At 47.6% G+C, this 255,803-nt stretch overlaps 19 protein-coding genes across 48 annotated transcripts; 8 read left to right on the forward strand and 11 right to left on the reverse strand.

The window, feature by feature from the left end:
- Positions 1 to 5,038: 5,038 nt before the first annotated feature.
- Positions 5,039 to 9,291, forward strand: LOC113140580 (zinc finger protein Gfi-1b-like). 4 transcript variants are annotated; one of them, XM_026324477.2, is made up of 6 exons: positions 5,039 to 5,164; positions 6,039 to 6,119; positions 6,736 to 7,034; positions 7,473 to 7,648; positions 8,545 to 8,679; positions 8,772 to 9,291. In XM_026324477.2, exons 3-6 carry the CDS (start codon positions 6,767 to 6,769, stop codon positions 9,252 to 9,254), a joined length of 1,062 nt encoding a protein of 353 aa, XP_026180262.1. In that variant the 5' UTR covers positions 5,039 to 5,164; positions 6,039 to 6,119; positions 6,736 to 6,766; the 3' UTR covers positions 9,255 to 9,291. The 4 variants fall into 4 exon arrangements, with proteins under 4 accessions (XP_026180262.1, XP_026180261.1, XP_026180260.1 ...); XM_026324476.2 differs by having other exon boundaries at positions 5,043 to 5,164; positions 5,711 to 6,119; XM_026324478.2 differs by lacking the exon at positions 5,039 to 5,164 and having other exon boundaries at positions 5,586 to 6,119; positions 8,772 to 8,937; positions 9,015 to 9,291.
- A 524-nt stretch (positions 9,292 to 9,815) lies between these two features.
- On the reverse strand, positions 9,816 to 22,579 carry engl (endoglin, like). The gene is made up of 17 exons (XM_026324452.1): positions 22,268 to 22,579; positions 18,914 to 19,026; positions 18,273 to 18,439; positions 17,972 to 18,109; positions 17,695 to 17,869; positions 17,222 to 17,393; positions 16,995 to 17,139; positions 15,793 to 15,985; positions 15,358 to 15,512; positions 14,666 to 14,821; positions 13,413 to 13,496; positions 12,840 to 13,094; positions 12,233 to 12,682; positions 11,810 to 11,951; positions 11,641 to 11,742; positions 11,291 to 11,408; positions 9,816 to 10,362 (listed from the first exon to the last, which is right to left on the reverse strand). Exons 2-16 carry the CDS (start codon positions 18,978 to 18,980, stop codon positions 11,293 to 11,295), a joined length of 2,517 nt encoding a protein of 838 aa, XP_026180237.1. The 5' UTR covers positions 18,981 to 19,026; positions 22,268 to 22,579; the 3' UTR covers positions 9,816 to 10,362; positions 11,291 to 11,292.
- A 1,807-nt stretch (positions 22,580 to 24,386) lies between these two features.
- Positions 24,387 to 46,544, reverse strand: pkn1b (protein kinase N1b). 6 transcript variants are annotated; one of them, XM_026324445.2, is made up of 22 exons: positions 46,139 to 46,544; positions 34,484 to 34,784; positions 33,747 to 33,892; positions 33,505 to 33,625; positions 32,627 to 32,772; positions 32,161 to 32,374; positions 31,891 to 32,085; positions 31,657 to 31,766; positions 31,040 to 31,183; positions 30,784 to 30,859; positions 30,108 to 30,249; positions 29,724 to 29,823; positions 28,424 to 28,515; positions 28,066 to 28,138; positions 27,597 to 27,688; positions 27,321 to 27,497; positions 26,666 to 26,728; positions 26,506 to 26,582; positions 26,255 to 26,397; positions 25,604 to 25,711; positions 25,406 to 25,486; positions 24,387 to 25,325 (listed from the first exon to the last, which is right to left on the reverse strand). In XM_026324445.2, exons 1-22 carry the CDS (start codon positions 46,163 to 46,165, stop codon positions 25,122 to 25,124), a joined length of 2,832 nt encoding a protein of 943 aa, XP_026180230.1. In that variant the 5' UTR covers positions 46,166 to 46,544; the 3' UTR covers positions 24,387 to 25,121. The 6 variants fall into 6 exon arrangements, with proteins under 6 accessions (XP_026180230.1, XP_026180229.1, XP_026180228.1 ...); XM_026324444.1 differs by lacking the exon at positions 46,139 to 46,544 and adding an exon at positions 37,866 to 38,085; XM_026324443.1 differs by lacking the exon at positions 46,139 to 46,544 and adding an exon at positions 36,433 to 36,763 and having other exon boundaries at positions 28,424 to 28,509; positions 29,736 to 29,823.
- Positions 46,545 to 51,910: 5,366 nt separating this feature from the next.
- prr36b (proline rich 36b) lies at positions 51,911 to 74,146 on the reverse strand. 4 transcript variants are annotated; one of them, XM_026324435.2, is made up of 5 exons: positions 73,842 to 74,146; positions 62,401 to 63,096; positions 62,004 to 62,082; positions 56,231 to 56,454; positions 51,911 to 56,079 (listed from the first exon to the last, which is right to left on the reverse strand). In XM_026324435.2, the coding sequence occupies exons 2-5, from the start codon at positions 63,011 to 63,013 to the stop codon at positions 52,934 to 52,936; spliced, it is 4,062 nt and encodes a 1,353-aa protein (XP_026180220.1). In that variant the 5' UTR covers positions 63,014 to 63,096; positions 73,842 to 74,146; the 3' UTR covers positions 51,911 to 52,933. The 4 variants fall into 4 exon arrangements, with proteins under 4 accessions (XP_026180220.1, XP_026180217.1, XP_026180218.1 ...); XM_026324432.2 differs by having other exon boundaries at positions 62,401 to 63,101; XM_026324433.2 differs by lacking the exon at positions 73,842 to 74,146 and adding an exon at positions 69,468 to 69,813 and having other exon boundaries at positions 62,401 to 63,101.
- A 7,188-nt stretch (positions 74,147 to 81,334) lies between these two features.
- mcoln1b (mucolipin TRP cation channel 1b) lies at positions 81,335 to 88,525 on the reverse strand. Of its 2 annotated transcripts, XM_026324462.1 has the most exons (13): positions 88,418 to 88,525; positions 87,634 to 87,887; positions 87,131 to 87,292; positions 86,482 to 86,638; positions 86,096 to 86,177; positions 85,913 to 86,009; positions 84,779 to 84,878; positions 84,586 to 84,692; positions 84,103 to 84,252; positions 83,926 to 84,027; positions 83,717 to 83,839; positions 82,888 to 83,094; positions 81,335 to 82,591 (listed from the first exon to the last, which is right to left on the reverse strand). In XM_026324462.1, exons 1-13 carry the CDS (start codon positions 88,458 to 88,460, stop codon positions 82,457 to 82,459), a joined length of 1,719 nt encoding a protein of 572 aa, XP_026180247.1. In that variant the 5' UTR covers positions 88,461 to 88,525; the 3' UTR covers positions 81,335 to 82,456. The 2 variants fall into 2 exon arrangements, with proteins under 2 accessions (XP_026180247.1, XP_026180248.1); XM_026324463.1 differs by lacking the exon at positions 81,335 to 82,591 and having other exon boundaries at positions 82,894 to 83,075.
- Positions 88,526 to 89,203: 678 nt separating this feature from the next.
- LOC113140595 (trafficking protein particle complex subunit 5-like) lies at positions 89,204 to 91,793 on the reverse strand. 2 transcript variants are annotated; one of them, XM_026324498.1, is made up of 3 exons: positions 91,696 to 91,793; positions 90,580 to 90,852; positions 89,204 to 90,377 (listed from the first exon to the last, which is right to left on the reverse strand). In XM_026324498.1, the coding sequence occupies exons 2-3, from the start codon at positions 90,847 to 90,849 to the stop codon at positions 90,081 to 90,083; spliced, it is 567 nt and encodes a 188-aa protein (XP_026180283.1). In that variant the 5' UTR covers positions 90,850 to 90,852; positions 91,696 to 91,793; the 3' UTR covers positions 89,204 to 90,080. The 2 variants fall into 2 exon arrangements, with proteins under 2 accessions (XP_026180283.1, XP_026180282.1); XM_026324497.1 differs by having other exon boundaries at positions 90,580 to 90,855.
- A 1,117-nt stretch (positions 91,794 to 92,910) lies between these two features.
- pglyrp6 (peptidoglycan recognition protein 6) lies at positions 92,911 to 95,673 on the forward strand. 2 transcript variants are annotated; one of them, XM_026324467.1, is made up of 5 exons: positions 92,911 to 93,053; positions 93,472 to 94,302; positions 94,831 to 95,041; positions 95,119 to 95,413; positions 95,623 to 95,673. In XM_026324467.1, the coding sequence occupies exons 1-5, from the start codon at positions 92,987 to 92,989 to the stop codon at positions 95,635 to 95,637; spliced, it is 1,419 nt and encodes a 472-aa protein (XP_026180252.1). In that variant the 5' UTR covers positions 92,911 to 92,986; the 3' UTR covers positions 95,638 to 95,673. The 2 variants fall into 2 exon arrangements, with proteins under 2 accessions (XP_026180252.1, XP_026180251.1); XM_026324466.1 differs by lacking the exon at positions 95,623 to 95,673 and having other exon boundaries at positions 95,119 to 95,461.
- A 772-nt stretch (positions 95,674 to 96,445) lies between these two features.
- On the forward strand, positions 96,446 to 116,394 carry wizb (WIZ zinc finger b). Of its 6 annotated transcripts, none has more exons than XM_026324425.2 (17): positions 96,446 to 96,757; positions 97,548 to 97,686; positions 97,767 to 97,971; positions 98,201 to 98,276; positions 99,162 to 99,304; positions 99,404 to 100,987; positions 101,985 to 102,410; positions 103,064 to 103,486; positions 105,094 to 105,234; positions 105,844 to 106,404; positions 106,484 to 106,936; positions 107,241 to 107,741; positions 108,160 to 108,735; positions 109,995 to 110,206; positions 111,615 to 111,927; positions 112,223 to 112,388; positions 113,099 to 116,394. In XM_026324425.2, exons 2-17 carry the CDS (start codon positions 97,600 to 97,602, stop codon positions 113,469 to 113,471), a joined length of 6,240 nt encoding a protein of 2,079 aa, XP_026180210.1. In that variant the 5' UTR covers positions 96,446 to 96,757; positions 97,548 to 97,599; the 3' UTR covers positions 113,472 to 116,394. The 6 variants fall into 6 exon arrangements, with proteins under 6 accessions (XP_026180210.1, XP_026180209.1, XP_026180212.1 ...); XM_026324424.2 differs by lacking the exon at positions 96,446 to 96,757 and adding an exon at positions 96,823 to 97,095; XM_026324427.2 differs by lacking the exon at positions 96,446 to 96,757 and adding an exon at positions 96,823 to 97,095 and having other exon boundaries at positions 111,678 to 111,927.
- A 17,279-nt stretch (positions 116,395 to 133,673) lies between these two features.
- On the forward strand, positions 133,674 to 137,631 carry LOC113140579 (prostaglandin E2 receptor EP1 subtype-like). The gene is made up of 3 exons (XM_026324474.2): positions 133,674 to 133,968; positions 135,177 to 136,081; positions 136,602 to 137,631. The coding sequence occupies exons 2-3, from the start codon at positions 135,224 to 135,226 to the stop codon at positions 136,875 to 136,877; spliced, it is 1,134 nt and encodes a 377-aa protein (XP_026180259.1). The 5' UTR covers positions 133,674 to 133,968; positions 135,177 to 135,223; the 3' UTR covers positions 136,878 to 137,631.
- A 715-nt stretch (positions 137,632 to 138,346) lies between these two features.
- Positions 138,347 to 151,341, forward strand: LOC113140561 (interleukin enhancer-binding factor 3 homolog). Of its 2 annotated transcripts, XM_026324447.1 has the most exons (18): positions 138,347 to 138,434; positions 139,701 to 139,792; positions 140,488 to 140,711; positions 140,804 to 140,978; positions 142,127 to 142,274; positions 144,138 to 144,229; positions 145,332 to 145,427; positions 145,601 to 145,712; positions 145,896 to 145,993; positions 146,069 to 146,180; positions 146,278 to 146,391; positions 146,665 to 146,870; positions 146,987 to 147,163; positions 147,502 to 147,783; positions 148,115 to 148,244; positions 148,326 to 148,373; positions 150,007 to 150,423; positions 150,734 to 151,341. In XM_026324447.1, exons 2-18 carry the CDS (start codon positions 139,790 to 139,792, stop codon positions 150,865 to 150,867), a joined length of 2,568 nt encoding a protein of 855 aa, XP_026180232.1. In that variant the 5' UTR covers positions 138,347 to 138,434; positions 139,701 to 139,789; the 3' UTR covers positions 150,868 to 151,341. The 2 variants fall into 2 exon arrangements, with proteins under 2 accessions (XP_026180232.1, XP_026180233.1); XM_026324448.1 differs by lacking the exons at positions 150,007 to 150,423; positions 150,734 to 151,341 and adding an exon at positions 149,033 to 149,894.
- A 483-nt stretch (positions 151,342 to 151,824) lies between these two features.
- Positions 151,825 to 156,563, forward strand: farsa (phenylalanyl-tRNA synthetase subunit alpha). Its single transcript, XM_026324465.1, has 13 exons — positions 151,825 to 152,008; positions 152,148 to 152,285; positions 152,802 to 152,900; positions 152,994 to 153,112; positions 153,296 to 153,388; positions 154,143 to 154,271; positions 154,346 to 154,461; positions 154,543 to 154,627; positions 155,109 to 155,208; positions 155,387 to 155,555; positions 155,786 to 155,863; positions 156,025 to 156,139; positions 156,250 to 156,563. Exons 1-13 carry the CDS (start codon positions 151,862 to 151,864, stop codon positions 156,353 to 156,355), a joined length of 1,494 nt encoding a protein of 497 aa, XP_026180250.1. The 5' UTR covers positions 151,825 to 151,861; the 3' UTR covers positions 156,356 to 156,563.
- A 1,929-nt stretch (positions 156,564 to 158,492) lies between these two features.
- LOC113140593 (uncharacterized) lies at positions 158,493 to 160,003 on the reverse strand. 3 transcript variants are annotated; one of them, XM_026324492.1, is made up of 3 exons: positions 159,879 to 159,908; positions 159,455 to 159,737; positions 158,493 to 158,980 (listed from the first exon to the last, which is right to left on the reverse strand). In XM_026324492.1, exons 1-3 carry the CDS (start codon positions 159,894 to 159,896, stop codon positions 158,673 to 158,675), a joined length of 609 nt encoding a protein of 202 aa, XP_026180277.1. In that variant the 5' UTR covers positions 159,897 to 159,908; the 3' UTR covers positions 158,493 to 158,672. The 3 variants fall into 3 exon arrangements, with proteins under 3 accessions (XP_026180277.1, XP_026180279.1, XP_026180278.1); XM_026324494.1 differs by having other exon boundaries at positions 158,494 to 158,980; positions 159,455 to 159,789; positions 159,879 to 159,968; XM_026324493.1 differs by having other exon boundaries at positions 158,495 to 158,980; positions 159,865 to 160,003.
- Positions 160,004 to 162,123: 2,120 nt separating this feature from the next.
- On the reverse strand, positions 162,124 to 167,069 carry gcdhb (glutaryl-CoA dehydrogenase b). Its single transcript, XM_026324468.1, has 12 exons — positions 166,932 to 167,069; positions 165,622 to 165,737; positions 165,505 to 165,537; positions 165,251 to 165,391; positions 165,015 to 165,077; positions 164,708 to 164,878; positions 164,455 to 164,584; positions 163,761 to 163,977; positions 163,573 to 163,676; positions 163,322 to 163,447; positions 162,989 to 163,149; positions 162,124 to 162,857 (listed from the first exon to the last, which is right to left on the reverse strand). Exons 2-12 carry the CDS (start codon positions 165,722 to 165,724, stop codon positions 162,784 to 162,786), a joined length of 1,323 nt encoding a protein of 440 aa, XP_026180253.1. The 5' UTR covers positions 165,725 to 165,737; positions 166,932 to 167,069; the 3' UTR covers positions 162,124 to 162,783.
- A 2,369-nt stretch (positions 167,070 to 169,438) lies between these two features.
- LOC113140566 (choline transporter-like protein 2) lies at positions 169,439 to 182,730 on the forward strand. Of its 4 annotated transcripts, none has more exons than XR_003296661.2 (23): positions 169,439 to 169,606; positions 173,985 to 174,033; positions 174,118 to 174,191; positions 174,280 to 174,364; positions 174,682 to 174,766; positions 175,967 to 176,080; positions 176,162 to 176,222; positions 176,336 to 176,459; positions 176,536 to 176,619; positions 176,704 to 176,816; positions 177,346 to 177,477; positions 177,568 to 177,667; positions 177,766 to 177,858; positions 178,063 to 178,147; positions 178,281 to 178,543; positions 178,764 to 178,858; positions 178,961 to 179,064; positions 179,151 to 179,224; positions 179,308 to 179,378; positions 179,743 to 179,831; positions 179,953 to 180,037; positions 180,430 to 180,722; positions 182,135 to 182,730. XR_003296661.2 is itself a non-coding variant. In XM_026324456.2 (22 exons), the coding sequence occupies exons 1-22, from the start codon at positions 169,579 to 169,581 to the stop codon at positions 182,236 to 182,238; spliced, it is 2,112 nt and encodes a 703-aa protein (XP_026180241.1). In that variant the 5' UTR covers positions 169,440 to 169,578; the 3' UTR covers positions 182,239 to 182,730. The 4 variants fall into 4 exon arrangements, 2 of the variants coding, with proteins under 2 accessions (XP_026180241.1, XP_026180240.1); XR_003296660.2 differs by lacking the exon at positions 169,439 to 169,606 and adding an exon at positions 172,817 to 173,157; XM_026324456.2 differs by lacking the exon at positions 180,430 to 180,722 and having other exon boundaries at positions 169,440 to 169,606.
- A 2,527-nt stretch (positions 182,731 to 185,257) lies between these two features.
- Positions 185,258 to 195,172, forward strand: LOC113140565 (ral guanine nucleotide dissociation stimulator-like 1). Its single transcript, XM_026324453.1, has 17 exons — positions 185,258 to 185,547; positions 187,053 to 187,342; positions 187,745 to 187,789; positions 187,890 to 188,089; positions 188,307 to 188,464; positions 188,544 to 188,792; positions 188,905 to 189,008; positions 189,287 to 189,371; positions 190,053 to 190,124; positions 190,561 to 190,656; positions 190,900 to 190,932; positions 191,374 to 191,495; positions 191,960 to 192,049; positions 192,240 to 192,369; positions 192,824 to 193,138; positions 193,419 to 193,533; positions 193,617 to 195,172. Exons 1-17 carry the CDS (start codon positions 185,524 to 185,526, stop codon positions 193,781 to 193,783), a joined length of 2,295 nt encoding a protein of 764 aa, XP_026180238.1. The 5' UTR covers positions 185,258 to 185,523; the 3' UTR covers positions 193,784 to 195,172.
- Positions 195,173 to 216,021: 20,849 nt separating this feature from the next.
- Positions 216,022 to 225,733, reverse strand: nfil3-2 (nuclear factor, interleukin 3 regulated, member 2). 2 transcript variants are annotated; one of them, XM_026324460.2, is made up of 2 exons: positions 225,459 to 225,733; positions 216,022 to 220,136 (listed from the first exon to the last, which is right to left on the reverse strand). In XM_026324460.2, exon 2 carries the CDS (start codon positions 219,659 to 219,661, stop codon positions 217,898 to 217,900), a length of 1,764 nt encoding a protein of 587 aa, XP_026180245.1. In that variant the 5' UTR covers positions 219,662 to 220,136; positions 225,459 to 225,733; the 3' UTR covers positions 216,022 to 217,897. The 2 variants fall into 2 exon arrangements, with proteins under 2 accessions (XP_026180245.1, XP_026180246.1); XM_026324461.2 differs by lacking the exon at positions 225,459 to 225,733 and adding an exon at positions 224,627 to 224,891.
- Positions 225,734 to 228,516: 2,783 nt separating this feature from the next.
- On the reverse strand, positions 228,517 to 231,127 carry nfil3-6 (nuclear factor, interleukin 3 regulated, member 6). 2 transcript variants are annotated; one of them, XM_026324472.2, is made up of 2 exons: positions 230,811 to 231,127; positions 228,517 to 230,322 (listed from the first exon to the last, which is right to left on the reverse strand). In XM_026324472.2, the coding sequence occupies exon 2, from the start codon at positions 230,213 to 230,215 to the stop codon at positions 229,004 to 229,006; it is 1,212 nt and encodes a 403-aa protein (XP_026180257.1). In that variant the 5' UTR covers positions 230,216 to 230,322; positions 230,811 to 231,127; the 3' UTR covers positions 228,517 to 229,003. The 2 variants fall into 2 exon arrangements, with proteins under 2 accessions (XP_026180257.1, XP_026180256.1); XM_026324471.2 differs by having other exon boundaries at positions 230,824 to 231,126.
- Positions 231,128 to 239,235: 8,108 nt separating this feature from the next.
- Positions 239,236 to 244,964, reverse strand: LOC113140563 (uncharacterized). Of its 2 annotated transcripts, none has more exons than XM_026324451.2 (3): positions 242,571 to 244,964; positions 241,189 to 241,258; positions 239,236 to 240,534 (listed from the first exon to the last, which is right to left on the reverse strand). In XM_026324451.2, the coding sequence occupies exons 1-3, from the start codon at positions 244,927 to 244,929 to the stop codon at positions 240,465 to 240,467; spliced, it is 2,499 nt and encodes an 832-aa protein (XP_026180236.1). In that variant the 5' UTR covers positions 244,930 to 244,964; the 3' UTR covers positions 239,236 to 240,464. The 2 variants fall into 2 exon arrangements, with proteins under 2 accessions (XP_026180236.1, XP_026180235.1); XM_026324450.2 differs by having other exon boundaries at positions 241,173 to 241,258.
- Positions 244,965 to 246,773: 1,809 nt separating this feature from the next.
- Positions 246,774 to 253,120, reverse strand: LOC113140585 (uncharacterized). Of its 2 annotated transcripts, none has more exons than XM_026324484.1 (4): positions 252,991 to 253,120; positions 252,746 to 252,877; positions 248,601 to 248,681; positions 246,774 to 248,184 (listed from the first exon to the last, which is right to left on the reverse strand). In XM_026324484.1, the coding sequence occupies exons 3-4, from the start codon at positions 248,644 to 248,646 to the stop codon at positions 247,331 to 247,333; spliced, it is 900 nt and encodes a 299-aa protein (XP_026180269.1). In that variant the 5' UTR covers positions 248,647 to 248,681; positions 252,746 to 252,877; positions 252,991 to 253,120; the 3' UTR covers positions 246,774 to 247,330. The 2 variants fall into 2 exon arrangements, with proteins under 2 accessions (XP_026180269.1, XP_026180268.1); XM_026324483.1 differs by having other exon boundaries at positions 252,980 to 253,120.
- Positions 253,121 to 255,803: the final 2,683 nt, after the last annotated feature.

A 255,803-nucleotide genomic window follows, 5' to 3' on the forward strand; every position in this document is an offset into this window, starting at 1 on the left:
TGAACTCAGATTCTTGTAAAATGTGCAACATTAACACCAGCTGCCTAAAAATGTGCAGAGCTCTGAGCCTCCACAGACCTTTGAAGGTTCCTCTGGTCTCTGACACGTCAGCAACAGATCCTGAGTCCGGAAGCTGTGAGATGGGGGCTCCATGGATCCTGTCACAGCATCTCTTCCCCAGGAAAACAGCACACACACACACTCACACCTGGCCGTCCACGTGATGTAAAATAAAACATGGTTCATCAGGCCAGGCCTCCTCTTTCTACTGCTTCATGGCCCAGTTCTGATCCTAGTGGTGCAGTTTGTGCTACAGCGGCTCCTCTGCAGGATCAGACCTGATGCCTTCACTCCCCATGGGCACCAGTGAGCCTTGGACACCCATGACCTTTTCTCCGGTTCACCGATCGTCCTTCCTTGGACACTTTGGGTCAGTGCCGACCAAGTGCCGACCCCTGCCCTCTGGGAAGCTGCTCTGACCAGTCGTCCAGTGGGTTAAAACTGCTCAGATCCTTACGATGCACATTTTTCCTGCTTCCAACAACCAGTGTCCTGACCTCATACAGGTGTGACAGGAACGAGCTAATCAGTGTTAGTGACTTCACCTGCTGCTGCTTCAGTGCTGGTGCTGATGGGAGCATCATATAATGCAAAACTGTGTACATGTGTTTAGGCCTGTGGTTGCACACGGGGGCTCAGTGCATGCAGAAGCACTGATATAACAGCTGTAGGCAGCGCCTCTCTTGGGTACCATGTCATGTTGATGTTCTCACACCCTCTTACCTTTCTGTAACCTTGCATATACACTAATCTCCCGGAGTCGGCTGCCTGCGTGGGAGTGGGGATGTCCATCTTTTGGCTGAACTTCAGAAGTCGTCATCATCTTTACCAGCAGAAATATCTCCACCATTCAAGTCATTTTCACAGTCCTCCCTATGTGGGGCTGTGGCAGCTAAAACCACTGTGGGGACACATTATCTGACTTTTCTTTGATGGAAAACACTACAATTTGGTTTTAATCTGAATCTGTGATGTTTTCAATCTGACAGTAATTGATTGAAAAGAGTAGGAGGATGTGAGAAGCCGTAACATAGAAAGAAAAATACCTCAGCAAAATACTTGTTTCCTGTTCAGTGGGAGGCACAGGCCTAGTTGAGAGTGTTGTGGCTTAGCTTGTGTACACAACCCTGTGATATAGCATGATATTGAGAATAGGCAGAGTCCACAGTTCCCATGCATGAAGTAAATATAGATTTGCTGTTTAACCAACATGTACTGCAAAGCAGGTCTTTTTTTTTTTTCTCTTGTCACTGCTTTCGTTTATCATTTACTTTTAAAATCAAATTCTGAGGAAGAGATTACTCAAAAGACTGAGCACATTTAGAAACGTCAACCGCACTAAGCTTTTAGACACTTCTGATTCCTTTTCCTTCATCTCAGAAGGAAAAGAAAGTCCTGCACTATCCATAACCTTTGCTCTTTTGCCAATCAAAGTGAGAGAAAGTTGATAAGTGGTGAGGAAATGACTGTCAGGTGGGTGGGGGTAAACTGGTGACACAAAGGCAGAGAAGCAGTTGGCCGTGAGAAACTGGCAAGGATTCTAGTCGTCAGGTCCCCCGACTGACGAAGCTCCTGTAAGCCACCAGGCACCGCAGCTGCACAGTTAAACCCCGAAGAGCTGAGACTGCACACGCTCCAGTTCACTACATGTCATGATGCAATGTCAAGTGCTATTAAACAACTACAATGCAATGAACTGTTTATTTTAAATAGCTGGTGTCTGGACACCGCTGCACTGAGAGACGTTTCCAACTCACCAAAAAAAGATCTTGGAGTCTTGTCTACGTCAGAGGAATCAGAGGAGTTAGAAGATTTAAATTTAAATCCAATACAATCCTAAATTTGTTCAGGAAATGTTTTTACACAAAAAAAAAACAACACCCGTATAAACAACATATGCCAACCAAGTCTTATGTGATTATCTGTACAGCTCAAAACATAATTTGATTTGTAATTACCCTTTAATGGCCCCGGGTTACAGCTGTTTCCATTACTGATATAAAGCGAATGTTGACAAGATTAGTTAGATAAAAATCATTAATATCATTATAACAAAGAACGAGATTAAAGACATCACGGAACAGCTGAAGGAAAACAATAGGAAAATGAACTTTTGAATTCGCTCTCCCTTGTCTGCCTCCTCCTCCCTGAGTTTCAGGTTCCTAGAAAGGCAGTTTTCTACCACCATCAGGGGAACAAGAAGCCCCCGAACCCCCCAGAACAAATGAGGCACAAACCCACTGAAGCCACCAGCCCGTCTCAGCTCCCTGCGCCTTTCTCGTCTGCCTTCCCTAACAGCCCCTGGGAAAAGGCTGCAAGCCCCCCACCACATCAACCACAGAGCTGTGACATGCCTCTCTTCATGCACATCAAGGCAAACTCAGCTCCAGTTTATGTTGCTCACACCAGCAGCGAAATGTCTGCAGAAATGCAGCCACACTGAAAAATGTTTGGTTTCAATTCATTCGTGGTCCCTGATGATTTGATTTCAATCTGAGGTCAGATTCAGAACTCACTACTTGACAACAGATGTGTATTTGCAAAATACTTTTATCTCAGATCTTAAAGAAAGTCCTTGGTACTTTTTAGTGAGTGTGAAAGGAATAATCCACACTGTGCCATCCGAACAATCCTCATGTGCTTAGACGCTGGTGGCATTTCAGATTTTGAACGACTGAAACAGAAACCAGAGATGCATATTGCACCGGATCGCTCTGTGGATTTGCTAGTTCAAGGAGCATGTCATCTGCATATAGACGGATTCTGTTCTTTTTAAACCAGCTACGCTTCCCAGTATGACTGGTGCCTTTAGTCACCTGTACAACTGAATGCAATCCAACACAACAGCCCTGTAGTGTTAATAATTATTTTAATATTGTGCAGTTAAAGAGTAAATATGGGAGAAGAGCCAGATTCTTACTGTGTAATGTAAAAGAGAACTTGTATTTTTACCTTTAACACTCATTAACAGACATCACTGTAGTGTGTGAGGTGTGTGGGTGTCACACAACCACACACACTCCTGGGATTTATTCACTTCCTGATTATATCTTCACCTAAATGTATGATTTGAAATGCAGACGAGGTGAGAAACCAGACAGTGTTTTAGTAAATTCGCTCCTGATAGGCCTGTTCGCCCAGCAGGCACTGTATATACGCTGCGGTAGAAAACAGGAAGAAGTAGAATAGCTAGCAAATATTTCTTAAAATTTAACAAATTTACTTTTTTTTTTTTCTTCAATTACTCTGTTGTTTCATAATAATTAAATGCTTTTTTTCACTGTACCTACATTTGAGTACAAGTAGAAACCAGTAATGTGTCATCAGGATCTGATTCATACGGTACAAATTCAGTGTAAACTATGAGGTGTTTACAAAGTGTTACTGAGCTTTTCTCTCTTGCTCCAGCCTGTTACACGTGTTGTTAAGGTAAAAATGATTTGAAAGAGATTTGAGATTTGTGTTGCTTTCAGGTGAAGAGGAGCTGAACACTTCCCTGATTTCTGATCTGTTTTAAATCATATTTCCACTAGTGATCATTCCCTGTTCTTGTTTGGTTAATTATCCTGTTTTTCTCTCAGTTCAAGCTGATTCACGTCTGAATAAATTGTGTTTCCTGGTTATTTATTTCAACAGTGTGTGAAGATTCGTTATCATGGGAACTGTAGACTGTACAGGTACTGCGACCCTTTACTGCAGTAACAGCAGAAATACAACACAGTAAAACTTCTATGCTGGGTAGCTGATGTTAACTACTTTATATACTTCTAATTTGAAGTACTTTCCATACTGCTGGGTAGCTGACGTTGACTACCTTATATACTTCTAATTTGAAGTACTTTATATACCGCTGGGTAGCTGACGTTGACTACCTTATATACTTCTAATTTGAAGTACTTTATATACCGCTGGGTAGCTGACGTTAACTACTTTATATACTTCTAATTTGAAGTACTTTATATACCGCTGGGTAGCTGACGTTAACTACCTTATATACCTCTAATTTGAAGTACTTTATATACCGCTGGGTAGCTGACGTTGACTACCTTATATACTTCTAATTTGAAGTACTTTATATACCGCTGGGTAGCTGACGTTAACTACCTTATATACTTCTAATTTGAAGTACTTTATATACCGCTGGGTAGCTGACGTTGACTACCTTATATACTTCTAATTTGAAGTACTTTATATACCGCTGGGTAGCTGACGTTAACTACCTTATATACTTCTAATTTGAAGTACTTTATATACCGCTGGGTAGCTGACGTTAACTACCTTATATACTTCTAATTTGAAGTACTTTCCATACTGCTGGGTAGCTGACGTTAACTACCTTATATACCTCTAATTTGAAGTACTTTCCATACTGCTGGGTAGCTGACGTTAACTACCTTATATACTTCTAATTTGAAGTACTTTATATACTCCTGGGTAGCTGACATTAACTACCTTATATACTTCTAATTTGAAGTACTTTATATACTCCTGGGTAGCTGACGTTAACTACCTTATATACTTCTAATTTGAAGTACTTTCCATACTGCTGGGTATCTTGGGAATTTCCCCCCAGGGATCAATAAAGTCTGATGATCAGTCTGTATTTTGTTGGATCCATCTGATCCTGAAAAGGAACTAAAGTTATCAGATAAATGTAGAGCAGGAAAAAGTCCAAGGTTTGACTCTGACATGTAGTGAAGTCCAAGGATGAAGTAGTACAACATGGAAATACTAAAGTATTAATATTGTAGTATTACATAGTTACTTTCCATTATTTCCAGATCATGTGTAACTAGTTAGAAACACTGAAATGATCCAGGTCACTTCTGAAAAGGCTTCAAAATATTTATATATATAATAAAAGATGGACACTGGGACCCACAGGGCGGCTGCGTCTGCTCCCTGAGCCTGTGAAGTGTGAAGCTGCTCACTGTGCAGACGAGATGACGCAGAATGACTTTGTCTTCTGTCGGACGGGTGGAGTGAGTGGCAGTAAACACGTTCGGGCGGCTGCTTCAGCTCTTGTTAGGAAGAAGAAAGAGGAACTCTGCAGGTTGTATCAACAAGCCAGTGGCAGCACAATGACTCACCATGTCTTTACCAGGTTTTAACACTTATATCATTTTCCAATAAATGCTAAAGTTAGCACAGTGTTCACAGGGTCCTAGTTCTCATGGTTTGTATAAATATTTACTGATATTTTAGTTGTTATTAGGAGGATAATGAAGAGCAAGTATTCATAAATATTTATAATCATATAATCAAATGATTTAATGTTTTTCATGACTTGCAGATTATTTAACAGATTAAAAATTTCAGTAACTTATGTTAGTGTTTTGTTTTTAATATTACTTTATCAATAAAAGGTTAGAAAGGACTTATTATTACTGATTCTTATTGTAAACGGTTGAAATATGGAATCTAAGTTTGGACTTTTATTTTGAATAATCTAAGTTTGGACTTTCATTTTGAATAATCTAAGTTTGGACTTTTATTTTGAGTAATCTAAGTTTGGACTTTTGTTTTGAATAAATAAAAGCCTAGTGGGGCAGCTGCTAAAGCAGGTAATGTAGTGTAGTAAAGGTTCACATGTTCACATGGGAACACTGAGCTATTCAAAGTTTCCAAAGGATGCTTGGTGTATTTACAGGCTCACCCACATGAACACTCATCATCAGTCATTAGAGGTGAATCCAGCTCTGACACCGACACAACAAACAGGGTTTCATCTTGACTCTGGTATTGTGACTTTGATTCACGGTGGGTCCTGAACCTGACGTGCACCCAGGCTGCCGGGTTTTTATAGGCTTGTCGAAATAAATTTGAAAACCCAACAAACAAAAAGACGAGAATTTTAATATAGTTATCTTTGATTTTTGGGGATTTCAATGAAGCATTTTCTCCTCCCATACGTCCAGTCCCACAATCCTCAGCAGCCTTTCAAAATCAAATCAAATCTCACTGTGTCATGTCATCAGTCGAGGGGTGTGAGAAACAGAAAAGAGGACGCTGCAGCGAGGACACAAGAAACACTCAACATTCAGCTGCACGGTACAAAGGTAAGATCTGCGCTTCAGCTGGAAACTCACTGATGTGGTTTCCCCCAATTTATGTATTTATGTTTTGGATTTTTCATCTCTTTTGTGCCTGCAAGATGATCAAATAAATCAATCAGTCAATCTTCTGTTCAAGTTCAGGCTGTGAATGATGGTATTTTACAGAAGCAGCAGCAAAATCATTTTTACAGAAGATGAAAATCTCCACAAACGTCTGAAAAAGTGTAGGAAAATGTGTGGACTTGTCTGCAGTGTAGTTCATCCTGCTGACTTTTCTGATTTAATGTTCCAACCAACTCATATCAAATAATAATTTAATCGTTTCAGTCCTGTTAAATTTAGTTGATCTTGTTAATTGATACTAGACCATTCAAACGTGAAACCATTCTGCTGCTGATAAGCCAGTGTGCAGTCCAAATGTGGAAGGCAGACTACAGTGTCAGTTTATCTGCGTGCACCACAGTGGCAGCCCTGACACGGTGCAGGTGGCAGGTTGTATTTGTTAGGGAAACCTCAGGCTTTGGCATTGTAACTGAACATGCACCAACAGGTGTGTGACATCTGAGTGTGCGAGGCTCGGAAAGTGACATGAAAGAGTCGACTCTTCACACTCCTGCAGGTTTATTCTGCTGTATCTGCGGCACCCCACCATGCCACGCTCCTTCCTCGTCAAGAGTAAAAGGACTCATCTCCTCGGTCCCTGTAAGGACTCCTTCAGACGACAGTCCCAGCCCCAGGCACAAGCTGACCAGGCTGTGCAGCACGCCACGGGACAGGGCGGGAGGCGACCTGAAGATGCCATGCAGCCTTTGTCCCCTACGTTAGGGGCCAGAGACCTGCTGGCTGAAGCCTGCTCCCCATGGGACGAGATGGGAGCCCAGGTTAACTGTGTCCCCTCAGAGGATCCCTGGACTTCAGGTGCACAAAAGATTCTCTTGTATTGATTTTCTTTATTCTGTGACACTTAATTTGTGTAAATTTGAACCAGACATTATTTCTGCTCAAGCTCAGAAATAATGGAAGAGGCGGACTTTGGCTTTTTTACACAGCGTAGGCTCTTCTCAAAACACACAGAAGTGATTTTAAAAACTTTTTAAAATCAGGTAAAAATCCCGAGAGGTCAGCAGCCGCTGCAGACCCTTTCGACAACAGTGAGACAACTGTCAAAGTTAAGCTAATGAATAATAGTTTCTACCAACATGTGCAGTTTCTGCAGCAAAAAGGCCTTGGGGGTATTTTAGAGACTAAATATTCAGGATTTATTTTGCTGCCCTAACTGACACAGACGGCTCAAAGCTGCACAACAACCTGCTGCCTGTAAACTAAAGACGTGATCCTCACCCCCTCATCTTCCAGCTAAAGTCCCTGTGGGGAATGCAGCCGCCGGCCTGTCGGTGTCGCCCTGGTTGCTGGACAGACACCAGGCTTCTGACAGAGAGAAGGAACTGGAGAGACTGGTCTTCATGTTATTAAACCACACGTCACACACCGACCTCAAATCCCCAGTCAGCGAGTGTCCGCTCTGTGAAAAGGTAGGACGCCTGCAGATTTTCCTTACCGCCTCTGTCTTTAGCAGGAAACCAGAGCAAATCCCGCTAAAATAAAAGCAACCGGCACGACACAGGACCTGGCAACCTGTCAGAGAGTGGGCTGGGGCGTGAAATTAGACAAGGACAGAAATTTTTCTATTGGTCACAGAACAAAGAGTCTGCATCTTCATTTCTGCCTCAGTAAAACTGGGAAATAAAAGTGAAATCTTTGACCTCCAGCTGTTGGTGGAAATTTAAAAAATGTGATTATTGACAAGATATTGTAACATGATCATTTTTATTGATTATAATGTTAACAACAGTTATTATTTAATTACGTTTCTATTCATTGGTGCCTTGTTTTCACTCCAACATCTGCATTTCACTTTTAACTAAAATATGAAGCAAAAACAAAGAGTCCCTGATTTTAAATCAGTCTGACTGAAATTGGAGTTTTAATTCTGATATCCATCTGCAACTATCCAAAACTTATTTTTAATGAATTAGTTAATTAATCAATCAAGCTCTTCTGTTAAAGGACTAGCTTGACATTTTTTAATTTGCTTTCTAGCACACTCTGGCTAGCCTGTTAGCTTAGCATAGCACAAAGACTGTAGATAGAAATCAAGTCATCACATGCTAATTACTGAGCTTGACAGTGTCTGTGCTAAGCTAAGTGGCTGCTATAGGTTCATGCTTCTCATTTAGCTGCACAGCAAAGTTAATCATTTTATTTCAGCTCAGGTTTAAATATCTTTTATCTCGTGGCTCTTTGTTACAGCATCATTTTCAGTTTCTCTCTTTATTTTAGTACTTCAGCTCTTTTTTTATAAATGAAATTCTTATTATTTCTCAAAGTGTTGAACTATTTCATTCCCTGTGCCCTTTTTCTCTCCCAGTCTCTCTCAGAGATCCTAATTTCGGGAAGAGGCCACAGCGGCGTCTCTGTCCCACTGACAAGATTCTTGACGTCCACAGACGCGCCCCCCCTGCCCTTCGGCTTCAGAGCTGCAGGCAGCTACAGCAGAGCTAAGGTCTGTTTGTTTGGTCGTTTTCTCTCTCGTGACTCACGCGGAGCAGGGAGCGCTGTTCTCATGTCCATGTGCTGCTGTGTGTGCATGTCCAGGAGCGGAGCTTTGGCTGCAAGGTGTGCGGAAAGGTGTTCAAGCGCTCGTCCACCCTGTCCACGCACCTGCTCATCCACTCGGACACCCGGCCCTACCCCTGCCAGTACTGTGGCAAACGCTTCCACCAGAAATCAGACATGAAGAAACACACCTTCATCCACACAGGTGAGTCAGTAGGTCACCTGACAGAGGCTCAGGAAACGGCGTGTCGGGCCTTACGTCCTCACTCTGCTCCTCCTCAGGTGAGAAACCACACGTGTGCAAGGTGTGTGGTAAAGGATTCAGCCAGAGCTCCAACCTCATCACCCACAGCCGAAAGCACAGCAGCTACCGGCCCTTCAGCTGCCCCCGCTGTCAGCACAGCTTCCAGCGCAGGGTTGACCTACAGCGCCACCAAGAGACGCAGTGTGGATATGGAAACATGTTCACTCACACCTGAGTCTTCCATCTTTCACTGCTGCCCACAAATGTGCATTAAGTGAGAAGCTGAATAAAACAGGACTGGCTTTGCTTAAACAACATGTGTTGTGTTTTTTTATCCTAAATAAATAATTGGATTCTTCTGCCAGTGTCCAGGCAGCAACATCATCCAGCCGCTTCACAAACTTATTGTCCTCGGAAAGTTGTGCGAGTGTGTGTGTCTGTGTGTGTCTGTGTGATTCAGCCTTTACCGAACGGAGGAGGCTTCCTGCGACTCTGCAGCAGCTGAGCCCCCGACAGACCACATCCAATCACAGGATATGAAATTAGTTTCTAAAAATAAAAGTTTGAAAACACACAACACAAGAGACGTTTGCAGCACGTTTGGCAGATTAGAGTGACTGTGTGTGTAACATAAAAACATATTTAGCAGCTCAGTTCACGTCAAATCCACTGAGCAATTTCAAACAGATTATTTTGGTTTTACAATGTGACTCTAAAAGCCGAGGCCTGAATCTTTGGGCCTCCCATTGTTGGTGAGGAAGAAACACGTTGGGGGCCAAAAGAGCAAACACAAACACACTAATGTTCTTTTAAGGTGACACCAGAGTGAAAGACTCAGCTTGGACTGCGAGCTCTTTTTAATTCGACTTATTTGCCACATAAACACAGAAGAAGTCACATAAATGTGGGTTTAACATCCAGCTGACTCACAGTTACACAGTGAACATGACTCCACAACACGGAGTCTTAACGACACACACGGTTCCCTCTCCGATCATCTTTGACACCGTGTTCTGCCTCTAAAAGCGATGATGATGATGATGATGATGATGATGATGATGCGGTTTCTGTTTCTGAGTCACCCCAAAGTACAGATCCTGCTGAATCCAGAAAACATCACATTCACTGCTGCTTCTGAAATGACTCGAAGCAGAATGACCTGCAGCACCAAACACACAGCGTTTCACTTTGAATCAGACATCGGACTCGTCACATCGCGGCGGTGGGTTCACAAGGCTTCAGTCCTCTCACGATTCTGCTGCACAGCGATGAACGAACTGCACGAACGTGGCACTGCACACACTCACGAGCAGCTGTGCCCGCTCACACACAAGCTGTTAGAGGCTCTGTCCCAGTTCCCCTTTCTCAGATTTGCAGGAGGAAATCCTGAGAAAGAGATAAAAGAGTAAAACTGTTCAGAGCGTATCAGGGCTGAAATCTGCAGGTGCTAACCTGATATCGACATGTTTTCTGAAACTGGCGGCACTTCTAACCACCGCGAGTTTATTTTAAATACACAGCATTATCATTAGCTGCGCTCTGCGCCGCCCAGCTGGAATAACTGGTGCAGTTTCACGCCGCAGCTTTATGAAAATATGTCTTTATCACATCTTTGTGTACGAGCCCAGAACTAATGCACTCAGAGTAAGAAACGTATGTTTTTTAGATCAGACATAATCCTGGTCTCCTTTGAAAGGAAACTCTAGACTCTAGAACAAAATGTCTGAAAAGTTGCAGAAACACAAACAGGCCTGTAAAAACCTTTAGTGTGAAGAACAGCTTGAAGCCACATGTCTGAAAAGACTCTGTGTCTCGGTTGTTGTTCTGCATTGTTCAGAAGAATAAACAGAACCTGGAGACCAGAACAAAGTCATGATGTTCTCCTACACCACACCGGTCAAGTGAAGGCAGCGAAGACGCCTGTAAGCTCGTAAACATGGATGTACACGACGCAGCAGGTCAAACTCTTCAGAGGTCACTTTGCAAATGTTTTAGGAGGCCAAGGATCCACAGTGACACTGGACATAAAAATGAAAACCAGCTCCAGACTTTGCTGGAACCAGAGACCAGTGGACTCTTTGTTCCTTCAGACCCTGTAAACAGTGTTGGCCGTTCTCAGAGTCTGGAGCTGGTTTTTGGAAACAGACGGGTCTCCCATTGTTGGTGAGGAAGAACCATGTGAGCCAGGTCAGCGGTGTGGCTCCCTGCAGTGTTTTTAATAGTTTTTGGACAACAATGGAGGTCTACGGCACAGACCAACACATTAAATCAACAGCCTCAGCCTTTAAATGACCGAGTTCACCCAGGGCCTTACCTCTACACTGAGCTGGAGGATGGATCAGATTGTGGGGACGGACTCCAGATGTTGTGGCCTCCGTGGGTCTGGTCTGTTAAATGACTTTGGTCTCCTCCAAGTGATGCTGGACGTCCCCCTTCAGTAAACCCAGGGATAATCAGTGCCTTTGTAATGTCTCCTCAGAACCACAGATTGTGATGAATAATGTTTATGTGGAACCTGCAGCATCATCATTGAGGTTCTCATTGATTACAATTGATCCCAAAGGAAACATCAATACCTGCAGCACATCTCATGGCACAGTGTGGACCAAACTGCTGACCCAGACACACACATCATGTGTGTCACTCATCCTGTGGTCTGGTTACCTGTATGATTGTAGATGCACCACAGTCCACCCATCAGACCGATGCCCATCACAAAGGCAGCGAACACAATCCCCATCACTGGTCCCATCTCCAGCACAGAGCCTGGAGGCAGAGACAGTTGGTCAAACAGGATCACAGCAACACTGGAAAATCACCAGGTGCTACTCACTGCTGTCTGGGTTCGGACCGATCTGTGGTGACACACTCAGTCTCTTGGTTCTTGGGCCAGCAGGGGGTCTGGGCACTTTGGGTGCCAGAGAGGTGATGGACCTGGTGACCACCATGGGCCTGGACAGGTTCCTGATCTCACACTGAGATGAGAACACGGGACAGGTGTTAATAACCACCTTACAGTTCTACAGCAGATGCAGTTTGTGTAAAGTCCTAACAAGCTGCAGCCAGGGGGCGCTACAGCACTCACCCACAGGAGAAAGCTGAACCTGTTGATTTGGGCCTGAACTATCAGCCAAACTCTTGACAACAAACAAATATACAGTATGTTGTAAAATCTCCAACTACTGCTTTATCATTTTATGACTACATTTGTACTGTGCTATGAAACATGGCCCCATGGTGCTATCGGGTTCTGTACCTGATGTCTCGGGGACTTAAAAACAAGCGGTGGAATACGTCGTCCGTCCTGACAGTCCTTCGTCTCAGGTTCCTTCATGGATTTCCCCCTTGTTGAGTCAGACCCACACAGCTGCAGGCTGCAGTGCAGAAACTGCATGGAGTCATTATAAACCGGCCGCAGGATAAAACTGAATCTCAGACGCTGGACCTGGACCTCCTCAACAGCTGCCACTTCTGGTTTGTGTCGACGCTGCACATCATCTTCCTCTTTCTCTTCTCTTTGCTCTTCCAGGTCGCCTTCACCTTCAGCCTCTTCATTGTTTTTCGGTGCTGTGAGGGTCAGTGACGGGTCTGAGGAACAGCCCTCGCTCATCACAGACCAGAAAGGAGATTTTTTGGGGTCTGACAGAGGAGATACCACACATGACCTCACCTCCACGACATCAGTGAGGAGCCCTTTGGCTGAAATCTGCAGTAGAACAGGCATCAACACAATGAATGAAATGTTTCTCATGAACAGGACTAAGGAAATATAAGGATGAACTGGTGAGGCATCAGCTTCGAGGGCCTCAGCATAGTCCATTAAAATGATAAACAGGTGAAGACAAACAGTGAAACACACAGACCTCGGCATAGACCCGATGGTCTGCAGTGACGACACAGGGGCCGATCCGTCTCTGCTCATAGTCCTCAGCGACAAAAAGCTTCAAAAGCAAAACGGGCTTTGATCCTTGCCTGTGGCCTGGGGGCTGGTGAAATTCTGAATTGGGATTTGGAACCTCAGGCCCCCAAGGAACCAGTCCCACCTGAACAGGGTTTGCCTCATCAATATTATCAGCCGCTGGGCCAGGAGGGCTGGGGACTGCCATCCAACAGCTAAACTGAGAGGAAAAACAGAAGCTTGATTGTAAATCTACAGCAGAAAGTATTCAAAATGATTCACTTAATGCAAACTTTACTGAGTGATAGATTTTATTTAAATAGAAAAGTAAACAGGAAGTAACTGAGCTTGGAGTTTGGCGCCACCTGGAGGGATTTAAGGACTTTTCACTTCATTTAGTAAAGACTGATGGACAAATATAAAAATGATATCCAACTATATCCATAACAAAATAATGTGCAAAAAGTGATGTGGTCTCTGAAGCTGCTATAAGCCGCATTTAGAACCGCGCAAACACAGACATACACAGATATCTCACCTGTATGCTCAGTGGACTTCTGGACTTCTTCTCCGTCTCACTGAGCGCCAGAATACTCTGAGGTTGGTCTCTCCATAGTAACACCTGGTGGGAGACGAGAAACAGAAGGATGAACTGTGTGTGGGGTCGTTACTGTAAAACACTGAGCAGGTTCAGTTTTAAAGTCATCACTTACAAACTATAGAAATATTCGTCTTTACGCTGATGACACCCAGCTGTACGTATCAAACAGTCCTCTCATTAACTGCCCTGACTAGTTTCAGTTCCAACAGCTTCTTGCAACTATTTGACAATAAATCAGAGCTCAAAGTACCAGTTCAGCCAAGTCCACATAGGTCGTCCAACTTCCAGGCTGTGAAAAACCTCAGGCTGGATATCTTCTTGACATAAGATTTGATGTTGAGGAAGAACAGTCCTCACATTTCTTCACGTAGGAAAACAAGATGACATCTGATGACTTGCACTTAATGCAGCAACTATGATTTTAAAGAAAGTGTGAGCACATCAGCTCTGTCCTGCGTCTGCTAGCCACGAGCTAACACAGGCATTTTCAGGCAAACTTTCAGCTTGCTAATAGTGAAATAATTCAGTGTCAATGTGGTTTAACACTTTATTTTGTATATTAAGTATTATCTTTGTTTTTGTACACACATAATGATCATTTTGTGCTTTGTGTGGTTCTCCACAAACTGTTAATATAATTGAAATTAATATTTCACATAAAAGATTGTTACTGTTTCCATTCAGTGTTTGATCACACACACCTTTGTCCTGTTTTCTCTGCATCATCCTTCCTTCCAATTTTCTGCCAACAGTGAATGTGATTTTCTCTCACTTAATTTGCCTCTATGCTTACATGCCCATATTTAGGCCTTAACTGAGCACTGTTCTGGTCAGGATGTTCTGGGTCACAAGTCTTACCAGAGACCACTTCCACTTACCACAATTTCAAGTATCTATTATGTGCCACTGGTTTTTGGTTTTACCCCCACCTCATAGGGTTTGACCTCAGTTTGAGTTCCGGCCTGTGCTCTAAAAGCTTCACATATTTAGCTTGTGCTGTTTTTTCTTTCATCACTCGAATGTTCTCTGCCTCTGCCTAATATCCACAATAATGGCAAATGTCATGAAACTCCCAAAACGAACTCTTTGAGTCTTAATTAAGGCAGAAAATCCATAATGGAAGGAGATACAGAATTCACCCCACAGGATTTAAGAGACAGCTGCCTTTCTTTCTAAACCTCTTATCTCACCATGTTTTTGTACTGCACCCCTCTGGGTCGTCCCAGGAGCACAGCCTCAGTCCCACAGGAAATGACCGGGAACACCAACAGGAAATGACTCCCGTTGGTCTGAGCCTGGCACGTCGGGTCCTGCAGAGTCACGGCAGCCACTGGGACAGGCCAGCCCTGAAGCAGAGAACTGAGGTCAAATCACTAAAGCCCTGCAGCCGTAGTTGGTCAAACAATCAGAAGTATGGTTAGAAATTACCAGACAGAACTGTCGGACACAGCAGGATGTGTACTTCAGCACATGCACCATGGTGAAATACACCAAAAATGGATCTAATCTGCAACTACAAGGACGCTGGAAGATATTTTAAAAACCTTTTTTTTTTTTGCTATGTACACAAACAGCATTCATTTGGAGTGCCGTTTCTGACCACGTGAGGCCTTCGTCCTACTGAACTCCTGATTGGATGGCTAAGTACTTAATCAGTAGGTTTCTGTTTTTGCTGGGAACAGCTGTATCTTGATGAGCAGTTTGGACCTGAGCGAACATTTTCTGCAGGTTCGTTAATGTAACGACTCATTAATACGCTGCACAAACTGGTCCTAGACGCTGAGTTTGAAGCCTTTATGACAAATTGGCCTGTTTTACCTTTTGTTTGCTAACAGACGTGTTTCTGTGCATATCACAGTTTCTACTGCTCAGGTATGAAGACCTGCAGGATGTGCTGGTCCACGGTCACGTTGAGGAGTCCGTCTTCACACTGCACCGTGAAACTCTCTCGGCCTCCACCGTTCAGCCACTGCCTCAGCGTGCTCTCCTCCACCCAGGGAGGCCTCAGCACCAGCGGCTTCACCACTGCAGCCACATCTGCAGCACAGATACACATTTTAAACACTCACACTTCACCCAGCATCACCCAGCACCACCCGGCATCACCCAACACCACCCAACACCACCCAGCACCACCTGGCATCACCCAACACCACCCAGCACCACCCAGCACCACCCGGCATCACCCAACACCACCCAGCATCCCCCACACCAACCGGCACCACCCAGCATCTACTCCAAATAAACCACATAAAGAGGAAACCCTGTAAAGTGGATTCTGCACAGGCCACTGTAAACAGACACACGGGGTCCTGACCTGTCCCGCCCCCAGTCAGCTGGACCACAAACCGATTGGCCAGGTCAGCCTCAGTGTATGACGTCACTGTGGTGAAGCCATTCTCGTTGGCCCAGACACGCAGGTCCAAGATGGTGGACAGGTCCGAGTCAAGTGTACTGGACAGGGTCAGGTTGGGCTCAGGGGGGTAGGGTGGGGATACACTGTTGGAGGACTACAGAGAGAGAGAGACTACATCCACACCTTAGCAAGTACACAGTGAGAGTACTATCAAGTGTTAAAACCAGTTTTTAAAGGGTAAAGCTGAAATTACATGATAGTTTTGTCAGCAAATCCCCTTAAACAACAATCTGTTGTCTGTGTCTCAGGACTTTCTGAGAGTCGTGCACTGAAGATGTGAAGCTGCAAAAACAGAGGCAAATATCCATTTTGATTTTTAAAGGGCTCAGTAATTTCCTAAAGCAGCTGCTCACTGCAGCTTTTAGCAAACGCCACTCTACCATCAGTACTTTGGGTGTTTGTTGGGGACTAGTTTCAGCTGTGGATTGATACATATTTGGTGTGCTGAAAAGTATTTACGTCAGCAGAGCGACATCCGTGGCACCGACTCAAAATCAACAACAGTGTGGGCAGTCTGGAGCACAGCGGAGCTCCTGGACAGCTTCCACTGGGACCGGTTGCTGCATGTTTTCCTCGTGGAGCCAGGACCTTCCCCACCTGGAGTTCAGGGTGTTGCCTTTGAGCACCAGCTCAGTGAAAACCTGCTGCTGCTGAACTGCTAAATGTTCACACACGATGTTGTGTAAAGTAAAGTCAACTTCACCTGATGGAGGAAACACTGAAAATCCTCCAGAGCCCCAGTCTGACAGCTGATCAGCGTGTACCGATTTAATGCCAACACCAGGTCAGCTCAACGGGCAGGTGTCAGAATCACATGACGTTAAACATCATGAAACAGAGAAAGTCCTGAACCACAGACAGTCACGATTCACTGTGTTTCCACAGAAGGTTTCTGAATGGGAACCAGTTTATGGCGCTGGTGTCAGTCTGCAGCCTGGTTGATGAGTCAAAATACGTGTGACGGGGACCACTTCATCTGGTTTGGTCTTTTCATTAGATTTGTTGGCAGTCAGAAAACCATGGGAGCCTTAACCTGTCAGGGCGGGTTCTTTAAGAACAAACCTAAAGCAGGTGTTGCACAAAAACCAGAAGACAGCTCTTACATAAACAGAGATATGACCCCGGACGCCACGAGCAACGATGGCCCAGTTGACCGGCACCGAGCTGCTGAGAATCAGCACCACATTCTGTCCCTTTGGGCCGAACACCGGCGGCACAAGAGAGACAATCACCTCCACCTGCAGAGAGCTGGAGAAGCCAAAGAGAGAAAACAGGACTGACTTCACGCTGCTGAACCAGGGCGGCCACCTGTGCTCTGTCCAGGACTCACCCACAGAGGCCGGAGCCCGCCGAATGCAGCTTGATCAAGTGGACTTCAGGGCTGATCCCGCCGGCCGGAGCGAGCACACAGCCCTGCATTTCCTGTGGCTGCAGGTCAGAGGTCATGTAGTTGTGAGACAGGAACATGGACTGCAGCTGGCACACAGCAGGCAGCGTCGGATCTGTGATGTGGACACAAAGCAAGGGCTTTTATTTTGAAAGGGAAGTCAGCTTCACAAGGTGTTTGTTCAGAAACGGCTTCGACCTCAGACCAGTGCCAGTGTGGTGCACAGACCTTTAGCTTTTACACCCACAGGCAAAGATAATACGTCTCTTTCTATGTCATGGTTCTGTTAGTAACGGTACACCTGTGTCATCATCTCCACAGCATTAAGAATAAAACCCAGACGTCTGTATATCTGTCACTAATCCTGCGTGTAAACCTGCCCCTGGTGTCACGGGGACGGGTTCCTGCTGGCTCACCCTCGCCCAGCCGGACGTACACGTGATTGCCGTGCTCGGTGTGTGTCAGAGAGGAGAGGCTGCCCTGGTGTTTCAGAGCCCAGCGGAGCAGCGCACGAGGGCGGAAAGGTAGAAAGTGCAGGGTTTGGACGTGCGGACGCAGGGAGTGGGACTCCACGCTGGAGTTTGAGGACACCTGGTGGAGGAGGGCGAAGAGGAAAAGCACAGCAGGTAATTTAAATACGGAGTGAACCAGTGACAGCGAGGATGACGCAGACACCCTCCCGCCCTGACTGACCTGCACCAGCACAGGGAAGCTGGGGGGCAGCCTCTCGGCCTCCAGCAACCAGCTGACGGGCAGCTTGGAGCTGAGCAGCAGGTGCAGGACTCTGGGAGGAGAGGCGGACAGAGACAGAGGCTTCAGCAGCACCGTGACCTACAGGCCGGACAGGGGTGAAGGTTTAGTCTTTCATGAAGCCATGAAACTGGTCAAAAATACATGGAAATAAATCAAAACACTGGAGGCCTACGGCACAGACCAATAAGCTAAAATGGTTTCTGGATTCACACACATCCTTTAAGGTTCTGGGACTCTGTACCTTGTTTCCAGGGCTGTTTGTAGATCTCCCCACTGCGATCACATGAGTTTCTTTGTTCCCACGTTCCCTAGCAGCACAGCCCGGACCAGCCTCGAAACGCTCCAGCAGACCCCGAACAGGGTGTGGCGCCCCCACTGGGGTCGAACATGGTGCCCCTTCACTTTGAGCTGAGGAGGAACAGACACACTGTGACTGGGAGGACGTAAAAAGGATAGGTACTTTTAGTCCATCAGGGATGGGACAAACTGAAGGTAGCTGACCCACAAATATGGGTCAGCATGGTCCGATAGTCGATATCATGAGGGGCCAATACGGTGACAAAGTGGTGGCATGCCTACAAACATGGCTCATCACTATTTGCTGTTTCTCATTTTGATTTTAGCTTTTGTGTTTTTAACTTGACTTTTATTTCTGTAAAGCACTTTGAATTACTCTGTGTATGAATTGTGCTACATAAATAAACTTGCCTAGGCCCAGACTGAATTCCCCAGTGGAAAATTTGCCAGAACAAACTATGCAACAATTTTCACTTTCGTTCTGATGCTGGCGCCCGAGGAAACGTCTCATCTGATAACTGCATTGTTTTTACTGGGCTCAGGATAAACTGCTGCTGAAGAGCCACAGGGTCCAGATGTTCTTACCGACTGGTTTCCTCCAGAGCAAAAGCAGACAGACAACAGTCCATCCAAACCTGGACACCGAAGCCATCGTTTCACTGCTGGACTGGTTTAGTGTGACGACCCCTCACGGCATCCTGGGGGACAGAAACAGACTGTAAGACTGTAAGAAAGACTGCCCTGTATGTTCAGGGCCATTATGGCACCAGCTGGTCCACAGTGATTCCAAAATAATAGTAATCTGAGTTATCACAGTTCTGGTCCAAACCCAGAAACAGCTCCAACCATTAATCAATTAGCTGCTGAGAGTTTATCAGAAACTGCTTTAACTGGGATTAAACCCAAACAACGAAACACATTTTAAGGCTCCAGTTCTCTGAGGGCGACGGTTCCTCACTCAGCAGATTTTAAATCAACCTGTTTGCTGTTTTCTGACATTTCACAGGTGAAATTCTATGAATGAATGAATAAAGACACAAGGCAAATTAATTTATACCTGAAATTTGAAACCTTGGACTTTTTCCTGCTCTACATTTATCTGATAACTTTAGTTTCTTTTCAGAATCAGATGGATCCAACAAAATACAGACTGATCATCAAACTTTATTGATCCCTGGGGGGAAATTCCCAAGATACCCAGCAGTATGGAAAGTACTTCAAATTAGAAGTATATAAGGTAGTTAACGTCAGCTACCCAGCGGTATATAAAGTACTTCAAATTAGAAGTATATAAGGTAGTTAACGTCAGCTACCCAGCGGTATATAAAGTACTTCAAATTAGAAGTATATAAGGTAGTTAACGTCAGCTACCCAGCAGTATATAAAGTACTTCAAATTAGAAGTATATAAGGTAGTTAACGTCAGATACCCAGCAGTATATAAAGTACTTCAAATTAGAAGTATATAAGGTAGTTAACGTCAGATACCCAGCAGTATATAAAGTACTTCAAATTAGAAGTATATAAGGTAGTTAACGTCAGCTACCCAGCGGTATATAAAGTACTTCAAATTAGAAGTATATAAGGTAGTTAACGTCAGCTACCCAGCAGTATATAAAGTACTTCAAATTAGAAGTATATAAGGTAGTTAACGTCAGCTACCCAGCAGTATATAAAGTACTTCAAATTAGAAGTATATAAGGTAGTTAACGTCAGCTACCCAGCAGTATGGAAAGTACTTCAAATTAGAAGTATATAAGGTAGTTAACGTCAGCTACCCAGCAGTATGGAAAGTACTTCAAATTAGAAGTATATAAGGTAGTTAACGTCAGCTACCCAGCGGTATATAAAGTACTTCAAATTAGAAGTATATAAGGTAGTTAACGTCAGCTACCCAGCGGTATATAAAGTACTTCAAATTAGAAGTATATAAGGTAGGTAACAACAAATACCAAGCAGTATATAAAGTACTTCAAATTAGAAGTATATAAGGTAGTTAACGTCAGCTACCCAGCAGTATGGAAAGTACTTCAAATTAGAAGTATATAAGGTAGTTAACAACAAATACCAAGCAGTATATAAAGTACTTCAAATTAGAAGTATATAAGTTAGTTAACGTCAGCTACCAAGCAGTATATAAAGTACTTCAAATTAGAAGTATATAAGGTAGTTAACAACAAATACCAAGCAGTATATAAAGTACTTCAAATTAGAAGTATATAAGGTAGTTAACGTCAGCTACCAAGCAGTATATAAAGTACTTCAAATTAGAAGTATATAAGGTAGTTAACAACAAATACCAAGCAGTATATAAAGTACTTCAAATTAGAAGTATATAAGGTAGTTAACGTCAGCTACCAAGCAGTATATAAAGTACTTCAAATTAGAAGTATATAAGGTAGTTAACAACAAATACCAAGCAGTATATAAAGTACTTCAAATTAGAAGTATATAAGGTAGTTAACGTCAGCTACCCAGCGGTATATAAAGTACTTCAAATTAGAAGTATCTAAGGTAGTCAGCTACCCAGCGGTATATAAAGTACTTCAAATTAGAAGTATCTAAGGTAGTCAGCTACCCAGCGGTATATAAAGTACTTCAAATTAGAAGTATATAAGGTAGTTAACAACAAATACCCAGCAGTATATAAAGTACTTCAAATTAGAAGTATATAAGGTAGTTAACATCAGCTACCCAGCAGTATATAAAGTACTTCAAATTAGAAGTATATAAGGTAGTTAACATCAGCTACCCAGCGGTATATAAAGTACTTCAAATTAGAAGTATATAAGGTAGTTAACGTCAGATACCCAGCAGTATATAAAGTACTTCAAATTAGAAGTATATAAGGTAGTTAACATCAGCTACCCAGCAGTATATAAAGTACTTCAAATTAGAAGTATATAAGGTAGTTAACGTCAGCTACCCAGCGGTATATAAAGTACTTCAAATTAGAAGTATCTAAGGTAGTCAGCTACCCAGCGGTATATAAAGTACTTCAAATTAGAAGTATATAAGGTAGTTAACAACAAATACCCAGCAGTATATAAAGTACTTCAAATTAGAAGTATATAAGGTAGTTAACATCAGCTACCCAGCGGTATATAAAGTACTTCAAATTAGAAGTATATAAGGTAGTTAACGTCAGATACCCAGCAGTATATAAAGTACTTCAAATTAGAAGTATATAAGGTAGTTAACATCAGCTACCCAGCAGTATATAAAGTACTTCAAATTAGAAGTATATAAGGTAGTTAACGTCAGCTACCCAGCGGTATATAAAGTACTTCAAATTAGAAGTATCTAAGGTAGTCAGCTACCCAGCGGTATATAAAGTACTTCAAATTAGAAGTATATAAGGTAGTTAACAACAAATACCCAGCAGTATATAAAGTACTTCAAATTAGAAGTATATAAGGTAGTTAACATCAGCTACCCAGCAGTATATAAAGTACTTCAAATTAGAAGTATATAAGGTAGTTAACATCAGCTACCCAGCGGTATATAAAGTACTTCAAATTAGAAGTATATAAGGTAGTTAACATCAGCTACCCAGCGGTATATAAAGTACTTCAAATTAGAAGTATATAAGGTAGTTAACATCAGCTACCCAGCGGTATATAAAGTACTTCAAATTAGAAGTATATAAGGTAGTTAACATCAGCTACCCAGCAGTATATAAAGTACTTCAAATTAGAAGTATATAAGGTAGTTAACGTCAGCTACCCAGCGGTATATAAAGTACTTCAAATTAGAAGTATATAAGGTAGTTAACGTCAGCTACCCAGCAGTATATAAAGTACTTCAAATCAGAAGTATATAAGGTATAAGTTACTCTGTAGTATTAGTACAGTTACTGCAGTAACTGTCACGTGATAAGTGTCCTCCTGTAATGAATAAATATCAAACATTTTCTAAACAGAGAAAAAACTGAACTCACCGGCGGATCCAGCTGCGGATCCAGCTGCTGTGTCTGGCTTCTCTGGATTCACAACTCGACTCCCCCCCCAGGTCTGCCCATCGCCTAAACACCCCCCCTCCCGATCCAGCTGCGGGGCGGACTTGTCGGTGTGGTGGGGCGGGGTTCGAGTCCCACAGTCGAGCCGGACTGAGGTGGGGGGGGCACAGAGAGGATTAAAGGGGAGGGGCTGCAGGATGGTGTGACAGAGTGGAGAGAGAGACGGACAGAAGAGGAATAAAAGGCTGAGGAGACGTCTCCAACGTGGGAGGAGGGACGAGGAGGAGGAGGGTGGGGCTCAGGAGTTTGACTGACAGGTGGAGAAGCGCGCACACACACACACACACACACACACACACACACACACACACACACACACACACACACACACACAGTCTAATCCAGCAGTGAACAGCATTAACAACAGATGGTTCTGTTATTTTCCCTGATCTATGAAAATGGAGTGGACAAAATAACAGAAACACCTGGTTAACCGGACCTGGGTCAGGGAGGAGACCAAGAAGCCAACAGTTCCTCTGAGTTGCAGAATCACCTGCACAGATGCCGAAGCTGCCACCTCAGAGCAGGCCTGAATTTTTTTATTCTGCATTTTAATTAATATGCACATTTATAAAATCATATTGGACTTTGTCATCATGGGTCAGATTATTGATCTTAAATTCTAACAAGCTTGTCAAACACCTGTCAGGGTCACAGGGTTGAGGTTGCATTGTGGGAACCGTAGGATCGTTGTAGTTGGACCCATAGAAAGCCTATAGGACCTGAGTTTGGACCAGTCTGTTCAAGAACCATCTATACAGTTTGTGTTTGTAACCAGGTCCATGCATGAACCAGCTGCCCTCGACTCATCTCCACTGTGTGGTTCTGAGAAATCACTGCCTGGGGGGTGGGGGGTCAGTTTAAGTCAGCACAGTGGAGAAGTGGTTAGCACTGTTGCCTCACAGCAAGAAGGTTCCTGGTTTGAAACCAATCAGGGGCCTTTCTGTGTGAGGTTGTTTGTCTCTATGTGGCCCTGTGATGGACTGTCCAGGTGGACCCCTGCCTTTCACCCAAAGAGAGCTGGGATAGGCTCCAGCAGATCCCTGGGACCCTGGTCAGGACTAAGGGGGTCTAGATGATGGATGGATGGATGATTATGAGTCATTTGTGACATTTTGCTTAGGGAACAACAAACTTTTAGTAAAATTACCATCCACTTCTCTCAGTTTTCAGGAGACATTAGTTTTGAAAGTGAACACTCACATACCTGATGCAGTTTCGTTTTCTAAATGCTTCCTGGGCCATTTCTGCCCAGCGTGCGTGATCTGTCCATGTCTGGTTTCGTTCCCACTCAAAATTCCAAGAATGCTTTTTCGATAATGACTGCCTGAACAGCATTAATAGACCCAGCTGGGGCCTGTGGGTCTCTGGACGTCATCTTTCTATCTGCTGTTACTCAAAACTGCTGCAAACATCTTCAACTGTCCACTTACATTTTACCCGTCAGCAAAATCCAGCCGAGCATCTGAGAGTTTGGAGAACAGGTGGGCGTCTCTGTGTCCAGACTGTCTCACCTGGATGATCGGTCTCTGCTGTCGGACTGGACTCTCTGATCCTGAGAGCTGGTTGTGGTATTTGGCCTCGCTGATATAAATGGAGTGGACAAAATAAAAGAAACACCTTGTAGCTTGACGCCTGGGTCAGGGAGGAAGAACTGAATTAGGTAGTTTTGTTCTGGATTTTTAATCAGTTTGCACAAATGCATTAAGAATATTTAGCCTTTGTTATTACGGGTTAATGAGAGTAGATCAGCAAAATATCCGTTTTTCCATTTCAAGTTAAATCAACAACATAAAAGTGAAAGGCTCTGACTACTTCCTGGTACGTTTATGGAAACAAAATTACCTGGAGCTGTCAGTTTTTTCCAGTTGCAGCTCTGAGGACATTATTCACACAAGCACGACCCTGGATCTAACCTGGACCCTAAACCTGAGTCCTAACCCTGAAACACCAGACAACACACACACACACAGACACACACACACACACACCACAACAGCTCAATGTAAAATAAATGCAATAAATGATCAATACTTCAGCGTTGGGTTCACATCTTTAGTGAGTCACAGTTCCAACATTTCATCAGCAAATGAAACACACAAAGGAGCAAAAACAGACGAGAAAAACAAACTATAAATCACAAAGAAGACGATTCCTAAAAGCTTCCGGTCACTGAAGGACGATGCAGTTAAACCCGACGCCGAGCCGACACACGATGAGGAGGTGGCCTATGTAAGACAAGCAGACACAAACAGAGCCTGACCCCAATTCACAGCCAGATAAGGAGACGTCTCTCTTTCCTCTGGCTCCCCCTGGTGTTGGCGTGCACATGGTGCACGGCTGCAGCTGAGCTGGACACCGAGGCAGGGACGGCGGACACAGCGACACACACAAACATGAGACTGCAGTGCCAGCAGCAAGAACCACGGCTCAGTCCGTCACTCTGGGACTTTGAGGCTCCGGCTCAGGATCCGTCACCTTCGCTTCTATTTCTGGTTTATCTTGTGTCATCACCACGACCTCCTCCTCTAAAAGCCTCCGGACAGTCCGGAGGTCAGCAAGTCCATGACGCTGCAGGTGTACAGCCTGCGCTCGGACTCAGCTGATCCACACACACACACACACACACACACACACACACACACACACACACACACACACACACACATAAAAAGCGATCATCTCGTCACCATCAGCCTTCACCTTGCAGTCTCCTGTCAGAGTCCGTGGCTGGCAGTGGGCAGCTAAAAACCCTGTGACCCCTGACCCCCTGAGCCTAACAGAGGTCCGAGACATAGTCGAAGTCCTTGAAGTAGTCCTGTTCCTTGCGGGAGAGGGTGCGGCGCTCGCGGGGCGGTGTGAGGGTGGGATGCTCTGCTGTGAACTCTTGGTCGAAGTTGCTGACGTCTTCTTTCCCTCCGATGGTGGGGACAAACGGCGGCGAGACTTTCTTCTGAAGGAGTGCGTCCCAGTCCACCCCCTGGTGTCGGATAAACGTGGTTTTACTTTCATGTAGTTTGGGGCAGGGAGAATGAAAAGTGTTAAAACGGCGACACTGACCCTGAAGAAAGGTTGTTTCTTCACGTCTTCAGCATCTTTTTCTCCGGAGCCCAGACGCCGCTCAGGATTCCTCCTCAGCAACTGTCAGCAACAGAAGGTCATGGACGTTAGTTTAGTCTTTAGTCAACTTATCTCACTATGAAAACAGGACAGATAAAATCAAGACAACATTATGTCAGAGCAGGAAGTGAGTCTCACCCGCCTCATGACGGCGATGGCCTCGGTAGACAGGAAGCGCGGGTAACGAACCTCATCGTTCACAATGCTGTCGAAAACCTCCTCCTCATCATCACCTGGAAACGGAGACTGACGCAGACACACGGGATTATTAATTTAGACGACACGTACAAACACTCTGGATCATCATTGTGTCCGATTTGTGTTTGTGGTGTCCAGATGCCACCCAGTCCAGCACCCGAGGGCCCAGTGCAGTAACAATAAAAACCTGCTGCTGCTCGTCTCTTGTTGCAGAAAATAAATAAAGACTTTGGGGTCTCAGTTGTCTCTTATGTGATTAGTTGTTTTCCTGTTATTACATCATAAGATCAATAACAGTCTCGATCTGCTCGATAAACGGTAACTAGCAGCTGTTAGCTTAGCATCTAGACAGGAAACAAGTGGAAAGTCAGGAACTGCCCTTTAATCCACAATTTGTTGTTTGTATGGACTAAACAAACGGGTCCGTTAACGAGGTTTAGCTTTGTGCTAAGCTAAGCTAACTAGCCGCTAACTCTTCAGCAGCTTATTAATGTCCAAGCAGCCTACAGGGGCTGCACTGAGATCAGTGTTAGCATCTCCGACGCGTACGATAATAGTTATTTACAAAACAAACAGTAACTGTTGTCTCACCTCTCCGACCAACATCTCGTAGACCAGCACCCCGAGGCCCCACCAGTCCACGGCCCTGGTGTACGACGTATCTGTCAGCACCTCTGGGGCCAAAAACTCAGGCGTCCCACAGAAAGTACTGGTCCTGTCTCCGTAGCCCATGCCTTCATCGGAGGAACAAAAGGGTAGAAGTGATGAGAGTGAAGACAGAGGGACTGACTGAGGAAATAAAATGTGCAGAGTCAGAAAATCACTTTGTCGTGGACCCTCACCTTCTTTGCAGAGTCCAAAGTCGGCTATCTTCAGAAAACCGTCGGTGTCGAGCAGCAGGTTGTCCAACTTTAGGTCCCTGTCAAAGGAGAGTTGGGGGGTTTAGTGCCTGGATGCGTATGGAGTTTGGAGGGAAAGGATGAAGATGAGCCAAACACTCACCGATACACAATCTTATGGTCATGAAGGAACTGCAGACCTAAGACCACACAGGCCGAGTAGAACCTGTTGAATAAATGATGGACAGAGAGACGGAGAAATGACCATGAGCTCGACCACAAACTCACAGTTAGGACGTGAATGGACACACACAGAGCGCGGAGCTTTCTGAGAAGACGCACACACAGCGACGGCTCTAAACCCGTGAATTACCCAGACTCATTAAACCCTGCAGCCAAATGAATCCCTCATCATGTTTGATCCTGGAGTCTGAGCTGCTGTTTCTGCTGATTGGCTGAGAAGGACGAGAGCTCGGCCTCAGCCCCACACCACTGCTCCACCGCGCCACAATCTGGGCCCCGCAGCAGCAACAAGCAGCTCAGCTTCAGCAGAGACCGACTAGAACAGGGGTCATGAGAGAGCCCTTGAGCTCAGTGTCTGTGGTCTAGTCTGATGGTTCAGTGTGGGACTGTCTGCTCCTGCTGACAGGAACAACTCTGATATCAACATGATGAGAAAAACGTGAAGTCACATTTTAATCTGAAATAAAATCAGCTTTTTGAACTGACTGAGGAAACAGGCTCATTAAAGGGCTCAAAGGGATTCAGCTTCAAGACGCAGTCCAGCGACCAACACACACACACACAGCAGAACTCACACAGCACGCGGCTCAGAAAAGACGTCAGCATGTATGTGCATCATCAGGTCTCCTCCTGCCGTGTACTCCATGACGAAACACACATGTTCTGGCGTCTGGAAACAGGCAAACAGGTTGACCAGGAAGGGATGGTGGGAGCCGTTGACGGTCTCAAAGATCCGCTTCTCACACATCAGACTGGAGACAGACAGGAAGTGGGGGGGTGTATGAGAGGAGTAATTAGTGCTGAGGTGTAGTCACGAGGTGAGTGAGGTCTGTGTCATATAAAACAACAACCTTTCCACTTCGTCCCGCGCGACAATGTCTCCTTTCTTCAGGGCTTTGATGGCGTAAAGGCTGCCCGTCCTCTTGTACTCCGACAGCAGCACCTGAGGAGTCCAACAAGAGCAGACGGAGACGAACATCTGATGAACGACGCCGCCAATAAAACCCAGCAGAGACAGAAAAGCAGCACCACATGAGTCCATTCATTACTGTTCTTTAAAATCAAATGTGGAGCTCCGTTAGCTCAGGACGTATTATGAATCATCATCATCATCATCATCATCATCATCATCACCATCACCATCACCCTCTGGTCAGCTGCAGGGAGAAACAGGGTGAATGTGTGAACTCCTTATTTATTTAAGTGCTAACGGAGCCTGTGTGCACCAACATTATTAACGCCATGTTTCTGTGCAGCAGCTGAACCTCAGTGTCAGAGAACTAACGGTTCATCCTGTGAGGAGAAATGAAGCTCGAGTACCTTTCCAAAGTGGCCCCTGCCCAGAACTGCTAGCAGCTTGAAGTCCTGCAGGGACAGAGGGCCACTGCTGGGTCTGCAAGACAGATACCAGACAGCAAACAGCACATAAACACACCATGAGGGCAAACATAAACATATACAAACAATCAGCCCACATTTTGCTGTGCGTGAAGCGAGTGTGTGTCATTCAGGGACAACGTACAGAATCCTGTAATCCACAATATGGAGACTGTGCTTTACTACCAGGTGTTAAAATAAAGAGGCTGTAACACAGGAACATATTGTGTGTGGGGGAGTGTTTCTGATGTCACGCTGTGTTGAGTGTGTGTGTGTTGAGTGTGTGTGTGTGTGTGTGCACCTGCGTGAAGAGTTGTGTGACAGGGATCTGGGGGGCTTCTCAGGAACAGGGACTTGGGACGTGGGAGGAGGTTCAATGACCGACATCTGTTCCTGAGAAACACCAGAGAGATGAAGACATGGAAGAAGGAAGGAAGACATGAGAACACTGAACCCCCGTGTCAGACCCAGTCGGTTTATCAGGGACCCCCGTGTCAGACCCAGTCGGTTTATTATTCTGTTTTGGCTAATACATTAGTAGTTTAAAAATGAAGACACAGGCTACATGGAGGGAAAACAGCAACACGGCGTTAACAGAAAAGGAGGGAGACGTGAGGACACACTGAGTCACTGAAGCTCATCGTGCCCGGTTGCCAGATCTCCCGCTGGCCGACAGCCTCACTCCTCCCCTCTTCCCGTCCCCTCCACTCCTTCCTCACTGCTAATTAGTTCTCTACAAACATCGGAGTAATTAATCCCATAATACTTCAACCCTGATGAACACACCATCTGCCACAGGCCCTCTCCCCTCTGACTCGCTCTGTGCTCGTCTAATTCTGCGTCTCCCTGCCTCTGTGGACTCTCAAACTCAAATTTACTTTATTAGCATTAGCACAGTCAAGCGGTGTATTTCCACAACACGCTGTACGAGGTTCACAGTGTAATTTCATACTTTCATGACTCAGGCTGTAATAAAAATATCATTAAAACAAGAATTTATGGTAAATGTTAGTCTGAACTGATCTTTATTCCAGTCACTATAAAATTAGATGATGTTAATTAAAAATGTTTGAAGGTTTCTATTAGGGCTCCCCAAGTCACTTTGACTTTTAGATGCAGTGGAAAAGCAAACATCTTCAAATGTCTAAAGACTTAGCTGGATCTTTCTGAACTCAACAAGATGAACGTCATTATTTTTAGTAATTGTGTAATAAATGTGCAAATCAAATTTCTGGCAGCGATTACGAATCATTAATTATCCTGGAAACTACATATTATATTATATTATTAAGGTCTGACACACCGCTGTCCACGGTATCTGACGTCTGTGCTCTTCACACGCTAAACTAATGCGGATTTGGCCTTGATCAAATTAAAGTTCCCCTCCATCCAATTATGTCTCATTAAAACCGTCTCCCTGAGCTTTCAGTTCTGTGTTTCTCCCGTTATTCAGCCTGTCCTCTCTCTCTCCTCTCAGAGCTGCGCTGTCATAGCAGCAGATTATCAGTGGAGCGCAGTTTCCAGGCCAGATGCTGCAGGTAGGAAGTGAAAACATGAAAGTGTAAAGTCGCCCATCGTTCCCAGTCTGGTTCCCTTCGTACCGTCTCACTCACCGAGGACGTGGGTGAGTCGACCACATCTCTCCGGAGCTCGGACTTGGGAGAGTCGCTGTCCAGACTCAGCTTCTCCACTGAGATTTCTCTGCAGTGCAAACCCAGAAGAACAAGGTGAGATCTAGTGTCGCAGAGGCACAAATAAAAGCTCTGCAGAAAAAATGAAGCGCTCCAAGAACGAGAAGCACAGGTGCTGTTTGAAATGTGGCAGCTGGGGACTGAACGTAGACCCTCAGACAAAAAAACATCTAAATTATCTAAAAAAATAAATACAGGTGATAAAATATTTCAGGCCCAACTGAGTTACTGAAAAATCACTGGATATGAGTTAAAACACTTGGACGTGAAGTGTGAAGTGAATGAGCGACGTACGCTGAGCCGTGTGTCAGTGTGCCGCTAGTGAAACTGGGCGTGTAGGCAGGGGCGTTGCTCCCAGTGGGGATGGCGTTTCTGAGCAGGCGGACCCAGGTCGCGATGTCCACGTTCATCTGCCGGGCCCGCAGGAACGCTTTGCCTGGAGAACACACAGTCACAGTCGCAGGGGGGCGACCAGCTTTAGAGCCTGAATATGATTATTGGCCAAGTCTGGTTGACTAGTAAAGCTCATGTGCATGAAGACAACAAAGACTATCAATAAAATAAACAAACATACAGTGTTTACAGGCAAGTAGGTGAAAAAAACAGACGTCAGAGGTGCAACATGAGGGAGACAGAGCTGAACAGGTGATGACATGAGCTGTGAGTCACTTTATGCACATGCAACAGTCCTGCAGCCTGAATAACATGAGAGGACTGAAAACAACAGAACTTCAGCTGCTGCAGATCCACTGACTGGAAACTGATGGAAAAGTGATGCATACGTCTTTTAGTTGGTGAGGGCCTTTGGAGCTTCAGCACAGTAACAGTACTAGGAAGTGACTGATCTGAAAGCAGGGCCAGCTGCTTCAGTTAAAACCTATTAGCACCTTTCATGGACCCTGTTTGAGCCTGATTTGAGATTCTGGCGTGTTGGTTTTATTCAGGTCTGCGTTTGTGCTCCTGAACGTACCGTGCTGTTTAGAAAAGACTTTCTTCTGCCGCTGGAGTCGTCGGCCTCTCTCTATCACCGGGTTGAAGAAAGTCACCTGAAACGAGAAACAACAAACTGCCACTAACGAAGCAGCTGCTGTGTTCGTTACTGCGGCTGCAGGTAAATACGGGCTGCAGGGAGCCGTGCAGGCTAATGCTGGTTAGGCTGATGCATGCGGCTCACGGTGGGTCATATGTGCTGTGTGTGTGTGTTTACTGTTGTGTGTGCCCTGTACCTCAGCCAGCAACAGCCCCTGTGGCTCCAGGTCCAGCTGGACTCGGTGCCTTTGGTTGTCCAGGAACTCTTCCAGCTTCAGGTACTTCAGGGCGCACAGGGAGCGGTAATCTCTCCAGTACACCGCTATCTCCATCTCACGGGACTAATCACACAAAACACACAGCACGGTAACCTGAAGATGTGTGTGTGTGTGGTTTTTCAGGATGACAATCACAGAAACAGGGTTCAGGTTGAGGAGCAAGTGTCAGGGCTCTGTGTTGTTGGATTTGGCCCCTAAATTTGACCTATTTTAGGAATTTATCAGTCTGGTTTGAACATAACCCTCTGGTGAAAATCCAATTTAAGCCCTTCCTGTGTATTTGCTTCTTTACAGGGACTTAAATGTTTGGGTATAAAAGTCACACAGTTAAAAAAAGACTTTATGTCTGACAATAACGTTCATGACAAAGATGGATGATCTGATGTATAAAATCCAGTAGGTCTAAGTAGGCGGCCTGAAAACAAATCTAAATCCTGGCATTAACACCCTTCAGAGGTCGGGGTCGAGCGAGGATCAGGGGCCGATCCAATAAGGGAACTGAGATGTTCCCGCTGGGCAGGTCTGCTGCATCTTACCCTCTCCAGCTCCAAAGTGAAGGTCTGATCCCAGGCCTGCTCTCCCACTGTTCTCCAAGCCGTCTGACCCACCACTGTGTTCTCCAGCTTCAGCACCGCGCTCACTTCCGCTGTGAACACACACAGGCACAGCTTTCCAGTTGAAACACTCCCCAGTTCCACCGATTAGTCCACATCACACCACAGGAGAACTACATGTGTGAACAACAAATGTTTGAGAAGGGAAACACCTACTGGACAGCTCATCGGTCTTGCCGGGGATCTTCAGGCTCAAGCTGCTGGTGCTGCGGCTGTACAGGCCGCTCAGCTTGAAGGAGGAGCGTCCGTCTCCTGGAGAGTGGGAGGGAAGAACCACCGGGGTCCCTCGGCTCCGCCCAGGGATGACCTCCAGCAGCCCCATGCAGCCCAAAAGACGCACCTGAAGAGTACCTGACAGAGAACAGAAGTCTAAGGTAAGGCGCCACAGTTACCGGTGATGAACAGAGATGTGGTTTCTGTGCACACCTGTGAGGGGAGATGGTTTGCTCAGGGTGCTGTACTGGTTGTGGACGTAGGGGGTGCTGTGGCGGGAGCTGAAAGCCGAGGAAGACGCCAGCACCAGCTCCTCTTTGATGAGACAGGCCTTGGGGTGATCCTCAGGGAGCTCCAGCAGCCTCTGCTCCAGAGAACACCTGAGCAGGTCCAGACGCTGGGACGACTCGCTCAGACCACACTGAGCCTGCATGGAGACAAGACTCTTAAATGATTTGTGTCCTCAGGGGTTTTAGTCCATAAACTTGTATTGATCTTTGTGGGAAAAAATAAGCACAAAGCCTTGAAATCCCATTTAAAGTGACAACAGCTGGGAAACAGTGACGATGATACGTAACGTAGTTTAGCTACAGAGCCTGAAGACATAGGATATATGTTTATATGTTTATAACTTAAAGTGAAGGCTCAGCATTTTGGGAGATTGTCTGTGGTCGCTGACCTCAGCCATGGCCTTCTTGTCTTGGACTTTTCCCGCACCCAGCAGGCGCAGCATGTTCTTGGCTCCCTCGGCCATGGCGTGCTCCACGCGGTAGTGATGCCACAGCTCCTCCACACGCAGCTCCATCCCGCACAGGTCCGGTTTACCTGGCACACAGTGTCAGCTTTAGTGCGTGACAGATGGACAGCAGCACCATGCAGAGGCGGCCCGAGCGCCAAACAGGTATTGTACAAGTATGTGTCACTGCTCAGAGCCACCTGCTGGGGCCAAAAGGAGCAGTCAGAGCCACCAACAACAGGAAAGTTGTGGTTTGTAGAAATAAAATAAGGAACCGACAGAAACGAACATGCATCACGTCTTTACATACAAGCAGGTTTAAAGCAAAAGGCTGAGAGCGATTGGGGAGAAAACAGATTTCCATTAGAGGCGTGAGCCCACATCAGTCACTGTGCCGTCCTTTCCGGGACCACTGCTGCTCCGTTTCCCCTCCCCGCCCATTCTCTTTCATCTCCGACTCCTTCCTTCCCTCCACTTCACTCTGTCGTCACCTCTGACTCAGTCCTTTCAGTCTCACTCCCTTCCTGGCTCCCTGCATCCCCTCCTCTCTAACCTCTGTTAAATGAGCCATGGCTTTTAGTTGTTGGGCAACATCAAGGGGATGCAGGAACATCAATAAGTCTTTAACCTGGGAGAGTGAGAGGCCTGTAATGGACGACGTGTGTGTGTGTGTGTGTGTGCGTGTTTCATTGAAAGACTGTACGCTGTGAATTTCTAAAGCAAGAATTGATCGATTACCACCCGCATCATAAAATATGCAGTGTTTATAGGCTGAAAGAGTAGCAGGTGGGATGAAAGAGGATAAAAAGCACAATAGGTACTTTGGTTGTCCTCAGACTGCTCTGTGGCCTGCATGGCCTTTCGGATCTGCATGCGAATAATGTCGATTTTAGTCTTGCTGTCCTGCAGCATCTGCTGAGCCGTCTGGAGGAGCTTCTTGTCCTGCGGAGGGACACGGAAACCAGCAGGGGATCACGGAGACAGAACACGAGACTAAATGTAACAGAATCTGCAGGCCAGAGTGAAGTGAGTGCAGTAAACCACAGTTATGACTGATGAGTACCTTGGTACCTCCACTGGCATAGATTGGAATCATGTTCTCTGCTCCCTGTTTGACCTTCAGCTCAATGTTTAGCTGCCGCTCCAGAGCTGCTATGCGGTGCTGATTGGCTGACGTTCGACCGACAGACCCTGGAGACGTGGGAGTATCTGTCCGAGAGGAGTGAAGGGATGGAAAGATAAGATAAAACCACAGCAGACACCGTATTTAGGTTTTAGCGATGAACTCATCTCTAGTGCCCAGTGCAAAGGGGGCGTTGGGGTCTCACATCAAACAACTAACAGATGGTTTGTCCCTGGATGACTCGGACAAGACCTTTCATCCAACACCATCTAACAACAGCCTCAGCTGCACCTTGTGTTCAGTGTCAATTAGCTACTGTTAGCATGCTAACACAGTCAACTGATAAACATGGGGAACATCTTCTTAACATTGTCTCTGTGAGCATGTTAAGCTGCTGCTGCTGCTTGTAAAGGACAGCTCTAGAGCTCTAGTCCAGTCCAGGTCCAGGCCTGTAGTCTAGTCAAGAATAGGAGTTCATCCCTGCAGCCACACGATGTTAGTGTGGCTATAGATTCACAGGGATGGATGGATGAGTCATGTCAAGCATGTTAATTAACAGAAAGTACAGTTTGCACAAAATAAAAATGCAATCACATTATTTTAACTCTTGTAACCTGAGGATGGAAACATGCAAATGAACCAGTACAGAAACCACTTCTCCATGATGGATCCTGTACCTTTGTTGTCATCAGGGCCTTTGACCACAATATGTGCGTCCAGCTCCTGCAGCTGAGCATGAAGAGACTCCAGCTTGCGCTTGGAGCTGCGGAGCTGCGAGTCCACCTGCTGGGCATTCCTCTTGTCCGTGGTGGCCCTGCGCAGATTCTCCGCACCCTCCTTGATCTTCAGCTCCTTGCGGATCTCCCTGCGGATCCTCTCGCGGTGCTCGTCCAAGCGCTGCTGCACGCTGCAGTCCGAGAAGTCAGAGTTTTGGTCCAGACCGAGCTGCTGGAGCACCGAGAGCCCACCTGGGTCACTCTGAGAAGGAGAACAGAAGGATGGTGGGGAATGGGGTTTGAAGGAGATGCTGTTACATGTGCAGAAAACAACAGCTACACTATATTCAGCCCATTGGTCATGAAGGAGTGTTTTCTGCTGGTTAAAGGGTGGCTGACAGCTGCTGACAGCTGCTGACAGTGACCCTGCCCAGCTCTGAGGACGCAAAGCACCGTGGGGTGAAACAAGAAGTCTGTGACTGAATGTTCAACAGGGGAAACCTTGACGAGCTGAGCCTGTGAGGCAGCATCAACCCAGAAGCTGCTCTTAAGTGCATAAAGAGCTGAGTGCTCCCATGACTTCTACTGATCAACACTAACCAGATTACAGCAGGGCAGAACAGCACTAACACGGACTGAAATCCATCAGGGTCTCAGCTGCTTCTGGATGGTCACAGGAAACACAGAGTGGAAAAACAGCTGTGTGAGCTGAGTTTGCACTTTTTACCAAAAACATGTAGATTTGTCACAAGGAGCAGATGATGATGTGGCGATTTCTGCAACCAGACGACCACCTGCAGTTTCAGGCACGGAACAAAAACAACGCTGACTCAGCAGCTGTTGAGGTAACATGGAGCATCTTAGGCTGGATGGGGATGAACGTCAATACTGTTCCTGGATCAGTGTTCACACAGACGTGCTGCAGGCACCATGGACTCTGACCCTGGGTCGACATGTCTTCGCACAAAACACGAGGAAAATTTTCATGCTTGAATTTTTATTCTAAGCCCGAGGAACTAACAAGACTCAAAGACTCAGACCTGACACTGACGTTAAAACATGAAGTTTCCTGGCGGATGGTTGTGGTTTAACACAAGCAGCAGGACAAAATAATGTGAACACAAAGCCCAGCAGCATCACCACCACAGGCCTCTATGGTTAACACGTCCCTGACTCTTCGGAGAGAGACGTGTCCGGAAACAAACAGCCATACATGTTCTACTGAGCTTAAACCCACTGGATCAATGGTCAGGGCTCTTCACTGCCCATGCAGACAACCGGACTTATCAAGTCTGACTGAAACGTCTTAGGTCTCTGTGCCCGTCCAGATACGCACAGACTGGGGCTGCAGCTCTGCCCTCACACTAAAGCCGTAATCCATCTGCACCACATGGTCCAGTGCAGAATTTAACTGCTGCTGCTTCAACACAATGTTGTCATTGCACAACTCTGAGGCAACGTTTCTCAAACTGGGAACAAGGTCATAACGAACACCACTGCTCTAACTTGTGTTTTTGTGGAGGAGTTTGGAGCTTTTCAAATAAAGACTAACGTCAGTGTCACAGACGCGGACATGAAGGCAGGAGAGGCTCAGGGTGAGCAGCAGCAGAGGCCACGGCCTTTCACAGCAGAAGAAAAAACAGCAACACGCCGACGACGACAGGAAGGGAGAGTTTGTGGCGTGACGCACTGCAGCTCTACACAGTACAATTAATCCCTGGCGTTTTACAACAAAGAACCTCTGGAGCGAGGCTGAAGGCAGCTCAACCAGCAAATCACGACAGCACACAGGAATGAAAACTCAGATGTTTTTACAGGAAGTGAACGAGGAAGCAGACAGAAAAGAGAAGGGCAACGGTGCTGGATGGAAAGAAAAGCGGCCATGTTGAGGCCTCTGGGAAGCTGCCTACCGAAGACTCTGTGTCATTCTGCTCAGTGGGCACCGGGGAATCAACCCACTGATCCCCTGGCAGCTCTTCCAGCTGGTCCTCGCTGGCCATGTTTGGCCTTCCTGTGGCTTCGCCCTCGGGCCCCCTCCCTCCCCTCCGTCCACACACACTATCACACACACACACACACTCCGCGCTCACAGCCAATCACAGAGTGCTGTTCCTGCCTCCTCAAAATCCAGGATGTCCTTCCCGCCAGGAATCAAAAAGCAGGTCTAAATCTGGAGCGAGTGAACGAGGCAGAGGAGAGGAAGAGAGAACAGCACAGACCAAGCCCCACCTCGCTACTTCCTGTTCTGCTCTTTGCCAAATCGAGACTGAGGCGTCATGCACTTTGTACACACACACACACACACATTTGGGTGGTTTTGTAAGTGAGAGAGCTCACAGTCGCTCTGCTTCCTGCTACTGGGCCTCCAGAGCCGAGAGACAGTCTGTTGTGATAGTATGTGGTCAAGTTAAATGGACTGTTAGACCATGTCTATGGGGCCTGAACCCAGTTTACCCAGTGACACAGGGACTTGGCTTCCTTGTGGGGACCAATATTTACATTCAGGTCTGTGTGTACACGAGAGAAATGCTGAATTAGGAAAGAAACTGCTCTCAGAGCCAAAGGTCAAAGGGCAAAACATCCCCAGTATGACAGACCTCTGCTCTACATCCGACAGCTATGGCAGCTCTACGAAGGATGGGGATTCATTAGAAGCTGTGTTACGAGCTAACAGAACATTTCTCCCATGAAGTATCATGAAACAAAACATTATTATTATTAACTAAATATTATTAGATGAATATTATTAGAAGATCTGTGATGGACTGGGGACCTGTCCAGGGTGCACCCCTGCCTTTCACCCATAGAGAGCTGGGATAGGCTCCAGCTGATCCCTGGGACCCTAAATAAATTATTTGATGGATTATTAGAAGATTCTGCCGGACACAAAACATGCAGCACTGGGTTCTGTTATCTTATATGGAGAGAGACTTTTTGTGGAAGCTCAGAGATCTAAAAGCACAGAACAAGACAAAAAGTGGAACCATCAGCTCAGAGAGATAAACCAGCAGAGACCACACTGATCCCAGACCCTGAGCCAGTTTCTACAGTCTCACAACAGGATACCTGCTGATAGACTGAACAGACGACACACACACACACACACACACACACACACACACACACACACACACACACACACACACACACACACACACACACACACACACACACACACACACACACACACACACACACACAGAGGCTCACATAGGAAGTGAAATAACATGAAGTTGAGTCAGTATGAACAACATTTGCAGTTGTTCTTGCTTGGCACCGTTTTAAAAGGGACGTGCACGCTCTGTGTGCGCCGCTACAATCAGGTAGTCACATATTTCCTTACCGAGCAGCTGTGGCTCTCAGGGCTCCGTGTGTAGTGCGGACCGGTGGCTGCAGAGATACCTGTCCCCATGCATCCATGCTGTCTCTCACCTTCACAGAAACGACTGAGCTTCCATTGTTAACTGAAAACGTCCACACAAGCTGCTGCGACGGCTGCAGCACCACGCCGCCCTGCTCATTGTGTCCGTAAAGTGCGTGTACTTACAAAAACTGTGCTGACCACAGTTTCAGGAACTAAGATCACTCTGGTTTATGCATACAGCTCTTAAAGTCACAGCCTCCCCCTGTTCACCTGTTAGGACTGACCTGGAACATACACATATAAGTCATATCAGACAGTGACAGCATCAGAAATATCCTGCCAATAAATATCAATTATGTCAGTTTATCTGACAACTGGAAGCTCTTTGCCTCTTTACACCACTGGTGTCGTCCGTCACACACTGGGGTTTGCAGATTTCTGACAGAAAAGCCTCCGATTGATTAAGTTTTAATGACCCATCAGCCCATCTGGCCTCGCCTGCGTCTATAAATAGAGTCTATTTTGTTGGGGCACAGACGGTGAACACTCCAGTCGCAGCCCTAACACTGTCAATTTATTACCGATTCATTCACTTACTCACACACACAACAACATTAATAACGATGGGGCTTGGGAGTGCACTTTTAGACTAATTGTTATAGTGCAGCGCTGCCAAAAATAATAATAATTTAATAAATGTACCCTAAAGCTTTTGTTTCTGAGCGATTAGGATTTACTGTTAATGTGAACCTGTTTGTTAATGGGAAGATGTGGATTAAACACAAGGTCATGCTGGGAGCTTTGGTGTTTGTGGGCCAGTTCTGCAAAGTGCTGCCACTGTCAGGTGTTGTCAGAAGCTGCAGGGACAAACCAGCTACCACAGCACGAGCCTGAGGCCAACACATAGCCACGTTAAAGGTCAAAGGTCAACGCCAATGACGGACGCTAGCTGCTCCACGACTCGCGTTCTCTCTACAAAAACCAAGTCAACATGGATTTTATGGCCTCAACCTGTCATTTCTGGGCCTCTAATAAATCTGCTGCTGGTAACGTTGGACATTATTGCTGCATTATCGGCCCCACACTGGGTTGGACCCAGTTTAACCACAACTGTGGTCATTCTCCGACGCCTGGCACAGGTCTGCTAACTTAGCTAACGTGATCATGGAGTCAACCACACATTTGGCGAGGAAGCAACATGTGAGGCAGCGCGGCAGTGAGGCCGAGTACACCACACTCACGGTACTGTCAGTATGTGAATGGGATTGGGCTCAATAACACACACACACACACACACACACACACACACACACACACACACAGACACCAGCTGACTGCCATTTATCACTAACAGTGTGTGTACACCCGTCGAACACACAGAAACGTTGTGAGACAGAAAGTGGGAGAAGAAACATGAGTTGAAATTCTCCTCACATCCTGATGTGGGCACACGGCCTCATTCAGCACACACTGGTTGGGATTTGGGTTAAGACGGGGGTGGGGGGTGTAATCTCTGCAAACACACACACACACACACACACACACACACGGCGCTAATGTACTGTAACTGGCTGGTAATGAATAAAACAGCAGGGTAAGGCAAAGGCAGCTGGACAGTGAGAACTAACAGGAGGAAACGCTGCTCGTCGTTGTGTCGACGCAGCAGATGAGAGAGAGGCTGCAGACCGAGCTGAGACTTTCCACATGTGGGGGACTGGGCCAGTTCGACTGTAGAGCAGCAGAAACAAATACAGTTTTTAAGACATAATTAAAGATGGAGCAGCTCTGTGCTCCGGCTCCCCCGCTGCCCCCGTCCACACATCGAAGCGTCCTTGGGCTAGAGATGACAAGTTGTCTCTGTAAGCGGGTTATGTGCTGGACTATTTCTTAGCAGTAACAAATGAGATAAGCTGCTAAGATAACCAGCTGCTGGCTGCAGCCTTCGATCTAACACACAGACATGAGGGCGATTCCGATCTCCTCATCTAACCCTCAGAAACAAAGCAAACATTTTCAATTTGTTCCTTTAAAGGGACATTTCATGGACAAATCACAGGAAACACTTTCACACCCACATGTCGTAGGAGCCAGTTTGAGAAATCAGTGATGACGGAGGGTTAGATCAAACTGAGAAAATCTAGTGTTGGAGTGTTGAGACAATTTAACAGGCAGAGAGCAGGTGACAGTTAACAAACTGCATTATGGGAAGTGTAGGAACTCTTGTAGTACTACAATATTAAACTTTTACAGGGCCCCTCTAAGACCAAGAGAACATTATTTACCTCCCATCTGTTACATGGTCTTTCATTGTGAGTTAACAGCTTACAGAACGTACCTTGGACTATGTGTTTGCCTGTTAATCCCTAAAATCCCTTGCAGGGGAAATTCTGCTGCCAAATCTCCTTTTTGTACAGTGAACATGCGTGTACAGTACATCCTCTGTACGACAGGAGCTGGAGACAAACGTCACAGTCTGAGTGAACCAGAGAAAGACGGTGCAGCAGGTGAAGGTGTGGTTGTGTCTCAGTGGTGTCTAGGTCTGAGGCAGCAGGTCTACTCAGTCCTGACTGGACCTCTGCCTCAAACTGTTTATTGTTCATGAAAACCTTAAGCAAAACTCTCATCAGTTTCCCTCCACAGTTACAGAACTACAGTTCCCAAAATGCCTCTCAACACCCAAATTCTCCTCAGTCTAATGAAGCTGCACCTGGTTTTAATGCAGCCTTCCTGGGGTCCATGTATCATGTGATCACGTGTGATACTTTAGAGAAATTTCTCTTCTCGGCCTATAAACAAAGTTTCTAGGACTCTCTACTCGTTTTCAGAACATGATTATATTTCGGCCCTTTTGCGCTGCAGCTGCCTGATCATTGGCTGATGCATAAAGCTGCTGCCAGTGGTTCTGTTCTCTCTCTGTTCAACCACATTTTGGATCAGGTCTAAGTATAGTCTGGTCTGTTCAGGATGGGTCTGGCTGCTGTTGTCCCACTAGAGGGACAATTATGCATGTTGGGTTCAGAAAGAGGGCAGCACGGTGGTCCAGTGGTCAGCCCTGTTGCCTCACAGCAAGAAGGTTCCTGGTCTGAAACCCATCAGGGGCCTTTCTGTGTGGAGTCTGCATGTTCTCCCTGAACTTGTGTGGGTTTTCTCCAGGTCCTCTGGTTTCCTCCCACAGTCCAAAAACATGTATGTCAGGTTGATTGGTGACTCTAAATTGCCCATAGGAGTGAGTGTGAGTGTGTGAGGTTGTTTGTCTCTATGTGGCCCTGTGATGGACTGGGGACTGGGGACTGTCCAGGGTGGACCCCTGCCTTTCACCCAGAGAGAGCTGGGATAGGCTCCAGCAGGTCCCTGGGACCCTGGTTAGGACTAAGGGGGTACAGATGATGGATGGATGGGTTCAGAAGGATTTCCATGGGGTTGTGTGTGTGTGTGTGTGTGTCCAGCAGTGTGTGCTCCACAGCTGGGGAGGAGAAGCTCAGCATGAAAGGCGTCTTTGTTAAAGGTCGTTCTCCTCAACAGACTTCAGGAAATGCTCATGTGTTTGTGTTCCCAGCTTTGTCCATTGTGAACTCTGCTGCAACACACAGTGACTCTGTTCAGGCTCCTGAGGAATAAGGCAGCACAAACCCACACACATACACAATCTGCATCTCTCATGCTCGTGACTAAAGCGCGAAGTAAAGGAGGCAGGTGAACGACGCTCAGACAATCCCCAAAAACACGACTTTGCTGATGGAACCGAATCAAAAAGTCTGAACAGGTTTCTTCTTAAGAACGCAAAGACGCTGGTTTATTCAAAGAGCAGCTCCAACATAAACAGGTCTCTGGACTAGAATCTAGCAGAGTCGATTTTCCTCTGCACCACCTGCATATAAAAGGGCAGCAAACAAAGTTGTCGACCTACAACAGCCAATGTGGATAAGGGTGTTAGTCAGAGGAGACACCCTCATTATTCCAGACTGGGAGGTTTGGGGGTAGTATGGCTGAGACACACCTGACACGATGCTAAAACAGAAGTAAAGTAGGTCCAGAAGAAAGACAATAATGTGCTTCCCCACAGATGAATCCAACAGCACAAAACATGAATGAGCTGTGGCTGCTACAGGACTCGAGCCATTACCATATCCCCCCACTCCCTGGGACCAGTCCAAACTCGGATGTCTGGTAAATCATGCACAAATGTCCAGGACAGATTTAACCAGAAAATAAAACTGCATAAATCTGCAGTTATTAAGATTTCCTCCCACTGTGGATCTGCCAGACTCCAGGGCAGCTGACACACTTTGAGGCAGATATTTTATTCTGCATGCAGTATGTTCCCGGGTCACCTGCGGGGCCTGGACGGGACACAGATTGGACAGAGTCCGGCTCTGTGGTGGAGCGGTTGATGGTAATGGACATGGAAAGCAGATTAAAAACGATAATTCTGATGATTATTTCTGTTTACTGTTGATTACACACAAGTAGTTTAGATTCTTGTTTAATTTCCATGACTGTTTACTGGCTAATGAAACCAAGACCACCTCAGGACCTCAAGGCCACAGGGGTCCACAGAGAGCAGGGGGACCGTCTGCACAAACGCAGCAGTTTTTAGAGGAACATTTGTTGAACTACTCGTTCTCATTTCTGCTCCTTCTCTGGACTTTCCCTGTGTAGAAGCTGCATCCTATTCATTTAAGACTATTAATGCTCCTCACGTTACAGGGCTCACGATGTCCCTCGTACTGTCGACGGTGGATAAAAGCAGCCAACTCACAATAGCTCCTGGCTGCTCCCTGTGTCTCTCTGCTCCAGCAGAGACTCCAACAACATAATAGCTGCAGTTTGGGTTACAGTTTGAAGGGTGGGCCTGTTGCAGGGCGACTCTGCCGCTACCTCGGTCCCTCCCTGCAGAGCCGTAATGAGAGCTGCTTTTATCCGTCTCACATTTATGGCCTCTGGGCCGACAGAACAGGCCGTCCACTGTTGTACGTCGGCATCACGGCCGAGCGCTGCTCCCACGAAGCCTCAGGTCTGTGCTCCCCTTCAACCCAACGCCGCTCCCTCGGCACAACACGCAGGCTATCACATGACCTCTGCACCGTGGCGGGATAACTCATCTCAAATGCCTCAGGTGTAACCGCAATCAGGTCACACGGCCCAGGTTCCTCTTTCACGCTGCTTCAGTTTCTGAAACAGCCTCACAGTTTGGACTAAAACAGTCGGCACCAAGCCGCCCATCTCTTCAGGTTAAGGCCCAGACACACAGGAAGGTCTGACAGCAAAACATCTGGAACATCTGGTGAGCTAGTGGCTAACAAAGCCAGTCACAATACTAGTTAGCAGTTAACCAGCTGGTTAGTACAAAATAAAATTAACTAGGATTAACAAACTAGAATTAAAACTTAAACAATAAATCACCATCACAACTACAAACTACAAACTACTTTATATAATATATAAAACCTTTGTTAATCAATATCCAAATATTTGTCATCACTTTTTATACCAAGTTTGATTTGTCAGGATCCATCAGCTCCACTTCTGTTCTGTTGATTCAACATCGGGCCTTTGACAACCTGAGCCCAAACACCAGGTCTAGGCCAGTTCAGCCTCAGGGCCAATCACTCACTTCAGACTCCTGAGCGGCTCCTGGACTTTGTGACCTTCCTACCCAGACTCACACTGACTGAATTGTTATGAGTATTAAATAATAATAAATAAAACAATAACCAAAGTAAGTCCGTGTCTCTAACTGGTCCTTCTTAGCAACACATTCTTCAGTCCCCTAATACCAACAATCCCTTAAAGCCCTAAAACTCTCACACACAACCAGCTTAGAAAACACCAAAACACAGTAAACAGCAGAACCTGGAGTTAGTCAGTGCCTCAGCAGTTCCCACGGACTCCTCGTCTTAATTTTCCCTCATCTGTTTGGTATCAGTGATAAGTAATCCTCTGAAAGCCTGGTGGCACAGAGCAGGAGCAGCTGGTGCTCAGACTGGCCCATTAGGCTGCACCCAAACAGTCACTTTTTCCTGCCTCTGTATTTAAAGATATGATCTCGACTGCACCCTAACGAGGGAGCTCATTGGTTTTATTGATCAACGCCATTAAAACGTCCCATCAGGGCATCGAAGGTGTGATGCAGCGGTTATACGATTGTCCTGTGGTGTCTGGGGAAGAGTCAGGATTCTGCTGACACAGTGTAATCCTGGATTCAGGCAGGGGGACTGGATGTTGGGGGGGTTGTATGTGTGTGTGTATGTGAGACCGAGGGCACTAAGTCCACAGTCTCCTAAGCCTATTATCCAGTGCGGTGGCAGCTGGACACACGCTTGATGCCTCGCATCCCTGTGTATTACAACACATGTGAGGCTATCAACAGAGTGAGCCATTAAAGAAATGGACCAAGTTGCTCCCACTCTCCAGGATGATCAATAAAAAAGGCATTTGGAGCCGACGGAAGCAGCAGCAGCTCGTCTGACTCGCACAACTCCTCCAGATAATAACGACAGGAAACCGACGGAAATAAAGAATTCATGAGAGGGCCGCATCAAAGCGTGTGCCACGTTATCGGCCCGCTGCAGAGCTCACAACTTCAGCAGGAGCCACGATTTACATTCCTTGAAGCCATCTGAAGGAGAAGGAGAGCCAGCAAATAAACAGGCTGCAAATCGATGGCTGCAGGAGCGTCAGCGGGAGGAACAGGATGGGAAAGCACTGACAGTTAAGCTCCACACTGACGGCCTTGTTTCTGACAGAAGGAAGGGGGTGGACAGGAGACTGGGTCGTCTCAGATGGTTTTCAGGAGACATAAAGGAGAGGACACGAGCTCCATCACCAAACCCCTGAGACCTCGGCCCACTGGCGGGTGCTGCCTACCGTCATCAGCCGCCGCAGTAACGATGACTGAACCCGTCACTCGATCAGACCAAGAGCAGCTCAGACAAACACCCAGGAGTTTCAGATTCAGTCACACACTCTGGGTAGTTCACACAGATACTGATACACACTGACCCTGATCAACTGATCAAACGCTTTTCAAACTGGGCCCAAAGGAATCCAGGACATTCAGTTTGACCCACACGAGGATCAAAAGTCAGAATAGTCCACATCCCTGAGCGTTTGCATCAGAAGCTCCACATCACACACAGGCTCAGTACTTAAAACCAGATGGACGAGCAGAAGGTGATGAGAACATCACAAAGTCTGTCTCACACTGTGCCAGAACTAAACCGATCGAGTTAAAGAGAAAGTTTCTTTACCAAGCCGCAGGACATCCTGTGGAAGCGTAGTGGTTTCTTCTGTTTTTGAAACTGCACCAGTCAGAAAATATTATTCAGTGAAGGCACAGGGAGAGTCAGGACCGTCTAAATGAGGTATGCAAAGTGACGTGGAATATTTCCATAACGACGTCTGTGACGGACCAGTCGGTGTCACGCAGGACCTGCACCACGTCGGCTCTAAGGGCTGATCCTCGCGCCCACATCGACAGTTTTCCAGGAAACACTGGAGGCACCTGCTCTGTTCAGGGAAACTAAACGTCACGGAAGACACCGGTTTTCACAACAAACGATCCAACGGGGTCAACGTGACGGAGCGTGAGGAAGGAAAACACAGCAAGGACTAAACCTAGAACATCCACCGCACAGGCACCAACACACAGCCTTTCATTTTTAACACTTCCCTGCTGCGTCCTGACACCAGGGCACCCTAACCCACCACAGTCCCCTCAGGGCAGCTCAACCTTTGACCTGCTGACTGGTCAAAGACATTTGCAGACATCAGGTTCCTGTTTGCTCAAACAATATTCAGCTTTAGACCAAATTTGATTCCTGATGCAGCTGCTCTACAGGTTCATCACCCAGGCTGCTTCCTCTAGGACTCTGGGTCCAGCTGCTCCACTGTGAAGATCTGCAGCTTTTCTCTACTGTAAACTGAATATATCATATTCTCAGACCAGCACAGCGGCTGTGAGGCACCATGGGAACTTCTGGTGGACGTTCTGACTGATTTTCTAACATTTCGCTGATCACGTGGGAACAAACTGAAGGAAAAACAAACACGTCCATTGTTCAAAGACTCGAGTGGTTTAACAACAAGGTGCTGCAGAGTTGCACTATGGGAACTGTAGGAATGTCCCCCATCCAGGAGCAGAGGTGAAGATATGAGAGTCTGTAGTTTCAGCTCAGACCCTCTGATTTCGATCCTCATGGTGCAGCACAGAGAGAAAGACTCTTCATCAAACAGTTCGTCTGCGGACTCACCTGTAGCTCGTTGTTATTGGCCATCATCAGTGCGCAGGTGTCCAGGTGTCCTCTGTTAGTGGCGGTCTCACTTCACAGCCTCGGGGTCATGGTGGAAACTACAGCCGAAGCCTTCAGGGACCGAATACGAGCGCGGGCGTCCTGGACGATCAGAAGCCGCCCCGGTAACGGTGACTGCGCGTCGACACGGTGACGTTGGGGCACAAGACCGGGGAGCAGGTAGGGAGAGAGGAGACCTCCTGGCAGCCGCGGGTCAACTCTTGGACTCTGGTCTGCATCACGTAGCGCAGCGGGTCCGGTGTCGGCTGCCTCCGCATCCTCGGGAAACCCGAACCGCGCCGGGACTGACCAGAACACGCGGCTCTGCTGAGCCGTCCTGCCCGCGGCGGTGCTCTGCTGCTCGGCTCCGCCAAAGGCTGAGAGCCGGTGAGCGGTGACGCGGTGGGAGGGTCAAGCGTGAATCCGCGGAATGACACACGCGACTTCCGGTTCGACCCTTCAAAATAAACTCGCATCACTGAACGACCCGGATAATTGTTACATCACAGTTTAGCACCGATACTTCATTACAAAATAATGTGTAGTTGTTTTTATTTAAGGTACAAACCGTTTAAAACTGGATTGTTTATGGTTCTTAACCAGACTGGCCCGGACCAAACCCCAACAAGTCTCCTTGTCCTGTAGTTCAAACACCAACACACAGAAACTTCACCTGAGAAAGAAGAACATTTACACATAAACACATTTCAGTCTGAAAACGTATTTAACGGCCTAACAGTGAATTAAATACCAGTTACAGTTACAGCTTTTACTCCCAAAGGTCAGGAAGTTGTTCACAAGGTGGGAGGTTCGAGTCCCGCCTTCTCCAGTCCACCGGCGTCCATGAGCATCACAGTTTGTTTGAGTTTAAGTGATTACAAAGCAGCCTGGGGTTTATTCGAGAGGAAGCCTCTTATTTTATTTTGAAACCAACGCACTGTTGTGCTCGCGGACTGTGCGCACCTTGACGCACCTTGACGCAGCTGTGACTGGGGGCAGAGCTCTGCGGCAGCCGAGCGCCCTCCTGCTTCCACCTGTTGATCTCATTTAGCACTGACAGGCTCATGACAGGCTCTGTTCACCTGAGATGTATTTTGGCCTTTGAGTCCTAGTGAGGATTCTGGGAATTGTATGCTGACACCACAGACCACGACACGATGATCCAACACAGGGTCCTGAGCTGAGATGAGTCGTGGGGCCCATTCATGAACCAAAGGCCCTTTAAGTTGTCTTGAACTGACCAGCCTGCAGCACATTAAGGTGCCATGTTTAAGATTCTCAGGGACGATGTTTGTGACCTACAGAACTGCAGCGACACAAGCTCAGACACATTTCAAACAACTTTATTTCATATTTGGATTTTTCACATTTCATACACGACATTTGGCAACTGGCACAACAACAACACAGAAATGTCCTGCAATACAAAAGCAGATGATGACAAGCATTCACTAAATAATAACACACTCAGCGGTCAGTTTATTAGGAACACCCGCATCAAACTGACTCAGACCAATCTGACACAATCTGGTCGTCCACAGGGGTTCCTAATAAACTGACCACTGAGTACATATTACATGTTAATTGTATTATATGGTAATAAAATGCAAGCCTACACATAATGGTCCACTGTCACTAAGACATGCATTACTGTTGATGGCTGTGTGCTCATAAACATATATAAGATCATATGATTTGATAAAATAAACTATGTTCTGTACTTCCTCATGCCATGTGTTATTATTACTAACAGTAGCAGGACATACAGGTCAAGGGTCTCAGCTTATAGTCCTGAACAGGAAACACAGACCAGCATCACAGTGACAGGTTTAACACTGAACATTGGCCTTGTGTCTCCACAGTGCGGCCAACAGGTGGCGCTGTTGCTTTTGTTTTGCCCAGCGTCAGGCTGAGCCCACCCAGCTGGTGGAGACACAAAGAGACACACATTTAAAATCACAGTTACTGATATAAGAAATCCTGATCAGCTGTAATCACCGCACAAATCACCGACACAATAGAGGGAAATGTGTAGAAACTGCTGAACACGGCTTTAGTCTGAAGCATGGACCCCCTCCTGCCCCCCCACCGTCCCCACAGGGGCTCATTGTCTCCACTCGGGCTTCGTCCCCTCCCTCCCAGTAGGACCTCAGACTCCCTGAATGCGGGCCGACCCAGGAAATGAGGTTACCGCTTTGGAATGTGAGAGGGAAGACAACAGCTACACCCCGACCCCCCTAGACCCCCCCAAACCCCCTCAGACCCCCCACCGGCCTCCCCTCGCAGCAGAACAAGGACGGCCTTCTTCTCCCTCACACCCCCTGCTCCTCGTGAGTGACGGCTGTGGTAGGGCCGTGAAAACCTGGTTTTCCAGTGGAGCAACAGAAACATTTACTGAGACTGGTGGATGTGTGTGTGTGTGTGTGTGTGAGGGGGCATCACTGCATCTTTATCACACTACACACACGGTCAGTCATCTCAAATATGTCTTCACACATTTGTCCATGAGGAGTTTGGGTTTAAACGTCCACTAAGGACTAAACCTGTTGAGAGTTCTACAACTTACCTGTTTGAACACAACAAAAGTGCAATTTGTCATAGCTCAGTCCCTCATTGACAAAGGGACCAGTATTTGGTCTACACACAACACGACAACTGTTTCTACATGCTGCTCTGCAGACTCAGTCCTAGTACGTGAGGAAACACGCTGTAATGTGAAGCTGCAGGATGGACGAACAGCAGCCGGGCCACAGGACGCACCTGCAGAGCATTTCTCTAATCATCACATGATCTGGTCCCTGTGTGATGTTTCACTATCTATCTGCTGTAAAATATGGAAATAAATCTGTCACTTTATTTCAGTGCATATTCAGGACTAAAGGGGTATTTGTGGAGACACGTGAGCTGTCCAGTGGAGAGTCAGCTGAGAACATCAGTGTTTTCTCAAAGTCCGTTAAAACGGCCATCTGTCATTTTTACACTGGTTTGGTTGAGATGATGATGATGATGATGATGATGATGAGCTAGGCTAGCTGTTTCCCTCTGTTTCCAGTCTTTATGCTAAGCTAAATGTAACTCTCCTAAAGCAAATGAGCATCTTTCCCAAAACATCGAACTGTCCTTTGGTTTATTGACGAGTTTACGGGGAGCCTTCAGTGCTGGGTCTCCACCTCCACCACAGTCCAGTCTCCGGGCGCAGGTCTGCCCCGGCCGTCAGGGGAGTAGCTGCTGACGGAGGTGACTGTAGCATCTGGAGAGCTGAACTGGGGGAGCAGATGAGGCCACATGCTGCTCTCCAGGGGGCTCAGGGTTCCCCCTGTCCCAACAGGGAGCAGGAGGAGAGGAGGGCAGCCCCCATCTGCAGACAGGACTAAGGTCTGGTTGATGAGCTGCTGCACCATGTCCACCTTCTTGTTCCACGCCAGTTCCTGTGGGGGCACAGGATGCTGCTGCCTACGGAGATCCTGTGCGACGCCCCCCTGGGGCCCAGCCACCTGTGCGTTCCTGTTCTGCTGGCCTCTGGCCTCATCCTCCTCGTCGCTGGTTTCCATGGCTTCATAGATGGTGCAGAGCCCCGAGGATGGAGAAACCATCACTCCGGTCGGGCTGCGCCTCAGCTGCTGCTGCTGCTGGATGTGTTTCTGCTGCATGCGGTACTGCTGCTCCAGCTCCAGCTGCCACTGCAGAACCTGCCTGCGGTGCCGGTGCTCCTGCTGCTGCTGTTGCAGCTGCAGCTGGAGGAGCTCCCGGCGCTGCTTCTCCAGCTGCCTCTGCTGCTCCAGCCTGAGCCGCTCCTCCTCGAGCCACTGCCTCTTCTGGCGCTCCTGCTGCTGACGGTGCTGCATCTGCCTCAGCGTCTCCTGGTGCTGCTCCAGCCTCCTCAGCTGCTCCCGACCGTCGTGACCGTCGGCGCGGCTTTCCATCGGAGGCGGAGCCATCCTGGCAAAATGTGCTGCGAGAGTCGGGTCAATGGGCCTCCTGTTTCCCGGGACCAGTGCCAGGTAGTGGCCGATAGGAACGGTGACCGCGTGGTTCTGGTTCTGGTTGTCTTCCTGTGAGTGCGTTTGCAGCCTGTGCGCTTCATCCACTTTATTCTCGTCTCCTGTGAGAATGTCAACATCACTTGGTGCATCCGTTAGAGACGCATGCATCAAACAGAACAGGCGGTGCAGGGAGGAGGGGGGTCAGGACAGGTCTGACGTGACACCGCGACACAAACTGTACCTACAAACCAAACGATGCCACAGGAAAACACAGGAACACATCACAGCGTGGTTCCTGCAGGACAGACACCACTGTCATGCCACACACACTCACACACACACTGAGTACACTACAGACAACAGGTATGTGAAGACACAAACAACTGACACCACAGAGGGTGAAGGTGAGGGTGTCTGTCTTGTTTTGTGATGTTTGTCACACAGTCGTGTTGTAGTTTCCCCAAAGCCCAAACCTGGATCAGCACCTGTGTTCTCTCAGGATTGTATCAGTGTTTTAGAACTACCAGACCCAGAAAAGTGTTTGGACTTGTTGAGCTGCACCGCTCCTGTACGTGTGTGTTTGTGTGTGTGTGTGTGTGTAACATTCAGGACGATGCAGGCAGGTGAAGGTTTCACCTGTGGAAGGAAAAGGTCATGAATCTCCTGCTGCTGAAGGCACCTGGTGAACTTTCAAAGTGCTCGTGCACGTGAGGACGGTTCCTGTGCTACTAGTGTCTGTGCTCATCACTCACACACTGACGGGAAAACAGCTGGTTAGAAACAGTATGTTTGTTATGGGCATCCACCAACCCAGTCAACCCAGTTCAACCCAGTTCAACCCAGTTAAGGCCAGTACCATGTGGATTTACTTTGTCCTGTTCATGTGCAGAGAAACAAAAACACATGTAGGAAGTTAGTTTGATGCTGGAGTCCATTCACCCATGTAGCTGTACTGGTCTGACTGTCGTCGTACTGGTCTGACTGGTTATACTGGAAGCTTCCAGGTGTAAAAATGTGTAGCTGTGTGATTGTGAACCAAACAAAAGGTGGAAGGTGAAAGGTTAAAAGTTCAGTTGTGCATAAAGACATTTAAATTAAAATCATGAACTTTAGTCTCATAGGGTTAAAACCCAGAGCGTGTGTGTGTGTGTGTGAGAGAGAGTCTGGGTGTGTGTGTGTGTGTGTGTGTGTGTGTGTGTGCAGCACATCACACTCCTTCAGCTGCTCATTAAACTGGGATGTTTCCAAAGTATCTGTGATGTCATGGGCGATGTCAGGATGTGCACGTGTTCAGGTTTTTAAGGTGAGCTCAGAGAAACAGGACAATAAAGTCAGACTGAAACTACTTTGAGTTGGGGGGGGGTCTAATAAAACAGAGCTCAGACAGAATTTCACATTTTCAGCTTTGCAGATGTTTCATTATGTGAACGCTTGTGTGTTTTTGGAGTGAGCTCCACCTGCTGTGTGCTCTGCACGTGCTGCTGCTGGTGCTGAATCTGGACATGAAGAAAGAAGCATGCTGCAGAACTGGGACACTGGCCGGATCGCCTCTGTGCTTTGGACCAAAATTCCATTTTAGACACACCATTGAACGGAGTAGCATCACTTCCTGTTATTCCCGTGGTGAGGAACAGGAGATGCCATGGGAAATTAGTTGCGTAAACAGACAAATACACAGCGGCTCAAACACAAGGACAGTAAGTTCAGGCATGCTGGACCCATGGGGGGGAAATAAGAAACAGGAACAAAATGCATTGCAATGATGTTTTAATGGAATTTTGAAAGATAACCTAGTGTGAACCATTCATTCATGAACATGTCTAGTGTAGTATTCTTTCAAGGTAGTACACACAGTCTTTTTGTTAGTTAAACATGCAATATACTGCTGAAATATTCGACCAGAGGCCCACTCTGAGGGAGTGTGAAGCTGTGGGACAATGCACAGATCAGAGACTAGTCGGTCTCTGGAACACCAACGATCAGCTCAGGCCACTTCAAACCAAAGCGGAAACACATACTGTACGTGACTGCACCTTATATACTGTACCTTAACGACCTATGCAGAGAGCAGAACCTCACACATTAAGAACTTCACCAACTGCGATCTAACACTCCCACACCTACTGCAACGAATCTGGAAAGGCCCAACAGCCCCGTTAACATCTAGCCTTTATTGTGAAGCTACAGTCTGGAAACAGGAACAGAAACTTGAAAAAGGAGCATGTGACTATTGCTACGGTGCCGCTGAACATGGAGCGTGTACACAGGGTAAGGGAGGACCAGGTTTCAACAGAAGAACAAACAGGAAAAAAACAACAACAACAAATAAGCAAATACAAAAACAAAAAAAAAAAAGATCATTGACATTTGTTCGGTAAAAACAGTAGGATAAATACACATCGAGTCCATTTTGTTCCATCTGTGTTTTTTTTCCTTTGAAAAGGTTTAAAAGCTCAGTCACACTGGACCAGTCAGTCAGTTCCCCGTCAGGGACTACAGAATACGCAGTGTTACTTAAAAAGAACAATCTACTAGAAAATGGTAGTAGCTATTGTACACAAAGGAGTTTAAGCCATACACTCAGAACCATGACCAAAACAGTATGAAAAGAGGGAGGCTTCATTTAAAAATTGCTCATTTCTCCATCTCCTTCGTTCATTTTTTAAAATCTTTCTTCTTCTACGCCATCTAACTCACCCGGAGAGAAAACGAACAACAGGTGAAAGGGGAGGGTTGCGGGGAAAAGGTGCATTCCAGGGGTGACAGGAGGGGCTTATACGTTACCTGCCAGAAAACTATCAGTCTTATCACATATGGTGGAGTAGTAGGGTGGCTGGCTGTCGCTGGTGTCTCCAGGCTCCTGGGCTCCAGGGTGCTGACAGGGATCCAAAGCACTGACCACATCCGAGTGGTCTGCCGCAATCTTTCCCCCCAGCAGGTAGTGGGGCTCACCTAAACTGGGCTGCATGTCCCCGGGGTGGCCCAAAGGCATCAGGTCCACGGGCCCCAGCAGGTCCTCAGCCAGAGCGGTGGCAGCGGCCGACGGCCTGGTCAGCTCCTTGATGAGGGAGGGGTCCTTGGCCTCCTCTGGCAGCTGCTCTTCGTTCTCCAGGGAGAAGATCCCCGGGCTCTTCCCGCAGCTCTCGGCCATGGAGTGGGCGTTGGAGTTGGACGTGGTGCAGTCGAAGCCATAAGAAGCCACAGAGTTGGCCGACTGAGGGGTGACCCCGCCGCCATCCTCTTCGCCCTCTCCAGCAGCTGTGTCTGCCGCCTCCTCGTCCTCCTCAAGAGCAGGCAGGTTACAGGAGGGAGGGGGGCTTTCAAATCCAGCACTCTCATCCACCAGCATGGGAGCGTCGGGGTCGTTTATCTGCATCTCGCCCTCTGTGTCGCTGGCCTCGTCTCCGGAGGTGGAGGGGGAAGACGGGGCGGATGCTGGAGCGGTTGGGGGACCTGTTCCCAGGACCTCGTCAGCAGGGAGTGTCTCAGCCTCCTCTTCTTCTCCATCACCTTTCTCCAGGTGGATGCCCAGGTCCTGGTCCATGTCAGACTGGACTGAAGCAGGCACCGGGGTGTGCTGCTTGTCAGAACGGGACTCCACCCCAGAGCTGCTGTCGTAGTCACGGAGCTCCTCTGGCGTGCTGGTCTCGCTGCTGCTGTGGGCGGCCAGAGCTGTGCCACTCAGAGTGCTGGACTGGGACATGCCTACGGCCGGGGCAGCGAGCAGGACGCGAGGCTCCTCAGGTGCTGGACTCTTGGGGGCAAAAGATGGCGCACTGCTGTCCAAGCATGCCTGGGCAGGAGACTGGGTTGGGGTTTCAGACTCAGCTGCACCGTGGTCAGAAACTGGACTGGGGGAGGAGACGGACAGCAGGGAAGCTGGCTGAGCCCAGGTGTCAGAGAAGGGGTTGTTCTGGCCCCAGGAGGAGGCCGGGGGCATGCAAGGAGGGGAGCGGTTGAGGTTGTCTAAATGCTCCTCATCATGGAAGTCCTCTTCATCTACGTTGCCGCAGCTCTCTGTCACACCTTCACTGTGCATGTCTACATCTTCATCCTCCTCCTCCTGCTGGAACATCTTGTGATGTTCCTCTGCTCTCTCTGAACTCAGGTCCATATCATCCACCCGCTCATCCTCTTCATCCTCATCGTCTTCTTCCTCGTTGGCCAAGGTTTCCACGTTGGGGGAGCCCATGAGATTGCAATCTCCCTCAGAGCCACGGAGGCTCGAGTCAATCAGGGCGTCTGAACTCTGGGTTCCCTCCATTATGGCGGTGTGCTGGGTGCTGCTGAGGTCTGAGACCCCCTGCTGCCGACTGCTGGTGCAGCTGCTGACGTCCTCAGAGTCCATCCCGGACAGCAGGTCGTCACCGGGCCAGCCTGCCGAACCGCCGAAGCCTGAGGATCTTGCTTGGAATTCCTCAGAGGGCTGAGACATGCTCGTGTCAGTGATCATGGACGAAGGCTGGTGGCCCAGCTGCCTTTGCTCCTCCTCATCCTCATCCTCCTCCTCGTCATCATCCTCATTGATCTCCTCATCGGCCTTTTCAACTGCCTCCTCCTTTTCATGGGGAGAGATCAGGCTCCCAGAGGTGAAATAGTCCATGGGCGAGGCACCGGACAAGTGAGACTGTGCCATCATACTAAAGGGCTCAACAGGTGGAGCTGTGGAGGTAGACAGAAACAAGTTCTCCTCTTCCTCCTCCTCCTCCGCTTCCTCCTGCTGCTCCCTTGTCTCCTCTGCCTCAAAGTGTTCTTTGTTCTCACTCTCCTCTTCTGTCTGGAAGTTCAATACATTGACTGTGCTCTGGGAAACAGCGTCAGATGAGGCCAGAAGCTGGTTACTGTCCCAGGGATCAGACTGGATGTGTGTGTCCAGCAGAGAGAAGGCATCCTGTGGCTCCCTGACAGGAGAAACAGGCCCTGGTGGGGAACAGGGGGGAGACATGACTGTAGTTCCCAGGGAAGGAAGTGTGTCATCGGCAGACTCCCCGAATTTGTCCAGGTCCAGCTGAGCTGACGGCTGCACACTGGAGGCTGGTTCATGAACTGATTCAGCTCCTAGTCCTGGCTCTGCTGATGGCTGAGACAGTGGTTGTGGAGATGGTTCCCATATGGGCTCTGGTGTTGGCTCCCTTGCGGGCTCTGGGGTGGGCTCCCGCACGGGCTCTGGGGTGGGCTCCCGCACGGGCTCTGGGGTGGGCTCTCGTATGGGCTCTGGTGTTGGCTCCCTTGCGGGCTCTGGGGTGGGCTCTCGTATGGGCTCTGGTGTTGGCTCCCTTGCGGGCTCTGGCGTTGGCTCCCTTACGGGCTCTGGGGTGGGCTCCCTTACGGGCTCTGGCGTTGGCTCCCTTACGGGCTCCGGGGTCGGCTCCCGTACTGGCTCCGGGGTGGGTTCCCTCAGTGCTTCTGACACCGGTGCAGAAACTGGTTCTGGTGTGGACACTGATGTGTTTTCTGGTTCTGCCTTAAGAGCTGGAGCAGGCAACTCAACAGCTACTTCTGCAGGAGGTTCTTGTTCTTCTGGCCTGGCCATGGCAGCTGCCGCAGTAGCAATCGCAGCAGCTGTAGCTACGGCAGCAGCTACTTCCTTTCCAAGTTCAGCAGCTTTGGGGCCACGCTTCACGGGAGTCGGGGTGCTGCTGCCCACTGTTTTCTTGGGGCTGGAGGTCTTGGCTGCAGCTGTTTTGGAACCGGATGTCTTGGAAACGTCCTTTGAAGGTGTAGACTTGCTCTCTTGTGTTTTGGAGCGGCTGGGGGTCTTTGTGTCTGAAGCCTTACTAGCAGGAGGCTTTTTGGCCACGGTGTCTGATTTTGAGGGTTTGGGGGTCTCAGGTTTTGCTGACTTTGTTGTGGATGAAGGGCGGGCGAGTGGAGACTCTGCTGGCTTTTTGGCAGCTGGGGTGGATGGTTTGGTAACATCTGGGGGGAAAGGGGCAGAAGGAATGGTTAGATAATGTTGTACAATAGAAACCACAGAAAAATCCAAACATTAAGGTCTTTGTTAAGAACATGTGCTTCAGCTTCTAGCTGAATTTTAAATGGATCATATTTGCAAACATGTCTGCTTTACCTTTTTTCACAGGGGTCGAGTTTCTGGATGTTTGTGATGCTGGGGGTTTGCCACCAGAGGGCGTAGTGGGGGTTGGTTTGGAGGCTGTGGGCTTGGCAGTGGTGGAGGGAGTTTTAGGAGTGGCAGGTTTGGATGTAGCCGGGGAGCTCTTGTTGGTGCTGGAGGTCGGAGGTCGGGCCGAGCCCGCGGCCGGTCGAGATGACGGTGCCGCAGCGGCTGCAGGCCTGAGGAAACAGAAAGAGAGAAAGGGGTTAACTGACAGCACAGACGTGTCCTTCCTCCTCCTGTCCACACTAGTCTCACATGTATGACATGATTCTCTCAGAACACAAGCAGTGAAGATTAAACGAAGGTAAGTCCAGTGTTGGAGTCACCTACAGCTCGGGGCACAAGCTGTCAGCACAGCGGGTTTCACTTTGAAGTCTCGCTCATTAGTCACCAGAGATGCCAGGGAACACCCTGAAAACCAGAACAAGGCCTCCCAGCTCCTGCAGGGAGGATGTACCGTTCTTAATGAGACCAGACCTGACCTACATAGCCTGTGACCAACGTGGCTTCAGAGAGTGATCCCAAATGAAGCACTGACAACCACCTTCCCAAAGACCAGAGGAATAGACCAGAATATGAGCATGTGGTAACATTCAGGTCCTCCCACATTAAACGTCACATCTCAGCCCTTTATGAATCAGTCTATCAGGATTTGAAGCTCTGGTACCAACAGGCCCAGCTCTCTCTCCGCAGTGATGAAGTTTGGGAGGTGAGTCACAACAGGCCCCAGAGAGCTGAACCATCCCGGTCCCCGATCTCGTCCCCACACCCCGTCCCCACAGGCGAATGACACTTGGGGCTGTGTGCATCAGCACCGGCCCAGTCTGACTTCTATGTCACATCTTAGCGCAGTAACCTACATCTAGTCGTCCTGACAAGGCTGTGGCGTGCGATCTCTCCTGGGCCCTCGCTGCACTAACTGCCTGTTTCTAAATAAAGAGCCAGTTCTGGCAGAAAGAGAACAGGCAACAGGAGGGAGGCAGGGGGAGTGAAGATTGCTGGGACCATGTTAATCTTTTATACTGAAAGGAGAACAAAAATAACTAGTCCAAATCCCCCAGTTGGAGCCATGGGCAGAAGGCACAGTCACTGTGTAAGGGCAGAGAGGAAGAGCCTGCCCACAACCTGGCAAATGTAACGCAAAGAGATGAGATTAAAGCCAGGGAGCACCCCTACAGGGTGTGTGCATGTGAGGAGTTCAAACAGCGTGTTGGCCTTGGGGCACTGAAAGGCGTGTTTCTGCTACCAAGACTGTCAAATCATGTCTGAGCAGACTGATTAATAAAATCCCTCCTGGCTGTGCAAAACTGACAGACTCACAAAAAGCTGTGAGTGAATGTTCCTGTTCTAATGTTATTACAGAGGGAAGGAGCAATAAAACAGGTTCTGTGCAGCCTGAATTACAGAGTAAGAGATGAAATATGCTGACGGACATCCACAAATATCTGCGGGATCAAGATGAATAATCCAAAAAGGCCAAATGAAGCAGGCTGCTGAGGCAGAACCAGACCACGCAGCAGAGAGAGGGCAGAGAATATTCATCTGATTACACATCGTCTTATCTTTGGAAAGACATGGAGTCTTATCACATCTGAAAACCTTTTATGGTAAAATCAGCTGCGAGGACAGAGGAGACAGTTACTGGGGACCTGAGGCGAAGCGTCTTCATTTAACTCAATGGGAAGTTTGTCCCAAAGGAAAACTGACTGTTCATTGTTCGTACTGGAGCAGAGAAGCCAGACTATAAACTGGGATTAAGGCAAACGTCAAAGAGAAACCCAGAAATGCACTGGAGCTGAAAAATCAGATGACTGTGACGTTCGGTTGCTGCAGGCGCACCGAGCCGCATGATGAAGCCCTAAAGTGGCCCGAGCGTCACCGACCACGGCGTTCTGCTGTGTGCCACAATATGGCTGCCTGCTGGTGCTGCTGCGCTACCACACACAAAGACTTGGGCTGTGATTTGAATAATGAGACGCACCATGAAAAGGGGCAAATGAGTAAACACAGCACAGCACGCAAGCCGACATCTGCAGCAGCACAGCACCCTGTGGAGGAAGGACCCAGGCAGCAGCAAATAAAGACCACGGAGCGTAAAGGAGTCTAGTCTGTTCTGCTGATCCGATCTCTCTCCTCTGAATGTGGCTGTGGTTCCACCTCGCACAGGTGTCCTCAGTGCCGCCCCCTGCAGGTCCACGGGGCTTTATGGTTGATAATGGACATATGAACAGTGCAGACACTTTACTGCACAGCCAGTTATGTCTTAAACTGAAGAATCCTGATGCATGTTCAGAGACACACACACACACACACACACACACACACACACACACTTCCTGCTGCCCCTCCCTCCTACTCATTCCCACTTAATCCATTTAATCATTGCCTCTGTGGCTGCATCATGGAGTCATGACTCCACCCACATCATGGCAGAGATTTACAGCCTGTGCCGGACAGCTGAGCAGCGACTGGAGCACAGAGCCCGACTGCTGCCCACCACACACACACACACACACACACACACACACACACCACTGGAGCTGGACCACTACATCAGCAGCAATTAGTTAGATCATGAAGAGGGAGGGCTGCAATAAAAACGTACCATCCCTGAGGGGCCATCCAGGAGGAAAACAGCGTGACTAATGTGGGAACATGACGGGACAGTGAGCTCATCCCATTTCCTCCTCTGAATCTGAGTCCTGGCTCAGTTCTCTGATCCACAGAAGGATCCCACAGACACTTTGTGGTCCTTCTTCCCACCTGTGCTTCCTTCCTGCACACACACACTCTCAGTCTCTGCCTGCAGAGCCCTCACTCTGCCGTGTCTCTGGCAGCTCAGCAGGGACACATCACTTATTTAGCCATGTGCTGCCACCATTTTTGTTTTAGCCTCCCCTGTGCTGCAGACAGAGGGGCAGGAAGGAGAAAGCTCCCTTCCTATGTTACCTCCACATCATGCTGAGTAACACACCTGTAAAGGAACCCATGCTTTTCTAATCGCACACTGCTCCACACACACACTAATGCACTTCACAGCTACTGCTCACTCTGCTGTTTCATACCAGTCCCTAACTATTAATGACTGGTCGTCTTAGCAGCTGCCACAGAAAACACACAGAGACGTTTCAACACACGGATCTCCACGTTCCCCTCCTGAGCAGTAATCAGGCTCAAGTGTTGGCCATCACAAGCTGCAGGCAGTGTCCAATCAGCTTCAAACAGCAGGTGCCCACACAGACACACACACACACACACACACACACACGCTAAACACACCTTCATCACTTTAGCTGCTATACACACATTACACACTGTGCTGCATTAACACACACAGGCTCAAGTGTATAAGAGAAATGACACAGCATAAACAACAACACGACACTGGGAACAACAACTAACAACCTAATGTCATTTGGTTAAAAGCTCGACCAGAAGCAAACACTTGAGTGGCTCTAAATTAGGTTGGTGTCACTTAGTGAACCTGCATTTTTATTTGTGTGACAAGTGGAACCTGCTGCAGACGGAATTAAATCAACTGAGCAGCACTGAGTAAATTGACAGAGTGTGTGTGTGTGTGTGTGTGTGTCACTGTGCTGATGGCAGGGCTGAATTAAGGGCAAATCTAATTAAAGCAGAAATGTATGGCCCTGTCGAAGCACATCTCATATACACAGGCTGACGTACACACACACACTTGGGGTGCCCACGGGGGGTCACGGTGCCGTCGGATGGGTCCGTCATCAGTAACGGCCATGCTCCTCTCTTGGGGAGTGATGTAGGTCACAGCCTCCGCAGGTTTCAGCTCAGTCTTTTGATAAACTCAATCACGTTCTTTTAGTTGAGCTGGATGCTGAGCGACCTGCTAAATGTTTAGACAACCACTGTGAATAATGTGCAAATGTTTTCAGTCAACACATTAGAGACCGTGTGGATCAATGAGGACGCTTCCTCGCATCGACACATAAACGCCACATTTCCAGATTTGGCATGGACCCGTTTTAAATACATCATCTTGTTGCAGCTGTTTGTTCTGCAGCGGTTCTGTGCAGAATCAGCAGAACCAGATGTTTATCAGAACAGTTTCACTGCTCATTATTCCGGGTTTATTTATTATCAGCACAAAGTACGAACGGTGCAGGACATGCTGACAGAGTTTAGATATGAGGATTACTTACAGTTACGTCACAGCATTTTCCACAACACCACCCGTAACCGTGGCAACTGTGTGCAATAAATACAGACATCTGGAGGAAAGCTACTGTAGCATCCTTAGCTTCGTGACTAAGACGAACAAAATTAAAGTGAAAGTGACAAAAACTCAACAATATTTTCAATAAAAGCCTAAATCAGGCCACAGTGAGCACTGGAGAACACGCAGCTGTGAAGCGTGTCAGTAGTTATTAATCAAATCACCAGTGACCACCAGCATGTCCCTGTGTAATACCTCATAATGAGATGTTTGCACACAGACCTTTGAATAAAGCTCTAATCTGAGTATAATCTCCACAGTCCAACTGCCACCAGGGGCACGTGGGTCGCCGGAAGCATCTGGCAGCGTCGTCTGTTTGTCATGTTGGTGGATGGAAGTGATGTAAACACTGTGTGTTAGTGCCGTCTCTGCTCTGTGGCCCATAAACCAGAAGCAGATCTCCACGTAGAACCCCTTTGGTAAGGTTTTTAGAAAAGGTCACTAAGCACATTGTCTAAATTACTGCTGTTACTCTCTATTTGCTGTCGGGATTAGATGCAGCAGGTGAATAAAGAACCGTAAAGGTGATGGAGGTGGAGGTTGGTACCTGTGGACGGAGCAGGTTACCTGTGATTAAAGGCAGATTTCACTGGTTTTCACTGGAAAACCTTCCTCAATGATCAGCAGCGTCTAGAAAAGAGACAATCCACTGACGTCCATCACAGCCCGTCTCTCGGCAAGAGGAAGTCGGCGTTAAACCAAAGTCAGTGGACGGGACAAACTACACCAAGCAGCTGCTGATGGCAGCTTCATATTGTTTTCCTAAACGTCACACCATCCTGGGACTGCCTGCAGCGTGTGGCTGTTCGCCCCAAATGCTTGTGACGGAACGACGTGTCTCCATGGTGACAAAACAGAAAGCAACAAAGAGCCTTTTGCTCTAACAAACAAACAAACAAACAAACAGGAGCCGATGGATAAGCTTCAGCTCCCTCTGATCATGCCCAGTGTGACTCAGGTGAGGAACACATGCTGACACAAACAGATATTCTTGCTCTTGGTTCTTCCTCTCAGCAGCCTGCTCCCTCCCCAGACTTGTGTTATTAATAATGCTGTAAAATGCCTGCTCTGGTGAAACGAGGTTTTCCTCTGAGGCTTGTCCTGACATTCGCCGGTTTCTGGCCTCCTCCTCTCTGGATCCTCCGAGCCCGTATGTGGGGGATCATTGTCCCGTACTCCTTCAGGGTGTTTTTTCTTAAACCGGGTCTTCTTTGAACCCAGCCCAGTGAAACTCTTTGAACTGACTTCTTCTCACTTGGCACCGAGGAGGTTTATAACGCTGCGCTCGTTCCTCACATCTATGTGCTAAACTAATCACATTTGTTATTCTTCTAACAAATCGCTGGAAAATGTTTTAATAGGAAGGCACCAACTCAGAACATTCAGGGCAGCCTGAGAAGATTAGAGACAGCTGCTGGTACCTCAGACTCCAGCACAGGTGAGACCTCAGCTCCACACACATATCACACCTACCTGGTTGTCTTGGAAACAGGGGGCTTGGGTGAAGCAGCAGAGCTGGGTTTGGAGAGAGCTGCAGAGGCAGGTTTGGCAGCTGGAAGAGCAGAGAGAGAGAGAAGTTAAGGCCAGTCATGCCACACATGCAGCGTTCATACTGATCTAGATCAGCAGCCAGTCTGTTCTGGGCCTGTGCTCACGTCACAGCTGATGTTCTCCCCCATATGACACAGACCTGATGGATAAACCGAACCAGATGTTCTCAGATCAGATCTGGGCCACCTACCTATGTGGTCCTCGATCTGATTCCTATCAGAATCTGTGCATCTGTCCACATGTTCACTCCTCACTACAGCTGTGACAACATGTGCTGCTGGACCTACATCTGAAATATACTGATCCCATTTTTACCAACCTGGGGGCTTTTTAGCAGCAGCTGCAGTGGTGCTGGTCTTCACACCGTTAGCGGTTGTGGATGGCGTCTTCTTGGCTGCTGTAGTTCCGGTCTTTGCCCCATTGGTGGCAGGAGCAGCCCCCGTGGCTTTCTTCTCACCCACTTTGCTCTTGGAGGCTGGGACTGCGGCTGACCCCATGGGTTTTTTGGTGGAAGCTGTGGTCGCGGGGTTCTTTTTGTCCAGAGCAGGTGTGGTCTTCTTAGCCACGCCGTTGGTGTTGGGCTTCGGCACGCCGTTTGAAAGGCGGCTCTGGGATGTGGTGGAGCGTGAGCCAGGTGTGGCCTTGGTTGGGCTGGTGGTGCTTGGTTTAGTCTTGGCCGTGGTTTTGCTGGTGGTCTTGGCTTTGGTGTTTCCTGAGGCCTCACTGCTGGTCTTGCCAGCCAGTATTTTCTTGGCCTGCTGTGGTTGGGGGTCCACCTGGCCCATCTCTCCTACAGGCTGCTCTGGCATCGCCTCTGGACTGGCCGCCTGGTTGGGCTCCTGTCCGGCCGCAGGCACCGCCTCATTTCCAGGATTGGACTCCAATTCTTCCATTGGCTCCAGTGCCGCTGTGGCAACCCCATCCGGCTTCATATCCCTCGACTGGTGGTGGTCTCTCTCTGCAGAGCACAGCTGATTTAAGTCTCAGTGGATGCGCTTTCTGGAGACAGTGAGGTCTGTTCTGGAGAGAGACAGGAGCATACACAGTACAGCACAGTTAGGCAGCAGCAAGACCTGACATGAAAAACTGTTTGCTGTCTCTCCTATCAGAAGGCAGAGCCCAGGAATGTTGTTGGGCCTGGGAATCAGATAAAGCCAGGGTGTACAGCATCGCACATAAAATATTTTTCTACAAGAGTTAGCAGGTCCATTGACTGTACACAGAGACCGAGACACAGAGACCGAACGGCTGCGCAAATCCTGGAGGTTCCTGTGCAGGACTATAGAGCACACAGAGACCCATGAACAGAAAAGACATCACAGCTTCATAAATCAAGCTCAAAGGGAAACAACAACCAGACCAGCAGAGTTTACAATCAGCTGAATGTGTGATGTCTCAGAATGAAGAGGGGGGGGGGAAACAACACAGTCTACAAATAGCCTTCTTTCAGTTCAATGCCAACTGCAGAGTAACTGGCCCCGTCTGTGGCACACTTGGCCAGTCGGCTTCTTTTTTTCCCCTGGTACAAAACAGCATCAGAGTCACCAGAGTGGAAGATCAGTTTTCTGGGATATTAGACTAAAATATCACTACACACACACACACACACACCTGTAATAACGTTAACACACGCTTAACTTTTTAATCTGCACACGGCCTGAAAGCCTGTTAAAATACGCGCTTTAAGAGAAAAGTAGGCCGAGCTGGGAGTAAGTGGGTCAAGACAAGTACAATAAAAGCAAAGACAGGGAGACAGTTTGACTCATGGGTCATAAACAAAGCAGCCAAGGACGAGAAGCGAAGCATACGAGGCCTGATAAAGTGCAACCGTCTGTAGCACGATCTGTCGGAGACTGTCGGCATCAGTATCAGTATCGGGCCTCTGTCTCTGACTTTACTTTCACATGCAGAAATGGAGGACGGGGATCGTGGGCGAGAAGCAGAGGGGGGGGGGAGTAGCAGGAAGTTGGCTTGTCAGAGTTTACAAACAGCGAGGAGGCCAAGTGCTGAGAGCAAGTCTGCTCCCGGAGGAAGAGGCGTGGCCTGTGGAGCCTGGGAACATAAAGCCAAGGTGGGAGAGAACGAGAGGGAAAAACAAGCCGTAAAATGAGCTCACTGTTGGCTGATCTTTGCAGCTCCAGCTCTGAAAATCCAGACATCAGTAGTCATCGTAGTTTCCACTGACCTAAACTAGCTCACACACTCACTAGTGTCCTATTTCAGGAAGGGGACAGACATCATCTTTATGCCGCTGGCTTCCTGGAAACAATCCCGCTCACACTTCCTTGTCTTTCTCTCCCTCTTCAGTCATCCCTTGCTCATCCCCTAATCTAAACCCTGTACGTCAAAGGGCCCTTCTTTCACTCTCCTCTGATCCCTCCTTTCTCCCAACCAGTCCTCGGTTCCTTTCCTCCCCCATCCTTCTGTCCTCTGTTTGCCTTTGCACAGATGGCCGGAGCAGCTGAGCGAGGCCAGAGGGGGAGACAGAGAGACGCTAAAAAAACAAAAAAACATGCAAGTATCCCCGACGACGTAAGAACCGACAGACGCAGCTAGTTCAACAGGCCGCCCCCCGAAACAACCCGAGGAGGCAGAGAGCGAGGCCACCAGCAGCCGTCGGCCACCAGAGGATTTTGAAATTCCAGTGAAGACGTGTGGACAGTTGGTTTAATTATGTTACAACCAGCTCCGGCCTTCAGGACAGAGGGGGGACAGAGAGGGTCCAACACTGTGTTTGTTCAGACGGCCTTTCATTAATCTCCTGCTCTCACATTTCACAGAAGGGAAAGCAGCAGAGTAAACGTGCAGCGAGAAACTAGCGGCTGGTTAGCTTAGCTTAGCTTAGCATAAAGCCTGTGGAAAACAGCCAGATTAGCTCTAAAAATCTGTTTAACACCAACTCTTAAGCTCACTAATCAGCAGATCTGATCTCTTTGTTTAATCTGTACAATATTATTCCTCACACTATTTACACAACACCAGTTTTCACAAGCTTTAGCTAAGCGCTAGCAACCAGTTAGCCTTTATTTATATATTCCAATAAACCAAGTCGCACGTCTGCCTCACAGGGCTTAAAGTTTAGGGGCCTGAGTGTCTGCAGGTAGTTTTGGACTTGTCAGTGTGTTTAAACAGAGCCAGGCTACATGTTTCCAGGCTTTGTGCTAAGCTAAGTGTCCGCCAGCTCCAACTAACTCTGTTTAACTTTTTCATATCATGTTTCCATTTCTGTTCGCCACAGAACACAGACGCTGGGCAGATTGACCTGAGTCTTTACGCATCAGCTGACCCCCCCTGACCCTGGGATAGAAACACATAAGCATCATCACTGGCATCAATGCGACCACACAGTGAACCAGGAAAAAGTCCAATCCCCCTGTGTCCGACCCTGGCCAACAGCAGACAGAAGCATCTGGCTCACTTCACTGCTCCTCGGCGTCTGTGCTACACAAGGAGATAAATCCCAAGAGCTCGGCCGGTCAGAGGAACATTTCTCTCCCTCCCCGTCTGCAGACAGCTGTGAGATTGCACTTCTGTCTCCGGCTCTCTGGCCCTGCGTCGTTGGGCCCATCTGTCAGCGACGAGCATAAACAGGCCACAAATCCTTTCTCCACAGAAACTGGAGTTGAGGAGCAGACGTTCGCTATTTCAGAAGAAACTGATATCACAGTTAAGACCTTCTCAGCCTTCAACTCTGCAGTGTCCCTGCATGAATCTGCCCTGACTTACGCTGCTCTAAACGCAACGTGGACTCTCTGAGCGCTAAGGAGGCCGACTATGACCAGATCTGAACACACAGCTCCTCGTGAACAGGTGGAGCTCAGCAGTCTGAGCCAGAGATTTATCATTACTTTGCATAGTTTTACATGTGGATGAAAATCTTCTTGCATGAGGCCCATTGTGTTAAAACAGCTTTATATCATCTTGTATTTTAATTACTGTGACTCTCCCAACGCTCTAATGGGGTGAAACCAAACAGGGTTACAGTGGGATGATGGTGCACAGTGGACCAAAGGGAATCAATACGTTACATCAATATAAAATATACACAGCAGAATAAAGTGCATTAAGTTCAGGCTGAGTCCAGGTCTCTGAGTGTTTCCATCAGACCTGCTGTTTGATCCATGTCTGTCAGGGACATGGACCAGGTGTGAACCCCCTGAGCTCCTAAACTGCCACCATGCACAGACTGAACTGACATGTGAAGAACAACAACGTCATCTGTGCACAGTTTCCTCCAAAGCTGCTGGGTTCCCATATGTTCCTTCCAGTTTGGCTCCATCAGAAGCTTCTCCATAAATCCAAGTGGCCCAGATCTGATCTGAGAACATCTGGTTTGGCTTGTCCACACTGTGGAAACATCAGGTCTGAGTCACTGGGACGGAAAACTTCAGCTATGATGTGGACGCAGCACAACCGTCTTTACATTTCACTAGGAAGGAAAAAGCCACAGTGGCTGAGGGAACGGGAATCCTCTGAAACAGTCTTTGGTGCTGCCACAGCTACAGCCTGGTCTGTGATACACAAACTCACGTTTTCAGCACATGAGAGGCAGAATAAGTTCACTGACCTGAGACATAATAGTTTGTGCAGATTTCCAGCAGCTGATTCCAGACAGATGGTCATGTCAGCCACATTAGGTCCATTTCAAAACATCTTTAATTTTAGGCCCCGTGCACTGTGTGAAATGTTTCATCTGGATTTCTGTCAGCCCACCACAGACCGAGCAGCTGGCCACAGCTGGGTGAAGTATTGAAGAATGCAGATCCTTTAACCTGAGTAAAAGTACTTTGACCAGGCTGTTAAAATACATATAATAGCCCTGAAGGCGTCATTAGCTCGTTATTACTCACGTGTTAACGCAGAAGCAGCATTTTTCAGTTGTAGTTGGTTTGTAAGTTTTTATTTGAGATTCATCTTCTCACAATTTGGTCATTTAACTGTATGTGTTAAACTGTATGTAACTCATGTAACCTTAATTAGTCAAGAACCCACAGCTCTCAGATACTCAGAGTAAAAAGAGTGTTTCCCTCTGAACTGTAGCAGAAACATGAAGGACTTTATTAAGTTTGTAGTGTTTGTATTTGAGCGAATAAACGGCTGCAGCTGGATACTGAAGACATTTTCACTGTGAGCTCCTGAATATAAAAAATGTGTTTGTTGGCCTTCACAATGAGTCCAATCATGTGGCTGCAGCTTTCAAACAGCATCCCACTCCAAATTCCCCGCAAGCCTCAGCGATGAGCTACACAGCCACCGAGAACACAGGAAGCCCACAATAACCGACGGCAGCCGGAGCAGCAGGAAAATCCTTCTCCACCATCGACGCCGTGAATGTTTACCTGCAATAATTCACCTGGTCATGTTTAAACCTCCGCTGCATCTGGCATTAACGGTTTTACTATGAATAATGATAATAATCATCATTATTATTATATGAGACATTTTGCTTTTAGTTGAACGTTTTGTAGTTTGTTGCTGTTGTCATTATTATCACACTTAATGGGTCTCAGGCAGGAAACTAATGTTGGGCAACCAGCTCTGGAGGGTGAGATAATCCTCGTAGGAACCATCCCCTCCTAACACACACACACACTGGGACAGAAACTACATGTGTGTGTGCTCCCGGGCACGCTGCAACGTTCAGGCCGAAGCTGCCGATAACTGGACGGCCTCCAGCTCCGCTGAGGGACCTCAGCTTTCTCAGTGTCTAGACAGAAACACGCTGAAAACTCAGGTCATTAGCACATTCGAACAGAAAACTGGTACCTGGACCCCTCTTTGCTGGAGGTGTAGGTGAGGGCACAGTGCTTTTTAAAAAGCAGCTGGTGAGCTGGGCTTCATTATCCAGATAGAAATGAAGAAGCTGCCTGAATTACTAACCCCCCCCCCCAAGCCGACCAGGCATCCAGGAGTGTGGTAGAAAGTCAGCAACAGAGGCTCACAGGCTCCTTCTGTCTGCAGGGCCTGCTCTAAATAGCAGTCACAGAGAGGGATTGTGGGGGAAGGAAGCAGCGGCACTGGGGGGGGGGGCGGGGTAAGGGGGTTATAGCAGAAAAGATGCCAAGAAAATGAGCTTTTGTGGTCGGTGTAACCGCTAATTCCAACATGAGCTCCCGCAGGCTTGATAGAATTAGTGAAGACACAGATAAAAGCTGTGTAAGAGGATTGAAGGTGCAGAGATGACGGACGTGGGGGGGGCAGGACGTCGGTGGGTCAGATCTGGGTTTTTGAAGACTTTTTTTAATGAGCTCTGACCCTGTAATTACTATGCTTTTATCAAACAGGACACACTGAGCTGTGGTGTCTGAATAGATGTGCTTCATTTAAACCCTGTGAACTGGTCACACACTGAGTCAGAGCCGATCAATGGGCTGTGGTTCTGATTTTCTTATCACGCAACGAAACATGTTAAGATGAAGTTCCTACAAATTCATCTGTTGGATACGAGTCTGACCTTTTAGTTGTTGCAGTCTTATTATTATCATGTAAAATGGGACACTGCCTCCATTATTCAGGGCTCTCTTGGTGATGGCTCGGGGGGGGGAGTGATCTGATGCAAGACGCCTTGGGTCTGATTCAGTTCTGCTCGTAACAAAAACAGATAAACTGCATGGAAAGTGTGTTGTTGTTGTTGTTTCCCTGCACAGACTGACTGAAGGTGCTGCCCGCTGGCACAGGGCCCCGGACTGTCCATCCAGCCTGCCCTCAATCACAGCAGCACACCGCCAAGAACCACACTGGCTTCAAACAGCATCATGGCGTCCTGCTGGTCTCCTGACACCGCTAAAGCCATCGCTGAGTCCACAGGCTGCAGGAATAGAAACGAAGGTGCATGTGTGGGAGGCAGCTGGATGTTACCGGAGCTTCCGCTGCCTCCATCAGCTTGATCCTAATCACAGCTCACACAATCCCCACACAGCTTGTCCTGAAGCAGGAGGCTGCCCCCCCCCCCCGCACAAAAAACCCAAACAAAGGCTGCTGCTCGCCAAGGCGTTGTCCACAGACGCGGGGGGGCAGGACGCAGAGAAGGTAGGTTTCCATCAAAATGTTGAGCAAATGTCAAAAATCCAGCCAACAAAGCAACTAGTGCTTTTCTGTCCCAGCTTTTGTTTGGGTCTGTTGCTGCAGCCTCGTCTCCTCAGCACGAGTCCACACGACAACAACAACAACACAAACACGACACCAGTTCAATATGATCAATAGACTCTTTACTGATTAAATATATACAAATAAATAACGAAGTGTCTGCCACCAGTGAAGCAACACAACCAGAGCCTGACTGTGATAACCGATAACGGCCATATTAACATTTTAACCAGCTCAGGTCCTAACTCATAGCAGCTGCACGGAAACACATGCCTGCCCCCCCCCGGCTCACCGTCCTACCTTCCTACTGTACAGTCATTCCTCCCAGTGGGTTTCCAGCAGGTCGGCGTGCTCACTCAAAGTGAGGCGGAACAAAGGCCCTGCCGAGAGGAAGGAACGAGGCTTTTTCCGTCTGCGTGTTTACTCGGACGCTGGCGTGAAGAAAGCAGCAGATTGTGCAACAGACACCTGGATCAGAGAGGCTGATCCTAAAGGCTCTTCGCTGCGTCCTCAAGTGAAAACTCAAACTAAGGCATTACGATACAGGCCCTTCCCACAAAAAGAGGCCGAGCACAGCGGCGCCGGTCACAGTTTGTTTACTGTGAGCCTTCACACCCCCACCTCCTTCCTACAAACAACTGATGCACACAAACACCCGGACCCTGTCCTGCACACGGAGCGTCCAGGCTCGGAGACACTCAGCCCCCCGGGGACAGGCAGATTAACACATGACAGAGCTCATTAACCCTGGACAAAGAGATGCTAATCTCGTAGTCAGCGTCAACTGTCCTGAAACAGTACACAGATCGGGGGAGAGACAGAAGCCAGGAAAGGAGCAGGGGCGGGACAGGCAGCGCTGACAGAGGCTTCAGTATGTCCCAGAATCTACACAATACTGCGGGTCCATGAGCCCCCTAACAATAAGGGGAGATACAGATCCCGACTACAAACAGGGCCCCAGAGGTCCCCCTGTAACCTCTGAGCTCCAGAGCCTGCAGGCGGACCGGCAGGGCAGCGCTGAGACCTGCTGGGCAGATATCGATTGCACAGGAGAAAGTGGAGTGGCAGGCGAGCGGCTCCACAGATGGGCAGGACAGGGACAGAGGAAGTGCATTAGCGAGGTCCCTCTGATGCTGTTAGTCCTGTCCCCAGGGAGATAAGAGAGAGTAATGACAATAAAAAGGATGGGGGGGGGGCCAGAAACAGGGAAAGCAAGCTAGAAACAGCACGACAAGAAGACAGACAGGCCCCTACAGGGAAACTAAGGCTAATTTGTAACTTGAAGAGCTGCTGGATCATCTCCATAATGGGCCGTCTGCCCACAAACCAGCTCCTCTTTGGGCTAAATGAGATCAGGCCGGCCCAGGACCAGCTGGTGGCTTGGATCAATGACACCAGAGGGACACAGAAGACGGCAGAACCGAGGCATCTGGGCGAGATGGTAGAAACTCAGCCGACAGACTCCGACTCTGTCCACGCCTTGTACGGGGACACGCGCAGGAAGTACGACTGCGTCCGTAAGAGGATTATGTCGTGTTGTTTGGGACAGATAGGATCCGATCCCTCGCAGGACACATATGTGAGACAGAGCAGTAAAAGGTGGACGACACGTCACCTGTTCCTGCCTGGTGAACCACACAAACACAGCAGCAGCAGCCATTTTGTTTTTGTGACTCATTTCCAACCAGATTCTGAGCAGCAGTGACCACAGGTGGCGCCGTGGCCGCCAATCAAAGCTGTCGATCGTCTCATATTAGTTTATTAAAAACAAACGGATCAGAAAATGATCCACACACATTTTGCATTTGGCTCACGATCTGCTAACATGGAGGGGGCGGGGCTTATGACCTCTACAGCCACCAGGGGGCGGTGGCCTTACGACGGGAGCTGCCACCTGTCAAATAAAAACGATGAAAGAGATTAAGCCAAAGCTGCAGGCAGGAGAGACAGATATGAGCACAGCGCCTGTGGTGATGGGAGTCTATCGCCCGGTCAGCACCGCTCCGGCACAAATTCCTGTCATTCCACACGGTGCGGGCACAGCGGCCAGCCGCTGACATCATCCCAACCACATCGGCCTCCGGCCCGACCAGCAGACCTGATGACCGACTGAGCGAATGCCTGTTCACCAGCTCTATCACACCGCCAACACACATCGGGCCATGAAAAGCCCGGTGTCGAAGCCCAGCAGCAGGGCGGTGAACCACGGCCATTATCCACCTCCCACCAGAGGAATTCAGAGCGTCCAAACACAGCAAATTACTGCAGCAGCTGGTAAACGCTGCCTGAAAACCAGGCCGCCAGTTGCCGACCGCACGGCCCGACAACTGGGACGGGGCTGACCGAGACTCAGGCGGCAGCAAAGTTTCTGTCCACTCTGTCTTCACAAACTCACTTCTAGCGTCAACCAGAGAGGAAACGGGAGCAGACTGAGGCGGGCTCCCGTGGGTGCAGGGTCCCCTACAGACCCCACCTAATGGTCTGTGTTAGTCTGTTCACATAAACCTTCACTTTATTGTCACAGTCGTCTCCCCACGGCGGCACAGACGTGCACAGTTGGAGTCTCAGAGACTATTGTGCTGCTGTGGTCGTGGTCTTAAACAGGGCCGCAGGTCACGGCGGTCATTTCTAATGACACCAAGAAGTTCAAAGGTCGTGGGTTCAGCCTGAGAAAAGCCCGATGGTGACCGGAGGCACAGGCTTCTCCTTGTCTCAAATGAAAAGTTCGGAGCTGGGGAGGGGATCTCATTCTGAGTCAGCCACCCCAACACCGAGCCCCTCCTCGGGCTCAGGCCGGGCTGACACACGGGTCTGATAATGGGGGGTCGAGGGGGGCCGGGGCCACGGAAGGTCACTCGCACTGAAACACACACTCATGACAGGAAAACGTCGAGCTTTAAAAACGTCTTTACGGTGCCTCTTTATCTTTGTGTGTCTGCTGCAACGACGAATCTATGTTTTTAATTCACCTCAGGGCCCCAACACTCAATATTAGTATCGATTATTGATTATTATTGTTGTTGTTGAGTCATTTCTGTCCACACTGGCACATTCACATATTTTATTCTCTTCAACCCAAAAATCCATTTTTCATTTTCTGTCAGATGAGACAAAGAGAAGCAGCGAAAATCATAGAATGAAACAATTGATCCATCGTGAGGATATCTGTTGATCGATTCTCTGCCGATCAATGCTTTGATCAACGGGCTAATTCTTTCTTCGAATGACTGACTGACTGACAATGAAACACTGATGTCATCACAGACAAAGACCCGATTTTAAATGAGCCAGCTGTAGATTTTCAGATATGATCACTAAACACATTTAAAACTGATTATTGATTAACTTCACCACCTTTATCTTAATGCCCAGCACAGTCGGAACCACACACCAAAGAGGGTCTGAGCAGAGTCCGCTCACAGAGAAAGAGGTGGTTCTGATGTTTTTCTCCATTACAATAATCTGCTTCATTTACTTAAGTTCCTGACAAATCCCTGGCACCGCCCGAGGCCTGTGGCAGGGATCCCGCTAATAAAAACAGAGTGCGGTTTGTAACGGCAGCTAAATTTAATTTCACATGATTGCCAGTCCGTCCTCCATTTCCCTGCCTCATCCACTGTGAGTCAGCCCTTCCCTCGTCCCTGTGCCGGGGGGGGGGCGGACCGGCTGCTGGCTTGGCCCACCTCAGCCTCAGAGTCCTGGAGCGCCTCCAAGCCCGAGAAGCACCCGCATTAGTCGCTCTGGGATGACATCAATACCCCACAGCCCACGTTACTGACCCGGGGGATGGGGACGGGGCTCTGGTCCGGGGACAGAGACTTCCAGCGCCTGCAGTTCATTAACAGGTCCTGGCTCCGGGACCCGGCGGCCTCTCTCCTCCCCATTGTTCTGCCCAGAGGAGCGATCGCCGAGCAACAAGAGCCGGTGGAGGAGCAGCTACGGGCCCCGCAGCTTCGACTCCCCCACAATAGCTGATCAGGCCCGGGGGCATTAATCACCTCTGACTGTGCACCCACACATGAGGAACCCTGCCCCAACTGGCACCCCGGGGTGATCCCCTCACTGACCCAAAACTGAGGGGGCATCTGCAACACGATCAGCTCTACATTCAACACCCCCATACACGCACACGCACACGCACGGTGAGGGGACTGAAGCGTTTCTCAGCCCCAGTCAGAACAATGGGAATCCTCCATGGAGGATGGAGACGGGGGTGGGGGGGCTGAGAAAGAGAAGTTCGGGGAGGGAAACACGGACAAACCGAACCCACGGACCGACACAATCGTCCCGATATTGAAAAGCAGCGCGAATCAAAGGATCCGGTCCGGTTTTAGTGGGTGAACGGTCCGCTGAGCCCCCCCGGTACCGCCGCCGCCCCACCGAGCCTGCTGGGAACAGCCCAGCGGCTAAAAAAACCCAAGTGACACCGAATCAGAACCGAGTCACACATTCGACTGAAACCCTCATCCACACCGGTAATTCCCCCGCCGCGGGCAGCGCAGGGAGAGGAGCCCGGTAACACGTTAGCAAAGTGCGGACCCGCCGTCTGTAACGGTCGAGACACAACGTCCGGTTTTCATTAGTTGAACTGTCGCTAAATCTGACGCTAATTAGCGCAACGCGCTCACAGGCTGACGCTAGCTGAAGCTAACGCTAAAACAATGTCCGCCTTACCGGAAAAATCCTGCCCAGCTACGCCCAGTGTCAGCCGGCACGGCCCGGAGGAAGCCCCGGTCACGGAGAGCGACGGAGCCGGGGTGTGGGTGGAGGAGAAGCCGGGACGAAGCGAAGAAAACGTCGGGGAGCGGAGCCACTGGAGCCGGCACACGAGAAACTTCTGGGTCTTCGAGCGCAGGTTTTCACAAGTGATGCGCGTTCACCGAGGACAGAAGAAAGGCGGAGAATGACGCTCAGTCCCCGCACACACACACGGCGACGGCCCCGGTGAACGGACCGACGGACGGGCGGAGGACGGCGCCGCGTTCAGGGGCTGCTGCGGAGCTCGGAAAAATGAGAACTACACAGGCGCAGGCAGTGTTACACAGCGTGCATGTACTCTACTGTAACTAAGTACAGGGTTGAAGTATTTGTCCCCGTTTCTGCTAGTACTACACCTCCTCGACACCTACAGCTACTAGTTCCCTTTTAAATAAAAAGTTAAATTCAAAACATATGATGACAACAAGTGATGCACTTTACTGTTAAATATAAACATGTCTGCATGTGGAGAAAGTACAACATTTAGTAATAATATCACTTAACACAATAAATATATTATTGGAGGGTTATTTCAGCATCATCACTGCTTATACCTAGGATATACTTTTCTGCTATACTTATATATACCTTTATTTAGTGACATTTTACATGCAGGATAAGTAGTAGTACTTTTATGGTATTTCTTCCTTTACTCAAGATTTTACTCTGATCATCAAAATCAAAATGTGCTGAAATGTTAAAAGTTGAAGTATTTGACAGTATAAACAATAGTACAAACTAAGTACATTTATTTGAGTTACTGCACTTAAATACAATCAAACATCAGCTCCACCTTCACCAGCTCCAACATTAAAGTGATCACCACAATAATCATCAATAATTAGAATCCAATAATGTCAGATCAATTCATGTGAAATGGGCCATTCTGCACAATGAGTACTTTTACTTTGGATACTTCAAGTATCCAAGTTTGCATGATGGTACTTTTGGACTTTTACTGCAGTAAAGGATGTGAGTAGACAAGTGAAAACGTCCAGTGTGCACAGAGCAGGATCCATCCTGTCAAGCTCGTCAGTCGTGGGTGTGACAAGACAAGAAAAATAAATTAAAAGCAGCTTCAGCAGCAGAAACAACAGAGTGAACAAAACAAACGTGTTTGTTCCAGTCGAATGATCAAACACAGTTAATTTGCATAGTGTGCACTGAGGCTGTGTCCTACTGTGTTTCTCTGAACCACCACCTGTTTACTGGAATGTCAATAAATCCATGAAGGAAAAAAGGTTGTTTGGCTTTTTATGTGGGACGAGACAACAAGTGCTCACATCTTTTACTGCAGTAAAGGTCCAAAAGTACCATCATCCAAATGTACTTGAAGTATCCAAAGTAAAAGTACTCATTGTGCCGAATGGCCCATTTCACATGAATGGATCTGATATTATTGGATTCTAATTATTGATGATTATTGTGTTGATCACTTTAGTGTTGGAGCTGATGTTAACTACCTTATGTACTTCTAATTTGAAGTACTTTATATACTGCTGGGTAGCTGACGTTAACTACCTTAAATACTTCTAATTTGAAGTACTTTATATACTGCTGGGTAGCTGACGTTAACTACCTTATATACTTCTAATTTGAAGTACTTTATATACTGCTGGGTAGCTGACGTTAACTACCTTATATACTTCTAATTTGAAGTACTTTATATACTGCTGGGTAGCTGATGTTAACTACCTTATATACTTCTAATTTGAAGTACTTTATATACTGCTGGGTAGCTGACGTTAACTACCTTATATACTTCTAATTTGAAGTACTTATATACTGCTGGGTAGCTGACGTTAACTACCTTATATACTTCTAATTTGAAGTACTTATATACTGCTGGGTAGCTGACGTTAACTACCTTATATACTTCTAATCTGAAGTACTTTATATATCGCTGGGTAGCTGACGTTAACTACCTTATATACTTCTAATTTGAAGTACTTTATATACCTCTGGGTAGCTGATGTTAACTACCTTATATACTTCTAATTTGAAGTACTTTATATACTGCTGGGTAGCTGATGTTAACTACCTTATATACTTCTAATTTGAAGTACTTTATATACCGCTGGGTAGCTGACGTTAACTACCTTATATACTTCTAATTTGAAGTACTTTATATACCTCTGGGTAGCTGATGTTAACTGCCTTATATACTTCTAATTTGAAGTACTTTATATACTGCTGGGTAGCTGACGTTAACTACCTTATATACTTCTAATTTGAAGTACTTTATATATCGCTGGATCAATAAAGTTTGATGATCAGTCTGTATTTTATTGGATCCATCTGATCCTGAAAAGGAACTAAAGTTCTCAGATAAATGTAGAGCAGGAAAAAGTCCAAGGTTTGACTCTGACATGTAGTGAAGTCCAAGGATGAAGTAACACAACATGGAAATACTAAAGTAAAGTACTAATACCTCAAAACTGTACTGAAGTGCAGTACCTGAGTAAATGTATTCGGTTGCTGGTATTACTGTTACTTACTATAAATGACATTAGAGTTTCAGTATTAATTAAAATATGAAATACCAATAGTTTTGTTGTAGCTTCCTCCCTTGCATGAGAACAGGTTGTGAACAGGATCTTCCTATGAGTCCGTGAAGGCATCATTCCCCAGGACAGCGCGCCCTGCTGAAATTGAAAGGGGCCATCAGCCAATAGCGGCCGAGCTGCTTTCTGTCCGAGCAGCCAATCAGCGCGCAGCCTGCGGGATTATTCAAATGTAGGATGATGTCACCTCTTGCAAGTCACCCCCGTCTCTTTCCCGAGTTCCTCAGCGGCCTGTTGCCCTGCAGCCTTTTCTCTCCCCTTCAAACCCTTTTCTTCCTTTCTCCATGCTCCACTGCACACACGCGCGCGCACGCACACACACACACACGTGCACGCACTTAAACAGCGCGTTACTGCTGCATCAGGCCTCCTGCTTTGTCTGCCTTCAGTGTGACTGTTGCATGAAGAAATCACAATCTCTGGCTTTCAGACCTGTTGATTATGAAACTGGCCTCAGCAATAAAAAAAAAATAAAATCTTGCCCGTGTTATTTGCAGATTATGGTGGACTGGACTGACACGTAGCTGACATCTGAGGCTTTGATCATTTTTTTGTTTCGTTGTCTTAAAAGTCCAATTTGCTTGGACTGTTCAAAATGGATGCAGCTGCACATGTGCACCTGCTGCAAACTGAGAGAAACTAGTTGAAAAGGAGAAATAAGAGGAGAAGGAGAAACAGCAGAAGTTGTGTTTGCTCTCAGTCAGAGTCAGACAGTGAAGGGCGTTGTTTCGTGGCTCACGAGCTTTTGTTTCTGAGCCGAGCTCATCACCAGAACGGGGCTTTTCATGAGACAGTCTGGGTGGGCACGCCGCCTGTCTGCCTGTCTGCCTGCTGCTGCTCAGCCCCCGCCTGCATGAGCCACGCTTTTGTCTGCTGCTCTGTTCAGCATGGGCGTCTTTCCACGCCGTGCTCGTGCTGCACTCTTCCCTTTCCAAATGGCCGGGAGGGGAGAGGAGCCCGAGCTCCAAACTGAAAACACGCTCCACATGCACCGGTATCTCCTGGCTGTCTCTATCTCTGTCAGTCCGGTTTCAGAGGAAGTTTCGTTTGCGTGGCTCTGACCTCGCCCTGCTGCCCATCAGCTCCAGTTAATTAGCTTCCTCGTCTCAACCGTCCCACTGGTCCAGTCGTGGCCACAGAAATATTCACCTACTCTAGTGCATGTTGACAAAACAAACAGCCTGAGAACAAATGAGCTGCAGGAACCTTCCCCTTCAACACGTCTGGACTGAGTCTGCGTCTGTTTTTATGTAAAGACATTTCACATGTTTGTGTCTTGTTTCATTCTTATGTATGTTTTGTAGTCAGTCGATGTCCTTGAGGCTGTTTCCTGTCTCGGTTTGTGGTCATTTGATTGTCCCTCCGTGGTTGTTGTGGCTCCCTGAAGCCTTGGGCCCCTGGGAGTCACACTGAAGGTCAGAAAGGCTCCATGAGTCTTACAGCTGAGCCATGTAAACACCAGAACATCCCAGATGTAAAAGAAATGATATAAAAGGGACAATAAAGGGATGAGTCAGTGTTCTCATCATGTATTCCTCATCACCAGCTTTAGGGCTTCATGTTCAGCCAGTTTCCAAAATAAAAGCACCCACAGTCGCCCTGAGAGCCCTGAATGTGTGTGTTGCTGGTAAAGCCTCAGTGAAGCCTCTCCATGCAGGTGGGTGAGACAGAGGGAGACCAGGAAGTAGGTGGGGGCGTCACTGCCTGCTGGCTGGATGCTGATGGACGTATTGGCATGGTCGACCAGGCGCAACAAAGAGAGGAAGGTGTTTTTTCACGCGGGCAGTGGCGAGCGGCAGCGGAGACAGGAAGGGGCAGGGCCGTGTACCCTGCTGCACAGTTCCCCTGTTATTTATCTCATTGTTTCCCTCCCTCCCCGGCCGACAGTCCGGCGGGGGCCGCCACGGCACAAAGCAGCTGGCGCTCAGTCAAAACGGGGCCTCCAGTCAGGGTCTACCACCTCTGACCACCTCGTCAGCACACAGTAGTTAAAGCAACAGCAGGCGGCGTGCTCGGGCTTCATCGTGCACACAGACGCCATCTTTCTGCACAGATACTCACAGATCTGCTCATAACACAAAGGCCTGGGAGGCATCACCATGTATCACACTCACCTTGAGTATCAGCACTTTACGAACGGGGTGAGGCCTTTACACGTCAGCACATGCCGCTGCAGCCGCACAGCGTGGACTCAGACAGCGTCCCAACGCGGCAGGACGCCTCTGCGCTCACCGACAGCAGACGTGTCAAGACCAGGATCAGACCATGCACCAGGATCACGTCTGATAAACAGGAATGTGCAAAGGCAAATTTCCATCCACAGGCCAGAAACGGGTTGATGCTGAATCTTAAACGATCAGCAGGTCGGATTCTGTGTGTCGTCAGCTTAATGTGTGTGAACCCAGAACCTGGTTCAGCTTATGGGTCTGTGCCGTAGACCTCCATTGTTGTCCACAAACTATTAAAAACCCAGCAGGGAGCCACACCGCTGACTTGGCTCACATGGTTCTTCCTCACCAACAATGGGAGGCCTGTCTGTTTCCAAAAACCAGCTCCAGAACCTGAGAATGGCCGACACTGTTTACAGGCTCTGAAGGAACCAAGATTCTGATGTTGTTGTTTCTCTATATTCTTAGTTTTGTAGCAAAAATCCCACATGTTGCTCTGAGTCTCACATCAGCAGGTTTCAGCCTCGTGATGTTCAGAAAGGAAAGGCTGAGAAACCAAAGGAGTTTTTCTGATTTCTGGTTCAGATACCGTGATCTTGCACGGTGCAGATTCTGAATCCAGTTCACACGCTCAGAGCTGCTGATGGGATCTTAGGCAACCTGTGTCCTCAGGATTCAGGTTTTTATTTTATTGAATTATTTCACTGAGGATAAAATAAGGATCTCAGTTACAACATGAAAACACTTAACAAGGCAGAAACCAGCTGCACGGTCCTGCCTTACAGACTGTTTTCTCTGAGGGGACTGTTTAATCAGTTTTACCCTGAAACCTGATGGTGTCCAGAGCAGGGCAGCTCCTGTCAGCCTGAGTCTAAGTGCTTCATCTCAGCCCTGGTCCCTGAGTAAATAATAGATGCAGTTCCTGAGGATACTGGACAGCTGTGTCTCTAAAAGGAACAGAGGTTGGTCCTGTGATCAGATCCTCTTCAGACTCTCTTTCTATCAGAACGTTCCTCTTTCATCTTCATGGAGTTTGAAGGACACATCTGTGGGAACATATCAGACCTTTGTCCTTTTATGACTGCAGATTTAAATGCAATATAAATAAACTTAATTATTATAAACGTGCACATCTGCTGCCTCTTCCTCCCACATTTCCTCAGCCTGCACACGATGCGTGTGGTGTTTCTGTGGACTCCAGGGTTAAGTACTTTCTTTGTACTCTCAGCATTATTCATGTTTAATGAAGGTGACGCTGCACGTCTCTCCTGCAAAGTGCAAGTGCCTTAGTTTCCTCTCGTTTCCTCTCGTTTCTTTATTGCTTCAGGACTGCATCGATTTCCTGCAGGTCGTCCATGTGGTGGCCGCAGAAGAGCTGCATCAAATACCAGCTGAGTATTGTATTTTATGATATTATATAAAATATATACCAGTACAGTCCATCCCACCACATACTGGGCACATCCTTTTTATTACCGTTCATATAAATACAAGTAAATATACAGGTCTTTCAGTACTTCATGCACTACAAATACATGATGCCACAGAAAAAATATAAAATCAATTGTTTAATGTGTCAGCACAGGCCGACCTGAAAGTTAAACCCAATAAAACTAATTATTATGATTTTAAATTAGTGTCCTAGCTAACATGCTGGGCTCTGTACAGAACAGAACAGGTGCCACAGCAGCTCAGTAACGTTCAGACGTGTTGATGATATCGCAGCTCGCTGATCAACAATAGTCTCAGTGTTTCCAGTTTATTGTGACACTTTGACCCAGAAGGCAGAAATAAGCTTCAGCCCGAACTGACCCACAGCTCCAATGATCCAACACAAGTAAAATCACATGGTGAGTGATGGTACTCCAACATTTCCCACAGTGCACTGCTCCTTTGTGCGCTATGGCTCCCATGTGACACGTTTAAATCAAGTGAAGCTGTAGTTACATATAAATCAATCAGCTGTAATAAACAGTCCTAAAGGATGTAAACAATGTTAATTAAGTCAGTGAGCAATTAACAAAAACACATCAACGTCAAGTCGCCTTGTTCCCTTTTGTCATATGAGCCACGGCAGAAAAAAATAAATGACAGTGCAGGACGGTAGAGAGACTGGTTTGACTCTCGGCCTTTCACAGGTTTGAATGAGCTTTTACACCTCAGACGGAAAAAACACAGACTGCAAATACAGTTTGGATCAAAATGAAGACACAGTATCTTCCAGCCTTAAAAAGGACTGTTCAACCCTGAATGTGTCATTTTGGGCCTGAAGCAGCACAGAAACTCAAAATTTGTGTCCGACGTCCGATGTCCATGTCTGATGTCACATGTCCATGTCCATGTCCATGTCTGATGTCACATGTCCATGTCCGATGTCTATGTCCGATGTCCATGTCCATGTCCGATGTCACATGTCCATGTCCGATGTCTATGTCCGATGTCCATGTCCATGTCTGATGTCCATGTCCATGTCTGATGTCACATGTCCATGTCCGATGTCTATGTCCGATGTCCATGTCCATGTCTGATGTCACATGTCCATGTCCGATGTCTATGTCCGATGTCCATGTCCATGTCCATGTCTGATGTCCATGTCCATGTCTGATGTCACATGTCCATGTCTGATGTCAATGTCTGATGTCCATGTCCACATGTCCATGTCTGATGTCCATGTCCACATGTCCATGTCTGATGTCCATGTCCATGTCCACATGTCCATGTCCGATGTCCATGTCCGTGTCTGTCAATGTCTGATGTCCATGTCTGATGTCCATGTCCATGTCTGATGTCCATTGCAAACTAACACCCATTAAAAAGACACCTCAGAACTCAAGAACCTGCCTGAGAATTTGGATATTTTTAAAATGTCTTCAGTATCAGAGAAAATCATCAACAGTTATCAGGACATAGAGTTGTACAAAGCAAACAGCAAATTCTGCATATGTGCTTATCAATAAATCTATACATCGAAATCAGCTGGGTAAAAGAAATCAAAGGTTAAGAGAAAGGAGTGCTGCTGAAAGCTGAGCCGAGCAGCTGTTTCTGCTGACATGTGGTTTAGCTGCTTTTAAAACCACAGCTTTATATGAACCATAGTTCAACTGAGTCTATTAAACAAGCCTGATGGTTTGAATGGACAAGCGAGCACATTCATGTCTGATCATCCAAAGAGAGACCAGAAGCTCCAGTTTGTGTCAATGATTAAAAATCAGCAATACAAAGAATAAAATCACACACACTGGGGAGTGACTGCTCGGCCGCTGTCAGACAAAGAGGACGGGGAGTGAAGCCTCGTCTGCTGATGCACAACAATCTCTGTTTTTGTCTCCTGTCTGTTCTCCCTCTGCTGTAAACACATGGAGGACGCACATGTATTTACATGAACCTGCTGCCTCCTGATCAACAATCATTCCAGTCAACGTGTAGTTTACTGGGGGACCCTGGTTCCAGTCTGCAGCAATGAATGTGTTTATGGTCGTCACAGCCTTAACAAACGAGCAATAAGTGATTCAGAGGAAAAGCTGAAGCAGGTAATTAGGTTAGTGAGCGTGCAGCCTGTTCTACTCTTCCAGCACAAATTTAAATGCAGGATTCAAACACAGGCAACACAGGACCACGTGGTCTAAGGTCAGTCCGGTCACTCTCCAGGCATTTATCGCTGCTGCTGCGTGTGGGGAGGAGTGCAACTGGCGTCGGTTATCACTGGAGTGGAAACATGGAGCTTTAAAGAGAAAAACACACACACACACACACACACACACACACTGGCTGCTTACTTCCCCTCTGTGCATCCTCCTCCTCACCAGTCACAGCAGCACAGGAAGGAGCAGGACGAGCCCTCGGGCCTCCGGAACTTGCCGGAGCTGGGCGTGTCCGTGCACTGGGCGATGAACGCATGAAGATCTGAGACACGAACCTGCTCCTGCGTTTGGGCCTGTAGGACGAAAACAAGACCAGTCTGAAAACACAGTAAAGGCTGATATACTGTCATTATTATACACAAGAAAGGACATAACATTTCTACGTCCAGGCCCACGGGTGGTCCTGACACCTACATGCATCATTTATTAAATCACACTCTGACATTAGAAAACTGTCATCATGCAGCTCGTGAGGCTCTTCGTGCTCTTCTATTTCTCTGTAGCCTCCAGCAGCTCAGTGTGCTCACTGGTAAACAGGGTCTAGCTGAGCTGGTCTGGTTAACATCAGCGAAGGAAGCCGGGGCCGTACCATGATGGTGTCGTAGGCTCCCGTGATGAGCGCGATGAACAGGGACAGCACCATGTAGATGAAGAGCGAGATGAAGGTGTAAAGGTAGACCTGGCTGAAGGTCCACACCAGCGTCCCGCTCTGCTCCATCTCAGCGAAGGTCACGAACATGTCGTCTCCGTTGATGAGAGAGAACAGGCACTCGGACACTGTGGACAGGGAGCGGAACTGCAAACACAGGCTCAGTGTCAGCAGCCTCATTCACACACACACACACACATTGATATCAATCAATCGTTTCTATCAATCGTTTCTGCACGTTAGACACTTTTACAGATTTACAGGCAGAAAGTAACAGCACTGACAGAACAGCGTCACGGTTTATAGTCTGGTCGTCGTCTTCATTCAGAGTGGACTCTCAGTAACACAGAGAGCGACAAAGTCCTCAGATCTTCCCTGTGGCTCCAAACTGGACTCAGCTGGTTCCTGTTTGCTTTCATTCTCCTGAGACGTCTCTAGAACCAGACTGGAGTCCACCTGGGACACACTGATCTGACTGGATTGCACAGACTGAACTGAAATGTGACAACCACATGGAATCTGATCTGACCGTTCTGACGGCGCTCAAACACTCACACATCGGATCTAGGACCAGATATGCAGGTGGCCCAGATCTGATCTGAGACCAGTCCTGGATTGAGAGTCCGGATTCTTTTATAAAAGACAGATTTCACCCTGTTGTTTTGGGTTATTGAGTGAAATGCATCAATTCATGTGCAAACCTACTGATGCACTGGAGGGTAATGAGACTCTTTCTGGTTGGGGACGGTGCAGGGTGTGTGTGCGGTACCTTGGTGTGATAGGGCCCCAGCACAATCCAGCCACAGAAGCAGTAGCCCAGATAAATCGCCGCCGCACAGCAGCAGAAGCGGATAACGTTGGGAAAAGCAGCTCTGAGAGTCACAATCAAGATCTGTGAGGAAGAGAGACGGAGGGAACAACAGCTTCACAGGGAAAGAGCAGCAAACAAACACGACCTGCATCTGGGGCTTTTCTTACATTGTACTTCTGGAAGAAGCTGAGGTAGCGGATGACTCCCACCCACACCAGCAGAGTGGAGGTTCCCAGCAGGATGCCACACACGTCGTACGATGAAAGGTTCTACATCACAACAATGACGTGGTCAGTGACCGGAAACCGCGACTCTGTCCGATCCCTCTGGGTCCCAGCACTCACCTTGGACTCGATCCCAATCTTGATGAAGCTGCCGACGATGGTGAACACGTCGCTGATGATGAGCAGGATGTACCAGCCGTTGATGAACTCGGTTCTGTCCGACCAGCTCACGCTGCGGCCCAGTCGCTGCCTGAAGAACTGCACGTACTCCTGTGGGGAGGGGGGGGATCTGTGTTAGGACACTGTTCCTTCAGACAACAGAGGAGCTGCTGCAGAACAGTCCCAGGAAACTCTAAGGTCTGTGACCTCAGAGCAGCTTTAAAGGAACAGTTCAACATTTTGCAAAAATGATTTTCTTTTTTGCTGAGAGTCCGACCAGCACAAGAAGACACCGATTCCTGGAATGACATTAGTTCAGCTTCAGCCCTGGACCTGAGCTGAAACATGAGGTGACCCCAAATCTGTGACTGGCAGTGCACATACAGAGCGTTAGAGGCAACAGGAAGACACAAAGGTTCAGTGTAAATCTGTCTGCTGCCTTACGTGCTGCAGGACGATGCCTCGCAGGATGGAGCGCCCGCACAGCAGCAGCGACAGCACACACACGAACGCCACCAGCACGTCAAAGAACTCCCGCGCGTAGCTGTCGGCTGACGGGAAACCACAGATAATTCAAATGAAAGAGCATCAGTGTAAATCACGTGTCGCCGCAGCTCATCCTGCACCGGCGACTCACCGTGTCCGGACACGTTGGGGTCCTTACACTCCTTTATGGACGCCTGGTTCTGCAGACTGATCTTAATTTTGCCGCTGTGCGCCCGGTTGTCCATGACGATCTGACAACAGACACAAACAGCAGGTGAGTACACAGATGTGATCGTCCCATCCCGCCATCTTTTCTTTAAGCTTTTTGAATTGTTCTGTAGAAATAAACTTCATAAAATCTCCCGAGGTTCTTTATGAACTCAAACATCAGCATCAAACATGTTCACACAAATAACTGGAGAGAACATTAAAAACAGTTTCATTACAGTGGCTGTTCAGGAACAGCAGCTAATGTGACATTAACTGTTTGTGTAGAAAGCGAAACACTTTGACTGGATAATGGAACCAGGAACTGAAGAACAGGTTGAAATGACATATGAAACACATTTAATGGAAAGATAAAGTTACTATTTTCTCAGGTTCTGGAGCTGGTTTTTGGAAACAGACGGGCCTCCCATTGTTGGTGAGGAGGAACCATGTGAGCCAGGTCAGCGGTGTGGCTCCCTGCTGGGTTTTTAATAGTTTTTGGACAACAACGGAGGTCTACGGCTCAGACCCATAAGCTGAACCAGGTTCTGGATTCACACACATTCATTGGTGCTGCCAGTCTCTGGATGGGACCTGGACTCAGTGACACCCACACAGAATCACTGACTGTGTCCTTGAAATGATTCCCTGGTCTCAGCTGCCCCTGCTGGTCTGACTGGTCCTTACAGGAATGTAATGGGTTTACTGGAGTGGGATTATGAAGATGTTTGAGTTTTACTGTGGTGATACTGTGCATTTTAAATGTATGAGCCTAAATTCATTAAAGGCTTTTTATTTTTAACCATCCTGATCTGGATGTTTTAGGCCACAGTCCAACCGTGGATCAGACTTTGACTGACTTGGTTTAAATTAGACTGTAGTTAAATTGAATTAGTGGTGTGAGGAAAACAGGACAGAAGAAGGATAACAAATAAAATATCAATCAGTGGTAGAAAGGAAGGAACCCTGGTCTTAACAGTTAAATACAGGATGAGACACTTAGAGACTAAGATCTGCCGATCAGGTCTGTTTACTTCTGGACTGGATGCTGTGAGTGAATAAAGGAGAGATGGTTCACCGTGATGGCAAAGGTGTAGCAGTCGGGGATTTCATTGTTTATGATGGTCTGGATGTTGATGGCCTTCAGCTGGAAGTCGACTGTGACGTTAATCAGCCTGGAGACAAACACACGTCTGAGTGGAAAAGAAACAGAAGCTTTTTTGTTTCTATTATTAAAAAAAATTAAAAAAACACGTCTAACTTGTAAAACTTCAGAGTGAAGTTCCTGTAGTCGCTGTTTCCTGGAGCAGAACTGGACGTCAGCGGATTCACGCCGATGCAATCTGGAAATAAAAATCAGAGAATAACATTAGAGGAACTAAGGAATCCCACATGAGGAAGTTTGGACTTAAAACTGTCTTTTTCCACATCACGTGAAGCTCGAACTGCACTTCTACACTTCCTCAAAATATTCAAACGCCATCATCTCCTTGGAGATGAAACTGTTTTCCATTATTGGCCCAGCGTTTCTCTGCCAGGTCAGCAGCAGTTTGTCCTGAGACACAACGTGGGACACAGGGCAGGACACAAACTGTGACGACGACAACAACAACGACAGAAAACAAAAACAAAAAGAAAAAATCCTACTGGTGACGACATGAGGATCAATGTCAAAGGTGTCGTTGACGGGGTCGATGGTGGCCATCCTGAAGTACCGCTGGCACAGCGAGAGCGCACTGCCGTTTACTCCGACTCCCAACACGTAGGCGTAGTGTCCCAGGGAGATGTGAGGGAGAGCCAGGTACTGCAGGGGACACGGGAAGAAGAAGCCAAAGCAGCGGCTGCTCATCACAGGTCCATCAGAGATGACAGGATTTTAAAGTCTACACTTGACTAAAGCTCTTTAAAGGTGCAGTTCACCCAAAACAAATCTCCCTCACTAGTTGATTCCAGCCCTGCAGCTTCGGTCACTTTCCCTCGACAACCCCCAGAGTTTAATATGTGTCCAGGTGGATTTCCTATGTGGTTATCAAGCGTTAGCATGCTAACACATTGCACCTGCTAACCCTCAGCATATTAGCACTGTTAGCATTTAGCTCCAAGCATCCCTGTGTATAAGTACAGTCTGTCTCAGCTGTTAGCATGGCTGCCACAGGGGGCTGGTCTCACTGACCTTTTTTGGGGTTTATTAGGATATGATTAATGTGATCATAGTGAGCAGAGGGATAGCAGGTCACATGGTTATTATTAATTATGGGCGGGCATACAGGTGATCTGCATGGTTTTATCAAGCTACCTGGTCGATGGCGAACTGGATGTGGTCGCACAGCTCCGCCTGCGTGTGGAGGGCCTGGGGGACGTTGTCCTGGTAACCTTTCAGGAAAAGGTGTTTGAATGCCGCAGTGTTTTCCTCTTTAAAGGTCACCACCATCTGGTTGCTCAGTCCAAACAGCACCAACTACGAGGCAGAGTCACGACAGAACACGTCAGCGTAACGCAGCCGACACAACACGTGGACTGCAGCCTACAGGCACCCGAATAACCGGGAACACATAAATACTTCAAAATGATGAAATCAAAGACTCAAATTATTTCAAAGAGAAAAAACTAGTGATAAAAACAATCATCAAATAGTTCAGAGATGAAAAGTTGCCAAAAAAGACCCAAAGATTTGACAAATAAATGAGCATGAAAAGGCAAACAAAATAAAAATATCAAGAAAAAAAGAAAAGATATTACAAACTTCCATAAAAACACACAGCAAACACAAAAGACTAAAACAAAAACACGCAGACGCACCTGCACAGTCACGGTGATGATCTTCAGCAGCTGCAGGCCCAGTTTGAACGGCTTGCGTCCTTTCGCGTGATATTTGTCGCACGGGCTCATGAAGAAGTACTTGAGTTTCCGTCTCAGCGCCTCCTCCTCCTCCTCCTCTTCCTCCTGCTGCTGCTGCTGCTCAGACCCCACCAGAGAGGAAGGACGGGGCATCCCAGCGCTGAGACATTCCTGGGATCCATAGTCATCCACGGAGGAGAGCAGCCGGTCCTTCTCTGGGAATTACAAACCAATACAGAGATTCTGGGTCAGAGACGGACCTGAACCACGATCACATGATCCAAATGTTACAGGAAGCAGTTGGGGATTCAGTGTGTGTGTGTGTTCTGACAGAGACAGTTTAACCTGTCAGAGGAAATGAACCAAAGCTAATAGAGAAAAAACACCAGGAACCGTTTGTTACAATGATCCTACACTTCCCATAATGCATTTCGTTAGTGTCTTTCATTCAGAGCCAATGAGTGGACCAATGAACCATTTTATAATTAATAATGCTGCATTTATTAAGGCTTCCTGGTGATTCTTTACCGTGCACCTGTTTAACCGAGAACCGGGATTTTGCCGGTGGAGCTCTGTCGTCAGGGAACAGGGAACATTTCCTTTGTTGTTCCCCTCGGCTCTTGATTTAAACCCCACCCATAAAGATGCACCGATGAGATTGAAGTGTCCGAAGCTGGAGCCGAAACAAAAAGGCCCAGAAAGCGGGCGGAAGAAGAGGAAAGGTGGACGAAAGGTGTGCACAAACCTGCGGCGCGCTCCGGGACGCTGCTGTCACCTGCAGACGCCATGGTGCTGCTCAGACAGACACCGAGCTCATGGTAACGGCAGCTGCAGGATGCAATGTATGACACAGGTAAACACATAAACACCAGCATGTCACATCCGGTTTGTGAGCTGCGTCTGTGCAGCCGCCATATTGCAGCGGGGTTTGGTTCACACAGCAGGAAAGAGCAGTTGCTTTTAATAATAACAAATGGAAAAGCCGTAAACACAGGTCACATGTGACAGGTTCTGTTATTATACGTATTTATACAATATGTAATTCTTATTTTTTAAGCTGTCAATAAGTGAAGGGACATGTCCTGATACATATGTCTTGATAAATATTTATACATATACCCTATATTTTATATTAGGGAGCATCAAAATGAAAATGTAAATATGAAAAATGAAAATATTTCACTAAAAGGAATTAAATCAAAATCAAACAGCTGAAGAATCATCTGTAAACTCACTTAGCAGACCTGCTGCCTTCAGCCATGACGCTTCCCTGTACCAACATGGCGGCTGCACTGACGCATCGCAGCAAACAGCAGGAATTTACGTTTTATAATAGTCTGGGTAAACCAATCAGATCGCAGTGTGCTGCTAACCACGTGACATCATGTGACTGCCTGTCGATGTGTGAACACGTTTTCATTGATCTTGTCAAATGTGGATCATTTATTAGACACCACGGCCTCATTTCAATTAACACAACATTAATATTAATAATAAAACACATGAGTCAGCAGGATGAAGCCTCTCACACTGAACTTTAGATTTCATTTATTCTCTGTTGTATTTCCTGTACATTTTTAACTTAAACATGTCCATCAATACAATTTATCTACTGGATTTGTTTTTATTGCCTTAACTTTAGACACACTGAGTGTAAAAACACTGTTCTGTTATCATGTATAATAAAAGAAAGTGACGATGGGACTCACTGGACCTGAATCTGTTTTGCTCTGGTTCAACACGCAGCTGAACTGGAATGAAACAGATAAACAGATCAAATATTCACAGGTCTCTGTAAAATACAACATATACAACTGTAGCAGTGAAACAGGTAAACACCAGATCTTTGTCCTGCCTGGATGTTCTACTCAAAGAAACAACAGGGAGCAACATTTCAGACATCACCTTACAATATAATGATGATTAGAATTTATCACACATGGTCACACATGAATAGTTTATAAAAATGTGAATGAGCTAACTATGGATATTTCCCCATAAATGTAGTTAAAAATCGCCGTGTATCCTGCCAAAAATGTTTTATTTACAAACAAGAAGATGCTTTTTTTCAATAATTACCAAGTGTAATGTGATCCTAAATATCAGGGTTCATCTTTCCTATCAGAGAATTACAGCAGAACACGGTGAGAGGTGAGAGGATTATCCATCCTGCTCATGCTCGATAAATGATCCATGATGTGAAAATGTGTCAGGAACCTGGTCTAGAGAAAACACGTCACTTCACGAGGTCTAACACATGATTGACTGAACCTAGCTGCCCTAGATGCTCAGTACGGAGCATCCATCCATGACGTGGCCCCGTCAACCAAATTCAGTCTCACTCAGAACCAGTCTGGATGAGTCTGTGCTGATTTACAGAACCAGACCCCCCCCCCCCCCCAGTCTCTTTATCTGCCGTCCAAAGCCTTATCCCTGGCTATGACCGACTCGTTGAACTTTATCATGAGCGTGGTGCCTTTGTGCCAGTGGGCAGTGACCTTGGCAGGGAAGCCACTGTGTGTGAGGATGGCCTCCACGATGCCGGCAGTGAAGGAGGCGCAGTTCAAGCTGCTGTTCTCTTTGGGCACAGAGATGTAGGCGTTGATAAGCGGCTCCTTCTCTATGATGTAGTAAGTCTTATCATCATCATTGGCCTGCTCCAGTTTGTCAGCCTCCTTCCCAAACAGAGACTTCCACACGTTGACCTAAAGCAACAAAACAGGTAAAAGGATAAAAGTGGTGATTTTCTGAGCCACATGTCTGCACCGGCTCACACATGAGGCCCGTCTTTTTCTGAAAACGGTTCTGGATTCACACACATCATGCTGAGTACACCACACTGAACGGGGTTTGGACTCAGAAAATTGTCACCTCCTAAAACTAACATCAGTATTTACAGGCGCTCACCTTGATGAAGAGCAGCATGTTCAGCAGTTTGGTCTCTCTCTTCCCGTTCTTCTCCCTCAGCACCAGCACATCCAGCATGCTGGACCCTACGCTCTGGCCCATGTCCGCCAGGCGCGTCTGCAGCTCGGACACCGAGTACACACGGCTCTGACAGTACTGCACCATCTCCGAGAACAGGAGGGCGAAGACGCTCACGCTCACTTCAGTCTTGGGTCGGGTCAGGGGCCGCTCCAAGATGTTGGATTTCCCTCGAGTGAACCGCGTGTCCATTTTCTGCTGGAGAGTGATGACAGTTTCAGGGTTGGATCAGGTCAAAGTATGAAGACAGGAAAAACTGAACGTATTAAATATATATATATATATACATATATATATGTCTGCACGCACACGCACACACAGACACACACAGTGGTACATATGACACACATTTAAAAAACCTGGGTTTGTTATATGAGCTAAACATTAAATATTATCACTGAGGGGATCAAAACCAAACTAGTTAATATTTCAATGACTCAGCCAGAGGTTTAACTGGTTTTAATTAACTAGTTAACTAAGAGATAAACAATCGAAACCAACCTGACACTTGAATTTCACTGTCTGAAAAACTACTTAACATCCAGTTTACCGAAATAAACTCACAGCCAGTGACCTGAGGCCAAATATGCACAGACATGCACAGTGATGCAGCTGGAGGTAACTAAAGGAAATCAATAAGTAATAATGAACTAACAGTAAACAATAGTTGACCATAAATCGCCATTCATAGAGAAATGCAGCTAACGTTAGCTTAACACGCCTTTAGCTCTGGACTCTGTTCACAGTGATGATGATCATTTCTCTCTAGAAACACACAGTTCGCAGCCTGACGCTGTGGTTCCGGTCACTGACCATGTACCGTGTTTCTACAGGCACTGGTTCCGATCCGGTCCAGTTTCTTTTACCTGATCACCGAAGCTAACAGCTAGCTACCTGAGCTAGCCACAGACGCTAAGTGGCACTTCCTGTCAGTGAGGAGTGTGAATGTTTAAACGCTTTAAAATCTCAAAGAAAAACAAGACAAACACGAATATTTTAGTTTTTAAAGAAAAATAAAACCTTCAAAAATAAACGAACCTTAGATCAGCTGCCTCCTTCTTCTTCTGCCGTGCTGCTTCTTCTTCTACGGTGTGTACAGCTCTATACACATCGAAATAAATAATTTAAACCAAACGAGCAAGTGTTAAACAAGTGTTTCTTCAAATGTTAAATATTACGGTTCTTTTCTACAAAGTCTTTATATGAAACTGTTATTATTTAAATTATACTTATTTTGCATTTAGATTCCTTACCGCCACCTACTGTTCCGGAGCTGGTGCTCGACTGTGTTCGACACTTTCCGCTGGGACTTCGTGTCCTAGACCCAAACCTTGGACTTTAGCCTTGGACTTTTATCTGATAACTTTAGTTCCTTTTCAGAATCAGATGGATCCAACAAAATACAGACTGATCATCAAACTTTATTGATCCCTGGGGGGAAATTCCCAAGATACCCAGCAGTATGGAAAGTACTTCAAATTAGAAGTATATAAGGTAGTTAACGTCAGCTACCCAGCAGTATGGAAAGTACTTCAAATTAGAAGTATATAAGGTAGTTAACGTCAGCTCCAACATTAAAGTGATCAACACAATAATCATCAATAATTAGAATCCAATAATATCAGATCCATTCATGTGCAATGGGCCATTCTGCACAATGAGTACTTTTACTTTGGATACTTCAAGTACATTTGGATGATGGTACTTTTATTGTGGTATTTCTTTACCTTCCTTGTTCCTCCCTGTTTTTATCAGTTCGCAGTAACTTTCTACCTCTGACCTCTGGCCTGTATTTTCCAGCTTCCTGTTCGTATCATGCTGTGGCTGTGAGAGCTGATCTGTGGCTTCTCACCTGAGCAGCCTGTGGACTCACACCTGACAGACTGAGAGCTCGTGCATGTTAAAGCTGAATAAACCAGCACACATGTGACTCATGGTTGTGGGACTTCCTCACTTAATGAGAACATGCTTATTGCCACAGACAGGAGTTCCAGTGGTTTGCCCAGCAAAGCAGATGTGGCTGATATTTATTCCCAAAACAACGAGGCGACGGATGTTCATTACAGAACTCGTGAATTTCTCGAGAAGGTCCAGTTCGAGCATATTGACACTGTGTGAAGCAAACAGGAAGAGCCTGAGCTGCGAGGACAAACTGCTGCACACTGGTCACATCGCAGGTGCCAGTTTCCCACATTGCTCAGTCGGCCACGCCAATGCAGGCGTATCTACAGTACATGCACGACTGTTACATAACCGGCACGTGCACGTGCATGGCTATAAGTGAAGGAAGTGACAGGAAGTGGAAGGATTGAAGCTGTTACAGCTCAGGATGGACACGGGCAGCTGGAGACTGAGCCTGGCCCTCGCTGTGGTCCTGGTCAGCACTTTGACAGAAGGTAAAACATCAGTTTCTACTTTCATCGCATTTTCTGACGCTTTGCAGCCGCAACCTGCCGTTTGTTTAGAGTGAATCAGAAAACTGCAAGTGGAGTCAGGCAGCTTTACTGACCGGACTCTTTGGAAACAGATTAACGACATTAAAAATAACATGAGATGAGAAATGTTCACATGAAATAATGAAAAGCACAGAGACCAAATAAGATCAGGAAGTGCAGCAGAGAAACTGCGGAATCAGAGTCAATGAAACTGTTTTTGACTCAGGGACATTTAACTTCAACAGGAAGCAGCTTCAGCCTGTTTGGTTCTGACCCAGCTTACTGGTCCCCCCTTCTGAGACAAACAGGTGGTAACGCTGCGTAGGGCCGACCTGGGTTTCACCTGAGTAATTGGTATTTGTGTATTTTCTGTCTCCAGCTGTGTTTTCCCAGCACATGGACGACTTCATCCAGGCAGTAAAGCAGGTGGAGGACCAGGACCCAGGGGCAGCACCAGCAGCTGTGTTGAAGAGGCTGCGCAGGGCGGCTGGTCTTAACGACGCCTTCATTCAGCACTTCCTCGGTGATGCTCAGGACGCCACTGGTCCTGAAGTGGAAGCCGGCCTGTCGGATTACATCAGCAAGGCAGTGCGTCATGGGGTGAGCAAGGAGGCCAGAGAGGGAGGCGTGGTTCTGACCTCAGATGGCACCACCGTCGCCCTCGGGCCGCTGCTCCTGGGCATCGAGGCCGGTTTCCTCTCCAAGTCCAGCGGGCGTGTTCGGGGCCTGTACCAGCTCACTCTGGCTAAAGACCTCGGCCTCTCTGCCAGGCACAGCCCCCCTCTCGCTCAGCGCCTGGGACCTGATGGCTGCTGGGACAGCTTGACCTCCCCACGAGTCTTTACCCTCTTAGATGCCCTCTCTCCACTCACCACCGCTCAGGTCAACGGAGGAATGGATGGAGCAGTTTTAGGGATGGAGGTCTCTGGCAAACCCAGTCGAGGTCTGAAGCTCAGCAGCTTTCTGACAGAGTACTACTGCCACCAGCTGGACCACAAAGGACTGGACGGTGCCCCACGCCTCATCAGCCGACGGCGCAGGGAGAACTTCAGAGAGCTGGTCGCCCCTGTGGTGCTGGTCAGACAGGTGGTGAAATCAGTGGAGCTGCAGCGCAGAATGAAGGGCCGATCTAAGATGGAGGCAAAGGAGAAGAAGCACCTGATGGACGTGGTGAAAGACACAATGGAGAAGTTTGTCCGTACGTACATGGGTGAGCATGAGACCAGAGCACAGACAAACTGAAAGAATCAGTCTGATTTGACAATGCATCAAAAATAAGAAACATCAGGCCAATCAGAATCAGAATGAGCTTTATTGCCAAGTGTGTGTAGGGGTGCGGGGGGGGGGGGGGGGGGGGTACTCCAGTGCAAACAGACATAAATACAAATGCTACATAAATGCTACAATGCATTTGCTGATTCTGTGTGTCACTGAGTCCTGACCTGGCTCACGTGGTTCTTCTTCACCAACAATGGGAGGCCCGTCTGTTTCCAAAAACCAGCTCCAGAACCTGAGAACGGCCGTCACTGTTTACAGGCTCTGAAGGAACAAGAGTCCACTGGTCTCTGGTTGCACTGATCCAGCAGCTTCTCTCTGCTCACAGCAACGTCTGGAGCTGGTTTTTGGAAACAGATGGGCCTCCTATTTTTGTAAAAGAACAAACACAGGAAATCACCTGTTTCTTTAACTTACCTGCAGCCACAGTCAGACAGTAAACATCTGGTTACATCTGTTTCAGACTGCCCACCCATCATACCCCGGTGCATGTGGGGGGCAGAGCCGTACAGAGGAACACCCACCAACCTGACTCTTCCTCTGTCCTTCCTGTACATCCACCACACCCACACCCCGAGCCAGCCCTGCGTGACCTTCCAGCAGTGCTCTGCAGACATGCGCTCCATGCAGCGCTTCCACCAGGACGACAGAGGCTGGGACGACATAGGATACAGGTAACATCACAAACATAAACAAACCACGTGTGACTGCACCCACCTCACGATGGCTAAGACCCCCTGTGCTCCTAAAGCTTCGTCGCCGGCTCTGACGGCTACATCTACGAGGGTCGAGGCTGGTGCTGGCGAGGAGCCCACACCCTGGGACACAACTCCATAGGCTACGGCGTTTCCTTCATCGGAGACTACGTCACCAACCTGCCCTCCCAGCATTCCATGGGGCTGGTGCGAGACCAGCTGGCGTCCTGCGCCGTGGGTGGTGGACGACTGGTGCCCGACTTCGTCCTGCAGGGGCACAGGCAGGTGGTGAACACGTCCTGTCCTGGAGATGCCCTCTATGATGAGATCCAGGACTGGAAACACTTTGGGGTACGCAGACGTAGTAAGAACATCCTGCACTGATGCAGTACAACATCAAAAAAGTAAACGAAGTACTTTTACATCTAATCAATGAGGTACCTGATTTGAAAGGCAGGACTTTTACCTTGAACATGCAGTACTTCATGTTGTACTGGAGCTTCAGTAAACGATCTGACTGCTTCACTACGTTTCCTTATGTTTCTTTTCTTTTCTTTCAGGAGGTCAAGAAATGAAAATGAACATCAATAAATAAATGAACATTCATCTTATTTCTCTGTGCTGGTTGTTGCTTTTTATTGTTGAACACCATCACCTGAGTCATGTAAAGTATTTACTCCAGTACTGAACTGCAGTACTAAACTGAAGGTTTCTACATTTCAGGGCCACATGTTGGACTTTAGCTCATGGACATGATGATGTTTGGATTAAACTGCACAGAAACAAATGAAAACCAGCTACAAGCTGCAGTTTTACACATATTGGAGCAGTAGAACTGAAGAACATGATAGAAATTAACCTTATGATAATTATGGGATTGATTTTCTACTATTGATACATTTGCAGAAACATAAAATAATGAATAATGAATCAGGAATACTGCAGTACTACAACAAACAGAACACAGTATCTTCTACTTATATAGTGGACCTAAATAAAGGATTTACATAGTTCTACTGACTCCAAGCAACTGTACTTCAGAGGTACTAGTACTTTAGAGTACTTTAGACTATTTCCATGTTGTGCTACTTCATCCTTGGACTTTCTCCTGCTCCACATTTATCTGATAACTTGAATCCAACAAAACAAAATCAAACAGCAACATTAAAGTGATCAACACAATAAACCATCAATAATTAGAATCATGTGAAAACAGATGTTGTTGTATTTTAGTACAGCAACGTTGAACCCAGGACCTTTTCCTAAACTGGTATTTCCTGCTTTTGGTTCTTCAGGGAAGGTCCAGACCAGCAGGGGGCTCCAGATGACCAGGTAACAAACTGCACTGGGGGATTTTATTGATTTGCAGCATTTAAGGGATTTTGTTGGTCAAAGAAACAGAAGTTGAGCAGCTGCACAGTCCCCGCAGTGAGGGGCAGCTCTCATATGTTTCATGTGTCTGTTGTTTTCTACTGGGCTCTCCATGTGCATCTCAAACCGGTGCAACCAGCTGGACCTAAATAAGCACAAGTACAGGTTCTAACTTATGGACGGGTTTATAGGAAACGATGTGAGGAGCCACGATCATCTTGACATGTGAAGCCTCCTCAGTCTGCAGGTCCAGACTCAAGACTCGGCGGCTTCAATAAGAGTCAGAAGAGAAAGACTCGCTCATAAATTCACGGATTATTAAAGGTGAGGACGTGGAGGAAACGCTCACACAAGTTGAACTTGATAAACTTGGCCCGGGTGGGTTACTCGAAACTCTTCTCGTCGCCCTCCCCGCCGACGTTACGTACGCAGCCGTGGCGTGCCTGCAAGCCAAATAACATGGAGTCCTCCGCCTGGCATCTCCCAGGGATCCATGCACAAACCTGAGCAGCGGCTCGAAGACCAAGTTTCTCCATGGGAGCAGTCGGAGCTTCTTGCGGGCATCGTGTCGGGGCGTAAAGGTTCAGCTCCGTCCTCAAAGTATGACGCGCGGAGCGTAGACGGCCAGTCTTTACTGCGACCCGCAAACCAGGCCGATTTCAGTGAGTATTTGCACTAAAAGCTGCAGTTCAGGGGCGTTCGGGCTTTAAACCACAGCGTGCACGGATGCATTGTTGTTATAGTCAGCTGACAGCGACCGGATCGATAGGAGCCACGTCCTCTGAAGCTGCACAGGCCAAGCCGCGGGACACCTTCACGCACCCGGGCATTTTCCTGCTGCACAGAGGGGCAGCGGGAGAGGACGGGCCTGAGCAGAAAGGCCACTTATTTATACAAGCACCGGTCGGCCCGCTTTATTCCATAGGACCAGGCCATTGTGAAAATAGGTCAGAGACGCCGAGCGCACAGCCCAGACACGCGCATTTTAGACTGTGAGTCTGCTCCAGCACGAGCAGCTGGCAGGGTGGGAGCAGGGACGTGCACATGGTCGGTCCCAGCACAGGAGCAGGTTGAACTTTTCTTTGCTTCTGTCTTCATGTGTGTGTGTTTTCAGAAGAACAAGAGGCTGCACAATGTAGGGTCACCATCCTGTTCTCTGGGGGACCATGGAGCCGGAACCCCTGACCCCAGGGACCAGCTATGGGCCCCCACCCTTCATCTCAGCACAAACCTTCCTCAACTGCACCTTACAGGTAAAAGAGTCCTTTAAACTAAGCCAAGGTCCTCATCCGCCCTCAGAGGGGTCTGAACCTGTTTGTACTTCTGCCCCTAGTCCTCATGTTCTCCAAATGTGAGCGACGGCCTCATGTCGTGGGGCCACAGCGGAGATGAGGGGTCCAAGCAGAGCGAGTGCACGCAGCCCAGCGCGGAGCCGGGGACGAGCACACCGAGGAGGTTCAGGTCCTCAGCTTTTCCCTCGTCCCTCAGCTGGGACTCGGACTCGGAGAAAGAGACCCTAGATGGTAACACATGGTTCAGTATGTACTGGAAACCTGCTGCACTTAGCGAGAGTTGCACAATGATTCTAGTCTGCAGGACTGTGACCTGAATTTATCTATGGCTGTTGTCTTCTTATGGTTTTAAATGTTCTTCAGTCTGCTCGTAGTCAGGTCTCTCACCTCTCTGCATGTCTTTCTGACTGTGGACTGTAACTGTTGAGCTGTGAAGTGATGTTCCCGTGGTGTTCTGTGTGCTGTTGTGTGTCAGAGGAGGAGCTACAGCACTTTTCTAACCCTCACGGTCTGGCTGCTCACAGCCCGGGATCTCCTTCTTCTGGACTCAGGTGAGGAGGAGGAGGAGGAAGGTTTGGCGAAACCATCTGGGTGGAAAAAAAAAACTGCAGTCACTTTGTAGAAGGTTTAGAGAATTTCAGGGAAAGCAGCAGATCCTTTGTAGGAAGTAAATCCACAGCTGCATATGAAGTGAAAACAGGATGAATGAATTTCTAATATTCATGTTTTGACCAGAGAAGGTTAACACCACTGTGTTAGCTTAGCTTAGCTTAGCATAAGACCACCACTTAAACTTCCCCTGGTTTCTTGGATTTGTGTAAGATGAGTCTCAAGCATAAAGCCAGTCTGTAGTTTTTACATTTAGATTCATCCAAATTTTAAAAAAATGTTTCTCGTGTTAATTAAATAGAACCAGGCTAGCTGTTCCCCCTGTTTCCAGTCTTTATGCTAAGCTAAGCTAAGCAGCTGCCTATAAGGCCGATAAGACAGACGTATCAGACTTAACTAACTCTTGGAAAGAAAGTGAATACATGTATTTTTCATAACTAACTAAACCCTGAAACTTATTTCTAGATTACATCGTTTGTTTTTTCTGGAAAAAACTTGAGACATTGTTAAGAAATTACAGATGTTTCCAAACCTTCTGTGTGCTGCCAACGATAAAAACTAGTGAGAACACTCAGAATGCTTTATTTAAGACAGAGACTCTGCAAACACTGGAACTGGTGTAAGACATCTCCACCATGTGTACCTTTATAATTACACTATTCCCACTTTGCTCAAATTCCATGAAAATGCGGAGGACGTGACCTCAGTGGGCCCAGGAATGAGAAATAAGAGCTTGCACATGATCTGTGATTTACATTTGTTTCAGGCAGAATGCATCTTCCCTTCACTTGTTCAAACTGAATGTTTTTCCGTCTGACGCTGCCCAGACTCGACAGTGAAGATGACCCAGAAGCTGAAAACGTGCAGCACTTGCACAGTAAGACTGATGCGTCCGTGGAGGTGCACGCCGACAATGACGAGAGCGCAGAGACACAGGAGCCAAATACGTCTCAGCTTGGCCCCACACGGCGTAAGTAGCATAAGGAAGAGACCGATCTGCCCGCACACCCGCTATCTGTTTTTATCTGACGACTCTTTTCATTCAGAATTCGTCTGTTTCTCTGCACAGTGGCAGACAGCAAAGTCTGGAGTGTATCGGGCGACGCTGAGCTGTTTCTGTCCAACATAAAACCAAAGGACGGTTGCCAAATAGAGGAGGAGGAGGAGGCAGACGACAGCGGGGGAGAGAAAAGATCGAAGGAAAAGGAAACCAAGCAGCCTGAGAGAGATGTGTACACCTTCCCCGGAGACTCGGATTCTGAGAGTCCCCCTCCTGCCCCCTGGGCTCATTGCACATTCATTCAGCGCTGCAAAAAGAAGAGGGCGCTGCTCAGGCCGTTCTCTGGACTTGGCACCTTGAAGCGCATGTTGCCTGAGACTGGTGAGTGGGCACGAATGAGTCCTCCAAAACCAAAAACCACTGAGACGGCACAGCCAGGTCAAGGTGCAGCGGTTTATGACTTTGGGGGAGCGGTGGAAGAATCGATGACGTTCAGAGACAGAGGAGGGAAAAGAGGAGAAAGTGGGCTAGAGCCAGGTAAAGAGATCTTCACCTGTGTGGAATGCAGCATTTACTTCAACAAGCAGGTCCACCTGCAGGAGCACATGGCTGAGCACTGTCAGGGCGCTGCAGGAGGAGGCAGGCGTTTGGGGAAGGCCGCCCGTTTCCGGTGCATCGAGTGTGGATGGAGCCTGCCGAATCGGCTCACGCTGGTGGACCACCAAAGGCGGCACGAAGAGTCCCGTCTGAAGATCCTGGAGGAGATCGAGAAACTGAATGACAATGAGAAGGCGAGAGAGACTGAGAAACTGGACAGGAAAGTGGTGAAGCACAAGAGTCCAGACCCAGCTGTTGTGCAAGATGCAAGCCCAGAGTTGACAGTAGGCAAAAGTTCAGATCCAGAAATAGTCACATCTCCACCTCTGTCCCCAGCCCCGGTTTCAACACCAGAAGCAGGCGCAGCAGTTGTTGACTCAGACATCACTCCTCCAAATTCAGTTCGATCCAGAGCTCAGGCCCGAGTGGGCTCCACCTACCGCCGCCGCTTTGTCTGCAGCAAGTGTAACTTCAGCACAAGAACCTCCCAGGCTCTGGCTAATCACTCCAAGACCCACAACAGAAAAAAACCCACTCTCCAGGTGGACTCCCCCCGTCCTGGCTCGCCATCATGTTTGCTCCCCCCCTCCCTGGCCTGTGGTCACTGTGCCTTCCTGACCTCAAGTCAGACTGTGCTGAGAGAACACCAGAAAATCGCTCACCCAGGAGGGGTGTCCATCAGCCGGCCGCAGGCTGATGAGACTGGACCACATCCTAGGTCTAATGTGGCTTCTCGAATTTCTACACTTATTCTTGACTCTAACCCTCAAGGAGTCGCTGACTCTGAGGACAGCACTGGACCGGACGGCGCCGCAGCTCGGCCTGCGGCCCAGTTGGTCCTGAGGTGTGCTGGCAACAGGAGGCTCAGCAGGAGAGGGAAGATTTGGATGAATCTGTCCAAGTTTCATCCCAAGCAGGAGGATGAGGAGCTGCCCGGGAGTGACGAAGAGGAGCAGGGTGAAGATCAGAGCACAGAGCTGGACACTGAGCTGCCCCAGGAAGAGGCCAACTCACCTGGAGCAGCAAAACCCCGCACTAGAACGAGATCCAACACAGGTGAGCTGCCAAACAAAGTTTTCATGGACAAATCAGCACACAAATTAGGTTATTGTTATTATTCAATATTATTGCATAATTATATTGATTATTATTCCCTGCTCACTCATCACTTTGCTTGCTACTCGTATAGAAAACCTGAGGAAAAAAAGATTAAAGCTGCACTAATCATGAATTTTATATTGATTCATTAAATGAAGAGCGAATCGTCTGCTCCTGTAGTTCTCCTCAGAAGGTTTTAGCGTCTTTTAGCTTGTTGTTTTGGTTTTCTGGCCTGCAGCCTTGATGTTTTAATCCCCTCTCACACCAGCTGCTAAACACTGAACCATTTAGCTGCTAAAAGCTGCAGATTTCCTCAGGAGGTGGAGCCCAAACCCAGAGCTGACACTAAAGTGAATATTTCCTGTAACTGGTGGGAGTGTGATTATGAAGCTGTTTGCCAGCTCTTTATGACAGTATGGTCCATCCTTCCAGCAGGATTTCTGTCCACAGTGACAAAACTTTCCTTCTCCAGACTTTCCATGTGTTCACAGGAATCCTGGAAAGAGTCTGTATAAACCATCAGGTTTCTTTAGCTGAATTCTAGATGTGTTAGTTGTGCACAGCACAAGGCAAATAGAAATAAATACAGAACATCATCTAATATTAATGCAGTGTTACTTCTTATTTTATGAACTTTAAAAAATGAAACAGGAAGTGAAGCCTGTGCAAAAGTTTGGGCACCTTTTTATTTGTGAGTTTCATTAACCCTTTAACTGACAGGACAGGTGAGGCAGGTGAGGCAGGTTAGAAGTTGTCATTAGGCTCAAAGTTTCCACTGTGTGAAATGTCATTTGGAAAAGTGGCGGGGAAGGACTGGAGGACTGTGTTTACCTTTGCAGGTTTCTGTAGCTTCTTTTAAACCCTTTACCTGAAAGTGTCACCATGAGCCCAGGTGTCAGCACAGAACATGAGTTTAATGTGTCGGGCCGCTGACTGAACATTTATTGTTCTTCAGACTGTTCTGCAGAGCACGGCGCTGCATCATCGCTGCCCCGTAGGAAGAAGGATGAGGGCAAACAGGAAGTGAAGGATGGAAAGGTTTTGGTTTTGAGGAGGAGCGCCCGGGTTACTGCTGCTCCTGCAGGAACCGACAGCGATGACAGCAATGACATCGACGAGGCAGGAGCGCGTCACTTCCTGTCGGAGGACATATTGGACGAAGGCAAAGACGAGACTGACGAGGACGCGGAGGTGCTGAGGAGCGTGGAGAGGAAATGCCCCTACTGCCCCGATCGATTTCATAACGGCATTGGGCTCGCCAATCACGTGAGGGGCCACCTGAACCGAGTGGGCGTCAGCTACAACGTGCGTCACTTCATTTCCCCGGAGGAAGTCAATGCGATCGAGAAGAAGTTCTCCTACCAGAAGAAGAAGAAAAAAGGTCAGCAGCTTGTGGCATGTGCAGTATTTATTTGTTCATCGACATGACTCTGATCTGAGCTGTGAGAGGAAAACACGGCGTATATTCACCTTCGACAACAAAGACGTCCACGTTTGTTTATTTTAACATTTAGCTCTTTGCATCTTTTCCTGCTGTGTTTGCAACAACCAGCTCAAACCTAGAACAGTAGTTCCCAGTCAGTTAAAAGCTGTTTGTAGGTTATTCACATAAGGATCTCTTATATATGGGGTTCTGTATTTACTGTCTGCTGTTTGGGTGTCCACGTCATGTGCACTCCTTTCTGCTGACAATCCCACAATGCACCGCTGTGTGTTTTACAGCTCAGTGCCCTGAGACCCTCCCCGTTAATGTAGCGTCACATATGATATTTATTAAGTGGCAGTAAACACAGAGAGCAGCTGGTGACAGAACGTGGCCTGAGGGTGGAGCTGGAGCTGAGGTCATCCATTATCTGTCAGTCAGAGAGCGCACACACACAGACACACAGACACTCACACTCACACACACACACACACACACACACTCACACACACACACACACACAGACAGTGGCTACAGGCACAGGAAGACACAATGACAGTCCAGTCTGCCCAGTGTAACCACAGTCTGAACTGGTTTCCTCCTCTCCGCAGTTGCCAACTTTGACCCGGACACGTTCAGTGTGATGCGCTGTGAGTTCTGCAGCGCCGGGTTCGACACCCGGGCCGGCCTGTCCAGCCACGCCCGGGCCCACCTCCGTGACTTCGGCATCACCAACTGGGACGTCACCATCTCCCCGATCCACATCCTGAGGGAGCTGTTCTCCAGCAGGCCTGACCTCGTGATCCCCACCGGGCCCCCTCGGAGCCTCGGCTCCCCACTGGAGGAGGAAGAGGAGGAGGAGGAGGAGGAAGAGGGGGAGGAAGACGAAGGGGAAGATGAAGAGGAAGAGGAGGGGGAGGGTATCATTGAGGTAAAGCTGGAGGGGGAGGCGAGCGAGAGGAGGCTTTCTGATGCCCTGTCTCCTGCGTCTCCTCAGGCCTGGAAGGAGGAGGATGGAGGGGAAGAGAGAGAAGGTAAGTTGTCAGTATTGATGGTTACTGGTTGCTCACTGGTTGAGGTATTGATGGTTACTGGTGAGGTATTGATGGTTATTGGTGAGGTATTGATGGTTATTGGTTGCTCACTGGTTGCGGTATTGATCGTTACTGGTTTCTGGTAAGTTTGATGCCTGCTGGGGTTTGGCCTGAGGGACTTAGGGCCCTGCGGTGGTGCCGAGAACGGGAGGCAGCAGGAAAGTGTTGAGGGGTTTTAAATAACCCAGTGTCTGACCCGGAGGACTCCCGAGCACTGTCTGAGTCAGTGTGCGTGTGTGCACGTGCGTGTTGGAGTCCCCGGTGGATGTGGCACTCGGTGCATTCATCCCAACCTCCGCCTCCGCTCGATTGGTCACGCCTTAGCTTAGCGGTGCATATGGGGGCAAAATGGCTGCTTCCACCGCCCCGCAGACACAAACAATAGCGGAGGAACCGTCTGGCTCCAGCCGCCGGGAGTCCGATGCACTGCGGCTGCGGACCGGTGAGTACCGCGCTGTAAAGCCCGTGCACCGCGTGCCCTCGGCTCACGCGGCGGCCTCGCACCGCGCGTCCCCCGCAGCATCTTCGGTCCCATCGCGCCAGACAACAGCCATTAAAAGTGCTCATCATGTGGGCGCTCGGTGGAAGAGCGCGGCCGTGCAGGTAGCCCGTGTCATGCACGCCGGGAGCTCGCACGGCGGCGCGTTGTTATTGTTCCGGTGCTCCCGGTTGTGCACGCACGGATGCATGGTGCAGATTCCCGCTGCTACAGTTAGTGTGAGGGTCGCATCGTGCACGTCTGGGATGACGTCCGGCGCTGTCAGAGCCGCAGGAGCTCGGAGATCACCTACAGTCGGCCGGTCCTCGCCATTTTACTTTGATTTTGATAGAGGACGCGCGGCGCTTTCATGTGCGCGCGTTTGTGCCTGATTTTCCGACAGCGAGCGTGTCCAGGAAACACGGTAACTTTGTGCACTGGACGCGTCCATTGTCACCGATCTCGTTCCAACTTATCCGGATCCACCAAGTCCGCTGGAAGTGGCACTTTTCCTCGGAAGTGCGGACCCGCCGCGCGTTTGTCTCCCGCATCGATCCAAAGTCACATTCGCGCTTTGCCACTTTGTTTGGCTCGTCAGGCTCCGCCGGGACGCGGCTTTGTCTTGGCGATAATAGCTGGTGTTATAACGCTGCGCTCCTTTACAGTCAAGAGATGAAGTGACAAGCGCAGAGCCGCCCACCAGACACGGGCATTGTCTCTCCACGTCTCCTCTGATTTGCCCATTTGTCGCAGAAAATGGCACTTTTGTCCCAGGAAAGCGGGACTGCGGGAACCGTTCCTGGTTTCATGCGGTAATGCAGGTCTGACTTGGTGACAGGGTTTCATTACTGAGATTGTTCCATGTCCATTTGCTCACAGATGTTAGAGGCGAACGCTGTTATCGCACAGACGGAAATTAGAGCCTGCGTCTTTTCTGTCTCTCACAAATACAGGACTGACTTTTGATGGGAGATCTGCTGCTGACGTCTATTCCGAGCTGATGCTTTTATTATTTACTCTCTGGTGTAATTGGCCCAATTAACTGGCTTCTGGCTGTGTTGTGTTGTAGGAGGTGAGGAGGAAGCAGCTGAGGAAGAGGATGAGGAGGAGCTGCGGCTTCACTCTGTGGAGGATCTGAGTCCTGGGAAAACAGGGCTGTGCGGCGTGGACGCGGGCGGCCTCTCCCCCGGGGAGGATGCAGACGCCAAAGGTGAGCGACCCACAGTGTCGATTTATTGCAGCGAAGCCTTTTGGAAGTGTAAATCTGACCTCAGGTCAGTGTTGAGGTTTGCCAAAACTCCACCAGAGGGGGTTCTACCAGGGGGAGTCCTGAGGGGTGAGGGCTGGTGTATGGGGGGCATCTAGGTGCTGGGGGAAGCACGTCATGCAGCAGGTGGCTCAGGAGCTGACACGTCCTCAGGGAGGACCTGAGGCAGCTGCTGCTGCTGAACTCGGCTCCTCATCACAGCTGCAGCCGCCTGAGAGCTGGGTCAGGTCAGGTCAGGTCTTTTCTGGTCCCGGCAGCTGGTCCATGTCGGCAGGAGACCCGTGCAGCGTAAGTCCCGTGGCGGCCTCAGGTCTGTGTGCAGGTCTCTGATATCTCAGCAGCTCCTCACAGACACGGAGCTGCACAAAGAGCTTCGACTGTGCTCCTGCTGCTCTGCCTCAGTCTGAGGGTCGGAGCGAGCAGAGGTTCCCACCAGGTTTGTGCAGCTCCCAGACTTTGGTGACTGAAAACTCGTCCAAACTAATGTCAGAGAGAAAAGTCAGAAATGTGTCTGGTCTGTGTTTAATGAGCTGTTCTTGCCTGTCTTTGCAGTCCACAGTTTGAAGTGTGAGGTGTGTGGAGCCCAGTTCGAGACCAGGCGCGGACTGTCCAGCCACGCCCGCTCTCACCTGCGCCAGCTGGGCGTCAGCGTCTCGGAGAGCAGCGGGGCACCCATCGACCTCCTCTACCAAATCGCCAAGGAGCGCGGCACAGACGGCCAAATAAGCTCATCTCTCCTGGAGCCCCTTCCAGCCAAGAACCCCTCCCCACCGGTTCCTCAGGAAGATGAAGATCTAGAAGACATGGACTTAGACGAGAAACCCGTCCCTTTCTCTGTCCTGGCCAAAGCGGCGAAAGCAGCTCCAGCCTCTTCTTCCTCAACACCTACACCTTCTCCTGGGGCGTCTCCAGCTCCGTCTCATTCCGCCTCCCCGTCCCCAGTAGTGAGGAAAGCCCCCATCTCCTCTCTGCTGCCGGTGTCTTCCCCGTTGCGCTCCCCCGAGCACAAAGCTGGAGGAATGAAGAGCTTGTCCTCCAACCTCTCCGCCCCAAACACCATCACAGCCAAACCGCTGTGGGCCCCGCAGGAGAACGATGCTCCTCTCAACCTCAGTAAGTGTCTCGTCCTCCCTGAAGTCGCTGTGAAAACTCTCTGTTCATTGGTCACTGAGTTTTTCTTCTCTATTCACAGCAATGGAGGTGGACCCCAGCAAGGACATTGTGTGTCAGCTGTGCGGTGCCTGGTTCGAGACCCGGAAAGGCTTATCCAGCCACGCGCGGGCCCACCTACGGCACTTTGGGGTGGAGTACTCCGAATCCAAGGGCTCTCCCATCGACCTCCTGAACCAGCTCATCGACAGCGAGGACTTTAAGCACAAAGCCAGTGCACTGCAGCTGGATGACCACGCAGAACCGCAGGGCCTCAGCACCTCCTCCTCCTCCCCAAAGCAGTCCCTGCCGAGCCTCTCCTCGTCCTCCTCTTCGTCCCTCCTCTATAAGGTGGCCACGGGTGGGGGCGGGTCGACGTCCAAAGCTACCTCTTCCTCTGCCTCGTCTTTGCTTGGCCCGCCTGCCAAGCGACTCAAATCCTCTTCCATGCAGGTCTTCCGCCTGAGCAGTGGGGAGCTCATGGCCCTTCCACACAGTAAGTTCTGCTCAGTCTAGAACCGATCGATGTTACGCTTCACGTTAAACGTGTGACAAACACAGAATCAGAAGCCTGGAGCAGATTTAAGAGTTCTGATACTGAACGGATCAGTCGGCGGGACTGCAAAGACCGGGAGAAAAACCTTATACCTGATTCTGAAACTCGTAGCAAACACACAGGTCTGAGAGAATACAGTACTTTTACAAATACAGTGCTGAGGTATTGACAGATGATCGCAGTATTTCCAGTTTGTGTTACTTCACTACATTCTAGACTCTGACGTTGTTGTCTAATCTTTCAGGTGAACCTCCAAAGGAAATTGGTTGCGAGTTCTGTGGGGAGTATTTTGAGAACCGCAAAGGACTCTCCAGCCACGCGCGCTCCCACCTGCGCCAGATGGGCATCACCGAGTGGTCTGTGAACGGCTCCCCCATCGACACCCTGAGGGAGGTCATCACCAGAAGGGGCCTGCCTTGTGCCCTTCCTGTAAAACCTCACAAGACTCCACCTCCTTCCTCTCCGGGACCTCCTCGCTCCCCTCTGTCAACCTCCTCCTCCCCCTCAGCTGCCGTCCTCAGCCGTCTTCCCTTCACTTTCGCCCGCCCCTCCAGTCCTCCTCAGCCTGCAGGGTCAAAGTCGAGCTCGGCTCCGCCGGCGTCCGGGCTGATCCTCAAGCTGAAGCCTGAGCCGGTGCAGCTGGAAGTCTCTGCTCAGGGGGCCGCGGGGAGATCTGGGGGCTTCTCTGCTGAGCCTCTCAACTGTAGCTGGAACAGCTCTGACAGCGTGTTCCCCCTCAACCTGGGTAAGGTGAGCCCTGACCTTTTGGTCCGGGGCTTATTTTACCCTTTAAAGGAAAACTGTGACTTTCCTGCCGAGAGTTAGAGGAGTAGCTTGAGTGGACAGTGAGTATGTAGCCGCCACATGGGCTGCTACTGGAGGTGCAGAGTCATTTCTTTGCAGACTCCAACCAAGAAATAGTCTCATACATAAAGCTGCACTTTTTTGTTCCTAAAGCAAACAGGGAACCAGTTAATTAGTGGTTTTATTTCCTTTGGATTGAGCTGGTCCTTATGCTAAGCTAAGTTAGCGAGCTGCTGTATCCATCTGCTCATCTGACTCTGGAGCTGGTTTTTGGAAAAAGGCGGGTCTCCCATTGTTGGTGAGTCACATTATGGTGAGAGTTTCTGTTCACATACGTTCTCCCTCTGGTCTTTCCATAGCCATGGCCCATGAAGTGGAACCTACGAGGGATATTCGCTGCGAGTTCTGTGGGGAGTATTTTGAGAACCGTAAAGGACTCTCCAGCCACGCACGCTCCCACCTGCGCCAGATGGGCATCACCGAGTGGTCTGTGAACGGCTCCCCCATCGACACCCTGAGGGAGGTCATGCAAAAACGAGGAGTCGGCGCCTCCTCGCACTCAGACCAGGCAGTGAAGAAGGAGTCGAGCCAGGAAGCCAGCAGTCCCCAGTGGGAGAACCCAGGAGGTGCCAGCTCGTCAGAGGGTTTGGGTGTTTCAGGCTTCCAGTCGTCCAGATTCCGTAAATCCCCCCTCAGTTTGCTGCAGTCAGGGTCCAGGCTCCATAAGCAGGGCCTGGGGTCCGTGGGCCCATCTGCCACCTCACCTGTTGGGAAGTTTTTCAGGATGTCCCCACTCGGGAAGAGGCCCCTGTCCGAGGAGGCGCTGTCAGTGGAGACTCCCCACTCTTCACCTCATCGGCTTAAAAACTTCTCACCTGTGCCACGTGAATTCTCCTTCAAAAGGAAACCTTCCCCAGACAAACACGGACACCAGGGTGAGTCTACTACCTTATATACTTCTAATTTGAAGTACTTTATATACCGCTGGGTAGCTGACGTTAACTACCTTATATACTTCTAATTTGAAGTACTTTATATACCGCTGGGTAGCTGACGTTAACTACCTTATATACTTCTAATTTGAAGTACTTTATATACCGCTGGGTATCTGACGTTAACTACCTTATATACTTCTAATTTGAAGTACTTTATATACCGCTGGGTAGCTGACGTTAACTACCTTATATACTTCTAATTTGAAGTACTTTATATACCGCTGGGTAGCTGACGTTAACTACCTTATATACTTCTAATTTGAAGTACTTTATATACCGCTGGGTAGCTGACGTTAACTACCTTATATACTTCTAATTTGAAGTACTTTATATACCGCTGGGTAGCTGACGTTAACTACCTTATATACTTCTGATTTGAAGTACTTTATATACCGCTGGGTAGCTGACGTTAACTGCCTTATATACTTCTAATTTGAAGTACTTTATATACCGCTGGGTAGCTGACGTTAACTACCTTATATACTTCTAATTTGAAGTACTTTATATACCGCTGGGTAGCTGACGTTGACTACCTTATATACTTCTGATTTGAAGTACTTTATATACCGCTGGGTAGCTGACGTTAACTACCTTATATACTTCTAATTTGAAGTACTTTCCATACCGCTGGGTAGCTGACGTTAACTATCTTATATACTTCTAATTTGAAGTACTTTATATACCGCTGGGTAGCTGACGTTAACTACCTTATATACTTCTAATTTGAAGTACTTTATATACCGCTGGGTAGCTGACGTTAACTACCTTATATACTTCTAATTTGAAGTACTTTATATACCGCTGGGTAGCTGACGTTAACTACCTTATATACTTCTAATTTGAAGTACTTTATATACCGCTGGGTAGCTGACGTTGACTACCTTATATACTTCTAATTTGAAGTACTTTCCATACTGCTGGGTATCTTGTGAATTTCCCCCCAGGGATCAATAAAGTTTGATGATCAGTCTGTATTTTGTTGGATCCATCTGATCCTGAAAAGGAACTAAAGTTATCAGATAAATGTAGAGCAGGAAAAAGTCCAAGGTTTGACTCTGACATGTAGTGAAGTCCAAGGATGAAGTAGTACTAGATGGAAATACTCAGGTGAAGTACTAATACCTCAGAACTGCACTTAAGTGCAGTACTTGAGTAAATGTTCTGCTCTTTCTGTCACCCCTCCTTTCTGCACTGGGCAGATCCCAGCTGTGAGCTGTGTGGGTTCTGCTTTGAGAACCGGAAGGCTCTGGCCAGCCACGCACGCGCCCACCTGAGGCAGTTCGGTGTGACTGAGTGGTGTGTGAACGGTTCCCCTATCGAGACGCTCAGCGCATGGATGCGCAGCAGGCCGCAGAAGGTGCTGGAGATGCACCGCAGCTACATGCAGGGGAGCCGCTCCACCCTCAAGAAGGTGAGGAGACGCCGTCGGTCCGATCGTAAATCGGCTCAGTCACAGCGACGTGTTAAACTGAGCTGTACGTGATTTGTCTTCAGAAAAAATTAGGGTTGAGTTGGGGGGGTTGAATCCTAAAACATGAAACACCTGTGCTGTGGGAAACTTTTTGAGCATGGATGGATTATCAGTCGGGTCTACTGGGGGTTGGACCAGAACATCTGCATGAAGTGACTAATACTACTATTACAATTACACAAACAATGCCCCTTCATCTTTGGTGCCTCATTGGTTCTACACTGGTTGCAGCTCTTTAGTCCCAATGTCCCTCACAGACCCAAAACAGTTAGGAGACATGTAATCATGATAAAGAGACACATAGGGACTATGGAGAGACACAGAACCGTGTCAAAGAGACAAAAACCCCCATAAGGTCTGTGTAGAAGGACCATCAGGGGCCGGTTTTCTGATCCGGCCCACCCTCCTAACACAGACTTTGTCACTGTCGCTGTGAACGCAGGTAGTATCTCATGCAGACTCCTAAGGTCCTGTTAGTGTCTGACGCCAAAGGAGCTGTCAGTGTTTGGAGCCAGGGGGGATGGCAGTGCGCTGTCTGAGCAGCTGTATGATAACGGATCAGAACCACAGCGGTGTGTCTGAACAGGCGTCGCGCTCGCAGATCTGAGGCGCCTCAACCGGTGGCTCCACACACATTTTGTGTCTTGGAAGGCTTCAGACGTGTTGTCTACCAGCTCTGAGCCTTTCCCCGTCGATCCTGAGTCTTTGCACCCAGCAGAAATCACTGTGGGGACAGATGCCAGAGCAGCGCCGCTATTGACTTGATAGTTGCCATGGCAACCAGGGTGCCTGGCAGCTTATGTTTCATCTCCAGATAAATTACAGCGTGCTGTTGATAGAAGAAAATGTATGTTTCTTTCTTTTCCCCTGCTGAATTAGTTTCTGGTGCATTTGCGTCACTGTCACGCCTTTTCCCCGAGCTGTGATGTGACACACATACGGAATGGATCACCTTTTAAACGTCCTTCATGGCATCGTGCAGCTTTTTGTTCACGCTGAAGAACCGAAGCCGAGCAAACCACATGTACTGTCCCTGCTGCAGCTGCAACTCATGTCTGACAGCAGATTTATAGCTGATTCGTTTTTAACATTACCACACTCAAGTGTCTAAGTATTTTCAGCAAATGTACCTGAAGTATCACAGTAAAAGTACTCGTTGTTCAGAGAACTGGTCCCTGTGAGTTTTCCTGTTGTATGTGATGTTTCTGGATGAGTGTTCCTGCTGACCGTACAGACGCGCTGTGGGTGTTGATGTCTGTTGACACACTGGGAATCACACCAGGCTGTGGCAGCTCCAGTGACGTGCGCTGGACTCTGATAATTTTGTTCATCTTTTTCCATCTTGCAGAAGAGCAGCTCTCCTCTGGCTGCATCAGTGGATTCTGATCATATCCTCCCCGTCTCACCACAGAAGGCCTCCTCCTCCTCCTCCTCCTCCTCCTCCCAGTGGTCTTCTTCTCTGGCGGTGAGTCTGGTGCGACCGCTGAGCCGCGAGGTCGGCCAGGGCTCTTCCAGGACGGCGGAGGGCGAAGCTAGGACCAACCTGCAGCCCGCTTCCATCAGGCCCGGCCTCAGCAGCCCCGCCATCTCACGGCTCGCTGGCGGCCTCCGACTTCAAGCACAGGTGGCTCGCAGCGAGCTCAATGTCCGCCTGCCCAGAGGTACGTCAGCAAACAGGAAGTACACAAGGTGTAGGTGCCTCCATGGGTTTCTGACATTTTGCACAAATACAGATGAATCTGTTGCATCCAGCACCGACATTAGAGAGATGAATTCCTGTGGTTTTGAATTCTCTGGCCTTTGTTTTCAGGGAGCTGGCTTTCATTGAATTCAATTTTGTCTTCACGTTTGTGAAAAATGAACCTTGAAAGACCCTGATGAGATGAGAGCAGAGAATTATTCTGCTGGGTTATGAAACAAAGCGTCACCTTCTCATCCTGTTTGTCTCCTGCTCAGGTTTCGAGCATCGGCCCTTGAAGCACCCTGCTTGTCCAAATGGAGCAGAAAGGGACAGTGGCCCCTCAAAGCCTCCTCGCACAGGCACCGTCCCCGCATTGGTGCCCAAACCACCCTCCTACCCGCTGGTCAAACTGGTGGGCAAGTTCTACACCCTGAAGTGCCGGTAAGTGCAGCCTGTGTGTTCAGGCACTTTAACAATAGAACTTTAATAGAAGCTGTCTGGCTAAGTTCTCAGTAGTCCCCTAATCCCCAAGCAGCAATCGGCGCCCCCACCCCCTGCGGCGCACTACTCCACTTTCACTTGTTAATGCTCTATATGGAGAACAGTCGACCACTGGGGATTTTCAGGCAACATGAGTGTTTAAGTTCTGATAGCACCGCAGTTTAAAAGTTTTAAGAGAATCAGCTGCTCCTGAGGGAGCCACTGAGTTTAACTGCATCAGGCGGCTCACTGCAGGGCGGGAGAGCCGTTCGCACTCGGGGGGGGCCTGGAGTGGGCCACGGACCGGAGGGTTGCTGCACCGTCAGCAGTAATGCAGGCCCTGAGATGGGCCGCTGGAGCTGAGCCGGAAGGCAAAGCTTTAGATCCCCTCCGACCGTCACCGGTGTCCTGATGATCTGTGATGTTTTGGTGGGACTCCTGTTGCAGTGAGTGGGCTTCCCCGGTTTAGGTGGATTTCTGTGGAGTCTTTGTTCCTTTAGCCCTGAAGAAACAAACTCCAGACATTAAAATATGCTTCAGGTGCATGTGGTTCATGAGCTGACACATTGATTAAAATAGGAAAAATCATTTGTGCACTGTGGTTCCTGCTTTTTTCCGGGGCCTTCCAGTGATGAGTGTTTATCTCTGACCGGTGTTTTTCTGTGTCTCAGGTTCTGCGAGGTGGAGTTTCATGGTCCACTGTCGGTGCAGGAGGACTGGATCAGACACCTCCAGCAGCACATCCTCAAGATGAACTACAACAAGCCCGCTCCTCCCAGAGCAGCCTCTGCCCAACCCACCGCCTCGACCGACGAGCCGGCGCCGGCCCAGGCCTCTGCCCCGGCGTCCACCTCTACCTCCAGCTCCACCTCCACCACACCCGCCCTCACCTCCACCCCGACCCACACCCCACCAACTCCGACCAGCTGCTCCCCTACGCCTCCAGCAGAGGGTGCCCCCGCCGTCACTGCCACAGAGATAGTAAAGGTCTCCGAGGAGCAGCCCACCCTGACTCCCAGTCCCCTCCCCACCCAGACGGTGTAAGTTCAGGCCTCGCCCGCTGCCGTGTTACCTTTTTGTTTCTACACGTTTGTTCCCATCCGTCATTTTCAGTCCTGCGACTCTCACAAAGTGTTTCCCTCCAAAGAGAGGCCCCTGAGGCCCAGGCACCTTTCAGGCAGCTCTCGCTGTGTCCAGACTTTGAGTCCTGTTACTTCTCAGCGCTGCGAGGCCCGGGTGACGGTGGGGACGGTCGTGACGAGAGCTGAACTGATGTTTTGTGTTTGCCTTGTTTATACTGAATGTGTGAGTGTGCAGCGATGCTGTACCTGCCTCCCAGTCTCTGGCTGGTTTAAGGGTTAAAGTGGTCCGACCCTTACGGACAGTGGTTCTGTGAGACTGTGGTCATGTCTGTGTGCTGGATCTGACCTCGGGCTCTACTGAGATTAAATGACGTCTCCCTGAGACTTTAAACATGTGGTAACACTTAGTGTTCAACAAGCACTTTGAGCGTTGACGTTGTCACTCACTGACACGCCGACTGCAGCCGCTTCACAAAGCAGCCAGACCCGCCGCTCTCTGCATGGCTCGGTGCATGATGGGAAGTCCCCCTGCAGTCTAGGCCTTAAGCCGCATAACTAAGCGACAGTTCAGGGTCACCAGACCTGACTCTGAGCTTTGTGGGTCAGACATGAGCAGAAAGAATCTGTTTATTCCAACAAGACACAAACGATGGGATCAAGTGTTTCCATGGCCAATGTTTTCCCATTGAACAGATTATTAAAGTTTTCCACGCACACACACACCCGCCCTCATTCCCAGTAATAATTCTGCTGATCGGGCCGGATCGGGCCAGTCTGTTCCCACTGAGGTGGTCACATGATGCAGGTTTGCTCCCATTATTAGTGGAATATCAGGCTCCCTGATATTAACTACATTATTAGAGTTCATTATTATTTAGTGGCTTATTGGACAGTGCACTCATTAATTATTTCACGTGTCGCACAGTGACATCAAATGTGTGACGGGTTTGATACCAGGCGTCTTGCCTGCTGCAGCGTTTCATACACTTCATTGTGCAGTAAGTTTTACAGGCCACCAGGTGTCTCTGGACCGGATTTGCCTGAGGCAAAGCTTTAAATCCTGAAGCTTCATCGACCCATCACTAGAGTCCACACTGAGTCACCCACGATGACAGTGAAAAGATGTTTAGGCATTTCTGCAGATTTGTTGTTGATCCAGGTCTTTGATTTGCAGGAGTTTCCAGGGCCTTAATTCAGCTGTCACATTTGTCTAGAACGTCTTTCCACTGTGTGTAGATTCAGACCAGGGTAGAGTGTGCAGAGGGTGGAGGTCTGAAAGCTGTGAAGCTGCTGGAAGTGGGTGGAAGTTGACAAAGGCGGATTCTGATTGGTTCAGGAGCAAGAAGTGGAAGCACACCCTGAAAGGGAAGAACCTCTGAGTTAACGTTCTAATTCGTTTTGCTTGAATGTAGCTGAAAGCACCTATTAAAACATGATCTGCACACATTCATACACAATCAGGCGTCGCCCCCGTGTTTCTCCGCTTTAGCGTCTGCTGGTGTCGGCCGGTTCCAGCAGACGGACAAAACCTTTCAGACTTTTTCATTCAGTGTTGCCATTTTTTTTCTTCCTGCCTTTTCAGTGTAACCCAAATTCTAATTTATTTACTGTTATGCATCTGAATGTGGTAAGCTAGGTCCTTTCAAAGCTAAAGTAGATCTTTGGAATGTTTTAAACTAGGTCAGAGGTGCACGTTTGCTGTGTGCACAATGTGAGTGCGTGTGTTCGTTTGTATGTTTGTGTAGATACGCAGCAAATGTGCACTTGTTTCCATCTTAATGAGAAAGACAGAAGTAAACCTGCTTGTTAGGAAGACACCTGTGGGAGCCCGTCGGACGTACTGGGACCAGGACTTCCAGGCATCCGTCGTCGTGTTAGGATGTGCCAAAGAGTCTGTTTACTTCCTCGTCTTGCCTCTGTAAGAGCTGTTTACAATGGACCTGATGCTGGAGCAGAAAGGCTCGCAGCGAACCACAGACTGGACCAGCGGTGATCTGCATCCAGCTCCTGCGCCGCTGAGTGAGAGTCGGGCTCCTGGAGCGGCTTCATGGCACTCCTGTTGTTACTGTAGGCACAGATTGTTCCAGTCAGACTTGAACACAAACCAAACCTGATTCACAGGTGGGACTCTGGAGCCTCCTGAGGCTGAAGTCTGTGCTATGGTTCTGTCCAAGTTGCTTCATATCAGCCTAGAAGTGAAGCAGTAAAGGGTCCATGTAGGCTTGTTCCAGTGCTTCTGACATGACTGTTCGATCCAAACACCCCGGCCCTTTTATGGAGTATAGACACATCCTATATAACTACATGTACTTAAGAAGCTGCTGGTGCTAGTAGAGCCATCAGCAGTTCTATTAGCAAGGTAGTTAAGAAAATAAGTGATCTTAATTCCACTATCGTGATTTGCTTTCAACTTTGATGTTATGTATTTTTTATTCCTCTGTGCATTTCTGTATTTGCAGGTGAACCTTAGAGTATTTTTTATTTTTATCCGTTAGTCTCTCTGAGCTGAAACTTTGGTGCTGGTGAGAATGTTGCAGGTCGGGAGCTGGCGAGCGACTGAACGTGAAGAAAACATTTTAACGCCACGTCCTGGTATCGGAGGACTCTAATAAGCCGGTCTTAAAGGGGAACACAGCACAGCGTCTCTGCAGGCATCACTGTGTGACGTGTTCCCCTTTAAGATGATCTGAATACGCCTCAGCTGGTGTAACTGGCTGTTCAGTGTGTGTGATTGTGTGTGTGTGTGTATAGAGACAGTGAGGTGACAGTGGTGATTACGGAGAAAAAGATGCCATTGAGGAAAGAACTGTACTGTAAACAAAGGGTTAAGTTTTAAGTGAATCGACTCCAGAACAAACAATAAATGTGATTTCAGTTTCAGACACTGAGCTGTGTCGTTTATCACCTGCCTGCCCTTTGACCTCTAATGGTTTTTGACCACCAGGTGGAGACATGAGCTTTAGGTTTCAGCTGCAGCTGCACTCTCCACATCTGTGTATCAATCTTTATCGTCCCCGCACAATAAATACACAAATTAAGGCTGACAAACAAAATCAGGCACGGTCCATTTAGTAGCTGCTGTGGAGCTTTTGATCCGATCACAGGAAATGATCGCTGGGCAGATTAAAACCATGAGCTGTGACTGAAAGCTGCTGAACAGCTGCTCAGTGGACCCTGTGGTGGACACTTATTCAGCTCGTCATGAAGGATTTGTAAGTTTTCACACGTTCTGAGGTTTAAAACGGGCGAAGTTAAACTGAAATAACGTCTCTGGTCACTTGGGGGCAGCAGAGACACGTTTCACGCTGATCCTTCAGGCGGTTCAGGGCAGCACGATGATCCCTGAGCTCTGTTTCTGTTGATCCACTGAGCTCCTGAGGGAAACCTGCGGCTCTTCAGCTGCTCGTCTCTAACTGGTGTAAAGTGGCTTTGTGGAGTTTGTCTGGACCAAATCTGGAACGTTGTGAGTCAGAAAACCACAACACTACAGCAGATCTCAGTGTTTGTCATATGATCGTGTCTTAATATAACAATATTGATCAGAGCTGCTTTAGATTGGTGAGAATGAGGCAGAATGAGCCTCCTCTACACTCAGACAAATGTGCACCGCAGCCTCTAATGGCCTTATTTCATGGCTATGACACCAGATCTCTACCCTGAAACCCAGGACGCTTCTTCCTCGATCAATTCCCATTAGCCGGACTGTCTTCGAGGAAAAGCAGTGATTGATCAATGATGGGGTCAATGAGCTCCAATACTGGCTCCATGGCCTTCAGTGTTTGAGGAGCTGGGACTGTGGATTCCATCACAGATCAGTGCTGGTGGAATCACCAGGTGGAATCAGAGACGTCCTCGGATCTGACGCTCAGTAAAAACATGTAAGTAATTACTGGACGGGTCCACAAAAGTCCAGCAGAACAAAAACTCCAGAAACAACAACACAAGCATGAACTCGTCAGGTCAAACACCTGTAACAGCTGTTAAGACTCACTGCAGTCCACTTATTGTGGGCTCATAGAGTCTCATTAAAAGTTGTGTTAAAGCTGCTTCAGACGTTCACATGGAGGCTCCACGTCAGCACTTCCTGTCACATGACCCTCGACAGGCCGAGCCTGTTGAGAAAGCATGAAATGTTGATTGAAGACGTTTTATGTAGAAAAGAAAAGGGGTCAGTCAGACTGTAACCAGCTGTTCAGCTTGGACCCAAACAGGAAGAGAAAACCTGCATCATGCTGGAGCAGCTGTTACAGATGTTAGGGCCTGCCAGCTGCTGTGAGTTCTCCTCTTTAACTAATCAAACACAGACGGATAATTAGAGCTAATGCTGTGTGGAGATCCACGTTCCTGTTCTGTATTGTGGCCTGTTACTTCTTCACCTGCTGACTTATGACACGTCCTGCAGACGTTTAGAAACACAATGCATGAACAGTAAATTCCTGAGCAGAGCAGCAGCTCCTCGGCTCTGAGCTTCGGCCCAGGACCACAGCCATGTTTATCTTCTGTGGTGGAATCAGATGAGCTGTTTGATCTGAGAAACGTCTTATCGGAAGAGGCTGTGTGGGCAGAACCGCAGCTTCCTGATTATCACGATTATAATCAAAGTGTGCCAGAACAATCTCTCAGCCAGCAGGCTGCGCATCAGACCTTCTCAGGGTGAAGATCTGACTGGAACCAGGTTAAAATGAAGCCAAGCAAAGCTCTGCATGTTGTCTGGGACCAGCTGTGCTCCTCCTCCTCCTCCCCCCAGGTGTGGTCCCTCACCTGCACGCTCACTGCACTCTCATCTGCTGCGTTATTTAATCAATAAACAGCTGCTGTTAATCTTCTCTGGCTGTGTAGTTTATTCATTTCAGTAATCTACATTTCCACTAATACAGAAGCTTCACATTTCCATTCTGATGTTACAGTTTTTGACAGGAAGTGATAAGATTTCTGTTTCTGTGAAATTAGCCAAATTTTTCTAATCTCTTACTGAATCTAGCAAAACAAACTTTAACTGCTTGGTATTAAATTCTGTGATCTCCGAATAATCCACTCCAGCTGTTTCCCCCAAACAGCTGTGAAGGTTTTAGCTGTGCACAGACCTCCTGCCTTTTATTCACCAGGGGGTTTCCCTGTACCAACATGGCGGCTGTGTTCACACATCGCAGCAATAAAAACAGAGGAATCAACGTGTTTGTATCTAAACATGAACATAAACTAAAATTGTAAATATACCACATCTTATTATCTGGAAGCTCTTCTTCAGTCTAACATATTTATATCTACATTTATTTTCTAGCTTGTTCTTGGCTGTTTTTTTATTTTTGGGTGGGGGGGGTGGAGAACAGCAGCATAGCCCTTTAGGTGAAGTAAGTGAAGGTGGAGACACACCTGTGGCGTGGGGGAGGAGCTAAACACAGAGGATGTGGCTGAATGTTCAGTGTATGGGCCTCTGTCCTCAGCAAGAAAACTACATATGAAGTTGAGCGGAAGCTGATCCGGACTGGATCTACTGGACTAACGTGCTGGAAAGGAGCTGATCCCTGGAACAGGTAGGAATGAGTCCTTTCTCCTGCACATCTCCAGGCTGCTCTTGTTCCGGATCACCTGAACTAGATTCCATCAGCTGTATGAACCCAGTCACCAGTGTCAATGAAGAGACAGACTGTGAGCTTGCTCAGCAGCTGCACCCCTGTAGGCCCCTGTAAGCCCCTGTAGGCCCCTGTAGGGCCCTTGTAGGCCCCTTGGAGTGCCCCATAGGCCCATTTAGGCCCCCGTAAGCCCCTTGAAGGCCACCTTCAGGCCCCTGTAGACCACTTCAGTCATCCACTCACACATGAACCTGGTAATACGAGTCTAGAACTAAACGTAACAGAGGAGGTTTTTATTTTCATGAGCTTATGTGACTGTGTGTGTTACTCTGACTAATCATAGTTCAGCCACGTCCCCCTCAGTCCTTTAATTCAGTATAATCCTGATAATCTAAAACTATGCAGTGTCTGATTCTGCAGATTACAATCGTGCAGTCACATGAAATGCTGACAGAAAAGTGAAAAGTCTTTGCAGGTCCGTCTGCTGTGATTAGCTCCATTTTTGGTCTGACACTGGGAGTTAATCCCACATTTACAGTCTTTGCTGCTCACACGCAACCAGCGACCCACATCGAGGGGATTAAGTGTCTGGACTGATGGATCCAAATATTTTAATAAACTAATCTGTGGAAGGATAAACTCTGGACCTTTGGGTCTCCTGCATCTTGATACTTCCACATTTGTTTTGAAACTAATTCAGAGCTGAGAGTAAAACAGGAAAAGTTCCTCTCTCAGCAGAGACCAGATCCACATAATGTCCCAGCGGGGCCTATTGTTCCACAGCGACAACCGCAGACGTGCAGAGCTGAGCAAAAGGCAGGAAAGATCAGGATCTGACACTTTTGCAAACAGACTGAAAGCAGCACAACAATATTTATCTGCTCACAAACACAACTGGTTGGCACCTGTGAGCTCCCAGCTGCTTCTCCCCTGCACAGGTTTGGCTCTGCACTCTGGATGACCTGCATGTCTGCAGAGTCCTGGCTTTGCTAACAAATCCCTCCATGTATCTTGGCTGAGACAGAACTCAAGTCTGGACTTTGACTTTGGTCCAGACCTCTTTATTTGCTGCACTTTATTGTGTTGCAGGGTTATTAATACCAAATGGATAAAATATCAGTTTTTAGGCTTCCTTCTTCAGAGACAAAATGTTTTTCACTCTTCAGGTCTGTGATTGATTTTGGACTCAGATCATGGTCCACGCAGCTCATCCTTGTAGTTCTGGATCCGACTGCTGAGCATCAGCATGTTAGCATGGTCACTGTTAGCATTCTGATGTTAGCATTTAGCTCGGACCCTGCGGTCGGCCTGTGAATGTGACACTGTTTGGTTTTCTTTAAAGGAAGACTTTGACATTTCATTAAACGGGATTAGTTGCTTACTTTTGAAGACTAAACTAAAATGTCGGACTTATACATTAAGTTCATATGGATTTGGTTAATGTTCAAAGACCTGGAACAGCAGCAGGCCTCAGGCTCACTAAACCGACGTGTCACATCTCATTTCTTTCACTCTTAGAGTCAGAGTTATTCAACCAACCCTGGACCAGGGAGGGACGGGGAGTCAGGAGGTTTCAGGGAGTTCACCCCAGCCTGTGTCACCCTAATTCAGTAAGAGCCTCATCCATCACGCTTTATTTTCTGACCTCAAAGCAACACCAAGACACTGTGCAGGAAAAGTTTAATAGTCTGGCGCCGATCCTCCTCAGGACACCGTTCATCATCAGGGTTACACACCTCAGAACAAAACCCCTGAAGACTGTTAGATGCAGGGCTCCCACAGCCAGTCCACTTTGAAAGAAGGACCGCAGTCCGACTCAGGCTTCGAGCTGCTGTGTCTTATCTCTGAATTTCTATTAGTCTCTCCTGTGTGTCTGTGTCAGGGGCTTCCTGCTTCACTGTGCGCTGAGACGTGTTTGTCTCTAACGTCCCTCAGGAGCCCAAGTGTTTATATTGGATATTTTGGACTCTTCAACAGAATTACCAGAGAAAACAAACCTAAATTTACCAAAACAGCTTCCTCACTTTGTCCAGCTTCTCATGTAAACAGAGCTGAGTGACATTTGCTCTGCAGCCGAGGACCCCAGGAGACGCACTGTGGAAATGAATTTATTGGGAAAAGATCAACTGTTTCAGACAAACTGTCAAAATATTTTCTGGGTGATTTTTTGAAGAATAAACAAGCAGAGAAATGAACTGCAGAGTGAAATAAAGCCCCATAAAATGCATCAAACATGAAAATCTGACAAAAACCAGAGTTTGTACGTTCAAGTCAGTCACATGTTCCTTTGTAGTTACACAGATTGGACTGAACTTGGACTGGAGACCTGTCCAGGAACTGTGCAGCCTGTCTCCAAGGTGTGGGTTGGACTGTTAGTATTAGATTATATTTTAGTGAAGGCTGCAGCAGCAGCAGCTACTTGTTTGACTGAAAGACAGACAAAGTGGAAAGTGCTCAATCCCAGGAATGTCAGTATCTCCTGGAATGTAAATTGACGCTGCACATTTAAACCAGAGCCAATGAGACACAAGACGACCCCCTTCGGTTCAGCAGGTCTCTGCTGAGGTAAAGTCCACCCTGAGGAGAGCAGCCAGTAAAAGGCCACAGTTCCCCGAGCGCCTGACGAAGGAACACATTAGCAGCTTCTACCTTCTAACGGCTCAGTTAGTGTCACCTGGAGATGTTCCATCTTCAGACAACTTTCTGGATTCAGCATTGAAGGTTTTTAATCCCTTTGTCCTCCTCTTTCCCCAGCTGAGTGTCTGTCGCAGCCTGATGCTCTGATATTAGTCATCAGGAGCACTTTGACGCTTTTTTCTGGCGTTTTAAAACGACGTGGACACAGACATCCACAGCCAGAGCTAATGTTACCGACAGCCTCCAGCATCTGCTTGGAACACACAGGCTGAATAATATCATCTCTGTTCACTAGTGTTCATCTACCAATGCTCGTCCCAGTGGGACATGAAGGTTTGTTGTTTGTCCGTGAGAAGGTGCGGCGATGGGCCGTCACCTTGGAAACACAGAGAAATTGTCTGAGAGGTTCTTGTTACTCTTCCAAGCTCACCGGTGGTCCGTTGTTTTCTGCAGAACTCAGTGAAGCAAGAGACGTCCAGATGTTCTGAGGCCTGAGGCTGAGAGCCCGTCCACACTGACGAACTGGAGCCCGTCCAGTTTCAGCAGCATGAGCGAAATGAACAAATGGGACGGAAGCTGCTTCAGTGGTCCTTCCAGGCTTTCAGCTCTAGCGAGCCGGTATTGATCTGTTGACGTGCTGTGTGAAGTCTGAGGGTGCATTAAGAGAAGGAGGCTCTCCAGAGACGGACAGCTAATATCACGTTACATTAGTCAGTCAGCAGAAGGCTGCAAGGAAGGAAAAGCTCATCACCCTGTGATGAATAGAGCTGTAATGAAACAAGTGGTTCTCTGCTCAGACTCACATCTTGGTTTGATTATAAATTCTGTGGCCACCACAACTCCCCATATGTCTGAATCAGCCTCGTTACCACTAAGACAATTGCATGATTAATATCGAAAGTAACTTGGAACCAACATGATGCAAAAGAAATCAGGCAACAGGCAGTTGGTCTCAGTCTCTGCATCAGATTATTACAACTTGGATTTTATTTGATTTGTGGTTAATGAGAACACTGTAGGAAGGTAGTGTCTGCTCTAAAATACTTTCAACTCTTTCTGATCTGGTGTTTTCAGCCCAGCAGGGGGGCATACCAGGCTCCAACACCTGGGTTTTCCTCTGGCCCATGAAGCACATGTTTGGCCCCATTTCACACCTTTTCCTGTAACTGACCGTTGAGGACTTAAAAACTCCAAGTAAAAGAGTCCATGAAAAGAAATGAGAAGAAATGGAGCCTGTGAGTGGGAAGAGAAGCACGCAGCAAGGAATTTATTAGAACCATATTTCTTCTAACGTGCACTTTCTTTCAAACAGCACAGGCCCAGCTCATCTTAATGTATTCGGTGTCGGTGTTGGTTCTCCAAACACTTGTGACACCATAAGAACTTTTCTGGGAAGAATATATGCTGATGTTTCCCACAATGAATGATGACGACAGGCGACATGTGCAGAGGAGGGAGACGCTAAAACGACCACATGGATTCTGGTCTGACCGTTCTGATGGAGCTCACACACTCACACATCGGACAGGAATCGGATCTAGGACCACATATGCAGGTGGACCAGATCTGGTTTGGTCCGTTCACACTGTGGGAACATCAGGACTGAGTCAAAGCAGCGGCTGTGATGTGGTCCTGTGCAGAAAAACCACATGAAAACCACAAACCACCTTAATTAAAAAGTGATGCAGGTCAGAGACGGGCAGGTGGAAAAGGGTCCCAATGCAGACTGGATGCAAAGACTGAAAATCTGTTTTCCTCCATTATCTGAAGAGTAAAAGCTTCGGAGGGAGTAATCCTGACTGTTTAGCTGGACTTTATGTAATAGTTTTGTTTGGGTGCCAAGTTCCACAAAGAGAATTACGAGAATCGGCCTTAAATCATCAGCAGCAGCACCTTATCAAAGTGTTGACATCACGTCTGTCTGATTTAAGGTTGTGTGCTCTGACTTTATTTAGCTTTGATTGCAGCTTCGACATGTTTGTGTGTTAGTCAGGGAGAGCAGTGAGTCACGAGTGACTCCCCTGGACCGGACCGCAGCCCCGTCGTCTCTGGGGCCTCCATAGGACGGGAGGACATAAGGATGTTTGATTCTAAACACACGTTGAGTTTTTGGGGCGACTGTGTCACATGTCAAGACCCGGGGAAGAAGGAGAAAAATAAACATGCGTTGTCCATAAGTAATGTGGCTTTTTCACACGAAGTGACTGGTTTATTTCCATCCTGCACCATGTTCAGCCTCTCTGCTATCCTTGCATGACCTGCAGTCTCTGCTCTCGGAGCGGAAGGGGCCGAATAGAGGCGAGATTGTGCTGGGAATAACAAATTACATAAACTAATGGCTCCATAATGGATCCTTTCTACATTGCAGAGAGATAGAGCGAATGCCACAGACGTGACTTTGACCAGGACAGCAGTGAGGCTGAGTATATTTAGGGACTGTTTATGGTTTTTGCAGCTGTAAAACACTGTATGTGTCTGTCACACCCACCGTCGGCTGGAACATCAGAGGAACCAATCATGACTCATTAGACCAACACCATAAAGATTATAATTATTATTATTAGGATTTAGTGTTTACTTAAAATGCAGGGACGGCTACAGCCTTAAATGCTAAGCAGCATGCTAACACTTGCTAACACAGCTGAGGCTGACGGGGTCTGTTTTGCAGGTGTTGGGCCATAAACCAAAGAGCTGGACCCGATGATGGTTTGGGAGCCGCAGGATTAACCTACTTGTTACCAGAACTGTCTGAGCACCTGCAATTATGTCTGAACCAGATCTGGACTCGGCCTGTTTGTTTCACTCCTCTGACCTCTGACCTCTGACCTCCTTTTAAAGCTCGTGAGACGGGTCCTGAGACCATAGACTGGTCTGGTCACTGGACTAAAGCTCCCGTTTGCTTTGAATCTGCTTCTGCTGATTATTTATTTTTTATTTTCAGACTGATCTGAGGTCAAGCACTGAGTAATAAAACTTTTTGCATCAGATGAGCTTTGACTCGCTCACGACTGATGGGCGACCATTGATTTCAAGTGAATTTGAATCAGTCGGTTCTTGCTGTAATTTTACAGCCTTGTTTAATTATTGATGATTGATCGATGAGGTGGTTTTAGCTCATTAGACTGAGGTGGTTTATGTCCATGTATTCAAACTGCATGGACATTTTTGCCATTAGCCGTGAACAGCTTCTTCATGTTATGTCTTATCCGTCTGTCACAGCAGGATCCAGACTCTTGTGTCACAGTTCTGCTGGTTCACTTTCACCATCAGTAATAAACAAAGTTGACTGAACTGGTTTGTAGATTTCAAGTCCTTCCTGATCCAGATTCTTTCGGTGTGACAGCAGGAACTATCCAGAAAAGGCAGAGCAGGAAATGTGATTCAGTGATCTGCTGCTATTTTTGGCCCTCCAGTCTTGCTAAAGCCCTTTGTCCTTCATGTCATGTCAGGTTTTATACATGAGGAGAAGAGGACGCAGCTCTGTGAGGCTCCACAGCTGTGTGGATTTACAGTGGGGGGGGGGCTCGGCCTGACCACAAAAGGAAAAGTAGAGCAGGGATTCACCCAGTAAATAGACTGAGAGGCAGAATAAAGTCACAGCCTCATCCTGTCCCTCAGCTCAGGTGCACAAAAACCAGCATCAGTATGTGGTCGGGTTCCTGTGTCCTGAAAAGTCCGGCATGGGTTCAGGTTTTGTCAGAACAGAACGGCAGCTTCTTTTTTATGAGTTTTGCCATGTGTACCTCATGGTTTTAGACTCCAGCAGCAGAGACCAGTGCCTGGGCACAAGCACAGCACTCGTGCACCGCTCCAGTCTCTCGGCTCAGTGTTTTGGTTTTGCATCTTTCCTGTTTCGCTTCGAGTTTGGTGCTTTAGGCAAATTCCAGTCATTTGACTTTTGTTAGTTTAGTCTTTTAGTTTTGTCCTTCAGTCCACAGAATGAAAGTGACTCCATGGACTGAACACTGAAAACAGAGTGTTGATAATATGGGGACAGTTTGTTCCACTGCCAAAGAAAATGACCCAAACGTCTTTTTTAAAGTGTCTCCTGAAGCAGCCGAGCGTCGCTGTGATCGTTGGCTCGAGGCTGTGGAGACGTCGCCCTTCATTGAGCTGCACAGTGGCCAAAGGAAAGAGCTCAGACCCTGTTTGTGTCTCTGCCTGATCTGGGACTGTATGGACCGTTTACTGCGCCCTCATAAGGACCAGTGTAACTCAGATCTACTTCCCCTGGTCTCACAAAACGAGCTAAGGCTTCAGCTAATGTTGTCATTAAAACCTGCAGATTGAATGACCTGCAATAGTTCCTTCATAACAACACGTCTACCTGACACTCAGCTCACAATAGCTGGAACAGCCTCAGCTCAGTGACGCTCCCTCTATTATAAGGTCATGACAGAACGAGGCTGAATTAGGGGACACAAAACAAATCTGTGGCTCAGACTTCTGGCTGGGATTAATCCTCAGCCTTGGACTTTGTTTAGATTCCGATGTGTAGAGAGGACGATGGATGGATGTCCACAACCTGAGTGTGAGGATTTCTGTGGAACTGTCAAGGAGGATCATGTTTATGCTGCTGGCTGGACTGTGGTTCACTGGTTTGTTTGAATGTGTTATTTCTCCTCCAGGTTACAGTCCCTCACAGTCCTGCCTGTACGGTTCCCAGATCAGGGGCTGCTGTTCAGGAAAACACGTCCGATGACTCTGGGCTCAGCAGCGTCTTCACGGTGAGGCTGATTTCCTCTGGTGTGCGATGATGTGGCGGATTCGATCAGTAATTATTTGCTCATCTGAAAGGCATTCACACCCTGGTGCCCTCTCTGCTGGTTGGTACATGAGCGGATCTGCCAGTAAATACCAAAGCTTCTGGCTGCAAACTGCTCCCCTGTGGGAACTGCCACCATGACGTGTTTCCCAGATCGAGCTGGTCGTGGTTCACTGAAAGTAGTTTTAGATGTTTGGACTGCGGAAGCCAGTTTCACCCAGGGGTGGGGGGCAAGACAGAATCTGTCTCAGAAGAATCACGGCTGGTGTTTCCCGGTTTTTAAAGGGATTTCATGTTTTTGTTGCTTGTTGGTCGGTCAACGGCTGCTGGTCCAGACTCAGGTTTCTCTGACGTCATTGTTTTCAGCATTTCAAGTCCGGACACAGTCTGATAAACACTGTCAGTTGCTGTTGGGCACAGTCACAGTCGAAGCCTCGGCACCAAAGTGCAAACGTGTAACTGGAGACTGATCGGTGGGTGGAACTCAGTTATCTGTTCTGTTCGTAATGTGCTGGATCAGGACCCAGCCATGTGGATTCAGCCTCACACACACTGAGCTGCACAGCACAGGGGGCTCGTCCACGACAATAAAACACAGAGACCGAACCGCCAACTTTACAGAGCTGTGCAGGTCTGACTGAGAGTATTACTGTGATACTTTATCTTAGTATGACTGTGCAGAGTCGGGGTGTCTGATAAATCCCACACTCACAGACCAGATAGGAACTAGGAACTGGATCTGGAACCATATAGGGGTTCAGTGGCCCAGATCTTTGGGGATGTGAACACAGCCCCTTTGTCGTTTCATCGTATGTGTCTGTGAATCCAGCCCTGAAACATCTGGAGCAGCAGCTGGCCTTGTTAGCGGCATCATCCTCAGCTGGGACAACAAAGCGTCAGTGAGTGTTTGAGCTCTGAGCTGCTCTGGTTCCCTCCTTCCAGCTCGACAGATGCCGACACATGAGCAGCGCTCTGTTTTTTAACCCCTCTGTGATCTGGGTTCAGAGTCAGTCAGTCTCTGGGCCTGCAAACAGAACAAAGGGACGTTTGCAAAGTGTCTCTAATTGCATGTGGACTCACGGAAAAGAGAACTCCCACGGGGAGGGGGTCCATTATGTTTGGAGGTCAAGAGGAAATTGAGGCAGGTGACTGGATGAATGGCATAGAAATGGGAAAATCACATTGTTTGACATTTCAAAGTCCGAGGAACCAGGAGAGATAGCATCTTTCCCTGGTCTTATTGTTTTAGTTGGTGCTGGACACAGAATGGCCTCTCAGCAGCAGCAGGCTGATCACGTGAGTCCAGCATAAACTGACCTTCATGATTCAGCCCATTCAAAGACGTGTAACGTGGCTGTCATGGATAAATATGTGCACTGGGACGGGTTTATGTCTGTTTCCAGAAACCAGCTGACAGTGTTAATACTTTATCCAGACTGCAGCCTCTCAGTCTCTTTCACAGACCCTGGATATAACTGGATCAGTTTAATCAGTTTAACCTGGTGAAAGGTTATCCCGAGCGTTGGTCCCACCAGGGAGTGATGGTGCAGATAGAGGCTGTCGGGCTGCAGGGGGAAGAATCTGCAGCATCTGGTTTGGATGGAGCAGGCCACAGCGGCTGGCGCTGGCTGAATGAGGCCTTTATGAGCAGGTCAACACGTCGTGCTGCCTCGCACACAAAAACACTTGTGCCGGTGAGAGACTGCGGCTCAGAAAACAACATTCCAGCGAGCGTTTAGTGAGAAACGTCAAAGCAGCGTCCTGTTCTCCTCGCTGCAGTGAACTCAGCACAGGGAGCTGCTGTTGGCGTCTCACAACCGAGCGTAGAAACATGTTGACATTTTGAGAAATGAAAGTGACAATAAAGGTGAATATAATATAATAAGGGTGAGATCACAACCTGCTGAGGTGCGACACCACGACAGTGTAAAGAATAAAAGCAGCAGGTGCTTCACCTTTCTGCCTGGAGGTGTGTTGGCCTCATGGAACTGGCTGGATTGCTCATGTGCAGTGTAATACCTTGGAATTAGCAGATTTACCGTAAACGAGGTAATTACACAGAACTGGCTTCATTAGTTTGATTCATGGAGCAGTTTACTTTGGAGAAACGCACCGTGTCTGATGTCGGCTTGGTCAACAGATGTGGAGCTGCAGCTTGTCCCCAGCTGCTCAATGACCCTCAGTGTCAAACCTGCCCCCCCCACAGTCTCCACTCCTGCAGGTTCCAAAGAAATGACGTACAGGAGAACCGTGTTCTGTGACAGCGACCGTGGAATGAAGAGCAGTGTGTTTTTAGGGCGTACTGGATGAGCAGAAGGTCGAGCAGGACAATGTTCAGTGTGTGTGTGTGTGTGTGTGTGTGTGTGAGTGTGTGTGTGTGATTTGCTGTAACTGACAGAAAAATACACAAAAACACCGGAAAGGCCCTTTAAATAGACGTGAGCTGCATCCTCTTGTGAAAACATGAACTCAGATAGTTTGAGTACATGTGCTGCTGGAGACGCAGCCGGGGCAGCAGAGGAGGCAGTTTCCCAGCACCACTGATGTTTATGCAAAACAAACTATTTAAGTGACAATAAGCAGAAAAAGCAGCAGCTCGACGTCCAACTGCTGCGTCCGACCGCTGGGTCGGCTTCACCGGACAGGGCCGGTTAAGTGTGTTTCCAAAAAACTTAAAAGACCCGATTGATCTTCAAGGCCAAATTTCGACAAACAGACCATTAGCTCAGTGTCGCCCAGAGCTGAAAACCAGTTTGTCGTCCAGGTCAGATAAGGTTTATCAGGCTGTGTGCAGCTTTTACTTTGACTTTACTTTTTAAGAAACAGGATCAACACAAATCTGCAGTTACAGCAACTTGAAGCCAAAAACACCAAATTATGAGCATGTTTAATGAAGCCAACAGACTTTTTCTGGCCACTTCACAGCGAGTACAGACGACTTTGGTCCTCGGGGCCTCGAATCACATCAGAAACGTTTCAATGTAAAGAAGGAAGACGCCTCAGGCAGCAGAGCAGGGCTCCCCGTTCCACATAGCACAGATGTACTGATTAGGAGGAAATGGGCCCCTGGCCAGGCCCACCCATTCAGTCCAGGACCAGCAGCCACGTTCTGGGTATTTATAGTTGTTATGAAGTTTGACATCTGGGTGTGTTTGTTTTGCGTCTGTTTTTGGCAATTTTGCATCTAATTTCTGTGCTTGGAGTCGCTGTAGTCCCTAGAAGAAATAACCCGTGTTCCCAAAAGGACCAGAACCTGGTGCGTAGGTACCACACACGACATCTGGGTCTTACATAATGAAACCGGGTCGAATGAGAGCTGATCCCTGTAAGTTTCCCCTGCGTTGACTGGTGAGGACAGGACTGAGGACTCAGCACAGCAGGAGTCCACAAAGTGACTTGACTCCTCTGTGGAAAAACTGAGGCTGTAGAAAAACCTCTAATGGCACAGGACAGTTTGGACTTTACACCTGAATGAAAGTTTCCCCGTGCTTTCCTAAAGGTTTCCATTCAGCTTTTATACCATTCAAGGATCTGAGGGCGACTTGCAGCTCTGTCATTTGTTTTTCTCTCTCGTCAGTGTGTTTTTTAGAAATATACTAAACCAGAAAGACATTAACTCAAAGCTGTGCTCACACTTTCTACAGTCTCTGTTTCTCCTGCTCTGCCAGCTTCTCTCTGCTCACAGCAACGTCTGCGGCTGGTTTTTGGAAAAAGCTGGGGTCTAGTATTGTCCGTGAGCTAAAAACACATCGTAGTCGTCGCCTCCTCTGCTGTTTCCCTGCACCACGTTCTATGTCAGTGTTTCAGTTTCTACCCTCAGCGGCTCCGATGGTGCAGAAACAACCAGATGCATCAGATAGTGACTACATAACTTTAGTTCAATGTGAAGACGCATGTGGGCAAGGACAAGCTGGAACAGGATTAATGTGAGAGCCTGGAGCAGCAGGGACGTTTAAAATAGCTGAGACTGTTGTACAGCAGGCAAAAAGAAAATCTTTTGTATTGAGCCTGCATCACTGATTGTATTGGGGTGGACTGAATACCAGAACCAGCTCTCAGGATCACAGAGTCCAGTCCAACAGCACCACTAAATATCCAAGTGAATAAACAGCTGTGAAACAGTCTGAACACAAACTGAACATTTTCAGTTGGATCAAACTGATCAGTCCGACACAGGGGTTCCTAATAAACCAGGTCCGACACAAGGGTTCCTAAAAAAACAGGTCCGACACGGGGGTTCCTAATAAACCGACTGGGTCCGACACGGGGGTTCCTAATAAACCGACTGGGTCCGACACGGGGGTTCCTAATAAACCGACTGGGTCCGACACGGGGGTTCCTAATAAACAGACTGGGTCCGACACGGGGGTTCCTAATAAACAGACTGGGTCCGACACGGGGGTTCCTAATAAACCGACTGGGTCCGACACGGGGGTTCCTAATAAACAGACTGGGTCCGACACGGGGGTTCCTAATAAACAGACTGGGTCCGACACGGGGGTTCCTAATAAACCGACTGGGTCCGACACGGGGGTTCCTAATAAACAGACTGGGTCCGACACGGGGGTTCCTAATAAACCGACTGGGTCCGACACGGGGGTTCCTAATAAACTGACCATCGTGCTATCCAGTGCATGTGTGGAACGTGTCTGAGTGTGAATAACCTCCCCAGTGGACCCCCCCTGCGCTTTACTGTCCACATCACAAGGACGAGCTGAAAGGACAGGGACAGTCAGAGTCCCCGGCACATGGACTGTGTCCTGAAGGCCTGACGTTACGTAACCACACTCTTCACATCATAAACCAGCACGAGGCCTCAGCGCCGTAACTGCAGTAAAGGCCGAGCTGCATCTGACAGCTGAAGTTACTTTCCCAATGACAGTTTTTCTGTCCAGAGAAAACTTCAAACGTGAGATCTTGTAGAACATGATGCTCTGCTGCAGATGAAGATACTCACAGTTTATAAAGTACTTCAATCTTAAACAGCTACTGCAGTAAAGTTCAACATGTACTTGAATGCAGCAGGAATATTCATCCAGATACATCAGATATAGCAGTAAAACACTGACAGGGACCAGTTTACTGCATAGTGAGTACTTTTACTTTGATACTTTAAGTATATTTTAATGATAATACTTAGACTCTTATACTTTCTGCACAGTGTGGTACTGCGACTCACAGCTTCTCTTCATGAACCACATGACAGGTGGCAGAATAATAAGTGGCTGTAGCTGATGTACAGTCTTGGTCACTGACTTGTTCATGACCTTCTAAGGTTTTGTTTTGGAGGGAACTGAATCCGGTGCTTCCTAAGTCGTAGTGGGCTGGAAGTTTATAGTGAAACGAACAGGGACCAGTTCCCACACAGTCATTCTGCAGACTCAGATAACATTTTGTCTGATTACAAATGTTCCACTGAAAAACAAAACTCCTTTGACCTCTCACTGGCCTGTGCAGCACATTACTTTATACATACCTCCAAATGAAAAAGCACCATCGATCTTGTGATACTGAAGGTCCGAGACATAGTGAGTTATCCCAACTCATTTCTAAGACGAGCAGAGACACAGAGACATTGATTGTATATAAAAAGCAGCGGGCCTGATATGCATAGTTAGAGAAAAATGTCTGGGCTAAAAGCCTGGTAATTATGGGGTTTTCAACAAATAAAGCCTGGAATGTTTGGGCTGTTTTACAGAAACGCAGAGGGCGGGTGACAAACAAACTGCAGCATCTGACCGGCTGCCTTGTTCCTCTGCTGCTGCAGTGTTTTTACTGGGCCCAGACCACATTCCTGTCCAGTGAAAAGGCTTTCAAAGTCCAGAACCCACTGACAGCGTGGTGCCCCTAATGTTTGTCCCAGGCAGGTGATGGTGGTTCCTCGAATGTTATCGTGAATGTTGTTGTCAGGCACAGCAGCACAAAGCCACAGCTGTGTTACCATGTGCAAATAGAACTACACACTCAACATGGCCGCACTGTCCGATAACATCCATGTGGAGCTGAGATTCAGCAGCGAAGACTGAAAAGCTCTTTCCTCATTGGTCGACCGCACCGAGCGATGACGTGTGCAGGCCGGAGGGAAGAGTGAATCAGCCGAGGTGAGAACGTTTGTGCATTTTTCACCTTTTTCTTTGATTCAAACAAGTTTGTTTTGCATTTTTATGGGAACCATCTGTCAAACAACAGCTAAAGGTGTTTTTGCATCTAACAGCAGAGGAGGAAAAATAAACCATGTGCACATGTTGTCAGTGACCTTTGACAGTTTTATCTTTGAGTTCATATAAAAAAAACATAACAAGCCTTTTGTTTTGCTCTTTTGCAGAACAGATGTGCTTCCTGCATCCCTCTTCCACTCCACTCAGCTCAGGTGTTTCTCTTAACCAGGCTCCACATTTCAAAGCACAGCACACACACATGCACGGTTCAGACTGAATGTACGCTTTCTTCTGAAAGAAGGCTTTTAATTCAAATGTTGCGTTACACAGCTGCAGTGGGTGCATGAACAAAGAGTCCACAGTCCTTCTTCAGTCCAGACCAAAGGTGACCGTGAGATGAGGAGGAGGAGATTTCAGATGAGATTTGCTGGACAGGTGATCAGGAACCTGGGACACTCCAGATTTTCCACTTCCTGTGGTCCTTCTGTGTGCTGACCACAGAGTCACACTTTGACCCATTTTCAGTGTGTCTCCTCCCGAGGTGTGGCCTGGACTGTCCTCAGCAGCAGCGTCCTGCCTGGAAAGTCCTGTGCAGCTGCAGCTGGAGACAGAGATGTTTGAAGTGACGGAGCACAGCTGGACTGCATTGATGAGAACTGACCACGGGCCCAGGCTGTTCAGCAGGGGGGCTGCTTTCGTTTCCCAGCGATTCACAGCCAGTCTCCAGAGCAGCAGATGTTCCTCACGCAGGTTCATCTCCCCAAACTCACTTCATCACTTTACTTTGAACTGGCACTGAGTTTGGCTTGAGCTGTTGCTGTATGAGGTCACAACGTACTTTCATTAAAAGCTGCTCATAAAGTGAAGGTTGGAGTTTTTCCTGCCCTGCCCTGGGACTTTCAATCTTTGCAGTTGTTGTTATTAGAGGTTTTAATGTTCAAACCCCTGAACTCGTCATTATCCTGTGAGGTGGAGTCTGTACGTGGACACACAGCAGCTTTTTAAATATTCATGTTCCTCCCTGGGGTTCTCTGGTTCTCTGCAGCAGAGACACCCACAGGGAGCGTGAGCACGCTGCAGCACAGACCTATAAAAGCTGCAGACGACGTGCTGGTGCAGTGTGACACAGACGCTGCTCGCTCTGACACGGGAACATGGTCTGTTGCATTATGAGGAAGCGGCTCAGGTGAAGGCGTTCTCTTACGTTTGGACATATTAAGGAGATTCACAGAACCACCTGGATTTATTTATTCTACAGGTTCAGTTATGAGTAACTGTCAAAATCAAAGCCACGCTGTTGGTCTCCATGGATTTTTTATTTCAGAGGTAGGTTAAATATCTCGCATGAGTTGAATTTAAAGAATAAAAAGTGTAGACAGGCAAAGTTCACTTCTTCTTCTTTTCTTCTTCTTCTTTTTCTTCTTTTGCTAAATATCCTACAGATCTGAAGAATTTCCACTTTAAACCTTTGAAAATCTTAATGAACTTCTTTGACTAGGTGCAACCAGATAATGTTTGGTGGCTTTGATCATCATTTATTGATTTTATTGAGCTTATTTCTTAGGGTTTGAATAATATCTGAGTACCTTTCTACGGCATCACAGAGCCTCACCTTTAAACTAAACAGGCTGTGTAATAAATTAGTAACTCAATCAATTAGAAATTAAAGGTGAAATAAAAAAAACAGAAAAATCATTAGTTATTTTTAAATACAGTGAAACAGCAACATGACAAACATTAAATGGTGAGTTTCTCTCTAATTGTGCACGTGTGAGCAGGGTCGGGGCGTTTCTGTTTCTAAATAAATGTCAGACATGTTTTGATCTGACCTCAGGTTAGAGTTCGTGTCTTCGGTCCGTCGCTGTGTCTGTTCTGCTGCGTGGTAACTGTTTTTTGTTTTTGAGGAATGTTTGCAGCTGCGCTCTGTCGACACAAACTGTCAGAACTTGTTCAGACTTCCTCTGCTTCCTGGCATGAAGTGAAAAGTGAGGCCTTAAATCTCAGAGTGTTGACACAACTAATTAATTTCTTTTTACAATGAGTCACTTTGTCCTAAGGAGCTTTTCCTGCCCCGGAGACGACAATAACACAACAATTAATGTGAAATGGATGAAAACCCATTATCAGTGGAAACTCTTGGTTTTTCCTTTTGCTGAGATGATATTTTATTAGAGCCTCCTGTTGATAGGCTGCAGCTAATACCTTCAAATGATCTTATGCATAAGTAATAACAGCATCTAATGTTTTTGATATTTGTTTGTTATGAATCTGCACTCAGTGGCTGTAATAACAGGTTATTGATTAGCTCTTTATCTAAAAATGGAGAGGAGCGTTTTATGTTTGGTCTCTGACGGAGCCGTCTGACAGATTCATTACTGATGTTCATAGTTAAATACACTGGGCTGCAGAGTTTTAATGAGGAAACCCAGAGAAAGTGGTAATACTGCAGGAGCTGCTGCTGCTTTTTAAAATGTGGATCCTCTGAACCGCCCTGTTTTCAGTCAGCATGTTGATCCAGCCTGTTTGTTCCTCAGGATCTTCTCAGCCAGAGGAGCCACATCAGGCCCCGAACCCAGCAGTGATGCTGGCGATGCAGCACTTCAACTCCTCAGGCATCACTGCCTCCTCCCCCGTCTCGAACCTCAGCGCCATCGTGCAGAAGCCTGAGGTAAATAATGGCACGCGTCCACCGAGCAACCCCACATCAGCTGGCCTCACCATGACTCTGGGCATCCTGTTCAACGTGGTGGCCCTCATCATCCTCGCCAAGGCTTACAACCGCTTCCGCCGGCGGTCAAAAGCCACGTTTCTGCTCTTTGCCAGCTCCCTGGTGGCTACAGATCTGGCTGGACATGTGATCCCTGGAGCCCTGGTGCTGAGACGATACTCTGCAGAGTCCACAGCTGATCCTGCCGCCAACTCCAGAGGTGATCCCCCAGATCCAGATGCCTCTTGTCTGTTTCTGGGAGGTTGCATGGTGTTCTTTGGCCTGTGCCCACTCTTCCTGGGCAGTGCCATGGCTGCAGAGCGCTGCCTGGGCGTCACCAGGCCACTGCTCCATGCCCGCCTAGTGACCACAGCACGGACGAAGATGGCACTGACCCTCATCTGGTTGCTGGCTTTAGGTGTGGCCCTGCTGCCCTTCTTCAACCTGGGTGCCTACACCTACCAGTACCCATGGACATGGTGCTTCATCAGGGTGATGGAAGGAACTAAAGGCACAGACGTGGCCTATGTGATGCTGTTCTCTGGACTGGCTCTGAGCTCTCTGGCCTCAGCCTTTGTGTGCAACACCATCAGTGGGATCACGCTGGTCAGAGCCCGGCTAAAGAAGAGGTCCCGCCCCCAGCAGCGCCCGGCCAGGTCCCACGACACAGAGATGGTTGTTCAGCTGGTCGGCATCATGGTCACCTCCTGCATCTGCTGGAGCCCTCTGCTGGTCAGTGTGGGGAAATACAACCTCTTAATTCAACAGGCAGCCACATTTCAAAGAGGCCTGTTTTAATATGATTAAACACGATTAAGATGCTGGTGTGGGATTTGATTCATGTCGAAGTGCTCTCACCACAGATCAGTGTCAGTGATCAGTGAAATGACATGCTGCATGATTCATGCTTTTAGAATGTAGATACATTTGTCAGCTCACCACCATAAATGTCAAAGTGGATTTATTCTGCTAAAAGGGATCAGGTGACCATGTGACTGCATATGAACTTTATATTGACAGATGAAGATGAAGTGATCTGATGGCTGGTCACTATTTCAGATCATTACTGTTAATAACAGAGCTTTGGTCAAATTTAGCAGATATAATTCAGTTCCAGAAAATGATTATCAAACTTTAAAAGCTGCTATTATAACAAATATAACACATATCATTCCAGTTTCCTTGTGTCCGTTTGTGTTGAGTTTGTTACATGATGCAGGATGAGCCTGAAGCTGTTTCCTCTTTGTTTTAGGTCTTTGGACTGATGTCAGCCACTCGGTCCTACAGTGGCACCCTGAGCACTGACAGAGACACTTACAGGAAGCTGATGATGACGGGTGTCAGGATGGCGACCTGTAACCAGATCCTGGATCCGTGGGTCTACATCCTGCTGCGGCGCGCCATCCTCAGGAAGATCTATCGCATCACTAAAAGACAGGCCAGTTTAAAGGGAAGCATGTTCCGCTCAGTCCGCTGGGACCCTGGTTCCTTTCAGAACTCGGAGAAAAACTGTGTGACTAAGACTTAAGGAAGGAAGAAAAGGGAAATGGCATCTGTCTGTTTTTGACGGGATCCTCTGTCACGTCCCTGTGGGATATGAACTGAACTTGGCAGCTTTTCATCCTGATCAGGATTTAGAGTTAGAAGGGCCCAGGTGAAAGGAGACCTCTTTCCTGGATGGTGGCAACTGTGCCAACCTGGTTTCTATGAATGAAGGATTATGTGTTGGGATCCCAGGTGGTAAAAATTGGGAACAGCATGTTCCAGATTGTCCGGGACCAGCTAATGGTAACCGCTTAGGATATTGTATGTATGCACCAGTGTTGCACTACAAAGGGAAAAGCCCCAACTTATTATAAACTGCTAATAGTGTATATCAAAATGCAGCATGAACGGGACATGCTTGCATGGCAGTCTGCCCTCCATGAGAGCAGATGGGAATATAAGAGAGTCTGTGTGTTGCAGTATGATGTATTCATTTTGTGCTGAGGTGAGGGAAACATATCAACTGTAAATGTGCCGATCGTTTCGTTCTCTGACGTAATTTAAGTCAATGCTCACACGAGAGAGCAAAAGGAGATGTGAAAAACACCATAATGCTGTGACATGAATGTGAATGTGTGTCTTTATTGCGTGTTTGTGAATGTACCTGCAGTATTTTCCCTGCAAGTCTGGGAACTGAAGTGAAGCTATGTGTCATAAAAGCTAAATAAACAAGGTATTGTCAAGAGCAGGAAACAAAAACCACACAATAAATGGCTATCTGTTTAGTTTTCATTTCATGCTGGCTCTTAATTGATACGGGAACGCTTTATTCTGTATTCTGACACAGGCAGTTTGCACAGCAGGTCAAGTAGTTGCTTAAAAGTCCACTTATACAGGAGCAACAGGATTCAAACATAGTTGAACATCTGGGGACATGCACTTGTCTGCTTTCTTGCCAAGAGGTCACTACAGCCTGCAGCCACTTAGCTTAGCTTAGCATAAAGACATATGAATAACAATATGAAGTAGTAGCATATTTTATATCACAGAATATTTATATCTATTACTTTAAGTACAGTCAAGGAGAAACAGGTAACAGAATAAACTTGCCTGGGCACATATAGCAGATAATTTAAGTCAAATAAGTGAAAACAATGAAAAACAAAAGATGGAGCATGAAGTACAGCTAACAGTGTAAATCACTGTAAATCCTCTAACTCTACCACGACAGATAAACATTTTCTGCCTTTCCTTAGAGGCACCTGTCACATCCAGTCATTCATTTGTTCACTGGAAAACAGAGAAGCTGATCATCTGCAGTATCAGCTGAATAATTAGTCATATAGTGTGTTTATAGAAACACCGTGTTATTGATTGATTAACAATAATTATTAAAAACATTTAATTAATACGCTAGATGAGCAACGCTACCATTAGTAGCCACGCCCCTTGTTTCTATACATTCTGTTTTCCGATTGGCTACATCTGAAGTCACGTGTATCCTCCGTCCAGTGAGCGTCTTCGTTTCAGGTCGTGGGCGTGTCCCTGTGTGTCTGAGCCGTGGCAGAGACCGGGAGCTAGCAGGCGGCACCGACACACGGTGAGTCCGACAAATAAATGATTTCAGTGGGTCACGGGAGCAGGTGTGGACTCCAGGTGACCGACACCAATAAAGTTTGTTGATCTATTTCACTGTATGTGTATTTCCGGTTGAGGAGACGGATCCGTGTTTGTCGGCTAAGCTAACCTGTTGTGCTAACGCGAGCGTTCAATGGGGTCTCCTCGACCATTTTGGCGTCTGACAGACAAAACACCGACATCACCGTCTCACCGGGTTTTAAGGTGAATGTCGGTACTTCAGTCCAGCCCTGCGGTCGGCACAAATAATGAGTATTTCGTGTTGTTGTGTTTTGCGGTTTGTAGCCTTGAACGGTCCGTTTTTGTGGGGGTTGTGGGCTAACGTTAGCTGCGGACCGAGGTAAAATGGCGTCTGTTTTTAAATCGCCCCGGTGCAGCTGCGGGTTCGGTCCGAAACTCTCAGGTGACCCGGTCCGAGCACGCTCTTCCCCGCGAAATAAAATCCGTGTGTCGGTGCAGGTTTAACGTGTGCTGTTAGCTTGTGGGTTCGGTATGTTGTTGACCCAGCCATGACCAATGTTTTGTCTTTTCAACCCATTTTACTGCGAATGGACGCGACACCTGGGCAGGTAATGGAGCACACCTGAACTTACCAGGTCAGTCCTGCAGGGATAAAACTGATTTAGAGATCCGGTGAGTCAGCTGTGCGATCCTTTGGGGGCTGGATTGTCTTATACTAACACCTGTTTCTATTATTGTGTCCACTCCCGTTTATACCAATGAGGCTAAACACCAGAACCAGAACGCTTTATGACAAGAGTCCAGTCCAGAACAGATTCCAGCCTCCAAACTGATCATCCAGCTGTGAAAGAGTCTGAACACATGGAGGAGGATTCACTGCATGACTGTTGGATCAGACTGATCAGTCTGACACAGGGGTTCCTAATAAACCGACTGGGTCCGACACAGGGGTTCCTAATAAACCGACTGGGTCCGACACAGGGGTTCCTAATAAACTGACAACACAACACACTGACGAGTGGTCCCTGCTCCATGAGGGTAGTTGGAGTAATCAGGGCCGTGTTGTGTCCTGGAGTCCTGTCCTGCTGTGCCAACAACCTTCTGCTGCTGCAGCTGGTGATACTCGATTTCAGCTGCACATGAACAGAGACTTTGTTCTGTGTTAGTAGATTCAGGAATTTGTATTAAACATGGTGCATATCTACAGAAACCAAATGTGGCCCAAACCTATTTTTAATTTGTGTTGTGTCTGTTTTTTATCCTGCAGAGACGAGCGGCCACATTGTCATCTGCTGCTGAAAAGACCCTTTTAACACTATTGTTCACTGGATCTACACTGCGGCGTCTGGAACAACTATGGTAAAGACCTTTATGTCATGTGATCGAATGTCTGACGGCAGCAGACACACACCAAGCTTTGGTTCAGTGTTCCTGTTAACGGGCCAAATCAATGTGTCACATCTAATTTAAGCTTCAGGGCTGGTGCCTATGTTTTGTTGATCCAGTCAGCCAGGGCTTTAGGAGCTCTTGTGTAAACACTGGTGTTAGAAGCTTTTCCCTTGTTATTCAGCGTTTTAATTAATTAAAGACAAGGGAGTGACAGAGAAAGTAGGTCTGTTAGTGTAATCAAATAGAAGCTTTCAAGTAATATAAATGTGATTTGCAGCCCGAGCTAGAGCCTGTCTCCTGGAGTAGGATTAATGTGATTGGAAGAAGAACAGTTGTGAATTAAACCAGGAATATTTTCAAATCCACAGTGTGGACTGAAATTGGGAGAGCCGCTCTGGGATTTATTCTGAGCAGTTGTGCAGGTAGCGCAGTGATCCTGCTCTTTGAGGCAGCCGCCTGTTAAATAAACAGTAAAGAGTCACAGCACGGTGACGTGTTAATGCACCGTCAGGAGGCGTCAGGGTTTTCTCTGCACTGTGACGCAATTGTAGATGCTTTTTCAAGGGCTGTGATGTTTTTGTGTTTGATGTGGTGTAGTTGTTTTTCCTGCAGGAGGAGTCTCCTTCACTCATATATATATATATATTTTTTCTTTTCACCACTAGCCTCCCCCAATGCGACACCGCTCCATGCGTGTCTTCATGAATGATGACCGCCATGTTATGGCCAAACACTCTGCCATCTACCCAACTCAGGAGGAGCTGGAGAGTGTACAGAACATGGTGTCTCACACGGAGCGGGCGCTCAAGGCCGTGTCTGACTGGTTGGATAAGCAGGAGAAGGGAACTTCCAAGTCTGACTCTGACGGCACAGAGCCTGAGAAAGAAAGGTGAGGAGGTGTCAGCGATGAAGATCAGTCAGTAAGAAATGGTTTAAAACTTCTTCTCTAAACACCTTTTTGTTTGCTGTGTCTTATGAAAGTGAGCACAAAGATCAGGCCACCCGCTCTCTGCGTGGTGTAATGAGGGTGGGCCTGGTCGCCAAGGGTCTGTTACTGAAGGGGGACCTGGACCTGGAGCTGGTGCTGCTCTGTAAGGACAAGCCCACCATCAGTCTGCTGAAGAAAGTGTCTGAAAACCTTGTTACACAGCTCCGGGTAAGAACACGGCTCAGGTTAACATTTGTGTTCGAGTCTGACTGATGCTGCATTTGTGCTGCGTATTTATTTCCTGCCATCTGTTTTTAAAGTAAACATGAACAACATGGCCCTGACTGTCTGCTGCTGTCACACTGGGCTAGACCACCAGAGATTTCTTCTTCTACTGACTTAATAAGTAGATGACCAGGACATGTACAGTCAAAAGGGAATGTGTGTTTGTTTATACCTTCGCACACAGATTTAAATCTCCGTAAGTCCATCAGAACCAGAACAGAACTTTTTATCATTTGCAGATATCTGTAAGGTTGGTCTGTTTACAACGCTGATTCTGACAGTCGCTTTCACAACAGCCTGATCACAACTTCCTCTTTGTGAAACTGCTGAAACTCAGTGAACACAGCAGCTCACATACACGTCCACATCTCTCCAGAAATCCTCCTTCTGCTCACGAAGCATCGGATGGTGGCCCCACAACATTCTTCACTTCTCAGAAGTTTGTTAAAACCCACCTTCAGTGCCTCTTAACTCTTTTCTGTGGAGCAAACAGAGACGAGCTCCCGACTTATGGCTTAACTCCTCTTCCTCCGTCTGTCTCTGACTCCGTCTTTGTTTCATCTGCTTTTCTGTTCATGTGTGGGGGAGCATTGATGTGGTGTTTGAGCCTTTTTCCCCTGTGAAACACTTTTATTGGCACATTGTGTCTGGAAAGTACTTTCTGGAGAAAATGTACCGTTATTGCTCTTTCAGTGGACGGCCTGTGTGTGAAGCAGTGGATTATGACCCTCTTCACTCATATCAAAGTGGCTTTTGATTTTAGAAATGCAGAATTTATGAATGTGATGGCACTGCACATGTTGGCTATAGGGGCGCAGCATTACTGTTGTACTATAGTACTTGTGTTTTATATATTATTCCAGGGTTAAAACTGACTAGAGCTGATCAACTTAATTGTCAAACATTTTGATGATTGTTATAAATGTACTGGTTCCAGCGCCTCATATCTTCTTTAAACAGCTGTTGTATGAATCTTTCTGTGTTGTTGTTTTGTGCATGAAGTGTGCAGAGATGACGCAGGACAGGTTATAGCCTAAAGAACGTAACGGTGTCAAATCAGTGGCCTTGACCAGCACGTTTCTGACCCGCAGCTGATCACAGAGGACAAGTATGTGGTGAGCCAGCACATCCGTGAGGCCAGCATTGTGATCAAGAACACCAAGGAGCCCCCTCTAACCCTCACCATTCACCTGACCTCCCCGCTGGTTCGTGAGGAGATGGAGAGGGCTGCAGCCGGAGGTAAGCTCCTTCACCAGGGCCCCAGAGTTTGTGTTGTTAGTGGCACCCGTCCCCCAGCAGGGAGCCCAGGCAGGAAACCAGGGTAGACAGATATTGTTTATTGGGCCTTCAATGGAGCTAGGGGACACGAATGCACTGTCACATAATGAAACTGTGCTATGCTTATAGCTCTCTAGTCACTCTCGTAGTTCCATGTAATGTAATTGTACATTTTTGATGGCCCAATATACAGTATAGGGCAGGTAGCTCACTGACATGAAGACATGGCTTTTCTTCCCCCTAATGATCAGGGTCACCAATAAAATGAAGGCTTACTGAGAATTTAACCAAATACAAAAGAGAGAGACCACTTTGTTTGCATGTGTTTTATCATTGATGATGAACGGTTTGCATTGCAGCAAAAATGAGTAGCAAGATGTGTGGTGAGACTGTCCTGCCCGGCGGCGGGCTATCGACTGTCTCTGGAGTTCCTGAGCAGGAACGGCTCGGGGTTACAGACAACGACAAGGGACACTTGGATTCTGTTGTAGTCCAGCTGCTCTCAAAGCTGGGGTCAAAGTTATTAGGTAGCACCAGACAAAGGAATCATCATGTTTTGCATATAATCATCCATCTTATTTGTGGATGTACCAGAACAGTAAAGTAAGATTTCCACTAGTTCACGTTCTGCTGGAGAGCTGTCTACAGCTGTGAGTTATCAGCTGTACAGGTGTTGAAGCTTGACCTTCTCTGTAGCCCCGTGCCAACGGTGATGCCCGATTTGGCTCTTTCTATTTAAAGCCATCAGTTTTGCTGCAGTGTGGACTTGTTTTGATACCCACTTTTTGTGCATCTGATCATTTCTGCCTGTGGTTCCAATTCTGATTCTCTCTGTCAAGCCTTCTAGTTTGTCAATTTTTAGGGACGCTGGACCTTTGACCAACTGGCCGCTCTCTGTCTCGGAAGGGGCAAAGTGCAGTGTACCCAGAATGGGGCAAAGGGGAGGGGCTCTACCACCTGTTAGCGCCAGGAAAGAAAAGTAGACCTGTTGCAGCACTGAACAGTGATGGGAGGATGAAATCTTACGAAGCTTTGTCGCTTCCAATCTGTTTGAGCCCAAAACAGATTGGAAGCTTCAAAACAAACACGTCCAGCAACATGTGGTTGGTGGTGAACTGATATCGGCTGCAAGTCGACAGCGGCTCAGTGACTTTAACTCAGTTAGTCTCTGCGTGATGTTATTGAGTCTGTTGCTGCTGCTTCAAAAGTAGATGCCACCGTGCAGCATGGAGAATAGTTCCTGAGTATGTTCTAAGATAGAAAATGTAGATGTGGTAAGGATCCGTTTCATTACAGTAGGTGAAACCGTGTTTGCATGTGTCTGGTCTCCTGTTGACACACAGTTTAGCTGCACAACGTTGTGTGACTCAGTGAAGCTCCTCATCGTGATGTCATCGGTCACCTGTTCTCTCCCTGTGACACGAGCTGCGTCACCCTCTGCTGAGACGACGACCTCACTGGAGCCAAACCAGACTCTGGTGTCATCTGCCCTTCGGTGGCAGTGACCACCTCCTATCTGATGAAAACACTTCATCACAAACGCAGGTTTTCATCTCAGGGATTTTTTTAATGATTTCTGTTTTTACAAAGTGAAATTACAGCCCACGTCACCTTCGCTTTGTTCTGGGGGGTGGGGTTTAAGACTAATTGTGCGCCGGGCCGTGCTAAAACCATATTAGATGTGGAGCTGAGAGTGATTGGTGGTCCCCCTCCCCTTCCCCTCCTGCCTGTGGTTTGGGAAGGCTGCCTGTGTTCCCCCTGGCCGGCTGACAGAACTCCCCTTGGTCAAACTGTACCTTGTCTTCTTATTCCACCTGCCAATAGAAACGCTTTCAGTCAACGATCCCCCGGATGTTCTGGACAGGCAGAAATGCCTAACTGCCTTGGCGTCTCTCCGCCACGCTAAGTGGTTCCAGGTTTGGATCTTGTCTTTATTTGTCTCTAAAACAGAAGTAGTTTTCAGTTTGGTTTTATGCTGTATGTTCTTTTGTCTTTTATTTGGGCGTTCCATGTGATTTTTATATTCTTTTTACTCTTTTGAAGTGTTCTTCCTGTAGTAATACTTGATGATCTGGATGTTTTGTTTCTTAGGAAACCTTTGTCATTACACTATTGTAGATTTGCTTTGCTCACTTAACAGGTTCTGCTGCAGCCACATTTTTACAGACGCTCATTGCTGCTTTATAGTCCCTGATTTTATTAGTCTCCCTCACAGCTGCTTAACACAAATCAGCCAAAACATCTGGGACTAATACACAATGTGTCTGGGTGCAATATTTCTCTAATGTCCGTGTTGGTGTGAGTGACTTGTTGTTGTTGTTGTTTTCACATTGATCCAAGCTACTTCCCGCTGCAGTTTTGTAGTGAACCATGTTAATAACTCTTCATAGTATCGCGGCCTGTGTCATCTTCGGCTTTCGCTCTGTCACGACCAGAGCTCCATCTCTGCAGCTTCTTTTTGTGGAGTGTGTGGCCTCAACCTCTCCTGCTCTCTGGCTGTTTCTCTTTCTCTTTGTGTCCAAACTCAACAGGAATATTGCACCTTGTGTTGAATTTTTTTTAGTTTGAGTGCTACTGACTTACCCATCACCCCCTTCAGTGACAGTTCATGTAAGCACAAACCTAAACTAGTTCTTCACATTGAAGCCTGCGTTCAGTTTGAGGTGGCTTTATTTACTCCTTCCCTCCTGATCTTACGTCATGCGCATGTTTTTCTTCCCTCCACACACACACACACACACACACACACCAGTGTTTTATGTGTGATAGCGACACCATCAGTCAGGAACGTGAATGATCATTAGCAGGGTCCTCTAACAAAGTGGTCAAACATTATTCTTTTCCATAATGACAAAGCTAAACTCTTACAGTCTGTGTGGCTTCATTTTAAGTTACTTTTCTTTAGTTGGATGTTTCTCTTGCTTTTTCTCCAGCTGGTCTTCCTCTTTGACTGAAGCTGCATGCCCTCCTAATGCCCTCCCTCACCCCCTCCCTCTCACCCCCTGCTTGTGTCCCCAGGCCAGAGCCAATGGGCTGCGCTCCTGTGTCATCGTTATCCGGATCCTAAGGGACCTGTGTGCCCGTGTCCCGACGTGGGCCCCGCTTCGTGGCTGGGTGAGTGCACGTGTCCTCAGTTCATCCCCGACCTCCGCTGATCATCTGGAAACTGCTGAATATGTAGAAGTTTATTGACGCTCACGTGTCCTAATGCTTTGACTGCACCTGGTTAAGATACTGTCTTATGCAGCAGCCAAGATGAAAAATAACATCCTCCCCAATCTGTGCAGCCACTGGAGCTGATCTGTGAGAAAGCCATCGGCACAGGGAACCGGCCCATGGGGGCAGGAGAAGCTCTGCGGAGAGTTTTAGAGTGTCTGGCGTCAGGAATCCTCATGGCAGGTGTGCAGTCTATTCTCCAAATCTGAATTATTGTGGTGTTTATTAGGGCATTTCATTTTGAATATTCCTACAATCAGCTGCCACTTTATTAGGAATGCCTAGCTCAAGCTGTCAGCACACCGTCCTTTATGATGCTGATAAAACTGAGTCGTGCACCCAAACGGTCGTTTCCTTGTGTTGTAGATGCAGCTGGAATCTCTGATCCATGTGAGAAGGAGGCCACTGATGCGATCGGTCACCTGGACCAGCAGCAGAGAGAAGACATCACAGCGAGTGCACAAGTGAGTGAAACAAAACCGCGTTAGTGTGTAATCACTTTGTAGTAAGTGCGAACCTCACGCTGACTGCGTCCACAGCATGCCTTAAGGCTGTCGGCCTTCGGACAGCTTCACAAAGTGCTTGGGATGGACCCCCTCCCTTCAAAGATGCCCAAGAAACCTCGTACTGAGACTCCCATTGATTACATAGGTAAAGGCAGCCTGCTCCACCACACTATTCACACGGCTCTCACACTAAAGGCTCTGTAGGTTCTGATGGCACAGTTTTGTGTGCGTCTCCGATTTAGTACAAATCCCACCCAGTACGGCATACGCCCCCCCGATGAAAAGGCCCATTGAGGAAGAGGAGGGAACTGATGACAAGAGTCCCAATAAGAAGAAGAAGAAGCTGCAGAAAAAGTGTAAGTGTTCTGTTATTATTCCAGGCTGCCAACCACAAACCCCCCCGACCTGTTCTTCAGTGATCAGTGATGAGGTTAATGTCCTGTTAAGGCTGTAAAATGATTCAGAATGTTTTTGTGTGGCAGATCCCCACATTTCTCCCACTTGGAAATGATTAATCCTCTGATTATTAAAAAATATCTACATGTATTGATAAGAAATGTATTGATTACAAACACAACTACAAAAGTGTAGATTTTTCTATAGATTGTTTCTTGCGTTTCACGCTGCAGCTCCAGAGGAGAAGGCCGAGCCCCCCCAGGCCATGAACGCTCTGATGAGGCTCAATCAGCTGAAGCCTGGTCTCCAGTACAAGCTCATATCCCAGACTGGCCCAGTTCATGTCCCAGTCTTCACTATGGCTGTAGAGGTGGATGGGAAGACCTTTGAGGCTTCTGGTCCGTCCAAACGTACTGCCAAGCTGCACGTAGCTGTGAAGGTGAGCAGGTCAAACACACGTGACATTTTAAATAAATCTGCAGATTTAACACCGTCTCAGACGCCTGGTTTTCCCCCGTGATTGTTTAAATGTAACGAATGTGTGGACTGTCTCAGGTCCTGCAGGACATGGGTCTTCCGACAGGCGTGGAGCTGAAGACGGCGGAGCCGGTAAAACCAGACGAGGTGGCTGTAGCTGTGGAAGTCTTGAAGCCTGTAGTGGCACCTACTGAAACTCCAGCTGCCACCACAGTAGCAGCTGCTGCTGCTGCAGAGGCCCCCGATGCTGTAGAGGTAAGAAGCTGCAGCACCAGTGAATGTGGTGCCTAATATGTGTGAATCCAGAACCTGGTTCAGCTTATGGGTCTGAGCCGTAGACCTCCATTGTTGTCCAAAAACTATTAAAACCACAGCAGGGAGCCACACTGCTGACCTGGCTCACATGGTTCTTCCTCACCAACAATGGGAGGCCCGTCTGTTTCCAAAAACCAGCTCCAGCGTCACTTTATAGTCTCTGGTTCCACTGCTCCACCAGCTTCTCTCTGCTCACAGCAACGTCTGGAGCTGGTTTTTTGAAAGAAGACATGAAAAGTCATTAAGTTCTCTGAACTGACCGTCTCCTTCCCTGTCAGACTGCTCGCCAGCAGGGACCAATCCTGACTAAACATGGCAAGAACCCTGTGATGGAGCTCAATGAGAAGCGGCGTGGCCTCAAATACGAGCTCATCTCAGAAACCGGCGGCAGCCATGACAAGCGTTTCGTCATGGAGGTGGAGATTGACGGCCAGAAATTCCAGGGGACGGGATCCAATAAGAAGGTGGCCAAGGCCTATGCTGCCCTGGCTGCTCTGGAGCGGCTCTTCCCCGAGGGCTCTGTGACTGAGGCTGCTAAAAAGAAAAAGGGACCACCCATGGTAAGCACCATGAAACTGAGGAGACCCTCAGAGCCGGATCCTCCTTGAACAAGTTATTTTACTGTCAAGTCTTGAACATGTCTTTAAATTGTGACGAAGTATTTGATAAAGTAGTACACTGTCTAGAATTATCACAAGATCGCAGTTACATCTTAACAAAATACAGAGATTGTAAATGTAGGTATTAAGATTTTCTAGCTGCTGCACAGAAAAACGGTCGAAACAAAACTAAACGTTAATTAGAAATTACAGTCGGTGTGTGTTTTCTGAGGATTGTTCTATGGCTCAGGCTTTGCTGGGATAAGTAATGATGCGTTTTTTTGCTCCTCAGCACTCTCCAGGCTTTAGCATGATGGGAGCGGCCGGAGGCGGAGACACAGCGTCGCCGCGGGGCAGAGGGAGGGGAGGTCGAGGTCGTGGGCGGGGCAGGGGCTTCAATAACGGAGGCGGCTACAGCCAAGGTAGAGACGCACTCAGACTCACTCTGCCTGTGCTGGTGAAAACAGTGTCTTAGCAGCGTGCTGAATTTGTCTTTCTCCCAGGTGGCTTTGGAACATATGGTTACGGGAACAGCGCCAACTCCGGATACAGTGAGTATTCATTCCAGCTTCTTTGATCCTGCTTTGTTTGGATGTGTGCTGCTGCCGTTTGTTTATCGTGTGAGGAACCCAGACACACAGCTGCTTCCCAGGTGTAGGAGAGTGAAGGTGTGAGCACGTTGTGAAGCTGCTGTGTGTGTGTGTGTGTGTGTGCGTGTGTGTGTGTGTGTGCGTGTGCGTGTGTGCGTGTGTGCGTGTGTGTGTGTGTGCGTGTGTGTGTGTGTGTGTGTGTGTGTGTGAGCAGAGACGATGCTGGAAAACCTGCTTTTCCTATTTCACGCCTGTTCCAACCACCTCGACAGAGGATGTAGTCTGGTCTAGAAACAAATTATGATAATAATCAATAAACCATGTTGGGATGTTCTTCCCAGTTCAGTGATTTTACATTTCTCTGCTTTAAGCCACAGGATTGAGTCGGTTTTTTGACAAGCCCCCTCTTATGAGAACCGCTTTTCGTCCTTCTGGCAGCCTGTTCTGAGGACTGACCTACCTGAGCGTGACAGGAGCAGAGAAATCTAAAAAACCCAACAATTGACTTTTAAACACCATCTGACCAAATGAGTCATTCAGCTGCCACTTCATGGCAGAACAAATCCACATAAATCTAATTTTGACATTTCTTCCCTTCTCTGCCCTGTCTCACTCTTTAGGTGACTTTGTCTCAGACTGCTATGGCTACCACGAGTTTGCGACATAGATCTTCCCCAGTGTTAGAAAATCAGAAACTGTCCTGTAGAGACGATACAAAAGGACAAAATGCTCAGTAGTGTTCCAGCAGCACCATGAATCCCTTCACCACCAAGTCCTCAACCCTGGGAACAAAGTGACAGCCACCCTCCGCCCTGTCTTGCATATCCGCTTGTCATGTCCTGACACGGGGGGACGATCTGCCACTGCATGCATGTAGCCGTTAGTCACCTCCTGTCCTATGCGCCTGGACACCTGGACCTCCCCAGCCTGCAGGGCCGCTTCACTGTAGCTCGCCTCCATATGTGGGACCAGGGACAGGCTTTGTTTCTGGATCACGATTCAGTGGACGCCAGTGGGAGCTGGACAACATACAGCCTTTTGGATTATTGTGAAGACTGCAGCAGCCTGGTGTCCGTCCCCCATGCTGTTTACCTTTCTAAGCTGTATTTAGTCAGGGCGTGCCAGAGACCGCAGAACAAACTGAACATACACGAGCTACTTAGAGGACACTAAGATAACGTCCCCATCAATTCTGGTCTTATTCTGAAGCCTTTCTGTTACTTCCAGTCATGATTACGCTGATTTCTTTTTTGTGTGTGTTGTTTTTGAACTGACCATGTTCATGTAAAATCTGCTCCTAACCATATCAGCATCACTGTTGGTCATGGCTACACCAAATGCATGCTGGTCTTACATTGGCAGTGTTTGGTAGTTGCAGGCATCAGTGGACTGAGGGGGGACACCTGATGTATGTTTGGGAAGTGAAGACCTGCTCCAGCTGTTTTATATGCTTTGTTTTTTTAATAAACCAGTCACCAGTCATTACTGTTGCTCCTGGTCTGAATGAATGAAAGCTGAGTGCACAGAGCCGACAGCTGCCAACATGCACCATGTGTGACCTGTGTTTTAAGACTGCCGTGCTGTTATTTCTCAGATTACTACAACAATGGGGGTACAAACGGAGGAGCCGGGGCGTCCGGCAGCCCGTCGGGGGGCCCTCCGGCCAGCACAGCACCAGGATCGGCACAGGGCTCCTATGGCTCATACTACCAGAATGACGGGGGCTATGCTGCCACTTCTGCCGCCAAAACCCCCAAAAAGAAACCCCACATACACAAGGGAGGCAAGTCGGCCTTTCCAGGTCCCCAGGGTGCGAACAGTGGATCTGGGGGCTACCAGTCCAGCAGCTCCTCAGGGCAGGGCTCCTATAACCAGTACGGCCAAGGCTACGGGCAGGGAAAGAAGAGTTTCAAGCAGAACCAGGGGGGAACAGGTGGCTACTCGTACAGCACCGCCTACCCGAGCCAGGTGACAGGGGGCGCTGGGGGGAGCCAAGACTACAGTTATGAAGGTGAGTCACAGGGATTTAGTAAAGGAGTTTATAGATGTTCATCAAAAACATATTTGCCCATAATGAGATTTGAAATGATTAGAGGTTGTGACTTTTATCAGATTTCTTAAAGCCACACTGGATCTCTGACGCTGGATCTCTGCAGGATGTGCTCAGGCTGCTGTCAGTGCTGAGTGCAGCTGTTATTGATCACCGATATGTGATAAATGTTAAAAATGCAGGAGAAATGATTACCAAGGCATAGCAGGAAGACATCTCTCACAATCTGCCTCTGCCTTTTCTGTTGCTGTTTCTCACATTTGCCTTGAAGGTTTCAACAGCCAGCCCAGTTACAACTCACAGGGTGGCAGCAGCAGCCAGGGCTTTGGAAACAACCACTCTCAGTACCACAACCCGGCGGGCTACGGCAGAGGCGACGGCGGCATGAATTACCAGTACAGATAGACTGATGGGTCGCCCCACATCCCGAGTCTCCAAAGAAAGTGATTGACACTCACTTGTGCTCTCTGCCTTCTCCATGTTTGCTTCTTACGTGCACATGTGGGCACTTTGAGTCTGGACTTTAAGTGTCAGAGCTGAGTTTAGTGGTCTGTTTCAGTGGTCTGGTCCTGTGTTTTTAGGTTATTTTAATTGATGCTGCCAGTCCTCATCCTCATCACTAAATATGAAGGCTGAAAGTTTTTCAGTAGCTCTGACTTGGTTCCTGTTGTTACAGAGTCGTGTGGCGACAGCATTTCTTTTCTAATGTGAATTTAGTCAAATCTTGTAGTTTTAAACTACAAAGTTGTATTTTTTGTAACATTTCACTAGATCCAAATGAGCAGTTTTTTCCTTTGCTTGTAACTTTGGCTTATTTTGTAATTTACCTAATGTGATGTAGTTATTTTAATAAACCGTTTTGGAGATTACTGAAAAACACATTTTGATTCTGATTTTAATCCACAGCTGTGCTCGCTCTGGCTTTTGTTTCATTTGTACTGTTGGTAAAATTCATATATTTATTAAGGACTTGTCTATTAAAGCAGCCCTGTTTTCAGTTGGTGAGTAAATATTTTCTTTGAAATGTCACAAACTATGAAGAAGCAGAGAATGAAAGTAATGAAGTAAAATTAGTATTTGGTTAAATGTCCTGAAGGATGTGTTTATTATCTTTAAGAAAGATAAACAGATGATTTGTTTTTTTAGGGGGCCCACGTATCTTTAATGTAATAGGTTAATATATTATCTTATTTTCATAGAAACAAAAAAGTAAATTAATTAAATGAATCTGTTTGGCCTCTTCTGTGAATCTTATTACCTTTATAAGCGTTCAATGCGCATTCCAACAGTAATTACGGTAACTTTATTTTTTTTTTTAAATTCCTTCTACTAGAGTATATTTGGTCTTTGGGAGCACAACGTCACATCCGGTCTTTTCTCGTTTTCGCAGGGCTCCAGTATGGCGGACGCCGGCGTGGTGGAGGAGCTTCTCCGGCGGGTGGAGAGGGCGGACGGCGGCGTGGACAGCCTGGATGTGGCGAGCGGGCTCGGGGAGGAGCACCAGCTCATCGTGGGGGCCGTGAAGAGTCTGCAGGCCCTCGGGGACGTGAGTGTCGCGGCTTTAGTGGTGGCGGAAGTCAGTGTAACGGTGTAACGTTAGGGTGACGATGCTCTGACCTTACGGAGCACTCACCTGAGCCAGGTAGCAGGTGAGCTGACCGTCGTGTTTCTTACCTGCCGTCCAGGTGATCTCCGCGGAGCTGCGCTCCTCCAAGCACTGGGCTCTGACCGAGGAGGGCGCGGAGATAGCCGAGCAGGGCAGCCACGAAGCCCGGGTCTTCCGCTCCGTCCCGTCGGAGGGTCTGGCTCAGGCGGAGCTCATGGTGAGTACCACAGGTGGACAGGTGAGGTCACAGGTGTGAGCGTCCAGCTGGCTCCCAGACGTTCGACAGGTATTTTGTGAAGCCTGATAAAAATACAACAGGAGACCTAAAGTCCGAAGCAGAGTCCAGATCCCATCCAGAGACTGTAATTGAATGTGTGTGAATCCAGAACCTGGTTCAGCTTAACGGGTCTGAGCCGTAGACCTCCATTGTTGTCCAAAAACTATTAAAAACGCAACAGGGAGCCACACCGCTGACCTGGCTCACATGGTTCTTCCTCACCAACAATGGGAGGCCCAAACACCAACTAAAGTCACAGTGGGGTCTGACAACAATCGACAGTTTCCTCATTTTAATAAAAACAAGCCTTTGGAAGCTTTAAACCCAAAAGCAAAGCATGCTGGGAAGTTTAATAGTGAATTGATGAGTCATGTGACTTGGGCACTGAGCCCTAAATATTGTCACTTTCTTTATTTTCATGTTTGTCAGTGATGTTCCTGTTTTGTCCCCGTGTAGAAACTGTCCTTTGGGAAGATCGGCTTCAGTAAGGCCATGTCCAACAAGTGGATCCGATTGGACAAGGCGCACGAGGGCGGGCCGAGGATTTTCAGGACTGTACGTGTTGTTTTACCTGCTGCCACAGCTTTGCGTGACCTGCGGCGCCTGTTCTGAGAACATGTGACTGTGTGGCTGTGTCTTGGTCCGCAGGTGGAGAGCATTGAAGACCAGGTCCGAGAGAAGCTGCTTCTGGTGCAGACGGGCAGCAGCTCTGAGCTGGAAGAGAAAGAGAAGAACGAGCTGAAGAAGAGGAAGCTGCTGTCCGAGGTGTAAGAGACTCCCAGTAAACTGTGAATGTGTCTGTCGGCACAGGGTCTGTGGGTTTATGGTCTGCTTCAAACGAAAAGGTCTTACTGGAAGCCAGTCTGTCCCAGTTGGATGTAAAGTGAAAGTCCAGCTGACGGCTGGTGTCCCCGTCTTCGTCTTTCATCTCTCTGCGTTGTGTTGTTTAGGACGGTGAAGTCTTACTGGATCACGAGGGGCAGCTCCTTCAGCACCACCATCACCAAACAGGAAGCGGAGCTCACACCTGAGATGGTCGCCAGGTGAGTCTCATCCTGTCAGTGCACGGTTTAACCCGAGTCTTAGTGTCCCGTCTGCCCTGCCTGTCAGCCAGTGACGGCGTGCAGGGTCTCAGACACAGGACACAGAGAAACCTCCGCCCACAAAAGGGGACGAGTCCAAAGACGAGGACTCAGTCCTAAAGGCAGGGCGGGACAAAAACAGTGATTAGTAGAGCAGTCTATCTAGTATATTTACTCACGGTTCAGGTCTGGACTGGCTCGCAGGTCTTTGTCATAGACCTGCTTTGCTCAGAATAACACACACGGCTGCACTGACAGACACGTTCCTTCATTGCCAAACCCCAGACCTGGATCCCCAAAGGCTCCGAACAGTCGAGCGTCGCAGCTGTTGGTGTCCCAGAGCAGAACTGGGTCTGACTGACACCACAACAGTCCAACAAGCTTATTCAAATAATCCTAAAAAATGAGAACATGTTCTCTTGATCCAGGTTCTTTGATGACACAGTTAAATATTATAGTTCTTTGTGCTGCTCCTCTAATGAACATTCAGACAAAGCCTGTTTAAACTGAAGGTCAGAAATCTCAGGATGTAAGTGACTGACACATGTGGGCTCCTGAGAAATCCAAAAGTCTTGTACAGGCTGATGAAATGTGGATGAAACGGTTCTGAGGATGAGGATCACAGGATTTAGCTGGACCTGTACTTTACCAAACCAGTTGCAGACCTCGGCTTTTCCAGATTTTAACGTCTCGTTTGTTCTTCCTGGTGTTTCAGTGGCAGCTGGAGGGAGAAGAAATTCAAACCCTACAACTTCGAGGCCATGGGCGTAGCCCCGGACTGCGGCCACCTGCACCCGCTGCTGAAGGTGCGAACACAGTTCAGGCAGATCTTCCTGGAGATGGGGTGAGCAGCAGTAAGACGCCAGCGAATCAGCCGCTTCTCACGCAAACACACACTGACCTTTCTGCTTCCCGTAGCTTCACTGAGATGCCGACAAACAACTTCATCGAAAGTTCTTTCTGGAACTTCGACTCGCTGTTCCAGCCCCAGCAGCACCCGGCCCGAGACCAGCACGACACCTTCTTCCTGGCCGGTGAGTGAGCGTCCTGTTCCTGTCCGTGGCTGTGGTCCAGGTTGTTCGGGATTCTCTTTCATACCAAAACCTCTTTTGCAGACCCAGCACTTGCCCACGAGTTTCCGCAGGACTACCTGGACAGAGTGAAGCGGGTCCACTCGGAGGGCGGCTACGGTTCACAAGGGTGAGACGTGATCACATGTCGACTGAACCTGTTTCACAGGCTGCGTCCACACTGTGCCGAGGGGACTCGGAGAGCAAACGAACCAAACCGGGGCCTGATATTAATGGCACAAAACTTCTCCGGGCATCTTTAGTCCAACTTCAGGACTAGAAGCTGGAGCTTCTTAGAGTCCCGGCTCAGGGAATCTCCTCCACACTGGGAGATGGAGCTGAGGCAGAGACATGTTCAGACTCTGCAGCCCTCATTAAAAACCCTGTTTGGCTCGACCTGGAGTCGTTTATGTGGACAATGCTCCATCAAGACCAACAGCTGTTGTTTCAGCCAGAACACATCAGACTTTGATCGCTGCTCAGATTCATAGATTTCCACTCACCAAACTAAAAACCTGATTTAACTGTGTGACGTGTTTAACATCTCAGCGTTTTGTTTTCTGGTCTGGGACGTCTGGGACTCTTTGCTCTAATGTGCTGCTGCCTTTCAGGTACAAGTACGACTGGAGGATAGAGGAGGCTCAGAAGAACATCCTCCGCACTCACACCACAGCAGTCAGCGCTCGCATGCTGTACAAGCTGGCACAACAGGTGAGCTGCACGCACTTCCTGTTAGAGTCCAGGTTTCTGGACTCCGACCTCGCTAACGCTGTTTATGCCGCTGCCTGGAAAACGTCCGTCAAATGTTTTTTATTGGTTGTCTTGATTTGTAAGAATAAATTTGTCGTCATTACCCACAAAGCTCTTGTCCTTCTCGTGTCCCCGCCAGGAGAAGTTCACCCCCGTCAAGTATTTCTCCATCGACCGTGTGTTCAGGAACGAGACGCTGGATGCGACTCACCTGGCCGAGTTCCACCAGATAGAGGGCGTGGTCGCCGACTACGGGCTGACACTCGGGGACCTCATGGGCGTCCTGCATCAGTTCTTCACCAAACTAGGTCAGGACACGTATTGTCTTTTTAAGCTTTGTGCTTGGATTCAAAACCAGTGACGACTAAAATGGTTCCAGTCTAAGTGAATATGGCAGAACTCATGTTTACTGTGGTTTGAAGTACTTCACATACTGCTGGGTAGCTTGTGTTCAGGGTTGTATTTGAAGTATTTTTGATTTTGTAGTAAACAGAGCTGTGTGTGCGTGTGTGTGTAAAATCCATTCTCTGGCTTTTAGGAATCACCAAACTGCGCTTCAAGCCTGCCTACAACCCGTACACTGAGCCCAGCATGGAGGTGTTCAGCTACCACGAAGGTAAAGATCCAGCTGCTCCTTTTTAAAGCTGGAGGTGGATGTGAGGCTCAGGTGCCCGGGAGGGGGGACTTTTTAATATTTAGTGGGTTCGGTTTTAAATATTTTTAGTTTGAAATTGACTCGTCTGGTTTCCACCAACTGTGTTTAACGTGTCTGAACAGGACTAAAGAAGTGGGTTGAAGTGGGAAACTCGGGGGTCTTCAGACCTGAGATGCTGCTGCCCATGGGTCTTCCTGAGGACGTGTCGGTGATCGCCTGGGGTCTGTCTCTGGAAAGGTGAGAAACATGGAAGCTGTCAGGGTCACAGCTTTTCAGTAGGTTCACCTGCTGTAACAGCAGCTGTGTTTGGAGCTGTCGTCCACTCAGCCTTGTCCTCTGCCCTGCAGACCCACCATGATCAAATATGGCATCAACAACATCAGAGAGCTGGTGGGACACAAGGTCAACCTGCAGATGGTCTACGACAGTCCTATATGCCGACTGGACTCCTGAGGTTCCCCTCAGTGCATCGTTATTTTTATTCATATTTTGGATGGACCTTCTTCACCTGTACCATGTGACACACACGGCAGCAGCCTTTGTATGAGTTCATGCTAACATGGGCGTGAGTCCTGTTATGGACACAGGCAGCTCCTCCTGTTTTTCACCCAGGTCACGGCAGCAGACGGGAACTAAAATAAAGAGATTCTGGGATACGGTCTGACGTGTGTGTGTGTGTGTGTGTGTGTGTGTTCTCATAAACGTTCAGTTCCAGCTTTGTAGAGAAGCAGTTACTCACATGATGCTTTGACAGCTCAGGTAGGTCTGTTTGGGTGTTTATGCATCAACAGCCAATCGGTGCTCAGAGTGAACACAGGAGGCCCAATCAGGTCGTGTCTTGTTGCCACGTCACCAGTGAGGTGCTGTGACAGGAGGAGGAAAACTGGAAGGAGCTGAAGATTTTTTTAAAACATCAGTGTCTGATTTTCAGTGAGAATTAACCTGAAGTTCCATCAGCAGCTGAAGCCAAATGTCGCTGACGTCACTTCTTGTGTTTAGAACTTGTGCTGCAGCTCTGACCTGAGACCAGCAGAAACTTAAAGAACCTTCAGCAGAGAAACATTCTGGGTGAACCTGCTCTAATGTCTCTCAGAAGGTGTGGACTATTTGTGGCCCAGCTCAGTCTTGTACATGACTGACAGATGAATGTTGGTGTTCCTGGATGCAGCATTTGGCTCAGCGTTGATGTGTAAAGTCCATCTGGTAGTGAATCTAAGCAGAGACCATCTCGCTGCTGCAGCCTGGGGGTCACAGAGAGTTCACGACTGACTGAACTGATCATGTGACACCAGTTAGAGTAAATAAATCCAGTCTGTACAGGAGCCAGACCTGCCAGAGTCTTTCACCTGTCTCTTTCTGACAGTTGTCTGGTGAAGTGGAAATGACCAGAGATGGTTTTCAGGGTGTTTTAGTAGGAGCTTTAAAACTAACGAGTCCATTAAAGGGGTTCTGAAAGGAACCGAACCACAGCTGCAGAGGAAGTCATTCCCCACATTCTTCACCGTATTAAGGTCGAGCTGAATCCAAGAATAGAAGCAGCTGGAAGCTGGTGTTAAATTTTCCAACATGCACGTATAGTTTTACGCCATAAGCTGCACTGATTGGCTCTGAGATCAGACGGAGAATCCACCTGAGATGAAGGCTGCAGGATTAACCTGTGGTCAACACTGAGAACTGCTGGAACTACTAAGTCTTCTTCGTAAGCTGATCCCCCAGGCCCTGGAAATAACTTGTCAGGGGAGAGAGAGATGGTTTGTTTACAGGCTGGAAGATGACGAGTATAGAGCAGAACCAACCTTATGTACTTCTAATTTGAAGTACTTTATGTACCGCTGGGTAGCTGAGGTTAACTACCTTATGTACTTCTGATTTGAAGTACTTTATGTACCGCTGGGTAGCTGAGGTTAACTACCTTATGTACTTCTAATTTGAAGTACTTTATGTACCACTGGGTAGCTGATGTTAACTACCTTATGTACTTCTAATTTGAAGTACTTTATGTACCGCTGGGTACCTGACGTTAACTACCTTATATACTTCTAATTTGAAGTACTTTATGTACCGCTGGGTACCTGACGTTAACTACCTTATATACTTCTAATTTGAAGTACTTTATATACCCCTGGGTAGCTGACGTTAACTACCTTATATACTTCTAATTTGAAGTACTTTATGTACCGCTGGGTACCTGACGTTAACTACCTTATATACTTCTGATTTAAAGTACTTTCCACACTGCTGGGTAGCTGAGGTTAACTACCTTATATACTTCTAATTTGAAGTACTTTATATACCGCTGGGTAGCTGATGTTAACTACCTTATGTACTTCTAATTTGAAGTACTTTATGTACCGCTGGGTACCTGACGTTAACTACCTTATATACTTCTGATTTAAAGTACTTTCCACACTGCTGGGTAGCTACTAGGTAAAGTACTAATACCTCAGAAGGACAGGACGTGTACATCTTGATTGGCAGGAGACCCTTCCACCTGCTGTGTTCCTGTGAAATGGCAATAAAGTGTATTGATCACTTGATTAGAAAAATCTTTATTTCATCCATGCAGACCTCTGACAGTACTGCACTCAGACAGTACTCTTGCTGTACTGGGCCTGGACACGTAGTTTCTGTTAAACATCCTCTAACACAGAGACAACAAGCAGAGATCTGTGTAATCCCTTGTCTTTGGTTTGTCCTTCTCAGTCGTGTTTCTGAGAATCTGACGTAGTTACTGCAGTTTCCCAGTGTAACCACATGCGGTCTGTCCCAGTCAGAGCTCCTGCAGGATGCTGGCCTCTGAGCTGGGCCCCGGGCTGGCGGACAAAGCCAGAGAGCTGGGGCTGGTTGGGCTGTGCAGGTGTGGGAAGAAGGAGGGCATGTAGGGAATGGCAGCCAGCAGCAGCGGGCTGATCTGAGCGTTTTCATCGTGGGCCAGAGGAATGACCACGTCATCCTGGTCCCACACGTGGAAGGCATTGTGGGTAAACGGGTGCACTGGCGCAGGGTGGTTGGAGGGCACATGGTGCAGGTTCTGGTCTTTGTCCCTGTCTTCATCATCAGGTGGACCCAACATACAGTCTAGACATGATGGGAGACAGAGGTTACAGATCTTATACCCTTAATAACAGACAGGTCAGTGTAGTCTGGTTTGTCCAGGATCAGGGTCTGTGGACCTGTGCAGGTGACAGGAGGCACGTGAGGAACTAATTAATTAGAAGAGTCAAAACACCTTAAGACCATATGGTGAGAACATACGGTGGAAACAGTCAACTGATTATTGATTGAAACAGAAGGGAACAAAGAGCCAAAGGTTATTGATTGATTATCAATAAACAGTAAAACAAAGTAAAGGATCAATGTTTGTCATTAGCGGCGTCACAACATAAACATCTCAACAAGCAAATCACCTGGATGCTTCCGGTTAAGTGTTAAATATCATCCTGTTTAAAGTGACGGTCTGACCCCCCCCGCCCTAACACTGATTGATTATTTATTGATTATTTATTATTTGTGAGTAAACGATGCTGGATGTCCCCGCAGTAATAACTGTACCTGCTATGTCGATGGCCAGATCCTTGATGAGGTGTCCCACTATCGCATACGCGACTCCCAGCACCACCAGCGCGGCCATGAGCAGGTACACCAGCGCTTTGGGCAGAGGGATGAGCTCCTTCTTCGGGGGCCCGTACTGTTTGAACAGGGGCTCCTCCAGGGACGTGGAGTACGGGTAAGCCTGTCCCTCAGCCGTGGAGTTCAAGCCGCTGAAATTCATGACTAGAAGGACTTTTGTTGTTTTCAGCTTCTTGTCTGTCACTTGGACATGACACTGGTTTTTCTTACGGGGGGCAAAACAAATCCGAGTTAGTCTGAGGAGGAAGTTTCTGATTCTGCAGAGAAGGAACAGAAAAGTGCAAATAAAAGAAAAAACTAAATGGAAACAGCCTTAAATAGTTTTTTACTACCGGCCAAACCGCACCGAGACCTGCGGGTCCATGTCCGCGTCGGATTAGAGGGATCCCAGACTGAGCAGCAGCAGGTCGGTCCCCTAATGCCTGGTCCTCACCGGAGGGAGGGGGGGTATTAGTATAAGGTAGTTAACGTCAGCTACCCAGCACTACATAAAGTACTTCAAATTAGAAGTATACCCAGCAGTATATAAAGTACTTCAAATTAGAAGTATATAAGGTAGTCAGCTACCCAGCGGTATATAAAGTACTTCAAATTAGAAGTATATAAGGTAGTTAACGTCAGCTACCCAGCAGTATATAAAGTACTTCAAGTTAGAAGTATATAAGGTAGTCAGCTACCCAGCGGTATATAAAGTACTTCAAATTAGAAGTATCTAAGGTAGTCAGCTACCCAGCGGTATATAAAGTACTTCAAGTTAGAAGTATATAAGGTAGTCAGCTACCCAGCGGTATATAAAGTACTTCAAATTAGAAGTATACCCAGCAGTATATAAAGTACTTCAAATTAGAAGTATATAAGGTAGTCAGCTACCCAGCGGTATATAAAGTACTTCAAATTAGAAGTATACCCAGCAGTACATAAAGTACTTCAAATTAGAAGTATATAGGGTAGTCAGCTACCCAGCGGTATATAAAGTACTTCAAGTTAGAAGTATATAAGGTAGTCAGCTACCCAGCGGTAGAAAAAGTACTTCAAATTAGAAGTATACCCAGCAGTATATAAAGTACTTCAAATTAGAAGTATCTAAGGTAGTCAGCTACCCAGCGGTATATAAAGTACTTCAAGTTAGAAGTATATAAGGTAGTCAGCTACCCAGCGGTATATAAAGTACTTCAAATTAGAAGTATACCCAGCAGTACATAAAGTACTTCAAATTAGAAGTATATAAGGTAGTCAGCTACCCAGCGGTATATAAAGTACTTCAAATTAGAAGTATACCCAGCAGTATATAAAGTACTTCAAATTAGAAGTATCTAAGGTAGTCAGCTACCCAGCGGTATATAAAGTACTTCAAGTTAGAAGTACACCCAGCAGTATATAAAGTACTTCAAATTAGTAGTATACCCAGCAGTATATAAAGTACTTCAAATTAGAAGTATATAAGGTAGTCAGCTACCCAGCGGTATATAAAGTACTTCAAATTAGAAGTATATAAGGTAGTTAACGTCAGCTACCCAACAGTATATAAAGTACTTCAAATTAGTAGTATACCCAGCAGTATATAAAGTACTTCAAATTAGAAGTATATAAGGTAGTTAACATCAGATACCCAGCAGTATATAAAGTACTTCAAATTAGAAGTATCTAAGGTAGTCAGCTACCCAGCAGTATATAAAGTACTTCAAATTAGAAGTATATAAGGCAGTTAACATCAGCTACCCAGCAGTATATAAAGTACTTCAAATTAGAAGTATATAAGGTAGTTAACGTCAGTTACCCAGCGGTATATAAAGTACTTCAAATTAGAAGTATATAAGGTAGTTAACGTCAGCTACCCAGCGGTATATAAAGTACTTCAAATTAGAAGTATATAAGGTAGTTAACGTCAGTTACTCCGCAGTACATAAAGTACTTCAAATTAGAAGTATATAAGGTAGTCAACGTCAGCTACCCAGCAGGATATAAAGTACTTCAAATTAGAAGTATATAAGGTAGTTAACGTCAGCTACCCAGCGGTATATAAAGTACTTCAAGTTAGAAGTATATAAGGTAGTCAACGTCAGCTACCCAGCGGTATATAAAGTACTTCAAATTCAAAGTATTTATGTCCATGTAGGACACGCCTGGACGTCATGTACCATCAGAGACTTGTGGGTTTTTAATTCCCTCCACTTCAACGTGCCAGTGTCAGACATGGGATGAGGCTGGAGGTCTGATTGTGCCCCCCAACGCCCCTCAGCACCGAGCGCTTGTCGCTGGGTTCACCTGTCCTTCCTGTCCCAGAGTGTGTCAGTGTTGCTGCTTCACTTTCTGCAGTTTATTCAGATTCAGGATGTTTGAAAGGGATCAAACTCATTTTCCCATCAGGCCACACTCAATAACCCAGAAGGACAAAGAGAACACAGACTTTTGCAAATGTTAAAAACTGAAATCTGTCATAAACAAAGTCCTCAGATCCTTCACTGTGACTCCAAACGGGGCTCGGCTCTAAAGCTCCATGTGTCCTGGGATCACAGTGGCCTCGGTCTGGAACCTGCAGGACCAGACGGAGCTCACAGACACTTTCTGTTCCACAGGATAAACGGCTCAGATCCAGATGTGCAGCTTTTATTATGACTGAAAACTTCAGAAAATAAAATATTGCAGTTTTTGGGTTTTTATAAATAATCAGAACTAAAGACTGTGGGTCAGTGGGGGTGGACTGAGGACAGACATGGTCTGAACGGTAAAGGACAGTGTCCAGGGTCAGTTTGAGCTAAACCTTCACTGCACTGCTGATGTTTGGATACTCAGTAACGTCCTTTTATTTAAAGCTCTGATTTACAGCAATGACCTGTGACAAACCAACCGAACCATCTAAGTGTTAGAGCCAGAGAGTGATCAGCACAGTCAGCAGGACCTGGGACACCAGCGGTTCCACAGCCAGAACATGCGGGTCAGACTCAGAGACCTTCCTTCCTCTTAGCAGCAGCAGGTCTGGACCCTGATGTCGTTCAAGCTGTTCATGCATCACTACAGTCAATCACAGCAACATTTACATTTTGTGTACAGAAGGAAATGAGGAGCTGAAGAAGAAATCACTGCTGATGTGACGGGTCCAAAACATCCACAATTACAGTTCCCAACAATTTACAGGTTCTGTCACAGATTCGACTAATTCCTCTCAACATGAAATTCTATTCTGCACACCTGAGAGGAAACCAACACTCCCAGTACACTATGGGAAAACCGCTGGTCTTCTCGTGCTGGATCTACTTGTTCACGGTGAAGGACTGCAGGCCTGTGATGGCTCTGCCCAGGATCAGGGAGTGGATGTCGTGAGTACCTGGAGGAGGAGACAACAGGTGTCACAGGTGAAAGTGTGGCTGTGTGTTATAAATCCAAATAGACACACTGGCATCCTTCCACTTTAACCTTCGTCCTCGTCCTCTGGTCCAAGCCCCCCCCCCCCCTCACCTTCATACGTGTTGACGGCCTCCAGGTTGAGCACGTGGCGGATGACGTGGTATTCGTCTGCGATGCCGTTTCCTCCCAGCATGTCCCTGGCCTGCCTGGCGATGTCCAGGGCTTTACCGCAGCTGTTCCTCTTCAGCATGGAGATCATCTCTGGGGCCGCCCTGTCAACGAAACACCACGTTTGTTCTGTGGACTCTTGGAGTCAGACAAGTTTCCAGTTAACTGATCTAATGTCAGCGGGACAAGACGAGAGGAGAATAGTCAAACTATAAGGGCCGAGGGAAACGTTCGCTTCGGCGTTTCAAACCTCTGCCGCTTTTAACACGCTCTCACTTTTTCTCGTCGATCAGTCTCCCCAGCTGCAGGCAGGACTGGAGGCCGAGCGTGATCTCCGTCAACATGTCGGCCATTTTCTTCTGGATCAGCTGATTTCTGGCCAGCGGCACACCGAACTGGATCCTGGTGTATGAAACAACATCACCATGGTGACCGGACAGTTTTCAGCGAACACGCAGCAACATGAGAGTATCGTGAAAAATCTGTACTCGGTGCTGCACAGTCAGATTTTATGTGCGACCTCTGACCTGTCCAGCGTGTACTGACGAGCTGCGTGGAAGCAGAACTCCGCAGCACCCAGCGCGCCCCAGGCGATCCCATAGCGGGCGTTGTTCAGGCAGCCAAACGGGCCCTGGAGGCAGGAAAGGGGAGTAAATTCACACGAAGGCAAACACCAAATCTCATGACCACACGTTCCTCCTCTCGGTCCACCCACCCCCAGGCCGGAGGCGTTAGGCAGCAGGTTCTCCTCCGGGACCTCCACCTCATCCATGAGGATCATCCCGGTGGACGAGGCTCTCAGCGAGAACTTCCCTTCGATCTTTGGCGTGGAGAGGCCCTTCATGCCGCGCTCCAGGATGAAGCCGCGGATCTTCCCCTCGTCACATTTGGCCCAGACCACAGCGACGTCGGCCACGGGGGAGTTGGTGATCCTGGCGGGGAACAACAGAGATGTTAGGGAGACACCTGCACAGGTGGGCCCCCTGTTCCTACCAAGGGCCACACATCAATATGAACCAGCACTTTAAAGTGTGATGGTGGGAATCAACAAACCAGTCAGTTTAGTCACCGTGATTATTGTTCTGCAGGGTATTTTCAAAACCTGAAGCTTTCATGAAAGTGTAAAAATCCCTTCCTCATGTTTTATCATGTGTTGTGTAACATTTTCATTATTTATTCTTATAGCTATCAATCTGATCAACAGATCATCAAATGTGACTCCAGTAACTGTCACAGTCCTTTAGCAGGGAAGAGCTCCACCCTGTGGACAAACGATGACATGTCGAGTCCTGTGTCACAACAAAATCCTTCAACAAATAAAGCAGAAATGCACCAACAGATGAGGTGAAAGAAGAAAAGACATTTAGTTGAGGACACATGTCCCAGGCCCTCAAGTCCTGACTACTCACCACGTCTTGGAGCCAGTGAGGGTGTAGGTGCGACTGGATGGATTGTATCTGGCTCTGGTTTCCATGCTGCCGGGGTCACTGCCGTGGTTCGGCTCCGTCAAACCGAAGCAGCCCAGGATTTCTCCTCGAGCTGAGAGACAAAACAAACTTTATGGTTAAAGCACCGGTCACCACGAAACCAGCACCAGGGACCATTTCATTTTTCATCATGTGCCAAACAGACAGCAGGTAAAATGATGCTTCCTCTTCTTACCCAGCCTGGGGAGGTACTTCTGCTTCTGCTCCTCGGTGCCGTAGGCGTTGATGGGATGCATGACCAGAGACGACTGCACGCTCATGACGGAGCGATAGCCGCTGTCCACCCTCTCGACCTCTCTGGCAATCAAACCGTAGGCCACGTAGCTTGTCCCGGCACAGCCGTAACCTTCGCGAGGCGCAAGGGGAGGTTGATTTTGAAAACACAGGAAACAAAGGTCAGTGAAAGATCAATGATGAGAAACTTAGTGATTTAAAGATGGAATCAAAGTGTAACAGAGACGGAGAAGCTTGTTCAGACGGACCTTTAATGGTGGGACCCAGGACGCCCATCTCTCCCATCTCTGACACGATGTCTCTGTGAAACACTGAAAAACAAACCGGGCCGACCTGCTGTCACATGAGGGTAAAGGTCTGAGGCAGGTGAGTCTCACACACAGACTGACTGAGCGGCTGCATGATGAGATCCAGTGTCACAAATACGCATCAACACGTCAAGAACAAACATCATACATGTGAAACAACTCGCAGACTCACTAACCTTCATTCCTGTTCGCCATCAGGATGCGAGGCATCAGTTTCTCCTGGCAGTACGTCCTGAACGAGTCTCTCATCATGACCTCCTCCTCCGTCAGCTGACCCTCCAGGTCCAGGGCATCGCGCCAGTTGAACTGCACCTTAGCTGTCAGACAGGACGGGAACAGGTCAAGACCCTTGAACGCACCATTAAAGAAAATTTGGTGAGAGCTTCACTTTCAAAACGTTGTGTCAGACTTTCACAGGTTAGACACCTACGAGCTTTGGCCTTCTGCTCCGTCTTCTCTGCACCTGAAAATAGAAACCACAGGGCGGGTCAGACTGAACCAACAGAAACACACTGAGTTAATGCAGCTGCTTATACGTCGCACTGACCACGGCTGACAGGAACTGCAGTCCCCTGAGACCTGGAAGCCACAAGGACGACACATCTCTGAGGGCGGACCAAGAGTCGGCACACAGCTCGTCTCAGTGCCATGATGGAAGTGGGTCTGGGACAGAACAGTAAACTAACGTTAACTACCTTATGTACTTCTAATTTGAAGTACTTTCCATACTGCTGGGTAGCTGACGTTAACTACCTTATGTACTTCTAATTTGAAGTACTTTCCATACTGCTGGGTAGCTGACGTTAACTACCTTATATACTTCTAATTTGAAGTACTTTCCATACTGCTGGGTAGCTGACGTTAACTACCTTATATACTTCTAATTTGAAGTATTTTATATACTGCTGGGTAGCTGACGTTAACTACCTTATGTACTTCTAATTTGAAGTACTTTCCATACTGCTGGGTAGCTGACGTTAACTACCTTATATACTTCTAATTTGAAGTATTTTATATACCGCTGGGTAGCTGACGTTAACTACCTTATATACTTCTAATTTGAAGTACTTTATATACTGCTGGGTAGCTGATGTTAACTACCTTATATACTTCTAATTTGAAGTACTTTATATACCGCTGGGTAGCTGACGTTAACTACCTTATATACTTCTAATTTGAAGTACTTTCCATACTGCTGGGTAGCTGACGTTAACTACCTTATATACTTCTAATTTGAAGTACTTTATATACTGCTGGGTAGCTGACGTTAACTACCTTATATACTTCTAATTTGAAGTACTTTATATACCGCTGGGTAGCTGACGTTAACTACCTTATATACTTCTAATTTGAAGTACTTTATATACCGCTGGGTAGCTGACGTTAACTACCTTATATACTTCTAATTTGAAGTACTTTCCATACTGCTGGGTATCTTGTGAATTTCCCCCCAGGGATCAATAAAGTTTGATGATCAGTCTGTATTTTGTTGGATCCATCTGATCCTGAAAAGGAACTAAAGTTCTCAGATAAATGTAGAGCAAGAAAAAGTCCAAGGTTTGACTCTGACATGTAGTGAAGTCCAAGGATGAAGTAGTAACTTACAACATGGAAATACTTGTATGATACTTGTAGTACTTGTAAAAGTACTAATACCTCAGAACTGGACTGAAGTGCAGTATTGCAGTAAATGTGCTGAGTGACTTTCCACGACTTCACCTGACCCAAAGACTGAGCCGAGCTAGCCGAGCTTAGCTAACCTGTTTAGCTGCTGTCAGCAGAATAAAATGACGACATAACCATAAATGACCTGAGTGTGTGACAAACCAGGTGAATCCAGGTGTAAGGAGCACGTACCTGTGCTCGGTGAAGCAACGATCCTCGTCCTGCTTTCAGATTTTCGGCTCTGGAGCTGACGGTTCACTGACAAGAACAGTTTTCATTCGCCGCAGCGATGCGTCAACGCAGCCGCCATGTTGGTACAGGGAAGCCTTTATGTTCACAGCTGAAATCAGCTGATCTTCCTGCGGTGTGGTTTGTTACAGGTAACAGAAATGTTTCTGTGATTCAGGACACGTATCCATTTTCTAGACCCCCTTATTCCTTAACCAGGGTCCCAGGGATCAGCTGGAGCCTATACCAGCTCTCTTTGGGTGAAAGGCAGGGGTCCACCCTGGACAGGTCCCCAGTCCATCACAGGGCCACATAGAGACAAACAACCTCACACACTCACACTCACTCCTATGGGCAATTTAGAGTCACCAATCAACCTGACATACATGTTCTTGGACTGTGGGAGGAAACCAGAGTACCTGGAGAAAACCCACACAAGCACAGGGAGAACATGCAGACTCCACACAGAAAGGCCCCTGATGGGTTTCAAACCAGGAACCTTCTTGATGTGAGGCAACAGGGCCAACCACTGATGCACCGTGCTGCCCATGTGAAATTACCTTTCGTTATTAATATTAAGTTTATTCTTCTGTCTTACTGCAGTTGAAATGGCTGCTGTGTAACAAAAAGACACAACTGGAACAAATACAGTGATTTGTGTTTCTGTTGAACAGTAGCACATTTCACAGAGCAGTTCCTGTTATTTTGACTGGTGTCGTTGATATAAATGGGGAATGATGATGATATGATGGTAATGATATGTCCAAAACAGGAAGCTGTGTTGCTGGATGACTGAGCTGCATTTGTTGTAGCTCGGTGGACCTAACAAGTGTATCAGTGTTGTAAAATCTAACTTGTCTTTCATTAAACAAACAGCATCGACCCCGCTGCAACATGGCGGCGGCGCAGACGCAGCTCACTAACAGAGCTACGGGCCAACGGGCCTGCGCGCGCCACTATACAGCCTGTCGTCATCACGTAAAGCACGTCAAGCCGGACGTGCCATGTTGAGTGTGGCGTCGTGATGGAGCCGAACGGGAGCGATGAGACCGCGGAGACCTGGTCCGGAGACCTAGTCCAGAGTCCGGTCTGAGTTAAGGCCCCGCGACTAAAAGCAGAGACCACCACGGAACACAGGAAGGAGCTCATTGCGTCATCACGCAACATGGCGGCCTGTAGGGGCGACTCTGATTGGCTCGTTGGCAGGGGCGTAAATGCTGGGGGCGTGGCCACGTTCACGGCTCAGTAATCAGGACAAAAACAGGCCTGGTCCCGGGACCGGTATCTGCCAGTCCAGGCCGTCCAGGGTATTTAGGAAGCCGCCCCTCTGAACTGAGCCTGTTTTTAAAAGATCATGAGACAAATGTCCTTTAAAATAGATCTGACCCCTGTAGTCCCAGTGTTATGTTGATACTTCATGTCTGTTTGTCGATATAGTTATTGTTTAAATCTGTTTTGTATATTTGTAGAAAAATAATTCAAATGTGCAGCTTTTGTGTCACCAGCTGTTCTTCACTTAACCCCCCTAGCTTTGTGTTTTGGTTTTTCATGTCTTGGTGGACTTGTGTAGACCTGGATCCTGGATCCTCCTGGTTCCTCTGTGTGTTAATGAGTCTGTGAATTGGTGGTTAAAATAAAGTTTGTGGACTGTAACAACCCCACTGCATGATGGGAGTGGTATTAGCGGTGCAAAGTACATGTCCTGGTGTTGTGTACTACAGTTTTACTACTATCTTATATATATTTTAGAAGAACTTCCCCCTTGGGCCTAACTTCAGTGTGAAACAGGCTGTGGAGGCCAAACAAATGCAGACGTGGTAATAAAAGCCATAGTGGCAGCTCCGGTGTGTGCGGCAGGTGAGCAGACAGGTGTTACCTGGCAGGTGTTTCTGGGTAAACACCTCCTGAGTGAAAGATCTGCCCTGTCAGGTGAATTATGAATGAATAGTTTGTGTTCATATTTCATGTCATCTCCAATTTCATGACGTTCTGCTCCGTCACTGCTCCGCTGCACCATAAGACACTTCAGCACAGGTGAGCCACACGTCACTCAGGTGTCACTCCGTGCCTCAGGTGCATGCGCACTGCTTTATTGTTAGAAGTTCACAACAGTAGCTCATGGACCTTAAGGCCTCGGTTAGATCCCAAGACTCAGGAGTAGATGTGTGTTTCTTTTCTCCATCAGTTATGAAGGCATTTCTTTATTGTTTAATTATTTGTAAGCAAAACAATCATAATTAAATTAATAGTTAATAATAACTATAATTATTAATCATTTATAATAATTAAATGAGCTCCGGTGACCGCTGCCTACTTCTGAGTTTTGGGATTTAACGCCTTGTGTCGGTTAACGGGACTAGAAATACACAAAGAAGAAACTCCCGCCTTCGCTCTGTGATTGGCTCAGCGCCCTGTCAATTCAGGGCGTCCTGCATGTGATTGGTCGGTGCTCTCCAGCGAAGCCGCCCCGTTAAACGCGGTGCCACGGTAAAGATTGCGGAGCGGACTTTACCCCGATAGTTCCCATGAACGGGATCCGAGCTCCGTAACTCCGTCCGGGCTGGAAATGCGCTGCAGCTTCGCTTCTGAGCGGATCTGAGTCTCCGTGATCATGGAGCTGGAGGAGAAAGCGAAATATGGTAAAGTGTCTGAACTTCAGTTTAGTTCTGGTGCAAACGCTTTGTCTCAGCTGCTGAACACACAGTTTGTGTTGCGTCGTGTTGTGAGTCTGTGCTTTAACAACAGGGAGGTTCCCAGGACGCACAGTGTCCCAGTTTGTGCTGGTCCAGCTGCTGCCACATTCCTCAGACTGGTATGGTATGGACTGCAGCTATGTATAGAGCCCGTGGTCTTCTGCAGCCCTGGGGCTCAGTTTGTTGTCTGTTTGCAGCTCTTTTATTTTCTTTCTGAGCAAAGTTCGTTTGTCCAGAGAAACCAGGCAGTAAGTAGTCCACACAGGGGACAGAGTCTGTTTACGGATCCTGCCCAGTTGTTGTGGGTCAGTAACATCCACCTTTGTGTGGAGCTGTGAGTACATGCAGCTCATGGGGCTTTAGCAGGATGTTGACGAGCAGAAACAATGGGAGCTTCATGATGAGGTGGTGTTTTCCTCCTCGACCCAGCCCACACCCTTTTCTCCTCCGCCTCCTCATGATGCTGTTTGAGTCACATTACCAGCCCGTCATGCAAGGCAGCGTCTTTCTGCTGCGGCTTGTCCGAGCTTTCCAAGGGTCCAGACTGTTCCACACAGTGACGGGGACCCTGGCTTCTTCCCATGGGAGGAGTTTCTGGAGACTTGGCTGCAAATTCACTTTAGCTCCTGTTTTCTCAGCCCTGATGTTCCCACAGTGTGAACAGACCAAACCAGATCTGGTCCACTTGCATGTGTGGTCCTAGATCTGAGGTGGCTCACATTTCAGTTCAATCTGTGCATGGTGGCAGTTTGGGAGCCTGATACATGCAGATCTGATGGACACACTGAGGCCTGGGATGTGGACCCAGCCCTCCAGACATCAGCCTCCAAAAACCTTTAGTGTAACAGAAACAGTAAGGCGCCACAGGGAGGGGGCGTTTCCAAGCGTTCTGCAGGATCCAGCGTCTCACATGCCGAAGTCATTTCGGGCTGAGATATATGAAGAAACCTCAATGACAGGATCTGAAGCAGCCGTGCCCGACTGTAATTATAAGCCACATTTAGGAGGGTGGTTTGAAACCTGATCCTCTTTCTTTTTTGCTAAAGCTTGCTCCAGCTACATGTATTTGTTTTGAGTTCCTCTGCTTCAGGTTTCACTGTCTGCTGTTAATAACCAGCTGGTTCCACTTACATGGGCTGGATCGGACCCTCACGGTTCTATTTCTGCCTGAATCCAAGGGCGTGCTCACACAGGGCTCTGAGGGAGTGGGTGGAAAAGGTCAGGGGGAGCGAGTTTGGGTGGAGGAAGAGAATCAAAGAGCAAAGAGCAGTGTGGATGTGGCAGCAGGACCATCCTGGCCCAGTTTGTGGATCTTGGCTGGTTCTTGTTCGTCTGTGAATGATTTGGTTTTTACTGGTTAAACTTCTGGGCCTGAGTCCTGTGAGACCTGAGGACGCCTCTGCTTCACCTCTGGCTTTGGTCTGACTGGTCAGAAGTTAAAAGGACTCGACCTGAGACTGAAGGCCTCATGCTGCATTCAAGTCGTGTCTGTAAAACTCCACCTCGGGCTCCTATCTGTAATGCTGATGATATGTCCCAAAATCAATGAACTGCTGGCTGCAGATGCAAATTAAATCCAGTATCATCTTATACGAAGGGTTCACCTTGGGCCAAACTGTCCACACGTCCGACTCCCCACCGAGCAGGGATTTATTCCACAGTCACCACTGTGCATGTGTGGGATACGTCTGTTTGCAGTGGACAGTCCTGCAGGGGCGGGTTTTGTTTCACTTTGTTCCAGCGGTGTGTGAGAAATCCCTGAGGTAAGGACGATGTTCCAGCAGGTCAGGAGGCCCCAGGAGAGGACTCGAGTTGAGACGCTGACATGAAGCTCAGATAAAGTTCCTGTTCCTTCGATAAAACACACAGGTCACTATTTACAAACTCAGGGCTTCACAGAGATGATGGCGCTCGGAGGAAAAACGCAGGATGATATAGGAAGAATAGAAACGGCGTGAGCGGCCGTGTCGACCTCATGGCTGTTCAAAGACGTCGGTGGGAAAGTGCAGGAAAGATACTGGGCGGCACCTACAAGTATCTAACATCAGCTCTGGCTTCACTGGTCACCAGTAAAGAGAGACCAGTACTGGGGAGATAAGGGACCAGTTTTAAGGGGCCAGCCGCCACAGATGTTTTCTAAAATATTCTCCTGTTCCAGCTGTTGTCAGAGAATTTCAACATTTTCCAAATAATCAGATATGGTCCAGTTGTAATTAGTGTAGTTAGTGCTGTAATAACCAGTTTGACAAACACCTGCACTTTTATCAAAAACCTGTTTCCTGTGTTGACACTGATCATCGGTGCTCACACACCACAGGCACATCAACCTGTTTCATTGTTTGTTTCGCAATTGAATCATTATTTGTCTGAATTTATCAATTTGCAATATTCCATGTTGGGATTAGAATATTTGGACCTGACACCAGGGAACACAAGCGAACGTGTTCTGGTTGTTTTGTCTCATAATATTCTGTAAGAAAAAACACATCTTGTGTTTGGTTTTTCCTCTGAGATTCATCCACTGCCCGTTCGGTGAAGGCTGGTCCGTCCGACCATCGGCTCAGGGGACCGGATGTGGAGGGAGGGGGCGGGAAACAACACAGGGAAAACTGAGGAATGTGGGCACAAAGGCACAAACTGTAGAGGAGGAAGAAACAGTAGTGAAGTTTGGTTTCACTTTCACTTGAGTTTCTGTGGAAACAGAGAAAAAAAAAACTGCTGTTGCTTCACTTCTTGAGTTTCAGTGAATTATTTTAAACACACACATTAACACTGTACGTGAGGGGGTTTTAACTCTGTACTGGAGGAGGTTCTGTCTGGAAACCACAGCAGAGCCAGGCCTCTTCATGTGCAGCAATAAAGTGAGAATGGAAAGTTTCAGTCATTGCACTGATGTTTCTGTGAAAAACATCTGTGGCATTTCTTCTCACTGTGGAGTCTTTGTAAAACAAACCAGACCGAGCCACAAACAGGACGGACATTTTATTTTATTATATTTTATTTTGCTGGTGCAGGCATGAGGAAACAGGTCTGAGGAGATTCCACCAATGGCAGCGTGTTCACGTCATGCAGGTGCAGCCAGAAACACCCTGCACACCTGAAAGTAATCAGGCTCGTCGCTGCAGGCAGATTTACTCTAAACACACGTCTCTGGGAATGTGCACCACGTTTCCTATACCGCAGCTCCTTCCTGAGTCCGCTCCTCTTCCCTCGCAGCTGGATTCACTTTCTGAGGTGTGACGAGCGGCGTGGGGCTGGGAGGAGACGAGAGATGCACGGGCTGGAAAGAGGCAGTTGTGATGGGGAAGTGTGACGAGGAGTGTTGCTGCTGCTTTTCAGAGACTGGTCTGACTGGTTTCTCCTCCACAATAGCTGAGTCCCTGAGACAGGGAGGACGAGTTGGTGAAGCACATAAAGAATTGTGGACTTCTCTTCACATTTTCACCCAGGAAGGACTTTCAAGATGCCTGAGGAAGGAGAATATTATGGGAAACATGGTAACTGCTGTGTTTGCTTTAGTTTTCTGTTGGTGTGACTTGTTGGGTTGAGTGAAAATCAGCCTGTGTGTCAGGAGGCGTGTAAACAGTCGGGAGTGAAACTAGAGAGCAGTATCAGTGTGTGAAGGGAATGGGTGTGTGTGTGTGTGTGTGTGTGTGTGTGTTTTTAGGGAACCTCTGAGTGCTGAGCAGTGTGGGAACAGGAGCTCCTGTCACAGTCTCTGCTAATATCACAGTGTTTCAGTTTAATTACTGAGCAGGTGAACTTTAACCCTGTTAAAAACAGCGCCTCAGTGTGCCAATCACAAGGTACAACGCCCAAGCTCAAACAGGAAGCGGTGACCTCCCTAAAAGCTCGTCTGGTAAATGCTCACTGCAGCATTACCCCACAGACCACATCCATAATTCATATGCAATAGACAAGATCCTACCGCTGTCAGGGTGAACAGCAGCAGGCTTCGTGTGCAGATTGAAGTTACTTGCACCTGTTTGTGTGCACAAGCTCTAAAATAATATCCAGGTGGATCTCACCATGTTCCTGGGCTCTGCTGGAAGGTGACCCCCCCATTTTCCAACCCAACAGTCCCAGTGAGCAGCAGAGAAACTGTGGAGCAGGAGGCGTTACCATTAAACCAGAATAAAGTCTAAATGAGATTAACAATAGTTGAAACATTTAAGAAGCAGCTCGGTGAAAATGTGCACACACAGTGCAGCAAACAGGAAAACACTCCAGCTCTAAGATCGTGTTTCCACTTAGGGACGTTTATGGGACGTCACATTTGTTGTTCCTGGTAATATCTCACTGAGTGATGTTTGCCTGTTCGTAGGTGAGCCGAGGAAGTTCGACCCGAGTTTCAAGGGTCCGATCCACAACAGGTGAGACAGATGTGATTTTCACCTGAGGCAGGATACCAGCATGAGGTTTGTGTCAGGCCTGAAAACTGTTGTCGTTGTGTTCAGGGGCTGCACGGACATCGTGTGTTGCATCCTCTTCGTTCTCGCCATCCTGGCTTACTTCGCCGTGGGAATACTCGGTAAGGAAACTTCCAGAAATCTCACTTCTGTCTGTGGCTCCCGTGAAACGGAAAACTTGTTGTGATCTCCATGTTTGTGTGACCCCAGCCTGGTCCCAGGGAGACCCCAGGAAGGTGATCTACCCCACGGACAGTCGAGGCCAGTTCTGTGGGCAGGCCGGGACCCCACAAGAGTGAGTCACTTTCCACATGTACTTTTTACACTTTCTGCTCGTGCATTCACCAAACACTGCCCAGTGTCTTTCCCTCACTCTCAGACTGAGGCCACTAAACATGTTCCCCTCATGGTTTTCTTCAAAAATCCTAGTTGCAGCCTTTTCCCTTTGCTGCCACATAAAGTCTTTGATTTGAATCCATCAGTGGGTAAAATATTGAATATCTACTTTTTAATGCAACGTATTTCTCCTCTGTCTCTTCTTATTAATGAATAATTCATTTGAGTGCAACCTGACACATCAGTCACTGAAATGCACTTTTCTCTCGTCATCAGGAAGAAGCCTCTGCTGTTCTACTTCAACATCATGAAGTGTGCCAGTCCCATGGTGCTGCTGGAGTTCCAGTGTCCGACCACACAGGTGTGAAACGCACTCAGCCCCCTTCGCTCTCTCTCTCTCCACACACACTTTCGTGACGTCCATTTGATCAGTCAGCTGCACCTTGTTTGCATGTAAAAGTAGTAAGAACCAGCCAGCAGATGAGGTCACCCCCCCTTGGTGAGGACAGAAAGCTGACGCTTTGGTCTTATCTCTGACTCATAGCTCAGCCTTGATAAACAAATTCGCCTTGTAGGCGGTAATGGTTTCTGTTGGTTTGCTGCCATTTCAAGTCTCTCGCTTCCTCCTATTTACAGTTGTGGCCTCTGTGCTCTGGCTCCCTGTCCACTAAAGAGTCCAGAGCCCCGTCAGTGAGCAGGCCCCATCTTGTACCTCATACTTTATGTTTGCAGGTCTCTTAGATCTGCCAGCCAAGCTCTGTCCATCTGAGCGGCTCCACGCCTGTTCGTTACTCTGCCTTTGGACGTTAAACCTGTTCCCTCCGTGTCTGTTCTGGGCCTTAATGCGCCTTTTTATCTGGTGGGCTGGGTCCACTCGTCGTTGCTGTGCCAGGTCTTTGTGTGTCTCTGTGAGGTCCTTTGTTCAGCTCTTGGGTCAGTGTGTGGTGTCTTTAAATGTTTAAGCCCTAACCTTTAGTGATCTGACAGGAGATGATTCATGTAACATAAAATCCTGTGTCTGTGCAGGTGGATCAGGCAGGAATTGGTAAATTCAAGTCTGATTTTGTGAAACCAAATGTTTCTGGACCAGCACCACGTGTAGTTTTTTTTTCCATTCAGTGGCTCCTCCTCCCATTCCTGTCTGCAATGCATTATGGGAGAATAAGTTCCATTTTTCTTTTTGTCTTAATTGGTGCAGAGCATTTCTGCCACCTACTGGACTGTGTGATTTAGGACTAGGTTCCCCTAAAGCAGGGGTCTCCAACTCCAGTCCTCTAGGGCCACTGTCCTGCTTGTTTTCCAACTGGCTCTGCCCTACCCACTGCTGATTACCTGGATCAGGTGTGTTCAGCCAATCAGAAGCTAGAAGAGCAGGGATAGTTGGAAAACAGACAGTGGCCCTGGAGGACTAGAGTTGGAGATCTTTCCATTTCTTCCCAACCTGCACCGCCTGAGTGTGTCATGTCCCAGCAGGAACAGATTCTTGGTGTTTCTGTTCATTCCTCAAAGTGAAACCCTTCCCTGCACATGACGGACCTGTGTCCTGCTGCTTCCTCCTCAGATTTGTGTGGAGAAGTGTCCCGACAGGTTCATGACGTTAATCAAAGCCCACAGCAACAAGAATGACTTTGACTACTACAAGAACTACTGTGATCAAAGTGTGACCAACAGCATGGTGAGTCTGAAGCCACGTTGTGTTTTACTTCTGTTGGTGTCCTGTTTCTCACACACCTGATGGTCTCGATTGGCGTTTCAGAGCGTACCGGACATCCTCAGGTTTCGGCTCTGTCCTGCCATGTTGACCCCCAGCACCCCCTGTGAGTTGGATCTTACCAGTCAAGTCTTCCTCCCACATAGACCCTGCAGACGTCTGGGTCATAACATTTGTGTGAAGCGTAGCAGCCTCTCTTTATTCTCGTCTTTCCTGCAGTTACTCGCAGGTGCTTCCCAGCCCTGGGACAGAAGGGGGGGGTGATCGTCGTGGGGAACAACTCGAAGTTCGACGACGGCAGCGGAACCATGAAAGACGCCAAAGATCTTGTGGCTGGAGTCAAGTGAGTAAAGTGAATGTGTTGGTGCTAGAGTGAACCTGCCGGCACTTCAGAGATTAACACGGGAATCTGTCCACAGGAACGCCACTGTGGCTATTGAGGCCCGGCAGACGATGATGAAGATCTTTGAGGACTACACACATTCCTGGTACTGGATCCTGATGTGAGTCACTGACCGACTTCGTGCTCCTGGTCCACTTTGATCCGGTTTGTGTGTGAACAGCAGCTGTTTTCTCTCTGTCTGCAGAGGGCTGGTTATTGCTACGCTCACCAGCCTGCTCTTCATCATCCTCCTGCGCTTCCTGGCAGGGATCATGGTCTGGGTCATGATCGCCCTGGTGATAGTGGTCATAGGATACGGTAAGAGCCGACACACCTGAGGCACCATTGTCTTTTTTTCTTTCTTCCTGAAAGCAGATTAAAGAACTCTGGTAGCTTTGATGGCAATTCTGAGGTCGGATCAGCAGCTGCTGATGCTTCGTCTACAGTGATGCTGCTGCACTTTTCTCTGTGCGGAGGCAGGTATTATTCAGACGTCATCCGACTCTAGTCTTCCCCCTAGTGGACGTGCGTTCAAACCCTCAGGGAGAAAACAGGTCCTCACAGGTGAATCTGGCAGAGACCAGGCCTCAGATACTTGCAGACTAAACCACGAGTTGACAGTGAAGACGAGTGTGAAGGCTCAGGCAGATTGTCTGAGGGTAAGAAATGACTCCGCAGGCTCCAGTCAGATCTCCAGAACCAAAGCGTCCGTCCCCTGAGCTGCTGGTTATCAAATCACACTCACTTTCTGACCCCAGTAATCCATCAGGGCCCCAGGTTCCAGCGTGACTCATACATTTTTGTAGCTGCTACCTTGCTGACCAGCACCGTGTTTTCCTTTGCGTAGGCATCTTCCACTGCTACATGGAGTATGCCGCCCTGAAGGAACAGCCCGGCGCTAACGTGACTCTGCAGCAGCTCGGCTTCCAGACGGACCTCGCGGTGTACCTGCAGATCCAACAGACGTGGCTGGCCTTCAGTCAGTGCACAACACGCACCGACAGGTTTTTAGCTCTGACATGATGCCAAGCGGTTCCTGACCTGTTCCCCTGCTGTTCTTCCTCTGCAGTGATTATCCTGGTCATCGTGGAGGTCATCATCATCCTGCTGCTCATCTTCCTCAGGAAGAGGCTTCTCATCGCCATCGCTCTCATCAAGGAGGCCAGCAGGTCAGACTGCACATCAGAGCATCAACCAGTCCACAGAAAATGTTCTGACTTACAAATGATTTCAGTGTCAGACTAATGGCGCCTTGTTGTTGTTTCAGGGCTATCGGACACGTGATGTGTTCCCTGTTCTACCCGCTCTTCACCTTCCTGCTCCTGGCCATCGTGATCGCCTACTGGGCCGTCACTGCTGTGTATCCTTTGGTTACAGGCTGTTGGTTTAAGGTGGGACTCTAGAAACCACAGGGACAGGAAGTCAATATTCAGCAAATAGAATAATGACAATTACACTCAAATAGAAGATAATTCATTAATAAGACACAATAATGTAAAGACTGTATTTGTGTTAGTCTTTCATGACATTCAGGAATAATTAGGTCCTTGACAGACGCGATCAGTTTCCTGTCCACGTCCAATGAGCCCATCTACAAAGTTTTCAATGACACGCCGTGTGAGTTCTCGAGGGAAGTTTGTAACCCTGGTGTAAGTTTCCTCTTTCTCACCGATGCAGGCAGCGTTTTTCTCCTGCGTCCTTCCCATGAAAGTAGAAAAAGTGTCGAACCCTTGATTTGACGTGTGTGTGTGTGTGTGTGTGTGTGTGTGTGTGTGTGTGTAGAACTACTCGACCAGTGCGATGAAGGCGCAGTGCCCCGACACCCAGTGCCTGTTTGCCTTTTACGGAGGAGAGACAGTTTACCACAAATACCTGATCGGCCTGCAGTTCTACAACGTCTTCCTCTTCTTCTGGTGTGCCAACTTCGTCACGGCTCTGGGACAGATGACCCTGGCCGGGGCCTTCGCCTCCTACTACTGGGCCTTTGTCAAACCAGATGACATGCCCGCCTTCCCGGTGTTTTCTGCCCTGGGGAGGTCTCTCAGGTGTGTGGAGCACAATCGGGTGCATCTGCATAATCTTCCTTGTGATGTTTGTTTTTTAGGATGGGTCCCATCGATCGTGCCGCTCAGTTATCAATAGGGAGACACCTGAGTAGTGTCTACATTACAGTACATTGGCCCAGGAGGCAGCTGTGTCAGTGGTGCATCCTCAGGTCACAGACACCAGGTGGCAGCACCACTATGTGTTTGCTTCTCGTTGCAGGTATCATACGGGAACTCTGGCGTTCGGCTCCCTCATCCTCTCCATCATCCAGATCATCAGGGTCCTCCTGGAGTACCTGGACCACAAGCTGAAAGGTTTGTACGCTGGCACCAGTCAGCATTTGATTCTCAGTCGTTACACCTGTCTCCAGTGTTGCTTCATGCTCGCTCACCTGTCGGTCACGCTGCCGTTCACAGTCGCCCAGAATAAGTTTGCAAAGTTCTTGCTGTGCTGTCTGAAGTGCTGCTTCTGGTGCCTGGAGAAGTTCATCAAGTTCCTCAACAGGAACGCCTACATCATGGTGAGCGTGGCCGATTCATGTCGCCTGTGTTTTTCTTCAGTGCTGAAGTGTTTGAGTTGACTGTAATGAGCACATGTGGCCTCCAGGTGGCGATTTACGGTAAGAACTTCTGCACCTCTGCCAGAGACGCCTTCTTCCTGCTCATGAGGAACATGATCAGGTGCGTTAGACGTTTGAGGATTTGGGTTCAGTTTCACAGTCGGCCCCTGTTGCAGTAAATGACGTGGTTGTGTTTAAACCCAGGGTGGCTGTGTTGGACAAAGTCACAGATTTCCTCCTGTTCCTGGGCAAACTGCTCATCGTCGGGCTCGTGGGTGAGTTTATGAAGTGAACTGACTATTTATTTATTTATTGTCAACACATGAAACTAATGGTAAGATGTTGTGTAGTTATAGATACAATGGAAATGAATGGGGACACTAAAACATCTAGTGTGTAGACAAAAGAAAATCCACAGCTCGTCCATTAATAATTAATCATTTATTTGAAGGCAGCTTTCTGGGCACTCAAGGACACGTACAAATAAATATCAATACAAACAACATAAAACAGTAGAATATTAAACTGTACACTATAAGGTGATATAAACGCACTGTGTGTTAATGGACATTGGCTTTATCAATAAAAGTCATAGCTGCTCTCCAACACTGAAGGTCTGAGTGGTCTTTGCTTCCACAGGGGTCTTCGCCTTCTTCTTCTTCTCGGGGAGGGTGAAGGCCTTTGAGAACACGGCCCCCAACCTCCACTACTACTGGGTGCCCATCCTGGTGAGTGTGTTCAAGCAGCAGCAGCGTGCGTGTGTGTGCGTGTGTGTGTGTGCACGCACACCGCGCCCTGTTTCCCTGCTGTTTTTGCTTCTGGGTGAGTTATGATCCTTGTCCTCACCAGACGGTGGTGATCGGCTCGTACCTCATCGCCCACGGGTTCTTCAGTGTGTACTCCATGTGTGTGGACACTCTGTTCCTCTGTTTCTGTAAGTAGCTCCTCCATCGCTGTAACACTCACATGTTGGACTGAAGACGAGTCTTTAGGGCTCGAAGTGAAAGATTATCTATCTGAATCTAAACTTGGGTTTTCTGTGTTGGGCTGACACTAATTCTGGACCTGCATGAATCTTTCAGCTTATCGGTTTTGAATGTTTCACAATAACAGTCTGTGGCTGCTGCTTGGACTTAAGCTGTAACATGTGGGTGTCTTTGCTTCCTATTGACTTTCTTCCTTTCTTTGTTTTTTGTCTCTTCCTTTTTCTCACCTCATTCACCACCTGCCCTTTCCCCTCACACTGGTCCCGTAACACCTTTTCTTTGACCTTGATTTTTGTGTTCCTGTTCTGTACCATCCATTAACACACTCACACACAATAAGGTGAAGACCTGGAGCGCAATGACGGTTCAGCCGCTCGGCCTTATTACATGTCGCCCACCCTGCACGAGGTTCTGTGGAAGAACAAGGCCGACGGCGACGACCTGCGGCTGAAACGGCAGCAGACCGAGGAGGACCGCTCGCTGTAGACAGGATCTCTGTGGGCGCGTCTGAATGTGCACGTCCCAGGAGACGCTTTTTTTAAGCCACGGCCGTCAGGAGCTGCTGCTTTGCACTTAAACCCTTTATCTCTCCAGAACTGACTGAAGTACAACTGCAGGAGTCACTGCCTTAAGGTGGATTTTTAAAAGAAGGATCCAGTGTTGTGCTTCAATGCTGCAACACAAGGCAACATGGGAAATGAAGTATTATTTCAGCAATGACTGTGTTTTAGTTTGAGCTGAATTTTAGTCATTTGAGTTTCTTTTTTTTTTTTTTTTGACTAGAGTCTAGTTTTTGTCCTGAATGTTAAATTTGTAATTTGAGGCTCCAGCTCTTTGCTGTTCATAGTTACCGTGGTTACAGCTGTCGGCCATCTTTGCTGTGTACGGTTACCATGGTTACAACTGATGGTCAGATCTCATCAGTCGGTGCTGGACCAGCTCAGCCGGTAACGATCATCAGGTCTGAGACCTACAGGTTTTACAGTCCAGACTCCGTCGTAGCAGTTGATTTAGCAACATCCAGCGTGTTTCCTGCACGATCACTAGGATGAGGCGATGGCGTCTCGTTGGCGGTGATGTAATTGGTCCCAGTTGGTGCCAGCCGGGCCTCTTCCACATCCTGCTTACACTGTTTCAGTGTTTTCCTGAACGCGATGGAAAACCTGCTCCTGCCTGGACGTTACCTGGCAGCCTGACATTTATACATTTGGTTTTTGCCTTTTAACCGTTCGTCCACTGCCACACGACTACAGAAACTTGAAGCCGTACATGTGCCTCCTGTCGAGCCGCTGATAAACTTGTTGATCCGGATTGAAACGTGGATTCACTAGGGGGCAGAGTTGGGCTGAAATCAGTCAGTCGTCCTTGTAAACTTCCAAAAAACGAAGGCAGCAGGTGAAGCTGTTTAGCTGCAGTGGCCAAAACCTGGTACTGCGTCTTCACCATGTGACACGCACAAAATGTTTTTCCTGCAGAGAATCATGCGAGAAATTTGTCACGAACCAGAGTCTAGAAAATCTGTCAGAATCCAGAAGCATGAAGATCATGAACCACTGTGTATCTGGAAGGAACTGGGCGCCCAGTTGCCTTTTTACTTTTTAATGCTTCGTTGCTCACGTGCGGAGCCGCGTCTTGTAATCAAAGCGTTTATTTCTGAGGTCGTGCAGCCCGTCGCTCCTGAAATCAAGTGTATCAGCGGCTTTAAAGCAGTTTGGAGGGCACCTCCTTGTTTACAGCGTCTGCCGTCAGTGCCACTTTATGGTCGGTCAGGTTGGAGGTTTCTGCTGTTGAAGTTTGGGTTGTAGATGAAGGGCTGTGTGCCCACCAGTGCAGGTTTTGACAGACTGTTAAAGGCAGTGACTCTTTGAATAGATGCATGTTGATTTTTCTGGTCTGCTCATTAAAACTCTGCTGCTTCTTGTATGAAACTGGAAACTCATCATTTCTTCAGATTTACTAGAGTTAGAATATTAATATTGAAGTGAAACATATTTGGCTGCAGAAAGTAAAGACCGTGGTTCATTTCTCGCACTTCCTCTTTGCAGTGGAGGACCTTGAGAGGAACGACGGCAGCCCGGAGAGGCCGTACCTGATGCCCGAGAGCCTCCGCAAGATCCTCAACAAGAAGAACAAGACAACGGCTCAGTAGACAGACTGCGGGCCACGTGGACGGGTTGGTTCAGTGGGAACAGACACGAACATCACGCCGCCGTCACCAGGAGCCTTCAGGTGGCGTCCAGGTTCCTCTGTCACAGACCACTGTTGCTCCAGGATCGGACTCTCTGGTCTTGATTCACTTCAGGGTTTTTTCAGTGCAGTTGTCATCCAAACCATTTTTATCGGTGAAGCAGTTTTTTTTTTTTGAGCATGTTTTATTTTTCATATTCGAGCGTTACATGAAGGTAAACCCAAAGGTAGTCTGTTAATGTGAGGCTTTTAATGTGTAATCTCCTGTTTGAAGAAATATTTAACCTCATTGTTACCAAAGCCATTACACTGCCAGGCAGACAGGGGGCGCTGTTGCATAGAGCATGAGATGCTGAACATATAAAGACAAACAGCAGAATTTATACTCAGATGCTTATTCCACGTTTGTGAATTGAATTGATGATTTTCTGAAATAAAATAGTTTTGTATAGAACTGAGTGTGAACCCCCGCTTGATGATTATGCACCTATCAAAGTCCACTGCTGCACCGTGCACGCTGTGCGTCCTGTACCTTCGGGTCCAGTAGGACCTGGTGATTAATGGTAGAGACTCATTTTATCTTCAGCCCAGGTGGATTTCCAGTGTTCCAACTGATGTTGTGACTGAACCTTGAAAAAGCAGTCCGCTGTCAGGGCTGCACACGTTGCTCAGGTGGAGACGGCGTTTGCTTCATTTGCCTGCGTTTTGTCTGTGCACGTTCTGTTGAGCTCGTCTGTGGCTGCAGTGCTGGTTTTATGTAAGTGCCACCTGATGCCTGCAGGCTTAGATCACAATCGTCTCTCCTATCGGGACAATCGGTCTGTCACACACCTGTCATGTGCATCAGAGGCTCAGGGTTGTGACTCTGCCATAGATCAGCAGTGGGATCACAGGCGATGCGGTTTTCTGACAGAAAACTGGAAAAAGTCTCAAATTTTCCAGCTGAGGGAGCTGCATGAGCTCAGTGCCACACGTACGAGTCCGAAAAGCCTGAGAGCCGACACTGTGCCATAAGGATGAAACATACATGGAGACAGGTCTAATGATGTTCTTTTATTACTGGACTAGAGCTGGGTCCAGTTTGATCTGCTTGAGTCAGACCAGGGAAGCAGATGTTTAAGAGAAGAGTCTGAAAACATGGTCCAGGAATATCTGTTTGCCTGGGTACTGATCTGTCAGCACAAGTGTTTTCATTTCCAGCAGCCTGTTTACACAGAGCAACATTAGCTGTGATTTAAAGTTTCTGTCCCCACGATGACTCTCAGTCCAGTATCTATTTCCTGTTAACTCGGGTTTTGGTCTCCACCACCTTCCAAGGTCTGGCCCTTTACCTGCTAAATGCTCCACATAGTTCACCTGTTGGTCTGAGGGTTGGTATTTAAAAAAAAAAAAACCTTGCAGTGTCATTTTTTCCATTGTCAGTAGATCAGATCATCTTTAAACCCCAGTCTAGCATGAAAACCTGTCTAGTAGAATGTGGAAATCGCAACATCCGACGCTCAGACCACATCCAAACATGCAGAGCATGCTGTCACTGACATACTTCATGTTTCTGTGAAGTCATAAGTTTTTGAGTTATTTGTCACTGGTGCTGTGTTGATAAAAAAACTGTCTGTCTGCATTCCTGACCACTGCTTCAACCTCTGAGCGTCAGCCTTCCTCTGAAGCCTGTGGATTCCTCGATCCAGAAACCTGAACTCTGGTATGTGGTAGTTTTGCTTTGTGTTTCTGAAAAACTGATGACTGATTCTGAAAAAGAACTAAAGTTATCAGATAAATGTAGAGCACGAAAAAGTACAAGGTTTGACTCTGACATGTAGTGAAGTCCAAGGATGAAGTAGTACTACATGGAAATACTCAGGAAATACTCCATAAATGTATGGAGTCACTGTCCAGATTAACAGTGATCACACATGTATAGTCGACTCTTTGTTCCTTCAGAGACTATAAAGTGACGCTGGAGCTGGTTTTTGGAACCAGACGGGCCTCCCATTGTTGGTGAGGAAGAACCATGTGAGCCAGGTCAGCGGTGTGGCTCCCTGCTGGGTTTTTAATAGTTTTTGGACAACAATGGAGGTCTACGGCACAGACCCATAAGCTGAACCAGGTTCTGGATTCACACACATTCATTGGTGCTGTCGGTCTCTGGATGAGATCTGGACTCAGTGTCTGACTCTCCAATGTCAGGCAGTGAACATGGGGAAACCATAGCAGGTCATATTGTATTTCCTGTGTAGTGCGGGCCAACACTCGATGCCATCACTGCGAGGCATGAAAAGGATTTGAGACCCCACCTAAAGACGTCATTGGCCGCAGGAAACCAGACCTGCACAAAGATGTCAGACAAAGAGGGAACAAGAATCCCTCATACTGTTTCACTGTGACCACAAAAGATCTGAGCTGAAGTGTTTCATACATAACACACAGCGAGTCCCTGTGCTGACTAAACACAGAGCATGTGACGTTTGATATGATCCTTCACAGAAAAGTCCAGATATTTTCAGCTTCCTGGAAAATCCAGGAGAGACTGGGACGTTTCAGCCTGAAGCATGAAAACACTCACACAGACCCGGGTCGTCTGTTTCAGAGCTTCGAGTCTGACTGGAGAAATAAAGTGGGATCATCATGAACCTGCAGCACCAGCACCCTGGTCTCTACTGACTCCACAGTTTACACCCAGACATGTTCCCTGTCATTGATGCTGGACTTTGAAGTTTCTGTTTCCACTCAGGAAAACTTCTGATTCAGGATCAGCAGGTTTGGGGAAAATGGTTTTCAGGAGTCCAACATGTCGGTCTGTCCTGTGTGTTCATGTCAGGTCTGAACCTGTCAGGTCCATGTGGGGCAGGACAAATATGAGGCTGGATTATACTGAAAATACTGAAGTCCAGGACTGGGACCTCTTAGTGATCAACCCAGTACTGACACAGAACAGACCCTCCCACAGTCCGCACCTCAGCACAAGCCTCCTCCCACTATAAACCCAGAGTGACTGCGCGTCCCCGACAGACTGCAGAGCTCCGCGGGTTTCTGTCCCTCCAGGCTCAGGTTCTGGCTCAAGGTGTGACACGCACCGACACATGGGAACAGCCCGGACGTTAATCTGCAGCTTTAGCGGATTCTCTGCGGTGGAAGTGGTCTTGGAGCGGAGCGGGACTGTGGCAGATTTAGTGCCAGAGGACACGGGCGGAGCGGATTTTCAGTCGGTGTCTCCGGTCGGGATGGAAAACTGCAGCCTGTAGCCGACATGGGAAAATGGGAGCTAACGATGGTGAGTTGATCCCGGTGAGCTGAGCCCTGGACTCGGTCCTGGGATTCTTCCAGGTCAGGGACTGTGTGTAATATCGCGCATAGTTTTTATTCGGGTTGAAAAGTGAAGAGAGTTCTGGATCTGAAAGTCTCGTTTAGTTGGTTCTGGCTTTGTGTGAATATGTAAATATTACAGGTGTTACCTCAGGAACCCCCGTGTCGGACCCAGTTTATTAGGAACCCCTGTGTCAGACCCAGTTTATTATGAACCCCTGTGTCAGACCCAGTTTATTATGAACCCCTGTGTCGGACCCGGTCAGTTTATTAGGAACCCCTGTGTCAGACCCGGTTTATTAGGAACCCCTGTGTCAGACCCAGTTTATTAGGAACCTTCCATGTTGTAGTTGAAGTTGAGGTTTTCTGAGCTGTCGTGCTTAGTACCACCACTGCATCATGGACACAAAGCCCAGTTTCATGTCTTTGTGACCAACAAACAAACCTCTTCTCTGTGAGGAACAATAGAGTTTGTGTGATCCTGTGTGATGTCTGCAAACTGCAGGGAAACAAACGGATTCTTGTCTTTAAGGTTCAGGATGATTCAGGTCTAACAGCCCAGAGCACTTTATGTTCTAGACCAGATCAGGTGCTTTTGTTGTGGGACAGCTCGATTTGTGAGACATTTGCATGTACAGGAACAGATGAAACATCAGGCTGCAGCAGCTGTTGTCTGTGTGAGGTACATGCTCACTGTTCTGTTATGAAAGGTGCTTTTTGAGTTGCATTATGGGAAACGTAGGGTACGCAGTTTTGCGGTTGGAGTAAAAAGTCAGGAAATCTCGAACCTGGGTGCTTGGATTTAGCTTGTCCTTTTTTAAACGCGTCTGTCAGCAGATTTCTGACTGTGGGAGGGAAATAATGAACCAGTGGTGTGTTTCTTTGACTCCAGGTGTCTTCAGGTGTCTCTGGGCCTGAAAAGGTGGATTACTTAAGAGACTAGTTCATTGTCAGTAACATCAAAACACCTCATTGTGCTGCTGCCGTATTCGATGAAGCCTGATCCTGTGTGTGGCGGCTGGAGGAGGAGCTGCTGCTACAATCAGGGTCTGAATGTGCAACAACATCAGTGTTTTTGGATGAAATCCCGACACTTGGTGCTGAAGGAGCCTCCACTGATGGAACCTCGTGCGTTTTGCTGTCGTGTGCCAACGTTTGGTCCAGTATTTCTCCATAAACATTGGTGTGTGTGTGTACAAAGTTCTTGGAAAGTTGAGGTTGCTGAGCTGCAGGGAAATGGTGGCAATGGAAACTCAGCGCTGGCTAAGCTCCGCGTGTGTCATCTGATTATTGTCATTACACCATAACCTGTTTGTGCTGGAGGCTGGAGCTGAGGAGGGTTAGCAGCCTCAGTGCTGGTGTGTCACCTGTTTGTGTGTGGTTGCACCTGCCTCCTGCTATTTTGGCCTCAGACTCTAAAGCTGGAGTCTTTGCTCGAAGACTTGCTCAGTGTTTCCGCCTCTCCGTCCACAGGACCCCGTGCAGGAGTGGGGTGAGGAGGTCGAGGACGGGGCGGTTTACGGGGTCACTCTGCGTCGGGAGCCCGTCACTTCTACCTCAGACCCCGTTGAGACAAATCCATGCTGCGCTTTTGTCCAGTACCGAACCTACAAGGTGCGTCGACTGAAGGCCGCGACCCTGGGCCAGCTGGTGAACCACCTACTGGACCCCGGGTGCCAGGAGCAGGACTACGGCAGGATCTTGCTCTCCACGTACAGAACCTTCACCAGCACCTCAGAACTCATAGAGCTGCTCTTCCAGAGGTACAGTCACATTTCGGACCAGTGTATTGTTTGTTTATGAACATGGAGTAGGGAGCGGTGAAAATGTGCTGCGGTCAGCGCCACAGTTAATGTGCACCTGCAGTCCTGACGCAGCTCAAATCACAAACAGCCTCTTTCTCCCTGGTTCTGGGAAAACATCTCGGGTCGCTGAGTGTAAAGTCTCCGTGTTGCGTCAGGATCTTTTCATGCCCTGTTTACCTGACAAAGCAGTCCTGTCCCGCTGGCTTTGATGTAATGACAGGTACCTGCAGGTGCTCATTACGAGAGGCTCCAACAACAGCAATTATCTCAGAGTGGTTTAAAGTGTGGCCGTGTGACCCGAGGTCAGGGTTAGGATAGCTGTGTGTAGTGCACCTTTCTGACCCTGTTTCATTCCTGCAGGGACAGCGCTGCCTCAGATCTGGACAACAGTGAACTCTACAGGAGGTAAGTGAAGCCTGCTCCCATCACCCACTTCCCTCGAAGCTCTGTTTTTAAAAAACCTTTAAAAAGTCCAAGTGTGGTGACTGTTCCTCTGCCTCCCCAGTTCTCTGCTGGACTTCCTCCAGACGTGGCTGGATGAGTACAGTGAGGACTTCAGGGACCCTCCCGTGCACTCGGCGCTCAGGCTGCTGTTGGACCACCTGACGATCAGCTCGGCAGTGCACGACCACATGCGCAGCCAGCCCAACTTCTGCTCGCTGGCTGGCCAGGCTGAGACGCTGCTGCACAGGTTTCACAAAGAAGGTGATCCCCCAGCACGAGGCGCCTTCGTCCCCTCTGCTCAAAAACATGTTTTCACTGTGAAATATTTCTCTCAGCTCACCGAATAGAAATAGAAAAAGCCGTTTGCAGCCAATCTGGCAACTAAAGAAAGTCACTCAGTGCTGCTGAATATTTCCCTTCCTGTGGCGTATTGTTTGCATAAAGACCCTGACTCACTGTTCCTGCCCTGTTTCTGCAGGAGCGGAGACAAATGGCAGTTCAGCCCGGGCTGATCCAGGACAAGATGAGCAGGAATCAGGTGATGAGGATCCAGGTGGTGAAAACTCCGTGGGTCAAGGTGGCGTCATGGATTTCTCTGCCGTGGCCATCGCAGAGCAGCTCACTCGAATGGACTCGGTACGTGAGGACTTATCTGTGATGTTCCCCGTTAACACATCAGGTATGCGATGATTAAAGGCTGATGGTTGGTTTTCAGGCCCTGTTTGTCAAAGTGGTGCCTTACCAGTGTCTGGGCTGCGTGTGGTCTCAGAGAGACAAGAAGGAAAACATGTCCCCCACCATCCGGGCCACCATTGCACAGTTCAATGCCATCACTAACCAGGTGATCGTGTCCCTGCTGGGCCGGCCCACAGACCCCACATGCTGCCCCACGTCCTCCTACGGGCTCCCCACGACTTCCACACAAAGAGCCCGGATCATAGAGAAGTGGATCAGAGTGGCACAGGTCTGAGTCCTGGCTCCAGCTCTTTGTATTCGCAGCTCTAAACATGTTTACTGGAATATTTGGTTGGAAGTGAAGTTCAAAAAACACTGAACCGGCGTTTTTCCTTCTGCAGGAGTGTCACCAGCTGAAGAACTTCTCCTCCCTCAAGGCGATCCTGTCGGCCCTTCAGTCTAATGCAGTTTTCAGACTGAGGAAGACCTGGGCCGCTGTCAGCAGGTACCATTAGTTTACAGCCTTCTCCACAGTGATGTTTACGATGTTCTACGTAATCGTCCTTTAACGAGGCTGTTGAACTGTCACTCAGTCTATTCAGCGGACACCAGACCCAGAGTCTGGCTGACCCACATTCTTTGTGGGGTCATGAACTCTGCAGTAAGATAATGTCAGGGCCAGGTGAAGTTCACTTCATGTTGATGTCTTTCTGGTCCAAACACCTGGACATGAAATCAAATATAGACCAATGCTGTGTCTGCTGTTACTGTCTGTTTGTACAGAGACAGCATGGCCACGTTTGAAAACCTGCTGGAGACCTTCCCTGATGAGAACTGTGTCCTGACCAACAGAGAGCTGCTGCTCGAGGTGAGAATTTACATCCACTGTTGTTGTACCTTATTATTGTACTGTTGTGGTATTTGTACTTTAACTGCAGTAACTTAAAGGAAGTAAGTACTTTTTCCAGCCTGAACCTGCGGCCGTGTAGCTTCAGCTGCAGACACTGGGCTGACGTTCGGGGTGGCTGTTCCAACAGTGGATCAGAAACCATGTTGGAAACGACTGCACACACATTTTCTCTCTTAATTATTAAAAGGAATCATTTTGAGTTAATCTTTAGACAGAGGCCTGACAGAGTGTTAATGGAAAACTAGAGGCCACATCGTGTTCCCTCTTCTCCTCTGGACTCAGCAGGTCTCTGGCCTGTGCTAGTTTTTATTTATTATTTGACCTGTATCCTGGTGATGCTTTTTATGAACAGGACCTTTCTATGAAAACACAACCAACCACACCGGCTGACATGTCCCATACAAACACATGAGGGGCATGAAGGTGGCATCCCTCCCTTTCTCAGGCCAAATATTAAACAGGATATTGAAGTTAATGTATAATAAACCCTGTTCATGCGTTAAATTAAAAGCACACACACACTCACACACACACGTAGACTGTTTATGTGTTAGTCTCTTATGTTTTTAATATGAGCCAGTGCTTGTGCCAACAACCCTCAGCTGAATTTAGCTCTGTCTCACCCGTCTCCCCTCACAGGACGGAGGCCGAGCGACTGCGGATAATGTTTCTCCAAAGATAACCAAGAGGTGTCCGGTCCCCGGCCAGATGGTAAGACCAGGGTGTGAGACGCTGTGAAGACATGAGACCTAGTTAAACACTAAGCAGCAACTTGGTAAATGTGCTTTTTACAGGAGGATTGTTACAAACTGGGATCTTTAATCATGTGATCCTGGTCTTTGATTTGAGGCAGGTGTCAGTTTCAGGTAATAGTAGAGCAGAAGCCACAGGGGAGCTGATTTCCCTGAGTGTGGGTGGAGTACTCTCACATGGCAGATACCCAAACCTATGTTTAGCTGAGCTCCAATGGCCTCACCTCACTGGGATTATAGGACAGTAATAATAGACCGACTGAGGTCTTTCATGAGTCCAGTGCACATTCTCCTGGGCTGTAACTTTAACCCACAGTGCTGCCAATCTCAGCAGTAAAAGAAGAAGCTGCTGACGACTGAAACTGCAGCTCTAAGTGCTTCATGTTTCTCTGCAGATCACCTCCAGTGGGCTGGTTCCATACCTGGGCACGTACCTGAGCGTCCTCACCATGCTGGACACTGCTCTGCCAGACAGCGTGCCTGAGGAGCAGGTCCTCTCTTTTACCTTCGTAAAGAGCATATACACTATTACACACACACACACACACACACTAATGGTAAAGCTGCAAAAAAGGCTGACATCTGGCGGATGGATTTCCTGCCTCGTGATGCCTTCAGGCACAGACCATACAAACAGAAGCTGTGTCACAGTGTTAAAGTGTTTCTGATTATTTCATCTAATTCATTCCTGGAAAACCTGCACGTTCTGTTCTAACATCAGCGTCTCTTGGCAGGGAGGACTCATAAACTTTGAGAAGAGGAGGAGGGTAAGTTTTTCCTCTTTATCTTTGATGTATTTCTGCTTTATTTATTCTTTTCCCACTGTGGTCAAAGTACAGTGGTGTTCACATAACGCGGTTGGGTGTGTTCAGTATCGTGTGAAACATTAGGACACTTTCTGGTGCTGCTCTTTTACTACATGACCTGCTGAAAGCTGCAGATATTTAACTGTTTAGAACTAAAACTGTCCAAAGTCCCACTGGCTGAGTCCACATCCCAGGTCCTGCTGTTCCCATCAGATCTGCTGTTTGATCTCGCACACTCACACGTCGTATAGGAATCGGATCTAGGACCACATATGCAAGTGGTCCAGATCTGGTTTGGTCTGTTCACACTGTGGGAACATCAGGACTGAGACTGTTTGTGTGTCAGCTTGCTGCAGTCTGTACCATGCTGAGTCTGGTTTACCTGTTTTTCTTCTCCTGCAGGAGTTTGAGGTTCTGTCCCAGATCCAGGTGCTGCAGGCGTCCTGTTCCCGGTACGATCTGCCCCATGACCCCAGAATCGCCACCTGGCTGCAGGGACACAAGCTGCTCACTGACCAGGAGAGGTGAGACCGAAGCTTTAATGACAGTGGGATGACTTTTGTAGACTGACCTGAGCGCTGTAAAAACCGGTTCCTGTCAGTCGTTGGACGTTTATGATACAATAATTTGAGACATTCATTAAAGCAAGTGATGCAGTTTACAATAGTATGAACTCTTTTCCCATAATCACATCGTTTTATCCGACTTGTTTTTCACTTTATTAAACTTTTCAGCCATGTTCTCGTGTCTCAGCTCACACGTTTGATCAGCCACAGATATCAACACATAGATTCCCGTGAGTCACCATCTGACCTCAGAGATCGGTATCTGGGCCGATCGGGCCTGATCGGTATCGGCTTTACTGAGCCGAGCCTCAGCTTTAGCTTCTCGACACACAGGCGTCAGTTTGCAGTGTGGAAATATTTACTGTCAACAAGCCACAGAAAAAACGCCAGGAAGACGTTCACGGTTTGATGTTCTGTTGCAGCTACGACCTGTCGAAACAGCTGGAGCCCCCGTTGGACCTGTGCTCACCAGGCCTGTGGAGCCAGCGCACACTCACAAAGAAACTCTCCAGGTGAGTGTCAGGCTCTGGCCTCATTTGGATATTCAAACACACAATAGCTGCTCATTTTACTATGTTCACACACCCAACACAGTCGGTACAAACTGTTCCTGCTGACCCGCGTTATGGCCACTCCCTAAAGTGTGTGTCTGTTGTGTGTACTGTGCAAACATGAACCAGTGTGTGTCCTCTGTGTCCTCAGTCTCCTGACCCTGAGCGATGGATCTAAGAAAGTCCCCGCTGACCAGATCAGTGTTTCATCTTCTGGGTCCAGTGGATCGGAGATGGAGGATCTGTCCAGCCCAGGCTCAGCCTGTCTCCGCACGCTGCAGGTAAACACCTGCCACCTTCTGGTTCTACCAGTCCCTGTTTTCAGTTTCAGCAGCACATACAGCATCACGTTAGGATGGAGACCTCAGCTAATGCCCTGGAATCTGGGAGATACCATCTCGCATGAAGGTGGACGGAGGGCGATACAAATTGATTTGGTATCTTCCAGCTTCTGATTGGCTGAACACACCTGATCCAGGTAACCAGCAGTGGGCAGGACAGTGGGGAACATGGGTGGTCACCTAGCAGGTCTCTGGGTTCAGAACAACATGGTCGTCCTGTTCTGAGAAGTCAACCAAACCCAGAGGCGTTTCTGATGACACTGAATGACAGGAACCTGGGAACCTCCATAATCTTCCTCCACTGAGGATCCTCTTTTCAGGCTCGTCCATACAAGCGGAGCTTTTTCCCGCAGCCTCTCACCCACGTTCTGTCTCCCTCTCGTCCTCTCTGCAGTCCTTTCACGGCTCCTACGGCAACGTGTCCGAGGCCTTTTCTTTCTCCTCCTCCTCCCCCTGCTCCTCCACGACGTCCCCTCCAAACTCCCCGAGTCCTTCCGGCTCCTTCTCCTCCGACCGCCAGGCCGATCTCTCCTCTCCGGCAGCGTCCTGCGGCGGCGCTCGGCCAAAACGCGCTGCGACCTCCCAGCACAAACGCTCCGTGTCCATGACCTCCCTGCCCGAGTACAACCGCCAGGTGGGCGACTGCTGCATCGTCAGGGTGATGTTGGACCTGGGCTACGATAACGGCAACCTGTACAAAAGTGTCCTGGTGAGTTTGGCCTCAATCAGCCTTTTGTTGTACGTTATATATGGGTCAGATCCAGTGGGTTAATCAGGAACCACCGTGTCGGACCAGTTTATTAGGAACCACTGTTTTGGATCCAGTTTATTAGGAACCCCTGTGTCGGACCCAGTTTATTAGGAACCCCTGTGTCGGACCCAGTTTATTAGGAACCCCTGTGTCGGACCCAGTTTATTAGGAACCACTGTGAGCTCAGTGTTTCAACTGACTTGTATCTGTGTGTTTTAACTTTTCTGACCTTTCACAGTTGACCAGTCAGGATAAAACAGCTCAGGTGATTCAGAGGGCGCTGGAGAAGCATCACCTGGAGCACATGAACTGGGCGGAGTTCACCCTGACGCAGGTCATCTCCCACGATCGAGGTCTGAACAGAAGAAGTTTGAAAGGTTCTGGCTGAAGATGAGAGAACGTTCTTTTCTAACAGGTGATCTTGTTTTTCTCCTAGAGCTGCTCATGCCAGAGAAAGGAAACGTCTTCTATGCCATGTGCACCACCGCCAACTTTAACTTTGTTCTTCGCCACGTCCCCAAAGGCCGGAAGAAACCACTGAAACCCACTTCCAGCCTGGGGCGATACACAAAGCCTGCGACTCACTGCACACCTGGTAGATGAACTGTGCTCCCAGCATGCTCCAGGAAAACAACCTTAGCTTTATTTATGTAGTCCGTCCTTTATGCGGTTTCCACAGTGACGTTTTTACTGATAAGAAGATGCAAAAGCACTTTATGTAGAAGAAACTGACGGAGCTGGATCAGACCTGCTTTTATTTCCACCTGGAATAAACTGACTCTTGTTTTTAAACCGAAGGAGAAAGGTGAACCCAGCAGTGTGTCGTTGTTGTTGTCCTACACTGGGACGACCATGGCAGCGGCGGAGACCACGATAAGGGTCAACTGCTGTCAGTGTTAGAGTTATGAATAAGTTAGACTTTCATTATTTATTTCCACTCTGGTTCCACAGGGACTCACTCCGAATGCACCTTGATTTGAATCTGGGCCACATGCAAGAACCAGATTCAGTTGCACTTTTGATTTCAGAGAATTTGTAGCTTTCAGTAGTTTTCCTCTACTTCAGATTTCCTCTGAGGGAAGAACATAATGAGCAGCTGTGTCCGAGTCCAGAACAGGCCGACGGGCTTTGGAGTCATGTGGGGTTTGACTCCAGAATCACAGCAGCTTTGTTCAACCACAAATGCACAGCATGGACCAGACTGAATGGATCTTCAGCAGGTCCTCCTCATCACAGCTGCAGCCGCCTGAGAGCTGGGTCAGGTCAGGTCTTTTCTGGTCCCGGCAGCTTGTCCATGTCAGCAGGAGACCGGCGTGTGTCCCGTGGCGGCCTCAGGTCTGTGTGCAGGTCTCTGATATCTCAGCAGCTCCTCACAGACACAGAGCTGCACAAAGAGCTTCGACTGTGCTCCTGCTGCTCTGCCTCAGTCTGAGGGTCGGAGCGAGCAGAGGTTCCCACCAGGTTTGTGCAGCTCCCAGACTTTGGTGACTGAAAACTCACATGAAAAGGACAAGAATAAAAAAAGTTCTTGGATGAGGCCCAGTGTGACGTCTCAGTCTCCTGCCTGCAGTTTAGTTTGTAAGACATTAGATTATCTTGGTTATAATTTTACAGGCGTCTCTATCATAAATATTTCAAATGCCAAACCGGAGCCAACGCAGCAGTTATGTGGCTGATAATGACCCATAAGGAGCAGCCACATGGACTAAAACCACAGGTCTGATCTGTTGAAGAACAAACATCACACGGAGCTTTGACTGGACAGTTTCCACCATAATGTCACAGTTAATGTGTTAAAGTGTGAAACTGCTGGCAAAGAAAAAACCCTGTACTTTATAATAAAACACCTTCAGATGTTTAAATGAATCACAACATTATTTGGAAAGAAAAATAAAGTAGAATATCCCTTTTAAAGACTTTCTGCTCTTATCCAGTGTAACAGGAACATTAAATAAATTCACTGCACATTAAAGGATGTTCCAATAAAAACATCTCAGGGCTTTTGGTTTTTATTAATAAACAGCAGCTTTAAATATTTTTTAGGAATTAAACGTCTAAAAAAAAGTTTATTCTTTATTACTTTTGTTGTTTCTTCATGTGGGCGCGTGTATTATCGACCAGCTGATCTTTGGTATCGATTATCCTGTTTCAATTTTCTACCGATCAGTGAAAATAAAACCGAAGACAGATAAGACACAGTGAATAAACCCATGAAGAGAAACGCGTCTGTTTTAATGTTGTGCTGAATCCGCCTCAATAAAAAAGTGTTTTTAAAAAAAAAAAAAGTTTTAAACGACGTGTCTGTTTCCCGCTTCGTGTGACGTCACTTGCCCTTACAGGTAGGCCTACCTGTGCGTGGTTCGGTACGGCCCAGTTCTGAATTTCTCCGGTGTCAAATACAAAAACTACACAACGCAAACATTTACGGTACAGTGGAGTTTCATGCTGCTAGGTCGCCGGTCGGGCCTGAGGCCGGGAGAAGACCACGCCGGAAACCCGGTCTGCGGACAGGATGGTGGACTGAGTAGCACAGGTAGGACACATTCATGCCGGTTACACCCTGAGTCGGACCCAGTCAGTTTATCAGGAACCCCTTTGTCGGACCCAGTCGGTTTATTAGGAACCCCTGTGTCAGAACCGGGTCGGTTTATTAGGAACCCCTGTGTCAGACCCGGTCGGTTTATTAGGAACCCCTGTGTCAGAACCGGGTCGGTTTATTAGGAACCCCTGTGTCAGACCCGGTCGGTTTATTAGGAACCCCTGTGTCAGACCGGGTCGGTTTATTAGGAACCCCTGTGTCAGACCCATTCGGTTTATTAGGAACCCCTGTGTCAGACCCATTCGGTTTATTAGGAACCCCTGTGTCGGAACCCCTGTGTCAGACCCGGTTGGTTTATTATGAACCCCTGACTCAGACCCAGTCAGTTTATCAGGAACCCCTTTGTCGGACCCAGTCGGTTTATTAGGAACCCCTGTGTCAGACCCAGTCGGTTTATTAGGAACCCCTGTGTCAGACCCAGTCGGTTTATTAGGAACCCCTGTGTCAGAACCGGGTCAGTTTATTAGGAACCCCTGTGTCAGACCCGGTCGGTTTATTAGGAACCCCTGTGTCAGACCAGGTCGGTTTATTAGGAACCCCTGTGTCAGACCCATTCGGTTTATTAGGAACCCCTGTGTCAGACCCGGTCGGTTTATTAAGAACCCCTGTGTGGTGTCTGTGTCCGATGTTGTGTATTGTTTGTTATGAGCTGTGTGTTTGTGCAGCAGTGTTTCCTGTTTTCTAAAAAAGGGAAAATGACCCAAATAGTTCAGATCATGTTCTGCAGACAGTCCACAATGAGGGTGGATAAATGCCACTGGGCGGCGCCACAGAGCTGCTGCTCAGCCTGTTCAACAGGAAACAGTCCTGACATTGAGACGCCACACAGGGGCAGCAGCGTCAAGGCTGCACCAGCTTGTTCCGTAGTAAAGTGCTGTTGTGGCTTTAAACAGTGCAGATGTGGTGCATCTGTACACGTCATTTCCTCCACCAACACAGTGTCAGGTTGGATTTTGGGGGGGGTTCTAGTCCTGACTCTAAGTCCAAACACTGATTTGTACCTGCAGCAGCCGCTCACCTGAGCTCAGGCTCAGACCACTTGGCTGCAGCAGACACACACTCGACCTTGTGATGTGTGTAGGTCGTTGGGGGACGGGGTCTGCGTAGGTCAGCAGTTCTGGAGGAGAAACAGGACGTCTCATGTATTATGTATTCTGCCTGAGTGTGACCTGCATCATGTCAGTGCTGCCAGATCCACAGGGGCATCAGCTGGGATGCAAAGTCTTAAGTGGGTTTGTCCGTGTCTCTGATCGGACCTGGGCTTTAGGTGCCTTCACCTGTGTCGACCCAGGAAGTCTGAGGCGTTTCACCTCACAGCTCCATCTACTCTCACGGCGACTCGTCTGGCCAGCTGTGCACTCGGCTCCCTGCTGAATGTTCATAAAATCTGGTCCTGGTCTGTCCCCTTTATCTTTACAACCAGCTGTACCGTCCAAGGCCTCTGCATTGTTTGCTCAAGGCGAGATGACATCACATCCTGTGTTTAGTAAGGAGGAAGTGTCAGACAGACTGTCTGATGTTAGCAGCTTCACGTCTTTACTTGTAAAAGCAGAACTGTCTTTACTTGGTGGAAACACCTCTGTTGTTGTGTTGGGGGTTTCATAACCTCGTGGACTCGTGAGAATGTGGAAGCTGTGCATGTTAAGCAACACCTTCCTCTGATCTGTGTGACAGCTGCCCCCCTCACCTGAAGGCCTCCCCCCTGTGGATTCAGCTGTTTCCACAGCTCGGAGCCCGAGGAAAGCAGGCGGCTGTGTGGTACCGAATTGTTCCTGATTCTGGACCCGTGTCCCGGTTTAATATCTCTTAGAACCGGCTGAAGCCTGTGAATGTTTCAGGTGCCACTGACGGTCCAGAAGGAATTGGACATTCAGGGATGCGACATAATAACGTGCTGCACAAACAACACACGGAGTCGGCCTCGTGTTTAGACACACAAACAGCAACAACACGAGACATCGCAGAGATGTTTAAACTTCTCCTGCAGAACCTTGTATTGTTATTTCATCAGTCTGATCCATGAAATATGTTTGGGGCAGATGTTCCACATGTGTCAGTGGCTGCAGAAGCTGGAATGAAGCTCGGCGGCCTGTTGGTTTGCTGCAAGTTCCCCATTCTCAGAAGAGGAAGCAGGGCTGCTGAGAACCGACCCCGTGAGAACCATGTGGGGTCCGCTGATGTAGAAGAAAGTAGACTGCCGGGACACATCAGGGACTCCTGTAAAAACTGGATCACATTGATGATAACGAGTCTCTTCAGGTGATGATAAAAGAGAAGACGTGTCTGGTCAGATCAGATCTGCGGTTGAATGTGGACGGTTTGTTGATGTGGAGAAGAAAAGCTGACGTGTGATGGAGGAAACTGATTCCTGTTTAAAGCAGATGCTGGTTGTGTGAACAACACACACACACACACACACACACACACAGTTAAATGAGTGTGTGTGTGTGTGTGTGTAAACTGATGTGTGAGGGGCCAGAAATGGAAAACTTCACACACTCACACTGAAGCTAATTGTCATGGACACAGCATGTATATGCAAACACAGTGTCTGTGTGGCGCACGTGCACACGTGCACACACATGAAGGGCACAATGGCCCCCCCCCCCACTACAATGCTGACATTCGTACGACGTTTGGCCGCCCACAGGAGTTATTCACGGCTCTCCGCCCTCTGAAACTAACGCAGGCTGGTAAATGATTAACCTTTTCCTCGTCGTGACTGCGCCCTGGTCTCGCTGTCGGCTCACATATGGAGCTGCTGCTGCTCTATTTTTAGAAAGAATCATAAGATTTCTAAATTTGGTTCCTGATAATGAGGTGCTGCTGCTTCTCTTCCAACGTTAATCTTCACGTCTTCGGTGTGAGGAGGTTTTCTGAGCTCCCTCATCGGAAACGTTATTACGCTGTGACTGTCAGTCAAGAAAGTTTCCAACAATTGGTCATGTGATCAACAAACAGACACATATTTTCTAGGATCCTCACATTAATCTTGACGGTAGTTTTGTTGTCAGTTTAGTTTGACTGTTTCCTCAGAGGACGCGTGGACCCACAGCTGCTCTACGATCTGAAACTGTCCAGTTTTACCCACAGGTCACAGAATTTACCACCAACATTAGCTCAGCTGCCTTCATCAGGTCACGTGACCCAGTCCCCTGCACTTTGTGGGGTCCCTCTCCCCCACATGGTCCTGGTTAGTGTGTTTTAGACAGCAGGCGTGTGTGTGTGTGTGTGAGTGAGAGAGTGAGTGAATGGAGATGTGTGCAGCTCCAGCCTCCTCCACCGTGAGTCACACGGTGACGTGAGCAGCTTCGGTCATGCCTGGCCCCAGCACATGGCTCTCAGACAACACACTCCTTGCCTTCACGTGCTTCCTCCCCTCCGCTCTTTCCTTCAGCCTCGCCTTTTTTCCTGCCTTTACCGAGAACCACCCATTTCCTCGGCTCTGCCTGTTGCTCCACAGACAATGGCAGCCATTATTCTTCCCCAGTTTGAGCCCGTGTTCATAACCCAGTTTCTCTTCATCATGTGGCCTGTTTCAGTCCAGATCACTGGCCCTGTAGCTGGGGGGCTTTTCTTGGGGTCCGTTAAATGTAAACATGTCCCGGCTGCTGTTAATAATGAGCTGTCTGTGCAGGAGTTGCATAAGAGGTGAAAAAGCCTTTGCTGAGAATCCTCCCGGGTTTTGTGGAAGTGGGAAGGTTTCTTAGAAAAACGGGAGCAGGCTTGAAAAGCCCTCACGTACATGACATGAATCCCAGGCTGCAACAGAGACGTGTCTGAGTTTGCTGTGTTTGTTTGCTCATGGCTCGGACTGAAGGCCAGGCTGCAGTTTGAACTAACACGGCTGTGGTAATTGTGTTTGGCAGCATTACGAGAGGCTCCGACAAAGCAGGCGCTACAGGTCCAGTGACCCACATACTGAGTGTGGAATCCCAGCTTAACCTGGGTTTTCTACTCGCTGAAGCCTCCTGATACGCAGCCTGAGTCTGTCTCTTGTCTCTCTCTGAGCAAAACATGTCCCCGTTTTGATTTGTGCTCAGTCCCACTGTGGAGTTGGTCACATTGCTCTTACAGTGAACCTGTTGAATGTAAAGTGCTGAGGCTGTTGGCACTGATGGAGCTCAGTGAAACACAAACAGCAGCTGATACAGTAAATCCCCCGTCCAGCTCGCGGTCTGTTGATATATATATATATCTGTGTGTGTGTGTGTGTGTGTGTGTGCGTGCGTGCTTCATGTAACTGCCCGCCGGGGAAAGGTGTTACTGTAACACGTTGTGGGCTGACAACATGTGAGCAGCCACTCACATGGGTGAGCTGTGCCCTCCCCCTCCAGGTGTTTGGATTAGCAGAGGAAGGATTGAGTGGTGGGAAGAGCAGGGAGGCCTTTACTGTAAACGGACTCCGGTGCTGCACTTCCAGCCGCCGCTGTTTCAGGCACATCTTCCCTTGTTGTTACCTGGTGCCTTGAGTCCAGATTTGACCTGATGGTCAGTTGGACAGTTAAATGTTAAACACAAAGCTCCCAGGCAGCTCACACTTTGCCCGAAACATGGGGTCACTATAATAATAATCAATATAATGAGTGACACAGAAGGTTCCTGTGTTGGTGTAAGTTCATGGCTCTGTGTTAGTTAATGTTTCTCCCTGCCAACACTTTATTAGGAGCTTTATAGCTTTTATCTTCTGACCTTTTAATGAATCATTAATACTGACTCCTGAAGGTTTATGGGTCCGTTTTTAAAACAGATGTACATGAACCAGGTTGTGGAAAACAAACCTTTAATGTTGATGATCCATTAATAACTCAAACACAAAGGTTCTTCTTACAGCGTCACATCTGGTCTGTAAAGCTTCTTCATAATCATCAGGATCGTTTCATTAAACACATCGATTCAAAGACTTTACATTACATTTACTGCTACTGGTTAAAGCAGCTGTCGTTAGTATTCGTACGTTGACCGTTTGGTCACGTGACTTCCTGTCAACTCTGCGCAGCGTTACAGCATCTGTGCAGCTGCACTCAGACCTGTACTCTGGACTTTGGTTCATCGGGTGGACGCAAACAAGTGATCCTGTTTCACCGCTGGGCGCGTAAACAGCTTATAGTGATAACTGGTTATAATTAACAGGCGTAATAAAAGCGAAGGATTATTAGTTGCAGCAGTGAAACCTGGAGCTCACCTTCTTCCAGTTGATGAATCTGAGATTATGAAAACAACAACACACCCATTTAAAACAGAACTTCCTCATTGCAGCATTAATCATTGTATTGGCCTTACCAGAAAAGTTGTTACCAACACTTCCTGTATGTTTGTTTGTCAGTGCACGCACAAAGGGCTGTTTGTGAGGTTATTGCACCGGGAGGCCCCACCCCTCATAGATACACTACAAGAAACAGGAAGTGCTTCTTTTGTCTCTGCCGCCTGTTTGCACTAATTCAGCACTGAAGGCTGCACATGTGACTTCAACACCAGAGACTGCAGCCTCGAAACTGTGAAACAGTCTGAACACAGGAGGAGGATTCACTGCAGGACTAGGTCTGACCCAGGGGTTCCTAATAAACTGACTGGGTCTGACACAGGGGTTCCTAATAAAGTGACTGGGTCTGACACAGGGGTTCCTAATAAAGTGACTGGGTCTGACACAGGGGTTCCTAATAAAGTGACTGGGTCTGACACAAGGGTTCCTAATAAAGTGACTGGGTCTGACACAGGGGTTCCTAATAAAGTGACTGTATGTGGAGGTGCACAGTGGGATGTTTTCTTACTGGTTGTGTGTGTGGCTCCCTGCAGGATGGACTTCGGGTCCCTGCTGCTGTCCTGACGGTTTCTTGAAGGAGGCCATCTGAGGACACATGGAGAGACCTGTTGACACTAATCCACTGTATGAGGTAATGGAGCCCGCCTGTGTTTGGCACTCCTTCCCTGCCACTCCTGACTTACTGACTGACCTACTTAGCCAACAGCTCACGTGGCACCGAGGCAAAGCACATGCATGTTTAGTGTTTGTTTCCTAGAAGCTCAGAGCAGCGTAAGATACAGATGGACTCCTGCTGTTGGTAAACATGCTGCCTGAGATAACACCATGGTTGGGTAACTGGTTAATGAATTCTGGGTGTGTGTGTGTGTGTGTGTGTGTGTGTCAGTTTGTGATTCACTTTTTAGCAACTCAGAAAAGTCCCAGTGAGACTCGTGTTAAAATAAAAGACAGTGTTGATCTGTGGTAAATGTCCACAGCTCCAGTCCGTAAGAAGCGTCGGCACCGTGTTCCTGTCACAGACCAGCTCTTAGAAGCCGAGTTAGTGAAGTGAAACTGAAATGAAAATATTTGGCTTTGTTTTTAAACAAAGGTTACATAAGAGAAACGCAGTAAGGTCGTTGTACTCTGTGTGTGTGTGTGTGTGTGTGTGTGTGTGTGTGTGTGTGTGTGTGTGTGTGTGTGCGTGCGTGTGTGCGTGTGCGTGCGCGTGCGTGTGAGAGACTATGCTCCACATAACAGCTGCTGTTTTAACTCACGTCTTTAAACCTTTATGGCGTTCGCTGACCTGTTCTCAGTGAAGCAGCTTCCTGTCAGCGTGTAAACACCATCAATGTTCCTGTGCTGCAAATAAAATATAAAACATGCGGATATTCTTAGACGACATCGCAGCACTTGGCCTATGTCACAATATTGTGATGATGAGTTCCTGAAACAGTGGTTAGTGGTTTCTGCAAAGGTCACTATGGCTGGAGACATTTAGTTATCCTTGGTTTTTAGACTGGACTGGACTCTGTCCCCCATCCACCTCCATGTTCTTCTACTGTTTCCAACTCTCCCTTTAACGCTCCAGGTCCGGCTCTGCCTCTTCCCTCCAGAAGCAAAAACACGTCTGATACGTCAGACATGACGTGTGTGGCTCTGCTGACCTCCTCGCCCAGTGTTGTAAAAACATAATATAATAACCTGCTGATATGTTATTTATGTTATTGACTGGTTGCCTTTGTCTATTTATTATATTTTCTGTTTAAGTAAATGTAAGAGCTGCTGGAGAATCTGAATTTCCCCAGTGGGGGATGAATAAAGTACCTATGTGCTCACCTGCACCCCATGGGCCACATATCTGAGGACACGACCAGCACTGGTCTGTGTTATCGTGTTATGGTGCACTAGCCCTCTCAAAGAAATCAGCAGCCTGGACGAGGCCCCCCCCCTCCTCACAAATCCCAGTGTAACCCCAGTTTACTTTGCAGATTTGCTGCTTCATTTGGCTGAAGCCTCAGGATGACGGTGTTTTAATCAGGGCTCTAACTGTTACCCACACCAGCAAGTGGATCTGTGAGGAGGATCTTCCCTCCCGCTCCGCTGCCGGCCCTGATTACGGCTCCTAGCTGTGCCATTAACGAACTCCGGCCATTACTCCAATTAATTGTCCTTAATTTCCTCTGTGAGTTTCCTCAGCGGGTACGGCTTTTATCAGCCTCTCACATGGACGGCAGCAGCAGATCCCCCTGTTCTTAAACATCCTAAAATAACATGTCTGATTTAGATCTGAGCATATTTAACACTCACTGGTGTGTATCAGTTTGGCCCAGACCAGCCACCCTCTCTACATGGCAGGTGAGGACTGTATAAAGGAATCATTCCACATTATTATTATTATTATTATTATTCACCAGCGGTTCCATGAAACTGCTCCCATGTCTGTTCTACGTGAGAACATGGAGCTAGCAGGGGAACCAGCCTGGCTGCAGGTTGAACCATTAGTGACTCTCTTTGCACCATTTCCAGCCTGAGACAAATGAAAACATGATGGAATCTATTTCCCAAACCGTCACTCTAGTCCGTTACAACAGAACTGATCCAGCTACCCGGCCTTCTAAAGGTGGACGACCTGCCCATGACCCAAGGGTGCAGGTCAGGAAGACCAGGACCTCCAGCAGGAAGTTACGTCACCCCAACAGGAACAACTATGAGTCTCCAGAGTCTGTCGAGAACCACACCTTCCCTCTAACCTCCAACAGTAATACTGGGTTCTCGTGCTCCAGTGTCCCCCTACATGTCTCCAGATAAAAAGCATGTTTGGCTGAATTATAGGCACCGATTCTTCCATGGTGAAGTGGTTGTTCCAAGCTGAGCTCATTGGTGACTAGTTAATCCTTCATCTGGGGGTTTGGCTGTTGACGAGATTTGTGGAATGATGATTGGCCAGACCTGTTTTTGTTTGCACACACATGCACAAAGAATGTGTGTGAGTGTTGTTCTTAAGAATGTGCTGTTGGATTTCTCAGAAACTGTTGTGAGCTCAGATGAATCAGAACATTTTAGTAATAATCTGATCACTTGAGTGTCCACTGCTCGTCTCCTGCTGGTCGCAGTCGTTTCAAAAAGGGTGGATAGTGGTGAAGGAGGGCGAGGAGGCAAAGAGGCCACCCAGGGGAACACAGGAGTGTTTGTGCAGCGTCTCTTTGACCTCTGACCCTGTTCGGAAGCAGCCGAGTTTTATTTTCTTCCTGTGACACCTGATCCCAGGAATCTCTGCTCACATTCCTGTCAGGCCTCACTCACCTGTGGCTGTTTTCTGCTTTGTGTGTGTGTGTCAGTCACTGTGTGTGTGTGTGTTACCTGTTCAGGACCCTGTTCCTTCAGCAGTGTGTGTGTTTGCAGACTGTTTGTGAACCACCTTCCATGGTCTAAACACCACTTTGAGCTGGAATAGTCTGCACACTGTGGGTGCAGTCTGACCCAGCACATTCTTCTTGTTGCGTAACGCAGCGTCTCTGCTCTCAGATCGTACCTTGGTTGGTTATCTCACTGGGAGACTCCCCCCCCCTCGTATCAGCTTCCCTCTTCAAACTGTGGCAGCTCTCGTGTCTCTGATGTTTCATTTCTGCACGGGTCACATTTCAGGCTGGAATTTCAGAGAATACACTTAAAATAATGCCATAGTGGCCTCGGCATGTAGCAGCCCTTAGGTTCCCATAGCCCTCCTGACAGTATCTTACTCATCAGTGTCTCTCAGTAACTTACTCCCACCCCCCGTAATCTTTGGTGCTGCACAGCTGTGGATGCTTGACCTGTGATTTCACTTCCCTTTCATGCTGAATCTCCTCATCCACTCCCAGAGCGGCGGCACCGTGTGTCAGCAGTGTGATGGAGAGAACCTGTGACACACTGCCCTGAAAAGCAGACTCGTAACAGAAGGCTGCTGTCGCCCACCTGCACAGGCAGCTGCGGCCGACGGCCCCCAGAGTCGGTCTGTGCTCACATTCCTGTCTGAGAATAAACCCCCCACATCATCCTCTGCTTTTTGCTGCTTTTCTGACAGTTTTACTGCCTAAGAGGCGCCTGTGCGCCCCCTCAAACAGCCGGGCCACTGCACTGCACAGATAACACTTGCACCTAAGAGGGGTCGCCGCGCAGACATGGCATTCCTGCTGAGTCGGAGGCAGCGCTGACACGTGACTGCAGCTTAGGCAGTCGGTCTGTGATCCCACAGGCTGCTGTATATGGTCAGGATTCCTGGAGCGCAGAGGAGATTTCCTCAGAAGTGCGGAGGAAAAAAGGGAGGAGGGACGGGGAGCCAGAGTCAGAGCCATGTTAGGAGGGCCAAATCTGAATTTTTAGCATGGCCTCCCCTGCTGGGGCTTCTCTTAGGCCCTGATCTGCCGCCCCCGCTGCACCTCTTTACCCCGTGTTACCCCACAGCCTCACAGGCCGCAGCTGCTTGGCTGGGTTCACTTGAGGCTGTGCTGCTTGGAAACTTCTTTGGTGGAAGGGTGAGAGCGAGGTGGGGCTGTGTAGAAGAAGCTGGGAGGAGCTGGCCTACATTTGCCTGCTGCCTGCAGCGCTGAGCGCTCTGTACTCACAAAGGCCTGATTGACTAATACCTATTTTTGGTTCAAATTGTGGCTGCCAGGCATCAGAAGGTGTAAGATTACATCAGATGGTTGCTTGTGAAATCACCTTATCGGGTTTCCATGTCAAGACAGAAATAATAAGGTAACATGGCAGCGTTTTACTTGTGGCACAGAGTTTTTCAGTCCAAAATAACTGAGAGGCAGAATGCCTTCTCCTGCTGAGTGCTAATTTAAAGCAGCACATGGGGATGAATGTAACGCTGTGTTTCCAGTGACATCCCAGACAAGGACTCAGACCACAGTCACTTTTCTGGTTCTGATGCATATGAGGGACTTTTCTAATGCAGGTCTTGTTTACAGCTGAAAAGAAACCGGACACATCAAGGTCTAAGGTTCATTAAACCCTGAATTATCACAGGAAGTGACGACTCTTCCTTTCCATGAACACAGGTGGGTCCACATGATGGGAAAGCAGCTTTTGTGCACAGCTGCTGCTGTACTGTGAGGACCTGACATGGATCACATGTTGAGCCCAGCTATACAATAACAAGCCACCTGCATGTCCAGACCAGACAGCCGGTACACGTTGTGAAATATCACCTGCACATGCAGCGCCGAGGTTTCACGAACATACCTGCTGCTAACAACATTAGCACTGTGGCTAAGGGCTGTAGCTCCATATGAATCGATAATCACTGTGAATCGTGGAGTGAATACTTTGGTTGTCGTGTCTGGAGCAGTAGCCAGTGTCGGTGCCCGTACGACAACTTTGTTTTCCAAGGGGGTTAAAAATGGGCCCAAGCTGTTTCAAACCAAAGCAGAGATGTTGTAATGAAAAACTTTGAAGTGACCCTTTAATAACAGTGTGTTGTTGACATTACAAGCAAATGTGACTTAAACAACTTCTTTCCAAACCTGCAAAGTTGCAGGTCCCACACAGACCTCTTCGCTCTGAGCATGTTTTATTGAAAGTCAGGATATTTTACTGGCTGTCTTCATAAATCTGATGTGCTACTGTTCATGTGGAGCTCGTGCTGCTCCTGTCAGGAAACTGAAACGCACGTCCAGACTTTATCTGAGTCACTTTGTTTTGCTCTTTGTTTCCTTGTTCCTCTGCCGCTGTCGGTAAACACTCCTATCAGACGTTTGTCCCCACCACCACTTGTGGCTCTGACTTTCCACAAGGTCACAGAGGCCGGAGGCCTTCCAAAGTCCACAGTGCCATACCGTGACCAGGTGCCATTTCTGTGGCATTCACTTAACAGGGGAGAAACACTGGAGTTCTGGGTGAAGGTTTGGCCTCTGAAGTCTAAAGTGTAGTCACAGACTGTCGGACAAATATCTGTTAAAGCGGTTGTGAATGTTTTTTTCCGTCTCTTGTTGCTCCTCTGGCTGGAAAACATCACATGTGACTGCTGACCTAATTTTGCCTTGGATAGGGAGCTGAAAACAAAAACAGAGGCAAGGCAAGTGAGAGTAGTTGGCCCTCCCCTTTACTTACATGCACATATATAGACATACATCCACCCTGCACACACACACACACACACACACACACACACTCACACACTCTCTCTCTGTACCCCCCCAGCCCCCTGACCGAGCCTCTAAAATCCAAACATTCCCTGCTCGCTCTGCCTGGATCCCTCAGTAACACAGCAGCCGTATGTTACTCAACCATACAGGCAGCAGGTTGCTGGTGTTGTGTAATACCTTCCCCACCCACAGCTCAGCACTGACAGCCTCACATATCAGCAGTGTGTGTGTGTGTGTGCAGAGCTGCCATGTTTTCACAGCAGACAAAGCGACTAAGAATAGAAACCGTAAGACCTGAACAGAGTCTGGTCCTCTCTTTGTCTTGGTCTCACAAACATTCGATCTGTTTGCACGTGGCTCCGTGTGGCTCCGTGGTGCCGTAATGCTCATTACACATTACCAGTAAAAGCCCCATTATTGTGTGTGTCATGGAGCCTGTGATGGTGATCCAGTCAATATTAGATTGGACTGTTTCCTTTATGGCCGCTCTCAGCTCGGGCGTCATGCTAACGCACATCACTGGGTATTAAAGTGTGTCTCATTATATAATCAACACATTCTGCTCTGCTTCTTTTCTCACTGAGCAGGACCAGGTCCCTCTACGTGCTCTCAGGTCCGGTGTTTACACTTCCAGTCAGCATGTAACAGAAGAGTTCAACTTGTTTTTGTCTTTGCAGTAGCTGGATGCCAGGCTGCCTGATATGAGGCCGTGTCACTGTTACTGCAGTTGAGTAATCTTGGTGCAACCGTGTCGTCCCACTTCTCTCAGCAGCCAACATGTTTTTCATTCTGTGATTTATGATCTTGGCCTTTGAACTGACAGGCTGTGATGGCTGGCTTAGTGCTGTAATTGGATTCTGTGTTGTACGTTTGTCAGGCACAGGTGTTACACAACAGACCCCTTTCAAAACACATGAAAACCAGGACCTTGCCGGGGCACCTCCCTCTGAGAAAGTGACGTCCGGGCGGTGGCTCCCGGTGCAGCGACTGTGTGGAGGGCCCGGGCGGAGGTTCCTGAGCTGCGATGAATGTACAAACAGAATCTGTGGTATCTGTGTCACCCACGTCTCTTACCTCACTTCTGTGAGTTCACCCAGTGTTTTGGCAGAGGGAGGTGCAGGTGGGGCCGCTGTTTGTGAGGCTGGGGCTGCAGCGGTGGGTGTGGTAGCTGAGCAGAGCTTTGTTTTTTTCTCTGGCTGCAGTTAGGCAATGGCCTTGCAGCTCAACAGGAAGGAAGCCCACAGGGCGAATGGTGCAGCTGGCTTTTTGTTTTCACACCCTGCCCCCCCACAGTCATTTATTCTCTCTCTCCTCCATCACTCTAGTTGAAGCAGAATCACTGTCCTTTACCTGCTGGTCTCGCTCTCTGGACTGAATTGTCCTGCACTGGCACTGGAGACGAGCTGCACTGCAGGTGTAGGTGGTGCGAAGTAGCCGAAGCACCATTAGTAGGGTTTTGTTTGGAAGTGGAGCAGAAATGGGTCGTGTGAATGAAAAGTGGTTGAGGATTAACTTACATGTCGGATTAGTCAGGTTTTGTTCTTCCTTTGCTCTCGTTCGTCTCGTGACTCTGACTTTCAGCTTGTGAGCCAGAAATAAATGCACAAAAAAGCAAAAGACATTTCCTGCATCTGTCAGCTCACACTTCTCATGGTGGAGTTCAGGCTGCAGGTCAACAAGGTCTGATCGAGGCAGATACGTGGGGCACACCTGACACACCTGTTTCAGGCCTGTGTGGATGTGGCTGAACAACAGAGCGTCTGTCTGCTGGAGCCAACGATGCTTTTACTGACACGTCGGTTTATCTCAAAGCTGCAGAATCAAATAATCTCATTAGCTTCATTCACCTCAGAGCTACAGAACTTAAATACATCCAGTTACACTTGTCTTCCTCATTAGCCTTATACTGCATTCATACTTCATTATACTGCATTCATACTTCATTATACTGCATTCATACTGCCTTATACTGCATTCATACTGCCTTATACTGCATTCATACTTCATTATACTGCATTCATACTGCCTTATACTGCATTCATACTTCATTATACTGCATTCATACTTCATTATACATTCATACTGCCTTATACTGCATTCATACTTCATTATATTGCATTCATACTGCCTTATACTGCATTCATACTTCATTATACTGCATTCATACTGCCTTATACTGCATTCATACTTCATTATACTGCATTCATACTTCATTATACTGCATTCATACTGCCTTATACTGCATTCATACTTCATTATACTGCATTCATACTGCCTTATACTGCATTCATACTGCCTTATACTGCCTTATACTGCATTCATACTTCATTATACTGCATTCATACTGCCTTATACTGCATTCATACTGCCTTATACTGCATTCATACTGCTTTATACTGCATTTATACTTCATTATACTGCATTCATACTTCATTATACTGCATTCATACTGCCTTATACTGCCTTATACTGCATTCATACTTCATTATACTGCATTCATACTGCCTTATACTGCATTCATACTGCTTTATACTGCATTCATACTTCATTATACTGCATTCATACTGCCTTATACTGCATTCATACTTCATTATACATTCATACTGCCTTATACTGCATTCATACTTCATTATATTGCATTCATACTGCCTTATACTGCATTCATACTTCATTATACTGCATTCATACTGCCTTATACTGCATTCATACTTCATTATACTGCATTCATACTTCATTATACTGCATTCATACTGCCTTATACTGCATTCATACTGCCTCATACTGCATTCATACTGCTTTATACTGCATTCATACTTCATTATACTGCATTCATACTGCCTTATACTGCATTCATACTTCATTATACATTCATACTGCCTTATACTGCATTCATACTTCATTATATTGCATTCATACTGCCTTATGCTGCATTCATACTTCATTATACTGCATTCATACTGCCTTATACTGCATTCATACTTCATTATACTGCATTCATACTTCATTATACTGCATTCATACTGCCTTATACTGCATTCATACTTCATTATACTGCATTCATACTGCCTTATACTGCATTCATACTGCCTTATACTGCCTTATACTGCATTCATACTTCATTATACTGCATTCATACTGCCTTATACTGCATTCATACTTCATTATACTGCATTCATACTGCCTTATACTGCATTCATACTTCATTATACTGCATTCATACTTCATTATACTGCATTCATACTGCCTTATACTGCATTCATACTGCCTTATACTGCATTCATACTTCATTATACTGCATTCATACTGCCTTATACTGCATTCATACTTCATTATACTGCATTCATACTTCATTATACATTCATACTGCCTTATACTGCATTCATACTTCATTATATTGCATTCATATTGCCTTATACTGCATTCATACTTCATTATACTGCATTCATACTGCCTTATACTGCATTCATACTTCATTATACTGCATTCATACTTCATTATACTGCATTCATACTGCCTTATACTGCATTCATACTTCATTATACTGCATTCAGACTGCCTTATACTGCATTCATACTGCCTTATACTGCCTTATACTGCATTCATACTTCATTATACTGCATTCATACTTCATTATACTGCATTCATACTGCCTTATACTGCATTCATACTGCCTTGTACTGCATTCATACTTCATTATACTGCATTCATACTGCCTTGTACTGCATTCATACTTCATTATACTGCATTCATACTTCATTATACATTCATACTGCCTTATACTGCATTCATACTTCATTATATTGCATTCATATTGCCTTATACTGCATTCATACTTCATTATACTGCATTCATACTGCCTTATACTGCATTCATACTTCATTATACTGCATTCATACTTCATTATACTGCATTCATACTGCCTTATACTGCATTCATACTTCATTATACTGCATTCAGACTGCCTTATACTGCATTCATACTGCCTTATACTGCCTTATACTGCATTCATACTTCATTATACTGCATTTATACTGCCTTATACTGCATTCATACTGCCTTATACTGCATTCATACTGCTTTATACTGCATTCATACTTCATTATACTGCATTCATACTTCATTATACTGCATTCATACTGCCTTATACTGCATTCATACTGCCTTATACTGCCTTATACTGCATTCATACTTCATTATACTGCATTCATACTGCCTTATACTGCATTCATACTGCTTTATACTGCATTCATACTTCATTATACTGCATTCATACTGCCTTATACTGCATTCATACTTCATTATACATTCATACTGCCTTATACTGCATTCATACTTCATTATATTGCATTCATACTGCCTTATACTGCATTCATACTTCATTATACTGCATTCATACTGCCTTATACTGCATTCATACTTCATTATACTGCATTCATACTTCATTATACTGCATTCATACTGCCTTATACTGCATTCATACTGCCTTATACTGCATTCATACTGCTTTATACTGCATTCATACTTCATTATACTGCATTCATACTGCCTTATACTGCCTTATACTGCATTCATACTGCCTTATACTGCATTCATACTTCATTATACTGCATTCATACTGCCTTATACTGCATTCATACTTCATTATACTGCATTCATACTTCATTATACTGCATTCATACTGCCTTATACTGCATTCATACTTCATTATACTGCATTCATACTGCCTTATACTGCATTCATACTGCCTTATACTGCCTTATACTGCATTCATACTTCATTATACTGCATTCATACTGCCTTATACTGCATTCATACTTCATTATACTGCATTCATACTGCCTTATACTGCATTCATACTTCATTATACTGCATTCATACTGCCTTATACTGCCTTATACTGCATTCATACTGCCTTATACTGCATTCATACTTCATTATACTGCATTCATACTGCCTTATACTGCATTCATACTTCATTATACTGCATTCATACTTCATTATACTGCATTCATACTGCCTTATACTGCATTCATACTTCATTATACTGCATTCAGACTGCCTTATACTGCATTCATACTGCCTTATACTTCATTATACTGCATTCATACTTCATTATACTGCATTCATACTTCATTATACTGCATTCATACTGCCTTATACTGCATTCATACTTCATTATACTGCATTCATACTGCCTTATACTGCATTCATACTTCATTATACTGCATTCATACTTCATTATACTGCATTCATACTGCCTTATACTGCATTCATACTTCATTATACTGCATTCATACTGCCTTATACTGCATTCATACTTCATTATACTGCATTCATACTGCCTTATACTGCATTCATACTTCATTATACTGCATTCATACTGCCTTATACTGCATTCATACTGCCTTATACTGCATTCATACTTCATTATACTGCATTCATACTGCCTTATACTGCATTCATACTGCCTTATACTTCATTATACTGCATTCATACTTCATTATACTGCATTCATACTGCCTTATACTGCATTCATACTTCATTATACTGCATTCATACTGCCTTATACTGCATTCATACTTCATTATACTGCATTCATACTTCATTATACTGCATTCATACTGCCTTATACTGCATTCATACTTCATTATACTGCATTCATACTGCCTTATACTGCATTCATACTTCATTATACTGCATTCATACTTCATTATACTGCATTCATACTTCATTATACTGCATTCATACTGCCTTATACTAGATTCACACTTAATTATTCTGCCTTATACTGCATTCATGCTTCATTATACTGCATTCATACTTTGTTTTACTGCCTTATACTGCATTCATACTTCATTATACTGCATTCATACTGCATTGTACTGCATTATACTGCCTTATACTGCATTCATGCTTAATTATTCTGCCTTATACTGCATTCATACTTCATTATACTGCATTCATTGTTCATTATACTGCATTCATACCTCTTCATACTGCATTTACATGGATGAGGTGCGAATGGAACCTCAATCTAAAAGATAAGTCTTTTTTTACATGTATTTTGAGGAGTCAGTTCTTTTCAAAAAGAAAAACTCTCATGCTATTTTCCTACTTCCACTGTGTGACAGTGAGTGTTGTAACTGAGTGTCAAGTGTGTGCATCATTGCTACGTTCTGCACATGGATGTTTGCATGTGCGCATGCAGGGCTGCAGCTGTCTTGCTGCAGGATGTGAGACTGAGGACCAAGTGAGAAACTGCACGTCTGTGGTTCTGGCAGTTGGGGGAATTCTTCAGTTTTGTTACCTGAATCTGACCTGCTTCCTCAGGCATCCTGGATCCAGACCCAGAAATGTGTAAGAATCTTCTTCTGTGTCTCACCCTCTCTTCCTCCTGTCGCCCTCCATCACCCTGCTCCCTCCCCTGCGTGCTAAACCTTCTCCCCAGGGTGGAACTAGGTAACATGAGAGCCCCTTTCTGCTCTGCTGCCAGAGACAAATAAAAGTGACACAGATGGAGCTGCAACCTTCCTCGACTCGCACGCTCCCTTTCTTTAGTTTCTTCTCCCACGAACGTTGACCTACTTTTCTCCTGGCCTGTTTATGCAAGCTCCAGTGCAGCAACTATTCCAGTCAAATGAGGAAAATAGAGGACGCAGCAAAAATCTGCCAGAGTGTTGCTGTTCCTGACAGAGTGTCACCTTGGTTGGATCCCAGAGGTGTTTCATTATTGAGAGGAATTCCATGTTTGCTGAACAACTCCTGAAAAGCCAAAACTCCATGGAGACTGCAGCTTTTTTCTTTGTGTGTGTGTGTGTGTGTGTGTGTGTGTGTGTGTGAAGGAATGTGCATCAGCATGTGTGCGTGCCTGTATGTGCTTGTGTGTGTGACTGAGGGCATTGTGAAGGGCACTGATGCATCAGCCTCAAAGAGCAGCTTTGTTTGCAGGCTTAGATCAAGTTATTACCCACACACTGAGACACAAACACACACACACACTGAGACGCACAAACACATACACACACACACACACAAACACACACACACACCCTGCTCCTCCCTTTAGCCTTAATGTTGTTATGAATATGACCCTGTTTTGGTCTATAGGAGGGAGGCAGTGTGATAAAATTGGATTGGACTGTTGGAGGGAGACTGTGCTTCCTGCATAATGAACCAGCTGAGTAATCCAACCAGTACAGGCTCATATTACATTATACTGGGATTGTTGTCATTTTCAAATACATGTGAACTGTAGTTAAAGGAATAACCCTGATATGGAAGGAAAGGTATTAGATTATTATTGAATCTGCCCGTTCATATACAAGCTTCTTGCTCTTCCTAAAGTATGGGGCACACAGTCTGAGGGTCTGGACCTGGCTTCGGTAACACCGCAGCCTTTCCAGAGCTAATGCAGAGAATGCAGTGGGATTCGGCAGCAGTCAGGGGCTCAGACTGGCTCTTCCCCAGCTTTGTCCTGCACAGCACACACCGCTGACATATGCTGTTTAGTCCAGACTGTTTGGCTTCCCTGCTATAAATATTCTGGATTTCCGTGGGTCACACCTGCTCAGATTTGTTACTACAAACGTGATCTAGTTCTTTTGCAGGGAGATTGTTTCGAGTGGAGGTGTGTTCAGGAAGTACAGAGATTTGGTCTGACTTTCTACCATACTTGAAGTCATGTGCAGTGCGTCAGATGTAAGGAAACAGCAAAGAGCATTAAACAGGAGTGTCAGAGGCTGTAATCAGGAGAGTGTGCACCTCTTTGAGGGTTCCTGCCTGACATGAGCTGCGGTTGATGGCATTTTCTTGCATAAAGCGCCAGTCTGTTCGTAGAAGTAGGCCAGTGTTACATCAGACGAGCTCTGCCGGGGAGTTAGCTGGGCGAAGGGTGTCAGTGTGTCACTGCAAAGCTCCTCTCGTTGCAAATTAGGCTCCGATGCCAGAAAGAGTGAGCTGCCCGTGGGGAACGGTACACTCCTTACAAGGTTATTTCTGCACAATGGAAACAGGGTGTGTCTGTCAAAAATAGACAGCCCTGGAGGAAACGGGGGCTGCGCTGAAGGAGTATAGTTGGCAGTTTATTAGGTGCACCAAGGTAAAACTACAAGTAAATGTTTTCTAGACATATCAATGTAACTGTGGGATCATTTTGGAGAATATTGAACTGTGTGATCTTGACAGGTGTCTCTATTATTTTGTCCACCCCATTTCTATCAGTTATTCTGACCATCATTAGATGGTTGATACTGATGCATTAATGGCTTTGGCTTTTTCACATGGAGAGAGTTCAAAGCAGCCAAAGGACTCTCATTGGATACACATGGGGCCTTCTTCCTTCTGGATGTGTTAGCATCTAAAGCTAACCTGTTGGTTTGGTAGCATTAGCCACCTAGCATGGTCCTGATTGGACCTTTGGACCTTTAGTGCTTTGGGTCACATTAGCAGGAACCAGAGCTAGTTCTGGACTGGACACTTTGTCCCAACCAGGCATCCGTAGTTCACGTCGTAGCTTCAGGAAACAGGGATGAGATGGGAGGGGCAGAGAGCAAGAAGGAGGGGCTTATGGTGGGAGGTAGTTTGGACTCATTAGAGCTTCTAGAGGTCGAGGAGACCTGAGCCAGAGCAGCTTTAACTTCAACACTTGAGTTAATGGGATTATGTTACGTCCAACCACTGAAAGACAGATTTAATTAATTTTGTTTGTTTGCTGATTCTCTCATGTCAGCCAGTGAGTAAGGAGAAGCCTGACTGGTGGTAGATCCTCATCTCAGTGGGCAGGAGGAGGAGCCAGGCTGAGTGCTATGTTGCTGCTTAAAACCCCTAAACCACACAAACACTAGTGAAAGAACAGAGAAGAACAGGCTCTTTTCATGATATGTTGATAGTCAACATTGTTTTTATTTAATTTTTCAATCTTGAAATGCTCCTATCTTCCACAATGAACATTAGTGTCTTTACATACAGATTCAGGTGAAAAGGAAGTGATGGTAATGACCAACCAGAACAGCCACCACCCATCTCTACACACCACTCTGCTTCTTTCTTGTCCTCTTTTTCATAAAACCATCAGAGAAACCACAAACATTACTGATTAATACACACTGGAAAAGTAGGGGGGGGGGGGGGGGGCAAATACATGCCATCACAGTCAACAGGAGAAAGGACACAGAACAACACCTTGACAAAAAAGAGAATATAAAACCAATGAAATAAACATTACAGTGTTGTTTAAGGGCGCGGGGGACTTTACATTTATACACAAGCACTAAAAAACCAAACATGGCACAGAGACCTTTGCTAATCTGGGATCCAGTGCAGGCGCTTCATCGCTACCATGGGCCAGGGATGAATAACCCCTGACATGAATAGTGGAGGCACGTGGGACACGAGGGAAGTCCTTTTCTTCATTAATTTAAGCTCCGATTGTCTGTGTGTTGGGGGAATTTGAACAATGGCTCCAATTGGACAGAAATCGGACATTTCTCAATAACTCTGGAGTCTCCAGGGGCCACGTTTTGGTGTCTACACAACTTGTTCAGAACTAAGTGCACTCTAGTGTGTTTGCATGAATGAGACTTAATTCTCCTGCTTTTGCACCAAAGCATCCCATGCCTACATTACAGTTCAAACTCAGTCACAGCTGGTATCTAAGAAGGTCTGTACACGTTCTCGGTCTATGTTCCTGTGGGCTTTTCTACAGTGATGGGTGTGTGGAGGAGAGGGAAATAAATACACTGGGCCAGTGATATGATTGATAAAGCTCAAATAAACCAAAAGGCTTGTAGCCTGCAGCTGGTGGTTTTCACCGAATATTTAAAGGCTGGTTAAAGGTTAAGAAATCCAAACGTTTCAATAAGGCCTTTGCCTCAGGAAAAACAACATGTTCTCCATTCAGTGCTGTTGGCGTTCCAAACTGAACGGCCACTTCTGTGTAAACAGGGCATTAACGGAAGATTAATGCTAAAGCTTAACAATCAACAGCGAAGGGTCCTGTAGCAACAGTAGACAATGTGACTGTACAGTAATTTATTGGGATGGTCACTTTCAAAGTCTTTTTTTTTATCATTGCAAGTTTGTCGCATTTTTGTTGAATTTGTATTCAAATTTCTTCGTAAAATATATATTTATAAGATACATATATTCATATATCACAGTAATATACAAACCAAGTGCTTAAAAAATAAAGGTGATGGCGATCTTTTGTGAACGAGTGGTTGGGGGACTATGGGTTGGTAGAGGTAGGGTCTGGGAAGAGGTATGGAACTTAATATTCGTAGTGTTGGTGGTGTTGGTGCTTCTTTGGTCGAGGGGCTGTCCCCAGTGTCTACAGTCTGACATCTACCAAATTAATAGTCCTGGTAAAGCTCAAAACCTTTTCTTTTCCTACATTCTTGTTTGTAATTGATCACAATGTGCTTTTGCTGATGCTCTGCTGGAAAATGTTGGATGGCAAAAGTAGAAAAGCAGACAGTTCCATTCCTCCTCTCATCACATAAACAAAAGTGCTTCTGTAAGTATGGAGAGGATGTAAGAAGTGACAACTCTGTACAATATATATACACATATGATACAACCCTACAAGATGTCCCGCCGTTAAGGCGACACTGAGGGTGGGGGAGTAGAAAAGCCCAGCTTACTGTCCCAAGTGCTTGACGGGGAATTTGATTATAGGGCAAAGGCATGATGGCGGGGTAATTAAGTTCTTTTAAGTTGGGACCATGTCTGTCAGGGACTGTCACTTAATCTCGCCTCTTGTTTCGTCGTGAACCCGTCTCCTTTTTCCCACCCTCCTTTTGTGCCCCCTCACCCGGACTCTCCCGTTTAATGTTCTGCGGTTGGGTGAGGGACAAGTAGGGATGCTGGGGCAGGGGAGGCGGCGTCGCTGAGGGCGGGCTGGTTGGGGACTCCTGCCCGGAGCAGTTGCTTCCGGTGCTCATGGCCCGGTGCTTGAGTCTGAGTTTGTGGGGCAGCGCTGTGCCCTTCACCTCGCCCTGGATCTGAGAGCAACCATGGGAGGAAGGCGGAGGTGAGGCAGGCTGGTGGAGGCCAATAAGATGTTGGTTGTTGTAGCTGCCCATGTCTGAGCAGGACGAGGAAGGGGACTCGTCATCATCTGTGGAGGCGTCTTTGTCCGAGCTCCGGGGATCTCCATCACTGGATGATGTGTCCTTGCTAGAGAAGCTTGATTGGCCCTGGTAGCAAACCTCGCTCCTGGGCTCGCCCTCGTAGGTGAGCACAGGTGGCTCCTCGTCTTGAACGCTGAGGTATGAATGATGTAGCTGCTGGAGGTGGTGGTGGAGCCCTGACTCTGCAGACAGATCACTCTCCTGCTGCAGGTGCTGCTGGGGAAGTTGGCACACTCCGTACACCAGACTCTCTCCAGCCTCGTTACGTCCGTCTGACAGCTCACAAGGCGGGGAGTCCAGTGTCTTCCTCTCCAGCTGCTTTGTCACCTCAGCCAGTGTCTCTGTGGGGTTCTCAGAAATGGACTGGGACAGTTGGCTGACACATGCCTGGCTGCTGCTCTGCTTCTGGGCTGCCTGCATATCGATGTCCTGGGTCCTCGGCAGGGTGTCCACAGGATAAGAGGCACAGCTGGAGCCGTACAGAATAACGCTCCTCTGGGCGGCAGGCGGGTGCGGAGTGGGTGGGCTGACAGTGTTGATAGTGATAACAGGCTCCTGATGGGGTTTCTGTTGTTGTTGCTGCTGCTGGCTGTGATATGCAGCCTCCAGCTCCTGAGAATGCTGCTGGATCTGGTGGTGAGTGGGTACAGAGGCCAGACCACGGTGGATGTTGAACATGATTTGAGTAGTTGTGCCATTGGCAATATCCATTTCCAGCCTGTCACCTTCCTGTTTAATCTCAAAGGGGATTGGCTCAGGGCTGTCCCGGGAGGACGCGTCGGACATGTCGGACAAGGAGCCACGAGGGGAGTATTTCACCAGCTGCCTGTGGCCCTCGCTTCGTCCTGACTGCTCTGTTTCTGAGGAGTCTGAGTTCATCATCACCTGAGAACCGCTGGAGTAACCGCTGGAGTAGTACTGAGTAGAAGAAGAGGATGACGAGCCTCCACTTCCCGTGTTGCTGCCCCCACCAATCTGCTGGCTCTTCTCAATGTACGAAGCAGTGCTTATCAGGCCAAAGCGTAGCTTCAGTTGCAGCAGCTCGGTCTTGAGCCTCACATTCTCATCATTCAGTGCGATGACACGGTTTTCCAAAACCATATCGTTGAGGCGCCGCTTCTCCCGGGAGCGCTTGGCGGCCTCATTGTTCTTGCGACGTTTCTCCCAGTAGGAGGCGTCCTTCTTCTCATCGGAAATGAACTCACGCTTTCGCCTGCAGGTCATATTGGGTTTGGGTTTGATGAGACGCCCAATGCGAGCTGGACTCCCTTGGATCAAGGGAAGAGACTCTTCATAACCGCTGAAGGTCTCATGGCAGTTTAGGTTATTCCCTGAGGTTTTGTTTAATGTTTTGAGAGCTGATGTTAGATTTTCCATTCTGGTCTAGTGGCAGACAGCCTGAAATGTTGCACGACGGGGGGAAAGAACCAGGTCAGAGGTCAAAGGGAAAAAGGGGGTGGTGATGAAACTAGGTTTCTCCCAAAGTTCTAGGTCTGTTTATTGCAGGTTCAGTCTGCTTATGACAGGAGGGGACGCAAGTGTCCAAATTAACCAGAAAGATAAAGAACTGGAGTTCAGCATTATCATTTACCCACTCGACAGATTTTCAGTTCAGTGTCTCTTCAAAATTTCACAGCCCCTTAGGGGATCGGATCAGAAATTTCCCAACCGTTGGGTCTTTATTCTCCTCTTGGCTTTTGTTGTTAAAGGTAAGCGGCACAGCGAGCTGAGCTGGTGGAGAAGTGTCCCAGATCTCCACACAAACAGCAGGATGTAGGTCAGCCCGTCTACCTCAGCGTGACAGTCTCTCGGGGAGCTTCGCTCGCCCTCCCTCCGTCTGCCAGATGAAAGGCTGTGGAGATAAAAACAAAAAGAAATGTTAATCCATGTGCACTGGTCCTGCTCCGTTATGCATTCTCACATCAGACGGGGAGCGATGCTGTTGTTTTTCTACCAGCCTGACTTTACTGACACCTTTCTACGTCCAGCAGCTTTCGGCAGCTGCTTTGGTGTGTCTGCCTTTTACTTCCTGTGTCGCTCGTGGCGACCAGCAAACCACCTCGCTGTCTGACCTTTTGGCCTCACTATTGATCTACTCCGTCTGCAGCCTGTGACCCCAGACCATGACCCCGGCAGGGTGGTGTTTACTATGGTGATGTAATGTGAGCGCTGAAGTCAGTGTCAGGCTGATGATCCTGATTCATCTTGTCACCCAGGACTTAAAGAGGCGTCGCTGTAATGATTTACACAGGAAAATAAAGAGCTGGTGGTTAGAAACGTGTAGCAGCGTACCAGTCGCAGGGGAGATGAGCTGGTTTAACTTCCTGTTTACCGGGTCCTCAAATAAAATATCAACAGCCATTAACCTTTTAAATGCTACAGTCAGTAAGTTCTGAGCAGCTAATTATTATTTATTATATTTCTTATTTTAAAGCTGACCTTATCAATAAGGTTTCTGCACATGTACATGGTGTCAGCCGCTGACTGGAGCTCATTCGGCTCAGCACCTTTTTTGTTGTTCGTGGTGACAAATTCTAAAATAATCTCACTGCAGCTGTGAAAACAGTGTAGCTGCAACGTGCCACAGAGGCAAGTGCACACACGAAAACCACAGAAAGAGCATCAGTCTTAGTCACCGTTAGCTCCTGTGTTCGGCCTGATGGGAATTCGGTGGCAGACAGAGCAAAGGCTGAGTCAGATACAGGTCTGGTGGAGATCCCTGGATCTGTTTTTCACAAATAAAGAACCATGAAAGAACAGCACACTGCGCCCCCGCTGTGAAAGCCCATCTACAAACACTGTGTTCATCCACCCAGGAATGTGGCAGCATTCTTTGCCAAAACAACTCGATGCCAAATCAGTGATGCAGAGGCAGCAGATAAGGCAGACAAAGGCAGCAGCCAGCGGGTCAAGGATAAAGAGGCTGAGACTGGGTCCAGAGATTCGGAGGTGTGGGGGCAGCTGGGAGCTGGGGCTCTGATAAATATAGGTCAAGGGCCCATAGAAAGAAAGGAGGCAGGACAGGGGCAGGAATAACCCAGTCTGTAAAGCCTGTGCTCAACAGGTGAGCTCTGAGACGCTGCTATTACAGCACAGGTGACTAATGAGCAAACAGTAGCAATGCTAATATAGAATCTAGTCTCTTACTATGGAATAACTGGAGTCTGTTTTTAAACATGCAGAGACCTGAACCAATGTAATGTGGTTTTCGACTGACAGGAAATGTTGCTGCTGCTAATGTCACAGGACAGGCTCCTCCTGGGAAGATAATTAGGTCACACATGCAGTTTTCTTCCTCCTCGTGACTCGTACTCTCAGAAATGTAAAACCATAAACCTCCCATTGGCTGAAGCACTGAAGGTCACACAAGTTTTCCCCTGCACACCCACTGGTGTTCTTCTATCGTTCCTGTATCCCTAATCAACCCTTTAAACACTGTTGTGGTGATAAATGTGCAGCTCAACATGTTACAGTCTGACGCCAACAACAGGCATATCCTCACAATGAAAATGGATTTCAGCCCAGATTCTGTGAAAAGAAATCCCTCTCCCAGCTCTGAGATGCAGACAAAGCAGAGGAAATATGGGCCAGTACCATCTGTTTTTAATTTCTGTTTGATTTCTCTCCAAACAATCAAATCTAATCTCAGAGTGCACTGTGTTTGTTTGGAAATAAAGGTGCTGCTGTCTGGCTGATTCTCCTCTGCTTGGCTGAACCGCTGAAGCTTTTCCTCGTGAGCCTTTGACATGTGGCTGTCGAGCACCAGAGAGAAAGAATGAGGGGAAGAGACTTTTTCAGAGCGTCCCACTGACCCAGAAACTGGGGACCGACTGCGCTCCGTAAACACGAGTCTCACTTCCTCCAGTGTACCGCTAGCTGGAATATAGGTCAGCCGAGCTGCGTGGAGCCGAAGTGACGAGAGATCAGAAAAAAAAGACAAAGAGTCAGACGGAGGGCGGGTGGAGGGCAAAACAGAAGGAGTGGCGTGGAGAATGAGGGCGTCTACAGACGGAGGTGAGAGCACGTGAAGTGGAGACAAAGAAGGGAATTGGTGAGAAAGTTAAAACAGAGATGGAGACAGAGAGGAAGCTGGTGGCAGCTCTGGCAGTGTTGGTTTTGCATCAGGGAGCGTGTCACCCATAGCAACAAAAAAGGGGAAACAGAAAGAGCAACCAATCATATCAGACTTTCTCTCGCCTCCTGTGAGTCAGTGGTTTGGCCAAAGCCAAAGATGAGAAAACGGCATCCTGCAACAGGAGAGCAGAGCGATTGACGTCAGTATGTGCTTCATATCTGCCCGCGACGAGCGCGAGCGTAACGCACGAATGAGCTCAAAGGTCAAATGAGCCCACAGTCGTGGCTGTTTCCTTCCAGCGCACTGGTCCCACTGCCTCCATGTTCAACCGCATGAATGACTGACCCACAAGGTGCTGTGACTCCTTCACAGCTCAGCCTGTCACCCACTTCATTCATGTTTCATCAAAACGACAACACACTCAGAGTCCCAGCCATTTCTTTACTTTCCCATCTCTAATCTAAAAAACCCCTGACCTACATTACTCTAACAGCTTCTCATATATTCCCCACGTGTCATCACTGGGACTCTGTGGCACTTCAGGAATGATAGCACAGTAAAAGAATCCAGCCGCAGGGCCGCGCCGCAGGACTCTAAATGTGGCGCTGAGCGCTGGAAACAGTGGACTGAGTTCAGACCCGTGCACATGTTTGTGTGCAGCATTTCAGGAAGTGGGAGCAGCTCTGAAATAAAAAGATGGGAGGAATGATGAATCTGTTGCCCCCCGCCACCCCATGGGAAGAATGCAATGCAAGGCACGTGGTCAGGGTTTGGGGGTCATGGGTGGGGTCTGCTTGAATTCCAGGTCTGGGGGCTGATTTTATCTTGCCAAGAAAAAGAAGTAAAGGAGGGGGGTCCTAAGAAATCAGGCCAGTGAGGCGAAGTCAAATCCAAGCTGCATCGTTGTTCCAAGAACGCACGGACAGACCCCCCCAAAAGGGAAAAAGCAGAGCGACTCAGTCCATGTGCTGCCCCAGTCACATGTGCTGCTTTGGCCTACTAACTGCTGTAATTCTCCTCAGTGCTGGCTCCAAACCACAGCACAATAACAAAGCAGGCCCTCAGCACAATAACAAAGCAGGCCCTCAGCTTTTATCATCGTACATGTGCCAGGAAACCCCGAGAAAGTCAACAGGCCACAAAGTGGGACAGGATGGAAACTGCTCCAAGCTCCCGGATTTTTCTTTAGTAGAAAGCTCAGACCTGAAGAGCTGCACAGCAGGTCCTTCAGTGATGCAATTTGCCTCAAATGCCTGATTTTCTTTTTTTCTCCAAAACCTGTGACTTTGAAAACTGAGCTGATATGTGGGTCGTTATTTCTGTGCCACTTCCGCCTCGCTTCTTTGTTATGGCGGGGCGGGATTTATTTTGGTGAGGTTTTGATTCTGCCTTTTCAGTCAGCGGCGGTTGTGCCCATCAACCCCCCCCCCCCCCCGTGACCTACATTCAACGCTGGCATAGAGACCCAGTGTGTGCACCAACCAATGGGCACAGGCCGCAGCAGAGCGCAGCGCTGCACAACCACAGACTCTAGGTTTCCGCCGATTGCATAATCTGCCCCGTTCTTTAATCCATTTTAATTATTTCATTCATTTATTACGCAACCTGCATCTACGCTGCGTGCACGTTAATGGACCCGTACCTCTGCGCTACATGCGGGACTTACAGCACAACGCGCACAGTCCTGAGAGAAGTGACACCAGCTCAAATCCTTTTAAACCCCCAAACCGCGATCCATTATTATCATCATCATCATCATCATCATCATCATTATCATCATTATCATTATTATTTTTATTACGTGACATATGAAGCTGTTGCCGCGCGCACGCTCTTTGCTGCATGCCATTACTGAGGCTGCAGGAGGAGGAGGGGGAGCGTGCCCACGTGCAGTGCGGAAACCACAAAGCCGGCGTTTCCCCCTTCCCAAACAAAACAATCAAAATATCACAAAACGCTGATGAACCGATTCGCCTCCACAGCGTGAAGCGGCGAGAGCTGCTCTAAGTTCCGCTGAGGACGGTTCTCCCGGTGCACATGTTGGACACAAAGCCCGAACCCACCGCGTCTCGTCCCCGCGGCCGCAAACACCGCGAGGAACGTGTTGCCCCGCACGCGTCCTTTGTTGCTCCGTCCTCACGCATATTTAATCTGATCCTCATCCGAGGCGACTGCGCGCACCCAAAACGAGACACATCCGAATTTCATTGTGATGTTATTAAATGTGTGACCCACATCTGGCCCAGATGTTCGGATTCACTACGCACCTCGCAGCGGCCGCGCTCCTCAGACCCTCCGAACTCCACCATTCTTCATTCCTGCTCCCGCTGCGTCTCGGTCCGAGTCCAGCTGCTAAACAAAGGCGGGAGGAGCAAAAAACGGTCCGCGTACATCCAGGACGGGGATCTCGGCTGGTGAGCTCCTCCTAAAGGGTTAACCCGGAGGCTGCACAGCCGCGTTAACCTTTACAAAGAGCTGCTACACGTGACGGGGAGAAGTGTGTCCTCCGAGCCTGCGTGGGATTTTTCCAGCTGTGTGCGCGGACTAGCCTACTAACCCCAAACAAGCCGCAGAGTCTGTGCAACATCAACCTGAGCGTCACTCACACGCACGATTCTCTTTGTGCAGTAACAGACAGAATAATGCGCAGCCGTGTTCACCAAGACATTCACGTTAGAACAACATTCAGACTCCATACCTGCTCAAAGCAGGTGTATTATTAAACCGACACTGGGATAAACTGGGATGGACTGGGCCCTGAATGCATCACATCAGACGGCACGGCACGGCACGGCACGCCACGGACGTGTTGATTCGGCCTCATTCGCACCATCGCACCGCTCCAAAGCATCCATGTTCGTGCGTTTCCAGCCCCGCACCTTCTGCTGAAGGAGTTCCACCACCTCAGGATACACCGCCCCCCACACACACCTGCCCCCCACCCTGCTCCACCAGCCCCGCACCCTGCTCCACCTGCCCCGCACCCTGCTCCACCAGCCCCGCACCCTGCTACACCTGCCCCGCACCAAAACAAACAGACACGGTCCGTGGGTCTTCTTCAACATCGTGGTGCGGGTTTTAAAAACAACACAAACTCACCGTCAGAATCCACAGGGGACACGCACGGTCCAGTTCTCGTCCAGAAATCCGCTCTATGCTCGGGTCAGCTGCCCTCACACTCTCACCGTCCGTCAGTCTGGAAACACCCGCTCTGCGGGCCGTGCAGGTAAATGCGTGGGTGTGAACGCAGCGCGGCTGTTCAGTGCCCTCCTCATGTCATGTTTGCTCCGGCTCGGCCTCTCCCGCTGCCTTCTCTCTCCGACTCTCTAAATGTATGTTAGTAGGTCAGCTGTTGCATAACAGGACGCTTTGGGTGCCTAGTCACGTTTTTTGTTTCTCTCTCGGCTCTGCCCCCTCCCTCTCTCCTCGCCTTCAAATCCTGTTGCAGGGGGAGGAGAAAGGCCCGGCGGAGGAGGGACTAGGCTCCGGGCCAGCCTCAGCCTGATGAAGGCTTGTGGTGACCATAATAAGGTCACCGGGCACAAACAGGTAGGTCGAAGCTCAGAGTCAGAAGCTGAAACACCTGTGGGAGCGTTTCCTCTGCTGTTCCAGCTGCTCTAAGTTTGAACGAGGCATTCTGGGTAAATATGTTCGCCTTCCTGCAGAGATGGATGCTCAGATTTTTACTGCAATACCAGTAGAAATACCACAAAGTAAAACTCCTCTGCTCTAAGTAAAAGTCCTGCACTTCAAATATTACTGCAGTAAATGTACCATCATCTAAGCTGATGTAGCCAGACTGCAGATCATCTTAATAAAGTCTCATAGATTATTACATGACTGTTAGAAACTACAGCTGTCAGATAAACAGAGTAGGACTAACAACATTTCCCATTTTAAAGGAGGGGGGTCTCCTCCCTGTCTCCTCCCTGTCAGCCACTGCACCACCTGGACAAACCGTATTCTGTGGGTGTGTTTGAACTTGGATCATGCATGAAGAGCAGTGAAGGCGCTCCAGCAGATCGATGGTCGTCCTGTCACACAGTGACGGGTGGATGCCTCCAAATATTTGCTGTGCTATAATAAAGCGGTGCTGTGGGGAAACAATAAAGACGTACACACGTTCCGGTAACATCAGCGCTGGTGGTATAATTTTCGTGCACACTTGGTTTCATGTGCTCAAAGCGTGTCGAGAACTTTTCAGCCACAGTAATTATTTGTGGTTTTGTTGAATACATGCTGTTGGCACTCGCTGCCTGCTTTTGTTCTGGGTTTGGTTTCTGTCTGTTGTCCTCATACTCGCACATGCACAGATGCGAACTTCCTGGCTGGGGTTCGGTCATTGTGCTGTGACGCTGCGCTATCAGGGGGGGCAACCCCAGGACCTGCAGCCTGGAGTCCCTCTGGACCATCATTCCTGCACTCGCCTTTGTTTCCTGGTGTCTGAGGAGGAAACGCATCCCCCTCCCCCCGATAAAAACACACTCATGCACTCTGTCTCTTTATACACCCCATCCTCATCCCCACCCTGCCCGACCCCCCACCCCCCTTCCAGCTATGTCTGCACGCGTTCCCATGGCAACTGTCGCACTGCCTGCCTAGCAACAAGCTTTATCCTTCCCTGCAAAAAAGGAGGGAGGTGGAGAAAGGGGAAGAGGGGGTTGCGTTTTTTTGTGGGTGCATGGATGCAGGTGAGGATGCGTTTCCATTTCACCGCCGGTTCCTCCCGTTGTTGTGTCTGTTTAGTTGTTTATTATGTGGAGCCGCGTTAGATTCCCTCACTATGGCTGCAGCTCTTCCAGGGGCCAACACCTTCAGCAAATAAAATCATCCAACACACGGTGACGTGAGGAAACGCAGGAGTTGACGAAGCTGCAGATGTTTGGAAACAAAATAGTGTTTTGTGCTCCTTAAAGGCGGGAATAGCAGCTGTCCTTTGATTCAGTTTATGCCACTCGGAGGACATTAAAGTTTTTAGGGATTTAAATGACTCAAAGTCTTTTGGACTCTGCTCTGTGTCCCAAAGTCACTTCCCTGATCAGATTCTGCAGGGTGGGTTATAAACAGGTCACTTCATTACAGACGTTATTTTAAAAAGCCATGTCCTCAGACATAACACCCAGGCTGAATAAACTATTAGAACCTAAAAGAACATCCTCGTTGGCCCAAATATTTCTTCTCATGCTTAGGCTTGAATTTCTGTATGTAAGACATACGTGCACAGTTGCTAAATTGAACTATCAGTCATCTCTGTGCACTGGTTCCTGCTAAGGTCCAGGAACAGTACGACCTTTAGGGACTGACCGAAGGCGTTGTCTCTGCTGCCCCCTGCTGACCCCAGAGTAGCAGATTTGACTCAACGCTGCACTGAAATTCTGACTCGATTAAAATTTCTGTCGTCATCAAGACAGGCTGGGACTGAAAGGCGGTTTTGTTCTGGCTGTTCTCCTTTGAATAAATTCCCCCTCCAGCTGTTAGAATGAAAGTTGGGTAACATCAGGCCCACCCACCGTCTCCGTCTGGTCCCGCTGCCTCGCAGCCTGCAGGGACGGTGGGACGTGCACAGCCGCACAATCCGTCAGTGGGTAAGTGACGTCCAATAACAGCGCTGACTTTACCTGGTCAGTCTGACTGGGGGGGGGGTATTATACTGCAGTGTGTCTACGTAACATCTGTGGTTCCTTTAGAATAGTTAGTACGTCACATGACCTGGTTATTATTCAACAGAAAACAGCTTTTTATTTCCTAATAAAAACAAGCCCCCAAAGTTAAAATGCTGCTGCTACATTAATGCAGGGATAATAATCATCTAATGACTTTTTCTACCTTTAATTCTCAAAGTACATTATTATGGTTTGACTTTCATACTTTCACCTAAACCACATTTTGAATACAAGCCTTGTAGTTTACCTGCAGAGTTTTAATACTTTTACCCAAGTGAAGCATCTGGATGATTCGTCTGCTCATGGGAGACATGTTGAAAAGGGCTAGTGACAGAAAAGCAGCAGTCTCCAAAAATACAAGTCCCATAATGCACCTTTCATTAGCATTGAGAAACATCTTTCCAACCTCCATAACTCTGGGTGCTAGCACAAAGTTGGCCTGCTCTGTTCTTAGGGTTATTTTTCAAATTAAAAGCCTCTCACAAACCAGCTGCTGAATGTGTCAAATGCTTTTATTTTATGAAAGCACAGAGAGTGACATGTTCAAACTGGGCAGACTGGAGTGATGGGAGTGTTTTTCATAAAGCATCTCCTGAATATTAAGGTTAAACCAGGTGAGCATGGGACCCCTTGTATTTACTGTCAGTGTTGTGTTTGCAGGTTCGGCTGCCGTGGGAAACCTGTGCAGTCGGTCCTTCCACTAATCAACCGTCCTCCTCTGGGAGGTGCAGACTGGTTCCCAGTGGCTCTGTTGCTGCACCGCCTGCTGTGTCTAGATGGAGTGAGGCTGTTTGGTTTGTCGTGGTGTAAACGTGTTGTAGCTGTCACAGTGTGGAGAACAGAGAAACTATTACACACATTGAGATTATGTTAGTCAGCGGGGCTGGGGTTATGTCTTACAGTATGGTACAGGATTTAAAATAAAAACACAGGTTCACAGGTTGGATCAGTCCCAGGACTGCTGATTTCCAGTCGGACCCGTCACCGGGTGGCTCTGGCCATGAGCTGCTCTGTGAACAGCTTCTTCAGCTGTGCCACCTCCTCGCTCAGAGAGTGCAGCTGGGACTTGAGGGAAGTGTTCTCGTGCTGATGCTGGACATCAGCTAGTCCTTGTGAGGGGGGAGGCTGGAGGCTGCAGGCGGCAGAGGAGGGGTTGTACTGGGGGGACTGTCTCCCCCTCTTGGCCTCCTCACCCTCCTGCTGCTGCAGCCAGGGGCCGGTACAGGGCCCCACTCCCCCTTCACCTCCGCTCAGTCCCCTGACGGTGTCTCTCGGACCCTCCCGCCCCGCCGTGGGGCTGCGTCTGGTGCTGCTGCCGTCCCCGCCAGCGTCCGCTCCCTCCCCACTGCCGGGTGTCTTGAAACGTAGCTTATAGGGAAGATTTTTCATGGCCTCTGCTTGGTCCGGCTTACCTCCGCTAGGTCCTGCAGGGGAGTGGTGGAGGTCGTAGCCCAGCTCCTCCACCCTGTGTGGGGACAGTTTCTCGTGGTCGCTCAGGCGGTCTTCAAAGAAGATCGGGCTGCCCACACTGGACCCACCTGGCGTAGAAAACCCAGAGTCCTCGGACATGTTGCCAGCGTCCCTGCAGCCTCGCACGTTCAGCACGCCGGTGTGGCTGTTGGGATGAGAGGCCGCGGAGCCTCCGTCCTCTCTGTGGAGGAAATACTGGGGCGTCAGGACCTGAGCGGTGGTGAGGGGCAGGATGGGAGCGTTGGAGGGGTCTTTGACCAGGCCGAAGCGGAACTTCAGAGCCAGCAGCTCGGCTCTGAGGCGAGCGTTTTCCTCCAGGAGGGCCAGAACCCGACTCTCCAGGACCATGTCGTTCACGCGTCGCTTCTCCCGGGAACGTTTCGCCGCCTCGTTGTTCTTCCTCCTCTTGTCCCAGTAGCCCTCGTCCTTCTTGTCATGGGGGATGAATTCGCGCTTGCGCCGGATGATGGTGGAAGCAGAACTCTCTTTACGTTTGATGGCTGAGGTGCGGCCCAGCAGTGAGCGGGCCAACAGGCTGCTGGAGGTCAGGATGGACACAGTTTCATCAGTGAAGGTCAGAGCTCCTCCTCCTCCTCCTCCTCCTTCTTCTTCTTCTCCTCCTTCTCCTCCTCCACCTGGAGACTCTGCCGCAGGTGAGTCCAGTACCTTGAGCACAGCTGCTTCCTGCTGCTCCCTCATCCTCTGGGACTCGTCCTCAAACATGGGTCTGGTGAGCGTGTCCTCGCTGCTCAGCGTGCACGGTACCGCTGTGGGGCCGAGCCCAGTCTGCGCCCTCAGGATGAAGCAACAGTGCCACCTAGCGGTCAAAGCTGCGGAGGGAAAAGAGAAGAGGGATTAACGTTATGCAAGAGCCATTACAACACAACATTATGTAACCACGTTAACGTCCACAGTCAAACCGGAGCGGCTTGTACCAGAACCCGCCAGGCCACATCACGCTCCAGCAGGGGCCGGAGTGTGTTGGTCCGCACGGCGCGTTGTTATAAACGAGTCCACCTGACTGTGACACTGACCTGCTGAGAGCTTCACCTACATTCACTGTTTGACTCCTGACGTGACTGCGGCTCTCTCAGGACCTGACCCACATGTGTGACAGGGACGAGCTGCATCAGTCAACACTTTATTCCAACCTCAGTCCAAAACCCGGTGCTGAAACTTATCCCCCCGAGCAGAACATAACCCGAAAGAAGTGAAATATGTCGATTCTTTCTCGCTGTTAATGCTCTTTACTCAACAATCCCCGGGGTCTGTAGCTGGAACTAAAGTTTGGAAACCGCTAATCTGAAGAAAACCACACCTGAGATGTTTACCGTAGGAGAATGTCAGTGGCGTCCGCCGGTGCGCGTGGAGGACGCGGCTCTTTCCGCCTCCCCGGTGTGACTCTGCAGATCCTCGCAGCCTCTTACTCAACGTTACCGCCGGTGTGGCGCCTCCACTCTGCTCCACTTGGATGCCGCAGCTCCTTTTTTAACGCGGAGTTCAGCTCAGGACGGTTCTTCTCCTCGCCTGAACCATCGGGACCCTGTTTGTGTGCGCGTTCCAGAGACCGCCTCCCTCCCTCCGTGACACCCCCTCCATCCAAAGGAAAGCTCCTATCGGCTTTCACGTAACAGGCACCATCATCATCATCATCATCATCATCATCTGACCCCCCCTCCCCACGGGATAACTATTAGGTAATGTTGCGCCTTCGCTCCGGCCCAAAGACTCAATGAGTCACACATGAGCTCTGGTTATACAATTTATAATTATACTCCAGTACCGTGCTGAGGTATTGGTACTTCACCGTGTTGTACTACTCCGTCCTTGGACTTTTACATTTATCTGGTTTAACTTTGGTTCCTCTTCAGAACCAGATTAATAAAATCATCAAACTTTATCGGTCTTTCTATAAACTCTTACCCCTGGTGCTGTGGACAAACTGGTCCCCCTGTAGTAAAGTCAGTCTCATGAATTTAACCCAGTATAACAAATCACATCCTTCACTTGCAGCTTCATATTTATGACTTTCCTTATTTTTGTTTTCAACATGACTTTGGACGGTGACGTGTTTCAGGATCGCAGAGCTGCACGTCCAAGGAGTTCAGCCTCTTAAATAAGTGAATGGTGTCTCTCAGGTTCACTGTTTGTAGTTGCGACTAAAGTCTTTGGGAATTGCAGCACTGACGTACAGCATCATCTAAATCTCTGTGCGTGTGTTGCCATCAGCCAAAAACCCCGGGGCCCCTAAACTGGTCAGTCTGGTTAATCTGGTTATTTTCGTCACATGATGCTTTGACGAGTTTTGGAAGAAATGAAAGTGTTGTTTGTCTCCTTTGGACTACACTTGGTCATGATTCCTTCCTAAGACTTTATGGTCATGTCAGTTCCTTTCTAGGAATTTACAGCAAAGCAATCCAACGTCCCAGGAAGTTTATTCCCATGAAACATCTGCTGAGGCATTCTAGTCACAGTCACACTGCAGATTTTATTATATTTAACCTGGTTAAATATACCACTCCACAGCACCTTCTCTAACTATATTCATGAAGTCCTGGTTTTAGTAGTCAGTCAGGTCTCAGTGTTGGAAAAAGGAAGGGTTTTAATGAAATGACATGTAGAGTCGATTCATGCAAGAAAATTCTCAGTAAAGCGTCTGTTTGAGTTGTGCAACAGGAAGAGTTACACCATGCAGTCTGACGGTTTCGCTTTTGAAATGTTAACTTCAAAACGTGCTTTTGCATCTGGAGCAGAATCTGACAACACTGGCTCACATGGTTCTTCCTCACCAACGATGGCAGACCCGTCTCTCTTCCTAAACACAGCCCAAACAGAAATGATGAATTTTTGAAAACTCTGTGAAAAATGAATTTCTAAATTGACATCTGCCAAAACAGCAAAGCATAAAGAAGGAAGGCTGTAGAGACACTGCAGCAGAATCCAGCAGTGCATATTTTTCAAATCTGAAAGACATTTCATTTATGGGATAAAAAGCACAGTAAGTGTGATGTCGAGCGTCAGCCCATGAAACGCACCATTACCCAGACAGCAGCAGCAGGATGGATATAAATATCTACACCCTGTTCCTGCGAAGTGGGCGACGCAGACAGGACTGTTTACACCAGCTGACCCGCTTTACACAGGCGGCCAAAGTTGACGGGCATGTTACGTAAAGTGCCCTGCAGGAGGCGGTGAGGACGAGCTCAAAATACTCTGAACCAGACCACAGGGGAAGTCCAGGAAGGAGGGCAGGGATGGGAGGAGGCCGTTACGCCGCTGACACAGTTAGCTGCCGGGAAAAGGTCACAGATCTCCATCAATCACCTTCAGCTCAGCGTCACCCGTCAGGACGGTCCTGACCTTCTTTGCTTCCCTTTCTCCTGTTTCACCTCATATCAGCACTCTGCGTTTTTCAATATCTGTCTTGTCTTTCCGCCCGTGGCCTCGCTGCCTTTGAGCTTGGTTAGAAAAAGCTTTGTTCATGTTGCTTCGTTTGGCTGAGAAGAAACTCCGTCTGCAGTGACACAGTGTTCTGCATCAAACTACATGCCAGCTTGGCCTCATTTCACCTGCTGGATAATGTTGTCTAATGTGATCACACTCCGCTCTAGTCAGCTCGCAGGATGAAAGATAAGAGGAGCAGTCGCGCCTACACTGCAGGAATATTAGATATTAATGAATACAAATGGTCTCCAGTCTTCGTCTGACCCCTGAGCTCGGCTCTGCTCCGTTCCAAAATTACACAATCAACAGTTTCCCTTCCTCCATGTTCTCCTTAGTGAAAATCTTTCTTCAGAAAATGTTCTGGCTGAGAGTGACACGAGAAGCTGCTGCTGCTGCTGTTGTTGTTGTTATTGGGTGGAGAGAGCGCTGGCTATTCACTCCACCCCACCGACAATTCCTGCCGGTCCTGAGACTCGAACCCGCAACCTTCGGGTTACAAAGGCCACGACTGCCCCAACACCTGTTGGCTGCAGCCGCTTTTGATTTGATGACAAAAACTGAATAAGAAACCTGACCCACATGGAAATAGTAGAATAAAATAAACAAAGTCACAGGGTCTTAGAGCAAAGTCTTATTCTGTGACCCACAAACTGTAGCTCCTGATCAGCTGAGCCTAAATCTGTCTAGTCTCTACTGGTTTTATTCTCAAGCTGCTCTGACAGATTTTGTCTGTAGTGTTTCCCTCAGGGGAGGACAACAGTAGTAATACTGGGAGAAAAGGCAAATAACTGTTTCATAAATGTTTCTACACTGACGTCCAGAAAACTGCGAAACATGTCCATGTACAGGAGGAAGATGCTGTGTCGGTAACTCTGATTTGTTTGGATGGTGACTAAGAAAAATGCAGCTGAAAAGAGAAGTTTGTTCATGGTATGAATCAGTGCTCTCCTGAGACATGTATGCAGCTCATCTATATCACAGACACAGCCCCCGTCCACGGCTCACACACAGGAGATGTATTGCAGGGGCTATAAATAGGCAGTGACTCATTTTGTTTGACTTGGGGGGCTGTTTCATAACAAGTGTGTGTGTGTGTGTGTGTGCGCACATATGCTGGTTTTTATTGATAATGTGTTGTCGTGGCTCAGATTCCTACATCAGTTTTGACCCGAGTCCAGCAGCCCGGCCATGTTCCAGCACGGCCGCTGCTGTGCGCCCTGTAACCACTCTCCGACCGCTGCCGAGGCAGAAGCCAAGAGCCTCAGACCCACTTCCCTCCTCATGTTTCTATTCCTGGACTCTGAAATACGTCACGCTGTTTCCAAAGCAACCACTTTTAATCGTCTGGGGAGAGGGCTGGGGTAGAGGTTGGCTTATGAAATGCTCATAAAACAAATTACATATATTAGAGTGGACGTGTCTCTGGTGAATGATTTCTCAAAATAACAGGGAGATCTGCTCACAAGGAATGACAAAATGAATCCACCTGTAACCAGTACAGCTGGAGGGTTTTTAATCCCAGTAGCTGGACAGGGGGGAGCTGGTGAAAAGAGAAAGTCTCCATCCACAACACAGCAATAAGTTTTTGTTTTTGTTTGGTGACCCAGAATTCAGAGCAGCCTCAGCACACGCCAGGCTGCCTCTCTTCATTTCTCACATGCAAATAAATAAGGACAAGAATAGTGAATTTTATTTGTAACCTGAGTCAGTGTGCAGTAAATCCCCCTTCATCCCCCCTTCATCAAGACCATAACGCTCCGCAGAGCTTTTGATTCACCTGTGCAGCTGATCAACTGTGTTGCTTTCTATCTTTATCCCTTTATTTTCAGTCCAACACAAGGGTTCCTAATAAACTGGGTCTGACACAGGGGTTCCTAATAAACTGGGTCTGACACAGGGGTTCCTAATAAACTGGGTCTGACACAGGGGTTCCTAATAAACTGGGTCTGACACAGGGGTTCCTAATAAACTGGATCTGACACAGGGGTTCCTAATAAACCGAACACTGGGTGTATATTTATAGTGTGATACTGTATCTGTGAGATGTGGCAGCTTATGAAGAGCACCCAGTCGACTCTGTGATCAATAATTCAAACTTTAATGCTTTTTCCAGTGTTTCTAAAAAGAGACTAATAGAACAATAATTTCAGCAGTAAAAAAAAAAAAAACAGCCTGGTCTCTGACCCATTAATGATTTTCTAAAACTGAGTGCACTTCAGGAAAGTGTGTCTGAGCACAGACTTAAAAGCAGATTTGCAAAGTCTCATGGTCTTTTCTGGCTTGTGTTATAACATGGCTGCTGGTGACCGTGAGCTTCATTTCAACACAAGAGCAGATAGAAACCTCGGTGTGAGGAGGAGTTGAGCTGGCAGAGGCGCACCACGTATCCGAGGGGGTGTCAGGTGGGCAGATGGCCTGGATGGAAGGGGGCAGGGGTAATTAAATTATTCAGTGGGGGAACAAAGGGCGGCTGCAGAGGAAGTGCAGGGATGTAGCTGCTTATGTAAAGCATGCTGTGCAGTTGCATAATCTGTTCATAATCACAGGCTGGTACAGATATAGATGACCCAGTTTCTGGAATTCGCCTGAGGAAACGCTGGCACAGGGTGTCATGTGGTTGAGCAGCAGAGCTGGTGCTGCCTGTTGGACCAAATCGACGTGGGCAGATGCTGAAGCCGTTTCTCTGTTTGTTTGATCATCTCTGCCATGACAACTCACGACACACAGCCACTGTAAGCCTGCCACACACAGACATGCAGCACCGTTGTTGTATGTGCACCGTGGGTTTGATCCCTCAGTGCGCCACCTGCAGGTGCCCATGCTGCCCCTTTGTTTTGGTCACTTTTCTCATGTTCCCAGCAGCAAAGTGTGGTGCCCACCAGTGAAACGTTTTAAAAATTATTTGTTAAATAAAAATAATTAAAACAAATTAATATTACTCTTTCAAGTATTAGTATGAGGAAAATATTGTAGAAAAACGTGTAATATATTAAATATAAATCACTATTTGTGGTAGCAGCGGAACTAAACATCGTCCAGTCAGTGACACAGCACAGCCAATAAAAACTCTCAGATACTCGCATAGCAACAGGATTCAGCCAATCAGCGTCGGCTAATTTGAGGCGGCGATTTCACCGCTCAGCCAATCAGAGGAGAGACAGCGACCGACAGTGATGGCCGCCGGTACCGGAGAGTCGCAACTTCAGTTTCTCCTAGTTCAGTGAAATCTGTTCTTCAGAATCCGTTTGAGAGAAGAACTAACAGGTTAAAGAGTTTGGTCCAGATCAACCCGACATTAAAATCAAACTACAAGCGGAAAAGGTAAAACGTGTGTTTGTTTATCCTGTAATTGGTACAGCAGAAAGGTTTAGCTAGCGTTAGCTAGCTGCACGCAGCCGTCCAGAGTCCTTGTTTGGCCTCGATTTTAAAAGGGCAGGGACACACACGGCCTGGACTGTGACACGAGTTAGAAACATTTATCTGGAAAAATTAAGAAACACGAATATACCTGAGCACATATGGAGAACACGGAACAGCTAACCATGCTAGGCAGCGTTAGCATCACCACCCAACGGGACCAAGGCCAGAAAAAACAACTTATACAACCATATAACCATAAACTCATTAAATTCAGCTGTATCCTTAAATATTTATATTTTATAACTTATATATATATATATATATATATATATATATGTGTGTGTATACAGTATTTTAATATATAGATAAACGTATATTATATTATTGATATATATTGTTTATGTATATTTTGCCTTTGTGTAATGGCCAAACATTTTAATGTTGACATTAAATAACTGCTGAACATTTCCGAGACCAGGTAAGTTTTCACCAGACACCACTGCCTGCACCTGACTTGTCCTAGAAACCAGGAGTTCACCTTTGCGTCATAAAGAAAGCTGTGCAGGCCGAATGTCACTCTTTAATCTTGTAATATTTATATAACTTCCCTTGGAAAACGTTTAAAAGGCTTAATCCCATTTAATAAATATTGGACTTACTTTAAATTTCAGTTGTATTGACGGTGTTGGTGTCTCACAGCCGTTCACTTCACCAAACCTCTTGAATTTCTAAGCAGGTTTGTAATTGGCCTGATTCCTGCAGCAGCCCCCCAACACCCTGAACCCTGAAGTGGTTATTGTTGTTCTCATGGGAGGATTCCTTCTTTGGTTCAACATCCAACGAGGATGTGATTTTCTCTTTTACGTAACTCAGACTGCAACCTAATCCCGTTCCTACGGTGGATTGAGTGGAGAATGTTATCATTCCTTTAAAGCCTAAAACTGAAGTGGGTGCAGTTCAGCCTCTGGACAGGCAAACCGTGCAAAAAGGGCTTGGATGGTTTGGCCCAATGTTCCCTCTAATGCTCATTGTGGAAATAAAAAGGGTGTTCATGTTTGAAGAAGGGCTCATTTTAAAATGTCTTGTTGTCTGTGTTTATAATAAATAAAATCTGGTTATCATTCGCTTTAACCAGCAGGCCATCCTCTGACTGCAGGGTTGGTGGTTCGATCCCCCCAGACCACATGTCACAGTGTCTGTGGATGGTTGCATGGAGGCCTTATTGCCGTGTGAGTGTGTGAGTGAGTAGTGTCAGGTTTTTGGTGTGTAGAGATTGTCATGTCTGTATGGAAACTATAGAAGAGCAGCCAGTTAGCTTAGCTTAGCATTAAGGCAGGGAAACACCTGGTACCTGGTCTGTGACGGTAACAAAGTGTACCTCGCTGTAATTTCAGGTTTATTTAATACACACAAACCCACAGGCTGCTGGTATATAATAATGGTTTGGGTTTTCCACTGGAGGCTCCACAGCAACTATTGACACTAAGAAACAAAGATAGATAAATATTTCATCATAGTTTTCTGTAAAATTGAACGTGATGTTTGGTTAAATATACAACTCCAAATATTCTGTTTTCCAGAGAGTGGGAGGCCAGAACTGAAAAGAGGAAGGGACAGAGACAGTCTGGCCACATAACAAATGACATCTTGTCCCTATGTAGAGGAGACATTATGTAAACAGGCCACACACTGCACCTGCTGCTTTATCAGGTTTTCAACTCTTCAACTGTTAATTATGTAAAAATGTCCTGCACATTGTCCCAGTTTTTTTTTTTTTTTTTTTCATTCATCTGACCTGTTGATTTAGTTTGGATTTGTTTAAAGCATTTGCCCTCTCCTTTGAATGAACCGTTTCATCTCCTGGGCCACAACACATTTTCATTCATCAGCATGTGGCTGTTCTGTTGCGGTCGGGAACCACCGTTGTAGTTTTCCGTGCCCTGAGTGAGGCTTCGGTGCAGATTGTGGAGGGTTTGAGCCAAGTGAGAGTTCCTGGATGATGGATCCCGACGTGGGTGGAAAGAATGAGTCATCCCTCATCTGTCCGCTGCGTTGTTGTTGCTGGTGCAGAGCTGGGCCCATCTCCGCAGCCGAAGGAGAGTGATGTCAGAGCTGCCACTCCTCTGCTCCCTTGTCATTCAGCCCCACTCACAAAGCTCCTTGTGTTTGTGCCCTCCGCCTTCATTTAGCCCCATCTCAGAAACAGAAGGCCTGTTTTAGATCTGGTTTCCCATTTCCTCCTATTCATCACTGGTGTTTGGCTGGAAGCTGCCCCGTGCTGCTGCCAAGAGCTCGACTGAAGGAAGAAGGTGAAGATTAATTTGTGGTTTCCAAGAAAATGTGGGCACATCATGTTTGGACATTTATCCTCAACAGATCGGTTTCTGTCTCAAATCTAATTGTGAGGGGTTTGTGTAAAGGAAACTCCTTATCCCGGTGATTCCTGTTTTCACAGAGCACAGTGTGTTTTTCAGAACAGCAGTGTTAACGGCCTTTGCAGAGTGCAGCCCTCAACAGGTCCTCACACAGATGCTTCTTATCTCAACGGGAATAGGTTTCATCATACACCGTAATTGGCAGCTGACTCAGAATTAGATAAATTATAGTGGTTATGTATCTTCTGTACTTTCTCAGCATCTGTTATGAAATGACTTCTTGTCATGTGTGAGCAATCCTACGATTATTTGGAATAAACCTGTCTTACTCTGCAGGATCGTGTGGTTTACATGGAAACACCTGAGCTTTTTACAGAAGTGCTTTCAGGTCTCTACGTGAGAATTATGTCAAAAAGGCACATTTGTGTGACAACCTGAAATATTCTCTTGGTTGCTACGACTGTACTGCCATCTCCTGGTAAAAGATGTAAAGTCACATCCATAAAGCAAAAATGACTTTATTTGCAGCAGAAGAAATAAACAGTATGAAAAAATCAAATGTAGTTGTTTTATAATATTTTATTTATTCTTTTTCCTATTAGCGTTGAGTAGGGTACATGTTGAAAAACAGTGCTTTAAATACAAATGCAGATCATCATGTGCCGTCATCTACTCATCCCAATCTCCATGATCCTCGCAGAAACAGTAACATTTACAGCATTTACGTGAATCCTCTACACTTCCACAGGTTCCTCCACATGCAGACGTGTCAGAATACGGTCAGTGGGCTGTTTATTAGCAACCGAGAGTGGGTAGAGATGACTTTAGTGATTCATAGTGATTTACTCGTTTGATGTGTCCTTTTGTATTGTGTGTGTAGTTGTGTGGGATTGTGACGTTCAGGTTCAGGCCTGTGGAGGCCTCTGATTCCAGGGAACTAACCTGCTGCTCATGTTGGAGGGGAGTCCTTGTTAAAGGACTCAGCATGAGAGCTGAAACATCTGTGCAGCTGTGACAGTTTGAAGTAAATGAAATTGCGTGAAGCCTCTTTGTTGTGACAGGCAGAAATATTACAATTTCGTAACAGCTGAAAGCCAGGCTTTGGCTGTGCCTCTGTTTGTGGATCGATGAGAACTCCAGCCAATTAACACCAGGATATCGGCGCCCGGAAGGCCAGAGTGAAAGTCCTTCCTCTCTTGGCAGCGTGGCCAGGGCCGGCAGATGGTGTTTAGACAGGCTAAGCCGTGCGCTGTCTGTGGAGATTAGAAACCGAGCTCTCTCTAGTAAATGTGAGGGCAACTGGGGAACGTTTTCCTCAAGGGTTTCTGATGGTTCATTTACCCTCACCTGCCTCCTTCAGGGGCTCAGGATGGTGGACGTTTTTCAGCAGCAGAAAAGGATGCACAGTAACCTGGAGTTGTAAGAGACTGGCCTGGGAGGATTTTAGAGTCACTAGCAATAAAGAAATCTATTAGTATATAATATTGTTTTAGAGACATAAATAATCATGTTGTGTTAGCTGCTTTTGAGATGCGATAAACTGAGGACTGGCAGGATTCAGCTCAGCTGAACAGTTAAAGGGAAAAATGACGGAGACAATGACTGAAGTGATCATTTGGCTTTATGTGCTGAGTACAACTAGTCTTCACAGGCTTCAAAAAGCAGCTTTGACACAGATACAAAGCAGAGGAACCAGAAAGCGTAAAGCTGGGACTAGATAAGTGCAGCTCACAGGTTCGGTGCTCTTTGGTGAACATGCTAGTTCGCCCGTCCTCAATTCTTTTCCCCATTGGTCAGACCGGACTCCCAGCGCTGCCACAGCGCAGCTTTCTGACCCGCTGCTCTGTGAGCATTTGGCTCCTTCTGTGGGATAAGACAAAGAAAACAGCAGATCAGCTCCCTCCTCATCCTCCTCAGGGCTCAGGATCACAACCACTTGAGCTGCTTAACTAAATTTAATCTATGAATAAATTTTACTCCTGTTCTCAATGTGTTTTTAAACTATGTTCTGTAGTTTGGGAGAAGTTCGATGAACTACTTGGGCCCAGGCTTTTAGTCCGACAGTTTTTTTGCTCTAGATATAGTTGTTTCCCATTGTTCCCAGTTGTTTTCAGGGTTTGTGCAAAAAAGGAGGTGTGAGCTAATTAAAACATCTTTTTGCGATAAAAAGGATCCAGTGAGATTATCAATAAAGCACCAGAAGTATTAGTAAATATAATTCCCATTTAGATGATAACTGCATTTCGTTGCCTTGTAACTATGTGCAATGACAATAAAGTTGACTCTAATCTCTCTAATTTAAAATTCAGTTAAGCCTGAATGTTTGTTATAGCAGATCTGGTCTCTGGCTCTTTGTCTGGAAAACAGCGGAACGTTGGTAACAGAAGCTGATGAGCTTCCATCCTTTCCGATTTCAGGATAACACAAGACCACACTGTTCCTGCCTGTGCTGCACAAACGCACGGATCCTACAGCAGTGAATAAAACAGGAAACACATCACCTGCGTCTGCTCACACCTCATCTGCTCGCTGTTAGACGGAGGAGGCCACACCCGACCCAGCTTCCCCCTGGACTGTTGTCTGGCATCTAGACAAAGGAGCAGGAGAGTATGAGAGGACTTTCCAGGCAGCACTTTGCCGTTACACCTTGAACGATGTCACAAATCTGACTCCTCGCTGTGGGTGAGAAGTTAGGGACAGACAGAATCTAGAGGTTGAGTCGTGGCAACTGGACTTTCTGTTCTTTTACACAGAAGGAGTCAGAGCTGACCACCTGATGTGAGGCAGGTTGAACTAAACGAGAAGGTGTCATGTTTCTTTCTGGATTTATATTTTCAGTGTGAAGCATGCTCTGTAACGTGACCACACTGTGCTCTGATTCAATGTTATGGTGTCATGGCTGCTCAGGGCAACAGGCTGCAGCTTGTTTGGCCTCCCGACACGTGGAGTCAACCCACACATCATTATCCAGCCGCTGTGGCTGAAAACACGGGGGCTCCATAATGACGCGCTCCCTGCAGCGTTCTGTTGGGCCTCCAGGCTGCTGGCAATAATGGCAACCAAAATTGATGTGAAAAATAGAAGCAAACTACACTCAGAGGTCAATCCAGTCCAACTATTCTGTAATCCTCATAATAAGACATACCAGTTATTTGTTTCTACAAATCCGGACCAGAACTGCCCCTGGATCAAGTGCAGCTTCTGCGTCACTCAGCCCGTTGACTCCGATCACTGGACTGATGTGCCCTTAACCGGCGGTGACGGGGTTGACACTTAAGTTGTCGATAAGACTCCTTGGCTAATACAGTGTGATGCTAATGTAGAGAGGCATTCATTAAAGTGCTCAGACAGTGTCAGACGGCTGAATGTGCAATGAATAAAGATCCCAGTGTTTCCTGTTTGACATATTTTACCTGCTGTGTCGTAGCACGTGGACAGCTTCCATCAGCGTCTTCAGTGTTTTCCATTTATGCTTCAGTAAAAACAAGATGCATGTCTGTAACTGGATCAGATGGTTTGACACCTAGTATAATGATGCCTAAGGATACTACAGTGAAGTACAGTACTAGACTAAAAGTTAAATACAAAGTAGGTTTCCATCCAAATTTACTGCAGGATTTCAAGGAAACCTGCATAACATCCCCGACTGAATGCAGCATGAAGGGGATGTGTATTAATGTGAGGATGGGTCCAGCCTCCTCATCACTCCATATCTCATCTGAAGTCGAGGTCACGTGGTTCATGTACATCATTATTCAGTCAGTCTGTTTCCAAAGCACTTTGTCACACTTGGTTTTGCCAAGACACCAACTTGCTCAGCTAAGTGGCAAAAAGATTTATTTTGACACTTTCAAGATCTTGTTGAAAGAGGAGGATGAAATCTACCCACGGACACTGACCTGGTGCGAGCTTCTTTGTGAATCGTGATGTCTCTTCCTCTGGACGTTTCTGCTCGTCTCCATACAGAGCACGTCTCTGCCTGCGTAGCTCCTCCTCTCTTCGTCTGGCCTCGCGGATGTCCTTCTCCACCTCTGGCTGCAGAGCCAGGGATGGGCGCAGCTTGAAGAAGGGGTTTTGTTGGAGGATGGGAGCTTCTTGTCTCATGTTTCCCTCCCCTGTCTCCAAAGGTGATGCAGAGACATCCATGCTGACGGAGTCCATGCTTCTGTACAGGCGCAGGTGCTGGTCTTGTTTGCAAGGAGATAAATGTTTGTTTGTTTTGTCTTGAGAACCCCCAGTTGGGGTCATTGATCTCAGGTTTTCAGGACTTTTTTCCCTCTCAGAGGTTGCACACTTGTACAGCCTGAGGGAACGTGTTCTGGAAACGGAGCAAGCTTTGAGCGAGAACATCTCCAGGCTTCGTGTACGCTCCAGCACAGAAGGATGAACATGACCTTTGACCGCTGAGCTATGGGGTTTCCTGTGCCTTGTGGGACCGTCCATGTTTTCCTGCTGGAAAGCCTCAAACAGCAGTTTTGTCTCCTTTAGGTGGCGGACCTCGCCTTTGCTGTATCCTCCTGGGATCTTCCCCTGGTTGACCAGTAGAAGTTCTCGCTGAATCTCCTGACTTATCTCCTTCTGCGTCTTCTGCTCGGAAAACTGCCAATCACTGTGTTGATCCTGGACAGCCTTGGGTGGCAGTGGTTCAAGCGAGATGCTGGTCTTAAAGGGAATCTCCAGTACATCTGCATTATCTGCAAGGTTGAAGATGCCCCTGGCTCTCTGCAGGTTTTGCTTCCCATGGGCAGCCTCTTGGATCTGCTTCTCCATGGAGGTCTCGGCGGCAGAGAATCTGTGTCGGGCAGATGCAGCAGGGATTTCAGTTTTATATTTTTCATGGGTGTTTATGGGAGACGCCTCTGCAGGCAGCCGGTTGCCACTCTGATCGTTATCGGTGTTATCTGCCTCTGTTCTGGAAATCCTCTGGTGCTCTGTCTGTCCAGACACTGTGGAGAAGCATGTCCTTGCTTTTGTTTCAGTGTCTTTACTTTCATTCTTTTCCATCAGATTTGTCTCAGCTCCCTCAGTAACAGTGTGGATGCTGCTTTCGACCCTCTCATCTCCCCCTGTCAGACCTGCTTCTGTTACTGTCAAATCCCCCCCTTCAGTCCCAGGCACATCTTTTTTCCCGTTCCTCTTTTCTCCAACAACCTGCTGGGGTGTACAAGGGCTCTCTGACAAAAATACGTCCTGTCGTTGCTGCACCAGTTGCAGCCGCTGAAGAAGTTGCTCTCCTTGTTGGATATCAGAAGCTATTTTCCTGCTTCCGTCTCCCTGCTCTGCCTTTGTCACCATCTCTTCTGTGCTTTCACACATGGGAAGTTGTAGGACTCTGATTTCACTAGTGCTGCTCTCTCTAATCGCCCAGTCAATCTTTGTGAGGTTGCAATTCTGGGCTCCGGAGTCATCACAAGCTCGGTACTGATGAGTCACATCTGTTGGAACCTCTGGCAGCTGTGGCTGACTGGTGGTTGCATCCATCTTGTTTTGGTTGCAGTTGTGGTCTTCTGGTTCAAAATCATCACTGGGACCAGATGTCACTGGTGCTTGTGTCTCCACGTTGTCGCAGTCGGTATTTTCTTTTGTTAGTTTTGAGTCTCTGTCAGAACAACCACAGATGTCCTCAGATTTAGTTTCCTCAGTATTTGAGATTTTCTGTCCTTCACTCAAAATGACAATATCCTCACTTTCCTCACTTGATTCTTCGTCTCCTGTTTCCTGGTGGTGTTTTCCAGATGGACCCTGGCATGTTTCCATCACGTTCCTTGTGTCTTCTATGAAAGGTGGGTCTTCATCTATTCCTGCACTGGACTTCTTGTTGTGGGACAGAGATACAGCATCCACAGACTCCTCAGGCGTCCATGCTGTATCCGCCTTGTGTGCTGCCATTAACGGCTTCTCACTGTGATGCCAGTCTAAGCTGCTGGGATTAGCTTTAGCCTCTGTGACGTCATCTGCCCCATTTGAAAGGGTCATACTGGAATTATTGACAGTTGGATCTGTGCTGCCCTCTGCTGGTGGCCAAGGAGCCCCGGAGGATGGAGGAGGAGGAGGAGGAGGGATGAAGACATCATCTGCACCATCATCATCCATCACGCTGTGGTACCTGCTGATCTCTGTGGGAGCAGGGGTGGTGACAGTTTCATCTCGGGGGGTCTCACCAGAGGTTAGCAATATCGACTCTGTATTTTCTGCTCCAGGGCCAGAGTCCATCTTCATCCACAGGCCGTCATCATCCTGAGAGACTTCAGTTTCCATGGCGATCAGCCTGTGAAGCACCTGTTTCCCTTCGTCTCTTCTGCTGATTTGAAAAGGAGACACACAAGAAACTGTCATCAGGCTGATAACAAAATCCGATCAATTATTGTTCGTAATAACTAACTGCAGGTGAAGAACACACGAGTAAACAGGTTAGAGACCATAATCTCTGTTGGCTGCACCAAAACAAGCTTTGCTTTTTGATCCTTCACTGTAATGTCTCAGCATCACTGTGCTTTTTGTTTTCATCTGCTGTCTGTGCTCGCCTGAAACCTAATTTAGAAGCCAAGAGGGTTCAACCTGCAGCATAAACACCTGCAGGTCCCAGTGCACATACACCCAGGGTCCTGTATATTTAAAATGGAAATATTTGCATTTCTTTAGACCATTTGATCAGATCTGTGGAAAAACCACATTGGACACAGGATATTCCTCATAGCATTTTTACACTTTTTAAACATGTCTGCTACAGATGTTCAAGAGTTTAGGTGTAAACAAGACCTTTGGTCATATCGATCATTTGGAACATTGTTTATAATGTAACTGCATCATGTTTTGTGCTGGGAATGGTCCAGCTCTCAGGGTAAGGCAGGGACCCAGGAACTTTAGGATTATATAATAATTCAGTATATCTGCTGCACATTTCCAAACCAAAAATTTAATGTGCATAAGCACAAACCAAGCAACATCTGGTTGAGCCTGGAGTTCTCTGAGCCCCAGATTTCTGCAGCTCCATCATAGTTTCCCACTCTGCCCAGTTCATCCTTACTGCAGGCACTGGGAGCCCCATGAGTCCGTCAGCTCCAGCAGGGCAAACAGCTACCGTGTTGTTCTAGTGACTTTTCTCCCCTGCTGTGAGCGAGTGCAGCCAGTTCTGCTGACAGAGGGAAAGAGTAATCGGCTTTGCTCCGTCTGTTTTGGCATGCACACTGTGTATCTGCAGGCCTGGCCGACCACGGAGACGCTCATCATCTCAGCAGTTTGCACATCGAGAGTTTTGTCTTTCCGTGATTGGTTCTGGTACTACTGCCCCATCTCACCTGCCTAATAACTATAATCCATGAGCCAGGCTGATACTGTGACCTGTAAGGCAGCGAGACCCTGTCACCTGGACATTTACACTGGCGAATCATAGAGAGCATGGATGCGCTGTCAGTGATCACTTTATCAATATGTGTTCTCCTTCATAGAAACATGAATCTGGTTCTCTGAGCTGCAGGTTTAAATACATGAGTCTATATTTACCCCTGTGCTCAGGGGCTTATTGCCCCGCTGCAGCGCAGGATAAGCAGTGGCAGCTCTGTATTTCAAACTCAAGCTCAGGACACAATAATGCACCTTAATGAGCTCGATCTGTTTGTTCTACCCTCCTCTCATAGAACATTTCTTTCTTTTGTTACGAAGAACTTTCTGGAGTATTTCAAATACACTTTACATCAGTGGCTATATACGTCTGTGATCCCAAAATCCAGTATTTGTGTCCAGATATGACAGTGTGCTGGTACCGTGCACTCACTCACTGCATCATTCTCACAAATAACTTATATGACGCATTCGTGACTCTTAGCAAAGATCTACTGTTCAGTTCAGATAGAGAGATGAGAAACACCAACTAGCAGCAGAATAGACCCCGGACTCAGACATTTGGAAGGAAGTGACCCACCTGATTGCAGCGCTGCAGCCGTCTCGTGTATGAGCGTCAGAACCTGGATGGAAATATGAATCCAGCTGATCGGCTTTGCACCTTCCTGTCCTCTGGATCATGTGAGCAAACAAAATCCTCTTGTGCGAGGTCAGTGCACAGTTTGGACAGGCAGTTTATAAAGAAAACACAGGCGACATTCTCAACATATTTTGTTTAATAACCATTTTCCAGGAACATGCACTGGAATGAATCAGTTGTATATCAAATTACAGCGATAATAAAAGCAGGCACAGAGTAGTTGTAGCAGGGTTTTACTTTTACATTAGCATCACAACACAGATATGACTGTGAAACATGGAAATACTGCAACACCAACTTAGCACTGGAGACTGTGGACTATGAAGATGTTTATATGAAAATACAGGTTTAAGAAAGATAGCCAGTAAAATGTATGTGAAAATATCCTCCATAATCCTCCAAGACATCAATGTGTAACTTTAAAATATTCAAACTAAGATGATCCCCCTGGATCAGACCATGATTAGAAATGTTTCTGCCCAGAAATAGAGAACTGCTTCTGGCTCAGCCTTTCTGGCTGGTAAGGCACAGGGCGGGTGTCAAGCCTGAGAAGATGGATTTGAGTTTCAGTGTCGGTTGAAATTCTCACTCTGTCCACCAGGGGGAGAAAGTGCATCGTAAAAATCTGAGAGCAGCTGTCGCTCCACAGTTTTGCTTCTGCAGTATCACAGTCCTTTCCTACATGACAGAACAACACTGGCAGGGCTTGTGTCTGGAAGCTCCTTCTCCCTCTGCCACACTGGCTGCAGATGCCTCCTGAAGCCCTTTCCCATCTTCCCCTCCTTGGACTTCAGCTCCTATTCCGTTTCCATCCAGGGGAATCTCCTGGAATTGCTCCTCCTGGGACTCTTTCCCTGCTGGCCTGCCTGATGCTGGCAGAGCTGAAGCAGCAGTTTCAGGCCCTAAAACATGTTCTTCTCCCTCCTCAGTGATGATCACCCGCTGCACAGTGATGATGCCTCCATGTTCGTCTTGGCTGTGACCTTGGCCGGCTGTGGCATCAGAATATCCCAGGAACACTAGACTGACTGGGCCTTCTTCGAGCTGTTGATCTTCCATCTGATCAACTTTTGCTGCAGATTCTCTAAGCTCCATCACACTCCTGTGCTCTTCGTCATGCTGCTGGTTCACCACGCTCACAGCACAGCTCTGGTAGCATTTAGAGGCGTCTGCATCTGAGTGGTCCTGACCTGACGGGGCAAGGTGCGAGGAAAAAGACCAGAGTTTTTCCTCTGGGGTTCTGCTGGTTTCTCTGTTCTCTGTCTTTGTCTCTGCATTGTTTGGCATAACTGTGACTTCATCCAGCAGCACTTTCATTCCAACTCCATCGATAGCGCTCAAGATCCGCCCGAGCTCCTCGGTCGTGGGTTGGCCTTCTGACTGGCCGACCCTGTGGATGCTCTTCCTGCCGTCGTCAAACACAGTAGAAGCCTTTGGAGCGCCTGTCGGTGTGGACACGGGGGCCACGGACCTGACAACAGCCGCACCTGTTTTTGGGTCTCTCTCCACCTGGACTGCCAACATTCCCAGGACTGTAACAGAGACAGAGCAGAGCAAACACTGCAGGCCGACTGTCCAGGCTCTCAGGTATACATACTGTAAATATTAAAAATCATTTCCTATTTTTACTTAAACTATCCTGAAGTGTTTCATAGACATTGAGGTAAAGGTGAGAGGAATCAGAGCACATTTTATCCCCCCACATGGACAAACAGAAGCAACAGGAATAAGAAGTGTTCTCTGGCCTCAGCCCTGAGTCTTGTCCTGAAGGCTGAGCTCAACAGAGACGTTAAATCAAAAGGTCATCGTGCACGAGAACAGCAGAGAGACAGTAGCAGAGGGTTTTGGTTTGATTAAAGTCCTGCTCGTTGCTGTGTTCATCCACATATGAGATATGAGCTCTGTGATTTCACCATAATAAACACTAAGGCCCATTCCTCCGTCTCACCTGATCGACCGTCCTGTCCGGTCTCATGAAACATCCTCTGTGCCATCTGGGTCAAGAAATGGTCTTCAGCTTCTTTATCCACTGAAAGACAAGCACAGACAATGAACTCACCAACCTGAAGTCACAGTTCAACAAACCAGTCACTTAATATAAGTCACACTGTTCCAGCTGTAAACACCATAATCAAATCTGTCAAACATTTCATTTATGAAACCCTCATAACTCCAGGGGCTAAAATCACTAACTCTCCATGTTCATAGTGTGTTCGGTGCTCAGACAGTCACCGGTGTCCTTGTACAAACAATGGGTGAGTTCATGGTTCAGCTGAAGCAGAAAGAGAAGCGGCCCAGTCCTCAGTCACACCTACAGTGAACTCAGAGAACCTTCAGGTGTTCTGAACGCGATGATGAAAAGAAAATGTTCTTGAGACGCTCTCAGTAAAGATCTATGAAAAGCCTTTACTTAGTCGAACATATTGATTAAAGCAGCCACTGGATCATCCTCACTGGGTGTTCAGGGCGGAAACTGTCGGGGCTTTAATCAATATGCCCGACCAAAGAAAGGCTTTTAATAGAGCTGCTCTCCTGTCTCTGCCTGCTGAACGTGCTCTTTATGTTTCTTCATCCAATTCACCCAATCACATCATGAATCCTAAGTTTCATGGCCAAAACACGTCTCTCTCCACTCAATCATCCAGCTGTGTTCCAGTGTCCGTACTTCGATGGTGAATGTTTTCTGTCTTAGGTCAGAACTGGTTCTGTTCTCACTGCTGGTTCCCTCCCAGCTTCTCCATAACATCCTGCCTGACGCAGAGGGAGGCTGAGGGATAAACTTCAGCCCTGCTGTTGCGCACAGAGTCACATCGTAAGTAATGTTGTTTCTCAGCCACGGCTCGGTTCTGTCACTCTGATTTAAGAGACTATTCTTCAGGCAGAGACTCGGCTATGGTAAATTAGCGTCTGTCAGGAGAGAATGGGTTGGAGGCAGGCGTAGTCATGAGAGCGACAAACATGAGACAGAAGCTGATGGAAACTTTGTGTGTCCTCATCAGTGCCAGCCTGTGGGTAAAGGAAGGAGACAGTTTTAAGTGCTCGCCATGATCCCAGGCTGCAGCTTTAAACACACGCCTCCTCTCCAGCGTATGGCCTGCCAGAAATATTTCACAGCCGAACGACCGTTTCAGTCCTGTGGGCTGCCAGTGTTAGATGGAGCTGAACAGTTAAGAGTTCACGGTTCCTTCAGTGTTTGCTCTGCAGTTCAGAGGAAGAACCACACCAATGAGTCAATATTACCTGAAGCATTTACAGGCCACGGTACAGCGACATGGCTGAAGGTGTTGGCTTGAGACAGCACACTGTTCTCCCTAAAACCTGCTCAGATGGAGAACTGTTGGTCTTCATACCTGCAGAGTCCAGGTGGAGGCTGCAGAGCATCTCCCAGCAGCTGAGTGTTCCTGAGACCACACTGAACACAAGCAGAGTTCCAGCAGAGGAACAGAACCAAGAAAACTTCAGACACAAGCTGAGTCCAGGGTCCAGGTCTAACAGGGTCCAGAGGATGTGGCTTTGTGAATGAAAGAAGAGCAGCAGGAGGAGACACTTCAGAAAGAGAAGCAGAAAGACTGAGTGAGTGAGGAGTTCTGTAGCGTCACAGACTCTGCTCATGGTCGTCCTGCAGGAGAAGACAAATACGACGAGGAGCCAACAGTGGAGCGTACCGTACCTGTGTCTGACTGACGACTTCTGCTTTAAAAGGTTTAGTGTCTAACATCCATGAGCACAGGCAGCACGTTTGTTTCGTTATTCACCAAACTGAGCAATAAAATCTGGTTTGATTTACCCCGTGTGGAGAGAAAACCTCTATGTGGAGGCACAGTGTGTATTTTTTATTCATGATACATAATTCAAGGTGCTTTCATCCCATTTGTACAGGCTCTTTTCTGTTTGGTGCAACATTTATGTATTTAACGTCACTGCCTGGGAGCAGGAACTTCATTTGTATCCTCTGACCCTGTTTCGCTAACGAACTAGTGGTGGCACGCTGCTGTGTTTACTCTTCTCACATCAGAAAATGCATGTATGTCTCTTAAACGTCATTTTGCAGGAACACCTGGATGTTGTCAGATACTTTTACACTGTATGTGCTCAAATCTCAGAATTCTCCTTCTGTCTGCAGCGGTTGTGTCTGCAGTTCTTACTCTGTGGTCCTGCTGCAGCTGCTGACGGGAGGCAGATCCTCGTTTGTGGCATCAGCTGCCTCCTCGTCGTCGTCCTCAGGCGTCTTTTGACTTTTGGTTTGTTCCCTCACACACACACACACACACATAATCCACAGTCTTTGCTGCTCTGAGTCGTGTATGTTGTGAGCTCTAATGTGTGTCAACATATGTGTGTGTTTGATCTGGTCGTGGTCGATGTAGAAGTTTATCTGTGACAGAAAAGCCTTTCTGCTTCATGACGAATCGTCCTCTCCCATCTTTAGAAATCAGTGTGTGAACCTTGCACATTTTATCTGCGTGCCAGCAGAGTGGGGATTAAATAGACTTAAACCACCCGCCCCCACACACTCATGATCCTCTGTAACACCCTGACACTGTAAAACTGTAATTGAATTAAGTGTCTCTGACAGAAGCTGGTAAAATATGGCTGCTGCTGCTGCAGGGGGTGACCGAAGCTTTGCAGGCCACACACTGCAGGTTAATGACAATGAAATGACCTTCAGTTTGTTTTTTTTTTTAATCTTCCACTGTTTGCACATGGAATACATGTTTCCTGCAGTGTGGAGCCTCTTCACACTGTCTTCAGGCGGTTTTTCAGAAAATGAAATGAGACCTCCAGAAACCTTGATGGATCCTGCGATTCGTCTCCATCAGCTGTAAAGGAGATGCTGAGTTCACCATCATCTCCTTTGGCTTTGAAGGTCCCAGCTGGTGTTTCCGTATGTGTGTTATTCAGCACAGATCCCGTCCATGCTGTGCGCACACAACAGGGCTGACTTTGGATTCACTGAGCCGCCACAGACAGGAAGGAGGCGTTGCTGAGCTCATCCAGCTGCAGCAGCGATGGTGTGTCCCTGCCGCTAGCGATGCACCTGCCCTGAGGCAGCGGGGGTTTGCGGAAACCAGTGGGAAGCTGTTACAGTGTGCATGATGCAGCGATGGGCACGGGCGGCAGTAGATAGTGTAGGTTGGTGTGTTGTTTGTTTTTTTCTAGAAGAGCATGTCCTGCAGGGGCCAGTGATTCAGTCCCAGCTCATTTCTAAATAACGTCTTTTTTCTCCCCCCGACACGTTCTCTCAGGTTACAGCTCCTTTCTAGTGTCAACACTGGAGCAGCCACCGTTATAATGTTTATATAATTACACCCAGTTCCTGCCGTGGGTCAGGCTGACGCAGTACCATGGAATCCAAGGTTTTCTTATGTAGCTGAAAACAACTGTGTTGCTGGGAGTAATTCAGAAGACCATGCACCCAAAGGACCCCACCCAGAACAATGTGACATCAGCTAACAAGCAGCTCAGCTTGGCAGCGGTCAATAGACAGGACATGAGGGTGGGACCCAGAGTTTAACACGAAGCAGCTAGAGGTCAATGAAAACAAAGTGTAGATCCCAGCCCTCTGTCCTCCAGATACAGTTTGATTATGGGAGATACAGAAATCAGTTATAAACCCACATATATCCCAACACATCTACCTGTGACATCTACCTGTGACATGTACCTGTGCCAGAGACGGAGGAACATAAAATGTGAAACTTTCTGAAATACAATAAATAGAAATAACATGACAACAGAACAAAAAAGGAAAAAATAAATATGTATAACTATTGTGTCTCATTCCCAGTGTCCCACAGTCAATCAGCTTTTTAAAAGAGGAGACATGTCTAAACCTGTAGCAGCCTGTTAGCTGGTGTTTGAGTTTTTAAATATAAGCGTTTATCTTCCACAGGTTAGTGTTTACTTTGGATTCATGTATATCTGAGAAACATGTAGGTAGAATGGTGTTGATCTGTCCTGCATTTTAAAAGAAACTAAGCAGATCAATGAATAAATCGTCTCCATCTTCTCATCCGACTCTTGGCAGGAAATAATCACATCTTCCTAAACGCAGAACTGTTCCTTTAATAAGTTATAAACGGGAAATGTCACCTGTATCTGCTCAGCTGTCGTCCTGTTTCATGGAGAGGAGGTTTCGGCTGAGAGACGGGATAATATCCAGGCAGTTAAAGCAGATCAGGGAAACATCTGGACTCCTGGAAGCAGCTTCTGGCTGTGGAGACTCTGTTGAGATGATAAAATTCACAGTTTCACTGTCATCAATACCAAAGAAAACCAACAGAAAAACTATTGAGAGCAAATGTGAGGACACTTTTGTTAGTTTACCCCTCACACACTTCTGGACGCAGCAACACAGAGGTCCTGAAAGCTGAATTAGTACAGAAGAGGCGGGTCCTGGTGGACTGAAAGCTCAGCTGTAGTTTCTCCTGCTAACACAACTTGATGTGTGAAGACAGTACTTACAGCGCTGGGTTACACCCGCTCTTTAGAGTAAACACCCCTTTGCAGTGACGGTGCCTGAAGACGAGGTGTTGCTGTGTTGAGGGGAGGGATGGAGTAGATTGGGATGTGTGCAGACAGCACAGTCTTTTTTTAATTCTCAATTGAAAGTGTTGATGCTGAGCTCCACTGCAGGCCTTCGCTGGCCCTGCAGAGCTGCTGACACAGGCTGCACTCAGACCCTTCACAGACCAGTAGTTACTGGGCTGACCTAACTGGAGGGCGCCCGCTGCACGCTCACTTCAGGCAGTGCAGTGACATGAGACAAAGTGGGACATTAGTCTGACAGGAGGTGATAGTTCAAGCTGGTTTAAGGAAACTGAAGTGGACAGTAAAAGGACACAGCATTTCCTGTCACAGCTGGCCGTGGGTTGACGCTGGAGCTGGTTTGAGTCGCAGCTGATGGTCGAGGCCTGTTTTCCCCCTGGACTCTGGGTTTTCTTTATGCAGACCAGGCTGTAAAATGGCCCAAAGCTCCACCTCTGAAACCCTTCACACCCCGACCTTGTTTGTGATTTCATGGATTTTCCCTCTGAAACTGCAAATGAAATCACATTTGCTGAGATATATGAATATCAGGAGCTGGTTAGTGCCATTAAACCACCACAGAAGAAGAGGCAGCAAGATGGCGTCAGTCAGAACTCAGTCTGTGTGAAAAACAGCTCATGTTGTAGTTTGTGGCTTTGGCGTTCCAGCCGGTCGGCCAAGTCTCTGAGTTGTCACGTCTGTTCACGTCGTCTGTGTTTTTCTTCCTGGTGTCTGCGGCGTCAGGGTCTGACCAGAGAACATGAAGGAAAGATTTAATAAGGGATCCGTCTGGATGCGGGGCTTAATGGATCTGGGGATGGATGCGAGAATCAGAAGCTTCCCCAGGAGAGACAAAGAGGAGCAGACAGATGGATTTTGAAGCCTGTATAGCATCCTGTGTTCTCCTCAGGGGTTCGAACTGGCCTTTTACTGCTGTCACTTCCTCTTAACACTCGACTCACTGTTCGGTTCTGGCACACAGTCACAGCGTCACTGTGCGAGAGCTGCGAATGAGTGGCTGGGGACCGTTTGAGCATCAGCGGTGCAAAACACAGACAAAGCTGTTCCTCAGGATTTCCTTTCATATTCTGAAACAAATAAGCAACGACACCAGATGTTAGAAAGTGGAAACTGTTCTGGTGCTTCGGCAAAAGAAGGAACTAGACAGGTTTAAATACATGAGCAACGCTGTACAGTCCCAGGCCTGATTGTTTCCATCAGATCTGTGGTTTGTGTGTTTGTTCCTTCCCGTCCTCGTCTGTCAGGGACATGTATCGGCTGTGCTGCTAAACTAATGAGGCCACATTTCCCGCCCTAACCCTGCGACGTTTCTGAGCATGTCTATAATGTCACGTTACAGCGTCACTGTCCTGCAGGTGCCAGCACTTTCTGTCTCGTTTCAAGCGAATATTTGGTCTTTATTTCAGCCTTCGAGCTTCTCCTCTGCTGTCAGATGGGCTGGTTTTTTTTGGAGCTGTCATATTGTGGTGCAGATTGTGAGCCATCATGTGTGTCTGTTTCCTTCATTGACCTGTGTGCAGCCTGATGTCAGCACCACTTACTTCATCATTGGCTCAAATCAGCATCAGATCCCCGGCGGACGAGGCTGCTGCAGATGGAGGCCGTGTGCTCTGCTGCCTGGTTTGTCTGTGCGACTGGGCCAAGTGCTTGTTAATTAGAAAGAAGGGAAGGTGCTTCTCAGCGGGACGAGCTGCCAGTACAGCCCTGAGTGTTTAACCTGTCACTACTCTGTTATGATGCTGAGGACGTTTCTGTCTCTGTTTCACTTTGTCCCCTGTTGTCCACTTCCTGAATCCAGACCCCATCCACAGACTGACAGCAGAAATGAATGTGTGCGAATCCAGAACCTGGTTCAGCCTATGGGTCTGTCCCATAGACCTCCATTGTTGTCCAAAAACTATTTAAAACCCAGCAGGTTTGTGTTGTGAAGGCAAAGGTGTGCATGTTGTTAGTGGCGTTTAAGTGTTTGTCCTGTGGCTGCGTCGTAATGAACGTTTCACCTGCTTCAGGAGAAATTAGATCTGAACATTGGCTGCAGCCTCAGCTCCTGCTGCCACAGCACAGGGGATGTTAGCACGTCTGAGTGTGGCACATTTACCACACTGGTGTCATGACGGAGGCTGAATCACCACGTATCGCCTCGGGCCCGGCCTTCTTTAAACGCTGCTGTGACAGCAGAGCCATCTAAACAGGATGAGTGTGTCCTTCTAAACTGGTTACTGATGAATCCAGTGATCTCATAGAGCTCATCACTGCAGCACTGCTAAAGGTTAGGAGACCTGAATAACAAAGTGCTGAAGTCCGACTTTCAGTGTCGGAGTTGGTTTTCTGGCTCTGTTCTGGTCCTTGACGCCTCCTCAACACACAGGCTCGTTTTACTGTCTCTGCTTTTAGCTTCCACGTTGATTTTATCTATCGCTGCATGAGAACTAGATTTATAATTAACAAACTTCTGGTTCTTCTCTTTAAGCTGGTCCAAACCCTCAGTGACGCTGCGTTCACTGTTTCTGAGCTGCTGGATCAGTCTCCAGACGAGCTGAGGATTTTACCTCAGATTAAAAAGAGTCTGTTCAGTTTGGTTTTTCTGCCTGAGGAGGTGAGA

This window comes from Mastacembelus armatus, chromosome 8, assembly GCF_900324485.2.
Source record: "Mastacembelus armatus chromosome 8, fMasArm1.2, whole genome shotgun sequence".
NCBI lineage: Eukaryota > Metazoa > Chordata > Actinopteri > Synbranchiformes > Mastacembelidae > Mastacembelus > Mastacembelus armatus.

Bases quoted from the DNA above. Each gene is read 5' to 3' on its own strand.
- LOC113140566 (XM_026324455.2), top strand. From the start codon at position 173,124: ATGCCTGAGGAAGGAGAATATTATGGGAAACATG. The intron at 176,817-177,345 runs GTAAGAGCCGAC...TCCTTTGCGTAG, and splicing joins GATAGTGGTCATAGGATACG to GCATCTTCCACTGCTACATG. The intron at 179,065-179,150 runs GTGAGCGTGGCC...TGTGGCCTCCAG, and splicing joins ACAGGAACGCCTACATCATG to GTGGCGATTTACGGTAAGAA.
- LOC113140565 (XM_026324453.1), top strand. From the start codon at position 185,524: ATGGGAAAATGGGAGCTAACGATG. The intron at 188,465-188,543 runs GTACGTGAGGAC...GTTGGTTTTCAG, and splicing joins AGCTCACTCGAATGGACTCG to GCCCTGTTTGTCAAAGTGGT. The intron at 190,933-191,373 runs GTAAGTTTTTCC...CTTCTCCTGCAG, and splicing joins ACTTTGAGAAGAGGAGGAGG to GAGTTTGAGGTTCTGTCCCA.
- engl (XM_026324452.1), bottom strand. From the start codon at position 18,980: ATGGCTTCGGTGTCCAGGTTTGGATGGACTGTTGTCTGTCTGCTTTTG. The intron at 17,394-17,694 runs GTGAGCCAGCAG...TCCACATCACAG, and splicing joins GTACGTCCGGCTGGGCGAGG to ATCCGACGCTGCCTGCTGTG. The intron at 15,986-16,994 runs GTAAGAGCTGTC...CTCTCTCTGTAG, and splicing joins GGGGTCATATCTCTGTTTAT to TCCTCCAACAGTGTATCCCC.
- LOC113140561 (XM_026324447.1), top strand. The intron at 140,979-142,126 runs GTAAGAACACGG...TCTGACCCGCAG, and splicing joins ACCTTGTTACACAGCTCCGG to CTGATCACAGAGGACAAGTA. The intron at 150,424-150,733 runs GTGAGTCACAGG...TTTGCCTTGAAG, and splicing joins CCAAGACTACAGTTATGAAG to GTTTCAACAGCCAGCCCAGT.
- nfil3-2 (XM_026324460.2), bottom strand. From the start codon at position 219,661: ATGGAAAATCTAACATCAGCTCTCAAAACATTAAACAAAACCTCAGGG.
- pglyrp6 (XM_026324466.1), top strand. From the start codon at position 92,987: ATGGACACGGGCAGCTGGAGACTGAGCCTGGCCCTCGCTGTGGTCCTG. The intron at 94,303-94,830 runs GTGAGCATGAGA...CATCTGTTTCAG, and splicing joins GTTTGTCCGTACGTACATGG to ACTGCCCACCCATCATACCC. The intron at 95,042-95,118 runs GTAACATCACAA...GTGCTCCTAAAG, and splicing joins TGGGACGACATAGGATACAG to CTTCGTCGCCGGCTCTGACG.
- LOC113140595 (XM_026324498.1), bottom strand. From the start codon at position 90,849: ATGGACACGCGGTTCACTCGAGGGAAATCCAACATCTTGGAGCGGCCC. The intron at 90,378-90,579 runs GTGAGCGCCTGT...TTGTTGCTTTAG, and splicing joins ACATGCTGCTCTTCATCAAG to GTCAACGTGTGGAAGTCTCT.
- farsa (XM_026324465.1), top strand. From the start codon at position 151,862: ATGGCGGACGCCGGCGTGGTGGAGGAGCTTCTCCGGCGGGTGGAGAGG. The intron at 152,286-152,801 runs GTGAGTACCACA...GTCCCCGTGTAG, and splicing joins TGGCTCAGGCGGAGCTCATG to AAACTGTCCTTTGGGAAGAT. The intron at 156,140-156,249 runs GTGAGAAACATG...TCTGCCCTGCAG, and splicing joins TGGGGTCTGTCTCTGGAAAG to ACCCACCATGATCAAATATG.
- LOC113140580 (XM_026324477.2), top strand. From the start codon at position 6,767: ATGCCACGCTCCTTCCTCGTCAAGAGTAAAAGGACTCATCTCCTCGGT. The intron at 7,649-8,544 runs GTAGGACGCCTG...TTTCTCTCCCAG, and splicing joins AGTGTCCGCTCTGTGAAAAG to TCTCTCTCAGAGATCCTAAT. The intron at 8,680-8,771 runs GTCTGTTTGTTT...GTGCATGTCCAG, and splicing joins GCAGCTACAGCAGAGCTAAG to GAGCGGAGCTTTGGCTGCAA.
- pkn1b (XM_026324440.2), bottom strand. From the start codon at position 36,522: ATGGCCAGCGAGGACCAGCTGGAAGAGCTGCCAGGGGATCAGTGGGTT. The intron at 28,139-28,423 runs GTGCACACACAC...TCTGTCTTGCAG, and splicing joins TCACACAACTCTTCACGCAG to ACCCAGCAGTGGCCCTCTGT. The intron at 26,398-26,505 runs GTGAGGGTCCAC...CCTCCGATGAAG, and splicing joins CTTTGGACTCTGCAAAGAAG to GCATGGGCTACGGAGACAGG.
- LOC113140563 (XM_026324450.2), bottom strand. From the start codon at position 244,929: ATGGAAACTGAAGTCTCTCAGGATGATGACGGCCTGTGGATGAAGATG. The intron at 241,259-242,570 runs GTCAGTGTCCGT...TCCTTTGTCTAG, and splicing joins CACAAAGAAGCTCGCACCAG to ATGCCAGACAACAGTCCAGG. The intron at 240,535-241,172 runs GTGATGTGTTTC...CTTATCCCACAG, and splicing joins TGAGGTGTGAGCAGACGCAG to AAGGAGCCAAATGCTCACAG.
- nfil3-6 (XM_026324472.2), bottom strand. From the start codon at position 230,215: ATGTTTGAGGACGAGTCCCAGAGGATGAGGGAGCAGCAGGAAGCAGCT.
- wizb (XM_026324425.2), top strand. From the start codon at position 97,600: ATGGAGCCGGAACCCCTGACCCCAGGGACCAGCTATGGGCCCCCACCC. The intron at 98,277-99,161 runs GTGAGGAGGAGG...GACGCTGCCCAG, and splicing joins TCTCCTTCTTCTGGACTCAG to ACTCGACAGTGAAGATGACC. The intron at 108,736-109,994 runs GTGAGTCTACTA...TGCACTGGGCAG, and splicing joins AGACAAACACGGACACCAGG to ATCCCAGCTGTGAGCTGTGT.
- LOC113140585 (XM_026324484.1), bottom strand. From the start codon at position 248,646: ATGGCACAGAGGATGTTTCATGAGACCGGACAGGACGGTCGATCAG. The intron at 248,185-248,600 runs GTGAGACGGAGG...TCTCTGTTACAG, and splicing joins CGGACAGGACGGTCGATCAG to TCCTGGGAATGTTGGCAGTC.
- LOC113140593 (XM_026324492.1), bottom strand. The intron at 158,981-159,454 runs GTACAGTTATTA...CATCATGTCTAG, and splicing joins TCTGGCCATCGACATAGCAG to ACTGTATGTTGGGTCCACCT.
- gcdhb (XM_026324468.1), bottom strand. From the start codon at position 165,724: ATGGCACTGAGACGAGCTGTGTGCCGACTCTTGGTCCGCCCTCAGAGA. The intron at 163,448-163,572 runs GTCAGAGGTCGC...TTCATACACCAG, and splicing joins CGTCAGTACACGCTGGACAG to GATCCAGTTCGGTGTGCCGC. The intron at 163,150-163,321 runs GTGAGAGCGTGT...TTTCGTTGACAG, and splicing joins AGACTGATCGACGAGAAAAA to GGCGGCCCCAGAGATGATCT.
- mcoln1b (XM_026324462.1), bottom strand. From the start codon at position 88,460: ATGGCGTCTGCAGGTGACAGCAGCGTCCCGGAGCGCGCCGCAG. The intron at 86,010-86,095 runs GTTAGACGTGTT...GTTTGTCTCCAG, and splicing joins TTCACTCTGAAGTTTTACAA to GCTGATTAACGTCACAGTCG. The intron at 83,840-83,925 runs GTAAGAAAAGCC...TCTTCCTCACAG, and splicing joins GCTTCTTCCAGAAGTACAAT to ATCTTGATTGTGACTCTCAG.
- LOC113140579 (XM_026324474.2), top strand. From the start codon at position 135,224: ATGCTGGCGATGCAGCACTTCAACTCCTCAGGCATCACTGCCTCCTCC. The intron at 136,082-136,601 runs GTCAGTGTGGGG...TCTTTGTTTTAG, and splicing joins TCTGCTGGAGCCCTCTGCTG to GTCTTTGGACTGATGTCAGC.
- prr36b (XM_026324435.2), bottom strand. From the start codon at position 63,013: ATGAAGCCGGATGGGGTTGCCACAGCGGCACTGGAGCCAATGGAAGAA. The intron at 56,455-62,003 runs GTAGGTGTGATA...CTGTTTCCTCAG, and splicing joins CCTGTTTCCAAGACAACCAG to GCCTGCAGCCGCTGCGGCAC. The intron at 56,080-56,230 runs GTAAAGCAGACA...CTTTCCCCCCAG, and splicing joins CTCGACCCCTGTGAAAAAAG to ATGTTACCAAACCATCCACC.